At 41.3% G+C, this 229,697-nt stretch overlaps 11 protein-coding genes and 1 long non-coding RNA gene across 28 annotated transcripts in view; 8 read left to right on the top strand and 4 right to left on the bottom strand.

Annotated features, from left to right (window-relative positions):
• Positions 1–3,574: 3,574 nt before the first annotated feature.
• On the top strand, positions 3,575–13,246 carry anapc4 (anaphase promoting complex subunit 4). Its single transcript, XM_069679982.1, has 28 exons — positions 3,575–3,803; positions 4,448–4,563; positions 4,641–4,746; positions 4,841–4,973; positions 5,066–5,140; positions 5,231–5,257; positions 5,344–5,388; positions 5,484–5,568; positions 6,458–6,565; positions 6,661–6,831; positions 6,902–6,966; positions 7,081–7,123; positions 7,209–7,285; positions 7,375–7,475; positions 7,564–7,615; positions 7,751–7,806; positions 7,920–7,966; positions 8,052–8,108; positions 8,542–8,598; positions 8,690–8,783; positions 8,962–9,059; positions 10,455–10,516; positions 10,619–10,657; positions 10,745–10,846; positions 10,929–11,006; positions 11,109–11,276; positions 12,608–12,731; positions 12,902–13,246. The coding sequence occupies exons 2-28, from the start codon at positions 4,456–4,458 to the stop codon at positions 13,145–13,147; spliced, it is 2,424 nt and encodes an 807-aa protein (XP_069536083.1). The 5' UTR covers positions 3,575–3,803; positions 4,448–4,455; the 3' UTR covers positions 13,148–13,246.
• An 864-nt stretch (positions 13,247–14,110) lies between these two features.
• On the top strand, positions 14,111–35,103 carry slain2 (SLAIN motif family, member 2). Of its 4 annotated transcripts, none has more exons than XM_069680409.1 (9): positions 14,111–14,787; positions 18,655–18,797; positions 26,468–26,635; positions 26,721–26,894; positions 26,982–27,335; positions 27,924–28,070; positions 29,150–29,239; positions 31,050–31,260; positions 32,452–35,103. In XM_069680409.1, the coding sequence occupies exons 1-9, from the start codon at positions 14,315–14,317 to the stop codon at positions 32,513–32,515; spliced, it is 1,824 nt and encodes a 607-aa protein (XP_069536510.1). In that variant the 5' UTR covers positions 14,111–14,314; the 3' UTR covers positions 32,516–35,103. The 4 variants fall into 4 exon arrangements, with proteins under 4 accessions (XP_069536510.1, XP_069536509.1, XP_069536512.1 ...); XM_069680408.1 differs by having other exon boundaries at positions 26,718–26,894; XM_069680411.1 differs by lacking the exon at positions 29,150–29,239.
• Positions 35,104–37,294: 2,191 nt separating this feature from the next.
• On the top strand, positions 37,295–39,346 carry slc10a4 (solute carrier family 10 member 4). Its single transcript, XM_069680559.1, has 3 exons — positions 37,295–37,824; positions 38,099–38,309; positions 38,822–39,346. Exons 1-3 carry the CDS (start codon positions 37,295–37,297, stop codon positions 39,344–39,346), a joined length of 1,266 nt encoding a protein of 421 aa, XP_069536660.1.
• Positions 39,347–40,385: 1,039 nt separating this feature from the next.
• zar1 (zygote arrest 1) lies at positions 40,386–42,832 on the top strand. Its single transcript, XM_069680517.1, has 4 exons — positions 40,386–41,066; positions 42,176–42,268; positions 42,535–42,609; positions 42,689–42,832. Exons 1-4 carry the CDS (start codon positions 40,386–40,388, stop codon positions 42,830–42,832), a joined length of 993 nt encoding a protein of 330 aa, XP_069536618.1.
• A 1,346-nt stretch (positions 42,833–44,178) lies between these two features.
• On the bottom strand, positions 44,179–128,160 carry fryl (furry homolog, like). Of its 11 annotated transcripts, XM_069680196.1 has the most exons (63): positions 128,072–128,160; positions 122,128–122,197; positions 95,971–96,179; positions 94,296–94,349; positions 93,048–93,187; positions 92,835–92,931; positions 91,953–92,032; positions 90,700–90,780; positions 90,406–90,574; positions 88,716–88,808; positions 88,511–88,609; positions 87,172–87,273; positions 84,320–84,364; positions 82,789–82,892; positions 82,547–82,655; positions 82,368–82,454; positions 82,110–82,281; positions 81,745–81,877; positions 81,548–81,655; positions 81,228–81,465; positions 80,885–81,061; positions 80,677–80,763; positions 80,323–80,591; positions 79,354–79,561; positions 79,036–79,160; positions 78,885–78,942; positions 78,696–78,787; positions 78,417–78,589; positions 77,716–77,876; positions 77,526–77,636; positions 76,291–76,445; positions 76,084–76,183; positions 75,820–75,988; positions 74,953–75,221; positions 74,717–74,857; positions 74,451–74,619; positions 74,284–74,368; positions 73,586–73,698; positions 73,344–73,494; positions 73,153–73,256; positions 72,880–73,062; positions 71,880–72,081; positions 71,461–71,582; positions 71,162–71,349; positions 70,857–70,951; positions 70,135–70,730; positions 68,848–69,116; positions 68,630–68,770; positions 66,255–66,455; positions 66,005–66,166; positions 64,443–64,553; positions 64,113–64,289; positions 63,209–63,409; positions 61,339–61,530; positions 56,896–57,314; positions 53,945–54,152; positions 53,672–53,821; positions 52,877–52,975; positions 51,993–52,061; positions 50,103–50,120; positions 49,238–49,348; positions 46,879–47,072; positions 44,179–46,068 (listed from the first exon to the last, which is right to left on the bottom strand). In XM_069680196.1, the coding sequence occupies exons 3-63, from the start codon at positions 96,088–96,090 to the stop codon at positions 45,828–45,830; spliced, it is 9,297 nt and encodes a 3,098-aa protein (XP_069536297.1). In that variant the 5' UTR covers positions 96,091–96,179; positions 122,128–122,197; positions 128,072–128,160; the 3' UTR covers positions 44,179–45,827. The 11 variants fall into 11 exon arrangements, with proteins under 11 accessions (XP_069536297.1, XP_069536289.1, XP_069536291.1 ...); XM_069680188.1 differs by lacking the exons at positions 122,128–122,197; positions 128,072–128,160 and adding an exon at positions 114,486–114,890; XM_069680190.1 differs by lacking the exons at positions 122,128–122,197; positions 128,072–128,160 and adding an exon at positions 114,486–114,890 and having other exon boundaries at positions 64,479–64,553.
• Positions 128,161–129,655: 1,495 nt separating this feature from the next.
• ociad2 (OCIA domain containing 2) lies at positions 129,656–134,119 on the bottom strand. The gene is made up of 7 exons (XM_069680419.1): positions 133,958–134,119; positions 133,797–133,881; positions 131,881–131,934; positions 131,746–131,793; positions 131,503–131,656; positions 130,929–131,006; positions 129,656–130,061 (listed from the first exon to the last, which is right to left on the bottom strand). The coding sequence occupies exons 1-6, from the start codon at positions 134,054–134,056 to the stop codon at positions 130,931–130,933; spliced, it is 516 nt and encodes a 171-aa protein (XP_069536520.1). The 5' UTR covers positions 134,057–134,119; the 3' UTR covers positions 129,656–130,061; positions 130,929–130,930.
• Positions 134,120–137,433: 3,314 nt separating this feature from the next.
• Positions 137,434–142,391, top strand: dcun1d4 (DCN1, defective in cullin neddylation 1, domain containing 4 (S. cerevisiae)). 4 transcript variants are annotated; one of them, XM_069680030.1, is made up of 11 exons: positions 137,434–137,467; positions 138,786–138,856; positions 138,961–139,000; positions 139,247–139,334; positions 139,532–139,620; positions 139,759–139,829; positions 140,581–140,672; positions 140,799–140,907; positions 141,387–141,491; positions 142,027–142,129; positions 142,221–142,391. In XM_069680030.1, exons 1-11 carry the CDS (start codon positions 137,449–137,451, stop codon positions 142,274–142,276), a joined length of 843 nt encoding a protein of 280 aa, XP_069536131.1. In that variant the 5' UTR covers positions 137,434–137,448; the 3' UTR covers positions 142,277–142,391. The 4 variants fall into 4 exon arrangements, with proteins under 4 accessions (XP_069536131.1, XP_069536129.1, XP_069536128.1 ...); XM_069680028.1 differs by lacking the exon at positions 137,434–137,467 and adding an exon at positions 137,920–137,973; XM_069680027.1 differs by lacking the exon at positions 137,434–137,467 and adding an exon at positions 138,376–138,454.
• An 8,974-nt stretch (positions 142,392–151,365) lies between these two features.
• Positions 151,366–157,487, top strand: LOC138607680 (uncharacterized). The gene is made up of 3 exons (XR_011309393.1): positions 151,366–152,603; positions 155,765–155,837; positions 156,472–157,487. It is a non-coding gene; the product is annotated as an uncharacterized lncRNA (long non-coding RNA).
• Positions 157,488–159,193: 1,706 nt separating this feature from the next.
• sgcb (sarcoglycan, beta (dystrophin-associated glycoprotein)) lies at positions 159,194–165,072 on the bottom strand. The gene is made up of 6 exons (XM_069679312.1): positions 165,046–165,072; positions 163,976–164,185; positions 163,688–163,873; positions 163,409–163,600; positions 161,967–162,098; positions 159,194–161,556 (listed from the first exon to the last, which is right to left on the bottom strand). Exons 1-6 carry the CDS (start codon positions 165,058–165,060, stop codon positions 161,356–161,358), a joined length of 936 nt encoding a protein of 311 aa, XP_069535413.1. The 5' UTR covers positions 165,061–165,072; the 3' UTR covers positions 159,194–161,355.
• Positions 165,073–166,447: 1,375 nt separating this feature from the next.
• spata18 (spermatogenesis associated 18) lies at positions 166,448–171,265 on the top strand. The gene is made up of 12 exons (XM_069680527.1): positions 166,448–166,534; positions 167,658–167,763; positions 168,196–168,311; positions 168,427–168,545; positions 168,759–168,854; positions 168,943–169,077; positions 169,166–169,397; positions 170,056–170,214; positions 170,290–170,465; positions 170,652–170,775; positions 170,967–171,035; positions 171,215–171,265. The coding sequence occupies exons 1-12, from the start codon at positions 166,448–166,450 to the stop codon at positions 171,263–171,265; spliced, it is 1,470 nt and encodes a 489-aa protein (XP_069536628.1).
• A 17,362-nt stretch (positions 171,266–188,627) lies between these two features.
• On the bottom strand, positions 188,628–204,818 carry usp46 (ubiquitin specific peptidase 46). Its single transcript, XM_069680378.1, has 9 exons — positions 204,656–204,818; positions 199,853–199,933; positions 199,322–199,535; positions 196,051–196,289; positions 195,528–195,604; positions 195,327–195,410; positions 195,019–195,216; positions 192,666–192,744; positions 188,628–192,556 (listed from the first exon to the last, which is right to left on the bottom strand). Exons 1-9 carry the CDS (start codon positions 204,689–204,691, stop codon positions 192,455–192,457), a joined length of 1,110 nt encoding a protein of 369 aa, XP_069536479.1. The 5' UTR covers positions 204,692–204,818; the 3' UTR covers positions 188,628–192,454.
• Positions 204,819–229,028: 24,210 nt separating this feature from the next.
• rasl11b (RAS-like, family 11, member B) overlaps positions 229,029–229,697 on the top strand; it is a 2,333-nt gene continuing 1,664 nt past the window's right edge. The window contains exons 1-3 of the mRNA XM_069680127.1: positions 229,029–229,294; positions 229,410–229,466; positions 229,575–229,651. Coding sequence (XP_069536228.1) covers positions 229,180–229,294; positions 229,410–229,466; positions 229,575–229,651 — 249 coding nt within the window. The 5' untranslated portion in view covers positions 229,029–229,179. The remainder of the gene's footprint in view (positions 229,295–229,409; positions 229,467–229,574; positions 229,652–229,697) is intronic.

Genomic DNA, 229,697 nt, shown 5'->3' with positions numbered 1-229,697 from the left:
TTTGAGTTTAAAAGGTTGTCCATCTCTGTGTGTCAGCCCTGTGATTGATGGGTGACCTGTTCAGGTGTAACCCCGCCTCTCGCCCAATGACAGCCCACAACCCTGAACAGGATAAGTGGTATAGATGATGGATGGATGGATGGATGATGACTCATAAAATGAGCATCCATACATGTTTCTAAGAACTGATAAAGAATCACACAACAAATAATCTTCAGTGTTTTGTGTTTGATATTTTTTCACAGCCTTACAGCAGCTTCACTCCAACGCCTCAGCTTACAGACCTCTCAGCACTGTCTGCAGTACATGGAGCGGAGCATCACAGCTGTGCAGACAGAGCTCTGGTTTAGACGTGGTTAACAATGTATAAATAATGTTGATATAATCTGTTGCTTTAGAAAGCAACCGTCTGAGCACCTTTACAGAGTAATGTTGGTGCACAGTCAGGTATCTGTCAATTTAAATTGATCTCAAAAATCCCATATTGGTCATATTCTCATTATGGTTCTCAAGTGAAGACATCATGTGACACAGTGAACTATTAGCAGCTAATTAGTGCTGCCAATGTGTCCATCTAAGCTGACCCGATGACCCGAGACCACCTACTTATCTGTCCACCTAAAAACTAGCTTGGTTTAGACAAGGTCAAGGCTGCGTACATACATAGAGCTTTATGGGTTAAAATATTTGTAGCCCAGATTTGTAGCATTTGTCCAACAAATGAGAGAGAAAACCCCAAAGAGAGACGGCTCAGACTGAACACAAAACTGTCAGTTAGACGGATATCAGACGGTCTGGGACCGTGCAGCCTCACTTGGTCTATTTCTGGGCCACTATCACATTTTGTTCTCTGCAGCTATTCGGGTTCTTCATCAATCTACTGATTACAGTCAAGTGCCAGTGATACGTTTGGAAGGAATTTCCACAGTAATGATGATCCTCAGCTCCATACATGCACACACACCAGCTGATAATCTTCTAACACTCTACTGCTCCTCACCACGCCCCAATTAACTGTTACTAAGGCATCATTTATTAATAACTGCATCATTCAGTGGTCACTTCTATAACCTACCGGCTCGTATCTGTGCCGTGATCTATGCAAGAATAGTACTGGAGCATTTCCAACAGTACTCATTACTGTATGTGTCCAGCTCAACTCTATTCCTGCATCACAGATTATGTTTACAGGTCGCCTACATACTGTATTTATCTGTAGTGTGTATATTTGTGGATGACCTAAAACCCTTCGAGATACATATCTGATAGTCTGTGTTATTTCAGGAGTAAAGAAAACATGCGCTGCGCAGCTGAGGCTTCTGTACGTGTCATTTCAATGAAGGTTTAGCAAACAACTCTTTAACAAACGTTATTAGATGGTTAGCTTTGTCAAGTTTGACTTTTTATTACCCCAAAAACTAAAGAATTTTAAACTGCATTAAAATCACTTGCATTGTTGTTGTTTAATTGTCATTAAAGGTAAATACACCCCCTTGTACCGAATATGTTTTATCTAAACTCTACTTTTGTGTCTGGCTCAACCTAAAGGTATCGACACACTTTAACTGAGCAAAAATAAATTCACAGGTAAAAAGAAATGATGCTATATCTCAGTCCCGAAATATTCTTATAGCCTTCTAACAAGTGTACAAAACAATACATGGCCATTAATGAGGGTTTATCAAGCCAAAATAAAAAAAATAATTAAATACACACAAAGATACAAATTAAATTAAATTTAACCTTGCTTTATGTATCCAACATTTGTAAGTTGATAGCCCATTTGATATCTCTAAATTGCGCGAATAATCATAAACTGATCTCTTTTTGAAAGGGGAAAACACATATTAATACTGATCATTCCTTATTGTGTCAGTTTAACAACATTATTTTGAAAATCTACAGCGGAAAAGCGAGTGTGGTTCTTTGTTTGTATCGTCACTAGCTTGACGAATTTGTGCTGCAATTCCTCCCTGTGACCACTGGAGGGCAGTGAAGACGTAGACACTCATGTCAACGGTCATCTCAACTTAGCGGTTAGCAAGAGAAAAATAAAATAGTAACAGAAATGAAAGGCATTTTTATGAGGACGAGAATTTAACATAATTATTACTGTCAGTAGATGTCTAAAAGTTTCAGTTTGATAATTGCATTTTGAAAGTATTCACCGGAAGTTATAGTAAGCTGTCATGTTCGTATTCGCGGTAGCTTAACAAATTAGCGTGTTGTAGTTCCTCACTTTGCCCACAGGAGTTCAAGCATCGAATTAATCATACTTTTTATCTATTTATCTAAATGGACTAACTAACCCAAAATTTTAAGCTACAAGGTACCAAATTATATACTATATACAGTTCATGAAATAGTACTGATTACTTTCTATCAGAGCGGATCAAATGGTGGTAGACCAGCATGAGCTTAACCAAAAACAAGATAATTTCAGTCATAAAGTTTATACCCTTAATAATATGTCTAAATAGAGTTATCAGTATTGATATCTTTATTATCCCCACTTTTCATGACAATTCCTAATTTGGTCGGGTTTACGATATTATTTTGAAATTTCACAAAGGAAAGCTACCTTCGCTAGCTTGATTAATTTATGCACTGCAATTCTTCCCTGTGACCACTGGAGGGCAGTGAACAATAAAAAAAAACAAAAAAAAAACAAATTAAGTGAAAATGTATAGAATGCTTAAAGGACTTTAGTACATGTTTAACTTTGAAATGAGGTTCGTATGAAGTAGCTAAACCGTTGTTAAATTTAAAAAAAAGTTTTTTTAATTAAAACAGATACTTACGACATTAGTGCTAACGTTTTTGTTAATAGTCTCTAAATGTGACCACTAGAGAATAATTTACACTATTATTTCGTAATATTTTCTTTAGTTTATGTCTATTAGCTTTAATTTATTGATGTCATTTTGAAAGTTCGTACCGGAAGTCTCAGTACGCTATCAAGTCACTATTGACGTTAGCTTAACAGATTTAACGCGTTGCAGTTCCTAACTTTGCCCACTAGAGGGCAGTAAATAACCTTGTTTACTGTCGTCCACACTTCATCATATCAGACGGTATACAGAACCTTGTATGGATGTTAGCAGATAAGGTAACTGTTGTTGCATCGCTGGATTCGAGCAAGGCAATATTGTGATCATTAAAATAACATTTACAATAGTAAAAGATGTATCTAGAAAAGATTTATAAGCATACAACGTTTAAAGAAAAACTTTCCAGAAATATGGTTACGCACTGTCATCGCTAGAGGGCAATGAAGTTATGTGATTTTGTAGTTACAACAACCATTCACTTGACTAGCACCAACGCTAACACAATAAACTACTAACACTCTCGGAAACGATGTACACTTTTAAACTGAAATGAGTTTATACTTACATTGATTGTTTTGGGGAAGTTTTGTTTCTCCTAAAATTCTTTCAACAGACACTGAGTGTCTGGCATTTCAAATCGCGTTTCCTTTCCGCGTAAATTTGTCCTTTCACGCTTACCATTGCTTCACAATGATTGGTCAGACGAAAAATATGGCGCTGTTCTCCTAATTGTAAAACATCATGATGGAAACTTGATTCAAGTGCTTCACATGACAGAGCAGAGTGTGTTTGACACTTTCATATGAACCATTCTTATGTTACAGTAATTGTTTGGCTGCCTTTGATGTCGAGCGCGGATAAATTAGCCATGGGATTTTCTCTCCTCTTGCTTCGCTAGCTTGCTAACAAACCTGCTAACAACATCTAACGTTTACATTGGAACAGAAGGTTTGGATCTGTCAACTCTTTACGGTAAGGGTGTCCATTAATTAGCAGTGGGTTAATTTAGCTTTCTAGCACTGTGCAGTTCGTTACTTCGTTTGTTATGCATGTCGTTATCCACCTGCTTTACACTTTTTTACATGCTAGTGGTGATTCCCAGATGCTATGGTGACATTTTCAAATGTTTATTTCAATACAACACAGTCCACAACACAGTAGTCCACCTTTACTGATATAAACAAATTAAGCGATAAAGTGTCTTTTAATTTAGCTTAATCAATGAAATATCTTACTATTAATCTTTCTTGATATATTCTAAATAAATATCAATAACAATGTTGAACAATGTTCTGCTGCTCCGAATAACCCCCATTATTTACCATGATTCTTTAAAGCCCCAAATGTTTTGCTTATATTGACAGGACTCCCTGGCTGCAGTCATATTGTATCTCAATAGGACCTTTCTGGTTAAATAATACAATCAGTATATTTTGCTCTCCTGTAAGACATAAACAAACTGTGGACATAACAAATGCTCAACTTGTCTAACTAAATCACAAATAACAGGGTTAGATTGTAACATGGCAGCAGTTTTTTTAAGATTCAACTGTACTTTATTTGTGTCTGTTATGCACATATTAAAAAATAAATAAATAAACTTTCCCATCTTACAGCCTCCAACATGCCTGCCTTCAGGCAGGTGGGGGAGAAGCAGCTTCCTAACCCCATACTGTGTATGGCATGGTCTCCCAAAAGGGATCTTATTGCGCTGGCAAACACAACTGGAGAGGTAGGCTTATTTTATTTCTGTAAAATCTTTATCTTTATAGGTGTTATAGTTATTTTCATCTTCATGTTCTTCCACAGTTATTGCTCCATCGACTGGCTAGTTTCCAGCGTGTTTGGAGCTTACCTCCCATTGAGTGTACTGGAAAGGAGATCACTGCACTTGCCTGGCGACCTGATGGCAAAAGTAAGACAAGACTGTCCATCTTAGTGTTTTTTAATGTCTGTATGTTGTTGGGAATACAAAGCTGTCATGTTTGTATCCTCTCTTTAATCCCCAGTACTGGCCTTCAGCCTCAGAGACACTAAACAGGTGGTCCTGTGTGGTGTTGAGAAAGCAGAGATCCTCCATGTGTTTCCAATGCAGAACCCTGTAACCTGCATGCATTGGATGGAGGTGACGGAGGAAAGCAGGTATGCATGAGGCTCAGGGATCAAATCAATAGAACATATGACGTCTGATTGTCTCGAATAATGTGAATATTTGGTCTTTTGTTGTGTTTCAGTGCCCTCAGCTCCTTCTACAACTCAGAAGACGAATCCAAACTATTTCTTCCCAAATTACCAACACTCCCCAAAAGGTAACACGAGCATTAGCTGCAGGTCAGATAAATAAAGCTGATCCTGCGTTCAATGATTAACATTTTTCAAAACGTTTCTTTTTACCCCAGCTACAGCACAACTTCAAAGATCTTCAGGTGGGGCAGTATTTTAATGACATCATTGTATTGTTTGATTTTCTATCATGTGATAATAACTTTATGTTCTTATCTTTCTGTCACAGCGAGGAAAAGTCTGATGAGATAATGAACCTCCTGGGAGAAGTCAGGTAACAAAAGGTTTCAGGAACACACAGATTAAAAAAAGAGTCTTTATGTTGGACTGAAGATTTTTCATCACCTTGTTTTGTTTGTTTGCTTTCAGGCTGAACATTCTTGTTCTCGGTGGAGACGCTGGCTTTGTGGAGCTTTATGCTTACGGGATGTACAAGATCGCCACGCTAACAGGGGTAAGGCTCTCTCACTTATTAGTAATAGTTGTCCATTACATCTTACAAAACCTATTAATTAATCAGGTTAACAGTTTTATGTTGGTTACTGATAAACTGTTAGCTGAAATATTGTATCTAAAGTGAAGAGCAGTGTCATTAAACAATAACAGCAGTGAAGTGGTTTGCACTGTCCAAACATCCTTATATAATATGCATTTCTTTAGTTTGGCCTCATGGAGTACTGTGAAGGTGAAACCTCTCGTCTGACACAGACCCAACACAGTTAGTTCACAATGTTTACATGAATCACAAAGTAATTATAAACGATTTCATGTTTTTAGATAATAAATCTTAAGAAAACACCAAAGAGCTGTACCTGTGGCATGAAAATGAAAGATCTTTTAATGTAAGAAATTAAATATTTAATGTCTACAACCCTGTTTGCACTTGTCCACCATTACAGGGGCCCCTTCTGTGATTTAGAAATAACCCACCACACGTGTGTCCTCCCTGCAGAGTATTTTAATTACATTTCCTGACGTTTTGTTGTCAAATGTCTGGTTAGCATTTGCTCCCTAACACTTCTACTCATGGGCCTCCACATTATAACTGTTTATTGATTAAAAAAATGTCCTCACAGAGATGCCGATTCCCATGGGGAAAAGATGTATACATGACCTCCTTGTTTGGCAAAATGTAGTTTGAAATTTTAACTTTACAAATTGCAAACATGGAAGATCTGCTCGGGATTAATGTCCGCAGACCTCAGCAATAATTAATAATAATAATAATACATTTATTTTATATAGCGCTTTAAAAAGTTCTCAAAGACATTTTAAACAAATAGCAAAGACAGTAAAAGCAATATACCTCATAAAATGTAGTTATTCATGTAATAACTCTCTAGGTATCAGGAACCTGCCGCAGCCTGAGCCTGTCCAGTGATCTCAAGTCTCTGTCCGTCATCACAGAAGTCAGGTCTGCAGACAACAACCCAGAGATCTGCTACATCCAGGTCAGACGGATGATTTAACTTCCTTCATGTCCTAGTTTCTGCTCACTCTTTGTGTTTGTATTTGCTTTATCTCATCGGCCATCTTTGTCTTCCAGCTGGACACGGGCTTGTTGTCAGACTGTCTGCCTGAGGTCACCAGGATGGCACGCAAGTTCACACACATCTCTACGCTGCTGCAGTACCTGCACCTCTCACTCACCTGTATGTGTGAAGCCTGGGAGGACATCCTCATGCAGATGGATCTGAGACTGACTAAGTTTGTTCAGGTCAGTTGTCGAGGGTTTGTAGTTTAAGTTTGCTACAAAACAAATGTCTTATATGTCCCTTTTTTTCTAGGAGAAGAACACGAGCACTCAGGTTCAAGATGAGTTTCTGGAGCTTCTGCTGTGGGGACAGTCAAGGTGAGAAAACAGGCGATTTCTGTTGTAATGTGTGGAGTGTCATGTAGGTGGATGCAGGATATCTTATGCTGGTTAATCATATTAATGTAACCATTGGTCTCTGTTCCCATGTAGCCCTGAACTGCAGGCTCTTCTCATGAACCAGCTGACTGTCAAGGTGAGAGAAAGAGGTTTTGTATGTGCACCTCTTCTTGCAGTGCACACAAGATTTTCCTTTAACTAAAAACATTATTTTTCTTCAGGGGCTGAAGAAGCTCGGCCACTCCATAGAGTCCTCATACTCCAGCATCCAGAAGCTCGTGATCAGCCACCTGCAGAGGTATTTTCAGCCTTTCACTTCTCCTCTATACCACATGCTCCCTGAAGCTCGGATGTTAAAGTATCCCTCTCCCCTTTGCTCGGCTGCAGTGGCTCTGAGGCTCTGCTGTATCACCTCAGTGAGGTGAAAGGCATGTCTCTGTGGAAGCAGAAGTTCGAGCCCCTCGGCCTGGATTCAGAAGCCATAGAAGGTACCATCTCCTCATCCTGCAGGTTCAGTAAAATTGTCATCAAATGTTTTTAGCATCAACAATGATCACCTGTGTTTTCTGTTTTCAGGTGCCATCACAGCTGTGGGTTCATTCTCTCTGAAAGCCAACGAACTTCTGCAGTGAGTTTTCAAATCATTCGCTTCATGTTCCGTTAGAGATGTTCATGTTATTGTTGGAGGCATTTCTGTGTCTGCTGCTGTTTTCCACACGTCACTGCTCTGAAAAATATTCACTGCTTTTATTTTGTCATTCAGGGTGATCGACAAGAGCATGAAAAACTTTAAAGCCTTTTTCCGGTGGTTGTATGTAGGTAAGAATAAAAGTCACTCCTGATGTAGAGACATTTATTTCTAATTGCTTTCATACAATTTAATGTAGTTTAAAGATTTTTGATTTGTTACTTTATGCTTTGTTTCCCCACAGCTATGCTCAGAATGTGTGAGGAGCATGTACCACCAGAGCTCAACAAGGTGAGTTATTAAAGCTGCTCAGACAGAGATGTGATATGTTAATGTGTACCTGAAGTAAGATTTGACGTGTTGATGAATCCGTCAGATGACGCAGAAGGACATCGCCTTTGTTGCTGACTTCCTGTCTGAGCATTTCAGTGAGGTGAGATCTACGAAGTGGAACTTTAATGTCTGTTAATTCAGCATCTTTATAGCTGTTTAAGATTTCAGTTGATTTATTAATCTGATGACACATTTTTCTATTGATTGGTTTTATTTTAAATGTAACCACTATATCTTTTTGGTCTTTACAATAACAGATAAGAATGTAATTTTTAAATTTGTGCGGCATGTTTTATAGAAGGCGACCGTCACTTTGGGAACTTTAATGTGCCTCACCAATTTACTCCTAAATCCTCACAGTAGCTAAAACATGGCAAACAATAATAGTACCGTTTTGTTTCTGTGTTTATATGTTTCCATGTCAGGTTGTCGTCCATAATCACACAAAATGATTAGAATCTTTTACAATAAAACTCCATGTTAGACAGTATAAATGTTTTCATCTGTTGATTGATTGATCTCATGTTTTACAGAATGAAGAACTCTTTGATCGTAAAGGGAAATACTTCAATGTAGAACGAGTCGGTCAGGTGAGTGCCTTTGTGTTGCGTAACCTCAGGTGTTTCCGACTTCAGCTCTGTCTCACAACATTCTGGTTTTTCTTTCATGTGGACGTTTTAGTACCTGAAGGATGAGGATGATGACCTGGTGTCTCCGCCCAACACAAAGGGAAACCAGTGGCTGAAGTTTTTACAGGAGAGCTCACACCTGAAGGGTGAGCTTTGACTTTTGACTTTAGAAGTGCAGAAAAATAGTCGTTAATGATCAGCTTTATTGCTTGTTTGTTGTTTTTAAATGAGGTTAAATGTCTGTTTGTGGCAACACTACTGGGTGTCCATTTACGTTAAAATTCCAGTTCAATGACTAACAGATCAAATGTTTGTTTTATCCAGAGAGTCCTTTGCTGTTTCCGTCATATCCCCAAAAGTCTCTGCACTTCGTCAAGAGGATGATGGAGAACGTGATTGAGCAATGTCTACAGAAACCTGCTGTGAGTTCTGTGTTCTGTCCATGTTCCTCTTTTTCTGCACTACAACACAACACAAAGATACAAGTGTCAGTGAATGGCACCATACACTGGATATAAAAAGAAGACGTAGTTTCTTAGTGAGGCCAATGTTGGCCACTGTTGAGGAGCCTTAATCTGCACTCTTTCTAATGTCCAGCAGGAGGCGACGCTAATGGTTGTAAAAAAAATGTCTGATTTGTTTATTTATATGAAAATGGGCCGAAGCCTCACTTGATTTATAACACTAGTAAACTTTTTCATGAGTTTACTGTGACGGCGTATTAGGGCCATTGTAACAAAAAAACAAAAAAAATGCAGCCGGAGGAGAAAAGTAATAAACTTGAGATTAAAGTGAGAAATTAACCAGAAAAAAATTGCAAATTTGATCGAAAATAATGAGCAAATATACGAGATTATGAAGTCATATTTATCCTGTTTTCTCTGCACACAAGAAGCAGATTTCTTGGAGGAGAAACACTGAGTGACCCTCTGCTGCAGAAACACACGTTATTATGCTCCCGTTTGCCCCGGGGGTTACCATCACACATGAGTTACCCTACGCACTCATGACAGATACTAAAAGTAAACCTGCGTTACAGACAACAAATATACAAAACCACTTTAAATCAGTGATTTCAGTCCATTTGTTGTATGGATGGAGGTGTATACACGGCTGTGGCTGACTACTATATTAAGTGCGTTACGCGTTCGGGTGGGTGTCCAGAGAGGATTCGTGCGCATGTTTGTGACTTGGTAATCTCATAAATTTGCTATTTTTTCTGGCAAATTTACGACTTTAATCTCGTAATTTTTTCATCTTTTTCTCTGAATATTCCTCTTCTCCTCCGGCTCCGCTCAGCATGATGTTCATTTTGTAAATTATGATCCCATTTAGAGTAAAATAGATGATTAAGCTGGGTATGCTTTAGGTCAAGGCTACACTTGATTGACGGGTCACTGCCAAGGTGTGGAAATGCGTCTTCACCCAGATGTCCAATTTTTGTCACTTTGGGCTCCAAAAAACTAAGATAGCAGCCAAACAGCCAAAACACAACATCATGGAAGGCCACAAATCAGCGAGTCGACGTCCACTTCTTAACTACAGTCTGTGACCCAGTGACCCACATGCATGAAGTTTGAATCAAAATTTAAGGGTAGATACAGATAATAGGAACAGCACTGCTTTTCTGTGTGTAGATTAAAAGCCTCCCAGCAGCCTTTTACACATACTGTACAATATAAAACATTTTTATTTAAAGTAAATTATTAATACTTCCTTGGGTAAAATGAAAATGCTTTTTAAACATGAACTTCAGATGTGGTTTTATAAGATTGTTTTCTTTCTTTTCACATGTTTCTTTTCTTATTTCTATGCAGGAAGTCATTGGGAAGTCTGTAAAACAGTCCATCTGTTTGCCCCTTTACACAGTCCCTGACAGGTACGATATATGTCTCCTAATAATCTGTATTATTCTACTATCAATTACTAAAATAATGTGATTACATTTATATTTATTTGTTCATGTCCTTTGTCTTTCCAGCTCTGAAAACACTCCACGACTTTTTGAGCTTCCATCTTTGTACGTAGAAACGAAACATCATGCAGTTTCCTAACCGTCTGTGCGGTCAGATATTTGTAATGATGATCTTTCTTTGTTGTTCTTCAGGTGGAATGACAAGAAAGCCAAAATGCACTATGTTTTGTTCTGCATGCCAGAGATTTCAGCCTCCAAGCTCTACCTGCTACGCAAACCAACAGACCCCAACAGGTACATTTGTGTCATTCTGGTGTATGTGTGACTTTCTTTACAGGTTTAATGTGTTTTAACAACATTTCTTTTCCTCCTGCAGACATATCCCCAACAGCGTCATGTCCATCGACCTCAGCCACCATTTTGACAATGCAGATGATGATAATGCTGCAGCCCAGTGAGTGCCTTTCATGTTATTCTTTTTTAAGGAGACATAAATGCAAGTTATTCTTTAGCTTGTGAAAGTGCTACCATGACTTATTATGATTTTCTTTGTCAGGCCTAATTGTGTATACAGCTGCCTGGATGCTCGCTTCTATGACGATGAGATGCTAACGGTGGTCCTCCAAGGAACCGAAGATCAGAACAAGAGGCGTGTCCTCGCTCAGCTTCCTCTTGCTTCCACACTCAGCTGTGACACTGAATTCAACTGGGAGCCGAACACGAGGTGTGTCTCTGTGAATGCATTGTTAGAAATCTAACCCTTTTTTATGAAAATGATTATCAGTGTGCAGTTTGCTTGACAATTGGGAAGCTGAATGTTAGAACTGAGTGAGTAGTTTCAAATTAAAGTGTCATTCTGGTATTTCAAAACTTGGGCCATGTTTTTCTCCAGTTTTGGTCTAAACGACTAATTGGTACAAAAAGCAACATAATAGTTGAGGGTTCCTGATTGGAGTACATGCTAGACCTTTTGTTATAATAAGATGCTTTGTTTGACACCAGACACAGCTGTTATACACTTTCTACAAAGCAACCAGATTCCATTGACCATAGTTTTACTTCGCAGAGGAGGAAGTTGCTTTTCTCCTGCTGCTTTGATCTGCTTGTTTGTTGTAATTTTGTGTTACACAAATATTGTGTTGGAGCCAAATTAACCATTTATAACACTGAAGTCACACAACAACACAAACAAACTAACAGACGAAACAACAGTTAAACAGAAACTCCTGTGTTTGAACAGTAAAATTACTGAGTCTTGTGGCTTTGAAAGAAGTGATGTAATAGCTGTTTCTGGTTAAAAAAAGAAATCTTGAACAAAGTGTATTTTAAAGGGATCCTTTCTTTAATGTTTTCAGACGCAGTCAGGGCCTGTCAGTGGCAAAAATAAGCACTTTTAGTGAACGTACTTTGATCTGATGCAGGGTTTACCTAGCAGCACTTGCAGTCCATTTTAAAGCTGTAATGTAAAAACTGTTTCTTCCTTTTTGTCATGAAGACTCCAAAATATGTAAAAACTGGGGCCTGGAAACAAACAAAAACCGGACTCTGGTTTTAACAGGACAGAATCTTCCCTGAAACAGAGACTTTGTTTTGGCTGTTTTGTGCAAGGTTTCCTTGAGTCTGTCTGTGTGCTGTCACATAGTCGGTCTGTTACTATCTGTTGGTATATCTATCCATTTGTTAAATTGCATACAGTAGTCATTAGAGCTCTTTATCTTTATCACAAAGAATTTCAGGTTCACTAATACTCTGCACTTCGCCGGATTAGAGTCTTATTACATTATTAAACAATGTAATTCCTTAATCCCCACTAGTACAAAATGTTACATGTGTAGCACACTGTTCATCATGTGAAGGCACAGCAGGGATAGATGCTAATGCTTTAAGGTACTGGCTCCAAGGGCTACCAAGCTAAGCAACAGTCTTCTTAAACTATTAAAAAAAGGTTTGTAACCATTAGTTGTTTAGACCCCATAATGTGTGAAAATAGTGCCCAGGTTAAAAAAAGATTGGAATTCCTCGTTAAGATTCTGAATATGTAATCCGTATAATCAGGTTGGACCAGCAGAGCAGTGCCATTCCAAGCCAAGGACTGGTGTTGGGGAATCAGTGGCGTGAACTGGAAAGCATGAAGGCTCAGTTTGTGGCCGTTAATGGAATCCGCAAAGTAGCCTGTGTGGTATGTGAAAATTGTCTTCCCTTTATATTTGGTGTTAATGGATTTTATGTTTGAACAAACTGTACTGAAATATTCTGTAATTATGGAGGTATAATTGAGGTCAGATGATCATATCTCTTCCAGCGAATGAATGTAGTGGATCCTGGCATTAACTTTTTCTCTTCTGGCAGCTAAGCGCCAATCTGAGGCACATCCGAGTTTTTGAGATGGATGTAGAAGATGAAGATGATGAGGGAGCCGAGTCGCAGAACACCAGTGCTGACCAGGACGTGCTGGACACCACTATGAGCAGCACAGGACAGGGAGGAGAGGAGCGTGTGGAGGCTGATGATGAAGCTGGAGGGCAAAGAGGAGGAGACGTGTTGCAAAAAACTGAGGAGCGTTTAGAGTCAGAGGAAGCGCTGGAGCTCTCTTAAGACTGAGACACAAAAACAAGCTACTTAGACGAAGCTCCAGCTTTAGCTTGTTGCAAAATATTTTTTACAATGTTCTGAATGTTATGTTTGTGTATGAAAATAAATAGGTTTGTATTGATTTGTTTGTTTTTTACTTTATTCCATTATTTTAGACACATAGGTCCATACTTTTTTAGTGTGAATTTAAAGTGATCAATCATTGTTATCACGATGCCAATCACTTTATACACTTGTATTTTCGTAAAGACAAGCGAACATTGTGTTCTTTTAGATAAATAAATCGATTACTCTTAAATAAATGGATTTATAGTTAGGTGAATAAATAAATCATGCTTAGCTAAATAGGACCTTTTTGTAACTATATGATAATAAAAACGTTCGTTTTCAAACTTTATTCAACAAAACAATTACATATTTCAACCAGCTGCAAATGTAGACAACACAGCAGAGATAAAAACAAAACGTATATAATTATAAAAATACTATGATGGCAAAATAAATCAGTCCATAAAAGACAATTAAATATTATGAACAAATTGAAAAGTAAATCATTATAAAAAAATTACACAATAAGGTCAAATATCAGAAAGGAGCAATTAAATATCTTCATTGGATCATAACATGTTTTTGTGTAATTCTGAGAAGCTATCGTTTTAGTTTGTTGGAGCTAGACAGTAAATATTGAGTTAAATTTTCCAATTAATAAAGAAATATCAGTTTAAAGATGTAGTACTCATATTGTCATAGTAACTAATTATATCGTTATGGGCAACACAGTGAGTAACATAAGTGGTATGGAAAACAAGTGATTGTAAATGAGACCAAATTTCATTGTTATTTTCGATTTAAGAATAAATGTGCACGTGGAAATAGGTGTTGGTTACGTGCTCGCTCCCGACACTGAACGTGGTGACGTATGTTCTCCGCCGCCTGTTGGTCTTTCACAGTTGGTGACGAGTGTTATGAAAATGGCCTCAACCCTGCCCGTGAGCACGGTAAACCGGAGAAGATGACGATGTTGATCTTTTTAAGTCGGTTGAACACCAAAGTGTCTTCTTTGAACACGTAGATTAAAGTGAAGTTAACAGGAACTAAGAGACTGTCGGCAGAGAAACGTCTAGAAACACCACAGACCACCGCATATTTTCGTAGGGCTGAGGAGCCACTATGGAGGATATCAACTCAAATATCAACGCGGACTTGGAGGTGCGGAAGCTCCAGGACTTGGTGAAGAAACTCGAACAGCAAAATGAGCAGCTCCGGAGCCGGTCTACGATGTTGTCCTCGTCCGGAGCGATGTCAGGGAACCACAGACCCCTCAGCGCCGGCTACGACTCTTCGTCCCTGTCAGCCGGTCTGGCCGGCTTCCCTGGGGTGGGGTTCGTCGGAACAGGCGGCTACGGTGGGCTGCTGGAGAACAACCGCTGTTTGAGCCCCAGACTGTCTTACGACGGTATCAGCTTCAGGAGGGCGTATGAATATGAGGGGGCATCGGCTTCCCCCTCTATGTCGAGTATAAACTCACTTTATTCAGACAACACAGGGGGGTTTACAGATGAAGGGGAAACATCGATCTTAGACGAAGTGGAAATCTTAGATCTGGAAGACATGGATTGTCTTCACGAAGACGAAGACAGCTGGTGAGTGACAGGCTTGTTTTGAGATGTTTCTTGCCTTTACAGCCACGTTTATGTCAGCAATTCTTAGTGCTAATTGACTGGTAACAGCTGCCTTACACATCAGCTATCATGACAAACGTCTGGCGTAAACAATCTCAGTTAGTAGCTTGTCTGAAGTAGTAGTAGTAGTAGTAGTAGTGGTAGTCGTTTTTTTAAAAGGTCAGAATTCTGACTTTAAGGAATAGATATGACAGTCACTAATTAAAAACATAGTTCTTTTCACTCAGTTTTTGCTATTTCATTAAAGCTATAGTTCTCTTAAACAAAAAGTAATTTAAATACCACACTTTCAGTCAGCATTTGGTTCCCCTTTTGCCTGAGGCAAAGGGACTCACTGAAGTTTGCTCTTTACAGTTACCCATACTTCTGACCTTGAAGTCAGACTTTAAATGATTACATTATAAAAAAAATAATGGCCACAAATCAATTTTCTGTTTGTTTTTTACCTTATTTGTAAGCATGTTTAAATATACAAAGTGAACAACATATAAAAAATTCCTTGCTGCAGCTACTCCATTAGTTTACCCCTTTGACAGATATATATCTCTTCTTTATAGGAGTCCACGTCAGTGTTATTTTAAGAATACCTAAGTTCATACTGGCTCTCTCTAAATCTAAACAACCTTTGGACTCACTTAGAAGGGAGGAAGTCTTTCTGACTGAATGATGCTGTTTGGCAAGTCATGTGGGCGATGCCAAGCCTCTTCTAGGGCAGTGTGATCATAACAGACATGCTTTGTCATAGCAAATCTCTATCTATTATATCATACCTTCCTAACAGACTTGCCAGCAGGCCTTTAAGGCTCAAACTCTCAGCTGTCAGGACCCCGAAGTCCCCGATCATCTGTTGGACCGTTTTGCTCTTGTGATGTGGCAGATTTGCTTGGCTTGTCCTGGCAGTGATGGCAGGAGATCAGTGTGTGCAGTAAAAACTGAAAGTCCTGCCCAGCAGTCATGTGGGAGAGGTAGCCATGGTTATATTCCTCCTCTGAATTCCCATTAGCACAACAGTTGGCAAACATCCACAAGTGCTCTGCAGCACCAAGTGAGAAAAAGACATCTGAAAGCCTCTCATCATGCAGGAATAGATTCTATGTCAGTGTCAACAAACAGGCATTGCAAACAATGCCCATCAATAATAGAATGTGTCATGTGGAGTTTCTTGAGGACGAGGATGACATCATGGTGCTCTCTTTGTTATCAGAATCATCCCGACAGCCCACATGTTCAACATACTCCCATTCTTAATCCTCTCCCAGCACATTGTGTTGGTATTATTCCTCCAGCGCTGAGCAGTTAAGGTTTTTAGGGTTAGGTGGATTTGCATAGACACACTATAGAAGTGTAATCCGTGAAACTCCAAAGTATGATTGGATTTGTGCTGCTGTCCAAATCTCTCTCTCTCTCTCTCTCTCTCTCTCTCTCTCTCATCCCAACCCATGGAAATCCCTCGGCAAGGCAGAGTCACACACGGAGGAGAGTAACACGGCAGATGTTTGACATGTTGTAGACTTGGTCGTTGGACTTACAGAGGGTCTGATGGGAGGGAAATTGGATAGTTGTTTGTAAGGAAACAGCCATGGACTAGACATGAACGTAATGAAGGACTGTTCACAGATTATGGTCCATTTTTTCTGTTTTGTAGGAAGGGCTGTTTAATTGACGGTTTCCAGGATAATGACAGTATTATAAGCAGCATTAGGGCGTATCTCCTGTTGCACCTTAATAATTAGAGTTTGGAGAACTCAAAACAAAGGGAGCTCATTTGGTTAAAAGCCAGCTCACAGCAGCGTCTTCTCTCTTTTGCTTGCAGCAGTGAGGCTGTGCCAGCTACTGAGCCTTCCACATCAGACTACTTTCCAGACATTGCTCACTCATGCTCAACAGAGCTAGTCTCATTATGCCCTGGCTGTTTGTCAGCCCTCTGGATCAGATTGATATCTGGGATTACCGTGTAGTGCAGAGCTCCTGCCAGCTCCTGTCATAGACTCCTGTAATCCCTGAATTAGCTTTAAACTGGATTTCGAATGCTGCAGCGGCGCTCTACCTTTTACTAGGTGCTTGTCACACGCTCCTGCTGCAGCATGTGGACATGACAGGTATCATTGTTACAGAGCTGGGAGCTCATGTATGAAGTGTTAGCGGCAGATTTACTATGGGTTGTTGCTAAATGTGAATGATGGTCATTGTGTTGATAAACAGTGGGAATGTGCAGCCCCAGATTTCCGGTTTGTATTTCTCTGCTCAAGCTGCCTTCTCCTCTAATGTTTCTGCCTTCATCATGAAAGGCTTCCACTATGGCTGCAACAGAGCCGACAGCTGCTGACTCAGATTTCTCTTCTAAGTGGAAACTCTTCTCTCCTCTGCCCTTTTTCTTTTCTCTTTTCAAAGGTTAAGTATAAACGCACAATTGTATTACTTTTATTAATCGAAGAACATAAAGTTGTGGCCGATTCAGTTGGTTTTCAGCTTAATTTTATACCTTTAAGTGCAAGTTTGACAGTGTGCTGGAGACTTTTATGCAACTGCATATTGATATGAAAACTTTCTTGCACAATATATAAGGTAGGAAACAATGCTTGTTTTACAAGTATAATGCATAAAATACGTAGTCAAATTAAGTGCACAATCCATATAGAGTTAAATACCAGCTCAAAAACTGTACCGTAACATTTTTACAAGTCTAGAAAAACTCCAAATCTGTCAGGCTCTACATATCATCATTACGAGGCTTTGGCAGTTTCAATCAATATAACTGACTAAGCATTGAACCTGGTGACTTTTTGGGCCAGTGACAGAGGTTCATTCTTAAAGTTTGCTGCAGCAGCAGGAGCTTTGGGTTTCATTTCCTAATTGCTAGACAGAGACCAGAGCACGGGTTTGTGCTAAATGAAATCATGCAGCATGTGAATCATCGGGGGCAAGATTACAGATGAATGATAACTTCAGGGGAAAACCTGAGTGCTTGACCCCTACAGTGAGGGGATCTGGTGTCTCTGTTATGCTGTAGGGGGCACTTTGCTGGGACGATCTGAGAAGGGTTACTTCAGATAAATAGTCTGAGTGAGAAAGTCTTCTATCCTATGGTGAAGCATTTGTACATGGATGGGACTGGTCTCCCTAAGAGGACAGTGCCCTCATCCATAGGGCACAGGTGGTTTGATGAGCATGAAATGATGTGATTGTTACACTATGGCTTTAACTAGATCTCGACCCAGTTGAGCACCTATGGGAGAATTTGGAGCATACAGTGCCCATCACCAGCAGCAGCATGACACCACATGAGAGAATGTCTTTCGTAGGAATGCTGTTCATCCCTCCAGCAGAATTCAGAGACTCCAGAGGCCCAACACGTTACTCAGAAACTTTATGTTGTTTTTTATTTGTCACCTGTCTGTGTATTGACACGTCTAAAAGTTATCTGTGAGTCACCTCTACACTTGTTTTCGACTGGTGCTGTTTTTAGCAGCATCTTGAATAATTAATGCACCAAATCTAATATTTGAAATGAAAAAAAAAAGAATTAAACCTAATAGTAATTTCCAATGTCAACCATCACACTCACATAAAAACATTTTTGCCTGTCGACTTTGTCTGTCCTTGTCATTTCAGTACTGTGTTATAAAACCCAGGGCAACACTTGTTATCCCCTCAGTCTCAATTCCTCTGGGAGCTGCAGGGTCACGTCACATATGAGGTGTGATAGATTAGAAATGTCGTAGACGGTCATCATTAGAGACAGTGAATGTTTGCGTAACGATTGCTTGTATCACTTTTATGAACATGCAGTATTGGATATTCATTGTGTATGCTGTTCATGTTTTCCAGGCTCTATGAGGCCAAACTCAACAGTCCCCTGCAGAAAGCCTTGAGTCCTATTGTGTGGTGCCGCCAAGCTCTTGACAACCCGAGTCCTGAGATGGAGTCAGCCAAGCGCTCCCTCATCCATAGACTGGATCTCACCCTGTCAGGTAAACAACAACACTGAACATGACACATGTCTCCCCAACTTAGCAGCAGCAGCAATAGTAGAAGTAATACTTAACCCTTTTTTCAGGATATTAGAGTTCAGCTACAAAAAAATGCAATCCTGAGGAAAGAATCTTCACCGACACAAAGAAAGAGGCGTTGCATATGATGTCTCTGTGCTGTCAGACACAGTGTTTCCGTAACATACATTTTTAAAGTATTGCCACCGCTGGTTCAGATTTCTATAACGTGTCCTGAAGTCACAATTAGACAACTCTGCAGAGATTTCCACTCCAAATGAACGGTCGTTCGCCCTCTCTCCCCGTTGAGACAGAGCACTGAAATAGTGACAGGAGTCACAGGACGTCAATCACTCACAAAGTCATGGCAACCAAATAAACAACAGCAGGACCAGTTTTCTCCTCACACAGTGTTCTAACCACGAGCGAGGGTCCGCTCTGCATCGCTGACGTCCGACGCTCTCTGTCCACACAGAGACTACAAACAAAACATAGGCTATATGAAAAGTATAGAAAATGTGATGTCAAGTAATTTTTTATATAAAAACATTTTGTTGATCCAGATCCCCCAAATTAAAGTTGACTGCTTTTGTTTTGAATTGTTTTACATGAATGAATGAGTGGGCCTTATAACCTGATGATATCATCAGGGTGCGATTTGTGAAATAATACTTCGGCTCTTCTTTAAAAAACAAAGAACTAGTCAGTGCTCTCAGTCAGGCTGCAAACAGAGACTGTGCCCTCTGTATAAATGTAAAAACATTATATGTTATACATATCAGATATGTGTTTAAAGTTTGATTTGTAGTCAAGTCACTTTGTCATTCACTCTGAACACTGGCGGATGGTGGCATGTGCACACCAGCCAGGTACAACACAACCCTCTACCCCCGCTGCCCCGGAGGAAACACTGAGACAGTCGTGTTTTTGCTGTTAGACTGTAGATCTGTCAATCTATTTTCAACACTGGTCATTAAAACTCTGTTTTTATCATTTTAGGGAAATTCTAGTTCACCTTTAGACTACTTCTAGTTTGAACAAAGTAGTTCTGCAATCCTGACCAGCACAAAGGGTTATACCTGTAGTGCAGTGTACATGTCCCCAACAAGCCCATAGTTGTAAACATGAAATGCAGACTAGGCAATTTAAAACAACTTAACTCAGCCTATTTTAACACCTCAATATTTATTTTAATTTAAAACTTTAAGAAAGTGTTTGAACCACGTATGATAAGTTGCCTAACAACAAATATGAGAAAATATTTTAAAAACAAATTCACTCATCTGATCTGAGGTAGATTAGGTCAGCCTCCCAATCAAAAGGTCAGAGGTTCGATGCAGCTCCTATATTTTATATGTTTGGGAACATGAACCCCTAGTTGCTCCTAAAAGCATAGTCATTAGGTATGAATATAAAATAATGATTGGCCTTGCATGGCACCGCCATTAGAGTATAAATGTGTGTGTGAAAGGGTGAATGCTGACATGTAGCATAAAGTGGTTGGAAGACCATTTCCATTTATCTGTAGTAATAATACATCAGGTCAAAGGTTAAGCGTCTGTCTCAGCTTTAGCAGAAAAGTGTTGGATTGTTTGACTTCCTAAAGCCCAAAGAAAACCAAAATAGCAACAGAACAAGTGGACGCAGTTGCCCAGTTGTTGTGTAAGCCTGTCCTCTACACCTGTTCGGTCTTTGTCCAACACATGTTGCAGTTTGAAAGCCTGAGCATTGACCTTAGCTTGCACTCCCATAACCCCCCTATGGATGAGGTCCAATTAAAACACTCTCAGTAGGTGGTAAACTGGAAGCCACGGGGCCACCGACACTTTGTCACGTTACTTGAAGGGATGATAAAATATTGTTGCGTTTAAGTTTAATCTGGACTGACTGAAGCAGAAAAAAAACTTAGCCCTTATGATGATTCTGCTCACCACAAAGAGCTTTTATTGATGGGAGTGAGCTTCTGTAATAATCATATATTTCCTTTTATCGATTTTTGAAGCCGAGAACATACAAAACAAATGACTCCTTTTTGTAGTAATTTATTTCCTCAATTGGTTTTACAACTACTACGAACAATTCCAAACAAGGCACAGACGCATGTATCATTAATCATACTCTTTCCCTTGTGTTGTCGAGCTTCCCTTATTCTAAAGGGAAGATTCACTGCACACATGTATAGTCGTGGTCAATCACTGATGCCAGACGCTGTAGATTTATGACCCGGCACACAGAAACGAGGTGACAAAGTGACGGAACATCGACTTGGACATAAATTGCCTGTTGAGGTCGCAAGTTACTGAAATGTCAGAGAGGGTTTGTGAGTGCATGAGTGTGATTTGTCTCTCGTTCTTTAGATATGGGATTGAATGTTCAGGAAATGATTGTTAGACATCCAAAGCTACGCACATCATCAAGCCTCTTTGTTTTACACCTTCAAGTAATGTGTGTGAAAAGTAATGCTTAATTTATACTTCACCATGGGATGTGCAAAATGTTTATCGTATTGTGCGGTATGATCTGTCTATGTGCCAAGGGCATGTGCAGTATTCATTTATTTATATTTACATCTGTGAAAGTCTGAAGAGTGAAACCTTTAAAGTTCAAGGTTCACAGAGATAACTGTGCCAGCTATATATATATATATATATATATATGCTTCTGAAATTTGCGTATAGCACTTGAACATGTAGCGATTAGTGGAATGTGAACCCTTTGGACTGTAGTTCAATGTGTTTTGTGTACACAGTCAGTGGATGTATAGTGTTTCCAAAATGTAATGGGTTCTTCCCTCGCTCATGCTCAGTCTTCCACTAACTTTCATGAAAATGTGGCCACTGTTTTCTAAAAAGTAAAGTCCAGAGATCACCAAACTGATATAAATAAATCATCTGCTAATGTTTAATATCTGTATAAAATATCATGGCAATACATCAAACAGTGTTGGAGAAAAAATTATTTTAACGAAAGTCGTGGCTTGACCAACTTTGCAACTGGCTAAACAGATGACACCGTAAAACATAACCTCTTTGGAAAAGTTACCAAAATGTTATTCTAGCAGTTTCCTCTACAATATATGACTCAGATCTTTCCCATCCTTTGTGCTCTGTCTGAGTCTGTTATCTGAGCCCTGGACTGCCACTAATTATAGTCAGTCCCTCAGTGAGGACGACCGGCCTCAAATCCTCCCAGCTAAACTGAGAGGGGTCATTTCCATTCTAACAGTGGTATGCCCCATGTGACAGGTCGTGTTGAGCAATAGGCTGCTGAAGGTTGTTCGCTGGGGTGGTTGTGATCTTGTCAGCTCCGTTGTGCAAGACTGTTGAGAGTACCTGGACACACAAACACCTGCTCATCCAAAAAAAGATAAGATCCGTGTATAGTGGCTGCTAAAGTATACTGCTGTTGTCCTTTTGTGGATCCCTCACACATTTTACTGACAAGATACCAACAGAACCTGGAGAAAAGGGGAAAAAACAGAAAAGCAGATGGATTCTAGTATGAGATCAGATGTGTGCAGGAGTTGTTCTTCCTTTATTATGACCACTATGGGCTGTTTCTGGGCATATTTACATTATATAAAAAACTCCTCAAGAATTATGTAAATGTGCCTGGGATGACCCTTTAGGAACAAAGCACAGTATCAGTCTTGCTGCTGACTCATACTACTAATAGTAATAAAAATTAGCCGCGCCACTGGTATTATATGTCATGATGGTGATATCATCACTGTAGGCGTGGTGGAAGGGCGATAACGTCACCCGCCATGGCCTGAAAATATCCTCCTGTCACTGACACCACCCAGCCTGCTCCCTGCACTTCTCTCCTCAGTTGGCACTGATGTTGTCACCACTTCCACAAAAAGACAGAGCAACAAAACATTTGATTCTCTGTATATGTGTTCAAAACGTTTAAATCAAGTAGATTAAGCGTTAATTATCTGGTATTAGTAGATTACTGTAAAAGTTGAGATCCTTTTTCTGCACACATGAGGATTTCTTGAGCTCGACATTCTGAGAGACTCACCACAGACACACCCTCATGGCTCCTGGCTACTCGCTTTCACACCCAGTTTGTAACACTGGTATGGAAACCCTGTTGCCATGGTGTCTGTTGAGTTTGTGTCAAAGGATTTCCAAAGGGGAAAAAATCCTAATTTCACTTTAAGTCAGAGCGACCAGAGTCAGAGGAGTGCCGTGGAAAAGAATCTGCAGGAGAAGAAGAAAAGAAGTGTGAAAAAAGAAAAGAAAAGTAGAAGCATTTTCATTTATCCCCCATTTATTTGTTTATGCTGTCATATATTTTTAAAATGATATATTTATTTATCTTATGCATATTAGCATTTGATAAGCTGTCAATCAATTGGCTTTTTGCAGGTCTTCCTGCTGAGCGTTGCATTAAATTTCATAAATAAAATAAATCTTAACTTATATAAATGCATAAATACAATTAAAATAGACTATTAAACATGTATTAAATAAATACATTTGTATTTTTAAAAATATACAAATATATACAGATGAAAATGATTATAATTACTGTTTTTGTAATACATTTGTTATAGTTGTGATTATTTATTTAACAGACTTTTTTTATGGCACTCTAATGACCCCAGAAGTAAAGGGATTGTGATATCATAAACATGAACTTAGAATCTATGTAAATGTGTGTCAGCATGTACACACTCAAACAAGCATTTACACAATATTAAAACATTTAAATGTGTCAGAAGTGACCCGTCCTTTTGTCAGTGCACGCCCTGTTAAATTCATATCCCCAGATGACGTGCCTCAGTTATATAACTAAGAGGGAGGAGACGTCTGCGAGTCGAGTCAGACAGAACTACTTTCTTGATGCCAGACAATCAAGATAAACAGTTTGCCGAGTTTTTCCAGTGTTGCTTTGACAGCTGTTCTGCATACGAGACCCCAGAGGTCCCTCTCATGGCTGACCTGCCGTAGTCCTGCGCATAAACCTCATTCTGTACATTTAGTTCATCGAGGCTACGTCTTGCAAGTCTCCTCTAGTTTGATACTATCTCTCTTTATTTACAGAGGCTTCTCTGTTTGCTCTTCTCTTGTGATTAGCTTGAAGCTTTTTAAGCCATTCTTTCTTCTCTTTATATCAGGGAAGACCTCAATGCAGTGAGTTGTCCTCCACTTCCTCCTCACCATTTAAGCCCTGCAGGCCTTCATTTAATATCGGCCTGCTATGTCCTGGCTTCCTTTTTAGGCTTTTTTTCTTTTGCGTGTTGAAACTGCTCTGAAGTTTCCACAACTGAAGAGCCAAGGCAGAAAATCCTCTCATACAATTTCAAATTACAGTAAATCAATCACAGCGGGTAGGAACAGAAAGGAGTTCTTCTCTCTCCCTCTGACGTCTTGCCTCGTTTTAGGACACAAGGATTTGAGGACACTCTATTTTGGTTGGTCCCTGTGCTGCAGATCCCTTTAGATCAGATGGGCCCGTGTCTCTTTCTAGTAATAACATGCTGCTTGAGTAGCTGTGATCAGACACACTGGCTTCAAACCAACCTCCTCAAACTGCTGAACATAGAGACCCCAAGCTGGGTTCAAATGGGCTGCAACCCCCCTTAAGACATTGGACATGTTCCCACCCAAAGTACCCGGAAACTTCAGTTCATAGAACTACTTTTCAAGGAACTAAAAGGCTCCCCCAGGCATGGTAAATATTAGAGTATGGTAACACACACATGAGCATGCCTTTTTACACAAATAGCCGTATAAGCTTGTTTAATAGTTTCTAGCTTAGACCTAGCTATGTTATGTCAGAAGGAAAGTTTTCCTAATCATAGCTAGTGTGATTCCTTTACTTTATACTGCACAGACACCAGAGATGATTCATGTTTGTCTCAGTAATCTAATTGTCTTTGGCAGCGGAGTGTTCGTGCATATTTTTAGCCACAAGAGGACACAGTGGAGCTTGACAGATACAAATGTAGCTGACTACTTTGCTTTCAGTTTCATCTTGTCTCTGATGTTGGAGGTTGGTGTCTGTTTTTATCTGTTGATTTAACTCTTCTTTCAAAGGAACTGCACAGTGTCACAGACCTACATGTTGCAGTGTTGTTGACATTCCTCAGCAGATGATCCATGTGGATAGCAGCAGAATGGACATGATGGTATTTCCTAAATAATGCAGGAGGACAGAGTGCAGAGCTAGAGAGCTGAAGGAAGCAGGAGGAGGAGCTGATCTTAAAAGGCTCCTTTCCAGTCATCACCATCCAGATGTGTAAACACACTGAATGAGAAAGTAAGAAATACAGAGAGAGATGGGCTAACAAGTGTAACACCAAACCATCTCAGTGACTAGCAGCGTGTCCAGAGTCTGATCTCATGACTGAGACAAGTGACTGAGGACTGGGGCCTCTGACTGATGCTAGCTGTGGTTAACAGAGAATAGCATTGTTCTGTGTGTGTGTGGATTGAATGGTGTGTATTGTTCAGCGATGATGCAGGAACTTACTCTCTATCAGGCCCACACTCAGCATACGGTTTAAGAGACCCTTCCAGACTGCCAGCACACACTGTGCAGCTTTCATGAAGGTTAGGGCTCTGAGCACACACTGCATCTGTTGTAGTCAAACACTGGGATGGCCAACTAGCTTGGTTACAGTCTTTCATGGGTTACAGTGTATGGATGAAGTATGTTAACATATTGGGAGAGTGGAACAATGACGCTAACAGGGACTCTTTGTGGGCCTCTTACTCAGAATGATTTAACATATCAGTCATCACTGTTACCGTTTGTTATTACTTGGGATTTGATGTGACTTTGCTTGCACTGAATATTCTGTCTGGATCTTTGCAGATATTCAGATATGTAGATTATTGTTGCATCTTATTCAAAAAAGTAAAACATTAAATTTAATTTTAGGCTCAATCAAAGTTACCACGAATAAATATAATTATCATGCTCACAAAAAACATGAGAATTCAAGAGCTCCTTTTGCATGACTGTGAAGAAATTCACAGATTTTTTTCTGTAACTAATCTGTTGGTCAAAGAATCCCAGTGAGGGCAGAAAATAAGTTGATAACAGGCTTACAAATGTCATTTTTTGCAGACACTTTGAGCACACTGTTCTTACCCGAACAACATTCATGATCTGTAATGTAGTGGAGGTGTATACTAAGAGTTAAATCTTCGTGTAGCTGTACTTTTCTTGTTGTCTGCGTTCTGGTGTTTATAGATCTTTGTGATACTGCATAACTGTAGTTTGATTGTACATGTGTGCTGCTATGTCAACTACTTTGCCCAGGATAAATTCCTTTCAAAGGAGGACAATCAGATCTTCCCTGTTCACATTTGTACCTTTTCTTCACTTGTAAAATAGAAAGTAAGATGAGATGAAGACCTTTTCAAAGTAAAATATTAATTATCTCTTCTAAGTCATCTTCAAACTTTCTTTGTAAAAAGCTGTAATTGTGGATGTTCAGACTTTATAATATATTTTTGATGTCAAAGAGTGATCAAGCATTGGCAGCGCAGGCCCAAAATCTGTTTAAGATTTAACAGGAACTTTTCTCTCTTTCAAGGCATTAAAACACTTTTAATGTTATTACTAAATCTGTACTGTTTTGTCCTACAGTAATGTGGACTGACTGATTGTTGTGTTCTCTGACTTTACAGCCAACAAGCGCAGGAGCCTGTATGGAAGCCCCTACAACCAGCAGGGTTACGGGAGTCCGTACAGCACGAACGCAGCCAACAGCCCCTACAGCAGTGGCTTCAACTCCCCCTCCTCCACCCCCGGCAGAGTGCCCATTGTCAGACAGCAACTAATGCCTGGGAACGCAGGTATGGGTCTCCCTGTAGTTCACTAGAAATAACACATTTTCTATTGTTGACTATGTGAAGTGTAAACAAATGATTTCCTTAGCAGTGCACCAGCGAAACGCAGCGGCAGAGAGAAATCCTCCTGCCATCAGCCCTCAGTCATCAGTGGACAGCGAGCTGAGCACCTCAGAGATGGACGAGGACTCAGTGGGATCCTCAAATACCTACAAACTCAATGACGTCACCGATGTTCAGATACTTGCACGCATGCAGGAAGAGAGTATGTACCTGCATCAGTGTCTTTTCAGTACTATTCTGTAACCAAACTGTGTTTCTGTAGTGTTGTAACTGTTTCTGTGTTTGTCAGGTTTAAGACAAGATTACGCTGCAACAGCCTCCAGACGGAGCTCAGGTTCTTCCTGTCACTCACTGCGACGCAGCACCTTCAGCGACCAGGAGTTAGACGCACACAGTCTGGAGGATGAAGAGGAGGCGGTGCACCCTGCCTTCCACCTGCCCTCCAGCCGCTTCAGCCCCTCCCCTAGACACTCTCCCCGTGCCTCCCCCAGGAACTCACCCCGCTCTCGCTCCCCCGCCCGCTCGATTGACTACAGCCACAGCCGCGGCTCGCCTCAGCCCATCATCAGCCGCCTGCAGCAGCCTCGCCACTCGCTGCAGGGCCATGGGCACGACATGCAGACCAATGTGGTGAAGAACGAAGGTAAACACGGCCAGCACAGTTAATAATAAAAATAATAACTTTACTTATATTGTTTCTTATATAGCTTTACTTTATATTGTTGTATGTTACTTAACAAAAACTAAATTAAAAAACGGACAAGGCAGATATAATAGGACATAAAAAACAAAAGCATAACATAAGTAAAGACAATAAGAGGGATGAAGTGCATAAAAACATGAAAGATTTAAGAGAAGACAGAGTTGGGTAGTGTGGGGGCTCTAATATCAAAAGCCCGTTCACCCTTTGTCACAGTGACCTGGGAGTAACCAGCAGAGCTCCATCTACAGGTCTGAATAGTCTGGAGGGGACATACCAGCTCAATACATGTGAAATGTATTTGGGAACTAGGCTGTTTAAAACCTTAAATATGAACAATATACATTTCAAATCAATTTGAAATCTAACAAAGAGCGAATGTAGGAAGACAAGCACAGGTGCAGAGGTCATGTGATCACGCCTATTAATGAGTTGAGCTGCAGCGTTTCATACGAACTTGAAGTAAATCATCATAAGTCCTGTGAATCTGTCATTTTTCTTAAGCTGACTCTCTTATTGTCGCTGTTACAGAAAAGCTGCGTCGTAGTCTTCCCAACCTCACACGCTCCTCGGCAGCGACGGCTCAGGGTCCAGAGCCCGTCAAGAATAGCCGCAGCTGTGAGTCCAACCTGCAAGTGCCAAATGGTGGATCTCCTCGACACCAGAACCAGTCCACGAGTAAGTGCTGTCACAAACACATAACAACGTCCTAGTTTTACTTTAATAACACACAAACCCTTCAACGTTTGAAATGAGTCTTTACACTGATTTAATATTGTATTTGTTTTGCTCTCCAATTGTACAAAACTTCAGAAACACGACGGGCTGTGTAATCTCTTGTTTCTCTTGTGGGAATTCTTTAATCCTTCTGGCTGCACCTACAGCACGAGGAGGGCTGTGCTGCTTTGTAGTGCCATGGCTTCAGTGTTTGGGGATCCTCTTTGTCTTTCAACATTTCAGTTGTATTATCTATTATTTACACGCATCCTTCCACGCCTTGTATGACTTTCACTTCAAAGAAACACTTCTGCTGCAGAATTGAAGCATGGCGACAGCAACACTAAGGATCCAGAGCGACTCAGTGACTATAACATTGTTATACATGCTGTGTGTGAGGGTTTTATGTTCTTTAGGGGCTTAGATCCCTACCTCTGTGGTCTAAGAGTATCCATTTGATGTAATCCTTTAATGGGAGATAAAGGTAATGGTGTCGTCCTTAATCCAGGAGCAGTACTAATCCCTCACTGTTAGAAGAGGCAGAGAGGACCCAGGTCAAAGGTCAGATTCAGCTGGTTAAACGTGTACCGACTGCCTTTCATGTGCACTAAACACCCTCTGAGGGTTTTCATAGGATATTTTCTGTCTTTCTGATGAACTCTATACATTTATAGTTTTATATTCTTTAGTCATAAAAGATGAAAGTCCACAGGTAAAAGTTTTACTGCCCTTCAGCTTTGGCTGTACTTAGCATGCGAGACACCTAAAGCTCTACCTCTGTTCACTGACTTCACTTCACTGTTACGCATGTGTATCCAGAAGCAACCTCCATTTCTGTCTATGCTGAGACTTTGCTGTCAAACCTGACAGTGGCACTTGCACTTTGCTCTGCCTGCCTGCTGCTCCTCCATCTGAAAGAAAGAACTCTTGAGCCCCCTAGTGGCCTCAAACTGCACTTCAGGCTTCATTGCCTCGACAGTACCCTCTAGTGAGGCAGAATGAAGTCCGACTTCCGTGCTGAAATGTTCCTGTTTTTCCAGCAGCAGCAGGTCAGCTCCCGAGATACTCAACCCCTTCTCGCTCCTCCCCGAAACCCAAACAGCACCTCCAAAGCCCAACAGCCCTGCGAGGTAACAGCTTTCTCCTAAACCAGCTGGAGGCTGTGAGATCAAGCCTACACATAGACATATGCCTGTGTACCTGTGAAGGTATATATATACATAATGATGCACATGGAGTGTAAGTGATAAAATTACTTTTTTGTGACTTTGAGGAAACTCTAAGTATAGTTTTAGTTTTCTATTTTAGTTTGTTTCTTTGCAAACCTTTGCAAGACAAAAGGTTAATAAAGGACGAGGCATGTTGGTTGTTGGCACAGACGAGCTTGTGTTTTTTTTTTTACCATTCTAAAAGGATTGTACGTCGGCGACTTAAAAGGGAGAGCTGATTCACATGAGGATGGTGTCTCTGTAAGAACATTAAATCAATCATATTGGCTCAGAACTGTCACATTAGTGTTTGCTGGTCCATGTTTGCCAATCAGATTTGCTATGCGGTCTATCAGATCTGTACAACTGCACAAAAAGAGGAGTAATATTCATCATCTCAACTTGGATGCAATCACACAGAAGATGCCAACTAATACTCAAATGCAGTGTGCCAAAAATGCCAGAATGTCCTTCCCTATCCAGTCCCATCTCGCAGTAAACAAGTCCACGCATTCTTTTGGCTATTCTGACCCACAGGCTTCTGCAGCAGAAGATGCGTCACATCGATTAAGGTCTCCAAGAAAGGCTGCTTTCAAGAGGTTAAAGTTCAGGGTGCAATGTTAGGACAAAGAAGTGTGTCCAAACTGTATGCATGCAAGAGAAGTACGGATCAGGGTCAGATTCTGTTCAGACTGCAGTAAAAAGGAAGTGATTTTAAAGGCAGAACGTCTCCTTCCTGTTTGCCTTTTCTTCCTGTTAGTAAATACCACACTGGTATAAATTCATGTTGTCGTCCTTATTTGAATATATTGCGTATAAATTAATCTCTACTGATAGACTTGTCTTTGTGAATGTTTTCATTGTTTTCACAAAATGTATAAACAAGTTGACATTCTTCCACCGTGTATTCTGCTTTGGTCGCCATGCAGCCTTTTGTGTATACGTACATTTGGCACAGTCTGCTGTCACCGTGTGCTGAACCTGAGTGCTCATCCAAGTGTTGCAGGATTACCAAAGGCTGCGTTACACCCTCGCTGTCAGATCACTGTCCACTGATGCACTTGCTCTACACATAACCTCAAGTAGGATTGTTGCTCATGTCTGTCAAGGGCCGTATAACATCCCTGTTTGTTAAGAAAACAAACAGACAGTAAGAGCCCCCCGTTCTGCTCAGCTCCTTCCTCCGCAGCTCTAAATTAAGGCCTGTCTCTGTTGTCTTCATCTTTGTCTAGTCCCACTCTCCTGTTGCTTTGGAGAAGAAGGTGATTTCAGTGAGTATTCACTGAGGGCTTCCACCTTTTAAATATTGTGATTGTGGTTCCTCGCCGTAGTCGTATTGATGCCGTGCTTCTGGTTTTCACTAGTTTGTGCTTTGTTTGTTTCACCTCATTCATCAAAGTAGGCCGCTGAGTTAATTAGACCTTTCTGTTCATTTCTTAATAACGTTTATTTTGTAGTTTCTAATCTTGCATCCTAACAGGTTTGACTTCATTTGTGATGGATGTGGTTAAGAAAGAGCTGCATACTGTATGTCTTCATGTTTGGTAGATGTGTTTTGTTATACAGTATGTGAACTAGCATCATTAAATCTTTCTTACACCATTGTGCAGTTGGTCATTATGTCATTGTTAGACTAGCAAACGACTGAAAACTGTGAAAGCACAGTTTCTATAAGAACTGTCTAACACGATCCAGTTGTACCTGACTGTGTTCCCGCTCTGCCTGTCTTCAGTCCCGTCTCCCAGTAAGCTGCGGACTCCAGCCACCCCGTCACCGCTGGCCTTGAGGCAGCCGGTAAAGGCCACATCCAACCCCAACTCCGCCACCTCTACGCCCACCCGCTCCATGGCTCCTCCACGCAGCGGCCTGCCCCGCCCCAGTGCTTCTGCAGGAGGAGGGGGGATCCCTCTGCCTCGCAGCAAACTGGCCCAGCCTGTGCGCAGGTATGCACTCCACAGACACAGTATCGTCACCCCGCACTGCTACACTGCCCCACAAAGCCTCAGTGCAGTAACTACACAAAGGGTTAAACTGGGGGAAAAAAGGCTTGAAAGTTTTAACTGGCCAGCTACATTTTTCTAGGTATACAAGTGTTATTGAACTTATTGTACAATTATTCATGAGGTTATTTTTATGCCAGAACCTCAGCGGCTGATTTGAACTTTGACCCCAAATAAATGTCGTTACTGCACTCTTAAATGGTTCAAATCGAAATGCAAAAGAGTGCAATAACATCGTTGTTGTTTTCGTTCAGCTTTTATTTTGTTTGCAGTGAACGAGAAGTTTGTATTCAGTATTTAACAGCTCTACATAGAGATTTGTGCAATATTGAATTGCGTGTTGATATGAAGAGATGTTATATTTAAGATTAAATATTTTACTCTTTTAGTTGTTCACCAGTCTAGATAAAACATTTTGTATCACACAAACTGCATCATCACATTTACTGTTTGATCCAAATGCTTCAAGGCTTCACAAGTTACTTTAAAAGATAGCTCGGTATATCCTGTTACACTACACTTACAACAGTCTGTAACAGTGTTGGCTTTTAAATGTCAATAACAGTGTTGGGAAACAGTTACCTGAGGAAATTTCACTTTCTGCAGCCGAACAGTTTTTCTCTCAAACAAAATTGCCAGGTTGTGACTTATTGGCAGGAAATTCAAAAACATTTATAGTATTTGGAGATGACATCAGAATCAGAGCCACCAACCACTGAGGAATGTATACAATTAATATATGACAACAAGTCAGAAAAGAAATGCTTTTCTCATTCTACTTATTCAGACGAAGTCTGACCGTATAGATTTAATGTACTGAGTGGGAAAATAATGTTTTTTCCCTCCTTCCACCATTTGTAGAATTAAAAGTGAAATCTTCCAAAGTTTACCTGTAAATAATTATCACGTAATAAAAGAAAACCTTTTGGAACAGCCAGGGTGTAAATGGTTCTAAAAGCTAGTTTTTTTTAATGAATGATGAACGTAAATAAAAGAATAAAATTGAACATTTGTCAAAAAACAGAACATTTAGTTCTAAATCGGTTTAAACCGGACCTGAAGATTCTGTGGTTATCCTTTGGACACAGGACAGGTGGATGACTTCTGACCCTGGATTTGTTTTTGTTTTTTCAGATCTCTTCCTGCTCCTCGGACCTACGGTGGCACAGGGGACAACTGGAGAGAAGGTTGTTACTGAAACAGGCCTGCAGGGGGCTCCCCAATCAAACTATCACCACAAGGAGGCAGACATTACAACATGGCACTTTATCTTCCAAGATACCTTTTACAATGAAGAGAGAGAGAAACTATGTCCCAAAATATATCAAATTAATAATGGAGGGCGTCTATAGCGCGTCAAAGAAGGCCTCCCATCGTGTTCCTGTGTGGGGTCCGGCTCTGGAGGGGTCAGGCATGAAGTGCAGACCAGAAGATGCCAAAGAAACCAGCCCGACTCCAGCTCGCCCAGCAGAGCACACATCGCCTGCCTTTGTTTGACTGCAACCATCAAACAGTCCACATTTCATCGCCCGCCTTTTCTCCCCCCCCTCCCCCCTTCTTTTCTGTCACCTCCCTCAGGTTGAAATGTTTCCACACATTTCTCTCTTTATGCTCTGTGTTTAACAGATTGTAGGTGAGCGATCTCTATGATGATGCTGTGCAGGTGAAACGTCCCGTAATGTTAGAGAATTGTTGATGTCTTGCAACAGTGAAAGCACATCTGTGTGGGTTAATGACGTTTTAAAGAATCTTTCCTCTTGTAAAATCAGCCAGAATGTATGCACAAGTTTGTTTTGGAAATTATTTATTCAAATTATTTAAGAATTGTATGTCCAAACATCCATATCAGTATTTTGTTTAAAGATTTCAGTTGTTTGAAATGTACATTTTGAACCTCAACTGCAAAGCTAACTCTCCAAAGCCTTTCTTTGTTTTCAACGTGTCAAATCAGGACTTGAATGACAGCTCGGCCAAAGCCTCGGTTCTGACTTGTACTACAGTTTGCCAAGATTATTCTTTATCATGAAAGTGCTGAGATCAGTCAATTTAAAAACAGGGGTGTACTACGAAGCGAGTTCAACATAGTCAGGTTTTTATCTGTTAGCTGGTTCAAAAGCTGAACTTCAGTCAGAGACAGAAAAAGAGGTCGACTGACCGGGCTTCCTTCTTCAGGCTCTGTGCACGTTTACTTTAAAAGGCAAAGATTCATTTGACTCTTCTTCTGCACGAAATGAAGCGACCATATGACCCCTCCTTCACTTCATTCAAGAGAAACGGGTCAAAGAATATAAATCAGAGAAAAACAAACAGAGCTGCTAAATAAGACAGGAAGGAAACGCTGGCAGAAAATCACTGATCGTATAAATGACCACTCAGTGCCTCCCTTTTGTTTCTAAGGTCACATCGCGGAGCTTTTAAACTTCATACAGATTATTATCATTTAGATGTGACGCTGTCCCGTAATGAGGGACATGTGGAAAGTTTTTGGCCTAGTTAAAGTAAATTTGATTTTTCGATTAAATATAATGTTTGATAAATACAAATAGACTAATATATTTTCTAACCTGCGTTGTAGCTTTAAAACCAGCAGTGTGAAACTTACAGGACTCGTCATAAGAACAAGCCCACAGTGATCTGTCGCTGCTGTGCCTCCATCATTCTGTCACTGAGATCTGCTGTGAGAAATATTCATTTTATTTTCAAACCTTTGTCAAACAGGGAAGCGTCAGATTTCCTGCGACACCATCTCAATGCATGCAGGTTTCCATGAAGTGGTGTGTACATTTAGTGCTGCTTTATTACAGCTTAGTAGTTTAGTACAGCTTCATTCTGTGGCATCAGAAACGTACACATTTCAACATGTATAACTGGCTCCCCAGCTGAGAATCTGAACCACCCAGAGAGAATATCATTAGGGAAAAACAAAAGGTAAAAAGGCGGCTTTTTTACAGCAGATATAAACCTGAACTCCTCCACAGTAGGGTTAGGGTTAGGGTCAGATGTGCAGAGTAAGTTGCACCAGTCAGGTTTAAAGAGAGCCAGCTTTGTGACACGCAAAACTCTGAACATACCTCGCTTCTACATGAATCTTGCTTCGTAGTACACCCTCTGATTGACATCACATAAAAAACAGATTCTGTCCCATTTCAGCCAACGAAACCAAGAAAAGATGCGATTCCTTAAATTCCCATAACAGATTTCTGTCGGTGTGTATCATTCATTGAAAAAAAGGAAAAATGTCTTGAATAAGACGACAACTTAATGACGTTTTGCTGGCTTTTACCTCTTGTGCTCTGAATCAAAAGGTGTGTCAGTATAAGGGCAAATGTTCTGATCATCGGTGTGGTGGCTGTTATGAAACTAGTGCCTATAATTTAAAGTTTCACTTGAGTTTGAACATCATGTTTTCTTTGTTTGTTCATCGTTTTGTGCCAATTCTTGGGTTTGCCAATATTATCATTTGCAATTTTCTATCTCTGCTTGATTGATTTGCTTGCCTGTTTGTGTTTTTGTAAGTGAAATCAAAACATTTATAATTGCTTTAAAGAAATGTTTAAAATGCGCCTTCATATTTATAACTAATTACTCTTATTCTGTAAATGAAACTATTTATTAAAGAGAGAGGTGCCTCTGTAAAGCTCAGATTCAGTGGGAAGCTACAGCGAATGTTGCAAACAGACATGCCACACCTTTTGTGTGAAAGGTTTTTGTTATTGAACTTTTTTTTATATCCACAAACATGACATTCAGTTTCCCGGTGTACAATTCACATTTCAAATAAAAGCTGAAAAGTTGTTCTCTCTTCTTGCTTTGTTTTAATCCTCCGCACATTTAACAACATCAGGAAGGTTTGTTTGATTTGCAGCCATACGTCAGTAAAATGCAACGATAAAACAACTTTACATGTACCTGAAATTCGGGCTGTAACAGCAGGGGCCCTGGTTTAGCTCAGTCAGTGGAGCAGGTGTCCCTTAGTCTTAGTCTACTCTTCTTGTCACTTGGTCTGAACCTTTAATCTGAGCCTGTGCGCTCTCTGATATCCCGTTAGATTTAGAAATCAGCTTCTGAATCAGATCTTTCACTTCCACAGTTGTAAAAAGGCCGACAGAGTCAACGACAAAAGATATCAGACTGATGCTCAGAATTTACACACGAGAGGAGTCGATATACTTTTTCTTTCCGGGACCTTAACGCTGCTTGTTTTTTATTTGTTATGAAATTCATGTCGAACAGATTCACCTCAACCATTTATTTTAAATGCAGCTGCATCACCCAAATGGTGTCTGCACACTTTACGGCTTTTCTTTAAAGGAGAAGGTGACTCATTCTGTATTCAGTCCACAGGCTGTAGCATTACGTACCTGGAGTCGCCCGTTGGTTAATGGGGGACACACTGAGTGTCTCCAGGAAGGGGAGGAGACAGATAACAGCCTGAGTCACCGGCTGCTGCAAACCGTCTCTTCCCACTCCGGCCTCAGTGCCCTGAAGATGTGTGACGTCAGTGCATTCATGTGTGTGTGTGTGTGTGTGCGTGTGGTACCACAGCTTCATATACAGGAGGTCCATGTGAGCCGCAGACACACAGACAGAGACACAGCGGATATAATCGTGTTACACTCGTGCAGAACAACAAGGTTCCTCTACGCTGCAGGGCCGTGCTGTTCTGATGACACTGACCACAATATTTTACAAACACAGACTTTGTTGTCTGATCGGCACACGGTACAATCAGATGTTATTAACGTAAGGATGTTAATAAACTGATGGACTGACTTAGCAGGTTTAAAACACATTGTTAACAGACTGTATGTATAAGAAGAGAGATCTGCTCTGTATGTTGAGTTAACTGCACAAGTGTTGAGTTGGAAAAGACATACTTCAGTGTCTGTACCATAGACAGTAAAAAGATATAAAGTATATACAGTATGTATATATAGTCATTGGTGTGTACATACAGTACATCTTGTAAATATTATAACATTGTCACACACACATCCTCCATCTCATCCACAATATTGTTTTTTTTCATCCCTTCAGTTCTCATTAAATTCTTTGCAGATCACATTTGAACACAGAATCATGAGACATCACATGTTGGTAAGACTTCAACCCCATCATTATTTTAAAGTGAGATTCATCCTAACCAGCTTTGATCACAATTTACAGACAGGTATCAGTTAATTCAGTAACTTATCAATGACAAGAGGCTTCACCTTGCTGTTGATACATTTGCATCTTTTACTTTGGGCATAATTTCCAGGTAAATCCGCAGGAAGCTACAGCAGCAGCAGTGACTTGTTCAACTGATCTCAGATGGCAGCTTAATAATATGTAACTGTTAAACATCTGTTAAACCTGACGTGAGATCTGCGCGTAGATTTTGATCCCTTGACTCGCGCATAATGCGCTCAATTCATGAAAGAAACAGCAGCGGCGACAAAAGAAACGTGCAGGCAGATTTTCACACTTTGCTGCACGAGAATAAAGATCAGCACGAGTTTCATTCATGTCGGCTGTGCTTACTCAAGCCCGACAAACAGCTGTCTTCTCTAAAGCTTCACTTCGTGTCTTGTTCATGGGCTTTATAATTCTACAGAAAACATGAGAAACAGAAAAACCTCTTCTGCGCTGGGTTTAATTTAACAAATGGAAACCCGTCGATATAATGACTTCATTGATATTTTGGGGACCTTTTCCTTATATGGAGCAGAGCGCGCCATAAAAGGGCAGCCTTGGTGTTATTGATTGGCCCCTCCGCTCTCATTGAAGCTTTAGACCGTGTGCAGACTCCCTCCAGCGATGTGCGTCTATCAGGGAGCCAATCCGGGGCACCAGTCTGACTTAGTGAGTCTCTTTAAGACAGTGCCATGGCACCAGCACATCCTCCAGCCACTAAACCTTCCGCAGCCTCTTATTAGTGACAGCGCGCCACTAGGGGATTCATTTTACGCACGAGCCTCTGTCCTCCTGTTGCGCCATGGTGAACTCCAGCCTGCTGGGCGGCGACGCACAAAGCGCTGGCTTGATAGACTTTCTTTTGTCGGACAGTTCAAGTCAAGCTGTGGATTCTCCGGAGGACGCTGCCATGGCTGGATTAGTGGCCAGTGGTGCCTTCTTCCTTGAGGGCAGCGCATACAGGACTGCCGCTGGAGCTGAGTTCATGTTCGCTCCGCCGACGGAATCCCCGCACCTGATGCCCGCCTTTTGGGATTCCCCGCTCAGTCACGGAATCAATGTGTTTGTGGGACTCGTCCTTTGCTTCACCATGCTGGGCCTGGGCTGCACGGTGGATGTGAGCCAGCTCGGGGAACATATCCGCAGACCCATTGGGGTGCTGCTGGCTCTGGTGTGTCAGTTTGTTATCATGCCTTTGGTGGCCTTTCTGCTGGCTCTAGCCTTCTCTCTGGATGATGTGGCGGCGATGGCTGTGCTCCTGTGTGGCTGCTGCCCGGGAGGAAACTTATCAAACATCATGTCTCTGCTGGTGCACGGAGAGATGAACCTGAGGTATGTAGTTTTCTTATCTATAGAGAAGAAAGTAGTGAGTTATCAGATGAATCTGTAAAATATTTCACCAGGTTGAATTGTGTTTTGCGCGTAATATTCAGCAAATTACGCACTGGCATAACGCGGATTTTGTCAAACTTAACGCACGGCTTCAATGTTCTACATGCTTTCTCAAGTCAATGAGATATCTTTGTCGAACTTTACTAAAATGATCCCACAGTCTGACAAACATCCATCCAGTGACGCTCTAATATCTTTGCTCTCCTCTCCTCAGCATCATCATGACCATATCTTCCACTCTGCTGGCGCTCGTGCTGATGCCGCTGTGCCTGTGGATCTACAGCCGGGCCTGGATTAACACACCTGTGGTCAACCTCATGCCCTTCGGGGCCATCATCCTGACCCTGTGCAGCACCCTCATCCCTATTGGTTTAGGAGTGATGCTGCGGTACCGCTACACGCGTGTTGCCGACATTGTTTTAAAGGTAATTCAAGAGCAAATTCTCCAAGTAACATTTCCACTTCATGGATCCCCTGATCCAGTTAGATCATTCACTTTAGTGTCATTTAGACCCTGAGTACATTCGGTTAAGGTTCAGCTTTGCGCAAAAGCGCAGTGCGTAATTTTCCTTGCCTGTCACAGATGCTGACCACAGGAAAAGTGACATCAGAGGCACGGTGTCCGGAAAAGCTCCTCCCTCTCATTTCAGATAAAAGCATCACTTGAGGGAGGGACACATCAGTTACAATAGACAGACACGTCAGGCAGCTGTGAAGCCATGATGCGGATTCAAGCCCTGCGTTAAAGTCAAATCATTTCTAACATTAAGCACAAAATCTAAAGTTTTCCTCGGAAAGTGAAATCTTTACATACAAAGCAAACAATAAAATGACCCCTTGTATCCTTATTGAAAGACAGAGTATTAGTGCCAGGAGTAAGGAAGTAAAAACAGGAAAGAAGCTACATTTCTTTATATTAAATATTTTGTGTTTCCAGGCGTCTCTGTGGTCTCTGCTGGTCACCCTTGTGATGCTCTTCATTCTCACCGGAGCGATGCTGGGGCCCGAACTCCTGTCAACCATCCCGCCCTCCGTCTACGTGGTGGCCATCCTGATGCCTCTGTGTGGCTACGCCGCCGGCTACGGCCTGGCAGTCCTCTTCGACCTGCCACCCAACTGCCGCAGGGCCGTCTCCCTGGAGACCGGATGCCAGAATGTGCAGCTGTGCACTGCCATCCTGAAGCTGGCCTTCCCCCCTCAGCTGATGGGAGGGATGTACATGTTCCCCCTGCTGTACGCCCTGTTCCAAGCAGCTGAGGCTGGAATTTTCATCCTGGCCTATAGGTTGTACAGGAAGAAGGTCCTGCACAAACCAGACCCCATGCGGGACAACGAGGACACGGATATAACATATCAGAGGTTTGAGGATGAGGACTTTGACTCGTCTTATGGTGCCGTGACAGTGAGCGACCCAAACACCATCATGCTGGACCCCTGTCCTCCTGACCCAACCCCTGTTTAGTGTGTGAATTAAAAAAAGTAAATGTAGAGGGGCAGAATGAGACCTGCACAAGGATTCACCATTCAGAAAATAAACCTGGATCACAGGCGGACTGTGCAGGAGTGTTTATCAGTGATCTGAGTGCTGAAAAAGGTGCTTCATGTCATAAGCTTCATTCATTCAGTTTGACAATGGCTACATTCAAACATCATAGTTAGAGTTGTTCCTACAACAGTATCGTTCATGCCTCAGATACAGCCTGGGATGTTGTATCTGCGAGTATGCCTCTCCATAGGTATCTATATATCAGGAATAAACAATGGTATCAGAACATCTCTAATCATAATGTTTTAAAACGCTGCTGTGTTATCTATCGAGCAATTTCATCAGCTAATGTGTGAACGTGACATCAATCAGGAAATCACACCACAAAGCAAAACAGTTCTAGTAATGAACAGTGCCATAAAACTGTGTCTGTGTGTGTGTGTGTGTGTGTGTGTGTGTGTGTGTGTGTGAGAGAGAGAGAGAGAGAGATTTAAGTCACTTTCAGTGATAACCACCAGACCTAGGACCAGCTGATTTGGGACTCTTTGCAAATCCATATCAGGGACAAAAGCTAAGTAAGTCCCTTATTGGTAAAAAAGCTGATTTGGGGGTCAGTGGTTATGTTCAGAGGAAGTGTCCAGGAAACTACTGTAAGTCTTTGTAAGTACCCTAAAAGTGACTTAAGTAGGCTCAACATGTGTGTAAGGGAGAAAGACTGAAGACCAACATATCAGAATTATTACTTGCAGTGCCGATCCAGTACCTGTGCTCCATAGACAGAACTAACAGTCTGATCAAACTGTACAATATGTGTATATTATAAACAAATGTATCCAGAGAATAAAGTATGTCTAGAAACTAAAGTGTATGAGGTCGTCACGAGTGGGTTGTTTTTGTGGGAGGAAACAGGAAACGAAGTAGCAACACACCTGACTATAATTATGCGTAATGGCGCGCGCATGTTGCCCAATCTACTTAAATAGCTACACCTTGGAAGCGCGGTTGGTTGAACAAAATGGCAACGTACGGTGACGAGCCAGTCGACAGCTATTTCTATTCATCTTACAAACCTTACACGGGCAGATACCCCCGGGCTAAAGACGCGAGGTGGAAGTATAAAAGTTACCTCTCCCACTATGGAGACTCTTCAGACGCCTTCAACAATCACCAGCGCGCGCAACTCAAGTCCATCCTATCCCAGATAAACCCCAAACTCACCCCGAGGCTCCGGAAGGCCAACACTAAGGATGTGGCGGTGCAGGTGAACCCGAAGAGAGACGCCACGGTGCAGTGCTCCATCGGCCCGCGAACCCTCCTCGCTATGAAGCGGGACTTCCGGCGCAGCAGGCGGCCGGATGACCCCACGACTCCCGGCAGCCCAAAAGCCGCGGGTGCCGTGCGGTATCCCCGCACCCTAGCGGTGTATTCACCCATCGCCTACAGAAGCGTCACCTCCTTCCTTGTCGATGACAACATCAAAGAGGCTTCCTGTGGTGAGGCGGAGACTGGAGAGTCATCCGGTGATCCCCCAGAGACCACCGGGAAGAACGGCGAAGAGAACCGGGCAGGTGAGGAAGGAAAGACCACGAAGCTGCCTGACCAGCGCAAAAAGTCAAAGACCAAGCAAGTGAAGAGTGAAGATGTACAGCCAACTACAACAGAGGGGTCAAGGGGCAAGGCGCGCGTGCGCTTTCAGGTGAGAGAAATGAAACACTCAGCGGGGATCCATCAATTCTAGATGACTGTATAAAGAGCTTGAATAAGATCCATATGTCTGATTCACACACCCTGTTTGTGTTACATTTTTACAGTTGTTCACAGCATAAAGAAAAACGTACTTTATTCAACACCCGTAAGCTAGAGCTAGCACAGGCTAATAGTGTAGTGCTAAAGCAACAGAACCACAAAGTTTCCTCAACTGTTAAGTTCATAAAAACTGAATTCATCAGAGCTAAGATAGAATTTAGGACATTTCGAAATAATTGTTGTTCTTACGTTTTTAGTATGGCCTTTTTTCCCACATTGCGTTTACATTTTCTCAAAATGACAGCAAAAAACAACAATTCTCAATTCAATTCTCACACAAAAGCAACACCGGCTGTAAGCTTCCTGAGACTGGCTTATTTTCATACACAACAAGCTGTTAGCCAGGATTAGCATTAAGGCTAATTTTTTTCTTAACTACTTCTCCTACCAAAACCAAAGTAACAGCTAATGTCGTCATAACCTTCTCTGCAGTGTAAAAGAGGACAAAATATAAACTTCAGATAAAACCTAAGCAAAATGTAAATAAACTACAAAGATGTGGGTTAATTTCACTGTGAAAACTGACTGCTAGCTATCAAGGGCAGTCACTGAAATGTGAAAGTCATTAGCAAATGTGATGGATAAATATTCTATTCTTCTTTTATCCCAAATATTTTTTTTTTCCTATGATATGATGAATTTAAGTTTTTTGAATTGGAAATCAGTCTTCAGATAATTGTTTAAGCTGCTCCAAAGTGAATAAACTCTGGAGAACTTGCTGGGGTATGGACAGCCTTCTCATTCAGATGTAAAACAAATACAACTCATTGATTATAAATGAATCTAATTTGGATAAATTGCAACTGATGCCAGCAGGTGCCGCATACACTAGTATTAATGCTCAATTTCTCATAGCCAAGCAAGGCTGCATCTCATCAGGATATTGTTTATAATCAACCAAATAACCAGCCTTTGGTCATATGCACTCTTGGAGGACCATAAAGTGGTTAGGATGAGGGGAGAGTAAACAGGGTCACTAAGTTTCCTTTTGTCCATCAGTTTCTGGAACAGAAGTACGGTTATTATCACTGCAGAGAATGCAATCTGCGATGGGAGAGTGCCTATGTGTGGTGTGTTCAGGGAACCAACAAGGTAAGCACATTGCTTTTCTATGCTTTAAGGTAACTCAAATTAGGTCAAGTAGTCTGCCAGTAATTTGCATGAATTTTGCGGTCAGTAATATGTGGAGTTATGACTGCTATTTAATCTGAAAACCAAGTCGGCTTACAGCAGTGGCTTCTAAAGATGAAATCCCCTCCAGTTTTCACATGGGGGTCCTGCTGTAACATTTGAGTGGGCTGTGTCATACACTTGAAGGGTTCAGTAAGTGACACTAATTGAAGTTTGGTGTGTTGCAGGTTTACTTTAAACAGTACTGTAGAAAATGCCAAAAGGAATTCAACCCATACCGTGTTGAGGACATCACATGTCACGTAAGACCTGTTCCAACCTCTGAACAAATATTCACCCATTTGCCATTCCTTAACCCAACCACCATCCCCTCCTTTCTAGACTTGCAACAAAGCTCGCTGCTCCTGCGCATTAACACAACGCCACGTCGACCCCAAACGGCCCCACAGACAGGACTTGTGTGGCAGGTGCAAAGGGAAGCGGCTCTCCTGCGACAGCACATTCAGCTTCAAATACATCATCTAGGAGACGTCACCTCTGAACTGTCCTGCAACACATCAGAACATGTCCTGTGGGGATCATCTTCAACCCAGTAACACTATATTTACAGATACAATAAGAGCATCTTGGATGCAAAATGTATATTTGTTTCAAAGCTTTATTTCATGCCTGTTTTGTGTTGATGAATTAATGGTAAGCACAACACACTTAACATTGTAATAAATGGCTTCTGTGCACTCTGTACTAAAGCATTCTTTTCTCTCAAACTGTCTGAGGTCCTTCACTGGTGGAAATTAGAGAGGCAACCAAATGGTCATGTCAGATTTGACCTTGGTTTAAGTAATTAATATTGTAGCCCATTTATTTATTTTAAACTAAGCAACTGCTTTTTGAAGTTGAGGGGATAGCTAAAGTTCATACTTGTGCAGGTGTTGAAGCTATCCTGCTTCACCTGGTGTCAGAAGAATTGGAAAAATCTCCCTCAAGTCAAAACGACTCAAAAGTTGTCATACATTTTGGTATGTAGCTGGCAGCTTATGTTGGGTTGATCATTGTTATCTTATTGCAAAAACATTTTTTCTTACCTGTAATTAGTAATATGGTATAATGTTCTACCATCAGTTGCTGTACACCTGGAGTGACCCAGCTTAGAAAAGTTAATTGGCGATAAACCAGGTTAAACAATATTTAGTGGTTTTAGGTTGTTTACTTAATGCAGTAACAAGTGAGACAAAATGGTGTGATACTAGAAACTGCTTTAAACATGTTTAAAGGTATATGGCAATAAAATGCATCATTGTAATTTATGTTTCTACATTACCACCTAAAGCTCATGAACACTTCCACACTGGGGAAATGGGACCATCGGCAGAGTATTTGAAATGTGAAAATAAATTGTTTCTGTTGGTCTTAAATTTGTTTTGATTTCATGGGAATTTTAAGTTTCTGATTTATTTTATCGTCACATCGTATCTGCCACAAGTATTTTTGGTTTAATGATATTTTAGTAATTTCCTGTAAAAGTGAAGTAAAGCTGACTCACTGATAGACAGGACCTAACAGGTGTTGATCGTTGCCGTTTTTGGTTTAATTGTATGATTAAGTGCTATTAGCTGCTGTAAAAGCCAATGACTATCTGAAACGAGTCCCTACCTGGTTTCCTGTCTTTAAAGAAAACACCTCAATATGCAGAATCAGTCTCTCTAATCTCCGCAGCTGTTGTAAAACATGATCCAGCTCAGGGTTGGTGTGCATCAGGGAGTCTCTCTTATAACACTGCTTGTTTTACCCAACTACTCCCAAACTTCAATAAGAAATCTAATATAGTAATGGTAAGTCGTAATGCAAATAACTTAAGGCGAAACTTGTATGATTAGGTTTTTATTTATCCAGAGAGAAGGCTGGTATGTGAGTGAACAAGAAAAAAAAAAGTATAATGCACCTCTACATTAAAACATCTTCCAGGTAAATAATATATTCATTAAATAATTAAGAACAGCATTCAAATGTACCAGACAAGCAGGGAAAAAAAGCTCTCTGAGGAATGAGTACAGTGACTGTTACAATGTGCCATGACAAGTTTCCAGAAAGCGTTCAGATAACGGTTCATGTCCTGCAGTCACAGCAGCAAGTAGGGCCATTCTGAAAGCAGAGCAAAGCTTCAATGAAACAGGAGAACCACTTTGCAATGTGATCGACCTACATGGACAAACACAAACCTCCGTCTCCCCGTCTTCAAGCAGGGCCGATGCTGAGGAAACAGAAAGATCACAGTGGAGAGAAGGAATGCATATGACTCGGCTGGATGGTGTGGTCTGACCGGAGATGGAGGCTACATCAGATCTCCCATGCTATCACCAGACTGGTGGCTTGTCCCAAATGAACCCCGACCCTCCTTTTGCAAGACCACAACCAGCACCAAGCGAGGCAGCCTTTGGGAAATTTAGAAGTTTGTGTGATTGATGATAAAAGGTGAAGCGGATCATTAAAGACTCAGATCTGGTCTTGGCTTTCTCTCATCACGTTAGCTTTATACAGACATCCTACCCGGATGAACAGTGCATTACACAAAAGTACAAGGGAAAAATACTGGTTTTACACTATACATTTTCTAAAATATATACAGAGTAAAATAAGTTATGTTTCCATAATGAGTTGTAGCCAGTCTGCACTCGTGTGCAATTATATGCATTTGTGTGAGCGTATACCAGAATATCCAATATATATCACACAGTCTAAAGGCAGCTACTTATTTGGTTAAAGAGTGAGATTTGCGTGAAGACCTGTTGAAGGGGACTCTCCTCTCAAAGCAGATCAATAAACAGATATATTTCTCTTTTTACACTCCCTGAAGGCTTCCCACAGGGTTACAATTACATGTTAAATATCCTAACATTTACAACCTAAGGATGTTAGCTCTAATAAAAAATACATTTCTCAAAAAAATATTCTTGCAGTGCTTCTCTCTTTCAAGCATGCTTTTGAAAACTTTTTAAACAAGATTTTTTTCCTGTGTTTGCTTATGAATCTTGACGGTGCGTTCTCACACATTCGACACCTCCTCTGGACTGGTCTGACAAAGTTCATCACCATCTTCCAGCCCAGGACCCGAGGAGGCCAACGCTCAGAACGATGGAGCCATCAGGTCAGAAGGTCAGATCCAGCAAAAACAAAGGGAAAAAAAGGAAAACAAAAAGAAGAAAAAAAGTTTCATCCCACTGCGTCCTCTCTTATTCTTCTCCAAGCACACCACCACATGACTTATTGCAACTGAATTTTGCAGGTTTGCTTCGTCTGGGAAAAGATGTTAGCTTTAAGCATTCATACATGTAATAATATATATTAAGAGTCACAGTTATTCCCACACATCCTTTAGCCCTTTAAAGGTGGAGTCTCTCTCGTCCTCCTCCGAAGCCCCTCTCTGTCTACCCTCTCTCTACAGCTGAGGTGAGGTCTGTGTAGAGCAGGGGGGGTATTTGTGTCCAGTCTAGTCCAGGCTGCAGCCTGCAGTACCACAGCTTCACAGTCCCGTGCTGACCATGGTGGTGTGGGTCTGGCAGGACTGCGCCTGACTCAGGGCCTCACGGATCTGCAGGTTGAGCTCCATGAGGCGGGTGCTGGCCTGGGACAGGTCCCTGCTAGGGCCCACCACTGCCAGGCAGCCCGTCTGACCCAGCGTCTGGTGACGGAAGTAGATGTGCAGGAGGGTCTGGACTGCATCGTCTGTCTCGTTGCCAAAGATGTCGTTGGGCCACAAAGACCTGCAGATAGAGAAGGTAGAGATGAGGACAGATCCAGATCATACGAACATGTTTTTAGCAGTGGTGTCCAAATTCCATAAAATACTTTTTTTGTGTGCATCATGATCAACTGGCAGACAGCATGAAACATGGCCAGTTCTATCTCAAGAACAATGTAGACATGGCAGATATAAACTTATTCTATTAAGACTTCTCTCCATTGGAGGGTTAGATGACCACAGCATCGTCACTTTGCAGCCTGTACCTCTGAGTACTGGTGGATTACAGCCGTTGTGAGTTGTAGCCTATTCCTCTAATCTCTGACAAAACTATGCTTTGCAACAAGCCTGGTTTATTTTGTTTAAACAACTTGGTGGCAATGTACATATTTCATGTTTATTGTTTGCAGTATCTACAGAGTTTGCTTAAACTAGCTTGACAATTCAAAGTAAACAACTGTCTTTTAGACATCGTTGTCTCATCACAACAAGTGCCTTGTTTTAACTGTCCAGTGTGCACCGCTGTTTTCGGTGAAATGCAAACCCATATTAAACATGTCTGAGCAGAAATACACCCACTTAACTAGAGCATATCAACCTTAACAATCTAAGTTAAATAAAGAAAAGCTTTGTGACTGAAATGCACAGTAGGTTTTAGCTGCAGCAAGTCATTAAATGCAGTTGACGATGAAGTGATATCAGAAGGATGCTTCCAGCCCTTCAGATTGTGACAAGAATTAAAAACCCAAATATATCCAAATTACAGTGGTATGCATGAGATTACAAAGAGAAGACACATTTTAAACGTTATAAACATCAGTGTTCATCTTACCTGAAGATTTTGACCTGTGAGAGGGCTGAGCTGAAGTCTCTGCCTCTCAGACTCTCTATCAGAGATTGGATCGCTGTCTCAGTGTTGGTCTGTGCTGCGTCTGACATACACACATCCTCCTGACCATCATTTCCTGTTTCTGCCTCCTTCAGACAGCTCTCTAGGATGGTGAGTTCTTCAGACATGTTGGTCACCTTAGAAACAGAGTCATAAAAACATTAATATCAAAGCTGAAAAATGTGCAAAAGCTACCCGGGAGGTCGACGAAATAACCCCTGTGACTGGTATTTATTGCAGCAGCTGACCCCATCACTCAATATGAGGAATTATTCACTTTCATGAAGCACTTTAATCTAATTAAAGCTCCACCAAGATGCAGCACAGAGAGGGGCCGACCACAGAACAAATTTAGCACAACTGTTAAAAGAAGAACAAAAGGTCCGTCTGTGTTTTAAATAGAACGAGTGCTTTTTTATGTGCAGCATTTATTGTGAAAAGAAGCTTTGAAATTAAAGGACTGTGGAAGAAGAGACAGTGAGACAGCAATCTGGAGGAAACAGTACTCTTACAGCGTGATGTAAGATAATGTAATTTGTCTGTTCTTCTCTGACGGAGGAGATGGGAAAGATGGAAGCTGCCACAGTGTCTCGGTATTATGAAGGGAAGGCAGGAGAGGCTGTATGAACCAGCTGAAGCTAGCGACTGATCTGGCTGATGATAAGCCTGCACGTGTGCCTGCAGCGGCTGGAAACAACAATGAAGTACCTTTCTAATTCTAATACATTAACTACATGAAAGTGTATACATCCATGAGTGTCTCACACTTTAACTGTAAGTCGTCTTATGTAAGTGATAATGTACAGCGAGTAGTCTTTATAGTGGAGATAAACCCTGACGTTAAGGATGTGGGACCCATTTGAGAGAAACAGGCTGCAAAGGTTTATTGACATACAGAATGACCTGCTCACTGTATATTATCCTGCTTATTTTACAGCTGCTAATTAAATAAATCAATAATACAACTCAACATTTTGATTTGGAAATGTTTTCATTGATTTTGAAATTATTTTATTTCTACAGTTTAAAATAAGTTAATATCAACATTAAACTCTGAAGGCTGTTTAAAATCTGTCCCCTCAGCTGCTACGATTCACTTTGAACTGAACGTTTCTATTTATGTTAAAGTGAGACAAGGTTATCTTTCACCTCTTTGTGCCGTTTTCTTCCTCTCTTTATTTTAAGTTTTCTCTTTTGGCACAGAGTCACCCACTCTGACATATACAGCTCTAGATCTGAACAAGAGGAAGATGGACGGTCACAAGCCATCGAACAAAGCCGAGCTGCTCCAAGAGCGGCCGGACGTCACCCAACAGCTCTGAGACAGACTGGAGGAGAGCTCGCAGAGAATCATGAGAGCTGAGATTAAAAACCAGGTTATTCACCAGATATTGATCTGTGAACTCTTCCTGTGTGAAAACTTCGAGCTCTGAAAAACATCTTTTGGTTTTCTTAACCAGTCGTCATTTTCTGCAAATCAAAGACCGAAATGGAGGAGAAATGTTGTTTATGATAAAACTAGAGTTAACACAAACAAACACAAACCTGTAAATAGTAGAAAAAACTATTTTTGCAGTAGTCTCATATTTTTTCCCAGAGCTGTGTAGTTGTGAACATGTTGACATTAAATTTCTGCATATTGAAATGATGGGGTTTATTCCTGCAGAACTATGATCAGAACTGCATCAGAGCAGCAATCTGTTACATATAGCAGTGGTCTGATATACATCAATAACAGACCTGAGAGTGAGCTTTAATCGACCAATCAGATTTGGCTGTTAAACCAAACGGTGTCATAAAGACTCAGATTTTAAGCCCTCCTCAGGCTGCATCAAAACAGTAAACCTTCTTTAAAAAGGTTTTAATAAATAACTTTGTTTTTTTCTGAGCTGATGATGAAAGAAGCTACAGAAGGAGTCAACTCACTTATTTCTCTCCTCCGTTAAAAAAGCACATCTGAAGTCTCATTGGGGCAGGACAAGTTGTGAATCTTTGCGTCAAGCTGGTAGCCAGTTTGACACAAGAGCTAACACCTTGGTCAATGACCAGTCTGCTTCTCATTTTCTACCACCGACCTCTCAGTTACCTGACGGCTCATTATTAGAAGATCAGCAGCTGGTTTTAACCTCTGTCTGACCCTTAGCCTGTGTAATATTTTCATTCATTTCTAAGAGAAACAGAGACTTCAACTACATGTAAAATATGTTTCCAGACATGTTTAATGAGTTTGTCAGAGAGCTAAACAGCAAATATATTCATGCACATGCAGCTCTTTGAAGCAGTCCGTGTGTTTTTGTCTCACCTCTGCCTCCCTCTTGATGGTGTCCACCCTGCTGATGAGCTTACAGTAGGCCTGGAAGAGCAGCAGCAGCTGAAAGTGCAACTTATAGAGCCTGCGACACAACTCCAGCTCCTACAGAGACAGAAACATTAACACAGTCACGTGCCGGACTAATGGTCTGACCTGCACTGACATCACTCTGATGATCACATGATTAGATGGATGGGTATCCTGGGTTAGAGACGTGGGAGTAGATGAAAGGGTTAACATGACCTAGAGCATCCGATTGTGGACTTTGGAGCAAGAGGTGAGTCTACCACTAGTAGAATTAGTCATGAGATCTCGATTAGAAAATTATCCATCACCACCTCCTGTGACGCTCCCTACTGGGACCAGTATGTGTGACTGGATGAGTGGCCGGAAGAAGTTATTTAAAGTGTCTAATCCAGGAAAATGTGGAGGGAAAAATGGCAATACAAACAGATGACGGGAATAATACACATGCAAAATTAAAGATATCTAATCCTGACAGCAACATGACCCCCCCGCCCATCCTCTACCGACACAGGCACTGCCTCTGACATCATTTAACATCGTCATGTATCTGCAGACAGAATCAGTGTGCAGTACAAAGCGGTTAAAACGCTGATTATCCAGGCTGGAAGTAGCAACAGAAAAGAAAAGATATTGCATTATGGGACAAAAGTAAATCATGATTGGGCGGATGGGAGAGTCGAGCTGGGTTATGACCGATGGAGGCAGAGACAGAGATACAGAGGTGGGCGGGGGTGGTGGCAGCGCAGGTTTGTACAGAGAGGGATGAGATGATCAGTGTTTTGTCCAGATGTTGTGATTATTAAGAGTCCATAATATGAGAACCACTTACTGCTAGCTTTTCCATTTGCTAAGCAAGAAGGTGAGCAGGTCACACAAAAAAACAACAAACAAAACAGAAGGAGAGAAAGACCAAGAATTAGTGAGCTTGAACACGGCAGCTGAGACACAGTCAGGGAGGGCTCAGTGCCGAAACACGTGAGCTCACTTCAACCTTTATTCTGAAAGGCTGGACAACAGCATGTGTCATTAAGGAGAGAAAAAACGTGATAAAGGCAGGAGAGGAAGGAGAGTCAAAGACCTCTGAGTGTGCTGCACATCAGTTTAACCTAAGACAGCATTTCTGTGGGTGGAAATTAAACACAGAGGGAAGCTGTGAGCGTGATATCCACAGATCTGTGCAGGAAGCTCAAGCTGATTCAAAATGTCATCGGTTCCAGGATGTGGAGCGAGAGAACATGCAAAGACTGAGGACGAATGAGTTAAGAGTGGAAAACCTGTAAGTCTGTCTCGAAATTCTGATCTCACTTTGTTCCTTTTGACTTAATTACCTCCTAAAAAATATACATTGCTAGCATGCTCGACTTAATTTTTGGTTGTTTTCACCTGAAGCCTTAGAATGGAACAAATGCCGAACAAGAAGAACAACAATTTAAATACAGACAAACAAAACCTACAAGACTGAAATAACATTTGTTTCCAGCCAAACATATATTCAACATGTTTTTTTACATTTACTGCTCATATTTCTTCCCATTATCAAAAAGGAAGAACAGTTAGAAATTTCAGAAATGCTCCTTTTCCCTCTCAGCAGCTGGATGGGCGTGTCCCTGTCTGTGTTTGATTGACAGCAGCTGGCAGGCTGAGCTCCATCAGGGAACAAGAGACAAAGTTAACAATCCTGCTCTAACTACTTGTGAAGGACAGACAGGATGTTGTTAGTGGTACTGAAGAGTAAGAACCACACCAGCATCCGACAGGACCCATGTGACATTTTCAGGTAACTTTACATGCTGTTAAATCTGCTGCAGCTGAGCAGCTAATGAGCTCCCCAGCCTGAGAACTGATGTTAGCTGTGACTTTTCCACAAGCTACTGTAAGGTGAAGGACAGGACGTGTTCACATTTAAAGAGTTAGATAAGAAAAAGACTTCAGCAGGAAAGCTAATGTTTGTTGTTCACAGTCTCTTGTGTTTAACGGCAGGCGACTCTCGGTCTGAGATGGCCTGACAGTCTGCTCTGCCTACCATTAAACAATGTAATCACTTCTTAATGCAAGTGTGACCTAAACTGGAGCCATATGACTGAATGTAAACACGTTCTTATTCTTTGTAGGCTGGTTTTGTTAGCTAACATTAGCTTCATCATTAAAGCGGATGAAATTACTTGCTTGATTACTAGCTAGCTTATGTAAATAAATACTGTATTTAGGATAAAGTCAGCTACTTCATCCAGACTTCCTTAGCTGTTGTGCCTGGTAAACTGGCCTGCTTGCTGTTTACAAATCATTTTACCAGCTAACGTTAAGTAGCTACAGATCCAGGCTAGCTAACTCAAGCTAACGTTATCCCTACCTGTGGTTGATATGTTAGTTAGCTAGCTTGCCAAACTATTTGACTAGCTCACATAATCCATGATACAAGCATATATATCATATCAGAAGGTGTTTATTTTAGACACCAATAAATGATGTAGAACTCATTTGAAGGCTTTTGTCAGTTACTGTTTGCTCACACCAGCAGAGTGTGAGCCTGAGAAACAGGATGCTGACTGCAGTTTACTGAAAAAGCCACTGGTGTCATCAAGATCCACATTTTACCTTTAAGTCTCAATGCAGAGACGTTACTGGTAACAACATTCCTTCATTTCCAGATTTTCTTAAAGTCATTAAGGAACACAGATTACAGAAAACCTCCCCAGCCATCAAACACGTTCATTCCTACCTGTGCGTGAGTATTCGGCCGTTGGCTGCTGTCTTTGTCTCCAAATGTTTTCCTGCAGTTTTCCAGCCACTAAAGGGTTGAGAGGACAGGAGTGGGTGAGAGACAGCAGGAGAAAAAAGGAAACATAAAGGATTAGAGGAGGGAGAGGAAGAGTGGTAACTGATGGAATAGAGCTTTTTTCCTCCCTTGGATGCATCTACATCTGTGTGCGTACGTAATAAAGGTTGGTCAGGGCGGAGATTTAATAAGTGTGTTGTACTTAGCGAATTAAAGAAGGCCTGTTCCAGAGCATGGGATAGTATCTGGGCCTCCAGGGACCATTGCCGTCTCATTCAATTAGCCCTCCTGCATCCCAGAACCCTCTGCAATCTCATCCCTTCCCTTTGCTCCCCCTCCCCCTCTGTTCCTCCTCCCAGCCCTCACAGTTCCTCCTGCCAACCCTCTATAACTGATTTAGGAGCACGGAGGGTTATTTTTATCCCCTCAGCGGGGGATGTCACTAGTGATGCAGACACTAACGGCAGCTAAATCTACTCATACCAAACACTGATTTAATGTCCGCCCTGCTGATGAGACAGACTGGGGCTTATCTTGCACAGCATCAGCTATTTGTCTCCATGTCCTCTTGGTTTTCGATGGTGAGCTGACATAAGGATAAAGGGCAATTTATACACACTTCCTAAAGCGATCTCTCTTGAGATGCGAGGCCTTAATAAGAAAGTTCCTTAGAGTCTCACACACAAACGCATCCTGACACAGCAACTTAAACTGCAGCTGTTGCAATCTTAAGAATAACAGAGGATGCAACGTGTCCAGAGGGAAGACGGTTCAAAGAGAATGCTAAAGCAGAAATGGTGAATGTGGAAGATAATATGGTGACTTACAAGCTCTGCTGCTTCTCTCTTGGCGTTGTAGGTGTCCAGGTGTTCCTGCAACTCCAGCACACTAAACTTCAGCGTCTCCAACAGTCCACAAGAGACCAGCTACAGCAAGACAGGACACCACATACATTAACCCACAACATCCAGAGAACATGACACAAAAATATCTACAGCCAGACACACACACATTCAGAATGTGCAAAACATGCAGCCCTATCTTTGATCAATTATATATATTTATTTATTTATTACTACAACTATTTTATTGTATTTGAGATATTTCAGTTTTAATCAAAATAGTGCAGATAATTCAAATGAAACAAAGCTCAAAGAACTGTTTATGTGATATGGTTAGCTTCATAACAAAACTGAAGATCCCTTTCTTGAGTTGTAAATCCTGGGTATTTATTCAAGTGATGTGAACGCTAAGAAGAGTGACCTTGCCATTATAGACTTGTGTCCTTAACGAGCTAAGAGATGAACCAAAGCAAAATGAATCAATATATTAGGGATCTATATATGTTGCCACTAAAAAACAGACATTACCAAAGGAAAGGTTTGAGCTTTTTTTGGGGTAGCATTTTGAAGTTTTCGAAATAAGTTATTAGTTATTAGGCGAGAGCGGGGCAATCAATGGGATTGTTCAGATCGCTGTAGCGTTTGTATTTTCAACACTATTTCTATGACTTTGTTTTTATTCAGCCAGACTTACCTTTTTACTTACATGTTTTGTTGGTAATAACAGATAATTGATGATAAAAAAATTGTTAAAAAAACAACCATGCAGAACTCTCTCACCGTCTCTGCATCCAGCAGCACAGTGGGGCACTGCGAGCGAGACGTCATGACTTCCAGGGAGCTGAGGAACTGATTACCCATTCGCTGGAGCCTTTCCCCGAGAAAGCGAACAGACGCATGTGTAATGGAGCCAAATTTCCTCTGAATGCTCTGCATTGAACAAAGAGGGAAAATAAAAATCAAATGAGGATGTTAACTAGTAAACAAGGTTAGAGGAGAAACGAATATTGTGCCGCCCTGCCAGAAAGAAAGACGAACAGTGAGGGCATTTACCTGAAAGAGTCTGGAGAACACGTGGAACGTGTAAACAGCAGAGGAACCATCTGTGTCTGACAACATCTGGTTGACATGGCAACGCCAAGCATCTTCCTCATTGTCATAGGCAACAGGCTGGAACGCTGCCAGGATAGCAGAGAGGAAGGGCGAAGGGGGCGGAGAGGCCTGGATCTCTGGGAAGCAGTCTGCGTCACCTTCATCTTGACTGAAACACACACGGGGGCCAATAAGCTACAATCCGACATGTTCAACACTCCCCCAGTCTTTACTGAAGGACAAATGTAAACACACACACACACACACACACACACACACACACACACACACACACACACACATCATCCTCACGAGCTGCAAGTAAACAACCTCACATCGCTGGATCACTGCCTCCCTCACTGCAGATTTTGCTGCAGTACTTTGAGAGCCCTAACCTACTGCAGTGCTGTAGCATAACAACAACATATGAGCTATTAGCATATTAGCACCATTCAAACATCTCTCTCTCCCCCACACACACGCTCAGATACTCACAGGCCCGTCGGACCAAACAGCCTGAAGAAGCAGACAGAATATAAGTATCTGAAGCCTGCGCTGCCGAGCGCTGTAGCGGACACAGTCTCTGTCCTCATCCTCACCCCAACTATCGCTTCTCTTTCCCTCACTCTCTCCCCTCGTCTGCAGCTCGGCTGTGCTGCAACTGCTAACAACACTAGCGCACTGCACTCCCATCCCACACAGGACTGCAGAGAGCTCTATACGAGCCTGGCATCCACACACACACACACACACACACACACACACACACACACACACAGAGACACACACAGAGACACACACACACTTTTCTGCACAACAGTCGCAGCTCCCGACCTGGCAGAGGAGTTGTTTTTATCTTCCTCTCACCCACTCACATAAATCCTCGTACAGAGGAAAAACACTAAACTGCTTAGTGACCTGCTGTTTGCAGACAATCACTCAGAGTACATCCCACTCACAACCTTGCTTATCAATCATGCGTGGCTTAGCTAAGTGAAAGACCTTGAGTACAGTGATGTATGCTAGTAAGATGCTAAGTGTGTGTGTGTGTGAGTGTGTGTGTGTGTGTGTGTGTTTGATCAGCATTGCTTCTTCATTTTACTTCAGTGTAGTTTAAAGCTGTCCTCCAGGCAGATTTGGCCCACCTTGAAGAGGACTGTTTGGTTGTGGACTGCAGCCAGCCCACCCTGGCCCTCCTTCACAGTTTCAGCCCACATGGGAGCCACGCCAGAAAAGAAATTATCCAACGAACCATCTCAAAAACAACCCACTGTAATCCCTACACCTCATTAAGCAGCCAGATCCCAAACCATTATTTTACTACCTGATAGCAATTTCCATTACAACAGAAACATTGAAAATAATGAAAAAACTTGTGGACTTTGATTCTGCATCGTAGGAGAGTAGACATTGCTTCCTTTAATGGACACGACTTGTAAAAATTGCCATGTGTTGCTGTGATTAATGAAAGCCAAGAAACAATGTGATCCACCAAGCACAATCAATCAATCAATCAATCAATCACTTGCTGAGCTGAACTGACAGATCGCATGTATCTCATCAGAAGTAACTCTGACAGTAAAAAAAACCATCTTAATCATTCAACGTGCGCCCTGTTCTGTGGCGTAACTGATCGTGATGTTTATTAAGTCTTGTGTTTTATACAAACGTGATAAATTCTTCTGATGTAAATGGAGGTGTTCTTTATTTCAGACACAACCTCATTTTGGTCATTTCTGTTTGGTACCTCTAGTGGTTGGTTATTCAGCTGGTCCCACACTAGAGGACAATTTGCCAGTTTTTGGGTCTGACTGACCCCTTCCTGACCCCTTCCTGTCCAACACTGGTGGGTTCCTAATACCAGGCTGGCAGGAACAGATTATCTGCCCAACTGATGCTGTAGTGTGGAGGTTTTGGAGACATGTTACTAATATTACAAACTGAATTAGAGTCCTGCTGATTTTTAAATTCTAAATATTAAACATTTCTGATAATTATTTACAGCTTTCCATGCTGAACATCAAACAGGCTTCATATTTAAAACAACAATGGAACAGCCTGCAGAAACCCGCAAAAGCCAATGAAGAGTTGTTAATTTGTTGTTAATAACTTACTTCCAGCTTGTGTTGCAAAATGCTTATTAGTCTTCTCAGATAAGACGACATGCACAGTATTTTTCTCTTTTAGGTCTTGCAATTACATAGGACACGGAACTACAATCAGCAGACTACATCCATGTTTGTTTGTTTGTTTGTTTCTGCAGCGTCATGTGATCACACAACTTTGAGATCGGGTAGGTGTCAGATGATTAACTGCACGCTGCCTTTGTTTACATTTTCCAGGGCAAAATTTAAAGTGAGTGATACATATGACTGTTAAAGAAAGCAGGATGAGATTTGTTGTTAGAAAACCACCACTTAAGCAGGTACAGGACAAAATCAGCAAAGAGATGAGTCACGGCTTTGTCCACAGGGGGCGCCAAAATCAACACAAAGAGTTCCTCACAGGAGCTTTAATGTTTGTTAAATAAGTTCAGATTCGAAAATCCTCTCGTGTACTCGAGGCCGGGCAAAGAAAATGTGTTTTTAATTTGTCATTATTGGGGGTGAGAATATTTTTATCTACAGGCTCAAAGCATACAGTATATACGACACTGTTCCTTTAACCTCTGACAATGCAAATACGTCAGATATGTCAAATGACAATACAAGCATAAAGTGAAGTCATAAGGAACGATGCTGCAAAGGGTTACATCCATTTTTGGGAGTCACAATGCATGTTAGAAGTTCACTTCTCACTTCTCATTTAACTTGCAGGTTTAAGATGATCCTTACATATCTCTGATGCATCGTGACATGGCATCTCATTGGATTAATCTATCAGGAGGTCTGGATCTAAAACAAAGCCCTTACCTGGACATGCTGGAGAAGTCGGCCTCCTCCTCCTCACAGCGCTCATCCAGCTCCTTCAGGGCTTGCGTCACGTCCTCCTCCCACACAGAGCCACAGGTGCTGTCTGGATCTGGATCCGGATCTGTCTTCGTCTCTGGTTGCATGGGCAGGGGCAGAGAGAGGGGCAGGACCGTTTGGGGGTCCTCTTCAGAGAGGGACCCCGGTGGAGTGTCTATGGCCGGCGGGGGAGGGGGGGCAGGCTCCAGGTCTTCATGAGGGTCCTGGATCTCCTGGGGTTCCTGAGCATCCTGAGGGTCCTGCGAGTCCGGGAGGTCACACAGCTCCTGTGGGTCAGAGGGCAGAGGGGGGGCGCTGCAGAACCCCGTGTCCTCACTCACGCTGCTGCTCAGCTCATCTGCTGCTGTCATGCTTACAGCGTCCTGTAAGACAAGCCAGAGGGGGGCGCTCAGGAGCAGTTTAGCAGGTTATTCCACATGAAAACACATAAAAATTATTCTTTTTCGTGCAGTTAAGTCGCCTGGTTTTCATGACAGCAGTGGCCTCACATTAATATCACTCTGAGATCACAGATTCACTCCTGAACTTTTATTATAGGTTGAATTAAAACTGCCATAACCTGCACTTACGAACACGTGATAGTTTCAATTATACAAGGGGGACTTTAAGTCAGCACTTTTTTACTGCGCTCACTTCCCTAGATGTGGCTCTTTATGCCTTTCTATGGAAGATAATGTCACTCATGAGAAATTTCAGAAATAGAAAAGAATCAATAAACAGAAGCCAATATCAATCTATCACTGGAATGGCATTACAAACCCAGCCTCAATGCTAATAAAACAGTAGCAGCGTGGTGGGATGAGCTAACAGGACAGCAGATGAATGAGATGTATTTGCTCTGACCCATGTCACATCTCCGAATGATTTATGACCTGCACTCTATAACAACACCTAGGTGACGGACAGGATTACTGCTTTCACAAATCACCAACATTAGTACAAAAACAGCTACCGTGTCCGAATCTGCATAAATCCTGCATGTAAAGAAACCATGTTGATGTAATGGAGGAGGGACATGTTAACAACACAGAGAGGGGGTTCTAATTAGGTCCGCTTGTTTTTCCCCTGTCTTGTGTTTTTATTTAAAAGTCTAATGCATCGGGGAAAACGGAGTGTGGCAAGCAGCCAGAACATCACAGAGACAGCAGCTATATTACAGAAAGCTTTTAGAAGTGGTCGTGGCCATCCTGGAGGGAATGAGTAAGAGTATTGATGGTTTTATCTGGGGCTCATTACACTAAGAGCTGGGGCTGTGATGGGGGAGATGTCCTTGGGGTGATCTTGAGACTGTCAGCTGGAACGAGTTCCTAGAAAGTTACATCAGTTCTGTGTGTCGAGCTCTGTCAGAGGAGATGGATTTCCTCAGGATGTTTTAGATACTGATACTGCTTAATGGTAGTGACAATTATTGATACTCTTAATGATATTAATCTCCATAATTTACCGAAAAAAAATAGATATGACACGAAAACATGTAAAATGTTTATATTTATTATTTAGCAGAAGCTGCGGTACGGAAGCCCTAAGCAGACACGTCCCAACATTTTATTCACTGTTTTCCTGAGATACGAGTAATTTCCAGGTGTTTTCTCGAGGTTGGGACTAATTTATCTCGAGATAACAAAACTGGTTTTCTCATGATAACGGGATAAAGTTTCTGCTGATCTAGAAAACAGAACAACAGGCTGGTCACTGAGATATTACAGAGCAGGACATGCCATGCTGCCATCGCCCACACCGATGAGGTAAGTTTAACCTGTTTCTATGTTTGTTTTGTTCTTTTACAGCTCTGGGGATACGAGTTATGATCATCCGACGTTACGTTGGTGCAGCGTTGTTACCTCGAGATAACGAGACAAAAAGATCTCGAGAAAACAACCAGAAATGTACTCGTTATCACAGGAAAATGGAGTAAATAAAATGTATGGATGCATGTCCACTTAGTGCTTCCATTTAAAGCCATCGGTCTGCATCCTTACTTAATTAGTTGAACTAATGCACTTATGTTTTAGCTGCTTCACTGCACACAGAGAAATGCAGGAGCAACAGCATGACAGACGTTAAGATCAAAGATGAAGTTTTAGCCCGACCACAAATTAAACTAACTGACTGCACAAAAGAAAATGATGGAAGCAGTTATTCTTGATTAAATTGTATTTTTAGGTGGTGCTGGGATTTTATTACACGACACACACTTAACTTTCTCTCAAAGGGATTCTTATGTTTCCATCTTACTAATCTCTATTTACAGATTCTACATAGCAGAATAGTCTACATCGTAGAATCTGTATGCAGGGACATGGATTTCCAGAAAGGCAAAAATTCTGTTTGAACTATGCTTGTAGTCCGAGTAATATTGGCAAATCACGTATCAGAAGGCTGCGGCGTATGCAGAAAAACAGTCCGTGAGGAGAGCAAAAGCAGGCGGAACGTAATCCGCCATAATGCCAACCCGGCTCCCACCAGCGTCATCTGACGAAGATCTGGCTTCTTATTAATCTCTATAAACAGCAAGTCAAATCAGCAGCAAGTTCCGCTAACAATCAGCTCTAGATAAAAAATTTAACTTGAGATGAATTCCCTTGACTCTGTCACAAAAGCCGTTCAGCGCTCAGATTTGTCAACTTCCTCGAATGCATCAGATCGATCCGACCTCAGTTCAACAAACAAGCGTTTATAAAGTTTTCTTCTCCTCTTGAGGACAGACCTGACAAAGCTTGAATTTTTACTTCCTACAAATCTGCATCATGATGTTGAAACTTCGGCAAAAGTAAGACATGTTAATAACAAGTAAATCACAGGAAAATATTTTCTCTTTCTGTAACAATGCAGCACGCGGAAAAAGAAGTCTTGACAGGAAGTCATCTATCGCTTACTGCCTGGCACGTTCGCCGGTGTGCCCAGAGGCGATATCGTCTCAGACTACAGCCGACGGGATCCCAGATTGCCATCTTACAAATAAAGTCGTTAACATAAAAGTCAAAGGTAAAGTAAAAGACTAAAAGACACTGATAAACATGTTCAGAAGTGCTGGAGCCTCGCTGCACTGCTTCGAATTGATAGAATGTTGTATTTGTCACATAAGGTTGCAGGAACTTTACACTTAAAGCAAGCACTTCAGATAGCGACTGACAGTGACTAGGGAATCTGCTGGTCCAAATGGGAGGTCTTCCCCTTTTTTGCTTTGAGGCTGACCAAGCACCAGTAGGCGAGGCTGGGAGAGTGAAAGCAACGGCCGCTTGGGGAATGTCACAAGTGGAGCGGTGGTCCACGGGTGCCTGGGTTGGACAGGCAGGTCCACTCCCTTGCAATTAGTGAGCAGCCATGTTGCATCTCCTAGTTATTATATGCACGACTCTGCGCTCTGGACACCCCTAGACCGGCGACCGAATCAGGTTTTATATTCAATGAAAAGCAATTTGGCAGAGTTGGCCAGTGACCATGAGAAGCCCACATCTTTCAATGTTTCGCGCTGTCGGCCTTGAAGCCTGGAATAAAAACATGCCAGGAGCTTTATCACAGCAGTGTTGGTCCAGACCAGTCAGGAACCAGTACCATTTAGGTACCGGTCCTAAACACGCATCCCTTACCATCACTGAGGGCTGGGACACCTACTCACATTAATATACAACAGCTAAGACTTTTCTTACATCCCTACATTTGGAGGTAAAAGATTGGACATTTTGAATTCTGCAAAAATCCAACACATGATGTTCAATATCATTTAGGAAAACATAATATACTCACCAGTGTTAGTATAAGTAGTCAGTAGCAGTAGTAGGAAGGCTATGGCATGTTAATATGGTTGCAAATTAAAGAGGTTTAATCGGCTAAACTGCATGTTTAAAGTTAACACACCACTTGTAATGGACGTATACTCACACATGCTTCTGCCGAAGGTAAAGCAGCTGGTGTCCATTTCACAAGTGTTTAATGGAGGATTTAGTTGGAATGGTCAGATGCTGTGTTATTGGAGGTGAGCAGTTACAGCTAACCTGAGGTGAGCTTTTGTTTTCATCTCTCCCCAAATCACATAGCAAGCAAGCCCAGACATACAAGCCACCCCCACCACGCAACTACGAAGACATACAGCATTGAAAGGACGAGACTTCAGCACCCACCACCAGAGCAAAGCATCAAGTGCTGGTAGATGGAGTCAGAAGCAGCAAAAGCAGCACACATCGACTTCCCCCAACAGCAGGCAGACACAGAACCAGAACTTTTACCCCCAATCTACGACTCCCTGAAGGTAACCCTGATCCGCTGTCTCAACGACAGACAAGCCAAGAAGTACAGCAAAAGCAGTGAAAGTTAATCAGAAAGGGAAAAGGCAGGCTAAAAAGCACCCGAGCACCACAGTTTATTGCTGCTCCCGATTGATCCCACCTCAGGCAGCTGGCTGCTGGTGCTGTCTGAGTGGGCCATCTCCAACATGGGGCTATCCAGGCGAGGAAGGGAGGGGAGAGAGGGCAGGCCGGCTGCCTCCTCAGTCAGGGCGCTGCTGGACGACTCTTGAGACTGCTGCAGAGAGTCCACATGGTTGGATGCAGTGTCGTCGGTAGCAGAGTCACTGTTGAGCTGGAGAGGGAAAACATAAGGACGAGTTAGCTTCTGAGTTTGGAACGAAGCAAAAACACACAACAGAATATGAGAAAAATATGGTATCATCCAGTTTGAATTTTTTTTTTAATAAAATCTGTTGATACAACTTATAAATAAGATAAAAGTTTGGGTGCATTCAAAGACTTCTGCTGCCATGGCTTCACTTAACCTTAATGCACTAGTACAGCCCTGCTTTCATCGACCCGGGGGCTGGCTGCAGGTCTTTAGCACAACAACTCATCATGTGAAATGACAGGTTTCGCCTAAACATCAGGATTATGTTTCTTAAAATGAAAGTTAATGAGTATACATTTATACCCAAGAGTAATTTTATATGCAACTTGAAAGTTATGTTTGCATGATAGATGATAAGAGTTATGTAGAAGTATTCCAACCGACTGCACGTCTTGCATCATTTGATTGTAGCTAATCACTGTGCAGCACAAGCAGCCTATTGGAGGCCTCTTTACACAGTTAATGATCAGTTATTTTTAAAGAAGAACATTGGATGATGTTCGGAGGTATTAAGAGGCAGCGATGTGCTGACCTTACTTCAGTTCTACCTTCATGTTGAGGATGTTTCAACATCCTGAAGACTCTTTCTTTTTCAGCTGTGAGGTACAACATACTCTGATGGTGTGCAGGGTGTTTGATAAGCTGTTATTAATAACTATATTCAAACCAATAATTATTTTAACACCATTTGGCCACTTTGTTCATTAAATGTTTGTTTTCTCGTTGGGTTACTGTGATACTGACGTCTCTAACATCACAGAGTCTTAACTGTATTTGCAGGTTTATATGGTTTCAACAGTAATGTTTGTGTCGCTTGTTATTCACAGGTGAACAAAACCGTTACATAACCAATGTTTCTGTATCAAGCAGAGCATGTTTAGTCATTTTAGTCTTCCATTCGACTGTTCAGCTGTTTAACATGGATCCAGGCAAAAGTCAAATCATGCCAACATTAAAAATATTTATCATACATTACTATATAGTTCTGTTTGAGCACACACATATGCTGCATGCTCATTTCTCTACTGTTAAACAGTAATACGAGATCACAAAAAAACATGGTTGGAGCAAATATCCAGTAGAGGCAAAAGCTCATTCTCTCACCGTGCACTACCAAGATCAAGAAAAGCAGAAGAAGGGAGAAAGAAAAACATCCCCATTAGACGGAGGTGAAGCATTTATGTTAATGGGATTGGCAGCTTTCAATAAATCCTGGCTTGCAAAGCAAAACAAAGCAAAGAGGAGTTAGAGACGAGCAGCCAGACTGTTAAAAGTGTAAAGGGACATGCTGTTATTCCGAATTCTGACACATTTTCTAAAATGTAAATTATAAAAAGCTAAAATTTCTCTCTTGTCTTGTTTATAAACACCAATTATTAGTGGTTTTCTTTGATTCAATGTGAATTAAACCATTTTGATAGTCCTGCAGCAGCATTAATGTAGCAGTCAGAGGAAGAGGGACTGGGCTGAAGGGGGAATCTACCACCAGCGAAGAAGCAAGCATCTAGCCCCTGTCCACACCTGCAGCAGGTCCAGCTCAGTACGCACACACACACACGCACACCATGCCAGCGGGCTGTGTGAGGAGCATGGTGGGTCGGTTTAGGGGCGGGGGGACCCTGATTGGAGTGAGACTTACAAGGCCAGAGCGGGTGAGAATCTGGCTAGCGCTCAGTACCTCCTCCTCAGACGATTCGTCCGTGTCCTCGTGGTTGGTGAGGTTGAGGCTTGGCGTGCTGCCTGTGTACTGGCACTCCTGCAAAGACGGCGTGTCCCCTTTGTCCATGCTCTCCAGGGAGCGTCGACGAACCCCCCAGTTGAAGTTGTCCATGCTCTCCCCCTGCAGGACAACCAAGACAACAGCAGTGAGCCACGGTGCAAACAGGAGGAGGGTATGAGGAGGATTTTACATAACAAGGAAACACGAGCACAACACAAAGACATAAATAAAAAAAAACATAAAAGGGTGAGTGGGTGAGATGATTTGTCTCTACAGTTTCGGTTCCTATAATGCTATGTTCTAAAACAATCAAAGTAAAGGAAACACAACCACAGAAGCAACAACTTAAAATCAAAGAGCACAACAGCACTTTACTTCACAGAGAGACATGAGCCCTGCAGAGAAGGGATCTCTACAAAGTTTTGTGGCCCACAGACTTACTTGCAACTCCTTGTGGCAAGAGAAGAGAGGGAATAAGTGTGTTAGTAGACTTAAGACAGATACAAAACAGAGACATGTTTCTACTATAGCAGTAAGGACAAAAAGGACGCAAGTTGGACAAACAAGACATGAAAGTTGTTACTCTGGAGCGACACAACTGAAGTCAAGGTGATGACAAGATTCAAAAGAGTATCCAAGAGAGAAAGAAAAAAACTTGGTGTTTTTAAGATGACTTTTACTGTCCGTCCAATAATATTTTCCTCCATATTTCCTATAATTTATCATCTTTTTAAAATGACCGCATACACGTAGGGTGACTTAACTTTGACACACACATACAAGCCTTGCTGCTGTGTGTGTCAGGGTTCATTTAACTTCTTACCTCGGCATCCTCCAACTCCACATCTAAGAAGTCAAAGTCCTTGAAGACGCCGAACTGCTGCTCACTGCCCGTATCTTCTCCCTGTACGTCCTCCTCTCTGACCACCTCCTCCACTGTGGGTATGAGACTGGTCTGCTGGTCCGCAGAGTCCAGATCCTCATTGGATGAGAAAACCACCTACATGGAAAGAAAGGACTCTTTGTTGTCACATGGTAAATCTAATATTTGTATTTCCATGAAAATATATTCAAACAAACATCTAAATCAACCACAACCACGACACAACACAGCAACAACATGCAGGATTTTTAACAGTGGATTTACAGAGACCTTGTCTGAAGCTTTAGAGTAGGAGAGGAGTCTTACAGATGGATTTTTGGGAATGCCAGACTCTGGGCCACACAAGGAAAGGACATTCATCAGCCTCTCCCTGGTTCTTCTCTGTAACAAGGACAAATGTACATGATGAGAAATGTTCAAAGAGCAATTCTTCTCTACAGGATATGCATTTTTGTTTGAAGCGCTCAAGCACCCAATGAGCCACAACGTTTCCTCTTCATTTTTAGTTGTTCCAGATCCACACGTTAAACAAAATGATCAGTCGTACCGGAGCGGAGGAAGAGGCCCATGTGTCACCGTCCGATCAGACTTAACAATACACTTTTGGTGCTTCAGCAGAGGTCTAAAACCGTATAGCTGCAAATCGGGATCACCTGATAAATCATGGGCACTGCAGTCACCTGTCTAGCAAGGAGGCGGGGGTGTTAATACTCACCCTCCTCCCACTCCCACCAGCCGGCATTCATTAATAATCAAATCATAACTGATGAGTTAACACAGGTCACATACCAAAATTTATGTAAATTAAAGATAAAATCTAGTATTTGGCGGCACCTTATGGCGATAAAAGGCAATTGCGGCTTAGCTCCGCCTACCCTCTCTGGCAGACCAACCACTACTGGCTGATGGAAAACGCGTCACTAACTGGGCGCCGCTTGTGATTTTTTCCACGAATGTCGCCACAGACACCGAGTCCGTAATAACACTATATACTGCACATGCAAAGGCTTTCATCAGTGGGCCACAGGCTCAATCACCATCGTGTTACCTCAGTCGGTGATCGATAGTGACTTAACAGACATTTATTTACATGACAATCTTTCTCAAAATCAAACTATTCAATTAATTATTAAAGCAACTATTTGGCTTTTACAAAGTGTACAACCTGTGACACACTCAACATCCAAAAACAGGTGCATAAAAAAGACGACGTGAACGTGTGACAGAGCTTCTTAAAGAAAAGTATTCACCGTTATTTGACCATTTGGTGTGTTTCATTTTTTGTTCCACGCTGGACAATAAAGTTTGCAAATCTAAAGTTCACAAGCACCAGATGTTTTTACATTTGTAGTCGTTTTCTCACAGTTTGGATCCAATATAACTTTGTAACCCAAAATGACAACACAACACAAAACACAAAATGACTAACTAATCGAGGCAGCGGTAGGTCTGCAGGAAAAAATTCCGGCATTTGTAAAAGGAGTTTGGTGTCTGTGAAAGAGAGATGTAGCTATATCTGGTTCTTAACCTTTAACAAAAAGGCATTGCTCTTTAAGGATGTTGTCTATCTTGTGGAGAGTCAATTACAAGTAGAATCTGAGCCTGTCTGCGCCAGTGGGGGTACTTTGAGGGCACACATTCGCCCACAAAGAATACGGTTTAACCATTACAGCTAACTCTGTGACTGACAGCTAAAAAAAATCTGGAGCAATTATAAAACTTTTAAGCAGCTTTTAGTCATTTTGACCCCAACTGTGTAAAAAAAAATTTAAAAAAAATATATAGGCCCGCTTTAAGTATTTTGTTGTTAGTGTGTCTGATTGATTTGGTACCTGAGAGAGTTGAGGCCTCTTCCAGCTTACTGGCACAAGCCCGTTGGAGTTGGAGCCGGATGATGTGGAGGAGGTACTCCTAGTCACAGCGATGACCTGTGGCTTTCCATTCCTGCCTACTGCAGTTCGCTGGTCACCATATTTATGCCCTATGATTGGCGTCTGTTGAGTCAAATAATGCTAGTTAGAAATAAAATACAACAGAGCATTATCGTAGAGTGAAAGCACTTAAAGCAGGGTAGACACAGACCTCTGAGATGTCAAAGTGGAAGTCCAGAGTTTTTCCAGGCAGCTCCTTAGAGGAGTTGTTGAATATGCGCGTAAAGGCAATTTCTGGAGAGCCGCATGATTCTGTGCTGTACGAACGCTGCACATCGTCTGGAACAACGAGGCTGGCCGAGCGAGACACAACCAGCTTCAGAATGTTTTGGGCCTCCTTCCAATGTGGGCTCTGTAAAAAACAAGCACAGACATATAATGAGTCCATTGTGGGATATGAGGCTGTGTAGGTGTTTCTGGAGAATGTATGAATGTGAATGGACGTATTTTCCCTCAGAAGGCCACACCACCCCCCACACAGCAGCCTTAGACTCAATCTCTGCATCCAAGCAAATATAACTCAAAGTGCACATTCAGCAGTATAATGTATACACTACAACTGAATGACTTCTACAAAAGGCAGCACTGGAGAATCAGCCTGAGGCATTAATGTTAACGCAGCTGTGAGAAGCATTTAGTGCCCTGGGTCAGGCCTGGTAAAAGGCTTCCACAAAGAAAGGCCTCAAAACCCGACCCTGTAATATATGTTATTCTTTTTTATTCACTATTGTGGTACTATTTATAGACCACCTCTTTTCAGCACTGACACACATAAGGCTGTGGGTATAGAGGCCGTGAGCAATACAATATCACAACTATTATTAAACATACGGCAATGTGAGGTTTCACCCACAGCTGCAGAAGAAGAGGGTTTTATTTTACAAATGGTCTTAATACTTTAAAAGAAGATGACTTCAACTATTAAGTCACTGAGTCAGTACAAAGAATACAATGATATTTAACAAGTGTGGCCTGCACAGCACTGATTGTAATATTTGATCAAGCTACACAGGACAATCTCTACTGTCTACTATGTCCTAGTAGGGACGGGCAGATCAGTTCTGCAGCATCGATACTACGATACTCACAAGTTACTCATTTTGTATCAAGTCCTTTAAAAAAATATAGATAACATCATATATAAAGAAAACGTGGGCGGCTGCATCACTTCTTTACGTTTTCAAGAAGTCTGCACCTGCCTAATCAGCCACAGCACATTTAGCCGGCCCCTGTCACATGACTGTGGAAAGGACATGAGAGAACCACGCGTGCACGTCGCAGCCACAGCAGCGCGTTCACACAGTGCATGCTCATGAGGCATGACTCATTTCTGTAAGGTTCAGAGAGCTGATTATATATGTCAGATATCAGGCTGTTGGTCAGGTTGAGAGACAATATGTCAGACGTGAAATTCTAAATCTTAAAGATTTATTTTCCTTTTAAACATTGCTGTCAGGAAGTGAACGTTAAGTTTGTTTCAGGGTCATGGCCATGAAAATGATGCAGAATTATAAGAAAGTGCTTTCTGGTATTTCAATTCATTGTATTAATATTTATCTCATAATTGATTTGAGAACTGTTGAATTATTGACAAATTTTTCCATTAAAAAGGAGACTTTTTTTTTTTAACAGCACTCTTACTTACTTTGTAATAAATGATTTATAAATGGTCAGTACGTGTCCTGTGATTTGCTTTTAGGTGTAATGATTTATTTATTTTCACAAATAACCATTATTTTGAGAAATCACATACCCATACATACCCATCCTCGCAAAGTGTCACTATTTGTATTGTTAGAATTGGAATAAAAAGTATCGCCCATCCCTACGTCCTAGTGTCTGGCTCAACAAAATCCTCTGAGGACACATTATAGAGGAAAACAAGAAGTATCTGCACAGCGTCTCAGAAACAGACTGTGACCATAACAGAACAATTGGCTGATTGGAAAATACATAACTTTGCTGTGTTGAATAAGTGTAATTGAATGAAACAGATTTATGCTTCAAGGGCGAATTCTCCAAGAAGGTACTCTGTTTACTGTCTGGGGGAGTGTTTTGGATTTTTGGAAGGAGGATTCGATATGATATCCAAAATTATGTCAGTAAATTTGCCTCTTCAAGTGTTCAGTCTAGAGTTTTACCCAACCAACCCTCAGTGAAAAATCAGAGTAAAAACTGCACATAGACGTGCATTTTGAAAGCAAACGCCTCTCGCCTCAGCTCTCACCTGGAAAAGCACAAACTTGTCTTTACAATGGAAAACATAACATGTATAGTTAAGGATAAGTAAGATACCTGCAAAGAAATTTGGGGACCAATTTTGAAATTTGGTTGAGAAAAGTCATGTAGGTGAAATACTGCCTTATGAGGGAAACAGTGGGTGTTTTAATGTTTTCATGTGCATGTAGGGAGGAGGTAAGAGCATCTCCTGCTGCTGTTTGTCATGTAACCCTTTGCTTCAACATTCCTACTCCACTAAACATATTGTTTGCAAAAAGCTAAACAGGAAGTGTGGTAAAGGCTCACCTGAACATATTTTCCAATGATCTTCATGATCTCAAGGTTGAACTGTTTGACAGGTGCTGCTGATAGGTCGATATGACTCAGCAGGCTGTAGATGATCTGCAGCAAGGACTGCTGCATGCTGGGAAGGCCCTTCTCCAGCAACTGAGAAACAAAGAAAATACTGATGTAATTGCTATTTATGTGCAACAAGCAACAAGTTTGAACTTTACCGAGCATACCTCGGCCAGGTAGGTGACCAGGTTCAAGGTGATCTCGGCGAAGGCATCGTGGAGGTAGCGACAGACCACGTTGATCCAGTTGGTGCAGTCGCGGGAGTAGCTGTGTGTGCTGTACAGACTCATCATGTGGGCCAGGTTTGAGAGCGTGGCCGACTTCTCCTCTGCGCACACTTTGGCTATCTTATCAGCCGTCTCCTTACAGAACGGAGTGGGGCTGTCAAAGTGCTGGATGAGATGTGGTAGGAGGCACAGGATGTTCAAGGGAAAACCTGCAGACGTGTCAAAGGAAGACAACAAATAGTCATATTTAGCAAAGAAGGGATCTATCGGCAGAAATGGAATGATATTCATAAGAACGTTTTCAGTAGTGTATAATAACCTGAATATAAGAACCGTGTTTTTTATTACATAGGAATGGGCTATATATTTCTACAGAGGGAAAGGGTCTTCTTCCTAGACCTTATGCTTCTACAATAACCAGGAATAGACAAACCAAACACTTGAGCTAGAAAGGGCCTCTTGCGGATTTTGCAGCCACAAGAACCACACTGGTCAACAACCAAGTCAAATTCATGTTCAATTCAGCAATGGGGACAATTTCATGTCTTGCAAATCAATGCCTGCTCCAATGAGCAACAACCAGTAAGTGTAAGTATGCAAGACTTGATTCGAGAAATGCGCTGATGCAACAGGCTAAATATCTTGTCCATCCACAAGTCTTAATCCTGTAGTGTGTACTTAGTTTCGACCGTCAGTGACAACAGTGAGAACCTGAAGCTAATGAGAATGCAAGATACGGGTGGGGGAAATATTAGGGGAAGGATCAGTAACACCTGCAACACAACAGCTTTCATTGGAAGCTTTTTGCATGTCCATTTTTTGGAGGAAAGAACTCCTGGGTCACACTTGGTCTTGTGCCATTTTTTATGATTATTGTTTTGGCCTTTGCCTTTATTGGATCGGACACATAGAGTCAGAAATGAGGGAAGAGAGAGTGGGGATGACATGCAGCAAAGGGCCGAGGGTCAGGGCTGAGCCTCTATACATAGGATGTGTGCTTTAACCAATGAGCTAAACTGGTGCCCCCTCTTTTCCCATTGAACTACCTGTGTATGTTTATATAGTTTTGAAAACAGACACACCTGTCACAGATTTCTCCCAGAGAAAAAACTTTGATGTTTGAAGCCCTGAAACTGATCTCTTGGATAATTTGCAGAACTCAACAACTTCAAGACACACAATTACAGACCGTTCTGTAAAAGTCATACAGTGTGTGGGTGCCATTACCTGCCACTTGTGAAGGGTCTATCAGTGTGTGTCTGGACACACTGATGAGCTTGCTCAGCAGGTGGATGGTGAGCTCCTGAGTAGAAGCCGAGGTGAAGCCCTTCAGGAAGAGCTGCAGCAGGCCAGGGAAGCTGTACCACTTCAGCTTGGCCTGGACCTTCTCCAGACGCTCTCTGCTGTCCGGACGGTCCAGAGGCAGCTGACCCAGCAGCTTGTTCAGCAGCCGCAGGGCCAGCAGGTACTCAAACTCATAGTCCGACTCCAGCAGCGAGGCTGCAATCCAGAACACAGTGGCCATCAGATTCGAAGGGTCCACGGGGGGGATGGCTTCCCCTCCTGGACCCCCTCCACCACCTAATGATGATAAGCTCCGTGTGCGAGCCAGGTTCCCATGGCTTCCACCGAGTCTGTCAGCTATGTCCAAGGTGTTACTCCTTCGTCTGTCTCCTTTTCTTTCACCCATCAGGCTGGCACGGAGAGAATTACTGCGAGCGTGGACGTGGTGGAACAGGCCGCCGCTGTTCAGGTTCAGCTGGCCTGTGCTTTTCCTGTTGGCAGCAAATTTAGGCCCCAGCAAGTGATCACGGTTAGAGGTTCTGTAAATAAAGCGGCAAATCACTGTTTAAATGACTCATGTATTATGTATTTAAGGTAGTCTGTGGTGGAGAGTGAGGATGAGTCAAACATAGTGAAATAAAGAGATTAGTAGGCGAAGGACGTACTGAGCTAAGGCAGTGAGAAGGTCGTAGTTTTTCACTGTGTCTGCCAGCGTGTCGATGCCCGACTCCAGTGTGAGGAGGAGTTCAATGACGAAGCCCTGAGGAGGAAACAGCAGAGGTCGGTTTGTCAGAAAGATACAGATGACTCTAAAGCCAGTGTGACATAAATATCTCGTAGGGACAAAAGTAGAAAAAAATCAAATGAATGACCTTTAACTCTAAAAATCTCCCAAATCTAAATGCACATTCAGCAAACAGTGTTGGGTCATTACACTGATGCAGAGCAGCGTTATGTAACCGTTTCTGACCTGAGCTTCCTCTCCTGGGTCTCCTACAGTCTCCACCAGCCGAGAGAGGATGTCAGACAGTAAAGCAGGAGTCAGAGGTTGTTTAAGGGCTCTGAAAATCTGGAATGAGCGACCAGCGTAGTGGCGAGAGGAGCACGACAGAGCTGTTTGTAGGGCTACTTCGCTCAGCAACGACTCCAGCTGGAAACCTGCAGGGATGCACATACAGGACATACAGGTAAATATGATGAACAACACCAAATCATACCTGAACCTTGAGCTGAAGTCAGTAACATGAGGCAGATGTAAAGCATACAGACCTGACGGGCATTGTTTGAAGACAGTCACGACGTGTCTGACAAACACACTCAGCTGGTCAGCGCTCTTTATGTTCGGGTTCTTGGGCGACACGTCCTCGTGGTTCCATAGCGGGCCCCTCTTTCTACAAGGCAAAAGAAAGAAAGTTCAAGTCAGGCATTGTGACTTGCAGAAACTATATAATTACACAACACAGCAAAGCCCAAAATCAAACCCATGCAATATAAAAATACCCGGTCCTGTTAGACACAGCTGGAAGCATGAAAGCAAATGATTTAACAGCATGAATAACAAGCTGCATGGATGTTCACTCTTACACTGACACATACTTAGCATGTAAGATTATACATCAGTCACAAAAGTTGGGGTGAATGTATTTGTTCTGCAAAATGCTGATTATAATGAAACAGGGTCTTCTCACCTCGACGTGATGAACTCAATGAGAGCTTTGACCTTCTCATCCTGCTCAGCCGTGGCATCCACCTCACTGAGGAGCGAGGGGGAGAGGTGGGACAGAGCAGTTCCCCCGGCCCCCAGGCTTATACTGGATGAGGTGGAGCTGGAGCTTAGGCCGGAGTCTGTCATTGGAGATGGCTGACAATCTGGCAATAACTCCTGCACTCCTGTAGGAACGAATGACACACACATTCAGCAACATGGCCTCTCAAAATATACTCCTATAGAACATGAACGTTGCTGCCACCCAGTGATCTGCTTTTGCAGTTACATTCCTTCAGTTAACCAACCGTATTTATCCTATATTGGTATGTTTGCCTTTTGTGATGTCATTTCTTTAGTTTTTTCAAAGCTTAATATCCTTAGAATCTGTGCACTCTAAGCTAAAAGGCTGTGATTTAAATCGAGTTGAATGAAGTTTTTTCATTAGATTTTCCTAAATAAACTCACAAACATTGTTAATTCATATTTCTGAACACTCCAACTTATTTTAACAATGTTCATTTTTACAGAAATAAAGTGCCTGCATTGGTATTTTGTTTTCATTCTTTGAAGTATCTTGAAATGCTTCACACCCCTAAAAGTTGTGGAACTTAAAATATTATAGTTTTTATTTTAGATCAATTTAAACAGGTTTATATAAACAATCTCTCAAGGCAAGGCAGTGAGACCTGAGGTCACCCTCTGTTTTACACGTCACACAAAGTAACTTATTGAAATTATTGATAAACCTCAATGTGATGACATGAAAGATGGAAGCCTTAGGCTTCTGTTGCAAAAAGAACGAGTGCTCTAGCTATTCTGCTATTTATTTTAGTGATTTTAACAGGTTCATGTCATAAAAAGGTGCAGCACCACTTTGTCTCAAACATCTGCATGCAAAATGTCTGTGTCTCAGAGGTTTACATGATATTTCTTCTGCTCTTTACTGTCCTTTTGATTCTTAGCTCGTAGGCTGAACTGACCTGTGAGGTTGAACTCTGGAGCCGCTGGCTTCACTGTCAGGACCCTGGGCTCGTTGTAGTCTCTGTTGCGTAAAAGCACCATGGCCACAGACTGGACGCTGCTGTTTCCTCCCTGGACAACGAGCAGATGAAGCAGGAGGCGTTTGCAGTGCTCGTAGACTTCTGGGTGCTGGTGATCAAACCCTGGAGAAGGACACAGCAGAGGGAGAGGGGAGCAGATTTAAACACCACTTCTAGGTACGTTTCTTTGTACTTTTAAATTTGCTTATTTACCTATAAAAATTGCATGTAGCAAGAGGTGCAGGTAGGCACTCCACTCCACTTTGACCCCATGGTCCACAATGAGGTCGGTTAGTAGGATGACTGCAATGTTGCATCTAGAAAACAGATAATAGGGGGTTGACTTGAGCAAAGGACTAAATATTCTGGTTCAGAAGGAGAATAAAAAGTGATTCGTGGTGCACCTGTGAAGCGGCACAGCAGGGGCATTTGTTTCTGGTAGGTAGTCCACAAGAGGAGACCAACATCCGCCAGTGGGAGGGAAGGGGAGAGGCTCCGGCCGGTTGTGATCCATCACTTTCAAACGCCAGTTAGCATAAAGTGGCATGGAGTCACCTGGAGGAGGGAGGAGGTTAAGAGATATGTTGGTGGGAAAGAAGTGTGAATACTGTTTACTTTAGTTGTGCAAAGAGTTTGCTCTTCTTACTCTTCTCTTCCTCGTAGGATCCTCCAGAGCTGCTGCTGTAACGAGACTCCAGACGGTGGTGCTGGCGGTTCAGGTTACTGTTCAGACCGCTGTAGATATCCAGGTGTGTGTAACTGTGAAACAGATGTGCTTCAGTTAAAAGGATAGTGCGGTTTTAATTACGAAGAACTAAAATCTAATCAAATGCATCAGAAATGCTTTTTTAATGAAAGTCTCTCAGCTTTTGAGCGCTAAGTGTGTCTACAACGCTTCAAAATAAAATGTGACGGCCTTTCATCTGAATGAATCCAAATCAATAATCAAGTAGCTCTTCTTATTTGACCTTTCCTCATAAGAAGGGTCAAATCACACATAAAACAGGAGACTATTTAGCAGTGTTAGGGAGCCAATAAGCGAGCGCAGAGCAGCCTGTTTTTATACATTCAGTAATGGCAGAATGCATGTGTGCATTGTGCACACACTATATTTTGCACAAATCAACAGCTGCAAGTCAGACAGTTGAGCTTACAAAGTCCCCTAAAAAGGACACTGATAGTGTTACAAGAGTAGTAGCCTAATGATAACTTTTGCTTTGTCTGAGTGATTTGTGTGGTTAACAAAAGCTACTGAAAGCTGGTAATTGTGGCCTTATGCTGTGCATCTTCCATGTTCATAAGTCGTAGTTGACACAGAAAATCGTGCTGTATTCAGCTTCATACCTGTCCTCCATGTTCGAGTCTTTGATCTTGCTGTCGTGATGACCTTCATTTCCTGGCACCATGGTGTTGCTGCTGGAGGTTGTTCCTGAGAGAGCAGACATGAACCTGTGATAATCGAGCATTCAACACATTAATGAGCATTTGAAACACAGCTCTAAATCATTTACCTGAGGTGACTGAGGGGATCTTGTAACTGGAGGTGATGCGGTAATAAGGGGGATTGTCCATGTGAGTGACTGCTGAGCTGACAGGATCCGTCAACTCCAGCTCACACATCAACTCCTCCAGCAGCTGCATAGTCTTATCTCTGCCCAGGTAAACAACAACTCGCTTCACCTGAGGGGACACATGGAAAGCACAGCCAGACACATCAGGAATAAGTGGACACTGCATATTTTGACACAGTGTATGATGTAAAGATCCTGTGACTTACATAGGGCAGGAGGCTGGGGTCACTGCTGACTCCTGACATACTGATGAGGAAGTGCAGAATGATTTTGAGGTTCTTTGGCCAGCTGTCCGCTAACGTGGTCCACACATTCTCAATCTCCGACCAAGCAAACTCATCCCCATACTGTAACGGAAAAATCATTGCACAATCAACTAGAGCTCAACATTTCAAAACCACCCTTTGTATCTGAATAAGAGAGAGTGCATCAGCTGCCTCACCTTTGCAGTCATGAACATGAGATTGTTTAGCACCATGGTAGTTGCACGCGGGGAGCCCCAGCCCTCTCCACGCAGCCAGCGCCGGCTGTTGACCATCATGATCTCCCGCTCGTGTACATCCTCGTCCTCCTCCCCACTGCCACAATCCTCCGGTCGCCGCACAGTTGGTTTGAAATCAACAAGTTCAATGTTGTTCATCCAAGGCAGGAGGTAGTGTAGCATGACCTGACGACCACCAGGATGTGCTGTCTGGATGCGCTGGCTCACCTCTGGAGAGGGGACAGAACAAGTTAGTCGAAACTGAATGCACCAAAGGGGCCAACATCAGCGAGCAGTAAACAGAAACTGGTTCTCCTCTTGTGTCTGGACGATCTTTACTCCCACTTCCAGCTACTTGAGGCTGACCAGTGCCCCACTTGCATTTCAGGTGCAGATTGCCTTGTCTATCTGTCTCTAGAGACAGTGGCAGGAGCCAAAATACATAGCCTTTGCTGTTATTCAAGTGCAAAAAATGTGTTGAAAGGATTCTGAAATAACTACGTCATGATACAGATCTGTCAAAATAAAAATTTTTGCTTTGTAAGATCTGTTTGCAAGTTTTTCAAATGAAGTTTGTTTCCAATATTTTTTGATGCAACCTCAGGACCTCATGAGATTCAGATGCTGGTAGGCTTTCGCAACACCAACATCACACAGATTTCTTGTATTCACTTTTGGTCAGAACACATCTTTATTCTGCAACAGTATTACAAGTATATGTCAATATTTGTATCATGAGATTATATGTTTATATGTGCAATAGTCGACCCTTTAAGTGTTTTGATCATACAAAGGGTAGATAAAAACCTCCTAGTAAATGGAACAAACCTGAGAAGATGGGCAGCGTGAGCTCGGGGTAAGTCCTTGCAAGCTCCTCAGACAGCTGGTAGTAAGACACAGAGTAGAGGTGTGGCAGAGGCGAAGGAGGGGTCAAGATACCATCTGTTCGCAGGATCTCCAATTTGTGGGCGTAACGGAAGAGCTTGGGCTCCAGGATCTAACACAAATAATCACAATATAAAGTATTAAATCAAATTAATAAATGAAAATAGCAGGTGGTTAATAATGTTCTGAAGAAACAGACATGCCAACCTGTAACAGCTGCATGGCTGCCTCGTAGATGTCCCTGGAAGAATCAGCCGCCTTGAACAGAATCAAGTTCAGCAGCACCACAGTGTCAAATTGGTAATCCCTGACAGGAAACATAAAACATAGGCAGTAGTTTAGTTACAAGTTGCAGGCTCTTAAGAAACAAACAAACCCACAGATCAGGTTGAAGCTGGGAGTTATGTGTAGTACCTGTTATGAAATACATTAGCGATGGCCCTGAAGCAACCGGCAGCCACACGACGTGAGCCGGTGTAGCAGCGGTCCACGGCCCAGAACATGAGGTTGCTCTGGTCTGGATTCAGCTCCAGCAGCAGCATCACAGCTTCACAACCCAGCTGGTGCACCTGGAAGAGACCACACAGCAGCTGTGAGACCCATCAACTCACTTCCTTCAACAGTAGCTACACAATCCTGCAACTTTTAACCCATTAATTTTAAGTATGCAGTATTAACATGGGCTCAATACTCAAATACTCGGTAAAGCTGCGTGTATAGGCCTGCCATAAGGACTACCAATATTGACTATGCAATGACAAGGATTTTGCAGATGCTAAATATGGATCACCTCATGAATTGGCCTAACAAATTTTTGCATAATCACTCAAAACAAGGAGAGGTTCTTAAAAAACTATGTTTTATATTTTATTTAATAGATTAATGATTGAAAGCTTCTTTTCTTTGACATTTTTTAAGGCTTTTTTCCATCTCTTTATTGGATCGTGATGCTGGAGAGGGACAGGAAACGTGGGAGAGAAGAAGAAGAAGAAGGAGAATAAGAGAGAATGGATCAAATGAACTTCGGGTCGCTGTGATGACGACTGTGATGGGGCGAACACTCTAAAAAAAAAAGCACGTAATTCTAATTGCTTTCTGTAAATAAACATTTGTTTATTGTTTAGGTCTTTGTCTGAATGAAACTGTCTGACACTGACCTCTTGCAGTACTTCAGATCACCACTGGGTAGCGCTACTGTCATAGTATCTGAAGCCTGACCTCAGGAAGTCTTACAGTACAGGTTTACAGCCAGACTGAACCAAATGCGTCTTATAAAAAATAATATGATGATAGCTGACATTATAATTATGTACTTCTGTTGTGTTGATCGCCATCATTACAATGATCCATTAAGATGGCCTGGTATGGGACATATTTCATAACCCTATTAAAGGTTTTACAAGCTTTGATGAAGACTGACAGGTGAAACATGGGGAAGGTGCTTTTACATGTGAGCTATTTAAAAGAGTGAACTTTTCTGTGTTAGCTTTGGACAGGTCACCTTCTTTTTCTACACTCTAAATATTTGATTGAGTGTTCACGCTTATCTCAGTCTCATACGCAGAAGTAATCCACATCCTCTGGCCCGACTATCAAAGATCATTTTAGTGATGATCAGAAAGAAGAAAGAGCTGTAAGAAGTTTCTCACCTTCTTGTCCTGAGAGTCCAGGATGTTGTCTAGCCACTTGTAGAGGTAACCATCTGATGAAAGGCCAACGTTGTCAGCTACAGGACCACAACACAACACTGCAGACATGGCCTGGAACAATAAGAAAGCTGTCAGTTATCAGTAAAATGGAGTATGTTGCATGTATTTGTATAGTTATATGTGTAGGTACCTTTAGTGCACAGTACTGATGGCGGTTGATCTGCATATTTCTGTCACTGTAGCGGTCCAGGGGTGTGAACATGATGCTGAAGGGTCCGGCCCAGTGACTGAACAGCATGAACAGACTGTGTCTCAGTGACTGCTGGGGGAAGATGGTTCTCCTCTGATGCACTGAAAACAACAAAATCAATCCATAAGACATAATACTTAAAATCAAGGTGAAATTAAAAATGTCATTTTAATCCTTTTAGATCACATCCGCGGTAATATTGTGCATCTATTTGACAATATAGGCAAAGAAAATACAGAAAATCCATTTCTTCGTCTTCTTATATCAAAATCCGATCATTTTTTCTTCCAGTAAAACTAAATTTCACGCGTGCTTACGTAAGTTAGCACCAAACAATTTCAACCAATCAATCTGCAACATTTAGCCGCAGAGCACCAAGAACGCTCGGTCAGTTAGCTAGCTACTGCGCTGTGGAGAACGTCTGTCTACGCCCACTTCTCAACGATCAAATCAAATCCCTCTAATGATATGTCCCGCCTGCACGTCCTGTTTCACTTGGAAATACGTCACGATACGGAAGCTAGATACTCTCGAAATGCCGTTTCAGCTCGACTTTAACGCTAACTTCAGACATTTAGAAGAAGAAATCTTCCAACAACTGACTGAAGTATCTTAGCAAACGAGTAAAAAAAGAGATGTACCTGGGACATTCTGAATGATGTTGGCCACGAGTGCACTGAAGTGACAGCGAATGTCCTTCAGTGTGTCAGAGTCCTTGTCATTTTCAGCCTCCAGCAGCTGCCTGGTCAGATCAACATACTCAAGCAGCGTGCTGTTCAGAGAGTGGCTCTCTCCATCTAACCCTCCACTGGCTCTGCAAGAACAACAGTAACAAATTAAAGATGAGTATGGTTAGAAGGCAGATAAATAAAAGAACAATTTCTTAATCACACAGTTAAGAGTTGTTGTGGATCACATACATCTGACTGATGACACCAGCATCAGCCAGCAGCTCAAATATCCGGACCAGCTGGACCCTGAGGATGTCACGACGCCTGCGCCGCTTCATGTTCTGCAGAGTGGACACAGCAGCATTTTAACTCCGGACATTTTCTTTTGCTAAACACAGAACTTGGTGGTGTCAAAGCTAACGAACCAACTGCACTTACTTCAGGTCTTCTTTCTAGAGCTTCTTTTATGATGGGATTTAGCTCCTCTATCAACTCTCTGAGAACAGAAAGGTTTCATGTAAATAAACAAAAACAGTTTATAAGAAGGTATAAGAAGCTATTTATATGGTTCATGCTGAGTTATGTTTACCTGAAGGCCACGGGGTTGGTCCTGCCAAGCCCCAACACAAGAGACTCTGTGATGTCCATGCTCTCAGAGCGCATCATGGGAACAATGTGTTTGAACAGGGAGGAGGGGGACGGAGTGCCAACAATCTAACAGACACATAAAGAGCAATGTCATGAAAAGTAAACAATATCAAGTCTGTTGCTTCTATGTTACACAAGAATTATATTGGATTGCATTTCAATTCTGCTCTCTTTCTGCACATTACAAACCTTTAAAGATCTGGAAATTAGCATTCTAGTATTTCTATATTCGAGTGTTGTCTGTGCAGGTGCTGCTGACCTTTGAATCATAACTGTAGCCGCTGTCCGGCGTGGACGCCAGCGTCTCAGGCGGGGAGCAGCGGACGGAGCCAGAGGCGGAGGATGAGGAGCACATGGAGGGGGAGGAGGAGGCTGAGCTGCAGCAGAGGATCAGATAGTTCCTCCAGAGACCAACATAGGAGTCACTGCTGTTCAGGCTGTTCACTTTCTTGGCATTGATGGGGCTGCTGAAGGTGGACATACACGAGAGGTCAGAGATAAAGGACAGGACATCAAAATGGCAGACAAATATCGCATTTGGCTAACTAAGCTGGTTTTAATGTATATAAACGCTGAATTTACATTCTTCACACAAGAGCATACGGGGGGTTCAGGACAGTTATTGCAAAACACTGCGACATATGTGTACGCAGATGGCGTACTTAATATTTTCAAAAAGTGTAAATGTTTGCCATCTTGACCAGACAGCAGAAGGGGAGGACACGTCGTAGGCAGAGATTACAGATACTTCGACTTGCTAGTGACAACAGGGCCAGCACAGGCACGTACAAGCACAGCACGTTTATTTTAATCATTTTTAATGAAATATAATGGAACTCGGGTCAGCAAACAAGCAGATGGATGTTTTGGCGGTCCCAAATCAAGGTCAAATGTCAGGTTGCACTTCACCAAACAAACAAAAGGGTAGAAGAGGTCAAAGGCTGCCATCGTCCTTTTTGATAGGTGTACAGCGGCTGTGTTTGACTTGAGACAACACTACGGCGTTGTAAATTCAAGCACCACACAAATAAGTAGACAGTGTACACAGTACACTACACTGAAGTGTACTTTGAGACACTGGTTAAGTCATCAGACCACAATCCTAACACATAGCGTCATAACAAAGACATCATAACGTGACCTCTATAACCAACACACCCACAATGACAACACACAATTACATACATGTGCAAACACACAGGACACAAAGACAGAAAGACAAACATACTTGATGTCGACTTGTGGAGACAGCAGCTGCAGGCGGGTGTAGGCAAACATCCAGGCGTAGTTGAGGGCAGTGGGGCAATGTTTGGGTAGGTTCTCCTGCCGCAGGTAGCTGGAGAAGCTGATGACCCAAGGGTCCTGGCCCTGAGTAACGTGGGCAAACACCCAGATGTGCGACGGGCTCACCACATCAAACTGGTGGCTGATGGGAGATGAGCTCCACTCTGCCAGCGTCTGAAGGTCAATGCCACTGGGACAGTACAGGAGGTTGGTCTATGGAGGAAAACAAAGGGAGGCGAGTTGAGTATCAGTGTTAGAAGTGTTTAATGATTGTGTTAATAAGAAGAAGCATCTATACCTGGTCAGCTCCTGTGAGGTGAATGAAGCTCTCCAACACTGAAGCACTTAATCTGTCCATTACATCGATGGCCAATTCCTCATCACCCTGAAAAAGATGGAGGTACAACAAATGTCAGAAAACAGAGTTTGTGCAACAAAAAAAGCATTTACATACGACTGTTGTTAGCCAGTGACAGTAAAATGCACTGTGAGGCTGAAGTGATTACCTTGCCGATGCCCAGTGCAGTGTGGAGCGCACGGACCTCCTTGAGCACGTTGACAGCCAGCCTGCGTGTGGCAGGTCGGCAGCTGCAGAGCACCACCAGAGCTAAACCCTCCACCACATGTAGCACGCCTAACGGAGGAGTCCGGTCCAGGGACAGAGAATGACCGCTACTGGAGCCCTGTGAAAATAACTTATTGTTAGTATTACTCAAATCATTCATCACTCAACAAATAATAAGTAGACTAATGCACATAAGAAAGGGGATCAGATTAGTTTGGCAGCCCTACATGACAGAGAAGAATCCAGCCAATTGACTAAATCGTGCTGACACTTCCTTGACCAACCTGCACTTCGTGGCTCTTATTGCTGCTCTGCACCGCCTGCCTCCACTGGCTGATGAGCTGCAGGAGCATCTTGACAGCGTTGTCCAACAGTGTAGGATGGACATCGGTCACTTCTCTGACGATGAAGTATACGAAGCCTGAGAGAACATCCTCCCGCCACTCTGGGAAATCTACCATCAGGGCCTGAAGGGTAGTGAAGGCAAGGCCGCGTAGCTCCTCATCCATGTGGATGGTCAGTCTAGAAAAGAAGACAGACATTATAGTACGTGTGGAATCGTGTAGGGATGCATCTGTAGTAGGTTGAGAGGACGGTGAATTACTTTGCCAGAAGCTCTATTAGGTCTTGTCTGCTCATGCCATCTGGTATCAGTCTCGGGATGGCGGCCACACACGTACGGAACAGATCGATCTTTGGCTTCCTCTCTCCCCTGTAGCACAAATGCCTCATTATAACCTTCTGACGGACAGACATACAGAGAGCAACACTAAAGCATGACTCAGGGGTGTGGTTACTGACGTTATCATGTCCTCAGGCTCCTTGTTGGACATCTGCACGTTGGTCATGCTCATAGAGCGTCCCACTTCCTTGTCCAGGTGTCGTAGGATGTTATCTAAGGCCTTTCTGACTTGTGGGTAGTACAGTGACATACCTGGAAACAACCAGCAGTGTTATTACACTCACAGGAAGGAACAACACAACATAGATGCCATTATACACATGTTCCTATCACGATGAAGAACAGATTTTCCATATTAAAGTACCCGACTTTCCCAGGGCTCCACTATCCAGACTTCAAAGTGGATCATGCTGAATAGAAACCCTGTAACGTTTTTCCTAAAATGCCCTTTCTTGATGTGTTTCCAAAACTTTCAAGCGCCTACCTATGACCTTGGCTTCTTCATCAGTGAGCGTGGTGTTGAGGAAGATCTTTTTGACACGCAGCGTGTTTCCAGAGGGCATGATGATCCCTGTCGTAGGCATTGGAGGCTCTCCATCTTTCTGCTGCAGGCTGTCAGCAATCACCAGGAAGGCTCGCAAACCGATATTCATCCGCTGAAGAGGCAGAAACAGGGAGAGGATGAGAGAGAATCCACCAACAGGACGACAATATCAGAACGTTAGGTCTTATCTTTGATTACCTCTGGGTTGATGGCAAAGGTCTTGTGAGACTTGCCGACACACAGGAGGTCGTAGATGATCTCCTTCATAGCAAAGTCCAGTCTTTCCTGTAAAAACCAACACAGCAACAATCACTTGCATGCAGCTCCTACTAGTTAAAGTCAGCTGTGAAACCCACATGTTTGTGCTTTAAGCTTACCTGAGCTATGAACTGAATGATCTTGACAAAGATGTTGAGAGGCGTGTCCCTGGGCACCACACTGCGGGAGCCTTTGGGGAAAAGTGCTGAAACGATGCTGAGCAGTCGACTGGTGGGGAACAGAGGGATATGTAAAGCTCATTTAGTGCTGAACAACAACAGGAGAATATATTAAAGCAGCTTCTACTTAATAGTCACTGATTAATAAGTTGATTTTGTGTTTGTGTGATGCTGGAACTGACCTCTGTGTGACAGTGTTACTCTCACACTTGATCCTGATGATGTAGACCCACAGCAGTCTGTAGAGCGACTCCAGTGCTACACGCGACATTTTGGGGTCTTTGTTCTGCGGACGTCAAAAGAAGAATATGAGCCACTCAAATTTAGTTACAGCGATTTTGTTACCCACCTGTGAGACTGGTTTGTTCATTCATTGAGAAACTCAGATCAAAACCAAAACTGTGCAACTTACTGTAGAGAGTTCATTTTTCTGTGCGTGCATTATTAACAGTCATTGATGGATGTCTGAACAATTTTAAGTCCACTATGTCTGATGACTGCTCAGGTGCTTTTTAAGATGCGGTTCTTACCCAAGACATTCCATCTATAACTACTGATGAACTTGTATCAACCTTTTAATGGATCAATGGAAAAGTATTATTAAAAAATATATATATATATATATATATATATATATATATATTTATTCAAATCCTTGTTTTAATGGGTCAGCAAACAAATATAAGATACCTTATTGACTTAAGATATTTCATGGTGGGGACTAGAGGCGCAGCCTTGCAATTCAGCCTCTCTTTAAAAGCTTTACTGACTGTTCAAGAGAGAGAGAGCTGGGTTTAGAAAAATGTTTTTTGACCCAATAGAACAGAATCGAATCGAATTGAGAAATCCTTATCGATACCCAGCCCTAGTTCAAGATGTAGTCACCAGTAAAACTACAGAGGAACACTTCTATTTTATGGGCTTAAGCAAAGCTAAGTACGGACACACTCATACTGAACCAGGGGGAAATGTATTCAGGAAGATAACCGAGTCATTGCAACCATGAAAAATGCTTAATTTAATGAATATCAATAATTTTTCATGATTGTTTTGGTCCTACCCACCAAATCACCTGCTGTGATGAATACCTGTGTTGTTAAGAGAGGTGCACAGTCATACTTTGAGCAACCATGCGTAGAGCATGTGATATGGGCATGGTTTCTCTATTTTAGTATTAAAAATAGATTTAAAAATGCAGTCATATATTTATGTGGAGAAAACTGAAAAAGCAATACGTTTTTAAAAACCCTGCTGTCCATCTGGTAGCTCAGGGTAAAGACGCAGCCTAAAGACAGCGATCATCACCGCCTGGCGCTGCTCCCAGATTAGCACAGATATCTTCTTACTGGGAGGGCACAGTGGAGATAATTATGATGATGGCACGCCATGGCTTAGCTTAAGCAACAAATCCCAGTCGCACACAACAGAAGATCACTGAGCACTAACAAATGTAGTCTCTGATGTCAAACGGAGCTGCTGGAGGTCATCCCTGTCCTGTCACATCTAAAGCAACATCACAAGCTACAGGCTCTTCACGTACTCGTCTCCTCTACTTAGATAAAGCAACACTTCAACATCACTGTCACTACGGAGACTGAGTCACAACTCCACCAGACAACCAGGCAGAAGCAGAACTGTACAGCTCTACGTCTCGATGGAGAAGTTTAAAAGACAAGGGAGCAGCAGGCAGGTCACTGACGCCAGATCACTCACCTGCAGCGTCTCAATCTGCTTTCGGATGCTGTTGTTAGACGGCATCTGGAGCGAGTCAGTGTGAGAAGAAGATCAAATGACAGGAGACAAAGAATGTAGTGTTTGTGGGGGGGACACATGCAAGTAATAAAAAACAAAAACACAGACCTAACAAACATGACAAGAGCAGTCTGTAACATGTTCACTCTTGTCATTGTTACAGGACATAAATAGGGACTACATTAATGAAATCAAACATAATGAACTGTTTAAACATGCCACTTGTGGAAGTGGCATGCTGCAACTACATGGTAACAGTTCATTTGTATTTGATATTGTATTGTTTTTAATAAAGAGTGATCAAAATCTTAGTTTAAAAGTGCAAAAGAAGTAAAATAAGGTGCGCTGTGGTTGGGAAATCAGACAATGAGACGAGGAAAACACACATTAAAAGAGGAGTGAATTTAGGGGACACAGAGGGATGAGGGAAAGGAAGCTTGACGATGTGTATGAAAAATTATTTGAAAAAAATTAAAAGCAAACAAATCAAAATAGATTTTTTCTCCTTAAAGGCCGACACACACACCGATACCCAAATCAGCAGTCCAGTTAGACCCAAGTCAAACACAATGCAGATGATTGTATATCAACCCTGTGGGGACCTAATGTTTAACTAGGGCTGCACAATTACCACTTAATTAAAATTAAAATAGTTTTATCACCAAATATTGAATAGGTTTTTGGAAACACAAGTGTTACATATATATTTCACTTGTGTCAATGCAAAAAGTAGTGATAGCTAGATGATCTATTTCCTTATTCTTACTGTAATTTATGTTAAAATAGGAATGCAACTGTAATGTTTTTATCGATTAGATGAAGCATATTTTAGGATTATTCGGTTACTTAAATATCTATGTTTAAGTTCAAACAGTGAAAAGGTAATGTAATCATTTCCCAGAGTCAAAGCTGACGTCTTCACAGCTTTTTAGGTTTAAACATCTGATGCCATAAATCTTATCTTCCTTTTCGCAGGTGTCTGCAGGCTACTGCTGTCTTGTGCATCTTGCACCACGACTCACTTCTTCCACACAGCTGTTTAGGTTGCATCAGATCTTAGTCAAACTTTGCAGCAGACAGTGGTTTACTTGAGGTCAGATGCTGCAAATCCAAACCATTTAAAGGAGACTGAGGAGGCTTTTCTGGGAATAAACTCCTCACTTTTATTAGCATTAGCGCATGCCCCCATGCTGATATTTTACCAATTCTGCAGAGTACACTTGTATAACTACGAACTACAGGGGCTCTAACAAGCTGTGGCGGGCTGTAAACATTGCCATTAACCAAAAAAATAAAAATTAACTGATAAAATAAATGAATCCCCAACCTCTAGTTCAGGTTTATAGCAAGTTTTCTTCAGAGGGGAGAAGCTGGAAGGTCTATAGTTCATCCAAGAACATATATGGATAAAATGCAGCATACAAATGTATTAAGAAAGGTAAATAAACATCTACATAAGGTGTTAAACCTGAAACTGTCTTTATACTGTTTACAGACAGCATGTTGACCACATGATGTCTCCTTCCTTACCCTAATGTGTCACATGTGCACACTTGGTATTCACATAAAAGTAATGTGTTAATCATAGCAGTGCTGATGAATCACAGCAGGGCTCTCTGGGACGTGGAAAGCACAACATTTCCAGTTAACTGGATTTATTAGGTTAGTAAACATTTTAATTGTTAATGTGACTTATTCTGGTTAGTCCGACTCTAAAGATCATTTATTGGTGTTTTACTTTGAGTAGTAACCACAGGGTTAAAATCACCAGTTGGACGAGAAGCTCTGAATCAATGACATCATCACTGCACTCGATCCTTCACACGAACCCATACAATTATGTAAATCACAGAATCAGCAACGACACTCAGAACACCGACTGATCACGATTTTCAAATCAAGGAAGTCTAAAACAATCACAACGGTGGAAAAGGAGACTGGAATGAGATCACTGAGGAGACAGACAACCATTCGAAACCATCCTAGATCACCATCACAAAGACGCAAACAGAAATCTATCCACCACATGATCACACAATCCGCACAAGGCGCAATCAATGCAGAATGGACAGGCAGTCATTGAGTCAGTCGGTCAGTCGGTAATTTCATCAATGAGATTCTGAATTGGCTCCATGATGGTCAGGGGAGGAGGAAAGTAGGTTTGATCTGTTTGTAATTGGTTTACAAGGAGTCATTAACAGACCTGAGTAAAAACAGCACTTGAGATAACATATGAGATGAGATGGAGGACATTTTGGAGCTTTAGAATGCTCCACTTAATCTTATCTAATGCTCGTATAAATTAGCTGTGGTTACATCTAATAATCGTTTATTTCACGTGTGCATTTTGAGCATAAATTTATTTTTTTATACAAAGATTATTTTAAAACTGAATCAAATCAAGTGCTATTCCTGTCAACATCTGTTTGTTGATAATGGAGGGGAAAGTACATTATGATCTTTAGGCAGAACCACAGGGCACACCCTTCACAACAAAGACAACTTCTTCTAAGAGTGGTATTATAGCATGTACTAACATTAGAGAACCATCGCTTCCTTTTATTAATAATGAATGTGAAAGCCTCCTAAGGTTCATCAATTTCATGGAGAAAACAGAGAAGTTGTCAGGGAATTCATGTTACTTACTTTGATTTTAGGTTTCATAACAAGTCTTAAGACCTCTGAGGTTTAAACTGAATTAGTCAAGCCAAGTACATTGCCCTAAAGACACTGAAGAATACAGTCATTGTGCCGTTCTTTAGAGCACAAACTTTGTCTAATGGCTGGGGTGTGAAGCCTCAGGCTAACAGTACCTTCAGGTGCGAGAGGCAGTTCTGGAGGAAGATGTGCCAGTTGTTGAGGAAGAACTGCTTCTGACTGACACACAGCAAGCATGTCACCAGCGGGTAGAGAGCCTGGGGAGAGGAAGGAACAGAGTCAGCATCAAAACAGCAAAGAGGGTTTGTAAGTTTGCCCAAGGTTAGGGCTTTGGTTATATATAGCAGGAGCAATATCAGCTTTTTCTTAATAATTCATAATCTTGTGCTCTAGAAGTTTTACGACATTATAATTGTCAAAACTACAGTCAATTTAACTGCCACCATTACTTTGCCTTCTTCTGTAAATAATTATTGTAATATTGTTTTTCTCTTAGGCACCGTCTCCCTCACATTAACCCACACATTTTATATTTTCACTGATATTTAAGTTACGTTTTGTATTTCTCTTATTTGTACTTTGTAAGACAGGATGTCCGTGCTCTTTTGCATAAACACACCACATTTGTTTGTTCAGACAACACTAACCCATCTGCATAAGTTGCAGTGTTAAGGACATAGACTCCTACTTAGTACTAAGTTGTCAGTAGGTAGGTCAGCGACAAGGCTTTCAATGCAAAGTATAAGAAGGGAGGTCCATCATCTCACCCTGCAAGCAATGACGCTGCCAAGTCATGGTTACCCCATAACTCCTCTATCTCTCCAGACAAACTCAGAAATAGACGAGGCTGTTCTGGCACAGCGGCTCCGTACTTCTGTCACTCAAAATCTGTCATGTCACTGTGTGTCAGAGCATCTGGACTCTGCAGACATGTGATCCAATTGCATTTGCAAAAGTGCATTTTGTGTGTGTTTTTTTTGCAAATAAGACTTTCTAAATCAATCTTGATACCATCTGGATATGCCAAGAATGGATTTGAGCTTGCCGTCTAAACAAGGCCTAAATGTTTTGTAAGGACATTTGTAAATAAAACTATTTGTACCAAAGCTTTAAATACACAAAGGAGAAGAGTAAAATCAGTCTCAGTAAGAGACCGAAGCTACACAACTGCTTTAAGATCTCTTTAGGACAACAGGTTCCAGGATACGTCGCTAAAAATGCTGCAGGCATACGTTAAAAAGAACTCCATTAATTTGATACTGAAGATAATTTTGGACAGTAAACATGATGGGCTAACAATGAGGTCACATTTATTTTCAAAATCAAACATTTATGGATGATAATGAGGAAGTGGGTGGGCTGCAGCTGATAGAAATGTTGATGAAATACAGGAAAAGTGAAAGACAATAGGAGCAGGAAGTTGTAAAGATGCAGAGTTAACAGTGAAAGGGGTGGAGAGGAAGAGAGATAAAGCTGGGATGATATAATTATTACCAAAGAGTGCTTCTTTCTGGAACTAAGGTCAAATGTTGTCTGGTACAGCATCTCCACGAAGTTCTTTAAGCACGGCACATTGACTTCATTTTTCACCGCCTGAGGACAGACAAGTCATTACTATAGATCTCAAATTGACTAAAGAACATGCAGATATTGATTAACGGAGAGTAAAACTGTTAAAATGCTTTGAAGTGTTACTCACAGCTGCGACAGGGATGAGGATCTCCACAAAAAGGCCTGCTAGAGCATGTTTTATGTCCTTATCCTTGACTTCCAGGAAATACTGAGCACACTCCTGAGAAAGGACACAAAGGCAACATAAGAATACACAGGCACAAACGACAGGAGAGATTGCAGTCTAACATAAACATACAGTATTAAGAGGGGGTGGGTAGGAGTTCTTGTGTCCACGTTCCGGATGTCAGAATTGGTTCAATTTAAAGATGAATCACATTTTACATCTTATACAACATGAATTGACTTGGTCCATTTTTTGTTTTGCATGTGATGTAATCTGTGCATGCTGCGCCAGGATCACATAGCTAAAATGAAACATCTAGGCAGCTGCTGATAAGGTTCAATGTTCTCAGCCAGACATCTCTCTATCTAAAGTGAGAGTCATACTTGGAAGTTAACTACAAAGACAACAAAATGACAGATATGCAACATTAAACTTTTACAATGAAAAAATACTAGTTTGATGATCGACCATTTATTTAGGACAAAGAGAAAACAATAGAAAAAGATCCATCAACAGATCTCCATCACCGTGTTTGTTAGCACTGTTAGCATGCACTGTTGTGATGTCACCACAGCCGAGAACAAAAGTCAGTTCATAAGGAAAATGGTGACGGGAGATTTGCTCCTGTGAATTATGCGGAAGGAGAAGGCCCAGTGTTTGTTCGGCTGGAGTGTGAGCCAACATCGCGTGTAACAAATATGAGAGCGGCCCTTCAGTGACCACACTTTCTTTATACAGTTCACACAAGGTAGCTTTAACTACACACTTATGTACAGCTCTTATTATGGAGTCATATGTAACAGTCACTGAAGTAAACACATTTACAATAACATTTTTTAAGCTGTAGAGAGGAGGAAAGGTTCTGACAGCTGGTTATTATCTCTCTCTTTTCTTAAGTATTACACCGAGTGTATATTTGTGTTTATAAAACAACTGTAATTGTCCATAAAACTTGAGGATGTTATGGTTATTCAGAGAAGATAATGGGTTGGAATAAATAAGTGTATACTTCATCACATGACACACTTCATCTACTATTATCCACAGAAAATGTTAATATTGACCAAACTATGATGGAGAGTATTGAGACCCTAACTGATGCAGAACCAAATACTGCTGTTCACATGGCAAAAATGAAACGTACAGCATCCTGCAACCATACAGGAAGTGTTACTGAGGCAAGGAAACACCGTTTTAATCGTATTATTGACTTTCGTTTCTTAAATATCAAAACAAAATGTTTATATTCTAACCAGGTCAGACTTTAAAAGATCATATGGATAGAAGCCATGAAAAGTGCTATAACAGAGCGAAGGACATAAACTATGGTCTGTTCCATTAACACATTAGGAAATCAGCGTAATGTTAAGACAGAACAGAGAGAGTGTTTTTAAGCACTCTAGAGAGGCCAGTAAACAAACTCCATTCACAACTCTGAGACACACACACAAACACACACTCCTTGGCAAACCTCACCCTTGATCGTTAGTCATCGAGCTTTATGAGCCACCGCTACAGAGAGCTGCTGAGTTTGAACAAAGGCACAGCAGTGAAATAAGATGTCTGCTGCAATTTAGCAAACACACATATCTGCCACACTTACTGTACAGACTCTCAGGCAAACGTGCACAAATAAAGCACCATAATTCACCTGCATGAACTGGAAGGAAGCCTCGAAATCCTCCACAGGATACATTTTAACCCGGAAGAACTTCATGCCCATGATGAGACTGATGATGCTCTGGACTACGTAGGGACTCTGCTCTTTTTGTCGGAGCTCCTTCAGTTCTGTGATGAACTTCTTTCTGACTGCCTGAAACCTGAGACCAAAAGACACATACACATTTACAAAACATAAATCCCCAAAAGGTTGAGAGGTTAACGGGTGATTAAGAATGTGCTAAGGTGTAAATAATACAGCCAGCGTTCAGCTAAGTTTGCTTACTTTGACTGTGTAAGGACTCCGATAACCTCAGCATACAGGTCTGCAATGATGTGCACATTGCCAGTGTTGGGGCCACAGTACCTGTCAAATGAAAGATAAACCAACAAGTTTTAGACAAATAGATTATAACAATGCAGAAAACAACAGAAGAACTTTGGAAGTGCGAGAGCTGATGGCGATTTTCCACCACATAGAGGACTGTAGCCTCTGTTTATGGGTCGCCCAAATAACTGCTGAGCTAAACAGATGCCCTATATTCTCTTTTGATCAGGGTTATGTTAACAGCATCCATTTCGTTTGGATATCCAGTATTTTGCCTTTCAAGGTGTAGCATTTTTTACTGGATATGGCAGATAAAGCGATTCAGACGGTGCAGTTTGCTACACACTGCCGTCAGACTGTTTAAGGAAAGCTTTGTTCGTTGTAAACAAACCAACTAGCAAAAACATTACAAGGCTGGGATTAATCTTAATGTATTCAACTGCATGTAAACTGATTTAATAGTTGAGTATACATTTTCGGTTGGGCAGGCGCCTCACATACAGAGGACACAGTCTTTGACACACTGATATCAGATTCGACTCCCCATCATTTGGCGCATGTCATCCCCAACTCTCTCCTCCCAATATTTCCTGTCTGTCTTCAGCTATCCTATAAATAAAAGGCAAAAAAACCTAAAAATGATCTTTTAAAAAATTAATACATTTTCATTGTCCATATAAACATTTCTGTTGGAATATTGTCTTTTTTCTGAATATGGGGGGAAACTAGGATATTTTATGCATGTAAAACATACTCAATATAAAGTAACTGTTAGACAATCAATTGTCGCAGGGAATGCAAAATGTTTCCCTGTCTGTAACCTCAGGGACACAGGAGGATTTTTCTGTGATGTTAAAGTTGTTTGTGTTGTTTCTCAGTCATATCCGACTCCAGCAGTTACAATGGGGTCTCCAAAGTGCAACAGAAGGCTACAGCTAAGCTACACTGAGTCCTCTTTGAAGTGTTTTTTTACGTGAGCATTTAGGCAAAGGTGTGGAGGAGAAAAAGAACTTCCTGAGAATTCCTGATCCGGCTCAATTTTAGTGATCAAAATCTGAAGCTCATTCCAATTAATTAACCATCACAGCCGTAGAGCCATGACTGACCCCCTACTGCAAACACAAAAGTGAAGCAGTGTTTATTCACAGGGCTTTTAATTCATGTCTTTTTATCTGTTTCACTGCATAATGAGTGTGTTGATGTTTACTCACCCCTCTTTGTGTTTAAAGTGCTTGAATGCCAGGTTCAGAACTTCATGTACTAAAACATCTGGCACTGGATGAAGAGGAATCTGTGACGTAAACAAGGAATGAGTCGTTTCATTAGAAGCATTGATAGTCCTCATTCTTTCTCTTTGCTACCATTCAAGGCCCTCCCTACAGAACCAGAGCCAAGGACAACTTAGCTCTGGTCTCCAGGGTTTGGCTTTGAGTTCAGAATGTTGCCTAGATTTGGACGATCCACTTTAGAAACACTCTCAGTGGAGAGTTGGTCTGTTGCCACTGTGTTTATTTACCCGTGACCTCCTGTGGGGATAAACTTGACCGAAAAACACTGCGATTCATTTCTGTATCACAGAAGATCAACAAATAAAAGTACAAAGCTTATTAAACGATACTGTAATCTTTTAGTCTGCAAATCACCAGTGAGACAATAATAAAGCAAAGTAAGGCCAACTCTGTTCTTTACAATGCCCCACATCATTTAAATGATTGTAAGCAATAAAAATGTGGATAAAGACTTAAATAATGTATAAACTAAAACTATTATATTTGGATTTAAATCAGAAATCCAATATAGAGAGAACTTGTGCATCTATTTAACAGGTGCAAAGGGAAAGCTATACTATTACTGCTACTTTATTGACCTATAATAGATATCACATAACACAGACCCAGAGCTCTAACTCTGTAGAAATGAAGCCTTAGTGCATAAAAATACTGTAACTCAAAAACAATTGGTAGGTTCTTGGATAAAACATGGTCAAACAGGTGCACTTCTTTATGCAAACGTTCAGTAGTCACATGACCCCTGAATCCCAACATGCAAATACTTTGTGCAGATGCTGTAAATCAGAGTGTCAGATATCTCACCTGTTTAAGAACTTCCACTGAAACTAAACAAAAAATGAAATCTATGGCTAAGTCCCTCCGTTCCAGAAGGTAATCTTTATCCCGGTGCTGTTCATCCCTGCAAACCAACAGAACAAAAGTACATCTTAGAACTGACAAATACGCAGTCACTTATTGTTCATGAGGGAGGAGAAGACAGGTGAGCACAGGGGGAAACAAAGAACATCATCTCACCCTTTGGACTTGGTGCTGGAGCGAGGCCTGTACTCGTAAGACTCGTCTTCAGTGCCGCTCTGCCTCCGGTACCAGTCGAACAGTGTGCGCAGTAGGGAGGGCAAACAGTGTTCTGCTATTGAGCTCATAGAGCTTATTAACTGGAAAACAACAACATGCAAACATTAGATACACTCATTATTACTAGTTAATGTTGCCAACACGTGTTCTTCATTTGTCAAAGCACAAACTCAGGACGTATACCTCTGAAACATGCTAACAGAATGACAAAGTATAGTTAATGCTGTCCCATAAGCACTGATTAAAAGTGGACTCAGCATACAGGGCGAATATTGAACAGAGGTTTTCTCACCTAAAGGGTGACACACTGTAGCTATTGATTACAATTGGGTGTTTAGTGTCGGATGACATCATATAGCTGCTACCCTATCGAGCAGCCCTACTCTACATATGGCTCTGTGGTGCTCTTATAACATCACATATACAATAAACTGCCCTATAAACAAATACACAGGAATGATGATGTTGTGTTTTAAACACCGCACTCTATAAAATCTACTGTTATGGATCTTTAATGATACGTATGTTGCTGTTTAGATGCAGCTGTATTCAAATGAGTAATCAGTAAACCTTATATACAAACGCAAAAAAGAGATCAGCACTTTAGTAACTAACGATTTTGTTTCAGACAATACATAAAACATGAGATGAGGTGGTCAGTATGCATAAGATATTGAAGTGTGTGCGTGTGTGTGCGTGTGTGTGTGTGTGTGTGTGTGTGTGTGTGTGTGTGTGTGTGTGTGTGTGTGTGTATATAAGGGCCAGTGCAGCGAGATGAGGGAGGTGGATGATGGATGCGAGGCAGGAGAGTTATGCAACTGCTCCCTCTGCCCTTATGGCACGGGGCAGATTCACTCCAGCACCCAATGCTGATTTACTGCTGAGGATGACACAGCGATTCTACACTCTCACTTTTGGGCTCTCTATACCCATTTTCTCTCCCTCACTCACAAAGGGGACAGCTGGATCTATAGCACCATATCCTCGTTGGCTTTGTGTTGTGCTGAACAAAGCATTCTGCAGCATGCAGGCCTATTGTATAGAGTTCTGCACCAGCTAAAGATGAGGGACAGACGGGCCATTGAGTGGGTGGAGCTGGGGAATCAAATACTGCGCACACATACAGGAGGTATGAGAGGATTGGGAAATGAGAGTATCACAAAAATACACCCACAGCCCTGTACTGACCTGGTCAAATTGTGCATCTTCCCCTCTCTGGAGGGACCGGGACAGGGGTTTCTCCTGTAAGAGAGGTGAGACGGAGACAAAGCAGAGACAATGTTGGTATTTACACAAAATCAGATTGTTTCCAGTCAAACAGCAAGTGAGACAGAAGAGCACTGAAGTTTTACTGTGATCCATAAGCTGAATTAGAGCAAGGTAAGTCTTCTATCAGGTAACTACCCGGCCGGGAGCCCCCATGTAGAGCTGGGCAATAAATCAAATGGTTTTAGTTATTTGAATATTCAGGACAATGTTTGAAAATTATTTAAGTGATGCAAGAGTTTTCCTCAGACACAGCTACATTGTCAACATGGAGGCATGAACCAGGTCTAACAAAGGTGAAGAGTTAGTTTCCAAAAAGAGAGCTTCCTCAGAGGTCTGCAGTTTGTTTAGTTTTGCATCATCGGACCCCAATAAAACCACTGTCTGCTGTAAGTCTTTTGCAACTAAAATCAGCTGAAAGAATTTAAGATTCACCAGCATCTCAAAAAGAGACACACAGCCGAGTGAGAGAAGTGTGCTGCAATGCGAGTTGCACAGGAAAGCAGCAGCCTGCTAACAACACCTGCAGAAAAGCAGCTAACATTAGCAAATGATTTTCCCGCAGTATCCGGTATGAGAAGGAGAAACCCAGAGGAAAGACATTAAGATGGAGTGGTGTTATAATCGGCTTGAAGCGGGTGATGGTGGAGAGTGGTGCCGGAAGGATTACATTTCATAGCACACACAGTTAACAGTCGGCTTGCAGGTTGCCTTTAATGTCTAGGTTCCCTGCTCGCACAAACACAGTCTACTCAGCAAATAAGCAAGGAAGAGAAAGATTCATGGCTTTTGCACAAATGACAACTCCACCATAAAACTCTTATTAGCCCACTGCATGCATTTTAAAGACCAGTATACTTCCTTTGTCTGATTGTTTTTATTCAAGAAGAAATCAGAAATCATTCGCCACCACGGTCTCAACTTTCACTTCTACGCTGACGACACTCAATTCTATTTCTGCACCAAACCATCCACAAACTGGATGCCATCTAACTTACTCAAACTCAACATCAATAAAACAGAGCTCATAGTTTTGGGTCCCAAGGCTACTCCGAAAGATTTGACATCTGCTCCTCTCAGTTGACGGCTGCTCCATCCTCTGAAGTCCCCAACCTGTCATCCTAGACTCCACCCTCCCTTTCCAGGCTCACATCAAATCGGTCATCACGGCCTTCAGACTATAATTACCCACCTTCTCCTGCTTTCAGTGCTATATATAAGGTGCTATATAAGTCTAAGTTATTATTATTATTATTAGGAGTGGTCTGAAAAACTCTAAGGTTCCTTCACAGTTCACATCGCCCAGTCCTGCTTCCATGTGAAAGTGAAGAACTGAGCTAGATAAAAGAAGTGAATGGAGGAACAAGCCGGTCAAATGACAGTCGATCAAGTCTTTTAATCATTCATGTAGCTCGTGTTCCTCTCCCGCCTGTGTCCTTAGAACCCTTTCAGTTTTTCAGAGTAGCTGAAGGCTTAGCAGTTAGTTGCAAAAGAGAAGAGGTTATCTCAGCAGAGTGCTCCTCATCACGTGTTGCATATTGAATTTCATTTCCTGTGTTTCTTGACACCAGCTCTCACCCCCCCCCCGTGGACTCACCAGCGGTTCAGCCATCACCATCTCGATCTTCTTCTCCGCCAGCACAGCAAACTCAGCAAATAGACTCTTGATGACAAACTCCCCGGGCTTGAGCTCGGGGTCGATGGTGATGCTCGACATGGCGGCGATGTTGTGTTTCTCCCACGAGAGTGGAGTCACCGAGGAGGGGGCACGGCGTCTACTCACGCTGCTGCTGACTGGTGCAGAAGCTGCGGAGAGGCCAGAGGGTAGAGGTTAGGAAATAATACAGTGGGAGGCAAAGCAGAAGGGTCAAACCAAGAACAAAACTCTGGTGAAGAATGCAATGTCATGCTACAGTTCTTATCAAAACAGGAGAACAGACATTTCCTAAAGAGGCAAAGTGGCTGAACTGGTGAGAGAGATATTCCAGTGCTGACTAAAGAAAATACACAACTTCCATCTGATTAAAGCCTGTGGTAATAAAGTCATTTTAAACATAATAGGCTTAAATCGTACGAAACACACAATGGATAATCATTATGTCTAAATCTATAGTTAGTGAATATTAAAACCAGCTTTAAAAAAAAAAAGTGTCCTGAATAATTACACAATGTATAACGTATTTGGTAGAAAATCAAGCAGATTAAAACAAAGGAGGGAATTCCTTTAAAGAGTAGTCCAACATTTTCTGTGCATTAAATATATAAAGCTGGCTTTGTTAAGCATAAAAACTGGGAGTAAAAGCAAGCTAGGTTCTTTCAAACGTAACAAAATCAGCACATGAGCAGCTCTAACACTAGCTTATAAACTACAACCTTGGAAGTAAGGCAGTTTTACATTTTAGGACTGGGAGGGGTGTAGGACTATTTCTTGGCACATTGCACAGATCGGGGTTCAAACAGCTTTTTAAAAGTAATACTTGAACACTTTTCTACATTTCCTTGAATGCATCAGAAATGATCTTTCGACCTTCGTTCAAACAACGAGCATTTTTAAAGTAGTTTTCTTCTCCTCTTGAGGACAGACCTGACAAAGCTTCATGTTACAAATCTGTATCATGATGTTGTTATTTCAGCAAAGGTAAGACCCGTTAATTAAAGTCAATCACAGGAAAAACAGGTTCTTTTTCTGTAAACAACGCAGCACACGGAAAAGAAAGTAATTTATCGCTAACCGCTGGTTACATGGCCCGGTATGTTCACCGATGTTTCCAGAGGCTATATCGTCGTCAGACTACAGCCAATGGGATCCGAGATTGCTAAAACAGTAACTAAAGTCCTTAATTCTCTAGCAGCTGATGAGCAGGTACAATAGTCAGCTAGCTACCTTCAATGAGCATCCAATCCAATCCACTTTATTTATATAGCACATTTTGAAAAACAACAAAGTTTACCAAAGTGCTGCACAGTGAATTAAAAAAGCAGAGCATGCACACAAGGTAAAAGGTCAGAAGACACACGCACGTTCTGAGAGCATACGGTCGCCCTCACGACACTGGAGCGCCAAGAGAGCGAAGTACGCTCTCCTGTAAATTTGGTGCACATGCCAGTGAGCAAGAAGCAAATACAACAAAAGAATGGTTTATTTTAAATATTAGAAGAATTTGATTGACATGAGTGATTGTGCAGAAAAACAAACACATGTTGTAAATAAAGCTCAAAAGATTTTGTGTTTTTTAATCTGATGATATGATACTGTGGAGAAGGAAAAAGACATTAGCTAATAGCCATTTTCTCCATCACAAATTCAACTATATATATTCGAGATATGAATCAACATAGATATAAACGCAATAAAGCTAAAGCGGAAAAAACAATAAAGCTTGTATCGTCAACAACTTCTGATCTCCACACATCCAAATGCAAAAGACACTTCATGATGGGGCTGCTTTAGGGCACTCCAGCAGTGCACTCCAACATTAAATGCAAACTGTGGGCAGTGTTGTAACAAGCTGTGTAACTACTAAAGCACAAGAGTAGCTTTTTATTGGATTTATCACGTTACCCCCATTTAGAGCCGATTGCATCACATTTTCCCACATCCTGAGCGGCTGTATAGTCAATAAAAATGGTTTGTTAATCATTTTTATAACAAAGCATTTAAAAAGCCAACATTAAGTAAAATTACACACTTACACTAAAAGGAAGACTGAAGAAAGTTTAATGATGATAACAGTAAATCTGGAGAACAGAATGTCTGCAGAGCTCCTCAAGCTGTATTTAAAGTCCTGAAACATCTAAGGTCACTGACAGGGGCCAGAGCGACCTGCACATTTGCATGTGGCACAGATCATTTGGTCCTCACATTCAAATAGTCTAAGCAAATGTCAAGTTTCTAGGTTTTAGGCTTTAGGGAGAAGGTCAAGACGCTAGAGTCCATAGCTTTGGTAATGTTCACATGTCACATACTTTGCTCTGATAGATCTATACTGTGGCCAGGTAGGATAATGGTAAATTCAGAATATGTACACAATCATACAGACTTGTAATGTAAGAATATAATCCACTGAATCCTCAATCTCAGATCCCATCGTCTATAGTCTGAGACGATATCGCCTCTGGGCGCACCGGTGAACGTGACGGGCAGTAAGCAATCAATGACTTCCGTCAAGACCTCCTTTTCTGCGTGCTGCATTGTTACAGAAAGAGAAACCGTTCTCTTGTGATGTACTCGTTATTAACGGGTCTTACCTTCGCCCAAATTTCAACATCATGATGCAGATTTGTAAAAAGTAAAAATTCGAGCTTTGTCAGGTCTGTCCTCAAGAGGAGAAGAAAACTTGTAAAATGCTCATTTGTTGAACGGAGGTCGAACGATTTGATGCATTCGAGTCTGGAAATCAGAACGCTGAACGGCTTTCGTGACACAGCGTCAAGGAAATTCATCTCAAGTTAAATTTTTGATCTAGAACAGATTGTTAGCTGTTAGCATGCAGATGTCTGTTTATAGAGATTGATAAGAAGCTAAATCATCGTCAGATCACGCTGATGGGAGCCGGGGTGGCATTACGGCGGATTACGTTCTGCCTGCTTTTGCTCTCCTCACCGACTGTTTTTCTTGCATACGCCACAGCCTGCTGATACGTGATTGGTCAATATTATGTGGACTACAAGCGTAGTTCAGACGGAAACCACAACACTTGCCTTCCCGGAAATCCACATCCCTGCATTCAGATTCCATGATGTAAACTATTCTACTATGTAGAATCTGCAAATAGAGATTAACTGAATCCTTAAAAAGGAATCCAATTATTTACATCCTGCTGCAGCAGCATAGGTTAGCTTTTCTTAACCGTATACAAATATAACACCAGTTCTGTATGAGCTGCTATTGAAAATGAAAAGAATGCATGAAAACTGCCTCATCATCATCATGACATTGTTCTCCAGGTACGCACAGCGTACAGAGCCAAGATTCTGTCTATTCAAAGACATAGGGCTTCATAACATTCAATAGTGCTCATGAGATTTATGCTACAGCCGGGACACAACTTCCAGTCTAGTCCACAATGGTTCAGTCCAGCCAATAGTGAGCTGACCCTTTACCTCATTCCCTCCCAGGAAAAGCCTTGTTCTGTTTCTTCCTGGTTGTCACGGAAACACTCATGCATGCTTGATACAATGAACACAATTGAGGAGCAAAAGTGCAGGAAGACATAAGTTTTTCAGCTGAGGAAAAAGATCCATACCCCAGATAAGAAGCTTTTTGTACTGTTACATAAATGTGCTCTAGTTGTGACATACTGTGTGCACTGAACAAGAAGTTTCTATTTGCTGACTCACAAGTTAAGAGTCTGATCGTTGTGTTCAGACTTTTATATGATATGCTTCATTGTTACATATAGCCTTTTCCTTTTTTCACACAGTCACACCAAACCCCCGGGAAGAGTGCCAGCCTTTGAAGCCAAAGTGACAGAGTGTCCAAACCATGTATGCGCACTGGCCCGGAAGACTTTTTTCCCCATCTACTTACATTGTGAAAGAAACTTAAAGCATATATATTCTCATGAGGTACATTAGCTACCAAGGACCAAGCGGTAACTAGGATTGAATAGAATATGAAGCTATAAAAAACTGCAGTTCCTTGAGTGACCACTTGAGGCTGACTTCAAAGGGCCAAAAAACCCCATTAGGTGCCCATATTCAAATGCCCATTTTAACAACAGAAATAAACACGTTTACAGCACAAAAAACCCTTTTGGTGTCTATTGCTCATTTTTCTACTTAAGTCTGATTTCAATAACACCTTCGGTCAGTCACAACCACAAATCTCATCTATGGGAAATATGAGGGCAAGCTGGCTCAGTCATAAGCTAATGACTAAAGACTGTTTAGCTTTGATAACCAAATCGGCCCTCTCCAGCACCTCCCTCTCAGCCAAATACGGTAACATCTGGCTCCAGAAAACCAACATGGCAGCCACCAAATCCCAAACTCAAGGCTTCATCTACGCAGTCGCAAATGCTAGTGAGCTTGCTCTATTGGCCCCACATTTCAGAAACTATCTGGAAGGTCCTTCATGTGACAGTCTTCCTTCTGAGGCCATGATTCAAGTGAACACAAAGGATTGTGTCCTGACCATCAGGAACAATGAGGGGTTAAGTGTCTTGTTCAAAGACACTTGGACATGACCTGCAAACCTGTGATCAGTGAACAATCAAAAAACTCTGCCATCAAAAAAGAGAGTGGTGAGGTTTTGTTAGCAAGCAATGTAATGCAATAAACTGCAGTTCCTGTTCTAATCTATTTAATGCAACAAAGTGTATGTGAACAAATGCTCTGTTGCTCAGATTACCAGACAAACTATGATTGCTTATACACATGGAAAGAGATGACAAACCACCATTTTTATTACTTTTACTTAAAATCTAGAATCAATTGTCAAAATAAAATGTTAACCAACTAAGACCACATCTACAGTATGCCAACATCCAACATCCCCACTAACTTAAAAAAAGCAATTGAATTATTAAAATGACTCCTTAATCCATTTTCAATCTTGTTTTTATAGAGTAAATGAAAATGGGGAGGTGGCGGGGGCAGTGTAGTAGCAGTGTTAGCTGTGTGGCGGTCATGTTGTCCAGCAGCACAGAGAGCCTTTCAAGCATTTCCCTCTTTGTTTACTGTGCTTCACCAACACCCCCAATGATGTCACATAGCCAGCTCCTAATAGCCAATCAGTGCTGTGTGCTCTACCCCCTCCATCCTTCTCTCTCTCTCCCACCCTGGGCCAGCTGGATTGTTGACTGGTTCACACAAATGAATACCCTAACACTGTACTGTTCCAGTTAACGACAAAACGAGAAAGAAAAACAAGGCTTCCTTTTCTGGGTTAAAACTTTGCATCGCCCCTCCCTCACTTTCTCCACCGGAGACATGCCAGTCGTTCGTTTCATGCCAAACTACGAGTCCCTTCCAAAACTAACCCCACTGCACATGTCTTTGTGAATGATAAAAAAAAAATGTACGGTTGCTTACACACTTCCCCCCGTTTTAAGCCACAAACTGAAACTCCAGTGACTCACTTTTGACCTGGAGGTCAGGTTCCTTTTCCCATTCAAATCTAATATGCAAAATATCCCAGCATGCTTTGCATGTAAAAACACAGCGTTTGAAAGGCAAACAAACATTAGTGGAAGAATCTAATAAGGCTGCACACTCAATGTCGAGCATTAGAATAATATGACAACGAGCATTTTGTCAGTTAAATCTCAGCTCTTCTTTATATCAGCAGCAGTGCACACAGAGCAATGCAGCATCAATAGGCTGTAAACTTTACAAACTAAGTCAAAAACATTTTAGTGTTCATTATTCACAAGGTTTTAAGTTGGAGCCTAATTATCTCCAGAGGTATCCTCTCCCAACACCAATGGATCCAGTGATTAAAATGAGTAAAACACAAATTATACATTGAAAAAACGTTTTTTCCCCCCACTTATTTCCATGTGCGTAGCTTATTTTTAAGGTTAGGACTGCATATGTGTTAATCATTCATAATGTTTTTAACCAGGAGCTGAACTATCCAAAAGGTCTTCTTTTCTCCAAAACAAACAGACCCAGTAAAGAAAACTTTTTAAAACTGTCTTATGTTAAAAACCCATGTTTGTCCAACGCTTTCTGGCAGATTTAAAGTCAGGAGTGGCTGCTCGCTGAGCTGTCACTAGTTTATTTCTGTGTGCCTGCTTATTCTTAAGGTTATGACTTCTTCAGTGTTCATCAGTCTTTAGGTTTTTTTACCAGGACCACTATTATCCCCAGAGTCTCCTCTTCTCCAAAACAAACGGACGCAGTGAAGAAAATAACGCTGAGGCATATTTACGTTACAAAAACAGTTTCTTCGATGCTCTTCACTTAAACCGAGCTTGTTTCTCTGATAACTCCAGACTAGCCAGATCCAGACGTCTGGATATATTGTTTAGATAAAAGGTTACATGACTTCAAACAGTACGAAAGTTGTTCGCTGAATTTTCGCTGGTCAGTAGCTAAGCCAAAAGCCAGCATGCACACTGAAAGACTCTGGCGATGGCGTAGGAGTTTGGTGTGAATATCTGCCAAAACAGTGAATTAAGTACAGCCCTAGAATCTCAATGATGAGTCAAATGTTGCAAGAGTTGTGTCATCGCCATTCACAATATCATTCACATATCAATTTCATGTGGAAAAAACTTCTTTTGATAAATGAAACATAGCTTGTTGTCAAGTTTCACTCGTTTCTGATGTCCCATTTGTTTAGAGTGTTCTGCCAAAATGCAATTTCTGTGGTCTGTCTTAGCCCAAAACATTCTAGATCTGCTGCCCAAGAGAACACATGTATCTAAGGGATTCAGCACATCTTAACCTAAAAGATCAGGCCAGTACAGCAACTACAGCTCTGGTAGAAATATCTGACGAGCTGCTGTAAAAGAAAATGTTTTTCTTTGAGAGCCCCACTCTGCAACAGCCCATGGTTATGCTTAAGAACCAGATTGCACAACTATCAGAGCAGTGACTCCACCTTGTCACAGTCTGAATAAAGCCCTCCCAAACGCCTGCTCACTTCCCCTGTCAGGACAACCAGAAACAACAGCACAAACACACATACTGTTGGAATGCAGGGCACCGAGTGTGTGCGCGCAGAGAGAGACAAAGGAATCACTGCCAATGTTTATGTGGTGTGGCAGTACCAATTCTGCTATTGTGTCTCAACATGCTCGGCCCTGACGAGTTACTACTAGTTTATTCTTCACTAATATCACATCCACATAAAAAGAAAGTAAAGATATACAGAGAAACACTCATTTGTAACAAGATGACGACAAGACATGAGTACAACACAGGTAAACAACATTCTGTATTCATAATAAATGGGGTAAATCATTGCAAAGGGAGAATACTTAGACGTGAGTGGAGAGGGTTTGTGAAATTAGCCCCTCTTTTTTTGAGAGGCCCAATGAAACACTGCCAGCCAACACAGGACAGGAGGGAGAGGGGGTAATTAGAAAGAGGGGCAAATGGGAAAAAGCTGTTTACTCAACAGGTGGATGTTTCACTGCAAAACTAACAGAAACCTGTGATGCTACTAGTGGTCCTTCTGATATAGAACTATCAGAGGTTTGAGGGCTCCAAAGTACTAAAACAACACACCAGAGATGTAAATGTTACTTTAATTTCTCAATGAATGTAACTGAGGGAGACGAAGACCTTATAAACTATGTCCTTGAATGCCTCCATGTTTTTTATGGGGAAACACTACACAGATTAAGAACAATTGTCACTATGCATTTATGAAATATGTTTTACCGCAACATTTCATAGATACAGAATCTTTCATTACATTAGACAACATATGTCAGTGGTCACGAGGGCTAGAGCCTATCCCTGTACACACTTGAGGGGAGAAGCGGAAATGCTGGCCATGTCAACTCTCTATCACAGGGCAGATTTCAGAAATGGGCCGATATATCGTTCAGCCGATATGGGCCTGTCACTGGTCAGTATTGGGATATTAATTTCTCTGGTTTTGAACGTAAAATGCAGAAAACAACTGGATGATTTAGAAATTGTTTCAACATGTTTGTCCAGCAAAGCATGCTGTTTTAACATTCTCTCAACACTGTCTGCAGCTCACGTAGCATAGCATCACAGCTGAGCAGACAGTGGGCCACGGTAGAATTGGTTAAAAATGTATAATTTTCCTTTTTCCATAATAAAGTTAGTAAAAAGATGCATTCTATGTAGCTCTGGAGACTTATATTGTTATATTGGTGAACTATCAAAGTAGCTAGAAAGAAAATCACTTATCAGTAAAGTTTTATTCTCTAAAAACTGTTTATGTATTGGCCTTAGTCTGAAAAAATTCATACCAGTCAGGTACCAGTCAAATGAAGACAAAAACCTTATGATGCACATGAAAACCTGGGAGCAATTAGAAGGTTCTTTTTTTGCATAACCTGAATATCTTAGTATGAAGGACCTATTGCTGTGTGGCTACTGTTCTACGTTGATACCAATGACTGTATATATAGATGGAGGACGCGTCTCCATCTGCTATGGACATAAATCAGCATGATAATAACTAGCTAGAATAACAGAAGCCATGTGTGAGAAAAATCTATTTGACGTGTATTTTGATTTTATTGTTTGATCCATGTCCCACCTGTGAACATGGAGGGGGCGGGCTTTATGACCTATACTGCAGCCAATCAGCAGGGGGCGCTCAAATTGTTTTGGCTTCACTTTTAGGGAACTGTCATGTCGTCCATCTTATTATACAGTCTTTAGCTGATACAGAGAACACCTGATATGAAACATTGTACCTGTCATTTGCATAAAATGATGCTGATTGGCTCTCTTGAAAGTAATTATGTCCACAATTTCCACCAACCAAATCAGAGCAATGATTCCAGCTTCTCCAGTGAGGAAAACTTTTCTCCAGTCCTTCAGTGATGTACGATATATTTGGGCTGATCAGTTAAAATCTGTATTATCTATTATATCATTATGTCATTGTATTGGCCAATCCATACTCATAAATCTGGAAATTTTGATAATGAAAATGCTACAGATTTTTAGTATTAAAAAAGATGGGAGCAGATCATATGACACACACATGAATCCATTAAGGGAACCAAAGTAATATCAAGTGGATCTAAGTTACCATGATGCATATATCTAGAACAAGACTTCTCTTATAGAACAAACTTTGACGACACAAACTAAACTGCTATCAGCACAAGTGCAAAGGGGAGAGAGAGACGGAGGTATAGCTGACGTAAAACTCATGAACATCAACACATACAGTACAAAAGAAGTCTGGCATAGGGGATCAGTCTGATTTGTACTCTTGACAACCTCTCTCTCCCAACACTTTGTGATACCACCCAATATCTCTGGGCTTTTGTGAGCTATGTTGCGAGTACAGTTAGCAGGATTGTTTTATGTCAGTATTTTTAATGATTTCTGCATCAGTGTGATCTGACTGTCTGGTAAAAAAAAACAAAAGAGGGGAGGTCAGTTTATTTTGTTCATAAACAGTTTAAAAATGTATTTACCAGAAAATTATGGTCAAATTATGTATTATTGATATTTTGTCAACTAAAGTTATGTATACTATGATAATGAATTTAGTCGCAATTTTAAAAAAAAACAGTTCCCGAAACATTGTTCTTATTAATTTTAACTCATGAAGGACAATTCAGTTAGAGAAGGCAATCCTTTTTTGGACAGGAGGTGTTTGAGGTCAGAATGCGTGCAGCTGAGGTTCAGCAATCAGAGCACAGATATGTGTTGTAGGTCTGTTCTGACTGTATGATCTCACAGGCGTGTTGAAAACCAGGTTCATCACATGAGAAACTTCAAAAACATGAAGCGAAAAAGCTGCGTGTTTGATCCAAATATAAACACAAGCATAGCTCCGCTACTGAACACAGCAAACCCACATCAAACATCAGCCTTTATTTTTAATACTCGATAGAAAATGTGCCAGAAAGATTTTGTATTTAGCACAGAAACAAGTTTATGTCTCTGTGTAATTACTTGTACGGGTAGGTATGAATCAGCAACAGCAGCTGATCAATCCAAACTGCTGTTTACCATCCACCTTTGTCCAGCACTACATCTCAGTGAGAGTGGGAAGGCGGTGCCTTTTTTATTCTTGATGTAATATAGGCTGTATGTGAAGCTAATAATAGGAGGAAACCAGAAGACAGATCAATAGTAGGGGAACATTAGCTGCCCTGGAGGAGAGAGAGAGGAGGGTTATTAAAGGAGAAAGAAAAGAGGGATGAAGATTGTTGAGTGCTTCCACAGAGGTCAAAAAAAAAAAAGAGAGATTTTGATATGAATGGTAAAAAGAAAATTAATAAAAATGGAAAGAGGGAATGAATGCTGGGAGCAGCCAGCGCTGTCAGAGAAACACAGAGTACTTCCTGTCTGAGTGTGTACTATATCAGCAGGTGCTCATCAACAGAAACATTATCTGTGGGACAACCAGGAGCCAGCACGATGATGAGCACGGGGACGAGGGTACACTCGGCTGAAGGAAGAGGTTAATTGCTGCAACCTGCATACACATCAAACAAGCCTGACCAAACCTGGACTAAACATAATCCGTCATCCTGACAACTCCATTAATAACCACTTTTCTTACACAGGGAGGAGATAGGCATTCTTCAAGCATGGATTGGATTGCATGCAAGCATGGACAATGCTGCACCGGGTCTGCTGGCTGTGTCGGGTAGATAAGTCTGTTGGCCAAGTGTGGTATGTAAACATGTTGTGTGCAAGCATGGCAAGATACTCACAGCTGCTACTCCAAGACTTGAGCAGAGATTTGATGCTGATCTCAAAGAAGACCGAATCCTGCAGGCTCAGCATGGCGGCTCTCAAAAGTTAGGCTTCAACAGAAGGCACAAATTTTACACGGCTCCCGTCACTTTCATTTCACAAAACCCCAAACAATCCACTCTTCTCGGTCATATACACCTCTCACATTTGCTCCCTGAATACTACCCTCCACAGGTGCTAGTTAAAGGCATCATCCTGAACGACAGCGTGAGCAGCTGCTGAGGAAAGAGTCCCAAGAAGTGCTACCAGTGTGTTTCCCCTGCCAGCTAGGTCAGTGAGGAGTGAAACTGCGCTGAGAGAAGAGGAGAGAGAGCATAGCCTGGCTAGTTAGACAAGTATTCCACCCTGGCGCCCGCTGCCCACTTGCCAATCCACAGAGTCCCTCATCCCCGTTTCAGCACGGAAAAATCCAGAAAGGCAAAGGAGAAAACTGCGTGAGAACTTTTTCTCCAGATGGAAGAGAAACAGCAGCAGAACAGTACACGATAGAAGTCTCAACAATGTACGGCAATATTCCCTCTCCTCTTCTCTTCCTGTGTGTTTGTGTGTGTGCCAGTCCTAGCCCACTAGCACTGTCAGCCTCCCCCCTCCTCCCCCGAAAGCTCTCTCCCTCTCCATTCGCTCACGGGCAGCCCCTCCTCTTCCGAGCCAGCTCTTGTTCTTTTACTGATGCCTGCTCTTTTCTCTCTGAGTGAGAGAGCGAGCTTGTTTCAACAGCAAACACAGGGAGGGAGGCGGGAGCACAGTGTGGGTGATGTCATCAAAATGCTGCGAGTGTTCCCTGGCTGTGGTTCAGCAATGCATACGCATGTCAGAGCTGCTACTGTGCTGCCTCTCCTCTGGCCTATCCAAACGACACTTCCTGTAAGCTCCACAGCAATACTGATGCGTCATCCCTGACTGCAGCAGGAGGGAACGGAAGGAAAGGATGGGAGGATAGCAGAGAGAAAGAATAAAGGGAGGATAAATTGAAACACAACTTGTAGCCTTACTCTTGTTCAGATCTCTGCCCCGAAACAATAAAAACATTATGTTCCGAAGTCAAACGCACCACATCGCCATCTTCAAAACAAAACAACTGTGCTGTTGCTGCACTCAAAGAGGTCTGATCATTTTCTCAGATAATAGCGTTATAGTGACCACAGCTAATCTATATGATAGGCTAACACCCAGCGGAGTCATAAGCATTACATCATTGCTCTGTTCAAAGCTACCAGGCAAAGTACCACACAGAATGATACACAAGCTCACTACACACAGCATTAGTGAGAAAGCAGCCCACTGTGTTTGTGTGAATGTTACGCACACCTGATTCTTCTGATATTCTGTCTGTGATGGTGTCAGCTCTCGCACAGACCTAAAAACAGATCCACATGACATCAGGTAATTTGTAGCCAGGCGCAGGATTAAGTTTGTTAACACAGTATTCTGCAGGGGAACAGAGCCGTGGAAGGCTGCAGAAGACAAATGCTCTTTGTCTTCTTTTAGTTTAGTCTTCATGTCTCTCTCTCGCCCTCGGTCTCTCACTCTGTCACATGTCCTCCACTACACAAGTTATGCAAAATGAGGCAGAGCTCATTGCAAACAAACAACACAAGCAGATGCTTTGTCGAGCCCTGGCTGGTGCCGCCCTGATGCAAGCTGAAACTGTGACACTCTGCCTTGTAAATAAACAAGCACAGATTCTTCAGAGTCCCATCGCACATTTGTAATACTTATTCCTTTGTTTCATTAGAGGACATCTTGGAAATGTAATATATCTATATGCAGTCTGTTGATTATAAGAGAGATGTGTGTGTAACAGTGCCTTGGTTTACAATCAAAGTCTCATTTAATTGAAGCCAACATATTTAATAAAAAGTGGGTCTTACATAGAAATAGAACAAATAGATTGCAATGTTTAGAAATGTGTCTAATACGTCTATAATATTCGTCTGTAGAGGAAAATATGACTTTCATGTCTGTCAAAAGGTGAATTGGTGCATTAACCAAGTATTTCTTTAAATGAACCTTGTTAAACCATTAGGTAAATGGTAAATAGAAACTGCAATTAGCTTTTCTGACTACTCAAAGTGCTTTATTCATCGATGTCATATAAGCTGCAAATCTGCACATCGGGATCTTTTCTCATTTGCACACCTGCACTTAATGATTGCTTTGTGTTCAGGTGCAATCTAGGGTTCAGTATCTTTCTCAAGGACACTTTGCCATGTGGCCTGGAGGAGCTGGGAATCAAACCACCAATTTTACAATTATTGGGCGACTCACTGTACCTCCTGAGCAACAGCTGCCCTAACTAACACCATGTCAAGTTTTAGTTTGAAGCTTTGCTGTGTCACATGCACTTTATCCTTTTTTAGTTTCAATTAAGTGAGTATGAGTTATATTCTTAAATAAAACATATGTTGAAATGTTCACACTTTAAACACTTACTACTCAACACAAGTGTACCAGAGTTTAATACACACATTTATAAGTTGTGTCTATGATCGAGTACTAGTTTTGAACCAGTATTTCTATATAATACACATATAAAAGTAATCTTATTTTATATATAATAAATCTAAAAGTAAATCAACCCTGTTCTATATTCCAAACGTATATTTTTTTGATGGGACGCAGTGATGTTACTGCTTCCTATGAATATCACAACAGATTAAAACAGCCAAAATGAAAAATCAGGCACAGATGGCATAAAAACTTCTGTCAGAAATAACGTGACAAATTAAACAAACTAAATGAGCGAAGCGACCTATGCAATGTTAAACTTGTACATTGTGCAGGTTGTTGGATGATTCAGCATTTGCACACTAAGCACAAAGATAAACAGCTGAAACAGATAACGTGCAATCTCTCATCACCTCCTTTGCAAGCAGCGTGACAATGCACAGGTGTGATGTCACAAGGGCAGAAAGGATCAGCTCATTCAAAAAGGTGACTGATGCTTTTGTTGGGCCAGAGTTCAAGCTACCATCATGACCAATCACAACGAGAGAGGCAACAACATTTTAGCTTGGGTACTCACTTCAGACACCACTACTTACTTCATGTATTTATAGATATGGAAATTACTTAATATGCCCATCCCTATAGGGAGTATACTTTATAAAACAAGCGGTTCAATCATTTAGCTCGAGCTCCGGGGCAGTAGGAGGAAGGCAGAAGTATTTGGAAGAAGCTTAATGACTTCACATGATGTTTGAAAACAGAATTAGAGTTCAAGTTATCATTCCTATCAACAAACCAGTTAAGGTTAAAAAAAACAGTACGTGCAGAGTTCGCTGCACTGTTTCCTGTAAACCAGCTTATTGTGTAAGGATCGAGAGGAATAACAGACAACATCATCTTTCTGGGAACATTAGAGCTAAGAGCTACTGTCCAACAGAGCTGACGTCAGCCTTGAAATAAACATCATCATAATTGACTTCCTGGAACAAAGAGCTCACTAATTAAATAATCTCGACTAAATGCACAACCAAGACAAGTTATGGTAGCTTCATTCACAAAATAAGAGCAGTGATTGACAGCTAGTCATCCTAACTGCAGACAGTGGAGGGGAGCTGCTCCTCCCAGGAGCCCACAGGCTGGAGGATGCATTTCCTGTCCTGGCCTCTCTGAAGGGCAGTGGTGGGAACAATAATCGATGGGAGCTGTAATTCAATCCCTGACCTCCCCAGTGGTGCCTGGGCTGCAGAGGACACGCCATTTAGATCCATCACACAAGTCTGGGTATGCAGCACAACTCGGCAAGCTGCACAGCTCCTCACTTCCACAAGTTCCCACGAGTCAGGAACTAATTTTAAACTTCCTCGTAATAATTATCAAGACCCAAACTCTGCACATTTAGACCAAAGGTTCAAACCTTGTTACACCCACATTGATGAGGCCACCGCTTTTCTGACTTACTTCCACAATTTAATGCTTGGCAGCTGTATGACTCGGGATAATCAGAATTGCCTTTATGAATAAGTCCTTCCTCAAACCACAGACACGGGACCATCTTTCTAAGCTGAAACTCATTGCTCAGATTTTTCTTAGAAAATCAAGAGAGGCAACTCATTACAGCAAAAAGTCATTCTTAGGTCAGAAGCACAAAGTCCCTGTGGAATGACGGAGCAGAACACCAGTCAAATCTGAATTAAACTCAGGTACGAAAAGGTCAGCTCATTACTCATAGCACTTCTTCAAATGAGAGCTGTCTTAAAGTTGGACACTATAGGTGCATTTGCTGGCAGAGGTAGGTGAAGAGGCCTCAGAAACAGCCTAAAATGTGAGACCGGATGTAGGCAAATACACCATATGTTATTAGACCTGAAAAAAAATGATGTCAATCAATCACATGAACTTATTTTAGGTCATTTATTATGTGATGAAAGCAAACTACCACAGTGCTTAGCTTGTCTGTAGGTCCCCAGCTTGTTATTGGGTTAGGATCAGTGTTGGAGCTATTTATATTGTTGAGAAAATTAACGCTTAGTCATGTATTTGTTGATCATTTGTTTAAGGACGATATGCGATTAGGTTTCAACACATTATTAACATTAGAACTATTATTAAGAATATTTGAGTATTTATTTATGCTTTTGTCTTGAAAGTACTGCACAGTTTGGGCACCAGGTGACGTTTATATATGCGTAGGTTAAACAGCATGGATGTGCACCGGGGAGTGTGTATGGCTTTTTAACCAGGATAAGATATCGCCAGTTTGGATCCTGCGTTAGATCCTCTTCCCATGTGCCCCATTAGCCGGATTTGATTTGGAGTTTTGATTTTTGATATTAGGACAAACTGCATTATCCGAGGATGTCTCCTTCTCTTCAAAGCAAACCGACCTGGGTATTAAAAGCTGTAAAAATACAAAGCTTCACTTTTAAAGTCAATGTGTCCAAAGATCTTCAGCAAAAACAGGAGAGAGATAGATGTGTTGAAACATTTTCTACACATGGAACTGTTATTTATTCCAAGACTTATTTATTTATGTTCTGACTGACTGCCAAATTAGATAATAAAAATACATACTATGGCATTTATTCTCTGTATGTTGTTGTTTATGTTTTACAGAGTATTTAAGATGGGCCAGGAAGTACAACAAGAATGGCAATCATATCAAATCTATCCCAAGTTGCAAATTCAGGAATCAGAATTAGTTTCAAGAAGGAACAATTGGAACACACCTACTTACAAGCTTCTAGCTATGGCATCACATTCCCACTAACCACTAAAAGGTTTGTTTCACTACAGTTGGCTAATAACTCTTTCACAAACTGGATGAATAAGTCTGTCCAGCTACACACCCTATAGACTATTAAGACTGCATTAGGACAAGCCACCAGTGTACACTCATGCTCAGTCACATGCTCCAAACACTCCCAGATCCCAAACAGGAAGCCTGCTGCACCCATTAACCAAATAGTCTCCCAATCAAAGCCTTCCTAAGAACTCAGCTGTACATCTAGCCACTGGGTGATGTCACTGTGTGCAAAGAAAGACAAACGGCAGAAAGAAAAGAGGAGCACCACCTTAAAAGCCAACTCAGGCTCTGCCAGTTCTGCAACAAGGGAGTGGCCCTCAGCTCTGATTTAAGCACAGGGCTAATTATCCTGAGGTATGAAAGCACCACTCTAACATCCCTGTATATCTCTTTACCTCAACGACCGTACATCACCTCTCTTATTATATAACTCACCATTGTGACCCCTGCCACCACCAGCACGATGAAAAAAGGAGATTTTTCTAATATGACAGATGTTTCCTAGTTAGAAAGAAGACAGAAAGGAAAGATTTGAAAACAGTTTGCTCATATCGGTGTTGGACAAAACATCTCCCTGTCTTTTAATGAGAAAACAGCAGTCTGAGTTAACTACAAATGCCTAAAAAAAAACTTTAGTTTGTCTTCACAACTCACCAAGTGTCGACCAATATAAAACACAAGCCTATCATTGTTATTGTCTGTTAGTTTAGCTAGCTGTCTGGTCCTATTTTAGAGGCTAGGTGAGAAAAGCAGGCAGGAGAGCTCAGTCATGCTTTAGCCATGAATAAACAGGGAGCAAGCATGCTCTGACAGGTAGCACCGCAAAGACGCCGTACAGAGAGACTGACTACACCTACACCTGATGCAAACTGACTGGTCTGCAAGGACACATAATACATATGTGCACACCTTGTGTACCAAACCTTTAACACCTGTATCCATAGACACAACCTGCTTTAGAGGATTAACACCATCAGCCCAAGTCATCCTTATTCCGCAAACCTTTGACAAATATCTATAAAATTCTTAGTCTTATGTAATATAAATTTAAGGTTTTTTTTCTTTGCCGATCAAAAGATTTTAGCGTATTTAACGTGGGCCCAAACCCCTTGCGGTCTCTTGTCAGCACAGGTCTAACCTGACCCCAGGACCAAAGAACACGTGAATTTAACAGCTTTGAGGTGCACATTTATGACAGTATATCCCATGATACAGGATACGAATATTATAGATACATGTACCAAGACGAACAGCAAAAAGACAACACAAAAGAACCACCAGCCTCTTTACATAAGCTGATTGTTATATAAAAGAAATTAGGTTAACAGCATTAATTGAATATTTTGACCACATCCAGCAGATACACTCCAAAACAAGCTAGCAAGCACACAGCGCTGACATTATAACTATAACAGTTAGCAAACGATCCCTCCACAGCACACAGCACACAGCACACAGCACACAGCACACAGCACACAGCACACAGCACACAGCACACAGCACACATCCAGCAGGCAGAGCACAACATTCATTTGGAGATTTTGGCAACTCGACATGTAGGACCCCTGCTGTTTTAAGTTGGGTTTTTTTCATCTATGAACTGTGTTAAAAAATCTTTAACAGTCTGCTGTTGTAATACGTTGACATTTAAAAAGAGAACATCGTAATCTAGCATGAACTCTGAAGCTTCCTTCAGGCAGGGTAGTAACTTGGTACCTTCACACATCTGGGCAGAGGGTTCCCCTGCATCAGCTGACATTTAGTTCTGTCTGGTTTCTATTTAATGTTAAAATGTTGCTGTACGGTCAGAAAATTAAAAGGCTTGATTATAAATGATAAACAAGATGTTTGTCAGTGTGAGCCAATTCACAATAATGTCTAATACAAGCAGACTTGTTTTTTTGCTCTGTGAACTTTAAGGGAAGGTAGGCAAAATGTGAATAAACTGTTGTAGTTAAACAAACTCTGAGCTAGAGCCGGGCTTATATGGAATCATATGGAATTATATCACAGATAAAGTATCAGCTTACAAGTTTATAAATATGCGCCAAAATGAAAACTTATTTTCTAAAACATACAATCCAGAAAACAATGCTTGTACATCTACTGTACATGGAAAAGTTGGCTGTTCATTACGCCGTGTTGTTACTATTATAGGACCAGGGCTGCAAAGTGTTTCAACAACACCTCCTTTTTCTTTACACTTTGAGAAGTTAGTTTCAGATCTTGTTAGTAAATTATATGATAACAGTGTGTAATACTGACTCCAGATGACATCACAGTCTGTTTCCATATTGTATGTATGTACACATCAGTGTGTGTATGCAAAAATGGGGTGGGGGAAAGCCATCATTAACAAAGCTTAACACACACTTAGCTAAGAATATAAATTATAAGACGCACCTATGAAGTGGCTGTGTTGATTAGCATATGAACATAAAATCACTACTGATACCTGCTGCATCAGTTTGCAGTTGTACCTTTGAGGCGGGTTCGTTTACTGCGGGCAGCCCTGGAGGAGCCGCTCCCAGGATCTGCCGTTACCATCGGATCTACCAGATCCTGCTCAATGGTCAGTCCCATGGCCAGGAGGCTCAGTCTCTTCATGCGGAGGAGCCGTGGACCGGTCTCCCGGGGCAAGGCTCCCCCATGGTCAATGGACCCCTCCCCTGAGATGATAGCCGGGACCAGACTCCTCAGAAACTCCATGTTCCACAAGACTTTCTGTTTTTTACTCTGGTGTGAAGTCCAACAGCCTGTGCCATACCACTCTCCAACTACCTGTCTGCTTCATCTGTTCCATCTACAGACCGGCAACAGGCAGAGTACAGTCCCTGTCTCCGGCTGCTAACTACATGATGCAGCTAGATGTTCAAGGGCAATAATGGGCCCTGAGATACAGACCAGAGGAGACACCACCTGTCAGGCTTTCCAAAGTTTGCCTGGACTAAAAAAAACTCTTTACTGCCGATGCCGATGCGACAGAGTGACAAACTTGTTACTCTGCAGCCCTACCTGTCTGATCTCAGTGAACTGAGAAAACAAACAGACATGGCACTTCTCATAGGTTGTGATGTAATTACGAGTGGGCGGGGCTAGGTTGTGAGTGCCAGGAACTATCTGGGGTGGAACTAGAACATGTTCTGCAGGAGATAACACAACCCTGGGCCAACAGCCAATCACAACAGAGACAACATAAGGCCACACCCTGCTGGCCCGTGTTGCTTACTAGTGACAGAGACCCAGAGAGGAGGAGGAAGATTGACAGGCGTTATAGGACGTCTCTTCTTGCCACCCTGCATTTACTGATAGCTCTTATCATAGTCGGGATGGTGTTGGTTGTTAGCATTCATATACAAACGCATATGCTTGTTGGCTTTCTTGCTAACCCAAACAACAAGAGCAGCCCTCCCCTTGCTTTCACTTGTGCTCAACTGTGCTGAGCTATTATGAAGAGAAGCAGAATGAGAAAAGTGATGGGGTCTGTGAAACGGGCCGATGACAGACTGCTGCGCTCTGCTCGGCTGCACAGCTTGTACCTGCAGCAAACTCAAACCTTTCCAAATATCCCTTAGCTGAGGAGTGAGCAGGGCGATACGCTGCTGACGCTTATAAAAGCACACTGCCTCAAGAAATCATCAATTTGCTGCTTTCTGGGACTGAGAGCAAAAATTAATTAGCCATCCAAGCACAAATCTAGCCAGACCTCAACAGCGATACAAATCTGTAGCACTCACACAGAAATGATGGCGACTGTAGAACCAGTGTGCAGTAAACTGTTAAAACACCTTTAAGCTTTTCCTTTAGATTCATCATTGTGTGCGCACCACAATAAAACAACTGGTAATAAACAAGGTTGGCGTGTGATACCTGTCCTGCACAAAACAGCAGCGAGTAAAGGTAGAAAAAGGTCAGGTCTCCCATGTCTGCTCAGCTGTGATGCTACATGTGCTGCAGATAGTGATGAGAGGACCGTAAACACAAGAGTCAGAGTGCTGCTCAAACTACACGATGTCACCATTTCTAAATCACCCCATGCATTGTTTCCTGCATAGTATGTGCTATAACAGAAGTTCACTAACAGTGCATAATGGAAAACATATACCTGTATACCAATCTCTTTGAGGCACAATTATATAAGATCGATAATTTTGACCAACCGACATATCAGTCTGGCATTTATTTTATACAACAAAGGGTTAGAGGGCTGAGAGGACAACTGAAAAAGTATGGACTTTTATTTCTCAAGTGGCGAGAATGTGCTGTGCCTTGCAGCTAGCCCTCACACCATCTAACAGCAATAGTTTGATGTTTGTGTTTCTTCTGGTTGGATTTGGTCTTTTTGCTTCACATGGTCAAAAATGTCCTTATGCGGGTTTAAATTGTGTACAATAAAGCAGTTTTATGATAAAGACAGTGACAAATTAAAAAGGGAGATTGTAAAATAACAGTCACTCAATGTTTCCATGTATGCCACAGTCAGCAAGTATCCTTATTATCTTTTATCCTGATTTATCAAATACAAAACAGTATTTTCTTTTCTACTTTTGCACACTTCACATTAAATATCCGTGCAAGGTCTGAAGCAACTATTCTTTTAATATGATGTGCTTCCCAAATGTATATCTAAAGCAGTTTGTGCAGTGAAAGTAGTAGGTAGCCATTTGAAATGGAAAAAATTAAGCTTCTAAGTAGGCGTAAATGATATCTAATGTGCACTTTAATACATTTCAATAATTTTGTCAGTTTACTTTGGTTGCATGTGTTCATACCCAAGTATGAGTCTTAGGTTAAAGGCTAAATGCATTGTGTCTCACCACTTAGTGTGGTCAGAAACTTGTATAGGAACTGCGTCCACCCTTTTCTGCAGCGTGTGAAAGTTTCAATGAGATGATGTAACGGTTTCCTTTCACAAACTATGTCAAGAGCCCGAAAGTGGAAAAAAAATACACCATTCTCTCTCTATTTCTTTCCCCCGTGTGATTTCTGGAAAAAGTATACAAACAAACTCTTATTTGTTCATTTTGACGATGCCTTTTTATTCTGTTTATCCAGCATTAAACATCGCCTGCAGACAAAGTCAACAGTAGAAGAATGCAATAATAGATGCAGTGCAGCAGTTTTGCAAATACTCTGCCCTCTAGAGGCCAGCTGGCAGAAAGCACAGCACACAGCACAAACTCATTGTTGAAATGTACTGACAACTCCCAAATAGCTGGGAAAGAGGGAAAACACTCAGCAAGATTTGATGGCAAACCACCAGAAAGCTTGTCCGAGCTGGACTCTGGCTCAGCAACACTGTTGCAGAATAAAAATAATCCATCTCTCTAAAGCTGTCAACGTTTGGATAAGAAGCATGCTCTTCTTTTTGTCCACAAATAATTACACTGAAACAAAAAGAAAATCTTCAATAAATCCAATATAAAACCTTTACAATCCACAGGGAGAGCAGCTAATACATACATCCATATAAGCACTCATAAGCCAAACCACAGAGAACTTGTGTCACTGTCTGACTTCTCATGTAATTACCTAACTTGTCTATTCTAGAGATGCTACAACCAAAGTAAAACTACAGAGGGAAACAGCAATCAGGAGTCTAACTTAAAGAACAAGAGACTATAAACTATTGGGAATATATTTCACAGATTATTATTATTTTGCCAAAGACAAAAAACAACCAGAGAAAGAGAAAAAAATTACTTTAAATTGTACAGAGGGACAATTGTTGCAAAGTGCAAGACTCAAAGATGCAAAGAGGCTGAGGCAGCAGATCCTGTAAGAATCACTAAATGAAACAGAGAGACAGACAGACAGGGCGAGAGAGAGAGAGAGAGAGAGAGAGAGAGAGAGAGAGAGAGAGGGATGACTGATGGCACAGATAGCCATCACTCGGCCTGAGCACCACAATGGTCGGTGGAGGCAGCTGTGGTTTTGCTGGGGCCAGGTCTGCGGTGCTGTTGAGCTAGAACAATACTCCTGCACAGGAGGCCCAGATCCCAATCAGCCCAGGAATGTGGAAGAGGAAGCTCTGCGAACAATGTGCAGCGTTCCTATGCCATTCTGGGTCCGCCCCGCTTCTGCCTTGTTCTGCTTTCAAGCAGGGGAAAACAGGAAAACTAGCGGGCTGGGGCCCAGGAGTCAGCTGGGGGGGACTGGTCTTTACACTGTCAGCACAACCCTGCTACAGTCGCTTTGATTGTTCTGGTTGTGCATCTGAACTGTTCCTCCACCACTTGATGTCAGTAAACAGTTTGAGGTCTGTGTCAAGTAAGGTGAATATCAGCAGCAATGCTGCACTGCCCTCTAATGGTGCAAACAGTCATCACACTATTGACGCTTCAATCCAGCCTCAACGAGCAGTGTAACCTTGAATAATGAGACCAGGAAATTAGATTTTTGTTTGTGTGTGTGTATGTGACAACCTTGGTGCAATCTTTTTTTTATTATTATTTCCTTAGAATTAACACAGCAGTACCATCTTAAAGGCTAATCCCAGGCTGTTTTATTTTTGGGGTCTAATTGACAAAAAGTTCAACTAAGTTGCTTCCCCTGCCACTGACTTGCTCGGTGTTATTCTAAATGTTCGGCAACATTACAGAAAGAATCCCTACAATGCTTACATAGACCTTTTTATTTTAAGAGTAAGAGGCTTTCTTTAAACCAGAAACAGCCTTTGTATCACGCTTTCAAATCCACCAGACTCCATGGACAAAAAACGTGATTGTACCTTTCAGAACTATCTCGTTGTTTGTCTACCACAGCTAGATTCTTTTTGTTAGTTTGTACACAAATATTGTTGAGGATCTAAACTACTCACTCAAAACCACCAGTCAGTCAAACAACACAAATAAACAAACCAAACGATCATAACACTAGACCAGCATCTTCCATGTTTAGCAAGGAAAAATGACTGGTTTTGTAAATGTCAGTTGGCTTTGTAAAGAGCAACTTGATGGCTCTTAATGATTAAAACATGGGATCATATTTTAACATAAAGGTCTATCTCCGTAGTGATCCTTTCTGTAATGTTGTCGCACACTTATAATAACAATCTGAGCCTGTCAGTTGCAAAAACAAGAACTTGAGTGGGTGTATTGGCTCTCAAGGATTACACTGCAGCCATAAAACCAAGTTTTGCGGCTGCTGGCTGAAGCAATCTGCTGCAGCAATTCGACATTTTCAACATACTGGTTATTTTGACTCCAAATAATGTAAGATTAGGAATCTAATTTTAAAATAGCAGAATTCACCTTTCATTTAGCCTAGCTGATAACATCTATATCTTAATGCCATAATGGAAACCCTTATGAAATAGTTTATTTCAAACAGTGCGCACACCAGCATGTACCACAACAACCAGTGAGAGAGTGCCACTCTAACCCGAACAATACACTTTTAACAGGCCTGAGTTTGATAACAGATAATGTATCCTGTCCAGTGGATTTCAGAGAAACTATCCAACAGCTGCAAATATTAATGGATAAGTTGTAAGCATTATTTTCATAATTCGGTTTCAGTAATTCAAGTTTTTTAATGCGACTATTATCGGGTTAATTTTCCCTGAATATGTTTGAGTTGTGGATAGGGCTTTGGGAAACACTGATCAACATTAATTTTAAGACCCAACAACTAATTGATTAATCGAGAAAAGATAAATGAATTAATTGACAATATGAATATTTGTTAGTTGCAGCCTTATTATTCTTGCTTACACACACATCATTGTTTTTGTCTTATAGTTCTGCTAATTTTGGGAGGTTAACATCAGTAAGGGTTACATAAAGGGCAGATTTTTCTTCTCTGTTGCTTAAATCACACCTTCTGCTTCTTTTTGGTAACAGCACATTGCCATTTTGTCCAATTACTCTAAATTTCCAGGTTTGGAAACCTTTGACTTTAGTTTGTCATCAGTCAAGTCTTTCATGTGCAAATACAAACAAGAAATACAATGTTCAACACTCAGACAAAGACATCAAGCTGCTTCTGCCCGGTCCTGACTGACAGTTGTGAGTTAACCCACGGAGAGCTTTGGTTGTCACCGCTGAAGAATGTGAGAATGTGACCTGACCAGACCCTGCATCAAAATTATCCTCTGTTCTGTCCTGACCAGTTACCGCTCTGAGATAACCCTGCTCTCCCAGAGGCTACAATAATATGCAAACACAGGATTTAGAGGAACACGCCACAGCAATCAACTTCTCAACATTTACATTTCCTTGTTCAAGTAACATGATTTAACCACCGACATTTTTACAGTTTTTTGAGGATGTGAACCAGCACTACAGCTGCAATACTGGAGAATAACATAATTGCGATTTTCTAATCAATTATTTGTCAGTGTTAAAATTATACTGCCAAAAGTTTAAACAGAAACACAAGTTATCTAATCTATTCCAATATATATTTTTCCAAACTGCATAGGAACTAGGCCTGCACAATATGAGAGAAGTCTGCGATGTGAGCGGTCCAATACTGCGCTAACGATATGAAGTGCGATACATAAACAAATATAAAGAGTGCATATTAGCTTTAACTCGTAGTTTCTATCTCTATCTGCTGTTCTGCATGTTTTACACAACACCTGTGCGCAACATGTCCCTCCTGAATCCTAAATAAATCCAAAAGCTGTGTTTTTTTCACCACTAAATTGACACCAGTTAACTGAGGAAAGCTAATAGCTAGCTTGGGCTAGGTAAACTTTCCTGAAATTGCAATTCACAGTGCAGCTCTAATAGGAACCCGGCAACAAACATAGTATATTACTCAGTCACGCTATTTGAAAAAGTGACGGAGAAGCAGAGAGATGTTGGCAGATGAAATTTACCTGACTTATAGTCATATTCAGTATATGTATAAGACGCACTTTTAATACTTTTTTTTTCCATCTAAAAAGTGGCCTGCATCCTATAAACCAATGCGAACAATATACCAGTATAAAATGCACAGAGAGGTATTTTGTATATTTTACCAGACGATGGCGCTATAATCTAGCTAAAGTTTCATTATGAACATGCGCCGTCATGATCGCCAGTGCAGCCGCCAACAATCAACGTTACTGAAGGCTGAGCTCAACTACCGCACAAGTAGCTAGCAGGATTGCAAAGCTGGAAACAGATGGTAGGCTATAAGATGTGTGTTTTTAATGTGTTTCAAGTGAAAATAAATTGAAATAGTGTTGAAATAATAAATTACGTTTTTGTTAATAATAGCTATAGAAAACTTTTCCCCCTCTGGGAGTCTTATATTCCAGATTTTACAGTAGGTGGCCTAACACATCCAAACCAAGACACAAGACACTGAACATGGGCTCATCCTGTTCCTGTGTTATCTTATTGTTTAATATATTAGAACTAAGATATAATATAGAATAGCCCCTGTGTGCATAGACTGATTGGACCATCAGCACTCACGAATCAGTTCTATCTGGGTGCCACTTTTATGTAGTGTGGTGAAGTCACATTTGGAAGGAGCAGAGCTAACTGGGCCGAGAAACATGATAACGTGATGTTAATCAACGCGGGGAATTCTACTTTGGTTTCATTTCATCAAGCAATGATCACACGCTGACCACACAATCAGATGTTAACTTTGTCATCTGGTTTCCACACTGCAGTTTTAACTGGTTTTCTTATTATTGTTTTGTCGTATTAATCAATTCACACTGTACACACACACGGAAACAGTTGTTAAGGATAAGAGCAAGACAAGCAGCAGCTACCTCACCATGTTAGCAATTTATACCTTATTGTAGGTCTGATAAACATACATTATGCAGACACAAGTGTAACCTGTAGATGGAAATATTACTGTTTTGCCTGTATTGGGGACATGTATAACTGCAGACAGAGTAGAAAGAAACATTCTTCACCTCATGACTGCAGCAGGAACATTTTTGGAAGGAGTACAAATTAGGTTAATCCAAGCAGAGCGATAAACTATTTGCTCGAGCTAAAAGAGTCTGAAAATACTCAAATACTTTCCTACTTTGAGAATTCAGCAAAACAAACAAAGAGATTAGTCCAACACCCTGTTCTTTCCCACAGTACTTAGCTTGCAGATTCTGTAAAAGCAAACCACATCGCACAGTGGAGCTCTACCCAGTGAACCCGTGTGACGTACCTTAAGGCCATAGAGCAGGGGCTGGGGCTGGAAAGAGAAAGGAGGGTCCACGAGTTCACTGCACAGGAATCTGAAACAAGGAGAACACATCTTTAACCACAGAGCGCAGACAGACACAAATCCCCGTCATTTATCATGCATCTTTCAATGTTAGAGCTTGTTGTTGAAATAATGATTCTGGAAGGCAGTCGTGTGTCATATACAGACACCTCAACGTGCAAAATACTCTGTGTTCATTTCATTTAAAGGGCAATTCTGGTCCTTTTAAAACTCGGCCCTTTTTATTTTTCGTATAGATTTTCGTGTCAATTCGTTCAGTAACTTTTCTCCATCATTCAAACCCACAGATGGGAAGTAAGAAGTACAAATACTTTGTGACTGTACATAAGAAGAGTTTTCGGGTGTCTTTATTTTTCTTAAACTTTTTACTTTTATCCTCCTACATTTTAAAATATCTGTACCTTCTACTATTTTTAAACAGTCTCAATACTTGAATATTTGAGGGAAATAATTAATTATTTTTGTTCTGGACCATTGCTCCACCTTACCAACATAAAGGCTGATTCAAACCTAAATGGATGGGGCAAAAAATAAATAAAAAGCTGTATTTGTCAGCGCATATCACGCAAGACAGATTTAACATGATGAAAAAGACGTTAAAAACATAACAGATGAGCAGGAAACTGGAGCGTGGAGGAGAGGGGTCTAGTGAATGTGATGTCTGTGATCGACTGGAAGAACTTAGAGCTAATGGTTGGAAGTGAACCAACAAGGCTGACGAGATTCCCCATCCAATTGATTATCACATTGTAATGCAAAGTTCATTATTTTCAGTGTATTGGTTTTTTATTTATTTGGAGTCAGAATGGTGAAAGTTTAATATTCTCCACAATATGAGGTGAGGCTCAGTTAGCTTTGCAAAGAAACAGCCGGCAGAAATGTCCTTTAGACGGACACTTTTTACTTTTATACTGCAAGTACATTTCAGAGCCTGGACCTTTTCACTTTTACCTCAGCAAAAATTTTAATCCGTACTTTTATTTTCACCTTTTTACACAACTGTCTATGCTTCTACTTGGGTAAATAATGAGTGTACTAAAAAGCCTAAAATATGTCAAATTATGGCCCTGGTTTAAATATACAAGAATTAAACTCAAGATCCTGTTCAGTAATGAACTGCTATGGCACAGGAAACCTTGTTGATGATACGGCTGTACAGGCGAGTGATTTTGGACAGCCCAGTCTCATTCACAGCAAAGTAATAGGTCGACCTACTGTTGGCTTCCGCCTGGTTTGCTCGGTGCCGGGACAGGATTAAAACCTCCTCCTGAGCAGAGTAATAATCTGAAGATTACACACTACATCCAAGAGGCTGTTATATAAGAGATCAGAGCCTGCAAAACTGTACTTTCCTTCCAGTTTTTTATCAAAGTTGCTGAAAATGTCTCAGGTAATCTCATATTTAGTCATAATAATTATTGTTGCATATGTTGCATATTTATAACTTCTTTTTAAAAAGGAAAACTTCCAGTGACATAAAACTGAAAAACAAGAGGAGAGAAACTTCTAACAACTATCACACAGTAGTCAAACAAAGTAAGGAAGAACAAGACACTGAGTGACAGCAGCCAGACAGAGAAGTTGAGGGGTGAGCACTTCCACTGTAACACTGTGGACGGAGGGTGAGAACAGGTCAGCACTGATAAAGTAAAAACAAAACCCTGACGGCCCAAAAGTCGTGTCACAGCGACACACGTCAGATCCCACCCACCACAAACAAGGCAAAAAAAATTCTCAGATGCAATCACTCGCTTCTCACGCTGACAGACCTGAGAATAATACATCTGACTTCCTGTTCCAACTCAGCGACTCCACAAGACGACGAAAAAGTGTGACCACAGAAAAAGGGTGAGCCAAACCCTGTGCACATCCTGAGCGCAGTCACAAATACAGCCGCAGACTGAGCTCCTGCTCTATATTTAAGCTCTCAAACACATTTCTCTTGTTGTGCTAAAACTCATATCTCAGATAGATCCACGTCTGTGTAAGGTAAGCAGTTTAAATATTGCATTTTGGTGTAAATGCAACATGCGAGAAGGGCCAAAGGCCAGTGGAGCAGGACTGATCTGATCAATGGTTAACTTGACCTCATCTAATATCAACCTGCAATATACTGAGCCCAGCACACAGCGAGGACGCTGCAAATAGGATAGTGCATCCAGGAAATAAGAGACAACCCTGACAAAGGCAAGATTGTCCCGTCTCGTTTCACTTCTCTGCCACATATCAACTTCCAGCAGCCTGCCACACTTCTGTGCTGCTCCCTTCAAGTTCACCTTGTAAATGACAGTTGCACAACCACCATCAAAATGAAGAAAACAAACTCAAGATGCAATGTATTCGCTGTGCTTGCCCTGAAGAATCTGGGCTAGTCAGAAACAGGCAGTGTGCTGCAGTATATTGGACAAAGGGGGAACAGCCTATATATGGCTCCCTCCAACTCTAAATGACAGGCCTGGCCCTGTCGTAATCACTACCTCTAGAGCGGAAACATTGCTGGCTTCTTCCGACTGAGAAGGGAAGTTCATAAACAAGCATATTTTTGCATGTCTGAACAGACATTCCTCTTACCATTATCTTGCTTAGGTTGACAACTATAGCCAGGAAATATGCAGCGTTAATGTGCCGACAATGGATTTAAACATGGCAGGAATATTGGCATCTCAGCCGAGGCCATATTGAGGTTAAAGACAGGGTGGTTTCTTTGGCGAAGGCAGACCCAAACATCAATTATGCTCCAAACGCTCTCTCCCAAAGCCAAGGATAATCTTCCTCAGCAGGGCTCAATTATAGGTTATTTCTAGCAAGACTCAGTCCTTATTGTGTGCTATATTACGCCAAGTCTCCCAGAGCAATCAATGAAAAGAATGCATAACCTATTTAAAATCAGCTGTGCTTTTATCTACTTTGCACTGGAAAGACTTTTCAGAAGTTGTTGTTTCGAACCTCGCCACTTTCTACGAACTCATGAATATTCTTATCAGCACTGTTGGACAGGAAGCCGTCACTGTAACGAGTGGTTTTCCCACAAGCAGAATGAAACAGCACAGCAATGCCGCTCAGTCTTCATGGCTCCAGAGATACAGTTTGAGTCGGCACCTAATACTAGAGACTCAGAGTATATAGTAATAAAGTATTTCAAATACTTAATGTCCCTATAAAATCTGTACAACCTTAGCTAAAAGATTATGTCAGTCAATAAATAATAATAGTTGATCAAAGTTAAGTTAAATGATTTCATAAATAAGAAAAGTACCAAAACTTAACAGATTGTTATATTAAACACTTTACACATATTCAACTCTTTACATATTCTAGTTTTTTAAATATTCTCGTTTTTAGAAGAAGGATTAAAGGCATTTTGATAAGTTCATCTGCAAAATTGATATTACTACTTATTTTTATATAATCTATTAGAGAATCTCCTAATGCTCCATATCACTAAGAACTGTAAAACTTAATCTTAAAGATTATTTAAGTTCTTTAAGAGATGCTCTCCCTTTAATGGTTTTATTTCAGATCAGTTTAAGGAGTACTATGCTATGCAACAATCTCCCACTGCCACTTTGCATCCACCCTCATGTTGTCACCATTACATAATTATGTCAACAACTCAAGTACAACATAAAGACTGATGTTTAAGCTTTGTACTGCTAAAGAGAATGAAGGCTCTAGCTTTTATATTTACTTTCATTTAAGATTTAAACAGCATTATGTTAACAACAATCTCCCGGAGTCTGTTTCTGTTTGAGGTCTGTTTCATTCAGAGGAATAGAGTTGTGGACAATATTTAACTGAATAAAGGTCAAGTTAAAGGCCAAACAGTCAGTTCCTTAAAGCCTTATTTCTTTAGTTGTCCGGTTAATCATTTAGCCATGTGCAAATGCAAACACTCACAGACACCTGGATCCGACTGGTCAGCCTGGGTTAAGAAAAGAGGTCATCTACTGTAATCAGGCCAAAACAGTTTCGAAGAAGGCCAATCAGGCTGTCCAACAGGAGCTGCTCACATGAAACCAGGTTAACTGCTGACAGGTCAGGAGGCACAGAGGCAGGTGCTGCATCATCCAGGATAAATGTGCAGCTGCAAGTTTTTAGCCAATTCAAAGGAGGACACTTTGTTTCTACAAATGACAATAGTCAGGACAAAAGAAGGGCCAGGTAAGGTAGCATTAGGGGAAATATTCAAATAATAATAAGTTGGAGGAAAAGAAAGCTGTGAGTGTGCAAACCACATTTAACATGGTTCAAACCCACAGACAACTCACTTTCTGGATTAATAGGATTAGTAAAAATATATACATATATTGAGTTATTTTTGCATTACATGATATTTTTGCAGTCACCACTGAAATGCTGAGTTAACAGTTAATCCTTGCAGGGGGCAGCTTAGCGAGGGGCCACTGCGGGGGCGTTTTTCAGAGCTTGGTTTTTCATCCCAGTGCTCTTCAATGCCATTAATGTCTTACCAGCTTAAACCAAACACACTAATTCACTGGAATTATGCCCCAGATAATCAGAGATACATGGCTATCTGCATTCTAGGGGAATTCCCTCTAGTTTTAGCTTTTACGGAGAATACACTGCACATCTGTGCGGCCACCAGAAGCTTATCCTTGCATGAAAGAAGGGGATCAGCCAGTTGTGAAGACCAATAGTCTAATAGGCCGGTGTAAGAACAACTTCACCAAGTTTTGTGTGTTAAATGGCATGCTTTAACAATGTGTAGCCATCTGACATGAGACAATGGGACTAAGGCAAACCCTTTTTGATAGGCAAAGTTTATATTTTGTTTTATCTCGTCTTGATAAGACTGATCTGGCTTTTTCATGCAAATGTGTACAGCATAGTTCTCATTACTCATAGCATAGTTCACCCTCATGTGGGCCCATGAGTGAGTGAACACAGAATGACTTTTCTTCTGTCATTCTGAAATACTTTGGCCATCTCCACCTCCAGTCACACAGCAGACTGACCAGATTCCTCTCTGTCTGTATCCACTGCTTGCGTCTCCACAGAAAACGAACAAGTGCTTCATTGTATTTCTGATTCACTCTGGACAAGGAGAATGAAGTCCTCAGAGGAATGTTAGATGCAAAAGCTGACAGTTCTCTCACTGTTGTGGCAATGCAGAAGAACCAGCACCATGCTTGGACATGTTATGGACACCACCTTTAAAATGTGATCTCACAAACAAGTTATCTGTTAGTTATAAGCGAAATAATGCAGCTTTATTTAAGTTGTTTATGTCCCAAATAGGTCTAATGAATTAAAAACACTAGGCTTGTTGAGTTAACTGCATGTGCCTGGTTATTTTGATACTGTGGTTTCACATATCATGCTATTTTGTTGTTGATTTTTGTTTTCTGACGCATATTGTTTTTGCTACCTAGACAAAACTATAAACAAAAAAGAGAACTAGCTATTTTAATACTGGCTAGCAGACAGAAGGAAGCTTTAAGTTAGCATTTAGCCTGGTGTTGATACTGTATTGAGCAAACTGCTCATGCTAAGCAAGAGGCTAGCTAGCAGCAGCAACTTGATTTAGCTTACCAGCTAGTTGTCAGCTATAAGTTAACGTTCATTATACTAGTATGAAAGGAATGTTAGCAGCCGGGCTAGCGATAAAACTAAGGACAACAGGAATCTGAACTGTGCCTGCGATTAAACTTACAAGGTTAGCTAGGCGATTAACAAACACTAGCACAGGAGCCAAACTCCTTCTTTAGCATGCTACGCCAGCCAAATTGGCTGCTAGAGTTAAAAAGGTAACATCAACGGCAAAGTTAATCACGGAACTTGACGTAAGCCAACGTTTACTACATTAGATAGCAACCACCGTGTCCTCAAATACTTTAATATCCGTAAAGCGGACGTTACTCACAACTTTTGTTTCCTCTCCCTCTAGTTGAGCTAGGTAGCTAGCTTGCAGACGTTCTTCTCATTTGCCGAACAAGCTCAACGTCCTGGCCCTCCTCCATTGGAAGGATTTGCGTAGTGATGTGATTTTTTTTCCTCAGTCTGTTTCGGCGTTGGGAGAGCTCCTCTGTCAGAGCAGTCGGTGGCCTGTTTGTCCCGCCTCCTTCGCAGTGATTGGCTGTGATTGTATACGCCCACATGAAATACAGCTTTCTATTTCACCAGATACGTGGCAATCCTGAGAAAACGACCTGTTGATTGGATGACGTCCTGAGGATGACGTTCATATGGGTACACTTTTCATTACAACCAGCGTACACCGAAATCTGCACCGGTGGGCGGGTACTTGAACGAGCTGCAGTGCCAAGTATGGGCAAAGGCTACTGTTGGAGTTCATCAGAATATTTTGTTGAGACGCCACACCAGGCTCAAATAAGTAGTTATATTGAAATGAAAAGTGTGAAAAGCCCATAGCTGCCACTGTTATGATCAAAATAAGTAAGCTGATTAAAAATGACCTAACATTTTAAAATGCAATAAAACTTTCTGAAAATGTGTTTGCATCTCATAATTATAACTTATTATCTCAGAATATTGATAAACCTCAAAATATCAACTGAATCATCCCTACATTATAAATTATTTTCTCTTGTTTTCAAAAATGACTTAGTTTCTCAAAATAATGAGAAACTTAACTCAAAATAGTTAGTTATTATATAAAAATACTTCCTATTTAGCATGTATTAATAGTAAATAAAAGTTTATGACACACTATTGAGGAGTTTTTTTGATTCATTTTTTTATGTATTCGTCAAAACCTAAAACTCTTCCTGTCCACATCATATATAACTTATTTGTTACGGCTATGTTATTATGTGTTATCTATTGTGTTACGAAGGCTCCATACAGTTGTAACTGATGAAAAATACAAAAATTAACAAAAAACTATATATTGTAACTTATTAAATCATGTTAAAAACAATATACTACAATTTGGACATTGATTACTAATATTACAAGTGTTAGAGTATAATATAATAGAGTTATATCAAACTCATTAGTACAAGGTAGTGATGTTTCTTTCTGTTATTTTGGCATTTGCATAATTCAAATATATATATCTATATCATATGTATTTTTACACATTCAGTCTTCCATAGTGTTTGATTTTGTAAAACAAAAAAACATGAAATAAAACAATAAAGTAATAGAAACATTTATATTATATATGTTCCTTTCATTTCTGGAGTAGTGCAGCTATCAATGACATTCTATAATCACTTTAACCATGAAACACTGCAGGGAACTTACAACTAAAATAACTGCCAACAATATACTCCTCGGTAAATGAAATCCAGTCTACTGTAGACAGTCCACTGGTGGTTTTAGAAAGAGTTTGAAAACTTCAGTTAATAACAGCATTATTTAAAAGAGGAATATATTATATTTATTTGCAAGAGGATATAGCATCATATAGAAAGAAATGATAAATCACATGTAATTTTTTTAATTGACAGATGAATATATACTTTTTCAAAACAATGAAAAATATAAAAATATTGCCAAGTATATGGAACAAGTACTCTGTATAACTTAAAATATTATCAGTATTTAGCATTGTTTGGAAATGAGAACTAAACCACTAAACAGACACTCAATTAAAAAAAGACCAACATAGAAAATATTACTTTGTAAATACATTTAATGTTACTGTTTTCTGTTTGTGATGCTTGTTCAAACTGGAAACACTTTACAACTATCGTGACAGAAAGGGATAACAGCTCCCTCCAGTGGCAAGTTTGTACATTGTTTCAAGTGAATGATTATTATGTACTATACTTCATATAAACAGATAATTTGGAATAACTACATGTAGTATTTAAGCCATTTAAGAAACAGAGAAGCTGCATCTGATGAATTCACGCCGAGTCCGTTTTTTAGTGGTTCTGATGAAGCTGAAAAACAAAACAAACATTAAAGTTATTTTAACATGAGCTCTACAATGGAAATAGGGACCAGCACTCATAAATACTTAAGTATGTAGAGCAGATTTCATATATGATGAGCTGTTTTACATGTTTGTGAGCACTAGACATTACAATAATTCATCTAGTAGATATCTGTTTAGAACAAGTTAAAATTTTTGCACAAATGTTTCTGTAATCATACTGCAATGACTGTATATATAGATGGACAACGCTTCTCCATCTGCTCCCATTGTACGAAATTGATGCCAAAATAGCCCCTGTGATAGGCGCTGCCATCATGCGATGGTGACGTCATATGGAGCCAGAGACTGCGCAGTAGAGATCGGCGAGTGAAGCGGCTGTAGCCACTTCCGCTAACCCAAACACACACTTAACTTACTGAAAAAACAGCAAGGATCCTGCACACCGGCGTGTTTAACAGCAGAACAGCTTCTCTGTGTTGGTCTGAGGTTAACGTTCACAGGTATGGAAACTTCAGTGACTGTAGTGATTGTTTTAGTTACGTTTCCACTCGCGGATCGTCCTCCACTCTGCTCACCCGGAACTGATTCGCTGCAGGAGCCGAATTTGTCAACAGAGCTGTCAATCATCATTTTGACAGCATCAAATAACTCATTAAAAATAAACTTGCCAGAAAAATTATTTATCGGGCGTGTATTTTGATTTTATATTTTGAGCCATGTCCCACCTGTTAACATGGAGGAGGCAGGTTTTATGAGCTGTACTGCAGCCAGTCAGCAGGGGGCGCCCAAAATGTTTTGGCTTTACTTTTAGGGAGCTGTCATGTTGTCCATCTTTTTATACAGGCTATGTCATACTGCATGATCCATTTACCTTTAGACTTTCTCTTCTGCAGGTGCAGGTGCAGCTTCAGGTTTTTTCTTACATTCTTCACACACATGGTGACAAGCTCTGTTGGGATAACATTCTGGTCAGTGACAGGCACGTAAGGAAATTAATCATCATTTATAACATAGTATTATTATTCATTATCTCTCATTCTTTTTAAACTTTAAAAAATCTTCCCAAGAATCCTTAAAACCACTTACATCCTTTTACAACAGAATTATAAAAGCTCTGAACAAGATTTTTAGTGTTCGATATAATTCTAACAAATTCCATATCACGTTGAATTCGTTCAAACTTCATTTTTGGGAAAAGCGACAGCAATAGTCACCTGTGGACCTGTGGACGAGCATGTCTTTGGACTATGGAGAGAAGCTGGAGTACCCGGAGGGAATTTACATATGCACAAGGAGAACACGCAAACTCCACCCAGGAAGTCCCACTACATTTGAACCAGGATTCAAACCAGGAACCTTCCAGCTGTGTTGCGTTAGCGCTGACCACTGCACCATCGTGCAGCCTTTAAATCGAATTATTACTTCAAATGTAGGTAATTCCCCACCTGTGCCCAGGTCCAGATTTCCAAGGTCCAGAGCGTCCTCCCTCAGACCAGGGCCCAAACCCGGGTCCATCCTTCAGGCCAAGCTCCTGAAACCTGCTTCGACAAGTTCCCACATAAGATGCCTTCCCCACTGCGAAACCAAGGATCCCAGCAACTGAAAATCAAAAACATAGTAAGAGATCAATGACTGCAGATAGATTTTAAAGCTCCTTAAATATGTCCAAAAACCTCTGGGGTACACACCTGCTAGTTTTGGAAAGGGACCAAATCGCATTGATGACTTCCAAACACCTGTATGGAAATAAAACTTGTACTTTAACCCAGAGTGATTGCTTTACATATTTACTTTGATGATGATGAAAGAACAGGGTGCTTTACCGTTGTAGATTAGACCGCCGGTGACAGCCATGCTGCCCAGGGAGAGGGGGAGAGCTGATAGAGACATATAGACATACATATTATTACATTATACCTTATATGTGCACACAAGGTGGATTTTTTTTGTTGCTCAATCTTTGAATGGATGCACCATCACAGTATTTTGTTTGTTGTGATAAACCAAAGTGGGATCATTCTAATTCTGAACACAAGAAGGTAAAAACACACACAGGGAAATGAAAGATATGTCCTTTATATACAGGGGAGGGCAGGTGATTAGCTTGAAGGGTCAACTGGTACCTTAAAATGGTACTACCACCTTAAATAGCATTCATGCTAACATGCTAACTCCTGCATGTTAACATGTTAGTTTCTATGCAACATCTGCCTGAAACAAACTTCCAGAAGTGACAAGAAGTGCTCCAACTTTGAAGAGTTAAAAAAAACAAAAAAAACTTTCCAACTACCTCCAAGATTTAGTATTTATACTGACGTGAAGGGAAACGGTTTATATCAGGTAGTAATTCAGCTTTAGGAAGATATTAGCTTTATTTATTCACTCTTTTGTTATTTTATCAGTCAGCATTAAGTGACCAAAGACCTTCCTGTTTACCATTTTGTGTAATTATTATTCTTTTTAATCAAAATACAGAACGTTTGTTTGAGTATTTCTAAATTGTGTTGCTTTTTCCTGTTTGTTCTTTTGCTTATATTTTACGTTTTCATTGTCATTATACTTAGTTGCTTTTGAGTTTTGCTTGTATCGTTTGTCTCCTATGCTCCATTAAGCACTTCGGGTTGCTCGTGTTATAAAATGTGCTCGACACATAAATATATTTGCCTTGCCTTGTCTACCATCCTGTGATTTTATACTGATGTCCATTAACATGATCCATCCATATCAAATGAATAAATAACTCTTTTTCCTAGAGTACAACTTCTTAATACGACATTTGTTAATCAAAACCAGGTGAAATAGTAAATCCTATACAGATTACAGATCTAACTGAGGTTTCAGACTCTGTACTTTATTGAATGGTTTTGTTTGATTGTAGTGACTAATTAAATAGTCCTTTACACTCCTTGGGCGACACACATTCACTTCCTTTGATTGATGGATTGGCCCTGAGTTTAATCTGACTGAACTTTGATCTGTATTGTCGTGATAGCCGACTATTCATCCACCTCATTTCAGAGAAAGGTAAGACCAACTTCTAATTCAGGAAGTAGTGATTGTTGCCGTTTCATGATTATATAAGTGCATGCTTAGAAAAGGTATGCAGCTGCTGCATGGCTGCAAGGACGGAAATAGAGGTTACAGACCATAAAGCGTTGACACATTAAACATTTTAACTTTAATCATAGCGAGGAAGCTAAACTAGCTCCAGCAGATTATGCTAACAACAACAGTTTTCTGAGGTGTGTGCTGTGAGTCACTTTGCTGCAGTAATTCTGGTCTGACAGTTGCATGACAGCTGTATGGGCGTACACAACAGACAAATTCCTTAATCTCCAGTTTTGTTTCACTTGTTGGAGCAGGTAATTTGTTAAAGTTAGATATGCACGTTTGAGTTAGCTTAGGACCTTATCTAGCTCCACCCAAAACAAACTTTAAAAAATGACCTAATCAACTAGAGTAAAAACAACAGTGTTAATGGATTGTTAGTGGAAAATGTGCATAAATATTACTCTAAGCATAAACGAGACAGCTTCCCCTTTAAACTTTCTGACATGGGGGCTTTGCTGAGGTCACAGGGAAGAATGTAAACACAGCATTGAATGAACAGGCTGTTGATTGACGAGCCGTGCCCGAGCCAGGTCATGTAGTCTGTGACAAATTTCTTGATTGTCTGTTTTCCTACAGCAGTAAAACTTCAGTGAAGTATGTTTGTGCGTCTGCTGAATGTCTGGATTACCTCTGTACCAGAAGCTCTCATTCTGGCACTCTTTCCAAACCTTCTTTAGGTCATCTCTGTGGACATGACGATCACCCATGTGGCACTGAAAGAGATACAGGTTTTATATTTGACCTATGAAGACCTGCATAGTCCTGTACAAATCCTTTAATGCCTCTCACCTTCCACTCCCGTTTCCCTGCAGCTGCACCAGCACCTCCACCAGCTGCTGCTTCCTCCGTCTTCACTGTTACAGTTTCCCCAGTTGTTTCAGAAGTCATGATGAAGGAGCTTTCACAAACTACTCTGGACCTGAACTGCTGGGCTCTCTCATGCACGTTTACTTCCCCTCTCGCGGTCCCTCAGATATAGACGTCAGTGGCTGTAATTACTCCTCCCTGCTCTTTGTTTATAACTCCACCCATTTAAAAAACACACTCCAGATGCAGAGATCCGACACAGGCTGTCTGTACATGAAACAAAAAAAGCACTGCTTAAGAAACAAACTATTAAAATATACAAATGTGAGTTAATTCATATTTGATTGTGTATCTAGATTACTGTGGCGCATAATGCTTCAGTTCAGTCACCTCTGTACACATACCTGCCCCTCAAAGTGAGACACACCTTTATTTAGAGTAGTCACTGTTTCTTTTATGCCATTGAACAGCAAAGTCTTATCTCTTCTCTTTAGCCTTTAACTAGCTATAACTTTTATATACCTGTACTTTTAATGAACTTTGCTTTGCACTTCTTTAGAAACTGTTGTATTTTACATATTCAGATATACTAATTATTAACTATATACTTATACTCTCTCATGTGGCTTTTACTTTCCATGTTATATTATATATATGTATATATACTGTATATATGTATCTATATATATGTGTGTGTAGTATTTCTTCTATTTTCACATGAACACCTTGTGTGAAGCACTTTTGGCGGCATTTCTTGTGTAAAAGTTAAAATACAAATAAAGTTTGTTTTTTTTATTCTTTATTATACAACAATTAGTTCCAACCAAGTAATCTGATTGAATAAGAGGCATTCCATGAGTGCTGATATAAAGAATAAGATCACTGGGACTTTTCACTCTGTGTATCACTCCGCCTCAGCCACATGTTCTAAATACTGTTAATTAACATCACAGCAGACTGTGTGTGTCTACATTGATTAGGCTGGTACCTCTGAATCACACAGCAGACTCTTTTTTCACTGGTTGGTGATAAATGAAAACAAACAGATAAATATACATGATAAAAACAATGGATCTGTGGTAACCCGTAGACACAGAGTGCAGGAGAATGTTTGGGTTGCTTGGCAACAAAAGTCCAGTTTTAGTTAAGTTGTGGAACTAGTTGAGTTGGTGGAGCTAAAAGTAATCTGTTGGTAATTATTACTTTTTACTAGTATTTGGCGCTTGTGGAACTGTTGTATAACAGCAGGTGGTGATGTTGTAGCCTACTGAATATCATCACAGCTGTGTTTATCTGTGGCATCGTGCCTACGACCAAATCACAGCCGTGATGATATTCAATACAACATCACTCCCTCGAATGTGATATTGCTTTATTCATATTGAATAAGCATGCTGTTGGTCTATCTGATTTACATTTTTAACATGCAAATTTATTTTTTTATTATACCTCTCTCATTTTTATGGTTCGGGCAGGTTTTGGTAATCTTGTGTTACAATGTATGACACACGGGCCATGCTCATACAAGAAGGTTACTCTAATGTCCAGTCATGTAGGCTGAATGCCTTCCTTAACCATACCTAGTGAACACACCAAAGTTGTTCCTCTTCTTCTAGTACAAAAATATTTCTTACCTCACAATTTTTCATCTTACGTAATAATGTTTCAAACTAAACTTTAGAATATGTCTTGACCTTTATTATTCTTAGCCTATTTTATTCAGCAGAGGGGAAGTGAGTGCGGAATTATGTTTCTTTATTAAATGCCTGCCTGTGCCAGGCAAAGGTCTGGGAGTGGTTTTATGGTTATTAGAAGTTTAATCAGAGAACGGTTTGTTAGCACTGATAATAAATGCACTGATATCAGAGCCACTGATCTTTAGAAGAGACAGAAGTCCCAGAGTGTAAAAATTGGACAAAGGTAAAAGATTAACTGTGAAAAGTTACCAATCTTAATACCTTGTGTATTAGTAAGTATTAGTATACTGTAGTAATTTTTTAAAACTCAGAATAACCCTGTTAAATTTTATATCATTGTAGATCGAGCTTGACAGACATGGATTTTTTTAGATTTAAATTTCAACAATTTTATGCTGAATTTTTTAAGCTGGAATAAAATAGACCTTTCTTGTGTGGTTTTTGCACCTATATGCCTCAAAAGGTACCCAGAAGGCTGCTTTGTCTAACAGGCAACATAATTGAAGAAATGTAACATTATTATACATGTCAACAAATTCTAGAGCAGACCAGCCCCTTGCCCTGCAACAGTGATAAGTGTATTGTTAACTATGTGATTTCCAAATCCCCCCAGGCATTGTTATCTGCATATGTTCTTTAAGGCGAGTGTTGTGTATCATAAAACATACATAGGCCTACTGATATATCTGTAAGGGGTCCATATCAGCTGACCTATATCTGTCGGGGTGGAATTGTAGTATATTGTATTAATGGATTATGAATTAACATAAAAGCCACATTCTAACGTTGGAGCTTATTTAAGCTATTTCAAATTCTGTTGTACAGTTTGATCTGTGAAAGTGAATCACACCAACAGAGGTGACCTTTATTTTGAAAGTAAAATCTTAACTACTAGTATCTAGTAGAACTACTAGTACAAGTATCGACAACTCAAATATCCATATTAAAACATCAGTATTAATGGAAAACTGAGAAACAGACATGATTGTGCAGTGTTCTACCTCGCAAGCAGGTAATAAACTTAAAATGGTGGCATTCAGGCGTTTGTATTTGTCAGGCTGGACAGCTTGTTTGGCTCACTTTCAGGTAAATTTACAGTGTAGTTTACTAGCTTGCTAAACAAGTATACAAAGTGATAATTCATCTCAATTTTGCAGAGATTTAGAAGCAATAAGGGTCCACAAACTTAGCTACATCTATTAGTATCCCTTCGTTTTCAATAATAACATGGACTTCTAGTCACCTGAAAAGCACTGGTTGCTAAATTCATCAATTCTGAAGCATTATTCGGCGCAGGACGAAGGTATATATTCGGCCACGAATATACCTTTAAAGTATGAGGTATAACTCATATAGCCGCTACCAACTCCGCCCGGCTGAGTTGACACCAAACGAACCCAAACAGCGACTAGGCTACACTGGGAGGTCGAATTATAGGTTAACTGACCAATCAGATTCCATCGTGGGCTGGTTTCAGGCTTGCACGAGGAAATTCTGATGATTGACGTGCCCGTAAAATTCACTAAACCAATGAATCACAGAGGCAGCTCAGCCTGTTTGGTAACACTGACCAATCACGTCTGTAAGTAGGCGGGGTTTAATCCTACTTCCGCCTTCTCTTGATGTGACATCTTAAATAGCCAGTTAGTAGTGAAGAAAGGCGGAGATCAAACAGTTTGCTGTCCAATCATGTTAAACGGGCGTGGTTTACGTTGACAAGGCCCGCCTATTGGCCGGTCTGCGGACTTCCCACAGACAGTTGTATGTTTCATAAAAATGCACTCTGATGCGGCAAGTAAGTAGTAACGCTATAGAGGCTTTTCTTCATCAGAAAGGGACCCTTTACGGATGTTGCATTTTGACAAAGAGAGATGAACAGACGCTTTGTGTTTCTACATTTACTTTTATCCCTTTTTTCTGTGGGATTTGATGAGAACGAATGAATTCCGTGCTGTTTGCTGGGCTCTTTGTATTAAGCAGAGCCGTCCTGGGCGACAACAAAGGAAGAATAGCTAGTGTTATTTCAGTTGTTTTGGACATTCAGGATGTTAGATTTGACTCGGATGATTTCCTGAAGTTGTTTTTTATGTAGCGTTAGCAGGGCTCAGTTAAATGCAGCCGATGTTAGTTAAATTCAGAGGGTTATCGATGGTAATCGGTGCGCTGTGATCCCCATATTCATCTTTACTCAGGATTCACAGTATGTTTTAACTCAAACTTGCGATCAACGTAAGGCCATTGTAAATAGGTCAATTTTCTGGTCAACTGCGGACTATTACAGAGAATGAAAATTGTGACGCAGTTGAGTAAAACATGTTTCATTGCCTGCTGCTGCAGCGCTGTCCGGGTTTGCGGCAGCTACACCAGCTGCTGCAAAACGTCTGCGCAATGCTAATGTGCTAGTTAGCATATGATGTTAGATTTTATTAAAACATTGTAAAATGCATTCAATCAGTTGGGGTAAATGTTGGGGGGTTGAAGGGTCTGAAAGAAAGAGTTGTTTTGTTCATGCTTGGGAATTGTAGTTTAGAATCCTAGCCAGCGCAGAAGTTTAAATGGCCTCTTTAAAGGAAATGGACTACAACACCCAGACGCCCAACTCTCTAGATACTTTGTAAACTCTGTGCAAGTTGCGCGTCTGCACTGCTATTTTAGGTATGCAGCTAGTGCTATCTGCTCGGCTGTGTTTTCCGTCCGCTTTTGGCCTCTAGAAATCAATTAAAGCGTCGCTTTTTGATGACAGCTGTTGCACGGGAATGTATAGATGACATCTGTCGACAAGGTAGCATGCTAGATGGTATATTTTAGAGTTTGCACGTCTTTCGTGGAATGCAGAGAGTCACTCCCTCATTCGTGTCAGATGTTTTCTGTCCTTTTCTGAAACGTAAAACCTTAAAGTAGAAATCAAACTCAAGCATTTCAATCCCTGTAGAGATGTTTTGATTGCTGAAAATACTGAAATCATAGGTTCCTGTTTGTGCTAAGATGATGTCACCTTCTCGTACCCTTGTACTCTTAACAAGCTTAAAAGTGTGAGTGGGTGCAGAAGGTTTGTGTGTTGTGCTTTAGGTTGAATTTTTGACGTTATCTTTATTCTGTTTTTGTGGAAATAGATTTTCAGCTGAATTCCCACTTGACTACACTGGCCAGTATCCATAAGATCCACCACACCTTGCACAGGCTGGTAAATACATTTGGCAGCTTGTGTATGTTTTACATATTTTAGTTTTGTGTTGAGTGTGCACTGTGTAAATGCATGTTGTAATTTATCTCATCTATTTTTGATAGAACCTGACAGAAGACGTTGGACAGGATAGCCACCCCTCAGGTAATCATTTAACAGGTCCTTATGTGTCAGATAAAGGTAAAACCTTGACATTACGTTTTATCAGCTGAGGATTTTGCAAGAATCAAGCAAATATATCAGTCGTTCAACACTGTTGGCTTAAACCAAACCACGTCTCCTTCTGAATTGTACTGTTTCTTTTGGGTGTATGTTAAGCAAGAAAAATATGCATCATTTATATGCGTGTAAGTACCCCCCTTTCATTCTGTCTTTCGCTCCCTTTCCTAGCTTGTTGCTCCAGAGCCATGCCTCCTAGGAAAAAGAGGAGACCCTCTGCTGGAGATGACATGTCAGCCAAGAAAAGTCGCCAGGACAGGTGTGACATTACTTTGTTGAAGATGCAGTTGCATGGCTATAACTCTCTAACTTTAGTCTTTTCTTTTTTTTCCTCCAATTATGAAAACTTAAAGGAAAGGCCTGTTTCAAACCAAATTGAGTTCCTCTGTGTTTCTGTGTTTCAGTGTTTCTGTGTTGCTGCCGAACTTGAGACTAAAACTCTCTTTACATTTGCAGCGTTTTCAGAAAACACGAAACATCACAAATCCGAGAGGAGGACACATTTTCCAGTAAAAGATGCTTGGAGTGGTTCTATGAATATGCAGGTGACTATATTTATTATATTTAAACCATTGCACAAGCAGTCAATTAACTCACATCATCATGTATTGCTGGTTTATTTACATATCCATGCCATGTTCTTTAGCTCCACGTGTGGCCTCACACTTGTCTGTCTAAAATAGGTTGTGATGAGGTAGTGGGTCCGGAGGGCATGGAGAAGTTCTGTGAAGACATCGGAGTGGAGCCGGAGAATGTAGGCACCTTTTTCTGTATTTCAATAATTCAATTCTTACAGTTTGGTCTCAGTTTGCTCACTTTTTTGTGGTCAGGATTTACAAGAGAAATCTAAACAAATGTCACAGAACAATGCTTCTAAAACAGATTGCATATTTGTGTTGTTGCTTTAGATTCAAAATAAAAAAGATGATCTGATTGAGTTTATATTTCAATTATTGAAATCAGAAGCAGGATCAGCATGTCTCAAAAACAAAACTTGAAATATGACACAGCTTAGCTTACAGGCAGCCTGCAGCTGTGCTTTTGGAGACACCATGGTCAATGCTGGAGGCGGAAATGACAGATACACTTTGCCTTCCCCTTACTCTCAAAAGTCCAACAATAACTCTCTAATGACTATCTTTACATGCACAAAATATACCTGTGTTGGCACTATCCTGAATTAGAAAAAGAACAATATTCCTTATTATATTCTTGGTTAAATCCAGCTGTACATACTCCAGCTAACCCCTGCCTTGCAGACTGTTGGTTAGTTGGCTTCAAATACACAGAGCAGACTGTAACAGGCAAAAAAGTGTGGTTTGCAAACTGCAGTAAAACCACAGCTGAGGCACATTTTGAACGTGCTGTGTATCAGTGTCCAAAGAATACTCCTAAAACCTGAATGATAACGAGATAACCCCATGTCTTTATCATCAAATGCAGCATTTTAAGAGCATAGGGTACATGTACATGTTTTTAAAGGTGCAGCCGGTTTTTGTGCCCAGGTGGTGATGCTGGTTCTCGCCTGGAAGCTGGATGCCCAGAGTATGGGCTATTTTACCCTACAGGAGTGGCTGAGAGGCATGGGCTCCCTGCAGTACGTAACTTACCTACTTTTTGTCCTTCGATTGCTTCCTTACTGTTTTGTCTCAGTTTTTTGTTATGTTATTGAGCAGGCGTTGAAGTGTACACTATGACTAAGTCACCTTTCTGTTGTCGCCAGGTGCGACTCCACAGAGAGGCTGAGGAACTCGCTCGACTACCTGAGATCTGTCCTAAATGACAGCACAAGTTTTAAGCTCATTTATAGATATGCCTTTGATTTTGCTCGGGTGAGTCAAGCAAAGTGTTTCCTGCCAAAGATGCTCATACACACACTTCTGCATTCCTGAAACATTTTCATTTCAGTTCATTTAAATGGTGAAGAGCTAAACACACCTGAAATTCTATCATGTGTAATTCGAGCTGCTGTTCAGGCCGATGTTTTGAGTCGGTCAGGATCGTTTTTCAGTTAAATTTGAAGTAGTGTATTCACCTAGTCTGATTTTTTTTCTCTTACGTGGACCCTGAACCATGATTATCAAGAAGCAACTCACTCTGATACAGAGAATGAAACTAAAAACAGTGAATGAAAACAAGGCGTAGAGGCGTAATAATGAGGGTGTAATAATGTTTTAACTGTAACAACATTGAATAAGGAATTCAGTCTGTTCTGTGTATTGTGTTAATGTTGGTTGTAATGATAAGCTTTAAAGTGTGGCTGACATTTTTCCTGTGATGTCATGAAGCTTTGGGTGTTTTGATTGGACAGGAAAAGGATCAGAGGAGTCTGGACTTGAACACAGCCAAGTGCATGCTGGGGCTTCTTCTGGGAAAGACGTGGCCTCTGTTTCCTGTGTTTAATCAGTTTCTAGAGGTAAGCATTCATCTTCCTTCCTCAAATCAAAGTGTCCTATATGTTAGTTGTATATTGCTTATGTGAAGTATAATTCAAATCTCTATAATTATGTCGTAAGTTATTAACGCTAACCTTAAAAACAGGAAGGTTTTATTCCACTCCAGAGGAAAACAGACTTTGTTTGTTGTGTGATTTGGCAAAATTGATGATGAGGTTTTGTTGTCCTGTCGATGAAGACTTCAGATGACTTCTTAATTAGGTCACTTTCTTTTTGCTGGATAACTTTGTGAAAAAAAACTTTCGACCTTTTCTGAAGCTAAACGAGAATAATGTTTCAGATGAAGCTTTAAATTAGGTAATGTTTTTGAAAAGGAAATTAAATATTTAACCACTGTAACTGTATTCTTGGTTTCTTGCAGACCTATGAGGGTTGGACACTTTATGTGCATAACTCTATAAAACAATGAATTCTAGCTTGAGCTTGACTCGGGTTGTTGAAACTCAAAGGTTATCCTTTTGTATTAATGTAAGGTTTTTATTTACTCTTCTTCAGCAATCGAAGTACAAAGTCATCAACAAAGACCAATGGTGCAATGTTTTAGAGTTCAGCAGGACAATCAACCTGGACCTCAGTAACTACGATGAGGACGGAGCCTGTAAGTGAACACATATCTACACGTAAATAAGAGCTTCATGTCTGTGCTACACAGATCTAATCTCTTATTCTCTGTCTTGTGTTTTCACCAGGGCCAGTTTTGTTGGACGAGTTTGTGGAATGGTACAAGGAGAGGCAGATGTCATAGGTGCAGAGCCAAGAGGAAAAAATACAACTGTGACAACGACTATGAGAATCAACAACCAATAAGTAAACAATACAAAAATGGTAAAGCAGTGACTGTGGGTGCTTCCAGGTGGAGGAGGGGGATCGGGCTGTGGGTGGGTCAGGGTGGGGTGCACTGGGTTTGCAGCCTGCGTGCATGCTGCCCAGAGTGCGGAGGCAGAGGGCTGCCATTGTGGAGTTATGTCCCCTACCGAAGTTGCATAGTGGGCAAGCTTGCAGCAATCCCCAGCGGCATTGCTCTCTCTCACTGTGACATGTCATATTGCTGTCTGTGTTAGGATAACATGGTATCATACATGGATGAAAGGAGCAGAATGGTATTGTGTGGGAGAACCACTTCTCAGCCCTTATCTTCAGCACAGAGAAACCAACAGAAGTGACCATTCATGCATTGTGTCTGAGTCTTAAACAGGGTCACTTTGCCCTGGGCACATTGAAATATGATATATCTGTGCAATGAACTTGAACTTGAGCTTTTCTGGACGGATGGCACTAACTTTTGTTTGTCATGTTTTGAGCTAGGAGTTCTTCAAGAAGCACACTGTGTCAAACGGTTGATCGCAGGTTTCTGATGCCTGTGTTGTTTACTATCGATTTGTGCCAGTGATTTTTTTTTTTCCCTCCAGTTTTTGTTCCCTCCTGCTGTTTTGCTCCAGCTTATGCTAACAGTTTGCTACCCCCCTACAAAGGCCTCAGACCTCATAACACCAAACAAATCTGCATTGCTGCTTACTAACTCTTACAGTACAGCGGTGAGCCACTAGTGCTCTGATCGGCATTTATTGGTCAGATGACCAATTCATGTTTCTACGTTGTGTAGGTAAGAGTATTACTGTGCCTCAAAACATGGAAGTCACTTTGTGTGTCCCACACACATACCAACAAACCCAAATGTATATACACGTGTGAGAACACATGAACACACACACACACACACACACATGCTCATGCACACACAGACACACTGAGTGGTCAGGGATTATTTCAGGATGAATTCAGACTGTTTGGGCTGTGTTATAAGTTGACATAGAGCTAGCTGGTGTCCATTTTGTCTTGATATGTGGCATCTGTTTTGTCCTCCTTAGTCCACTGTTAGTTTCAGGTCTCCTCTTATTGTAGCATCTCTCCCAACACTGACAGTGTTAAATAACTACAGTGGAAGACCAGTGACCCTCTCAGGACGAGGTCCTTAAGGCTTGAGTAGAAAGGTAGGTTTGCTGAAAGCATTGTGTTGTACCACCCATAGGATCTAAACAAATCAATGGACACTGACAGTTTGGAACTGTGTGATGATGCTATGCTGTTCTTTTCGCCTAGTATAATGTTCTTGTAACACATGTATAAATTTTTGTCTTTGGCTGTGGTGTGATGCTGAATCGTCAGATTTAATATTTGCATGCATGCTCCAACAGAGCCTTTTGTGAATGGATGAGATTTTTTGAAAACATTTTTCCAAATGCGTTTTTGTTTTGTACAGAAATTTGTGCAAGTGTTTTGTGCTTAATTTGATATTCACGATCATGTTCTCTTAATTCTGAGGAACAACATGATTGTGTCTATTAAGACCTGGAACACACCTGTAACCTCACGGTGGAACAGGAGTTCCCTCCTGCATTAGCCCCACTCACACATCCATACACATACTGTAACACTGAAGCCGGAATACAGATCCTTTTATTTATTTGAAGTACATAACTTCTTTTGCAACTTTTGCGCCACATTTTCACGATACACACTCATTGGAATTTGTTGTGCAAAGAAAAAACATCATCTCTCATGTCACTGAAAGCCACAGCAGCTGAAACTATATGAAAGCCTCTATTGTCATTACATGCCTCAACCATCAGCACAACATCCAGGATTGAAGTAGTTGTGGATTGCTTACCAAATACTGTGTATAAATCAATGTTTTAGTATTCTCCCCCAACAATGCAGGAGGATGAACACCCTTGTCCCAACTGTATATATGTATGTAAACTATGTAAGTGTCTATATGTCTGTTTTCACTATAACCTATGTCTATATACATAAATAAAAGGGTTTATTAACTTATTGGCTTATATGTGAGCTTTTTAGTTAACATGTTTCCATAACAAAAAACAAGAACTTCATTAATACTGTTATTATTTATATGTATTTATTGTTACAAATGAAAGCTCTGTATTATTTTTACGGAGATATGGATTTATTTATGATCTCTTATTAAGTGTATTAATAATGAATGAGCATTAAGATAATACCAGAAGACATCATTGAGAGGAATGATTTAAAAAAACAAGTCACAAAAATGCAGCAAATCTAAACACCGTGCGCTCAACTGCACTCTGCAACAGTGCCGCACAATAAATTCTGAGCATGTACATGTGATTCTCAAGCTGAATACTTAAAAAATAGAATATTATTCACAATATTTCTGTAATTCACGGGCCAATTTAAGATCAAACACTGCCACTCATTTGCTTGTATTGTCGGCGTCTACTATACAGGGACATCTTTATCAGACGTCTGTAATGGGATTCTTTGAGGAGTCAAAATATCGTGAAGAAGGGTCAGACTCCCCTGTGGTTCTGCTCAGTGTCAGATAGGATCTGGTTCCCTCCGACCTTTGTTTCCAACTGTTAGGTCGTGACCGCCATGTAAATCCCACAGCCTCATCTGGTGGTGGTGGTGTCGCTGGAACAGGAGGTGGCGCCTCCAGCGGTGGTTCAATGTCTCCAACGTCATGTCCCCTGTAGCGGTGAATCCCATGTGACAAATCTGTAGCCCTTCTCTCGTCTACTGAGGTAGAGGAAAGGTATACTTTTGAAAGTGATTGTGAGGCCGTGGGGTTAGAGTACTCTTCAGACCTTCGATAGTGAAAAGTGGTTTCAACTTGTGGACCAGGGGCATCAAATAGACGAGATGCACTGTAATCTAAATTTTTAGCCATTGTGTCCCACTCTTGTCTTTGTGAAGACATAGCTTTTAAGGCACCAAGGCCTTTCCTCTCCCTCTTGTCCTCAGATATACTCAAAATCTGATTTGTGCTGATAGATGAGTTGTCAACTGTGTCGAGAGTTCCAGTGGAAGAAGATGAAGCCGTAATAGCACTAAGTGATGAGTATTTATGTGTTGGTGTCACATCTTCCTTCCCCCTATCTTGTTTTATTTCATCATCACTTTCACTGCTGGAGGAGCTGGAGGAGTCAGGTGGGGGAAGTTCTGACTCTGCAGGTGGAGATGATAAGCCTACATCCAGACGTCTCCCCGGACTGGAGGTAGCAAGGTCAGGCAATTGACGGCCGATGCCAGTCCATCTTATCTCAGGTGGCAGCTCTGCATCTTTTGTGCGTTTGGAGTTCCCAATCACCTTCTTTAATAAATCATCAAAGCTTCTACTGGAAAATTTCTTTGTATTTCTGGTTTCCACACTATAAGATGGACTTTCTTGTGCAACAAATGCCATTTCAGAGTATCTTTGTCTTGTATCGTCTATAGTATAGACACTGGAGGGCGGGGAATTACTCGTTGGTGATGTAGCTTGGAAAATGGAACGCTTGTAAGTGATTAGAGTGTCAGTATCTCTCAATCTTGGCATATTTAATGCTGGCCTGCTTTGTTTTGCAGTATATCCTGTCGCTTCATTCTCGCTGTTGCTCCAGGAAGATTTTGAAGTACTTGACTCTGGTAATGGTGCCTTCACATTCAGACGTCTCTTAATACGTGGGACACCAAGGCTCAGGTCAGGAACACTGTGATCGATCGTATCATTCTCACTGCTGCTACTTGAGGATGCCTCCTTTTGTAATTGTCCTTCCTGTCTCTCTTTAAACTCTACTGTGCCAGAGCTGACGTCTTGACCCTTCAAACTGAGAGAAACATTCACTGGTGTGATTTCAGGGCTTTGAGATGATTCTCCATGCAAGTTTCCTTGCAGTCCAACAACCCTCCTCTTTCGTCTTGTTCTCTTGCTTTTGCCCTCTTTCCCGCTTTCACTGCTGGAAGAAGAAGGAGAGTCATGTGGGGGTGATGAGGGCACCTTTGGTGGTCCATGTGCATGCGATGTGATTTCCAGATGCTTTCTGAAGCGGGAGGTCCCGAGAGTCATCGAGGCCCACCGTGACTCAAGTTCTGGGTTTATTTCTGGTGTTGTGTTGACATTCCAACTGGTTGTTTTCTCTCCCAAGTCATCAGTAATAACTCTATACTTTTCTAATTTAATGTTGCTGTCTGTTTTAGGACCGCTAGGAATTCTTATTACTGGGGATTTTGGAGACTTAATGCTCTCCTTTTGCGTGGCCTTTGAGATGGCAGTTGCTCCCAAACCTCGTTCAATGTGTTCTTTGTTCTCATCCTCACTTTCACTTGTGGAAGAGCTGGATTCAGATTTTCGAGAGCGTGGATACACACTGCTTAGAACTGGATCAGGCTGAGGCAATGGTGCTTTGATATCCAGTCGTCTGTGAATGTAGGGGGCACCCAGACTCAACTTGTGTAACTTTGTCTGCTGCTCAAGATTTGTGAATGTGACATCATCCTTGTTCCTCTCATGTATGTCTGTGGTGCCTCCTTCACTTTCATCGCTGCTTGAAGATGACTCGGAGGGAGGTGAATGTGCCTTGATTTCCAGACCACTTTTTACATTTGGGGCACTGCTGAGACCCAGTCCAGGCCATCTTAATTTTGCATCAGGTTCTACTGTTGGGGGCTTGCTTAAATGTTCAACCTGTTTCTTTAAATGGATCCTTGCTTCATCCTCACTGTCACTACTCGAAGATGAGTCAGGTGATGGGGCTTTGATATCTAGACGCCTCTTGATCCTTGTAGTAAGCTTAAGATCCAGGACTGGCCACTGTGTTTCTTGAGCATGACTTGCAGTTGGAGATTTTTGAAATACAAGCTCAGCAGCATGAACTTTCCCTTGTCTCTGTGTTTGGTGAGTTGTTTCATCCTCACTGTCACTGCTAGAAGAAGAATCAGAGTCAGGTGAGTGTGCTTTGATATCAAGACGCCTCTTGATGCTTGAGGTATGCTCCAGATCAAGGAGAGGCCACTGTGTTTGGGGGTCATGACTAACAGTTTGAGATTCTTTAATTGGAAGCGTTGCCAGGTGCGTTTGCCCTTGTCCCTGTTTCTTTATGTATTTTTTTGCTTCATCCTCACTTTCACTGCTAGAGGATGAATCAGACGACTGTGATTGTACTTTGATATCTAGACGCCTCTTGATACGTGTGGTCTGCTCAAGATTTAGGACAGGCCACTGTGTTTGTGGGTCATGACTCACAGTTTGAGATACTATAATTGGATGCTTTGCCGTGGGCAGCTGTCCTTGCTCCTGTTTCTTTATGTGGTTTGTTGTTTCATCCTCACTGTCACTACTAGAGGATGAGTCAGTTGTCTTGATGCGTGTAGGATGATCAAGATCTTGGACAGGCGACTTTGTTTCTGGAACATGACTTGTTTGAGATTTCTGAATTGCAAGGTCTGCAATGACCACTTTCCCTGGCCTCTCTATATAGCGTTTTGATTCATCCTCACTGTCACTACTAGAAGATGAATCCGAAGCTGGTGAGTGGGCTGTGATATCTAGACGCCTCTTGATGCGTTTGGTATGCTGAAGGTCAAGGAGAGGCCACCGTGTTTGTGGGTTACTACTTAAAGTTGGAGATACTGTAATTGGAAGCGTTGCCATGTGCATCTGCCCTTGCTCCTGTTTCTTTATGTATTTTTTTGCTTCATCCTCACTTTCACTGCTAGAGGATGAATCAGACGACTGTGATCGTGCTTTGATATCTAGACGCCTCTTAACGTGTGTAGTCTGCTCAAGATCTAGGACAGGCCACTGTGTTTCTTGGTTATGACTCACAGTTTGAGATATTGTAATAGGCAGCCTTGCCACATCTGTCTGTTGTTGCACTTGTTTCTTTATGTGATTTGTTGTTTCATCCTCACTGTCGCTACTAGAAGATGAATCAGAAGGAGGGGCTGGTCCTTTGATATCTTGACGCCTCTTGATGCTGGGGATCTGCCCATGATCTTGGGAAGGCAAGGATGCGCCTTGAACATGACTTCCTGTGTGAGATTTCTGAACTTCAGGGCCCACTTTCCCTGGCCTCTGTATGTAATTTGCTTTTTCATTCTCACTGTCACTACTTGATGATGAATCAGAAGCTGGGGAAGTTGTCTTGATATCAAGACGCCTCTTGACACTGGGGATGTGCCCAAGATCGAGGGATGGCCAAAGTGCACCTTGAACATGACTTCCTGTTTGAGATTTCTGAACTTCAAGGCCCACTTTCCCTGGCCTCTGTATGTAATTTGCTTTTTCATTCTCACTGTCACTACTTGATGATGAATCAGAAGCTGGGGAGGTTGTCTTGATATCAAGACGCCTCTTGACACTGGGGATGTGCCCAAGATCGAGGGATGGCCAAAGTGCACCTTGAACATGACTTCCTGTTTGAGATTTCTGAACTTCAAGGCCCACTTTCCCTGGCCTCTGTATGTAATTTGCTTTTTCATTCTCACTGTCACTACTTGATGATGAATCAGAAGCTGGGGAAGTTGCCTTGATATCGAGGCGCCTCTTAATCCTTGGAATATGCCCAAAATCGAGAGATGGCCATGAGTTGTTTGGAACATGACTTGCTGTTTGAGATTTCTGAATTGCAATGTCAGCAATGTCCACTTTCCCTGGCCTCACTTCTTCCTCACTGTCACTGCTAGAGGATGAATCAGAAGCCTGCGATGGTGCTTTGTTATCTAGAGGCCTCTTAACTTGTGTAGTCTGCACAAGATTCAGGGTAGGCAACTGCTTTTCTTGGTCATGACTTACAGCTTGAGATATTGTTACTGGAGGCTTTATGATGTCTGACTCTCTGTGCCCCTGTTTCTTGGTGTAGTTTGTTTCACCCTCACTGTCACTACTAGAAGACGAGTTAGAGGCAGGTGATGGTGCTTTTATATCTCCATGGCTCTTAATGTGTGTTGTATGCTCCAGAACTAGGGCAGGCCTTTGGGTTTCTGGAACCTGCCTCGTCACATGGGTCTCTCCTTGCTTCAGCAGGTGGTCCACTGTTTCTTTTGCACTCTCATCACTGGAAGATGAATCAGACGCAGGTAACGGGGCATTGATATCATAATGCCCCTTGATCCCAACATTTAGTCTCTGTGTTTTGTGTTCCATTTTGAGGTCCTTGTTTTCCGCTTCACTCTCACTGCTAGAAGAGGATGAATATGCTCCAGGTGGTGAAGGTGCTCCAGCTTCCAGTCTGTTACCTTGAGTGGTAACACCCAAACTGCGTAGACTCCTCTTTGTGGGCATGGTTTTAACTTTCTCCCTGTTATCCAACTCCACTGAGGGCCTGGCAGCATCTACGACTTGGATCTGCTGTTTAAAACTAGCATCCTGTGTAAGGCCCGGTGTTCTCTGGTTCCATTCTACATCCTCTTCCTCTCGGCCTGAGTTTACAGTGTAATGTGTTGTCTCATTCTCACTTAAGTATGAGCTGGAGCTTGACGTATCATCCCTCTTCTGTTTATCTAAAGTTGAACCCAGCACACTGCTGGACCTTGGAGATGTGCTTCGATCACTAAATTCAAATTGTTCTTCATTTTGCTGCCAGTGATCATCTGCTAGTTTGGTGTGATCTGTATGTGGTGACCAACCTGCAAAGGGCTCAGAAGAAAATCCAGGAATTTCATGTTCATGTACATTAACTTCTCTAGCTGTTGATATATTTGCTGTTTGCTGGATAGAGTCCTCCACCAGCTGCAGAGACTTGGGTCTTGTTTGGTCTCGCTGGTTCATTTGTTCCCTTTTATATTCTTTGTCAGACAGTGAAGAATCTGAGGATGAAGATGAAGAGTGTCTCTTCCTCTCTGGCTCCACAGGGTCTGGGATATGTTCAAACTCTGTGACTTTTGTGACTCCTGCGATAGTGACACCTGAATGGTCTCTGCCAATTCTCTGGTTATCTTCGGGACTACCCTCTCGTGAGCTGTTGTCACTTTCTGAATCTCTGGCTCTATTCCTCTCAGCTGCATCACAGTTAAACACATCATCATTGATGATCTCCTGATCACCACTGGCTACAGTGTCATAATATTGTACATTGACGTCTTCTCTGGACTCTACATTGCTAAATGTGACTCTCCGTTCTCTGTGAGTTCCAACCTCTACTTGTTCCTCATTATCATAGTATGCCTCATTGTCATAGTGTCTTTGTTCTACAGTTGAGACAGTGTTGACTGCAGTGCCCCTTTTCTTTTTTTTGACCCTTTTACAAAGAACATCTATACAAGGTCTTGCTAGTACCCCTAGGACAAAGGCTACCAGAAATGTGAATAAAATAGACAGACAAACAGCCAGAGCCAATTGAGACTGGGTCGCTCTCTGATTCCTTTCTTGACCTATTCTATTTTGGGTGTCTTGTGGGATCATTTGACCGCTGCTTCTGGGTAAACTTCTAGCTTTTCTTTGTGCCCCTCCTACTTCACTGATTTGGAGGTTGAAAACAGACACAACTTCCTGTTCTTCAGACACACACACATACAGTCCTTTGTCTCTCTCTGTGATGTCCTTGATGAGAAGACCAGCCTCAGATTTGCTCTCAGATGCTTGACCACTGGGCGTCCTCTCCGTTGAATCTACAGAGAAGAAGGTACACACATGCAGTTGGATTGACATACTTTGTTTTATACAGTATGTATAGAATTATTTTACACTTCTTTGACTGTGTTACCTTGTGTGGAGCATGACAGTAGTATCTCAGAGCCACTATAGACCGTCACATCTTGGTGGCGCTCTAGTCCATTTTCAGTAGTAAAACAGTTCAGGTCGTCCTCCTCTAACTGCAGCAGATCCTTTCCTGAGAGGTTGGACGGGGAAGCACACACCACGCTCCAGGCCTGCAGACCTCTGCTGCTATCATAGGCCATCCGCCTTCTTAAACTGCGCATACTGCAGTCACATTTCCACCTGTTCCCAGCCAGTCTTACATCGGCCCCGATGTTGTGCAGAGAAAGGTACATCAACGGATGGAGGCTGGTCAACATGTTGAAGCTCAGATCAACGACCTTTGAGGAGGGACACAGTATGGAGACAGCAGATGTTGAGACATGCATGTAAATTAATTACAAAATCAGCATTCTCCCATTAAAGCTGGGGTTGGCAACTTTGGAGCAACCAACGGGAGTGAGCAAGATTTTAAAAGGACCAAACCAGAACAAGGTTCAAGCCAATCCACATGAAGGTGCAAGGGTGCGTCATTGTCATTGCTAACCGTATCAAACTTTTGTTCTCTCCCACTTTTGTACAACTAGCTCGCTGTGAGAGACTTCACGTACAAAAGCAGGTAGGTAAGTTGACAGGCAGGTAAGCCATCAGACTATTTAATTTGATCTGAATTAAATTATTGGACAGACCATTTTCGTCAGGGCGTTTGATTTATGGATTGCTGTCTGGATGTGAAGAGAAATTCAACAAATAAGCCAAAGTTGCTTCTAAAATATATTTCCTACCATAGCTTTAAAGTTACGATTGTCTTTTTGTAATAGAACACAACTTACACACAACTCTGTGTATGTTTTCAATAAATTAGAAAATCCGAGTTACCCTGAGCTGGGCTAAATCCTTGAATGTCTGCGGATGGAGACTTGTGATGAGGTTGTGTTGAAGGTGAAGCTCTTTTAGCTGCCGAAGGTGGCCGAGGTCTCCTGCTCCTAAGTTTGAGATTCTGTTAAAGGAGAGCTGCAGAACCTGTAAGGATTCGCTGCCTTCCAGCCCTGGATGACAGAAAACAAGAGCTGTAATTAGGAACAGGCATGGCTCCTAAAGGGAGCAAGGAATGTTTTTTTTTTTTTTACATGTTTTCAGAGATAATAACAGAGGTCAGTGTGCTCAAGCTTCTTTACTGTGATTTACAAGCTGACAACCTGTTTTGTTTAGGTATGAAGGCAATTGTTTGCAGTACAGCAGTGCTCAATACAGGCCCTGCTCTCTCTGGACTTAAAGATGGTGAATAGAGTAAAATGTGTGACTCAATAAACACCCTCCCCTGGAATATGAATCTAAATTCTTCCTGTTATTCACTGTGAGCGCTCTTCCAATATGACTAATTAGGGGCTAAGAATTTGTCTGTCTCCCCTGCTGTCTCCCCCTTTTCACTAGCCTGAGACGATCTCCCTGAGACTGCTGGGCTGAAGTAAGGCACTGTGGGTCTGTGCTTCATTAGAGAGGCACTGAGGCTTCTGTGAGCTGAATACCAAACAGGAGAGGAGTCTATGACTGTCAACACAGCTCTTGCTAAGTAAGTGGGCTGTCCACACATGCCTTTAAAAGAACCACAGTGAAAGCATTTTACAAACACACATATGTTCAACCAGGCAGAAAAAAACATAATGCAATAGTAAATCTTAAAAGTTGCAGTGCATGTTTACACCTTTCCTCTGAAGCCGCTGGAATGTCCATAAAAGCTGTGACAGGCTGAAGGGTGTACAGTGTCATTATCTCTGGAAGTTTAATCATCTCTGAGCGGAGCAAAGTACCAAAGATAAAGATATCAATACAAGGGTTCGTCTCCATGTGAGAACCAAATGAAGGCACAGTAAAAATACTGCACATAACTCATAAATCTTTGCTTCTATATGGACGAATCAGTAGAGATCTTTGGGCACGATTGAAGGCAGAATTTAGGTAACAATACAGCTGCAAGGTTGACCTAACTTTAGGTCACACATAATACATAATAACATAAGTTCTGCTACACAAAGTTTGTCTTTGCTTTGGGAGTGAAATAATGGCATGTTCTACTTTTGAGGCTTAATGGCAAAAACTCTTCATTCATGGACACTTATTTCAAAGGGTCAAAATGAGACAATGCCTACTTGTAAATCGGTTTCAAGCCTAAAAGTGTTGGGAGCCACAAAAATCAGGAAAGCAGAACAAGTTCAAGTCTTTTGGTAGTGAGTGTTCAGCTTCTTCGTGGTTAAAACGTAGTAATTCTCATTTGACTACCTCCTGTTTTTACCCCTTAATACTGAAATCAAAAGTGGGCATTCCTGCATTTCTTTGTCAAAGCTTTCATCTGTAGATAATAAATTAATTATTTTGTTATCTTGAGAAAATGAACTTTGTTATCTCGAGATAACAAGCTGATCCACCCTTTATCACGTGCACACAAAACTGGTCATATCCTCCTCCTCACGGTGTTTATCAGGGATCAGGAGGGCCATGCAAGCATGCATGTGGTGTCTTGAAAAGTGTAGCAACAGAATTAAAGGTTGGGTCTGCAACGACAAGGCTAGCTAGCATAATGACCTTTTGGTGAAAAAGAAAAGCCCTTCAGTGCTTAGGAAGTATTTTGGATTAAAGGGGGACGGACTTTCAAACATGCAGAGCAGCAGAAAGACACGGAACTGTTAAGTTGTTATGCATGCTCTGATCATTTCTTACACATCAAATTTTTGTTGCAAAATTGAACCATGTAAACACACATCGCAGATTTTACTCATATCATGCAGCCCTAGCACACACACACACACACACACACACACACACACACACACAGAACAGACAGCTAGCAAGTAGCAACCAGTTATTAGCTGAATTTGACAATAAAATCATTGGATAAGAGTCACATGACCCAATCTATCCAATTATTCACACTGTGTTTTAATCGAGGTGTATCATGGACTGTTGAGATTTGAATCCTCCCACTCACTTCTCCACTTCTCCGTTATTAAAAGTAATTACGGAGGAGGAAAGAAAAGTCATTTTTCTCCTGATAAGTTATCTCGTTATCTCAAGGTGTCAGTTTTCCTGAGAGATCCAGATAATTCACCAATTATCACTAGAAAACCAACTTTTTTAATCTCTTTTTTCTTCTTAACACCAGGGAAATATAAGAAACCAAGCAAGGGAATATTAAAGAACTGAAGGATAGAAAAGCTGTGGTGGTAACACTGTACTGAACTAAAATGAGAATCAGGACGAGAAGTTAAAAAAGCTCAGGCCGCGTGCTTTTATATCTTTACATAACGAAACGATTAATTTGATCTTGAGATGATGACAAACACTTCCGCTGACGGCTTCTGTACCTTAGAGATACTTCAGTGTACACATGTCATGAGTCCACACCCAGACATGACACATTTTATGAAACTGCGTGGCCTTAGAACATGCTGGGTGTGTTCTGTCACTCATTATAGATACCATGGACACTGTGTTGTACGTAGTTCTGGTCTGTATGAGTTCCTTCTCATATTTATAGAAACGCTTTTTAGTAGATAATGTTTTTGATTTTGTGTTTATAAACTAAAGACTGTTTGATTGTCCAGCTTTCACACAGTGTCAACAACAGACTTTGAAAGTGACTCAGACTAAAGTTTAGCTTTGAGGTACTTTGCTTGAGTGACTTCATTTTACTTTAAACTTAAACTCTAGAACATTTCTGAAGAAAATATTTTCAGTTATTATTATTATATTAATAATAATAATAATAATACTATTATTATAATATCATATTATTTGTTTGCAAATCTGTTGAACAGCAACAGTGACTAGTTACTTTTTGAATTAGGATTTTACACACAAAGCTTATGATCACGTTTAAATGTAACGCATTGTTAAACACTAAACTGCCCAGCCTTATGTAAAGTAGTTAAACTAGCTTTACCCTGACCAACCAGTGCATTAAAGTGCTGCTTACTTGTAAACACATATAGTGTGTATATAATAATATGACATACTAATGATCCAATATTATAATGATAAAAGTATGACTTGATTTAAGTACTGCTCTCTGAATTCTACCTGAGTAAAAGTGTGTAAGTATATAATGTAAGTAAGTATTACCTACAAAACGTATTAAAAATACTGAGAAGGAATACTAAACCTAAAGTAGCAGTCTTACACACAGAGAACATGTTCAAAGCCTTTTGGTGCTGACTGTTCGGCTTCATCAAGGTTGAATTCCATAAAAAGTGTTTGTCCTTTTGAGCACTTCCTGTTTGTACTTTATTATTTTGTTATAATTATAATCATTATTATTTATACATCCTAATATGGAAATCAAGAGTGGGCTCTTCTTGTGTTGTTTTTTTTTGTCATCATCTCAAGAAATTAAGATCTTTAACTTTAGAAAAAAAACGTAACAATAACTCAGATGAAAGTACGAATACATTAAAGTACTGCTTTCAAAATTCTACCTGAGAAAAATGTTTAAGTATTACAGGTAAATGTAGTTTAAAGTAGAGTGAAAGTTTGCACCCTTTGTTAAAAAGTGTTAAATTATGGAGCCTTTATGTCCTCAAAGATAAATTGTAGACTTTTTATCATTTACTGCGCAAAAGGTGATAGTAGTACACAACTTGGGGGGCTCAACTGTACGGAGGCCCTCAGCGGACATGCATCAATACATGTTTTTTACTCCATTTTCCTGTCATAACAAGTAATTTCTTGTCGATCTAGAAATCAGAACAACCGGCTGCTCGCTGTGATACAGAGCAGGACATGCCATGCTGCCATCGCCTGCACTGATGAGGTAAGTTCAGCCTGTTTCTGTGTTTGTTTTGTGCTTTTGCAGCTCTGGGGCTACGAGTTATGATCATCGGACATTACGGTGGCGCAGCTTTGTAATCTCGAGATAACGAGATAAATAAGTCGAGATCTCGAGAAAGCAACCGGAAATGACTCGTTATCACGGGAAAACTGAATAAAATGTGTGGATGCATGTCGGCTTAGGGCTTCAATACTCATGTTAGATCTTTAGAGGTTTATTTAACTACTTTATCATCTTAAAAACACACAATGACTTTATGTAAATCCAAGCAGAGCTTTGCACAACTCCAACCTCAGCAGGTCTGATCAGAAACATAACTGAAAGCACCTGAAAGCACCTGAAAGCACGTAAGGGGCCTGTGATCTTTAACAGTTAATAAGCTATAGTTAGTATAAAACACTATCAGAAGCACTTCTGCCTGATTTTGTAGTTTTAATTTTTGGATAAACATGCTGTACATTTACTTTATTAAAAATGGAAGCTAAGGATAATATACGGACTGAAGTATTTCTATGGAGTAGTTTAGTTACTTTCACTTTAAAGCTTTAATCCATTCACCTGCTGTCTTTACGCTGAGCTCACTGTAAGGAATGTTTATTGCTCTGTTCATGTGCAGCGGCTGAGTTTTATACACGGGAGTATGAAGATATCACCCTGACTCACCGTCTGGGAGGAGCTCGAGCTGATTCCTCTCAACAGATAGCAGCTGCAGGGTGGGGGCCCAGGATACACACCCCCGTCTGCTCCAAGGTCTCAGGTGATGCAGACGTCTCCCTCTGACATAACGGCCTCCCAGGTGCCTCTCTGCGCACAGGGACAGGTGCGTGATGCTGTTGTTTCCCAGCTGAACATTCCTCAGGTTATGACGTGGTCGGTCGAGTGTTACGGAGCCCAGGAGGTTATCAGACAGGTCGATGTCAGTGACAGAGTCGGGGATGTGTGGGGGCAGTGAGGAAAGGCCCGAGGAGGAGCAGTTCAGCAGGGCGGGAGTCTGACAGGTGCAGGACTCTGGACAGGTAGGTACGGCTGAGGAGCAGCAGAGCAGCACAGCGGCCAAGAGGAGCGCCTGTGCTGCTGCCATCACAAGCTGTCCTAAAGGGGCACATAGAGCATATATGACTCACTCACAAAGAATAAATTACATCCTGTTTTACCATTGAGATCTGTTGTTTTTGTACAATTAACACTAACATCAGTAAAATCAATAGTATTACTTTTTTTTTTTTTACAATCTCTAACATGATTTCCAATCTGAAGTCACATTTTTAACTCTAAACACAGTTAGCAAAACTTCCGTCTGTTGTGGACCAAAACATGAACTCAGATCAGTGATTTGACAGATTATTTGACTGTGAGGATTCTCACTAAGCGACCAAGATGGTGTAGTGCAAGTGAAATGTTTGTGACTGCTCGAGTACTTTTCAAGTTGTTTTACGAAATCTCAACGCCTCAGAGAACGTTATCATCTTAGTTTTGTCAAACATCCGGTGTAGTTCTACACGCTACCAATCCCAGCTCTGGAGACACTGGTACAGATGCCTTCTTATAAGATGTTAATTTTTGTATATAATATTTTTTTATTGTGCTTTAGTGTATTTATTTTGTGTGTTGTGGTGTCTTTCCATCTGGACCTCGAGTCTGTAAAGTTTGAAAAATTTTAATAAATTTACACATTTCTAAAATGTTTCAGTTTTCATTACAAACAAGCTCATAACTAAATTATGGCTCCTTCATGTACCTTTTGTTCCTTCTCCATATAGACCCCATTATCTAGACTTGAGTATTGTATAATACAGGTTACAGTTTCGTTAGCATTGGATAGAAAATATACTTGTTTCTTTTAGCTGCTGTTTACTTCTAACTACATATAAAAGTACATATACATATATCACTGTTGTTTGGACTGGCTCCGAACACTGAGAGAACATCAACCTAAAAACCAGCTCAGCTACGGTTAGCAGCTAGCAGCCTCTCCTGACATCCTGTGACCGCCGTAGAAGGAAGAAAAACGCAGATTTTTTTAACACAAAACTACTTTATTTTCTGTTTCTACCAATAAAAACTATCCGAACTTTAAACTTAAAAAAAAACTGAAGGGAAATCAGACATTTTTACGTTTATTTCTAACGCACACTCTTTGCTAACACTGCACATTTCTTGTTGCTGTCTTAACGTGATAAATGACCTGAAATCAGTTTTTCTTTGTGAGTCTTAAACTGTAGTTGCTAGTGTCAGTCGTTATTTACATTACTGCTGTGAAGATTACGAGTTTGGAGCGGAAGAAACGTGACTCTTTTTTTGGAGACCAACAAATTCTAGTTTTGGATCGTACATTTCCTGGCGTACTCCCTACATGTACACTTTAGACTGTATCAGAGGCATTTGAGGTATCCTCAGAAAACCTGAAGTTTCTCCTCTTACCTGATATTGCTTGCACACAGGATGCCAGAAGTAAAAACCCTAAGATTTACTTTAACATAGTATTTTACCCAAAATGCACTCATTCATAACTCAGATATGAAATGTGGAGTGTTTCACAGCAAAATATTTTTTGTCTTGTTTTCCTTGTTTTTATCTCAATGTGAGTTTCTTTGTTAAGAGAAAAGTAGGCAGTGATACTTAAATAAAAGCAGCAAAACACCAGAATTTAAGTTTTACATTAGAATCTTACTGTAGTAAAAGTACATAAAGAAAAAGTTTCCAAAGATAGATCAGATTAATGTTGACATCGCTTTCATATTGCAGATGGTTATGGTGGGAATAACTGAACTTTATAATTTCTTAGTTTATATTTTGTGTAAGGTACTGGAGTAGAAGTATAAAGTAGCATAACATGGAATATACTCAAACTCAAACTTCCACACCTGAGTATAGGTTAACACTCTTTGGCACCTGTTGACCACAATCGAAACATTTTCACTCCTAATCACACTTTCAGAGTAGAATAACTCCACGGTGACCAGAATGTGAAGTAAAAGCATCAAACTCACCTGTTAATCTTGTGACTTGTGAACGTCTTCTCACACCGTGCGCGCCCTCAGCTCTTTTACTTGTCTCTGTCCGTTCTGATCAAAGTCTGAGGAGTATTTTGCTGCGTCTAGCTTAACATGCACCTTCCTAAAGATGCCATTCATTCAATCATTTACACGTCTGGTTAATGTCTTACAGTCATTGTTTTCCTCTTTATGTATGATAGATAACTACAGTTTATGACAGGAGCACCCTGCCCCGCCCACACATTCTATTAGATAATAAAACATAATGAGGAACTGTGTTTTTTATGATTTTAAATGACCATGTAAGCGCTTGAGGCAGTCCCTGAAACCAATGATAAGAAGTTTCACATAGCAACATGTTTCTTTATTAAAACAAACACAGCAATGACATGTCGGCATCATTTTCAAATCAGGCTGATTGCATTTTAGTTTTCTGTCGGTTCATTTAGTTCATCAAAAACCAGATTCCTGACATCCGGTGATGTACAGAAGAGTATGAGGGCCGAGCATAAGATAAAAATATGAGGAAAGATTATTTTTTATTTTGCACTTACAATGAAGTTGCAATGTTGATAATAGAGTCTAACTTAAAATTAGTGCCAGGCATAAGACTAGCAGCACCAAAGACCTCAGTTTCAGAGCGCTTCTCACCAGCGCAGGAATTTTACAAAGAACATAAAACGATGGAAATTTTACCCTTGAAAAAATGGAAAGGATAAGCTTCTTCTCCATTGTTGTTGACAAAGTTGATAGTGTAAGTCCCGCCCCTTCTTGATTTTGATTGGTCAGTGAGGGCGCAGTGGCATTGACGAGCGCGGCGGTGTTTCAAAAACTATTTTCAACTAACAAACAACACAGCAACAAAAAAGTCAATTATTTTGTCAGTTTTTGCATTTTAGGAAGTCAGATTGTCAAAAATCTTCCTCTTCTGATGAATCTTTTCTTCAACAAACACTGGAACTTTATTTTCTACACGCAGTATAAATTCTCTTATACCTGGCCCTTTAACTCTTCTGTTCTAATGAGAATATAAGGATAAAATATAATGAGAACTACTCAATGACATTTCTCAACATCAGCAAAGTAATAAAACAGACAAAAGAACCCAAAGCAAAATAAAAGCCAAATCTTTTATAATATATTGCACAAAGTTCAGACCACTCAATATAAGCTTCAAACTGAGCTCCTATTTAAACTCCTCTGACATCCATGAACAAAAACATTTACATTAATCTGTAGTGCACACACTCTGCTTTAGTTTTACAATATTGTAATATCTGCTGTAAAAAAGGTTTGGCAACAAAATTAGAATATTACATTTATATTATATCCTTCATCATCCCTTGTAAATCCATTGGCACGTGCATGATAGACGGTTCAAGATGTGCAGAATGAGACCTTCTCAGCACTAAAATAAATCTCGTGTTTTTAATACAACAGAAATCTTTATAATCATTTAGTGTCATAACTTGCCAGTGAACGCAATAAAGAAAATATCAAACACAGCTGCCGGAACGAAATAAACAGAAGTTTGAATCTTTGCAATCCCTCTGCGAGGTTTTTGTGTAAATAATTACGGTGGCCGACAAACAGTTTCAGTTAGCAGAAACAGGCTGCAAATTCAAAAACACACGCAAAAGTCCAAAACAAAGCAACCCTGATTTCATTTGAAATACTGTTGCATGTGTTTTAGAATTTGCATCATTCCAAATTTGCAACCTGTTTCTTCGATTGGAAACTGTTTGGGCCGTTGCAGCGCGACTGCCCTCGTCGGCCATCATAAATAATACTGGACGGTAAGGCAAACAGTAAATGCTGTAGCTTCTAATCTTTAAAAGGGTAAAGTGAACTAGGCATGCACGATAATATCGTTACATCATCAGTACTGGCCAATAAAGGCTTTAAAATAAAATATCGGCATCTGCCGCAAATGAACATTTCTGTGAATTTAACAGGCCGATAATACGACACTTTAAATATACTCACACGACACAAGCTTTGACAGTTCAGACAGGAAATGCCATTCGTACACACCCAGGTACTCCAAGGAGTGGAATGCACCTTTAAAAATGTCCACTAAAATACATTTGGCAGGTTTTAAATGTTACCTAAGTTAAAGTAGTGGTAAAATGTTAATTCCACAACAGCAGAAACATGTGCATAAATATCAGTATCAATATCGGCCGGAGTATCGTGCATGCCTAGTATAAACCCCAGTATAATGTCATAAAATAACAGAGTGTTTTATTTAAAGTTGGCAATAATAAAATATAAATATTTTAGCACTTAAAAGTAGGTAATGTAAAGTAATGCAAAAGTAAGTATAGTATCTTTGGCCAAGTGGTAATAATCTGTAACACAATTCCAGTTTGGCAAACAAAATGAACTGCAGAGGTATTATTATTATTATTATGTGCAAGTCATGATGAGCGTTCTACATAAGCAAATGTGTAATCTGACTTCAGTGGAGATGAATCGTAGAGAAACGTAACAGCAGAGGTCTCCTAGCGAGCTTTCCTACAGGGGTTATCTGACGTCTGGCAGCCCATGTTGAGAAATTTCACCTGCACACGGAACAGAGTCCCATCGGCACACATGCAGAGCTTGTACCTCTCCATCCCTTCATCGAAATACACGTCTCCTGCAGAGTTAGGGATGCGCGAGGCATTGAACATGACCGATCCATTGAGGACGATGCTGTTCTCCTGCAAAGAGAAAATCACAACACATTCATCCAGAGCTGCAACGTTAAAAAAGTCAAAATGATCGGATTCTAGCTTTTTAAATGTGAATATTTTCTGGTTTCTTTCCTCCTCTATGACAGGACACTGAATATCTTTGGGTTGTGGACAAAAAAAACTTTTCAGGATGTTATCTTGGCCTCTGACATTTTATAGACCAAACAATAAATCAATTAATGAAGAAAATGTCTAAAAAAGTCTCTGAATTTCAACTTGAATAGCTTTAAATTGTACTCATGCAAACCTTTGCAAAGCCTTTCTTTAAAAACACAAATCATTTGGGGGAATTTGCACCAAAGTGCGAAACATGCACTCCTGAAGTCACACATACAGTCATATTAACAGGACGAGCTGTTGCATTACTCCACACTTACAGCCCTGAGCTCGATGCCTCCTCCCATTTTGAACTCGACAGTCCGGCCCATGATGTTGACGCCCTCATTTCCACGAATGATGGCCTTCCCGTCTCCTTTAATGTTCAGGTCAGAAGCTGCACTGCTGGTGATCTAAAGTCAGAGACATAAGACTGATTTGTAAACACCATAAACAGTTTAGTCAGAGGATTTCAAAGCTATTTAGCATCAAAGTTTTTTCTATATTGATCAATACGGACACTTAACTCAACAAATAATTTGATGCTTCTGCAAGTTAGAAGAGTATCCTGATAATGGAGGAGGCCCAAATAAACCAAAGGGTTCATTAGTTTACTTAAGAATATAAAATGCATGGTTAGCTGGTCGCCTCACAGCTAGACGCTTTCTGGTTTGGACTTAGGGGGAGCCTTGCTGTTTGCATGTTCTCCAGTGCATGCGTGGGTTCCCTCCGGTTACTCCGGCTTCCTCCCACAGTCCAAAGACATGCTCGTTAGGTTCAGTGGTGACTCTAAATTCCCCGGTGTGAATGTGAGCGTGAAAGGTTGTCTGTCTCTGTGTGTCAGCCCTGTGATTGACTGTCGATCAGTCCAGGTGTAACCCCGCCTCTCGCCCAATGACAGCCGGGAACGACTTCCGCCCCCCTGCGACCCTGAACAGGATAAGCGGTGTAGATAATGGATGGATGAAGTTGTCTATCACACATTTTAAAGGCCGTATTTTTTTTTCAAAGTAAAGGTAATTAAAACGGTTAAAAACATGAAATGAATGAAGCATTTTAATGTTAAAAATCTGTTTTTCTAATGCTCTTTGGTGGCTTCTTTCAGGGGCTGTGAGCCAAACAGCTGCTAACTTCAGCTCAGCCTGTTTCTCCAACACTGACAACTCTTAGACATCTGATGACCTAAATCTTCATGAGTTAAATCTAAAAAAAAAAAGAAACCAAGCTCTATAAAGTGACGATGATGTGACCTAAAACAGTAAAAGTAGTGACTAAAAATGTTTCACTGTCCAAAGTGCAAGCTAAAACCTGCACACTGACTGTTGTGTTTATTTCAGCTCTGCAAAAGAGAGATAGATTTATTCATATTAAGTACAATATGTAAAAAGCTTGTCACCATCATTAACACTTATTTTATCAAGATACTGAATTGAGATTGTTTTACTGCCCAGCCCTAATCTGAAGATATCCTAGGAGTGCCGAGCTCGTATATGTTTGGCGCATCTCATCCCCTCTTTCCCTCCCTCACTTTATCTGTCCATCTTAAGTTGTTACTGTTCAATAAAAGCAAAAATAATCTATAAACTTCCTTCATTTCACTCTGAATTAAAAAATATGTTAGGCAGTGTACTGACAGTACTTTGAACACAGGTTGTAAAACACTAAAATAATAAATGAATCACTCTTCGTCACAGCTATCAGACGTCGTTTGCATCATACACACCCTCTCTGTGGACGCCTTCTTCACACTGAGAACTTTGACTCCTTTGGGCAGGTGGAACTCATGGTTTTCAAAGTCTGTGCTGAAGTAGGTGTTCTGTGTGCGGGGGTCTGTGAAGGATATGCCGACATCACTGACCACCGAGGTCTTGTCCTTCTCTACGCTCAGCTTAGTGGTGCCCTGCTGGAAAACAACCTGGAGCAAGAAACATGAAATAAAAGCTGTAAAAGTGTGCAGACAACTTCTAATTGTTTTTTAAATGTTTACTGAGTTCTTTCTCACAGGGTTATTGTTGCCCACAATCACTAGGTCCTGGTCCTTTCGGCCTCCTACTGTGCTCTTGTGCAGCGGGTGAACGATGCCCATGTCCGCCTTCTGTTTGAAGCGAAGAAGGCCGTTTTCAAAGAACTCCATACTGTCGCAGCCATTCGGACCGATGCGGATCACCGTCCATATCACCAGGGTTATCTGAGGGACAGCAGCAGCAACATAAAGATCAACATGGGTAAATGCTTTTCACTAATTTAAAGTAAAGTGTAATTAAGAGGATCCATTGAGTTCTTAACTCACAATGAGATTAATTAAGGCGAGGAGGAAGAGGAGGACGACGATGCAGACAGCCATGTTCCCCTTGCGTCCTCTCAGCCCTGTCTTATGGAGACGCTCTTCTTCGATGGGAACATACCCTGCTTTAAAGTTACTGTTGTGTTCCTTGTTGATGCTACGTCTTTCTATTGCTTTCTCTCGCATGGACTTCTTCACCGGCCCGTTGGAGCTCTCCTGGAAGAAAAAACAACCTCTGAGGCATTACACTTAAATTTCCAATAAAAAATAACTACTTCATTATGCATACTTATTTTTTAAAGTAAACCATCCTTTATGTAAACAGATTTAACCCATTAAAATCCAAATTCGTACTCATACTTTTCAAGCACAGGAAAAACGCCCTTTCCCTTGTCAATAAGTCCTACAGGATATCCATCTTTTATGCAAGAGTCCTTAAGGATTCAAATAAATTGCTAAAAATCCTAAAGACTCCAAATTCCTAAAGATTCCTATTAAATTCTAAAAATGTTAAAGAAAAAAAGTATGATACAAAAAGGAATTTTGTAATGCTGTTGTAAATATATTCTATTTCTTTTAGATTTTACATATATATAGGTTTTAAACTTATACGAACACAGTGTATGAAACCCTTCACTATTTCACATTTACTGTTATTTTCAGTGCCTCTGGAGCTCTGCGCTGGAATGCATCTCAGTTAAATGCCCTGCGACTGCCTGTCTGTGGCCATAACTAAAAATAAACTGCACCTTTTCTCGCAGCAAAAAGGATAGTTAACTCGATTATGTTGTTATCACACAGCTCATAATCTCTTTACACTGTATCAGCAATATAACATTGCTGTCAAACTGCAGATTTGCTACAATCACAGCATTTTTATTTACATATAACGCTCCGCTGTACGAAGAGGAGGCCAGTGTTTATTACACTGGTGTTATCGTACAACAAAGCACAGAACGTTTAAAATGATTACATCAGGTTACTGGAAACACAAATAACTGCCTTCTTAATAGACAACAAAGACAACAAAACGGAGTGAAATGCAAGAAAAACAACGAATTATGAAGATAACGGACCTGTTCAGACGCCATGTTGACCCTCCCTCTCCTGCTTGCAGAGTGACAGGAACGTACCATTCTTCACTCGGGGGAAAAACACTGGTTATGTTATGTTTGTTTATGACTATTCGCTACTTGTTCACGAATAAAAATTGCGTTTTATTCAAAATGGCAACAATTACCAAATATGGTGTATTTTATCTGTATTAAGCGAGATCACAAAATAATTATTCTATGAATATCAAAGTTGGTCTATTCCAAGTTCAACCCGCCAATGACAGAGGGATCCTAAAATAGAGAAACGTGTCCATTCATATTTTCCATAGGTAAACTGCCAAGCGGGCCATAACCATAAACTTTATATAAAGATCTTTATATGTATTCATTAATCTTTATAGACAGTTTATGATCATAACACTCAATGTCTCTGAGACAATGTCTCGCCAAGCTCTCCTTATTGATAAACAATAAATGACTGTTTAAGAGTTTTAGTTCTTAAGCAACATGATTAAACAGGTATGTTTCCTGACTTCATGAAAGAAGTCGTGTGCAACAAGAGACAGTCAATGAATTACGTGTCATTGTTTAACACCAAAACATAAATGATATAATCAGTAATAAAGCAGATAGTCCTGCAAAATCAAACAGATAAAATAAATGAGTGTGTGAGAAAGGTGCATATCGGACCTGGAATTAAAATAATTAAATACAGATATATCTATCTAGATAGATATATCTAGATATATATATGTGTGTGTGTGTGTGTGTGTGTATATGTTGCTTTTGTAGCCTATATTATCATTTTGACTAAATATACATAGCCTATTTACGCATATATAACATAAAAAATATTATTATTATTATTATTATTATTATTATTATTATTGGCTTTAGAACAGATATAAAATGTATAACGATTTAAATAAAATTAAATAATTTAGGCAGCCTGTTATTGATTTAAGTGGAACACTATATTGTTATGCTATTCAATTAAACACTGCCTATTACAATCGGATCTAATCCAACACCACCACTTGAGCGGAAACATCAGTATGTGTTACCGGGCTTCAGGTTTTACTCTGCGGGCCTTTGGTGTCGTTTGACAGTGTGACATTACATTACCATCGTATTTACATGACCGAAGAACAGAACCTGCAGAGGACTGACCGAGGCAGCTCGTAGTTTAACCGCTAAGAGTTATTCGCATGTAGGTTCTTAATCCACGAGTTATTTCTTTTAAAACACAGTGAGGTTTGGTTGTCGTGCTCGTCTCCTCACTCGGTTGCCACAACTGCAGCTGCTGCTTTGCATCTGCGTCGTAGTGGAGAGGAATTTTTACTACACTCCCGTCACAGATACATCCCCGGCTGGCTGTGTCCTTCCTCCTGGTGGCATTTTAAACCCTCCGAGTATTAGTGACATGGCGGAAACATTAAGGAGACTGGCCAACACATCCTCCTTTAGCGTCTTACAGGACAAGCTGGAGAGCTGGCACAAAGACTACCATGTAAGTTAATTAATAAGTGATGAGCGACCTAAATCTGACCACAGCACTTATCAACACGTCTAAAGCTACCTGTTCAAGCAGGTTATCTTAATTTGCATTTTAAAGTAGCATTTGTGTACAGCTGAATTCTACGTTTTAGTACGTGTTGTAAACGATATAAGAAAGGTAAAATTCAAATGATTAATTGTTTTGTTTACTGCACCAGGTCTTTTTTTTTTTTGAACAGATGATTATTTCAATAACATCTGACACAGTTGAAAAACAGTGTGTGTGTGTTTCAAATATCTAAAATAATTGAAAACATTACACTAAAGGAATGCATTTCTTTAGATTACATTGATTTCCCCTGTAGAGTTTGGTTGCTACGGACGCCAGTCGTCATGGTAACGATTGGACTTTTCCAAAGATCTTTAACTTCACTGTTGAAATGGTTCACGTCCTGTCACTTCCTGTGGAAGGCTACACCGGAAGGGTTGCGTTGTAATGGACCGGAAGTTGTTAAAATCTTTGTTAGGTTTTGCTGTGTGTGTCCTTGTTTAGGAGCACTGCATGGGGGTTGTTGTTCAGTGGGTTTATCAATGATAATCACAGTTTATCTTTTGATGATAACAGAAATAACAAAATCAATTGACCTTTCGAAATAAAAGTTAAAAGGTAATAATAAACAATTCTATTAAATAACATCAGGCTCATCCCCATTAACTACTTTGGTCTACTCTTCATCTTAAGCACACACATATATAGCCTACTGTATATGAACACAACATTTTTATATACATTTTATATGAATATAATATTTATGTAATATATAATATGTGTAAACATTGTTATCATTATTTTTTTATTGGTGGTTTTTTTTTATTTTCCGCCCCATCTGTATGGGTATTGCCATTGGCCATTTCATTGCAAAGCTTGGTGACAAATACATTTCTTGAATCTTGAATATGAATAGAATTGAACAGAAAATTGCAGGATTATAGGTGACAACCCATAATTTTTTGCTATTTCAAATGTGTACTTGATGTAAAAACTGTCTGAAAGAGTGTTTACAGTAAGCTTTGGCTGAACACAGATAAGCTTTGTCTTGCTCATTAGCATAACTCTGTTTTATTCACCCTCCCAGGTTATTTCCTGTGACCAGAATCTAAACAGATGTTGTGAGCTGATCGAACTAACAGCCAAGATTCAGGGACAACTGTTTGCTATCCTCAACCTCGCAGCAAGTGAAGGTCAGCATTACACTTACACTTTACAAAGCATTAACCAGTTCATAATCACTCATTAACTTTCCAACATGTTCCACTAACAGTTCTACTAACAGTGTAAAAGATTGGTAAGGACTATCTGTACAGTTTAAATAGCAACAGAAATGAAGTGAGATTAGGTCTTTCAAATGCAGTTTAAAATATCGTTTAAAGTTGAGAAAACTGTCTTAACTGCAGATCTGAGGTATCACCAGTTGGCTAAAACCCTTAGGTGGGTGATTACAACATATTGACTTAGGGAAACATACACTGAACATCTGACCTGTTGAGAGACATTGTTCAGAACATTAAACCCGTTGAAAGATCTCCTGAATGTGTCACATAAGGAGGATATTGAACAGGGTGCATATCTACACTCCTTTCAACACCCACTCTTTTCTTACACTCATGAATCAGGTGGACACTACGCTGGAGTGGACACTCTGAAAATGCGCCTGCTGCCTTGGCTCGGGACCTGTTTCTCAATGGCGAGGCCCTCGGTCACTGATGACACCAGTTTACAGCTGATCCAGGTGACATCATCTTCATAACACAACTATATTTCTATTACCGAGTGTTTTCCTCTATCGTGTGTTGCGGTTTCTGTATATAATTGTTGTGGTTACTGTTTATCTTTCGCGTCATCAGGACTCGGTGGAGAAGGACAGGAGGATCAGGGAGCTCTCATCCTCCCATGACAGCGATATGCTGAAGATGGAGACTCAGCTGTGCTCCACTCGCCTGCAGCTCGACTCCATCAGATCAGAGTGAGTTTTATAAGACAGGATAAACTTAGGATACTGGTATTGTCATTTTTTAAGCAATACCCAGCTCTAATTTCCACAGTATGAATGTAAAAATAAACAAAGGGACACATATAAAGGTTGTTTGCACATTCCCATGTATATCCTCTCAACTAGCCAATCCAAATTACATATATTGAAATACATGAGACATACTATAAAGTTTTATTATAACAGGTTGGCCGAAGCTCAGACTGAACTGGATGAGACGAAGAACAAATCAGCGACCACTCTGCTAGCCACTGAGGATGAGATCTTACAACTGAAAGCAGAGTGAGTGACACAGTCAGATGATGCTGTCTTATATTTCTTGTAAATTCAATATCCAGTGAGCCTGATGTGAAGCGTGTCTGTGTTTCAGTCTGCGATCTGCACACGAGCAGCTGGAGATTTACAAGAGGAAGGTGGATTCTCTTGACGACTACGAGCGTCAGATTCGTTTGCTGAGAGATGAAGTGTCTTACCTGAGCACAGAGAAGGCCCTGCTGCAGGAGAGGTACACCTGAGCCCGGCACAGACATGCAAACACTGTATGCACACATCGGCTCAAATCACGATGTAGTTTTTACACGTTTCTCTTTCAGGTTGGTGAGAAGTCGTTCTCCGAGCCCTCTGCCTCGCCTCAGTCGTTCTTCCAGCCCGGTGAGGAGCGAGTCTCCCACCAGAGCTCAGCTCACCAACTCGTCCCGACACGCTCGCCTCGTGTCCCGCCTCAGTGACCTGTATGCTGTGGAGCGTCTGGAGGCCCAGACCCTGCTGAGACGATACATCACTGACCTGGAGATGGTCCAGAAAATCATCTTCATTGCTGTCGTGGTATGAGTGTTATTATTTAAGAGCCACATGAAGAGATGGACAGATCAGATTTATTGATGAATTTTTGTTTTCAAGCACAAACTGTGACCTCACAATAAAGTTGCGTTTGCCAATCACATTAAATATGTCAAGTAAAACTAAATACACAAAAGTTTACCTTACGGAAACACAGCTCAAGCTTTTCTAGGCAAAAGAAATCAGCAAAAGTACAAATCATTTTACTAAAGGATACAATGCTTATTCCTCACGAGAGTATGCAGAATAAATGAGTGCTAACTCTGTTTGGACTGCATAGCTGCTTCCAGAGGTGGACCGATGCATTGCAGCGAGCAGCAGAGCATCACAGCTGAGCTGACATGGGAGCTGGTTGACTTTCCACCGTTTGTTGTTTAAAAAAACAGCCTTCTGAGTGCCTCTGTAAAGTCATATCAGTGTAAAATCATCCACACAGAAAAGGTTTCATTTCGTTCAAGCTCAAAAACTTCTCTATATCAGCTGCAGAGATGGTAATCAGTGAATGTTCTCCTCTGAAATCAGTCCTGGTAAAAATCACATATTAGTCAGGCTCTTGCTGCTTCTTGAATCATGGTTGAATATGATTTGCTGGTCTGTGAAGCAAATGATTAAGATCGTATCTTTCTGTGTCATCATGTCTCAGGAATCCTTTAAGACGGCAAAACTGGCGTACCGTCAGTTCAAGCTGCGTGTTAGGAAGACGCTGTCCCCGTCCCACTTTGGGCCGGAGAGTCTGGAGGATGCAGCTGTGGACTACATCGTCAGGAACCTGGACCTGTACGATGTCCAGGCCAGCGTCAATGTAAGACAGAATACTTCATTAAAGCAGTGTAAAAAAAAAGAGGTGTATCTGATTGTGTATTTTATCTCCCCTCAGGATGTGATCAACGCCATGAACGTGAACCCTCGGATCTCTTTCCCTCCCGAGGTGGACTTTGTCCTCATCAGTTCTCTGATCAGGGAGGCGTGCAGGGTGGCCTTCGCCATGCAGACACTGGATCTCCCGCTCGACTTAGCCTTCGCCAGTGATGGAGAACTTTACAACGACAGCAAGTCAGTCCTTTATACAATACTGATAATAAGTTCCAAAGAAGCTTTCAGAGAGTTTAAATGAACATGCTGAGCCTACGACCTGCAGCCTGTCACTGAGGTTATTTGCTGCTTCCTCCAGTAGATGTCACCCTCAGCTCATACACTGTCACACTTCTCTCTCACTGTTTTCCTCTTTCTGTCTGACAGGTATCGTCGCAGCTACGACTCTGAGTTCTCTGCTCCTCTGGTGATGTACCACGTGTGGCCGGCTCTGGTGGAGGGGGATGTTGTGCTGGTGAAGGGCGAGGCTGTGACCAGAAGAGGAGTTCTGGTACTGAGTTTATAATGCTTCAAAAATATCATAATTTACTTCCACATCAGCTAAATCGTCCCTGAGGTGAAGCTGTCTTGCAGCCAGGTAAAAACATGAAGCCTTAGACGTTCACAGTGTGGCAACCGTGTTGACATTGAAAGTAAAACGAGAGGCTCACGTGTTATCTGGTCATGTGTTTGTTTTTGCAGTGGAGCAGAAGCCGGAGCAGGAGTGTCAGCCCAGTGCGCTCTCGCTCTCTCAGCCCAACTCGCTCTCTCGTAAGTCCCTATAATATCTGACTGAGCAGTCATACAAGTACCTTCAGACTCAGATGTATCACTCTATCCTTTTGCATGCACATTCATGGCCCTAATGGTATGTACTTCAAAAACTCAGCTTGAATTATCATGATTTCTTTTCTTTTTTGTAAATATAATTATTATCATTGACTTTTTAGGCATTTAACAGCAACAGAAGTCCTGACCGTCTCACGGCCAGCTTCCTGTGAACCCTCTGTCAACATGGACGTGAATGAACACCTCTGATTCATGTCAGCGAAATAAAGGTTGAGCTATTTTGAATTCTGGTCACACTCATACTCCCACCACATACAGCAGTGAAATCCTCAGATGCTGTTACACCCAGGTGCTGCTCAGAGTTTACACTGTTTGAAGACAGTTAAATAATACACTTAGAACCACTATAGTTTAGTACATGTTTAGTTGTGTTTCCACCCAGTGAACCCAGATACTTTAGTCCCAAGAAGTCCTTTGAAAGAACTCATAGATTCCTTCAGTGCGTTGTTGTCTCTGTTTCCTCCCCAGTCTAAAGATTAGGCGAATTATTCTGTTAATGTATGAAAAGCGATTAACTGTTTACAATTCCTGCTGGATTTCGTCCTTTGCATTATTCTAATAAGGCCTAGATTTCGTTGTTGGTCCACCAGTAATAAACAAAAGGGAACAAAAAACAAACACACAGGTTTGGAGTGGCAGATTCTTAAAAATGGTGGCTGAAATAAAATGTTGGATTACGCCACCAATCAGAAATAGTCAATCCAAAGGTCATGCACTCGAGGAAAGAGCTACCTCCCGAGCAGGGACTTTTAAAGGGCTAAAATTTTGTCCTTGGAACTTAATTTAGACCCTGATCATTTGGTTTAAACGCAGCAAGTTCCTCTGAGGCAACTAGTCTCGCCTCAGGACCCACCACCACCTTAATGACAAATTGCGACCCAGATTTCAGATTTTTTCAACCAATCAAATATATTTGGTGCAGTTTGGACGTGAGACTGAACGAAACATCACATCATGTCATATTCACAAAAGGCAACAGGATAATAGTCAACTAAAATGGTGGCATTGCATAAGATAAGATAATAAAATAAGATAGAACTTGATTAATCCCGAAGGAAATTATATAAGCAGAAAATATTCCTTTTACAGAAATATGCTAAAAACTGCAACATAAATGCAACTACAGTTGAGCTCATCAGGTTTCAAGAATGTAAATGTAACTGTATTTGGGATGGAGAGTGACTAAACTACACTATGACTGCATGCATGCCATAGGAAACCCATGTCCTTCAAAATAAAAGTGCAGAATAGACTTTCTTTTTACAAGCACACTTCGGCGACCCACCCCAAACAACTCTGTGACCCACTTTTGGGTCCTGACCCACCAGTTGAGAACCACGGCTTTAAGGGTTCCTGGCCCCTGAGGAAAGTTTCTGTGGTGGACATGTGGCTGTAGAAAAAGCTAATTAGTCTGGCAGCTATCCGAGCAGTCGTCTTAGTTTACAATATTTACTTAGTCTTTGTAGATAGAACAGTATTTAATCATTAGAAACATTAAAGTGAAATTTAAAGGGGTAAACTGGAACCTGCACAGTAGCACTTTCTTAGTCTGACAGATAATATTTAGAAACATGTTCTTTACTCCTCTCTTTGCTTTGTACCAAAAGTCTGTGTAGCAGAATTCCTTTTGGACATATGGTGCTAACGATCGGCTGAACTCCTCCAGTACTTGAGTTAATAATATGAGTCGTTCTGAATTGTTGAATTTAAGTTTAAATGTTATTTTTTTAAGTTCTTCTTTGTATTATTTTGTGCTGTTTTAGATTCTGAAAACAGCTTTGACATAAAGCATTGTGATGTAAAAGTTATTGTTATTTTTCAAGACGAAATTTCACACATCCACCATAACTTTATTCTCTTGATCCATCATAAAATGTATCTTACCTCAGCCCCGTCCTCAGCCTGATGTACCTCTGTCTTCAGACATTTTCTAATTTGTTCTTTTAAAGTTTGACATATTTTTTATATCAGGTTTTTCTTTTAGTTGTTGTGTAATAGAGAAAAACCAGGAGCTGATCTTTTTTGTCATTTACAGCTTTGTTTGTCTGTATCACCACTAACATTATTATATCCTGTACAACTTAATTTACCTTTTATTGGCTTGAATTTACAACATATTAGTCGACACTGTAGGAAGAATTCCTGTTGATGTCATTAAGATTTAATTTGTGCTGTGTGATGAAAACATTCTTTGTGCCTTTTCATGATTATTTTTTGAAAGAATAAATTAAAAACTTTCAGTTTTCTGCAGTTTTTTGTTAATTGTCTTTTTTATTGATGAATCTTCTGTGACCTCATCAGGAGTGTCGTGATATGTGTCGGTACCTTGAAGCTCTGTTTAATGGCTGCTTCACGGTCCAAAATAAAATCATAAAATCAGTCTTGTTACTTTATATACTCATGTACGTCAAATGTTTTTGACATTTTAATGTAATCAGACCAATTACAAATGAATGCATGCATGCACATAGTTTGCAAAGGCTTTCTTAAATAATGAAAGCTGTGCTGTTTTGTATTTTGCCTCTGAAAGGATCCAACTGTAGTTAGTTTTTCCACTACAGGCTCAATAATTCCCCTAATTTACATGTCCTCACATTACAGTGTTATTACTACTCTGCTTTAGCAGTAGATGGCGCTGTTACTCCATCGTGACGGTGAGCACAAGTGTAAAAGAAATGCTGTGTGTGCAGGCCAGAGTGTCTATTTATTGCATGGTCATGTCAAACACTGGTAAAGAAAACATTAAAAATATAACAAGAAATGTTTCAGTAAATAAAAAATGAAGATCATCTTTTAAAAAACAATCACAACTTAAAACTTTCAAATAACAAAACATTCATGTGCAAAATATAGACATTTTAAAAGCCTAAAGTTTTCTCTGATTGTGGAGTTTTTAAAATATGTGAACAATTATCCTCGTCCCTTAGCATCATATGTGTGTTTCGTATGTGTGTGACTGCACCTGCATGTTTACATTTGGGTAAAATCCTCGAGGGAGTCCCAGCAGCAACGTCCCCGTCCTGATGCCTTTATAAGTAGCTTTTGATTTTCAGAGCTCCCTAATTAGGTCTCATTATCTCCAGGCTTTGCCCGGTCCTGCACCCGTCCGTTTCACCAAGCAAACCAATTACACTGCAGGCCGTTCAAACCACATCTAACATCTGAAATCAGGCTCAATGTGCAGAGCAGAAACTGATCTCTAACACGCCTCCGTGACCTCTGAGAGCCTTAAAACATCGGGTCACTCTCTGACAACTTCTGCAGTCTGTAAATTAAGATATAGCTGTCTTTCAAAGTTCAAGGTTCATTTTCTAATTATCATTGTACAACACAAAACCAAACTAATCATTTATTTATGGTGTAATGTGGAGGATGATTCTTCTTAATTAACTGATATGCAGTAAGTAAAGACATCAATTTGTTTAGAGGATTAAATAGAAATTGTATTTATTTGGGGATTATGTTCAGCTGAACAGTAATTTTCCCTGCATGGACACTGATTAAAGATTATATGGTGGATTTGTAGCTGCAGAAATTACCCTCCCACATCAGAGGATGCTGTTTTAACTGTGATTCTGTGTTAATAACTTAATTGCCTTAATGCTGAATGGAGAATGGCATCAATATCATCGCATGCTTTTAACCACAGAGAGGGATCCTCACAAAGACACAGATATCCTTTGTTAACCCTTTGCCGTCAACATGTGCAGGATATGCAGAAACTCGTGTCATGGAAACTTCCTCCATCTTCCTCCTCATCACGTCCCCACACAAAGAGCTTCTTGTCTGGTCTGCTGAGGTTCAGAGAGGTCCTGGCTCCTGGGAGTCAGGCCAGCTCCTGCTACCATGATAAAACAGGGAGGGAGGCTGCAGACTGTGTCTCAGCCTGGTGGATCTTCTGTGAGGCCGGTGGGGGGGTTGTGTGTTTAGGTGTGCTGTGGTGGACCGCAGACTGTACATGGACGGAGATGAGAGGGAAAACGGTTGTTCTCTGTCTCTTCTATGCAAAAATTTCTGCTGTCCTTGCACTCAAGAACAAACTATTTTTTAGTTGCTAACATGCATTGATAAAAACTCTTCCCACAGTCAGCGATACAGAAGACTATGTGGAGCGAAACCACCAGGGTGACCAGATTTCAGCAGGTGCTCCTGTAAAAGTAAAATCTTAATCCCTGATCCAAACACAGAGACGGTATCTGGAGCTCACCCTAAACACACTCAGAGCTGCAAAGTAAACTAAAGTCTTTCCAGTGTGGCTGAAGAAGCCCGACTCTCTGCTGCTGGACCGTGTTGACATGTCCTCTGGACGTTTATTAATGTGCTCCATGCTGGCAGGAGCTGAGTTTCTGGAGCTTGAGCATGATTCGACCCACCCTGATCCCACAGCCAGACCAGAGGCGGAGAATTAATGGGGCCGTATATCTCAGCACATGACGACATGGTTATGGGTGACCAGACTGGAGAGCATAAATCAAACACATATTGAAAGAGGGAGTAGAGGGAATGTGGAAAATCAGGGCAGAGGAAACTAAAACTTTAATGAGACTGTACTCAGTGACAAAAGAGAAAAAGTCATCACAAACAAGTGGTTAACATGGATTTTAGTGGTAGGGCTGCCTCCTAAAAGTCAACAAATTGAGTCATAACAGTTGAGAAGACCACAAGTAGACATTTTGTCAGTTGAATCTCAGCAACTCTGTGTTTCAGCTGCATCATTGTACACAGAGAATTGCACGAGAAAGGAGCAAAGCAAATATCATGTGGTCTCCTCCTCTCAAAAACAAATAGAAATCAAATCACAAAAAAAGCAGTTTAGAATAAAGAATCTGTTTCTCCTACGCTCTTTTTTTTGGCTGACACAGGCAGTCACGAGGGGCTGCTAGCCGAGCTGTTGCTAGCTTGTTTCTAGGTGCTCTGCTCGTTTCTTCTCCAAAAGTACTCCTCTTCAAAAGAATTGGAAATAGGGATTAAAACCAGTTAAAACACTAGATAAATCAGTTTCACATTAAACATTTTGTTCAACAAAGGAGGGCTGCGAGCTGAGCTGCCGTTAGTTTGATTTAAGGTCCTCAGCTTGTAGGCTATGATTCCTGTAATGTTTACCACTACAGAAGTTTTTACCAACAGCCGAATTATCTGAAGAGGTCCCCTCCTGTCCAAAACAAAAGGACACTGTGATTAAAAAGGTTAAAACACAGATTAAAGCAGTTTCATGTTAAAAATCACTGTTTCTTGTGTGGTTTTTGGCAGGGCTTGAGGGGTTGCTAGCTGAGCGGCTGCTAGCTTGTTTCTAGGTGCTCTGCTCATATTAAGGACAGGGTTCTTTCTCCAGAAGAATCAGAAACAGGGATTAAAACCAGTCAAAACACTAAATAAAGCAGTTTCAGATTAAAAAGCAGTATTTGTTTAACGCTCTTTGAGAGAGAGAGGAAGGGCTGTGAGCTGAGCTGCCGCTAGCTTGATAAGGTCCTCAGCTTGCATTCAGGCTATGATTCCTTCAGTGTTTATAGCTCATGAGGTTTCTAACAACAGCTGAATTATCTGAAGAGGTCCCCTCCTCTCCCACACGAATGGACATTGTAATCAAACAATAAAACACTGAATAAAGCAGTTTCATGTTAAAAATCTTCTGTAGTTTTTGGCAAGGCTTGGGGGGCTGCTAGCCGTGCTGCTGCTAAATGTAGCTCTTTACCTGACTAAAATCTCTCATTAGCCTAAATGATAGTTAGAAACACTGATGAGGTGAGTTTGGTACAGCCCAGTCATTCTCCTCCATGATTGTGGATCTTTTTATTGATTGAATCACCCTTCAACGGTTCGGTCAATGAGTCACTGCATGTTGAAAGGCGTCTGTATCTCGGAGATGCTTTCTGTGGCCCAGAGAGGCCGTTAAACACATCTGGAGTGGAGCAGGATGCAGGTTTTTGCACAGGAGGAACTCACAATTTATGACAAGTGGGACAAACAGAGGTAAGAGAAAGACAGAGAGTGATGACTGTGGCTCCGCACATCAGTACAATATATTCTGTGAATAATTGTAAGCTCCGCACATGCACAAACCAGACCCCACCCTCTTTATTCCCCTTCTGAGCCCTGCTGGAACACCCCAGGGTGATTTCCCTGGCACTATATCGAGTGTGTGAGGTCATAGCGCGGGCTGGCTGCAGGCTTCAGCCCAATGACTGAGGAGCAAGCAGGCGTGACTGCCGATCTCCTCCTCGAGCTCCAGTGAGATCAGACATCAAGTGACCGCATCCTCTGCCAGCGATAGCACGCACTAATACTTCCTTCCTTTCTCTATGACGAATATCATATCAAATAATGAAATACGACTTTGGACGTTGTTTTTCCCAGAGCAGAGATTTGTCCAGACTGTTTCCTCTTCCTGCTGCAATCTGCTGCACATCTGGGCGATCACATGAGATGGTCGATAAATAATGATAAGTCAGAGTCAAAAGATTTGAGTTACTATATTATGAGTCAAGGTGATGATAGTGTTAATGAACTTGTTATTTTCCAACATCAGCAGATATTAGGGTAAAATGGCTGCATCCCAATTCACCCATAGACTGTATTAAAAGATGGCTGACTAGTTCTTATCATGCCGATTTATGTCCAAGTGTTATTTTTTCTGACAAGTTAACTTTTAATTAGTTATTTGATGCTATAAAAAGGGGGTGTGACCTCATGATTGACAGCTCTGTTGACAAATGGGGCTTCTGCAGCGTTCTGTTCCCGAGTAGCAGAGTAGAGGAGGAACAGCGAGAGGAGACGTAACTAACACTAACACTACAGTCATTGAACTTTCCATAAGCGTGAATATCTGCTTCAGACCGACACAAGAAGCTGTTCTGCTGTTATTAGCAGAAGCGACAGGACATCCAGCCGATCTCTACTGCGCAGTCTCTGGCTCAAAATAAATTCACCAGCGCAAGATGGCAGCGCGCGTCTCTGTGGTATTTTGGCTTCACTGTATTTTGAGAGTAAATGGAGGTGCGTCGTCCATCTATTGCAAACAATAATTGAACTCACCACATAATAACGGCAGCCATTTTGCTCTGACGTCAGTATCAGGGTGGGAAGCTCAAATACAGTTATAATGTCTTCCTGCTGTGTTCCAGTTTGCAAGTGGTGTAAGTATGTAATCCTACAAGTCATTATCATTTTACCTCTTCCCGACTTACAGAGGGACTTTTGGTCATACTTCAAGGTAAAAGTTAATATTAGCTAAGACAACAGGTAGAGGTAGCATTCACCACTTCCTAGCAAACATTTACATTTGAAAATGTGACACAATCATTGGAAAAGGCGTAAATTAAGTCTAAAATTCTAGATCTAAACTTAAAGATGAAACAGTAACGTTAGGTAAGATTTGGTTGAATGCTAACTTTAGCTGCTGTGATGCTAATATGTAATCAAATATCCAGATTTTCATTCATTGTCTTCTGAGTTGCAGATCAAATGGGAACTGATTAATGATAATGACTTTGATATAGTGGACACAGTGTTTGGAAATGATCCTTTTCTTAAGAGATCAGTGGGTTGTGGTTGGCTCTTCAAATGGCCATCCAGAGGGGGTGGAAGAAGAAAACTCCCAGAATGCTTTGCAAAGAAAAGAAGCCCATATTTTTTTAAATAATCATGCAAAAATGTTAAAATCCATTTGATTATCTTACTCTAATGTAGCTGCAAAGGATGGACTGTTATATTGAGCATTTCGGAAAAAAATTTGATTAAAGATATAGACCGAACTGGTGTAATTACTTGTATAAATGGCAATTTGTAAGTGAGTACAGTATCTAATATTCCAGTCCCGTGTATGAAACTTGAATATATGACAAAGCAAGTGCTGTCCATTTCCCTGGTAAAGAGTTGAAGCTCTGTCCCTTGTAGCTCAGCACAGAAAGGCAACTACCCAGTTCAGAGCTCCTTAAATTGGCTGTTGGGCCGAAGTGGAGGAAAATGGAATTGGCTTAAAAGTCTCAATGATCATTTGAAGAGCAGAAAACCTCCAGCTCTGTTCAAACAGTAACATTTTCCTCATGAAACCAGCGAAGGTGATTTGTAACGAGCAGAGCAGACCTGGCCTGGTAATCATGTGCCCTGTGTTTGAGCTTCAAAGCGCAGGGACACAAAAGCAGAGCAGAGAGGGAGGTGATCTGGTTCAGGACTTTCCACAGAATGGATCTCACACGTCATTAAAGCCTCAGAGACTGTCAGGACATTTTCTCAGCTGGATGTGAACCAGTTTTCGAGGCTCTGCTTGGCAAAGAGAACTCTGTTTACATTTCAGATTAAAACCTCTCACAGCTGCTCAGTAGAGATGTCAGTCTGTGCGGTTATAACATGGTTTGCTCTGTGCTGAACTTAACCTGTCCTCAAAAGGGGGGCCTGAGGCTGGATGCTGGAATGCTCCATATAAAATCACATCTGGATGAAGTGATTAATGTGAATAACAGCCCTCCATTTACATTACAGAGCAGCACCGGCAGGGCAGAGTGCCGTGGATGCAGGTGTGAGTTTTGAAGGTTACTGCTCCGCTGGGGCTCGTCACACTTAGCTTAGATTTGATACTCTCACGGAAACAGGCGATCAAACCTGGCGCCAATCGCGTGTTCGACTGGCCTCGACGTTGGAGGGAAAGAATATTAGAGGGAGGGAGAAAGAGCCCTGCAGGATTCAAGACCTGGAATAACAACAGCCTCACAGAGAACATGAACAACTGTTAAATAAATGGAAACTTTTCTCGTGGTTTGACCTCCAGGGTGGCTGGGTCTTTAAATCTTTACAGCTTCACCTTACTTACTGAACATACCATCATGTATGTGTCTGTCACTGTCTTCTGTCTGTTTCTGTCTCTCTGAAAAGACACGATGAGATGAAACTTTCTTTGACGGGGAAATCAGACACAAATTAAAAACGTTTTCTGTAAACAAATAAAAAGAACGTTTAGAAAAAGACCGAACAATTAGAGCACAATATGGACATGTTAAAAGACGGCATTTTCATTTACTTATAATATTATTTGTTTGTGTTTAGTTATGGATTATCAAATGTGTGAATAGATTTGGTTTAGACCTGACCTTTTAACCTCAAGAAATGCAGCATTTCCAACAAACTGTATCAGGTTACACCACTAGATGGCAGCACAGCACTGTTTATTACTTCAGTGAAGGTTACTTTCATACAGTGAAATGCACAGATGTGGTGGAGGCATCCAGAGCCATTTACTGTTGTTATAGTAATGAAAGAAATGTTAGGTTGCCCGAAGAAGTCTTGCATTCAAAGTTTTAGTCAAAGTACAGATGTATACACAGCAACTATCACAAATATAAACACACACAGACGGAGTATTATTATTTAAGCATTTTCACTCAGCTGAGGTGGAACCATTTTAATGTACATTAAATGTTGTTTGGGATATGGTGTTAATCTGTAGACTGGTCCGATGCATACTGTAGATTTTCTCAGAATCAGTCCGACATCTGGGTATTTTTGGCGTACTGTTTACTGTTGGCAAATGTTTGTGCTGTTGCAGCTCTGGGGATGCGAGTTATGATCATTTGGCATTACGGTGGTGCAGCGTTGTTATCTTGAAATAAAAAAGTCAAGATCTAGAGAAAGCAACCAGAAATTAGTTGCAATCACAAGAAAACAGAGTAAATAAATTGTATGGATGCATGTCTGCTTAGGGCTTCCGTACATTGTCACTCTGTGCATCCTAATTTTTCTCCACAAGCACTGTATTGTTCACAGCGGGAGATCAACAACAGTCACGCCTCACACGTGACAGCACAAAATAACACGTGTGCCATGCAAAAGTAAAAAGTATCAAGGACAACGACATTTCTCGTTTTCACTGTGAATATTTTCTGTAGAATATTGAGTCCTTGTGATATTTCTGTTCTTTTTATTGCATTCAGCAGAAACATTTTCTACCTGAGATAAAACTCTTTCAGCTTGTCACTGGTTGGGTTTTTGCAGCTTGTGTCATATCTGTAAGACTTCAGCATCAAAGAAGATTTCATTTTCAACACTAACCTTTGTTATGATGGTTTCTGAGCCTGCAGCCAAACTAGCTTCAAGTTCAGAAAAACTTGGCTGCATGGTCGCAACTGTCACCGGTTTGATTCCAGCTGAAAACATTTGTTGCATCCATCCATTATCTATACCGCTTATCCTGTTCAGGGTCGTGGGAGGGCTGGAGCCTATCCCAGCTGTTATTGGGCGAGAGGCGGGGTTGCACCTGGACTCATCGCCAGTCAATCACAGGGCTGACACATACAGAGACAGACAACCTTTCATGCTCACATTCACACCTACGGGCAATTTTAGGGTCACCAATGAACCTAACGAGCATGTCTTTGGACTGTGGGAGGAATGCACCAACACATGCACGGGGAGAACATGCAAACTCCACACAGAAAGGCCCACTACGTCTGAACCGGGATTTGATCTAGCAACCTTAACGCTTACCACTGAACCACTGTGCAGCCCATATTTGTTGCATGCAAAAACAAACGACTAAAACAAGGCATATGTAAAGTACATGAAGTGACCGCAGTCAATTCACTTTGTAAAGGATGCACAGTAAGTATGTATAATGTCAGTTATGTGATGGAATCAGAATCCATTTTGTTTTGCCAAGTAGGTTTACATACATGCATAAATTTGTCTTGGTGTTTTTGCTGCATATAATTAAATATAATTATATTATTTAATAAAATAATAAAATATAAGAATTAAATAATTATAATGCAGTCAATAAAATCTAGACCAATATAAAATACAGCAAAAGTTGGATGAAGTTTCTGGCTGCAAGGAAGCTATACTCTAATTAGAAAGAGCAGATACACTTCACACTTCAGGCAACAAAATATAGTAACAGAATAAAATACAGTTTCTGAGAGCGTAAACATTACTTCTGCTCATTTTTGGAACTCTGGAACTGCACAAATAAGTGTGCAAAAAATTGTAATAGGACTGATATGTGTTTCTGAGATGCTGAGTCGCAGAAAACAAAGTGTTATCCACATAAAACGGCCAATCTACAAGGTCCCAGAACTGAACCCTGGGGAACACCTTTGTTGATTGTGTAAATTGATTTAAGCCCTAAAAATATTGAAATGTGGATGAGTTCAGAGAGAATATGCTGTATTTAAATCACATATGTAACTGTCTGTAGTGCTCACATTCACTCACATTATGGTCACATGGAAAAACAGAGGCTTTCCAATACTGGTTAAATTTCCTAATAACGGCCACATAAACAAATGAGAATGTGTGGGATCTGTAGATTTCCTTTATTGGTTGCGTACCTCAGAGTTACTGTCAGACCATGAGAACTCGTTTGGTCGTCTTGGAGCTATTTGTATGTTGTGTCCCTCTCCATTTCTCCAGAAAAGCTGTTTCCCAAAAGTCTGACTCATTGGCATACAAGAGAGTTAGCAGGAAGGTCTTGTATGTTTACAGCAATCAGTTTACATGTTTAAGATTGAATTAGGGTGACTGTTTACTGATGTTTGTGTAGCTCTTAACTCTGGATTTAACTAGAAGAAAAAGTATGTTTGTCTTTGAGTGGTTTTAGTTGGTATGCTGATGCAGAGTTACTCATACAAGAAGATAATATTTGTCCCTGACACTTGTCGTAACACCTTCTTCTTATCAAACACGGTCCACGCTCTGAGCATCACCATCTGGCTCTTGGGGTCATTGAGAAAAAGAATCAGGTCAAATCTCAACCTGCTGCTGACACATTTACACCAACACACTGTCAGCGAGGTGTCGGCTAAAAACTAGATCAATACATGTCAGAGACAAGTGTTTACTGGTGAGTGACTGAATCACTGTGTGGAGGTAAGGAGGACATCTGGCACTCATTGCTGGCTTATGTAAATGTCCCAGTTTGGAGCAGATGAAGTCACACGTCTGCAGTTTACAACCAAAACTGCAATAAAGAGATTAATATTTAACACTGAAGGAATATTTTGTGGTGATTTAGCCTGAAACTAAAGATCGAGTCAGTCCTTGTGCTTCACTCTGCTTGGCACAGACTTAGTGGCATATTTAATGTGCGTACTTATGTTATGAAATGTTTTTTAAACGTCTTTAAGGGACTGTCGACGGAGAAAGGGCTCGTAATGACACAGCTGGTTCTTGGCATATGTATGTCCAGTGACTGGAAGTTACTGGGCCGTAGTCTCTCAGAGGAATTTGCAAAGAATTCACATCAGACGTCTATTTTTAGAGCACAGATACAATAATAAGGGTTATTTTAGTCTTTTTCTTTGCGACTGCCACCAAAATAGGCATGAGTAAGGACTAAAGGACGTGTAACGAGGTTTTATCTGGCATAACAGGATGAAAATAGAGTCTTTTGTATACAGTATGTTGCTTATTTCTGTGCAGCTGAGGTGGAAATGAGGGTTGATAGCGTAATCTCCGCCCACTGATGTGTGTAATGCCTCTTCTTGTTTATCTAACCGGTCTGTTTTTGCTCTTTTCAGGTTGTTTCAGGTCGTCTACACGGCTTTAAAACCATATACAGTGAGACAAATCAGGTTAAGATGAGAAAGACAGCTGGAATTTAAAAAGTTAGGGGCTGGACTGGAGGTTGCACAAATTAAATTAAGATAAAGCCATTATTAAGCTATAAATAAACCGGGATTTAAAACAACAGATTTGGCTTTTTTAATGTGAAGAAGAAGGGAGAAAATGGATTGAATAAAACACTGTTGCTCCTGGTTCATGGTAATCTTAATAATGTGACCTTAAAGGACTTTTAGAGTGATTTTACTGTTAAGCACATTTTTCCATTGTTTTAATAAAACCATAATAGTCTTTGCTGTAGTCATGGTGCTCTCCCATCTTCTCGATCGTTTGGTGTAAGGTGTTTATAAAACTCACTACAGCTGTCTTAAGTCAGTCTTTTTTTCTGCGTCTTGACGTTCCAAGAAATCGACCGTATTTTTCTTTCTTAAGATTCTTTTTTGGGCCATTTGTGTCTTTATTAATAGGACAGTTGAAGAGAGACAGGGAACATGGGGAGCAGAGAGTGGGGGCTGACATGGAGCAAAGGACCGAGGGCGGGAGTTGAGCCTGCGGCAGCTGCAACAGGGACTGTAGCCTCTGTATATGGGAAGCCTGCTCTACTCACTGAGCTAAACAAGCACCCCAAAATCAAACATATTTAATGTTACCTGAAGTCTTATGTCATGGTTCGTGCAAATAGTGAAGTTCAATGATGTGAAGACTGTCAATCAATCAATATTTGCACTCTGACCAGCCCTGAGGACGAAGCAGAAAACGACTAATGGTGTTGGCGTGTCAACGGATAGCTAAAAGTATTGTGAGCTTCGGCTAAACAGGGACAGTCAGATGTCTACTTGCAGTAGGAAGGATTCCTCTTTTTTTCTGGGCTTTTGCCGTTCTTGATAGGACAGTGGATCGAGTCAGAAATATGGGAAGAGCGAGTGGGGGTGACATGCAGCACAGGGGCGAGGGTCCGAGTCGAAACCGGGGCTGCTGCGTCGAGGACTGAGCCTCTGTACGTGGGACGAACAATTTAACTGCTGAGCTAAACCAGAACCCCAAGGAAGGATTACTCCTGACACGGGATGTAACTTTTATCTTCGTTTACTGATGAAGATGGCTACATTGACAAACACAGCCTACGGGACGCTCTAATGGCTGTAAAAACTATGGCAACTTACTCACTTGCAGTGGCAAGGTAACATTAAGGTAACAATAAAGGGTTTATACTGTAATTAATTCATTTGACTGACATACTAAATAACATACGGTGTAAAAAATGATAGCACCATCACTACAGTTTTAAGTAACATGCTAGCGGCTTGCTAACTCATAGCGCTAACTAGCCTCAACAACCCCAGATAAGGCTACACACACAAGGACAACTGAGGCCAAAAACAGCTTCTATTTCTGCTTTATTATTTGTTTTTCTTCTTGTACATCTCCACCGGAAAAACCCACAAAAAAATGCCAAAAAATGTCATCATGCTCTAGTTTAGTTTTTTAATTAGTGACCTGCAAGATACCCAGTCTTTGCAAAACAAAAATAGCTATCTTCTTTCTACATAAAGAGGCTGCAGTCATTTGGAAGTCTTTGTTTCCCGGAACTGGCCTTGTACAGAAATAAAAACTGACACACATTGCCTGATTATTGTTCACAAACACTGTCCTTGACTTCTGTTACCTCACATAACTGACACATTTCATATCGTCAGTTTCTGGGAAGAAGCTGAAGGTCTCCGAACTGCACTGATAACCAGGACACTTTGACTCATTGTTTTACAACACAGTTGTGTGTTTTGTGCGTTTGTGCGTGAGTGTGAGTTGATCCTGTACACCCCGCTCTCTGTGGGAGACAAAGTGCTTCTGAGAAGCCGCTGGGATCTTTCCATAGAAACAGAATGAGTGGATAGTATCGTGTACAAGACCACCTGATGGGTTTTACTGTGGTTTCATTTCATAATCTTACAACGAATTAATGGAAAGAAGACAAACACCTCCATCACCCCTCGCCTTGTTTTGCCTCTGATGGTGCTAGGCAAGGTTTGACCACCGGAAAATCACACTGGGAAACCCTGTGATCAACACAGTGGGGGGTTCTGGAAATATTGTTATGTATGGCTCAACCAATAATAAAAAAAATGAAATAATGATCAAAAACGTCTTCATATTATGTCAGCTTTAACACCTGAAAAGTACATCTCAATCATGTAAGAGTGCCTACAAACCAAAAAAACAAACAAAATCAAGTGAGCTAAGTCTAAACAGGTCGCTAAAGGTAATGGATTAATCAGATTGATTAAATAAAAGTATTGGATAAATGGTTTAAATTGTTATCTAAAATAATTAATAAATAGTCTAAATACTTGGCTGAAGCAAATGGGTAAGCGGTTTAAATAGTGAGCTATAGTAGTTAAAGGTTGAAATAGTTAGCTGATTTGTTGGACAAATTAGTTTAATAAACCTGTTAGCTAGGCTATTGATTAGTTAAAAATGATTTAGACAGTTGGCCAAAACGAATGTGTAAAAGGTTGAAATAGTTTGCTAAAACTATTGGGTAAACAGTTTAGGTAGTTAGATAAACATTTGGAAGAGCTAGCTAAAACTAATGTAGCCTACAACAGTTGAAATATGCTAGTTAGCCAGAACTAATGGAAACAGGGTAAAAATTGTTTGTTAGTTAGTTAAAGTAATGGCTGAATGGCTTAAATAGTTAGCTTAAACTAAATGATAAATGATTGAAAAAGCTAGCTACAAGTAAAAATGTAGTAAAACTAATCACTAATTTTTTTGTTAAGCGATGGATAAATAGTAAAAAGAGCAGAAACTAATGGATAATAGCTGAAATAGTTAGCTTAAAGTACGTTTAAAATGGTTGCAATAGTTAGATAAAACTAACATTTGAAAAAGTTTCCTTATAGATACATTTTACAACAGTTAGCTAAAATGTATGGATAACACCTTAGATAAAAGCTCGAATAAACGGTTGTAACAGCTAGCTAAAATGTATTGATGAAAGGTTGAAATATTGTGATAACGGCTAAATGGTTGAACTAGCTGGCTGATGTTATTGCTAACGAATGTTAGCTTCAACTACAATTGATACATAACTGTGGCAGTGCTAGTGTTTTATAGTTGGATGTTACATTTAGACATGGCTATGCACATTACTAACTAACAAACAAGATATTACAACTCTTTACATAATTAATTATTGATGAGTCGTTCATGTAGTTTATAAGTTTACACATTCTAACAATAGGTTTTTCCCCATCAACACACTGCTGGTTTTCAGTTTATGTGGGAGAGCTAATGATGCAAATGATTATAATAATTATGGATAATTAAAATAATTGTGAATCGAGGGAGTCCTTCGCTAAGTGGAGGGTGATGACGTAAATACAACACTGAGACAACAGTGGAGGCATGGTTTCCTGTGCATGCTGTTACCATGAGCAGGATGGCTGAAGCAGTAAAAGTAAAATGTTCTCCTGTGTTTCCTCGAAGGATTCAGCCTCAGAGAGCAGGCAGAGAGCTGAACGAGGGGAGAGAGAAGGGAAACAGTATCAACACAGAGCGAAGACTGTGGCAGACTGCTGGCAGCTGCTGTCATTCCTCTCCTCGGGGATTAGCTGAGGTTTCAGGGTGACTGAGAGGACACAAAGCTGATAGCTGCTGAGTTGGACATGTTGTCTAATTTTCTGTGAAAACCAAAATAAACATTTCTTTTTGACTAAGATATGTTCTGGAAAGACTTTCGAGGTGTCAAGTTGTCGTGATAATTATTTCCTCTCTTCAGTCTAGGAACAACTGTGGTATAATGCTCCTCGGGGAACATCCCCGTTTTTAGTTTAGATTGAAGATTTGCAAAAACCTCAAAATGCTAAAGTCACGATGCTAACATGCAAATGCTAAGCAGGTTTAGCACTCATCACAAAAGACAGGTGAGGCTGAGGGGTATGCCATTAGTTTTGAAGGTATTTAAGTTATCACAATTCATACTTACAGTTACTTCATCTCCTTTTTCATTATCATTAAATTATGATTTTGACTATCTAAGGAACATGAATTTGTGCACAAAATTAAATTGCATCCAACCATCCAAAAAGTTTCTGTGATATTTCACTCATGTACATGTACTCATGTAAAGATGGACGACGCATCTCCACCTCAAATCAAATCACTTCTCGTTGTTAGAAAGTGAAGAAAAGTTAAATGACTGTAGTGTTAGTGTTAGTTACGTCTCCTCTCGTCGTTCCTCCTCTACTCTGCTACTCGGGAACAGAACGCTGCAGGAGCCCCATTTGTCAACAGAGCTGTCAATCATGAGGCCACACCCCCTTTTTATAGCATCAAATAAGTAATTAAAAGTAAACTTGTCTGAACACTTGGACATAAATCAGCATGATAAGAACTAACTATAATGACAGAAACCATGTTTGAGAAAAATGTATTTGACGTGTATTTTGATTTTATAGTTTGACTCATGTCCCATCTGTTAACATGGAGGAGGAGGGCTTTATGACCTATACTGCAGCCAGTCAGCAGGGGGCGATAGAGAGGGTTTGGACTCACTTTCAGGGAGCTGTGATGTCCTCCATCTTTTTAAACAGGATACGGTTTCACCCAACACCACAAAACTTAATGTCACTGCAGCACTAGAGGTCATTGGGACACATCCTCTGTGGAATGTTTGCACAAAAATGAAGCAATTTATTTAGTAATTGTTGTGATATTCCATCAGATAAGTAAAAGTTTGACCTGCTGGTGGATCTTTTAGGTTTTTACCCTTCAGGTCCATACATGTTTGTAATAGTTTTCATGGTAAAGAGTTGTTTCAGACTGACCAGTTGACATAGTCGTCCTTTGCATGACTAGAAACGGAGAGGAAGCCATTGTTTCTAAGCATGTTGTGTTCAGGCTTTATCTTCCTGTTCTTTAAATAACAGAAGCAGTGGAATAAACACAAAACACTCCAGTGCGTTAGTTGATAGTCATTTTATTGAACAGAAGACAAAAACTCAAAATGAGTGTGTTAGACTGTGGTTCTTCATGTTAAAGCATTGAAGCTCATCACTAATAAAGTGCACTTTCAGTTTTTACAGCCAGTTCATCTCCTCTTTCCCTCCCACCTGCTGCAGGACTTGCACCTGAGCTCTACAGGTAGATCTCTATCAGAGTTAGATATATAAGACCAAGTGCAACGTCTGAGCGTCCCAGTGAGGGAGAGTGCATAAGTGTTAATGGAAGATCGGCGCGTTAAAAGTCTCCTTCATGTCCCCCCCCGGTCTAAGATGTCTTAGACTGTTCCTGCTACTGTTTACATCCTGGCTCAGTTAAACCCAGTAAAATTAACAATATGAGAGATGTGATTGATTATGTAATTAAGTGATTGTAAAATAACAGGGTTTCATTAATGATCAGCTAAAATCTTTTCTTTACATTTTAAGATCTTCGCTTTAAAAAAATATTTTTCCTATTTCCAGAAGTGTTTTTCTACATAATATATATGTACAGTTGTATCTTTACAAAGAAAATAATGTTCTGTTAAAGACCGCTGCGAGGTCAGTATCGACTCCAGTTTGGCACGTTTTCCTCGTCACGTCCCCCAGTAACAAACTGAAGGGAAAAACAGCAGAAACAAATGCATCCAGCAGCCACGTTAAATTCTGCCTCTCCTGAACAGACACACACTGAGCTAACAAATTCATCCTATAACTACCTTACTTTAATGAGATGTGTTTGAAATGGTAATTCCTGTAATGTGCAGCAAATAGGAATGTCGTTCACATGAAAACAAGTTGTTGGATGTCGCACGAAACTACAGGACGCTGCCAAATAACCTGGGACGTGAGCCTAAGAGAAAAACACCTACAGTACAAGGGATGCTGTGTGATAGACACTGAAAACTGTTTGACACACACTGTTTACATCATCAACGTCAGAGACAAACCAAAATAAAGAAGCTGTAGTTTAAAAAAAAAGACAATGTAAGATTACAAAATAAGACGGGTGAAAATCGTAGTCGATAAGATCCCAGCAGGAAGTAAAGGAGAGGCTTTTACTTTGAAATCAGGAGCATAAAAATCACAACAAACACATCACTGGGAAAAGATCAGAAACACATCTACTGCTAACATTTAAATGTACTTCATATGAGTCTCACATTGGATAACTTCACCTCTTATTGCACTCGTTTTCAGGGGCTTCTGAGCTGTGTCTCGTGTTAATCTTTTTATCAAACATGCAAACTAATGAATTAAACGGATAAAAGACAAATTGTATTAGTCGTCTTATCAGGTTGTGTATTCTATACACCATGCCCTTCACAGTAAGAGCTCCGATAACAGAGTCTTAAAGGGGAATTACAGTATTTTCAAACCTCGGCCATATATGTTTGTTTTTTGAGATATTTTGGGGTCTAAATGATCATCGGGTAAAAATGTAGATTGCTTCATCTGGCAGCCGTGAAACAGACTCAGAGAGTCTGACATCACAACAGAAAGGATCCCTACAGAGGCTGACCTTTCAGTTCAAGAGTAAGACGCTTTCTTGAACTAGAAACAGCCGTTCGATCGCTCTCTCTAAAGCCACCAGACTCCACTGAGAAAAACAGTAACTTTACATCAAAGAACACAGGAGTTGTTTCTCTACTGCTTCTTTGATCGGTTCGTTTTTTTTGTGCTATTTAGTGTTGCAAAAATATTGTGTTAGATTCATACAAATAATTTCATTTCTTTCATTGGGTACATTTGCCCACAAAGGTTACTTTGCAGCCGTTGGAGCTTTTTCATGGCTGCAGGCTGCAGAAACCTACTGGAGCAATTTAAACACTTTTTGTAGCTTTACTGTCGACAAGGTTAGTTGTTGTTTTTATATATTTTTAATATATATTTATATCTGTGTACACAGTAGTTTAATGTTTGTTGTTGTGCTGAGATGTATTCCTGTTTTACGTGTACGTCTATTTCTGTGTCTGTGCTAGGCCTGCACGATATGAGGTAAATCTGCGATTAACATTGCTCAAGATAGTGATGACGATATGTGACACCAGCATGAAAAAGTAGAGATAGTTCATGTGGATCGACACGTTTCTTTATAAAACAAATACAAATAGACTCGTGGGCTGCAGGCGCCTTCCGTTCACGGTATAGCCTACTAGCTGTCATTTCTTACACTGTTCAAATGTGTGTTTTAGCAGTGTGATCAGCCCGTGACGGTATCTTTTTGAAACGAAAGCTTGCTGTATCCTACTTCCTGTAGGCACACACAACCTTACGCCATGCATGCTCTGCAGGTGAAGCTGTCAAAAGTAAACACTCTGGCAATGGTTGGTTTGTGGCAACAGCGTTAACCAGGTGCCGCTGATAGTCCGAGTGCACACCCTCACATGGTGGAGCGTCTGCCTCGATCATCTGATGAAGAGCTGCACTAATGTGATATCAGACTTTTTCCGTAGATTAATCATGAAAATGAGAAACTGTTTTTGTTTTGCACCCAGCAACAATAAAGTAGCAAGTTGACGTGTTTTAGTTAATTTGCATCACTATGGCAGGTCCTGTGATGTGACTATTGCACGTCCTGTGATGTGACTTTTGCACATGCACACATCGTAATTGCGATTGTAATACAATTTATCATGCAGCCCAACTATGGTTGTCCATATATCCAGGGCTCCCTCTGATAATGCTCACATGTGACGTGAATACATGGTGCGTGTATGTAAAGTATATTTTTTTTATTCATCCCGATAAATGCGTTATTTTGCCATGTGTTTATCGCACATGCTCATATCGCCATGACAATGAAATTGCGATTTATCGTGCAGCCCTAGTCTGTTCTGTGAGAGCATTAAAAACCGGAGTCAAATTCCTCGTATGTAAACAAATATCTGATTTGTTTCTGATTTAGACCCCAAAATATGTCAATATAAGGCCTTAGTTTAAAAAAACTGGAATGAGCCTTTAACCTCTCAAAGAGCCTCATTACACACGCCTTCATTATTAGTCTGGATTACAAATAACAGTAATAAATACGTGAGGTTCAATAAATAGGGTTTTTCCTATCGGTATAAGAAAATATAAAGGTTGAAGCTGATTTAAAAGGAGATCCTTCAGACAGCACATTTTCCTTTCTCGTGTAGTGTTCGAGCATTTGGTAAAGTGGGACTTAGTGTTTCTCACATGTGGATAACATGAGCGTCACAGAAGATGGACAGAAGCTAACAGTGGGACAGAAGAACCTCTATACAGTTTCAGGTAGTTTTCTCTTCAATGGATGCTCAGGTATTGCTTCAAAACTACACAGAATCTGTCTATGAGTAATATACAGTGTTTGTCTCCAAATCCATTCACCTCTCATGCATCCACCAGGGACAGGGACACATGAAACAGGACAGTGATGGGAAGATAGCCCTAATGAAAGGAATTATAAGGGTGTGACACAGCATGGAAGTAGACCTTATATACATAGAAATGATATAGTACAACAGTCTGTATGTGCACCAGACTCACAGAGAATCACCAGGAGTGCAGACTCCTCCTTTCTGTCATGCTGTGGAGCATTTTTGCTTTTGTTTTAAAGTGCAGTCCAGATGCAGGTGACTAAAAGGCAAGAAGCAAATTACAGAGAGAGATGAAAGACAGGTAAACCCAGAGGTCGGAGGATTGGCACATACGTCAGAGAGACTTCAGGAATGGGAGCAGGATGAGATGAAAAATGGCAGGAGTCTGGGTCTGTCAGGCTGCAGGTAAAAAATAAAAAAGGATTCATCTTATTCAGTCTCCTCCTGTGTCACTGATCCGGCTCAGTCACTCCCTGGACTGGTAGAAGAGGATGTATCCCGACTCAGAGTTCTTGGAGATGTCTGAGGTAAGCCCATAAAACTCCTCGATGGCCTGGGCGTCGATTTTCTGCACAACACAAGAGAGACGCTGAGTGAGAAGATGTTTACTGATGATACAAACAGATGATTGAGGGGACACAGAGCACATTAACAGGCTGAGACGCAGAGTGACGCACCTCCACGATGTCGTCATCAAACAGCAGCCAGAAGCCGTGACTCTTCACGATGGTGATGTAATGACCTCTGTTTGGGCCGCTGAGGAGACACAGACAGACAGTGAGCGAGACGGTGCAGACGGTAAATAACCACACAGGGAGCTGCAGCTGAAAGCTTGTATACAACATAAAGGCAAAGTTTTTCACACTGTCACTGTTAATAAACTGCATTTTGTAAGTCAACATTTGATGTAAAGACTAGTACCGTTAGTGCTGCGATTAAAACACGTAATGTAATTAATTACAGGCTTTATAATTAATCACCCCCAACACACCTGCACCTCTGCACACAGCTGCTAGCCCCGCCCCCTCTTTCTGTCTGTCTCTCTGTCTGCTATGCTGACTGTCGTCATCAGCAGGTTTCACAGCACGTGAGCCGCGTGTGCACGAGGGATGTTATTAATGACGTAGTGTCTAAGTGAACGATCACCACCTTTTACAAGCTTTAAAACGACGACAGATTTAGGTTTATTTTAAAAGGAAATGACCGCTGCTCAATAAATGAGTTTACAGGAGGGACGCACCAGAGGACGTCTGTGTGTGTGTGTGTGTCTGTGTGGGTAAAGGAAGGGGAGAGAGCGAGGGCAGATTATCCACTTATTGATCTCACATGGATAAAATTATAAAGAAATTAAAGCCAGGTAAGGTGTCATGTGTTTCCATCATGTTTTCTGTACACGGTTGTTTAATCAGGGACGTGACAACTTGCCAGAACATTTACATGTTTTAAGTTCATTATAATTTCACAATGTGTGCAACCGGTGCAGACCAAAATGCCCCAAAATGTGCGACATAGCGCTGAGATAAGTTTATCTTTTAACTAATTATTTCGGAAGTATAGAGAGCAGATTTTGTTCCTAATAAAGTCTCTTAGTGCCGTTCTTGCTTTAGAGACATTCAAACACAGTTAATTTTGGCAGCTATTTTAGATTTAATCTCAGTTTTAAGACGAAAATGTGCTGATTAGTTTTAGTCACATTTTAGTCATTTTTACCCTGTATAGTTTTAGTCGACGAAAGTCAAAACATTTTAGTCATTACTTTTAGTTCAAACGTTTTTAAACTAATTAAATTATTTCCTGACGACGTTCTCCACGGGTCGACGAGGTTGTCTGTGTTTATGGAAACTTCTGGAACGTAACGATACACATGTAAAGCCACAGAACGAAGCCGTGCAGCAACAGTTACACATGCTGCACATTCCTCTGTTACCTTATTTGCAGCAGCAGTGTTGGTTTTTTAGCGTAAACACTTTTTATATTCATCATCACTTCTCACTGAAACAGTCTGACTGAAGCAGACAGCCGATGATCGCGTCAAATGAGGCGTAAAGCGCTCCTCTTTCTCTGAGCACGCTCAGAGCCTGAAGCAGAGAGTCTGAGTTAACAGAGAAAGTTCACGACCACCTTCGTCATGCTCGTTATCTCTGGTGCTCGAGGCTTTGTCGAGCCAGCTTACTTAGAGAAAGCCTGGGTATGTTGAACTTGCTTCGTAGTGCAGCCCTCCGGACATCCTTACCTGTATGGCTGGGTCTGGTTCATCTGCACACGCCCATCAACACTTCAACCAGTTACAGGAATGCATTGCTTGTATTCTGACGGACAGGTTAGACGCACCGTGGGGGAAAATATGGATCTTAGTCCCGTCTTGTCGCATTGATGAAAACAAAACATACGTGTCGTCTGAGTTTTTATTATCAATGATTTTAGCTCGTCAACGTCTCGTCTTCGCCACGGAAAGATAACATTTACTGTCATCATTTTTGAGCAGCGTCCATCTGTGCCTCAATAATGTTCCTCTGTCAGTAATCGAATCAAACCGCCCAGTATTAGATAATCCTTTGCAATCGGCCCACTAAGGTCCACGAGGTTGGATGGATGTCAGTTTGAACGGGAGGACGACCAGAGCAAATAAAACATGAGATTGGAGATCTGTCCTGTTCCCAGACGAGCAGCTCTGACTTCTAAGAAAAGAGGAGGTTCTGCCAACCTCATAACTAATTAGATTTTCTTTTGATCAGTTAAAAAAAACGACCGCTCTGTAATGGATCTGGATTTAAATCGTTTAGCCTGTATATTCTGATTAAAGTGTTTGTGTAGAGCAGTTTGAGTCTGTTTGGGCGTTTAAATCAATTAAAATCAGAACAGCAGGCCTCGTACTTCATAGTTAAGTCCTACCACGGACTAATTATTAAATATTAAAACACGACTGGCTTCCAAACGAGCTGTGATGTCGTGTTTTAGCATCCTGCAATCTCATTTATCCCTCCATGACTCATCATATTGAGGTCTTTTATTCTGGGCTGTCATCATTACCTGCCACAGTGCACCACCACAGCCACTAGATCATACATGCGATCTAGGTTAACTGCATCCCCTGACGTGTTGAACAGCCGGAGCTCGAGCGGGAAAACCACTCGATAGGAGAGCTTGGTGTAGCGGTGCAGCTGCTCCATGTACTTAAACCTCTTCAGGTGGAGTGCCAGGATCATGGGAAGCTTCTTCACACGCATCCTGCAGAGACACACACACACACGCACACACACACACATACACACACACGCTCTGTTAAGAACAGTGTTCATGCACGACAACATCACAGTGGTTTTAAGTTCTCTACTGACCGCTTCTGTGCTTCCTGCTTGCTGCAGCACGTCTCACAGTAGTATTTGTATTCACTGCACAGAGTCTCTGTGTTGCTGAAGTCCCTGGAGGAGAGGGAGAGCCACAGGAGGCTTAGTCATTCAATCTGTCTCAGACCAGAGAGAACGTAGTCTACTGTCAGCCTGTTTGCCGTGACTGAGCGTGTAATACATCCATCCTACCTGAGACAGTGTGTTATTGATGTGTTCTGCTCCACATCCACAGAAAGATCCAGGAAATCCTCATCTTTGCTGCTCACCTGTCAGAGAGGGAGAGACATGGACATCATTTCCTTTGACAGTCAGTGGGGATAAGCCCGGCCCCGCCCACACCTTTACACACACAAACACACTCAGTCTTTGAACTGCCTATTACACTGAGCAGCTTTTGTCTCAGCACAGAGCAGCCTTGGTGTTGTTCAGGGCAACCCGTCCCACTCCTCGCCCTCCAACTGTGAGGACAAAGCCTCTGCCAGCCCTGACGTAAAGTGGGTGGCCGGAGCCCACCGGGAGAGCTCACTGAATCTGCATCTCTCAGCATCTCTGCGAAAGGATAATCCCTTTTTCAGACTCATTCAGGAGAGATCGGTGATTCACGGTGATTCAGGGTGACACAGGGACTGTCAGGGACGAGGACAGGCAACAACAGGAGATAAACTGCGCCCTCTAGTAGAACTCAATAGGCAAATGAGGCGGAGAATCTCACCGTTTCACAGTTGAGGCAGCGCGTCTCATTGGTCAGGGTGCCCTGGAAGATGTCGTGGACCCATGTGGGCTCCGTCTTGTTCTCCGTCTCGGTCTCCGTGGTGACAGCGGTGCCGTTGTTCTTCAGGCGTCCGTTCTGCTTCTCCTGCTTCTTCTCCTCCTGCAGGATGTCAGCCACCGTGTTCAGCAGGTAGTTGAGGAACTCGTGGGCATCCTGCTGCATGTAGTTGTCGAACAGATCTGGAGAGCGAAGCAGAGATAATTAAAAGGGGGTATTAAGTTAACATAATTATATTAGAGGCCTACATTATAATCAGTAAAGCAATTTATGTATTCTAAGCTTCTGAACTTTGTGTAAAAATATGGCACGAATCACAGCTTTCCTCACAAGACAGCACAACAAACAGCTCGCCTTGCTTTGCCCAAATCTAAGAAAAATCAGTTAACAACTCCAGGGCTAAATAACAAGTTATATTTACTTGGTTTTGTACATTTGTCAATCATGAGGCCACACCCCCTTTTTATAGCATCAAATAACTAATTAAAAATAAACTTGTTAGAAAAATGAACACTTGGACATAAATCAGCATGATAAGAACTAACTATAATGACAGAAACCATGTTTGAGAAAAATGTATTTGACGTGTATTTTGATTTTATAGTTTGACTCATGTCCCATCTGTTAACATGGAGGAGGCGGGCTTTATGACCTATACTGCAGCCAGTCAGCAGGGGGCGATAGAGAGGGTTTGGCTTCACTTTTAGGAGGCTGTCATGTCGGCCATCTTTTTATACAGTCTGTGCTTCAGACCGACACAAGAAGCTGTTCTGCTGCAGCCTGAGCCCACCTGAGGGCTCCAACACGTCAAGGACACAAGGTAAAGGTGTGTTTTGGGTAGAGGAAGGGGCGGGACGTCAATACTGCAGCTCCACCAGATGATCTCTACTGCACACACTCTGGATACAGATGAGTAAGATGGCAGCGCCCGCTCCGGGGGGGTTTAGGCTGCACTTGTACAAGGGAAGGTGGAGATGGATCGTCCATCTATATTAGGGGTGGGAACCCTGCTCCTGGAGGGCTCCCTTCCTGCATGTTTTAGGTTTCTCCGCACTCTAACACACCTGATTTAGATGATCTGCTCGTTATCAACCAACTGAAGCGTCTCAGGGGATTGGTAACGAGCAAAACATTCGAACCATCTCCACCTCCCTGTGTACAAGTGCAGCCTAAACCCCCCCGGAGTTAATCTGGCACATTTGAAGGAAAGCTGTTTTTGATGCCATGTATTTTTTTAAACAAAGCTACGTTGGGGCCGGGCGCTGGATGACCTCTGTGCTCCTGGATTTACTGAATAAGTTATAAAAAGTGTTTATTGAGATATATTTAATGCTGAAATTAAAACAAATACAAGTTGTTATACTCAACATGACAGTCAGGAAACAGTGTCATCCTAAGGTAGCACAGACAATCACAGAAACATCTGTAATAACCTGGTTATTCTGTCCTTGTATTGAAACAAATACTGATTTATTGACCCTGAAAATCTAATCCCTCCCCTATAATCCGGGGAGTTCTGTTTTGGCTTGTCAGGCTCAGGTGTAATTAATAACACTGATGACTGCTGGCTGACTGAACATCATTACTGTGATTAGTTAAACCTGTGCTGTTCCTGCTATGAGGAACTTCTGCTGAGAACAGGTCTGTGAGTGAAAGGTGAGATGTGGGGAATCGAGGAGGAGGAGGAGGAGGGGGAGGAGGAGGAGGAGGAGAGGGGGGAGACAGCTGACCAAAGCTGGGACCGAACAGAGATCTCATTGTTCATTCACATAAAGAGCTTCCTCAATATGGACAGCAGAGAACAGGCAGCCTCTCTGTCAGCTCCTCTCTCTGAACGACCTTACCACCAGCATGCACCTGCCCTTCACTGCAAATATTCAGACTGTATTAAAGCCAACACGGCTGCAGACACACAGCACAGGAACTCTGCACTGCGACTGTTCATGAACATGTCTGTGGAGACGTGCACTCGACAAAGATGAAGAAGAAACAGCCTCCAAGTAAAACTGCTTTCTCATGTAATCTAACTCGGAATGAAGAGAAAAGCACAGGTGTAACTAATAATTCATCACTGATGGCTCCGTTTTGTTCACATATCCCAGTAAGTCATACCAGTAATGACTGACTGGAATGCATACCTCAATTGTATTATTAATTCCACCTGTTTTTGTCTGCTATGACATGCCGAACTTCTCTCTGCTCTGTGGAACCCTCTGGGTTCATCATAATTCTGCACTGAAGCCTGTGATGTTTGTAAGCCCAGGATGTGACGATAACGCTCTTGCAGAATAGTATCAGGAGGGTTCTTTTAGTGATAATATGCATGTAGGGAGGCACCTCCTGTCTAAAACAAGACAAATGAAAGCCACATTAAACATTATCTTATATGTTATTGGCTTAGAGCTGGCAAAGCACGAAAAAGTGTGAAGTCTGTTTTTGCAAAACCAACATGAAGTCGTAGTTTCATGTAGCAAAGGACATATTGAAAACTGTAAGGACATATACTTCGTGCTTGGCCTTGCATTCAAGTACACAACCGGCTGCGTCATGAACGTAATCGTTCACATACTTGTCTCTGCACAACACTGGAGGATACCTCTAGAGGGCGCACCAGAGAGCTCAGGCCGTATGCAACTACTGTATGTGCAGGATGTAAACAACAGACATGGAGACACTTGAGGAGGTTACTGTGATGTTCATTCTGAATTCTCAGTGGTCCACTGACTGACCGGTGGACAGAACACACTGTCTGCACCGTCCCTGCTCCGTCTCTCCAACATGTTCCTCCGTGCACGGACGTAATATCCCCTCTGCCTCTACACTGCCCCTACTGCTCATGTGCAGACTGCAGCTTGCGTTCTTGTAGCATTCATTTTTGAGGACGTGCACAGCCAACGCTCCAAACAGATATAGCCATCAAGTGCACTCGAACACATAGTTAAAGGAAGTATATCTCCAGCTTAACACACAGGTAGTGAAAGGGGAGGAGAACTCTGAAACAGACTATGCTGCACCACATGTGTCAATCAGTTTCCAAAGCCTGTTTTGTGCTCCTACCTCAGTGCAGTTTGGTGTCAATGAAAGTCCAAACTCTCCCTCCTCATTTTAAGTTTCACCATAAACACCACCATGTTTCCCTCCACAGCTGCCACACAAAATGTTTACATTATGAGCAGGCGTGGATCTCTGTCAACCAGGAGGAGTAGCCTCTCACCGTTCTCCTTCCGTAGCCGTGAGATGAACTTCTTGGGCGGGATGACGCCCACTTTCTTCTTCTGGGTGGCGATGGAGTGGAAGAGGTCAGCCAGGCATGTGAGCAGGTTCTCCTTCTTCTTCTGCTGGGCTTTATAAGCCAGAACGTTCTCCCGGAAGGGCCGGCAGAAGTACAGAGCCTGGAGCACCGAGTTACAGTAACATGTGTTTCCAAACTGAGGGGGGAGAAGACAGAGGACACACAGAGAGGATCATTCTTTTAGATTATCAGTGAAATTAGCAGCTTGAGAAATACAGATGGATTGTGTAAACAGTGCATCAAAGGTGTTGAGTAATATGTGTGTTTATGTAAATGCCATATTAAATAAACAGACTGTCCCTGTAATGGACAACAGATTCCCAAACAACACTGTCACCTTCACCGTCCAGAAGAGGACATGACTCACGGGAGTCCTGCAGCGGTTTGTTTTGAAAGACAACACCAGTGTTTTTTGACCTTTGTTATTGTGTGAGAGGATTAGGACATACTCACATTGACCAATCCAAAGTAGTGTTCATTGATTGGAAATTGCTCCGGGCCGATGTCTTTCTCCAGAGCAGAGGCATTGGTGCCCTGAGAGAGAAAGAGACACAACGTGAGACATGAGAACATGCAAATCTAACACCACATTTATTATAGTGTGTGTGTGTACTTAAAAGAAAGCCTCATTTGTTTAGTTTAATCTTTGTATATGTAACCAAATTAATATGGAAATGCTGTATAGTCAATGAGCATCAGCAGGCTACTGAAGATTTAAAGGGGTATTCCAATATTTTTAGACCTGGGCCTTACTTTTACATGTTTTGGGGTCTAAATGGCTGCAATGTTATCCCTGGTGGCAATTCATATACATCCACTAAAAGTTCCAGATTTTGCCTTTGGCGGGCTCAAGCTGTAATTAAGTGTCTGAGAACAAAGAGAGAGACGAGAGAGACGAGATAGAGACCTGTTAAAGTAAGAACATCTTCTAAAAAACAGCCCTAACATAACTCCCTTTATAGCCACCAGACTCCATTCACAAAACTAACCATTTAAAACAGCAAAGTCACGCAGTAACACAAACAAACTAACCGACTGAGGCAGCGGTAGACAACTAGCAGCAACCAGCAGCTCCTGTGTTCTGTGAGGTAAAAATCACTGTTTTTGTCAATGGAGTTTGGTGTCCTGGAAGAGAGTGATGTAACGGCTGTTTCTGGTTTAAAAAAAAGCACAGGTCTATCTCTGTAATGTTGTCAGACATATTTAATGACAATTTGAGCCTCTATGTGGCAAAATTAAGAACTTTTATTGGACGCATTCGCAGCCCTAACAGCCTGTTTCCTTTGCTGCAGGTTCAAACAATCTTCTGGAACAATACAAACAAACTTTTTCATCTGTTGTCATTTAGACCCCAAGAATGTCAAAATATGACCCAGGCTATGATTCCCTTTCAAGCTGTAGCTTCGAGATAAACCATACTTGAAGGCCTCTCTGTCAGACAGTTTAATTGATTAAATTATCATTTTCATAGTATCACAGACTGTTGCAGCTCGTCTCAGGGGCCTTTTCCTGACAGGAAAACAAACTGCCTGTCAAAGTAGGAAAACGATATGGTTTAAATAGGCAGAGCCATGTCAAAAGTCAGCAGCAGTTTGCACCTGATTGCTAAAACGGACTACTTATCTCCTGTCAGGGCCTTTTCACCTGTCAGAGCTCCAAGCTTTCCAAATGAACCACAGCTTTGTTGAACTCTGACAGAGGACAATTTAGTTTGGGGAAGCCTTCGACTTCCAATGACTGACTTCCGATGTCATTTCTCTCTGCCAAAGCAGAAGGTTAATACACAAACTGATTCTTTCCATGAGGGAAATGTTTAACTGGTTTAAATTCTACAAAACTGGAGGGGAATATAGTGAAGACTCAGTGAAAATGTCCCACTGGTGGGCCTTGAAGTGAAATTTATATGAATCATTTGTGTGAGGAAAGAAAGAATACATCCGAGCAAACTCTGCCGACACCTGACGCCACATTCTGACATTTGAGCTCTTTGTATAAACGGCAGCTTGGGGCATCTTTTATTTAAAAGGAATTCAGGCTTTATCCTCGACTGTGTCAAAGGGAACAAAGCAGGAGCGTTGGCAGAGCAGACGCTGCAAAGAGTCCTACGCCGCTCATAACCTGCTTTATTAGACATCATTGTTTGCTGCGGTGGATACCTCTTTGTCACACGTATGTATAAAGTCATGTTATATAAGAGGTTTGAAGTGAAGATCCTTGACCAACATTTTGCAAATAATAAAGAATAATTCCATCTCGTGTATGAAGCTGCCAGGTCTTACTGATTGTGTATGTTTATGAGCAAAGTGTGTCAAGGCTACACTGATTGTCTCAGAGCTCCATTTGTCTGCAGACTCAAACTTGACAGGTCGTAAAGTCTATTAAACTCATCACAAGTATCTCTTTGCTTTGTCCTTGGCTTTTTGCATGTACGCACTCATGTATCTGCAGAAAAAATAAAACGAGTAACAGAAGGTTTCGTTCTACACACAGCGAGAGAGAAACACTTCACTTTGACTATTCTTCTCATCATCGTCATTTTGCATCAATAGAACAAAAAATTTATCTATTCTGATGATCGTTTACTCAAATCATGAATGTTTAAAGAAAAAAAGGAGCTTCAATGTCAATATTTTATGTTTTTTAAGTTTTGTAATGATAGTAAAATGAACATATTCTCATTATGGACTATAAATAGGGAGAAAAATAATCCGTTTGAAGACTTTATCTCAGACTTTGAGAAGCAATTTCAAAGCAAAAACACCAAACTAATCTGGCTCCACCAAAGCTGTTCGATATGGTGAAACATATTTTGTGATATGATAGAAAAATTAATATTCATATTATGCTCTCGTTTATTTGGCTGTGTAGCCCACTTTTAAGGGAATAGTCTTCTGGAGCCGAGTGCACCAGCTGGGCGTACGCATGGTCGTAACCTCACATCCGACTTAGAGCTGCACGGACGGACTTTAAATTACGCCCTGTGCACCAGTTAGTCTTAAGCCCTGTTTGTGTTGCACCCGGGCATATCTTTTACGCCTATGATGGAGCAGGCGTAAGTTTAGAAAGTCAGTCTGGTATCCAAGGTAATATAAACGATAAAAGAACGGTCACAAAAACTTTAAAGGAAATCACAACGGCAGCGCGTCTTGTTTACAGAGGGATCAGTGAAAGGGCGTTAAGACGAGAAAGAGTCATCCGTGACCGGACCAACACGCTGGACACTTATTCTGAAAGCGAGCTGATGGAAAGGTTTCGTTTCGGCAGGCAAGCCCTTTTTGAGTTAATTGAAGAGCTCTCCCCACAACTCCAGCATGAGTCAGACAGAAGCGCAGCGCTGTCCCCCGCCCTGCAGGTGCTAATTGCGCTCAGGTTTTATGCCAATGGGGCCTTTCAAAACACCGTGGGGGACATGATAAATGTACATCGGACAACAGCATGCCGGGTCATAAGAAGAGTGTCATTTGTCATTGTTGTACTACTCTTTGTACATCAGCCATAACCCAACAGAAACACACATTCTCCAACCCTTTCCCCAACAACTGCAGTTGACAACACCAGACTGGGAAACGTGGACCACTTCAAATATCTCAGCAGCATCCTTTGCTCCACAGCTGACACTAACGATGAAATACACCACCGGCTCAGCTGTGCCAGTGACCTCCAGGCCAGGACCAAAGTCCTGGTCTACAAGGCAGTTGTGATGCTCACCCTACAGGGTCAGAAACCTGGACCACGTACAGCAGGCAAAGGAGGCACATCACTATAACACCAGCATCCTGGCTGAAGCCAACATCCCCACCATCACTGCCACCATTGCCCAACACCAGCTGAGATGGACCTGACATGTCATCCGTACGCCTGACTCTCACCTCCCAAAGCAAGTCCTCTACTCCAAGCTGCTCACAGGACAACGTGCCACGGGAGGCCAAAAGAAAAGGTATTAGGACAACATCAAGATGAACAGCAAAAAGTGCCACATAGACCTCAAACCACAGCAACCACGAGGGCATCTTGGAGGTAACTTGTCTGTGAACGTGCTGTACTATATAGCAATGACCTCTACTGCACTGCAGAAGAAATACAGAGAGAGAGATCCTCCACCAAAAAGGCCCAAACTACACCAAACCACACCACTGCTCACCCCTGCCCACACTAAATATGCGGCTCCAGAATCGGCCTCTTCACCCACCTGAAGACCTACAAGTACCAAGAAGGAAGACAGTCATACTCGACCCAGAGTGACCGCCGATGACTCTGTGTTCTTTAGCATGGAACGGATGAAATGCAGGAGAATTAACCCTCTGATTTCAGATTTTCATGACATTTTTTAGATGATTCATTTCTACAATGAATCAATGAAAAAATATATCCTGATCTCATGTTTTGCGACTTGGTCGAGCCTTATTTCCCTACATTTAACATACAACAGGAAGCATTCATTGATCTATCAAGAAATATTCAGTATATTAACAAAAAATAATTTGTATTTACAGCTGCAAAAATATTCATTTTAATATCGTGATTTAACCGTTTCATTCAGCCCTTACTTAATGTTTTACAACAGCACACTGACTATTACAAGCTGTGTACAAGGACTGTTTTTATCAACTGTTAACACACCAACTACTTAAACTTGTCTTGCTGTTACACCTGGTTAGGAGCTCTATCTTAACCAATAAATAACTAAAACTCTCAGTATAAACATGTACAGCTCTCTTCTGCACGGGATGTGAAGTGTAATAACTCGGTGTATCAACAATGCACCCAGCATCCCCCAGAGGTGGCAGACACTGCAGGCTGTTACACATTACAATCCAGTCTACATAATGGGAAAGCCAATGTCTCTGTGGTGCTTGCAGCCCTCTGCAGCAGCAGATTATGCAATCACAACAAGCTGTCACAGGCAGCGCGCGGCTTCATTCACCTGTCAATCACCGGTGACAGCTGTACAAAGTGGATATTATGTCGAGTCTCAGGCTGCAGCACTTAAAGTCAACGCTGATAAGAAGGAGCTGTGCGTAAAGCTGAACGGAACATTTACAGCTCTGTTTGGGATGCAGGCCTGTTTTAGCACTCAGACCTGATAGTAAGGACCAAATTCAGAGTGCATCCTTATTATAAAGAGCCTCCCCCCGTGCACAGCGTGTGAGGGTGCAGGGGGGAGGCGACTCACCCATGAACATCACTACACACCAGCTCTAACACAGAGGCTGCAGGCAAATCGATAGAAACACACACAACCGGCTTCATACTCACCATATTACAAATGGAGGCGATGTTTCTGACAGTCATTTAGTTTACAGTGTCCCCCTCGCCGCCATCTTTAATAAATAAACATGATTTCAGAGGAAGGCGACGCTGAGAAATGAAGTTAAATCGCAGCCGCGGCTGGAGGCCACACTGCAACCCCCCAGCGTCAGACAGCAGGCGGAGAGAACCGGAGCAGCATGCAGCCAGCGCGGAGCCGAGAGTCCGGCCGCCCTCAGCAGCGTCCACACGGCCGCATCCCCGCACACATCCCCGAAACACCGCCGCTGGAAGCCGTCAATGCATGCGGGGACGGCGGGCAGATGAAGTTACAGGCAGCAGGTTGTTAGCAACGACCAGGAAACAAGCGTGATGTGTGAGGAAGCAGATAAACCCCGCCCACACGAGGCGAACTCCGTAGTTGACTGGTCCAGATTTATTTCTTTTAAATGACAGGCCGAAGCAACCAATCAGAGTCCTGCTTGATTAAGCTTAGGTGAGCTGCAGCCAATCAACGTCAAATATTTGACACACTGGTGGTTGGGAGTTGTAGTTCAGATCTCGGATGCGTTTAAAGAGATTTTGTAGGCTTAATGTAAATCTATGTTGTAAAGCAGCATTCGCAAATAATGCGCTGTAAAGCTTTAAATTAATCATTCAATTAATTGATTACATGATGAAAATAGTGACAAAAATAATAACAATTTAGAAATGAACTATTTAATCAATAAATTCATTTAATTTAAAAGATCTAAAACTGTATTTGTACCGCACATTTCATACAAGAAACGAAGCTCAACGAACCTTAAAGAACTGAACCTAAAAAACGAGGATAGAGTGCCACCATAGTAATAAAATGTAAAGTAAATATTCAAACTGATAATAATTGGAAAAAATAAGAAAAAACATTTGCATAGAATTGTGTATAAAAAGTGTATAAAATGTCTATACTGATTTTTTTTTTTTTTTATCCAATCAAATATCAAAACACCAAAAACTTTCAACTCACAATGATTAAAAAATCCCAAATAAATCAGCAAATCAGCAACCACCCGCATTCATGCGACAAATAGCTAAAACGAGTGTTTCTAAAAGTGGGGTTCAGGTACTGCCAGGGGTTTGAGGGGGTTCAGGTGATTCCCAGCTATTTCTTTTCACTATTTTTCCATCCATAAGAATCATAATAACAGTGTGTCACTGTTTTGTTCATGGCACTTTCTAATAAAACATCTCAGAAACAGAATCAACTTTATTGGCCAGGTATGTACACATACAAGGAATTTAACTCCAGTTTAACTTTGCTGTATACAAGCATTAAACATTAAATATTACAATACAAACTACAAGCCTGCTTTAGACAAAATACAACGGGCAAAATATCCTTGAAGATGGGCAAAATCTCATTTATTGTGAGTCTGTGGTCTAATTCGTGTCAGTTTAGGGGTCCTTATAGAATAGCTGGTTTAAACCATTCAGCTATTAAAGTTGCTACCAATCACATTTGTGTAAATTTATACAACCAAAAATAAATTAACAGATTTGTTGTGAAGAAAAAAACCCCACTTATTTCAGTTAAAGGAGCACTTCATCAGTTCCTCAAGCTTTGCCAATGCACGAAGAAAGCAGATTCAAAAGACAGTTTACAAAAGCAAACATTAACATTAATGCAGCAGACCCTATTATGAGCCAAGCTCCAAAAACCCTGGATCCTACACTTCCCATAATGCAACACCTTGTATTTCATTAGAACGTCCCCATCTGTTTTTATATTAAAAAAATTATTTTTCAGCTTTTTATGTCTTATTTTTTCTAGAGAGAGGACAGTGGATAGTTGTGGAAATGGGGGAAGAGAGAGTGGGGATGACACGCGGCAAAGGGCCGAGGAACTGAACCTGAGGCCGCCGCGTTGAAGACTGTAGCCTCTGTATGTGGTCGCCGATTTAACTGCTGAGCTAAACCAGCGCCCAGAATGCCTCCACCTTTAAGCTTCCTCAGATGTTTGGGAGTGCTGAGGGTTTTTCTAATTACCAATTTATCCTGTCAAAAAAACTTAATTTGAGTAAACATTTTTAAAATTAACTTGAATCATGAAGGACGAAAAGAATTTTCAACCAGATCCTGATAAATAAATATCATCATGATAACATCACCAGGATGTTACTGTGACATCTTTAGGTAGTTTTTCTCTGATGTAAGCGAAAAAATCAGTGGAGTGGCCCTTCAAGTTTTAAGACGAGCTTTAATCAGAATCACAATAAGATTCGCTTTTTTGGACAGGTATGTTAACAAAAAATAATAATTTGACTGTTTCTAATGCATGGTACAATAAACACACTAAAACAAGGACAACATAAACAGTAAACTATGATTCATAGACATAAAAATAAAACATGCAGGAAGATATGGAAAATCAACATTAGTTATGACATTAAATACAGTACATGGATTTGTGTTTGCTTAGGTGTCAGGAACGTGCCATCATTCTTTACATTTTGTAGACTTAAGAAATAATGATTTAACTATCAGGTGCTCTGCTCAGGTACAAACCACTGATTACCCGGCCCTAAAGAAGGAGAGGGGGGGCATTAAAGGTAGGTGTCCTCTCTGCAGAGCTCTGCAGGAGTCCTGGGCCCTCAGGACGCTCTCATTCACCACCAGCTTTGTTTGTGCTTTCACAACAATCCTCCAGCAATTATCTCCTTAGCATTTACATGTGAACAAAAAGAAAGGAAAATAATTATGATTCTTCTCGACTTCAAAAGGAACGGGAAAGGAGAGAGGCATTAAAGTCTTCACTGTAAAAACAAACAGCGTAACAGGGATGTTATTTTGAGCTGTGGAGGATGGGAGAGGTTTTCATGCTCCATGAGAAATCTGTTTGTCTTCGTCCCGTAGATTTTTTTTTGAATGCTTTGACTGACAAGGAAACATCTACATGCAGCGGCAGCTTGTGGGCTCTCGACACAGAACGTTCCCAGACTTACTTTCTATTTCAGTCCGGTCTGTATTAATAGAATTTAGAGGAACTGTTAAAGCAGCCGCTCTTTCACTGACTCACAAGGCTTTTACTGTCATGTTTGCTGCTCTGTGGGCATTTACAGACGGATATGTGGTATATATGGAATAATGTGCTAATCGTAAAAAAAAAAAAAATCATACACATTCATTGTTATAAAGAGCTGCAGTTCTGCACATCTGATGCTCTTTTATAAGCCTTGTAGATTTCTTTCAGGCTGTGTATGTTAGCGTCTGTGTTTAAAACAGGCTCCACTTAAGTCAGGTTTGTCTGTCACTTTAATTTCTCCCATGAAGTTTTTGGCCCCTGATGTTTGGATGAAGCTGACAGGACTTTTGATGCCCTTTGTATCTCCTTTTGAACCTCAGACACCCGTCTCAGCTCGCCCTGCTTCACATCACAAGCGGGTATAAATGTTAGGAATTTCAGGTGCATGTACAAACAAATACAAAAAACACATATTAAGCTGTATAAAATGTTAAAGGAGACTGGCTGCACCACTAAAACTACTACAAAGACAGCACCATGAATTATCCATCATTTCCTTGAATTTGAGGAAACAAACCTCCAGTTTACTATCTAATAATTAATTGGATTAATTAAAAAGTAAGAAGTTCTGAAATCTCAATATAAGGAACATTTTTTGGGAGTTTATTTGCAGGTGGTGGTGCACTTTTAAGCGTAGAAGGTTCCTGGTTGAATCCTGGTTCAGACGTGAGGGGCCTTTCTGTGTGGAGTTTGCATGTTCATGCAAGCGTTGGTTCCCTCCGGGTACTCCGGCTTCCTCCCACAGTCCAAAGACATGCTCGTTAGGTTCATTGGTGACTCTTAACTGCCTGTAGGTGTGAATGTGAACGTGAAAGGTTGTCTGTCTCTGTGTGACAGCCCTGTGATTGACAGGCGATCAGTCCAGGTGTAACCCTGCCTCTCGCCCAATGACAGCTGGGATAGGCTCCAGCCCCCCTGTGACCCTGAACAGGATAAGCGGTGTAGATAATGGATGGATATTTGCAGCAAGAAAACTGTGTGTAAATACATAAAGTGTGAGATCACAAGTGTATTGCTTATTTTATGTTTAACCAAAATAAACATTTAATAACTACGACATTCTTCATAATGTTGCATTATTTTAAGGAACAAGTGAACAGTTACTGCATTGCACTACATTTGTTTTGCTTACGACATGTCTCCTTTTTAATGCCATCCAATCTAAAAGTCATGTAAAGCAACTGTGAAGGAGCTTTTATATTGTGATGATTTTGGCGCCCCCTGTAGACAAAAGGAGAGGGGAGCTGCTAGCTGTCTGCTAGGTGTCACCTTAGCTAATTCAGTCACTGATCTTAACCTTCCAGCCCTGCTTGTGTTGTTGCCTCCTTTGATGGATTTTTTCATGCAAAATTGACCAAAGATGAAGACTTTCGGTGCAGTTTATCTGAGCTCCAACTTTTCGGTGAGTGAAAATCTATTGTATTGATATTTAAGTAGCAGGTATGCTGCGCTCGCCATACCTGTCTTGTTAGCTTGTTCAGTGTTTTCTGCCAGTGCATAAGAGTCAGGATTGTTGTTGGCTTTCCCCCAAGAAGACTGGTTATTTTGGGTCAGTGGGTATGTGTCAATAACCCTCCGCTCGCTCACCAAAGATTCAGGCAGGCGAGCGAGTGACTAATCAGGAATGCTCCTAAAGCTTTCTTAGTGTCATTCGTCTGATTAGTAAGCGACGCCAGACATCCACCACCACAAATAAAATCTCACTTGGTGTTTGATAACCCCTTCTCTGCAGCTCCACCCTGTTGTCCAAATATTGTCACTTCTGACTCCAGAAAACCAACATGGCGGCAGCTAAATGCCGAACTTGAAGCTTCATTTACGCCGTCGAGAAACCAGTGCTGATGTCACAGTGGCTACGTCCATTATTTATATGGTCTATGCTTGCAAGTGAGTGTAAATACTAAATGTGTCAAATCTTATCTTCCATTTTTACTGAAAAAAACATTATTATTATTATTATAACAAGTTATTGCAACTTTTCTTCATAAAGTAACATTAGGTAAAGTAACAAGTTACAAAGTACTGCACCGATGTTGGCGCCCCCTGCGGACAAAAGTGGAGTGCCTTGTGTTGTGAAGGTCTTGAATTGGCTAGTTTTTTTCTTTTTTATAATGTGTTTGTTTTTTAACACAGCGTTTTGAAGGAAGCATAGTGATGAAGTAATGTATGTATTTATGGCTGTGTAGGGTAAATAACTGTAATGTGAAGAATGTGAAACTCATAAACAAACAACAGGTCTGGTTCCTTCGTAATAGTAATTTTGTTGAGGTACATTTCCTATGTAACGTTATGTCTTCATTATAATCCAGCAGCAGATGTTGCTCTGTAGCAAGGCAATGATGGATGTTATAAGGACGTTGTTTGACAGTAATGCTCACCGTGTTCTTGGTGGATAGTACACAGCCACTTCTCTCAATAGAGGTATTACGTACCTGTCTACAAGAAGAGCAATTCAGGATCTCTGACCAAGGTTGACTCGTGTTTTCGCCCCGTGCAGCTCTGTTTTTTATCCGTGTGTTCTGACCTGAACATGTGTTTGTGTAGTATTCTCTTTAAAGAATCTCCTCCTGTCAAACATACGACTCACTGTGAAAGTTTGTTGGGAAATATAAGAATAAGTATATAAGAAGTAGTGCATGTTATCACTGAATTTCTGTCTTGTTTTTGTAGGTCATGGAGAGACATCTGTGTATAACTGAGACTGTTTCATAACCGGTTAAATGTCCTCAGAGAAGGTTAAATTTTTCAGAACAACAGCGACAATCCCTCTATTTTAGTACATTATTCAAAACAATGTTTTTGTGTGGGAATAGAAACAACGCAGTGATAGCATGAAAGCTACTGATGGTTTTAATGGTTCAGTTGATGTAACAAAGGCGTTACCACATAATAATCCACTGAGTGTACTTTCTCTTTGATTTCCTGCTGGTGGCCGCTCTCATTTGTTGCTTTTATCAAATTAAAGCGGGACGGTATCTGTTTTTTATCTGCAGGGGAACAAAGGCAGAGACCGGTTCTGGTTGTGTGCACCTGATTTTTGGACTGTCTCGTTTCAATAGCACGTAGAAGCCTTTGTCTAATTCAGTATACTTTGAGGTTTCATAACACAAGGCTGGCTGTCAGTCAGACTCCTCGCTATGGCAACACGCAACATCAAAGCCCCCACAGACAATCCTCATCAGTCGTACTCGTTACTCCTTAATACGGTCAGAGCAGACCGTCATCATGGCTGCGGATCCAACATGATATGTGTGTAACATAATAGCACCAAAAAAAAACAAACCAATTGAGGAAGCTGTAGACCAGCTACAACTTTATTCTGCATAATAAAATGACTGTTTTTGTCAGGGGAGTCTGGTGACTTTGAAGAGAGTGCTGTAGCGGCTGTTTCTGGTCCAAACAAAACCATCTTCCTCTGTAACAAAAAGATTTATCTCTGTAGGGATCCTTTCTGTAATGTTGCCAGACACTTACAATAACAATCTGAGCCTGTCAGTGGAAACAACAAGCCCTTATAGTAGAAATACATTGTTCAGGCACAGTTTCACCCGAGATTTACATGACAGCCATACAACCCATTTTACAGCTGCTGAAGCAATCTACTAACTATCTAAAACTATCTTTCTCCCAACCTAAGGCGGCCCTATGGCACTGTAGGGGCTAACAACTGTCCACAATTGATCCAACAAACTCACAGGAAACACTGAAGGGGCAAAGGGACAAACAGAACAGGGAGCACATACAGCCGTAACACCAAAATATAAAAACAAGTGGAGCCCAAGTTTAAAAATAACTCAGTATCCCTGAAAATGGTCCAATCAAATATGACCTTGAGTAACATTTACCACCATGGTCAGGTTAGAGTCCTCAGACTGCTCTCATGCGGCTCCTCGAACACTAAAGCCCGATAGAATAAACATTTCCTGTGTTATATTGAGGTGAGGAGAAAAACAAAAGCAGAGCAGAGAGAGCAGCAAGGAGAGGAAGAGGAGGGGAGTACACACTGTTCCATGCAGACGCATGCTGACTCTACTTTACATGTACACTACCCCTGATCCCGTAAACACAGGAACAGGGCATGCTGGGTAACGGCAATCAGAGCTCTGTGGATGTGAAACAGACGCACTGCTGTGCTGACACGTTGGCCTGGTGGACGTTTGTGTCATTAGTGGCTGAATGTGGAACACAGAGATTAAATAAAAGGAAGGGAACATTTTTGATTCTTCTAATGCTTTCCATGACAAAAAGGGAACACGCAGAAACTAGTCAAGGGGAAATACGTGCACTGAATGGTTCACCCCAAAGTACAAACAAGGATGGAGTGGGCCCATGGTGGAGTCCAATGGCAGCAGGCTAAGCAAACTGGTCCCAACGTCTCTCTCCCCCTCAACCCTTTCCAGCTCCTTCTCAGGGTACCCAAGATGTTCCCAGGACAGATGAAATATACAGTATAATTCCTTCTGCGAGCTCTGGGTCTACCTCTGGGTTTCTCCTAGTTGGATGTGTCTTGAAAACCTCCAAAGAAAGGAGTGGTGGCTCTCCTTCAAGCTTCCTCCGGATGTCTGAGCTCCTTATCTCTGAGTCTGAGCCCAGAAACCCTGCAGAGGTAAGGGTTGCAGCTTTGATGGACTGGTAAATTAAAAATCTTTTCCTCTAACCCTGCCCCCTTTTCACCATCACAGCTCTGTATAATGCCTGCATTACCGCTGACGCAGCACCAATCCTTTTGTCACTTCATCAACATCACCATGAGATACTTGTAGACATTTGCTTCCGGCAAACTTACCTCAAGCAATCCTTTGTTTTCCCGCAGAGGACCATGGCCTCAGACTTGGAGGTGCTGACTCTCATCTGACCGCTTTGCACTCGGCTGCAAACCGCCTCACGCCAGCTGGAGGTCAGAGTTTGATAAACCAACAGAACCACATCATCTGCCAAAAAAAAAAGATGCAATTCTAAGTTCCTCAAATCAGACACTCTCCTCCCCTCAGCTTCACCTAGATATCATGTCAGTGAAAATCTATGACAGACTTGAAAGGACAACCCTGATGGAGGCAAACACCGACGGGGAGCGTATATGTGCAGAAGATCTGAGGGGAGGTTTCCAGACTAATGCTCGATCCCAATGTCCTCCCTAAAGCCTGAGCACTGAACCTTCAGACTTTACTGACGTCAGGCGTGCAGTGTGTAAGTGTGTGAGTCTGTGAGGGCCTGAAAACTGTATAAAAATGTGATTTTACATAAGCAAACTATCTAAACTAAACTAAAAGCCTTTGATGTGAATCCTTTGTGACTAATAAAGTTCTTTAAGTCACCAAGTTCACAATGAACACTGGGTAAGTCCCAACAGGAAACTATGTAGGAATGCGGACTCACAGAAAGTGTGCAATTTGGCGTTGAATAAGTCTGCATCAGAGCCCTGATGCACCTGGTGATTTGACAGTAGGACAGCACTCAGCACTCACACAGAGGAACATCAAAGTCTGTGAGTCCCTGATTGTGGATCCAAGATTCCCTCAAAGAATCAGTCAACTGCAACACCTCGCCTGTAATGGGGAATTTTTCAAATCTAAAAACTGTCACAGCTTCATATCTCTATTTTAACATATTAACACATCACTTGCAATTCAGCATCAAGAGCTTTTCTTAACGTATCCCATGTACTTCCCTGTTTTCAATACGCAGCTCACTTTGTTTTATGATGAACTTGACCGCTTCCTCAGAGTGATGAATACTTCCTCAGAGTGTTAATATTTAAGCAAGGTAAGGTAATACATGCAGACGGGCCAAATACCTGCTGCCCTTCTGAATGCTGACTCTTATCCCGTCTGCATTGCACTCGGCTGCAAACCGCCCCATGCCTGGTGGAGGTCAGAGTTTGATGAAGTCAACAGAACCGCACCATCTGCAGAGAGAAAAAGGGATGAAATTCTGAGGTCCCCAAATCAGACATCCTGCTCTCTTTGACTTCACCCTGAGATCCTGAATCCTTTGTTTCTGTGTTACCATGCACGTCACTGTTTTCATTACGCAGCTCACTCTTGTTTTATGATGAACTTGACCGCTTCCTCACAGTGATGAATACTTTTCTCATAGCGTTGCAAAAATTTAAACAAGATATGGTCACACCTGCTGCTCTTCTGAATGCTGCAAGGCCCCCCTCCCATGTCCTGTTCATAAAGCACCAACCATAGAGGAGGGATCTTTTAGGGGTTCATTAAAGTCCCAGGATATTATTTAGACCCGGGTCCCTGCGATGAATATGCAGGTACCTCCAAAAGTCCCTGAGGAAAGTTCCTGCGGTGGAAATGGAGCTTTTATGTACATCTGTATATCAATACATCAATACATCAATACATCAATACATCAAGAGCCACTGAAAATATTAAGCGTTTGTCTCAAGGTGTATAAAAACCAAAAATGCACCTGTTGCATGACCACTTTCAGTCAATGAAACGGGGACCATGTTATGACACAAAGCAGGGAGAAGAAGACTTCACCGTTATCGTTTCATATACCTAGAAGCTGTATCTGTGTGTGTGTGTGTGTGTGTGTGTGTGTGTGTCCTTTAATAGATGTGTGTACTGTACGACAGCATATCATCATGTGAGTGACTCATAATGTAAATTGATGCACAGCGGCTGCATGGAAATGGTCACAAATGACGTTCAATCAACACTTTACGTTGATGACAGAGGGTCAGCGTGCGAGTTGATAATAGTGTCATGCTATTTCAAGCTCTGGCCTAGTTTCTCCTGAACGTTTTACACGCGGAGAGGGATACGAAGGGTGTTTGTTTGGATAATAAAAGACGAATAAGCAGCTGCTCTGAATTTAGACCCTGAGAAAATCCAACAAACACTGAGCACTCATATACCCTATCCCCTGCATATTTTCCTGGTCTCTACAGCAGCTCCAGATTCCTGAGCTTCCTTCTTCTCCTCTGGTCGCTCGGCAGCATCTCGTCCTGATCCCGGTCGATGACAATAGATGTGATTGTATAACTTAAGAGAGCCGAGACGGCTGCAGAAAATCACCGGAGCTTGACCCACTTTCCAGTGCCGTGAACCGCATTAATTCACTCTGCCAGGTGCTCGGGAGGCAGGAGCTCTGCTTGGTGAACGTGCTGGAGCTGATATCGGCCCTGACAGCACCGACATTAGCTGTGGGAGATTTCTATGAGCTATTGTGAAGGTCCTTGACACAGATCTGTTGTTTAGGCAGACACATATAAACATATAGCGTTTATATGGATACTGACATGCAGTGCTTACCAAAACAACATCTGTCTGTTTGTGCGTCCATCCATCTGTGCTCTACTTTATATGTGGGGATCCTGTGGCCCTCTAACTGAATCTGTGGACAGTGCAGACGACACACCTTCTCTGCAGGGACCCACACATTAGTCAACTGTACTGACTCATTTATTTAACTGTACTGTTGTCAGTGTTCTGGAATCTTCCTTTGCTATGAATGCTGAGCTCCTCTCTGACGCAGCTGCTGCAGGTAAAAACACTCTTTAGAAACTCATCACCGCGCTCACCTTGAGTTTCTTTTGTGCGTCAGACGAGTGAATCTGCTACAGAGGAGACAAACTAACACTGAAGATGCTCATACATGCACGAACCTGCAGATTATGAAACATATTCTGTGCTCATGCAGATTAAAGATAAAGTTTCTACAATTACAGTGGAGCGATACGTGTTCTCAGGCTCCCATCAACAATCATAAGTCACACAGGCACTCCTGGATCTCTTCCCTGAGCCGGCGCTGCCATCTGGCTCATCTGTATCCAGAGTGTGTGCAGGAGAGATCGGCTGGTGGAGCCGCAGCACTGACGTCCCGCCCCTTCCTCTACCCGACACACACCTTTACCTTGTGGCCTTGGCGTGTTGGAGCCCTCAGGTGGGCTCAGTCTGCAGCAGAACAGCTTCTTGTGTCGGTCTGAAGCAGATATTCACGCTTGTGGAAAGTTCAGTGACTGTAGTGTTAGTGTTAGTTACGTCTCCTCTCGCCGTTCCTCCTCTACTCTGCTACTCAGTAACAGAACGCTGCAGGAGCCCCATTTGTCAACAGAGCTGTTAATCATGAGGCCACACCCCCTTTTTACAGCATCAAATAACTAATTAAAAGTAAACTTGTGAGGAAAATGAACACTTGGACATAAATCAGCGTGATAAGAACTAACTATAATGACAGAAACCATGTTTGAGAAAAATTCATTTGATGTGTATTTTGATTTTATAGTTTGACTCATGTCCCCTCTGTTAACATGGAGGAGGCGGGCTTTATGAGCTATACTGCAGCCAGTCAGCAGGGGGCGATAGAGAGGGTTTGGCTTCACTTTAGGGAGCTGTCATGTCGGCCATCTTTTTAATACAGTCTGTGGTCTATATATTTTTTTTTAATGATTTTATTTGTAAAAGGATCATGTACAACACTAAAGAGTAACTGCACACTGAAACATGTTATTTGAGCTGTAATCTAAGTTATATTGCTGTACTGTGATGAAACACATCAACGCTGGTGGTAATGTTAACAATTCTTACTAATTTTATAAAATCAGCATTTCATGGGTTGGAAATGGTTCAAACACACCATCTACTGTTTAAAGCAGCCCTGGACCTCGCCAGCCAATGTTGATGTAGAGTCGACCGTTTGGGACAAAATTACGTCATGAAATTTATTTAAAAAAAGATTGTTAACACCTGTCAATCAGAGGTGGGCGGTACACCCCCCCGGCCCCGTCTTTGAGAGGGAGTCTGTGAAACCGCGCTCATTGTCAAATATATCCTGATCCAGACATTCACAAGAGTTTACGCTATTTTAGCTAGCACACTGTACATTAGCCTTCGAGCTAATGTTATGTTACTACTCAGAGACTGTGCTGGTTCTCTCTTCAGAATCAGAATCAGAAATCTTCAGGCTGCATGTGCGGTCGGCGCAAGCGCATATGCATTGCCTCAGCTCCGAAAGCTCCGGCTTCAGGTATTAGTGGGGCTCGAACTGATAGTGCTCGGGACCACCACGGTCCTCCACCACACTGAAGTGCTCTCAGCCCCTCACCCACTTTGAGCATTTTTCAAAATTGTGCAGTGGGTGGAGTGATGGTCAGACCTGTGGGTGCAGTTACACTTTAAACGTGAATGTTGCTAATTGATGTATTGAACCAGAGTTAGCCTAAAGCTAACTTTCAATAAAACATCACATAAACCTACATACAGGGATTTATTCACTTGAATACATAAAGAATAAATGTTCCATTTAATATGGAAATAAATTAAACTGTATAACAAAAAATTAACAGACTGCACATGTTCCAAATATGATCAAAACAGTTAAAATAAAATAAAATAAAATAAAAAACGAAATAAATCTGAATAATAGCTTCAGAGTTTCAGGCACAGACAGATGGAGATATGTCGAGAGGGCAGCTGCAGTATGGACTGTAGTAAAAAATTAAATGTATGAGATTAGTCACACAGAGCTCGTGTTTGTTTTCAGTGAACTTCATCATAATTATTCCTCCTTCTTCCCCCTTAGAACTACCAGGACTGTCCTCAAACCCCCTCAGTCCCTGCACATGCTGAGAACAGAGGCCTGCTGCACAGAGGTCCTCCAACACTTTCATTGTGACAGTCTGCTCTCGTGATTGAGGTCCGCACGGCCATTCATATGCACATACACACCCACACACACTCCCATGCTTTGGAGTGTTCTCACTAATTATGCAGCACGCTCACAGACACTAAAACAAATACTGATGAGTGTTTGTGCTCGTCTGACTCAGAGGAACACCGAGACGAATCTCTCTCTGGTTTCTCAAGGTCTCCTCTCTGCACGGCGTCTGTCCTCTGTGAAGACGCTCAACAGGAAGAGAATGTGAGAGACACAGATGCTGCAAGCGGTCAGTGTGTGCGTTAACGGAAGTGCACAGTGTAAAGCACAGACTGGAGCAACCGTGACGTCACCAAGGGAAATGTAGAGTACTGTTTGAAGCCTTGAGTTGGGCATTTTACTCGACCCCATCTTTTAGAGCTATGAGTGACCATATTTGGACGAGGGGGTGGAGCTAATGCTAATTTATCATTTTGCGCCGGCACTAGCTTGGTTAGTAAGGTGCATCCATCATTCATGTTAACTAAACTTTTAACTGGGATTCTAATTTTGGCAGAAAACAGGCTTTCAACTAATTTTACTTATGTAAAGCAAAGACCAGAAGAAAAGCAATATTTTGGCACAGAGCAATAACACACAAAGTAAATCATGCAAACATGCAAATTCATGGTATTAGAGTGTGTTACTGTGTGATCGTCTGAACGCCTGAAAGTTATTGTCATTAAATCTCAGTAACATCTGTTTATTTTGGCTTCATAGCGCTGTAGTGAGACAGATCTCAGCCAATGTGTGACTTGCTAGATACAGTGAAATTGACACTCAGCGGAGACAGATGGACAGGCGCTTCACAGCTGAAACAGAACGCCGGTAGTTGGTGTCCATCAGAGAAATCCTGGTACTGATCCGAGCTCACAGCTCATCACGCTGGGCACTGGTCAGCCTCAAGGAGCTGGAAGCAGCAGGAGAGTTCATCAGACACAGCTCAGGAGGAGGAGAGGAGGTTAATCGAGCTGTGTGAGAGGACAGGTGATGTCATAAACTCAAACAAGACAGAACGTTTGTGATCTTGTAAACATAATGTGAGTTGAAAATTAAATTCTCTTTCAATTTAAGTGTTTCGCCCTGAAAAGGGAGATATCTATAAAGATGTCAGGGATGACTAATCAAACACAAGTACCATAACTCAAAAGGCTCAACAGGTAGAATACGGATAAATTACTTAGACAGGAAGATCTCCTTACACTTTTTAGAGTTACCGTTTTTCACGCTTTTTCACGTTACACGCTTTCAAACTCCGGACCATGCGCCACTAGAAAACATGGGACTCAGTCTGTTTCCAAATGGACCACGGTTGATTCTGGTGAGAACATACTCAGACTTAAAGTAGGACCAAATACAGGAAGCAAACCAAAACGCAGTGCATTGTGGGTGGTTAACAGATGTTGACACTTGCAGATACGCCACCCAGCCAGGCAGCAAGATGAGTAGAGGACAGACGTGGGGGAGCGACGAGGAAATAGAAATATGGGCTGACCAAACAATTTCTCAAATGCTTTTTGAAACGCACAAGAACACAAACTGAAGATGGGTGGAGCTGATCGATCTGTGGAACAATGTCGGTTCAAAGTAAAAAAACTCAACTCGACAACAAAACATTAAAGTCTGTGATCGTGTTGAGTGTGATCGAACGTGTGCTCTCTCTCTTGTTTACTTCAGGGAGTCTAACCACATGGAAATTCTGACCAATCAGAGAGCAGTTTCTTCGCTTTCAGGTTTTTCAGATCCAGGAAGACCTGCTTATAGATGCCGATTGTCTCTTTTCCCATTGCCAGTGAAGTATCCTCCTGTCGGTCTCTTTTATGCTGCGTCACCATCTGACGTCACAAACGCGCCGGAGACAGGGTTAGTAACCAGTGAAGATGTTACGGTGGTTAGGTCTGTATTGTATCTATTACTCATTCAGTCTGTTTATCAAACTCGGCGCCGACAAATTTGGAACGATGTTCGAGCGCTGCTCGGTCGGAGACGGGCGGCAGAAGTTACCGACGGAGCATAGCATCACGCCGGAAAGGGGCGGAGATTAACATGTTGATGCGGGTTTTGTGTTCCCATCAATGCCGATCGGAGCCGAGGCGATAATGACCCGGGTCTACTGCAGAGTCATGTGACCCGGGTCTGAATGCCGATTGTAACCTTTCCCATTAAACAAAAAAGCGGAGTGTTAGCGGGGTTTTTTGGGAAAGAGGCTTTAGTAACAATTTGGTCTTTGATTCAGATCAAACAAATGGATCTACAGGTCTTTAAGTACAACCACATTCAGAGAAATGCATTGGCAATAAATCAGGTACGAAATCAACAAAGAAGTGGTTCATTCTGTCGTAGACTGTCAAATGGACAAATGGAACTACAAATGGACTTGGAGTCGCCACCTAGTGCTTAAAGACACCACAGTATTGGCTCCATTATTTCAGACTCAGGGGCTAGTTTCACTTCTTCTTTAATGTTGTTTACAGTAAATTGTGGTTTTTTTCATGAACATATAGAGCTCCTTGACTTTCAGATTTTAAGTTTACTCCACATTTGAATCTCCTGGCGTTGGCTGCAGTTGTCCATGAGAATTGGTGCCTCTGTTTGCCTCCAGCTCCCCCACAGATGACGACAGTTGCTGGTTAACACACTGGCACACTCACTCCCCATTCCGGCTCACATAAACACATTATGTCTCTGCAGCAGCGAGGTGGTGAAGCTCAGCCATTAGGTCGCCACAGAGCGAGAAGAAGAAAAACAGACGGGGCCAAACTGCTCCGGGGCATAATGAAGGATACGTGTCGGTGTTCTTGTAGGGAACGCACTGTACTCGATGGGAAAATTGGCACCAAGTACACTGAAATAAAAAGGAAAGAGTGCGTCAAACAACCTGGAGGAGAGAGAACCATCGCAGCATCATGCCACTCGACCCCCCCCTCATTAAAGCACAGAGGAGCTGTCTCCTCCTCAGGTTCACACATCACAGACAGGGGGACACGCTGTGCCTGAGAGTCACACTTCACCTGCTTTCACTGGAGAGGAGAGAGTGGCATTTAGGGTGCTGTGACATTTTAGTGTTACTGATAAAAAGTGACCTTAAAACGTAAGAATTTTGCTCTACTTTTTAAGTCTTATGTTTTTAATTCTCCGGTTTTTTTTGCAGGATTTTTACTTGAATTAACAAAAAAAGTGAGTCCAAACCCTCTCTACCGCCCCCTGCTGACTGGCTGCAGTATAGGTCCTAAAGCCCGCCTCCTCCATGTTAACAGATGGGACATGAGTCAAACTTCAAAATACACGTCAAACATGGTTTCTGTCATTATAGTTAGTTCTTATCATGCTGATTTATGTCCAAGTGTTCATTTTTCCGACAAGTTTACTTTTAATTAGCTATTTAATGCTATAAAAAAGGGGTGTGGCCTCATGATTGACAGCTCTGTGGACAAATGGGGCTCCTGCAGCGTTCTGTTCCCGAGTAGCAGAGTAGAGGAGGAACGGCGAGAGGAGACGTAACTAACACTAACACTACAGTCATTGAACTTTCCATCAGCGTGAATATCTGCTTCAGACCGACACAAGAAGCTGTTCTGCTGCTGACTGAGCCCACCTGAGGGCTCCAACACGCCAAGGACACCTGAGGGCTCCAACACGCCAAGGACACAAGGTAAAGGTGTGTTTGGGTAGAGGAAGGGGCGGGACGTCAATACTGATCTCTACTGCACACACAAATAAACAAGATGGCAGCGCCCGCTCCGGGGGGGATTTAGGCTTCACTTTTGTATTAGCGAGAAGGCGGAGACACGTCGTTATATGCAGTCAATGATGCAGACATTCACAGCACAGAGGATTGTCCAGAAGAAATCAAACTTATCACAGAAACAAACACATTACAGTGTGCAGGTCAAATACATGTCAGTGAGAGGCAGGTGGTGTGAATAAATGTGAGGTGAAGACAACACGCTCTCATCAGCGAGGGCACATGTGCAGCTCCTGTGAGTCAGAGCGCCCACCTGAGGAAAGGAGACGAGATGTAATTCACCGAGGGATTAAAGAGCTCTAAGAGGCTTTATCTTATAAAACCACTTTCTGACCTGCACAAAAGAGAAAATACTCAGAGAGAAAACAGACATTAACACTTCCACAGGCTCCTTTGTTGGTTTATTCAGCAAAGATTTCACACCTTATTTAACATCGAATCACAGGACCTCAAACCACCTCTGTGATGCCGCGTTCAAATATTCTTCTCTCTGCGGTCTGTCCTCAGTCTGATGAGCGAATCTCTTTGTGTCACTGATTAAAACATGCCAAGTATTCTAACGTTTTCAGGGGGTTCTATTGTGCTGATTTATGCCGTCAGATTTGTGTCCACAGGTGCTAAATGCACCTGTTTTCTCCCTCTGAGAGGCAGTGACAGGACTGAACCCGTCTGTCAGTTTGAACACAAAACTTTATTCAGTCTGTGCTGACAGGACAGCTGACAGATTTGTGGGTAAACTGTGAAAAAAGAAGATAATTTACTTCATCAATAAGGAGACTGACGCTGACAGACGTCAGACTGAAGACAGAATCAGAGTCAATATTTGGGAGCTTATTTTCCATGTGCACACACTGTTTCTCTCTCCTCTCTGTTTACTTTCATATCTCCACCTGAGCTGCTGCACGTGCTCAGTAGCTGCTTTCTCCCTATTCATCAGCGGGCTCTTGTTACATGTGAGCTGACAGCTGAACAGGTCACTGTGTCCCGCGGGGGACTGTGAAGAGGCCGAGGCGAGCTGGTAACACTCACATCTGAGCTGGCAAAGTTAGAGACAGAATAAAATCACAATAACGGTCATCTTTTTCCACTCCATATTCTCACACTGTTTGCATAATTACCTGTATGAGAGGCAAGTACGGTGGCCCTTATGGGCAAAACTACTACTTTTCTACTTTTAAAGGCTTATTCCAACAAAATGCGTCTTTCTTTGCAAGTACTTTTAGTTTGAAAGGTTAATTTAACTATAATACTCATTTCTTTCCAGTTAAGTCCAAGTATTCAAAGTTTAATTGGGAGTATCCGTAACCATGGCCCTGTTGTAGCATATTTTGGAGTCTAAAGGAACAATGGATACACAAGAGGAGCTGGCCTTCTCTGCCTGAACTGGTTAGTTTGTTCTTAGCATTAAACAAGTGATCTAATCGGGCCAGTTGCCTACCAAGACACCAAAATATGTTAAAAGAAAAAAAGGGCCCAAGTTTAAGAAAAATTAACAGAACGAAATATTTGGAAAGACTAAGCCTTAACTTCCCTTTGGCAGTCGTCCATTTTGCGCTGGCTCTGAAAAACTACCTGAAACTGCCGCCTCCTCTTCTGTTGGAGCAGTGGTGAGGGACCTGGCTTCTGTCCAATCACACACTAAAAGTGTAGTGAAATGTTTTTGTGTTTTGACCTTCAGGGCCACCATAAGCCGGGCTTGGCAGTAGCTTCCTCTCAGCCACAGATCAGAGCTGCGGCCCTGGAGGAAGCTGTCTGTGTGTATTAAACCGGCACAGCCTCAGCCTGCAGCTCCAGCTCCGCTCAGTCTGGGCAGTAAAGCAGGCTAGACGGACAGATTGTGCCCAGGGGGGAAGAGTCTGATTCAACGGCCCAAAACCATAAATCTCCAGCAGTGAACCCCGAGTCCCAACACGACGTGTCCAGAGCAGAGAGTCCCCGTCCGTCTGAGAGACTCTGACACACTGATGACGACTTTGTCTCTTCGTAACGGCTCCAGGGATGATAACAGAGAAATGAGACCGGAACAATAATGATTCATAAATCAAAGTCTCGTGGATATCTGGGCCTGTATTCATAAAGCTTCCTAGTTCAAAGAGTTGCTCCAAGTGCCGAAATTCTAAGGAAATTCTTAGGATCGTGACGTTTTCCAAGAATTTCCCCTTAAACTTAAGACTCGATCCTAGTAAAGATAAGAGCTATTCACAAAGCATCTCGCCCTTAAGAGAGCTCCTCAGGTGAGAAAGTGTCAGGAGTTGTGACAATTTCCAGAAAATTTCAGCACAGTCTGCACCTGAAACTTTCCCTTTCACACATGTCCCTCACAGCGGGAGATTTACCCTGTCGGAGGGGGGTCTCAGGGGGTAAAAAGTACGGAAAAGTGTGGAAGTGTGAAGCAGTGTAGTCATTCGGTCGCACACGACACCCGATGCCCTCACAGCCAAAAACTCTCTTCATCTCTCCGGTCTGCAGACATCTTTGCTGTCGTCTTTTACACGATCCTTCTTCTGCAACCTCGGATGTTCTTAATCATCCTGTTACGTGTCGCTCTTCTGCTTTCACGACATGATATAAACGTCATCACTCCGCCCACTTGCTCGTGGTGAATGTTCCTGACTATTACCTGCTATGTTCACATGTCAGCTCACCTCGACTTCTTGTGGACATTTTAGTAGGAGGAAGTCTGCAAGAAGTCGGGGTCAATGTCGGGAAACTTTCAGGAGTGCAGAGCAGGTGTGAAAGAGGCTTAAGATGTGGGAAGCAAAGAACTTTGTTACTCACCATTCAGTGAGCAGTTAAAAATTTCACCTGAGGCTTCCTCTGACTCAGAGGACTCATACACACAGCTTGACAACAACAATCATCCCTTGTCAATCATAACGCAGGAAATGTCAATCTTAATGTGATCGGCCGGGTCGCCACGGCGCTGAAAAGTTATCTAAACAGTTCGTTTCATTTTCAACCTGTTTTTGTGGATGCTTCACGAGGCTCAACTCTGACGTCGTACATGCATTTGTACTTTTACAAGCCACATTTGCACGGAGCATAAACCCAATCAATAGCTTTTAATTGTCCTGCTTCAGCCTGTGTCCCCCACCTGCTTAATTTACTGTCTAATGGGTGCACCAGTGCTCCTCAGAGTTTAACCTACAAATGTGTTCTGATGACACAGTTACCTGCTGTGTCCTCTATGTAAGAGGTGCAGAGGACGCTGCAGCAACATTAATAGCTGTTATTAAAGGCTGCTCTCTGGGTTAATTACCTCTGCTTTTACTGAACCTGCTGCCGTGTTTCCTCCATCAGAGGGGAAATAATCAGAATTAGAAGCTTTATTTTGTAAAGCACAATTAAAAGTGCGTGTTACAAAGTGCTTCAGCAAGGCCGACACAGAGGGAAGGAAAAGAGACACATTTTAGAAGATAAAAGAAAGAAAAAGAGACTGCAGATGTTTCCAAAGAGCTTAAAGTGATCTCTCTCTCTCTCTTCCAAAACACCTTCTAATCTCTCAACAACAAACATCTTTCTGTCATCGTAGAAATATCTGAAATTAAAATCGATTTTACAAGATAACATTGATATTTCCGGTGAGAAGGCAAGAAGAAATGCCCTCTTTCCCCCTCTTAATCCTCGGTTTCACAACCAAACAAACATGCACAGATTTAATGCTCATTTTCCCCTCACAGGTTTCACATGTGAGAAGGAAACAACAACTTCTCAATGAGGGAAACAGGATAATCCTGCAGTTTAAAGTCTTACTTTAAACACACGTCTATGTCACATGCAGGCCAGACGTAAACACCCTGAGCCTCTGTTATTATACTGCTTGTTTGTGTCTTCTACATGCACACAGACCTGACATGCTGCTGCATATAAACAGTTTGAGAAAGAAATGAGGGTAACAAAACAACGATTCGATGTCGAGGACGAGATCAGCCGAGGAATGTAAACAAGAGAAGGATGAATGAGAGATGGAGGATCAAGATTTAAATATTTTCATCATTTTTCCGAAGAAATCTGAGGCCGACTCACATACAGCTGGCATTCCTCAGGTGGGAGGAGGAGGTGGTGAAGTTTGGACTATTGTCATTCAGAGCCCCCCCCTTACTACTGTTGACATTCAGAGGTATGCAAATGGACGAACATGTTGGAAGGTTTACATTTCAATAAGAAAAAAACAACCTCTCTTCCTTTGTGCCGGTCGAGGGCTGCTTGTGCTGGCAAGCCAATACAGTTTCCATCAGTCAGCTGATGCAAATGTGAGCTGCAGATATAAACAAATAATTAAAGAGATGCATGAAAAGACGTGTGAATGGATCTGTGTGTTTGGGACATCTGCAGAGAGCATCAGTTAAGTGCAGATCTGGGCGCTTGCTCTGGAGGTTGTTGCAGCTAAAATCTGACTTTAAATAAACAAGTGTCTCCTAATAATCACTGTTGCTGCAGACAATGATGAAAGGCAATGAGCATGATAAGCATCTATCATGATAAACACATGACCATGACTTCAGGGCAGCTCCAAACTGCCCCAGTTTCTCTGATATCCCAAATGAGCGCCCTTTGTGGGCTCTGCCCCCGGGGGTAAGTGATGCCCTGAGCTGCTGTAAAAGGGGAGGCCTGCTCGGGAAATCAGCCCTCACTTATGTGTCAACAAGGACATCCTTCTGAAAACACCTCCTCCTTCTGATTTCACCTGCCCCTCATCCCCTCCGCCACCCCTCAAATTACCTCCACATTCCTCTGCTTCCACTGAATACCCCGAATTCTCCCTGATAATTGTCCCCACCCGACACCCCGGCTCAGAGATTACCCCCCGTTTCACCCTCTCTAACCCTCTATTGTCGCCTCTGTGCGAGCGACACTCTGATCCTAAACTCAGGCCTTGTTCTGCTCTGTTGTGGCTGTAATTGTCCCCCTCGACTCAAAGGTATTTTAATTTACCTCCAGCCCTCCCTCAGGGAAAGTGAACGCAGCGCGGCCTGAGGGCGCGACTTCACAGACAGTGAAGCGGATTGAATCTATGAAACGTTTTATATCCTCCCGATGTGACTCATGCATGATCTCTGACTCTCTTGTGTATAAAACAAGAGAATCTTGGTCCGTTATTGTTGCAACACACCTCCACAGCATCTTCCCATTATCTGCCATCATTAGCCTTCTCGCCTGGTTGCTAAGGGAGGATCAACATTGATGCCTTTTATCTTTCTGTGTCACAAACATGCTGCAGCGTGGGCTTCGACTACACTCACACCTCACTCATCAACACTCTGCAAAAAGTTAACAAAGAAAAGAGCTTTAAAAGGAGGAAATAAACACTCAGAATAAAAACATTTAGCTGCAAAAAGGAAGAAAAAGTTTTTTAAAAGAACTAAATATATCACGTGTGATCAATATGATCTTAAAACGAGATTAAAAATGAGCACATTTTAAAGATTTTGTGGGTCAAGGTGCTTGAATTTCAGAATAAAATGAAAGACAAATCGTTGTGCTGTAATCTGGCTTTTATTTTGGAGGAATATTTTTACTTTATTTTCATCGCTGGTGTTTATTTGATCTTTTCTTGCTGTTTACCGACTTATTTTATTGATTTATTGAACATTTTATTGTTCTATTGAGGGTTTATTTGCTCTTGCCATCTTTGTTCTTATTTTCTGTCACTGTTATTTTAATATTTGCTTTGTGCAAAACTTTTATACTTTTGCATGTTTGTATCAGAGTGCTGTTTAAATAAAGTTGGGTTGATTTGAGTTTTGGTCGTGCAAAAAGGCAGGAGCTTAAAATACATTCAGAAACTCTCAGAGAGAATCCAGTTTGCATGTCATTAAATGCATTTCCAATAAATCAGGCTTCCCATAATGCCTCTGGGTGGAGTTGACTGCTGTGATGTGGTTTGTTTTGTGTGCACACACCTTGTAACAGCGTCTGAAATCCTGGGCACTAATTTCATATTTCAGCTCCGCCGCCTGTCATCAGCGCTCTTATCAAAAATACATACCAGAGTGTAATCACAGGAGGACGGGATGCCAAAATACCTCCGAGCACATGAGCACCAGTGAAAGACGAGGAGGGAGGGAGGGAGGCCGGGGGGGTCTGTGGCAGGATAAATGGGACAAAGAGACGATACAGGTGCTGCATGTCCGTCACGTGAAACAGCAACAAAAGTTTTATTCTGCTGCAGCTGAAAATAGAAAAATTCTGCTGCTGTTTCTTTTCTCTGACGTTGTTGAAGGAAATTTTGTGTCATTTGATGGGTGTGGAGGGCCGAGGATTTCACATTCACAGCATGAATGCTTGCATGTAAGGTATTTATGTGTGTGTGTGATGGGGGTGTGTTTGTACAACATCAGCAGCCATTAACCCCCCTGTGTGGACAGCTCACAAGTGTAGGGGCATGTCTGAACAGGTCACAGGCTGCAGCACAACACTGAGCCGGATCAAGCTGCATCCCATAATAACAGAACAGTGTTAAAGTGTGAAAGCAGGGCAGTAAGAAATCAGAGTTTTGTTTATATTTACCTTTTAAAGATGAAGCTGAAAAGTTGAGAATCAAGTTAAACTTCAGGATTAGAGCCAGGCGTAAGGACAAATAGATCTGAGGGTCGTTCTCCTCTTGTTCAAAGAAACGTCCCCCTGTGATTTATATTGTTCTTATACCAGGCAACAAAACAGAAAGGTCAACTTTACTGGCAACATTTAGAATATATTATAGACATTTTACTTTTTTTTGCCAAAATGCAAAATAAAAAAAAAACATGAAAAAAATTCTCGTCCTCTGACAATTTTTTTCTTACACCTTGAACCGATAATAAAAAGTTCTCTTTATTCTTGACTATTCAACTTTATTTAGACTTTATTCACAAAATACAAAAAAAGAAAATAATTTGCTGTATTATTTCTTCTTAAAACGTTTAAAGTCAAAATATCTTTCTCCTCTTATTTAAAGAAACTTTCTCCAGTAATGTAGATATTTTTCTTATACCAGGAAACAATACTGAAATTTTGACTCTATTGTCGACATTTTGAATTTATCCTCAAAGTGCAAAAAAAAGGATCCCTCCTCTAATTTTTTATTTTCTGACATCTTAAACCAAAACTAAAAAACTTGTCTTTATTCTTGACCTTTAAACTGCACTCTCAACATTTAGACTTTATTAACAAAATACAAAAAAACAAAACAAAAAACAAGAAAAATTTGATCTTGGCAATAAAAAGAAAGTTTGACTTCATTCTCTGCTTTCACGATTCGGCAATGAAATTTAGACTTAGAGAAAAAAAATTAGAGAAAAAACCATCGTTCTCTGGTTTATTTTTAATACTTATAACTGACACTATTACTGAAACTTTGACTCTATTCTCCCTGTGACATTATATATAATTGAAATGCAAAATAAAAAAAAATATTCGTCATATATATTTTTTTACATTCCTGGCCGTATTGATCCTCCGTACATAATGCCCCAGCACTGGTACTAGAGGCTCAAACGATATGGGAAACATATTTGTAGTTTATTTTGTGTTTTCCACAACTTATATGATTATGAATAAATATGACAGAATCTTAATCTGTAGTAAAACGTTTCCCCAGTAAGTGCGGTTACATTTTATGACATTTATGTTGTTTTCTTTTTAAATATAATTCTCTTGAAAAACGAGAAGAAGCTTCAACATGAAGAAACAGTTTTCTCCTTCTCTCTGCTCTAACACAGAGCCAGTGTTGTCAGGACACTCAGCCGGAGGTCCACCTGTTGCAGCAGCTTTTCTTCATGCCTGTGTGTATGGCTTTCACATCCACGTGTAGGCGGAGGCGCACGAGGTGGTGGGGGATCAGCAGCAGCCAATCAGATGTGACCTCCGCTCGAGCGCTATAAAACCTGCGCGCGCTCCACCGCTGCAGCATTCACTCAGTGAGCTGCCGCTTCGTCTTTCCTGCAGTTTTGCTGATTTATCTCGCGTCTACGGAAGCTCATCCGGAGGAGAAACAGGATTAACATAATCTGTTTTTGTCTCAAGAGGAGAGTTGGACAAGGAAGTTGTTTTTTTCTACGTTTTTGGAGGGAATTGACAAACGGAAAAATGCGTCTCATCCAGAACATGACGACCATCGCGGAGTATCCCGCCCCGGAGTACTCGGTCCCCAACCGGGTCATTAAGATGGCTGTGATCGGAGGCAGCGGAGTGGGAAAAACAGGTAAGAACATGATTCACAGCTTGTGTTTTTTAACTAGCAGAGAGGAGGAAGAGTTATTTTGTAAGTCTCATACTGTATAAATGTCTAAAACTGTTTCTCTTTGTCTTGATTTCAGCGCTCGTGGTGAGATTCCTAACGAGGCGCTTCATCGGAGATTATGAGAGAAATGCTGGTGAGTAAACGAGCAGTTTAATGTCGGAGAAGAACGCTGACTAAATGCACACTCTAAGTTTAAAATAAAATGGTATTAATGTTCGCTGTCTGCCTTCTGTGTGCGCAGGTAACCTGTACTCCAGAGAAGTCCAGGTGGACTCAGAGCAGGTGACCATCCAGGTTCAGGACACTCCCGGTGTGGAGGTAAGAATCCTTTTTCCTCTCTGACAGAAAACAGACGGATTACAAT

The sequence above is a fragment of the Semicossyphus pulcher genome, unplaced genomic scaffold, assembly GCF_022749685.1.
Source record: "Semicossyphus pulcher isolate SPU_LCO1_2020_fin unplaced genomic scaffold, fSemPul1.0.p SCAF_4, whole genome shotgun sequence".
Classification (NCBI taxonomy): Eukaryota; Metazoa; Chordata; class Actinopteri; order Labriformes; family Labridae; genus Semicossyphus; species Semicossyphus pulcher.
The sequence above is the reverse complement of the archived record's forward strand: the minus strand, read 5'-3'. Positions and strand labels throughout refer to the sequence as shown.

Excerpts from the sequence above, each read along its gene's own strand:
- anapc4 (XM_069679982.1), top strand. The coding sequence starts at position 4,456 with ATGCCTGCCTTCAGGCAGGTGGGGGAGAAGCAGCTTCCTAACCCCATA. Across the intron at positions 4,974-5,065 it reads GAGGTGACGGAGGAAAGCAG|TGCCCTCAGCTCCTTCTACA; the intron begins GTATGCATGAGG and ends GTTGTGTTTCAG. Across the intron at positions 9,060-10,454 it reads AATGTCTACAGAAACCTGCT|GAAGTCATTGGGAAGTCTGT; the intron begins GTGAGTTCTGTG and ends ATTTCTATGCAG.
- slain2 (XM_069680408.1), top strand. The coding sequence starts at position 14,315 with ATGGAGGATATCAACTCAAATATCAACGCGGACTTGGAGGTGCGGAAG. Across the intron at positions 26,636-26,717 it reads ACTAATGCCTGGGAACGCAG|CAGTGCACCAGCGAAACGCA; the intron begins GTATGGGTCTCC and ends TGATTTCCTTAG. Across the intron at positions 31,261-32,451 it reads CTGGCCCAGCCTGTGCGCAG|ATCTCTTCCTGCTCCTCGGA; the intron begins GTATGCACTCCA and ends TTGTTTTTTCAG.
- slc10a4 (XM_069680559.1), top strand. The coding sequence starts at position 37,295 with ATGGTGAACTCCAGCCTGCTGGGCGGCGACGCACAAAGCGCTGGCTTG. Across the intron at positions 37,825-38,098 it reads CACGGAGAGATGAACCTGAG|CATCATCATGACCATATCTT; the intron begins GTATGTAGTTTT and ends TCCTCTCCTCAG. Across the intron at positions 38,310-38,821 it reads TTGCCGACATTGTTTTAAAG|GCGTCTCTGTGGTCTCTGCT; the intron begins GTAATTCAAGAG and ends TTGTGTTTCCAG.
- zar1 (XM_069680517.1), top strand. The coding sequence starts at position 40,386 with ATGGCAACGTACGGTGACGAGCCAGTCGACAGCTATTTCTATTCATCT. Across the intron at positions 41,067-42,175 it reads AGGCGCGCGTGCGCTTTCAG|TTTCTGGAACAGAAGTACGG; the intron begins GTGAGAGAAATG and ends TTTGTCCATCAG. Across the intron at positions 42,610-42,688 it reads TTGAGGACATCACATGTCAC|ACTTGCAACAAAGCTCGCTG; the intron begins GTAAGACCTGTT and ends CCTCCTTTCTAG.
- fryl (XM_069680188.1), bottom strand. The coding sequence starts at position 114,714 with ATGGAGTTTCTGAGGAGTCTGGTCCCGGCTATCATCTCAGGGGAGGGG. Across the intron at positions 90,781-91,952 it reads CACTTTAAACACAAAGAGGG|GTACTGTGGCCCCAACACTG; the intron begins GTGAGTAAACAT and ends TTCATTTGACAG. Across the intron at positions 78,788-78,884 it reads CTCTAGAAAGAAGACCTGAA|AACATGAAGCGGCGCAGGCG; the intron begins GTAAGTGCAGTT and ends TCCACTCTGCAG.
- ociad2 (XM_069680419.1), bottom strand. The coding sequence starts at position 134,056 with ATGACTTCTGAAACAACTGGGGAAACTGTAACAGTGAAGACGGAGGAA. Across the intron at positions 133,882-133,957 it reads CAGGGAAACGGGAGTGGAAG|TGCCACATGGGTGATCGTCA; the intron begins GTGAGAGGCATT and ends TATCTCTTTCAG. Across the intron at positions 131,657-131,745 it reads TCCCTTTCCAAAACTAGCAG|TTGCTGGGATCCTTGGTTTC; the intron begins GTGTGTACCCCA and ends TTTGATTTTCAG.
- dcun1d4 (XM_069680027.1), top strand. The coding sequence starts at position 138,409 with ATGACAGCTGTTGCACGGGAATGTATAGATGACATCTGTCGACAAG. Across the intron at positions 139,621-139,758 it reads GTGGTTCTATGAATATGCAG|GTTGTGATGAGGTAGTGGGT; the intron begins GTGACTATATTT and ends TGTCTAAAATAG. Across the intron at positions 140,908-141,386 it reads ATGCCTTTGATTTTGCTCGG|GAAAAGGATCAGAGGAGTCT; the intron begins GTGAGTCAAGCA and ends TTGATTGGACAG.
- sgcb (XM_069679312.1), bottom strand. Across the intron at positions 163,601-163,687 it reads TTGTGGGCAACAATAACCCT|GTTGTTTTCCAGCAGGGCAC; the intron begins GTGAGAAAGAAC and ends TTCTTGCTCCAG. Across the intron at positions 161,557-161,966 it reads GAGGCATCGAGCTCAGGGCT|GAGAACAGCATCGTCCTCAA; the intron begins GTAAGTGTGGAG and ends TTCTCTTTGCAG.
- spata18 (XM_069680527.1), top strand. The coding sequence starts at position 166,448 with ATGGCGGAAACATTAAGGAGACTGGCCAACACATCCTCCTTTAGCGTC. Across the intron at positions 168,312-168,426 it reads CCAGTTTACAGCTGATCCAG|GACTCGGTGGAGAAGGACAG; the intron begins GTGACATCATCT and ends TCGCGTCATCAG. Across the intron at positions 170,776-170,966 it reads TGACCAGAAGAGGAGTTCTG|TGGAGCAGAAGCCGGAGCAG; the intron begins GTACTGAGTTTA and ends TTGTTTTTGCAG.
- usp46 (XM_069680378.1), bottom strand. The coding sequence starts at position 204,691 with ATGACTGTCAGAAACATCGCCTCCATTTGTAATATG. Across the intron at positions 195,411-195,527 it reads TCAATAACACACTGTCTCAG|GGACTTCAGCAACACAGAGA; the intron begins GTAGGATGGATG and ends CCTCTCCTCCAG. Across the intron at positions 195,217-195,326 it reads AAGCAGGAAGCACAGAAGCG|GATGCGTGTGAAGAAGCTTC; the intron begins GTCAGTAGAGAA and ends GTGTCTCTGCAG.